Raw genomic sequence first — 288,358 nt, forward strand, 5'->3', positions numbered from 1 at the left:
TGATTTGCTCTCCAGGTGTAAAGCAATCACTTGTGAAACAAGTTTGCCAAAGATATGTTCCCCTACTTATCCTCCAGTTAAAATATAACTCTTCAAAAGTAGCTTTCAGGCTCACATTTTCCCTGCGGGGCCCTTTCAACCAGGTGACATCTGAAATCACCTGATAGTGACATTGCTGATAAGGGGCCAAGAAATTGGGACTCTTAGCCTCTAGTGGCAACCCCCAAGAAGCAGGAACTGATAGTGAAACAAATCAAAAGGTTCTTGTTTGATTATGGATGAGGACAGCCCACATGCAACCTCACCCCTAGCTGAGTTGCTGTGGAGAGTTGACGGCGGCTAAGGGAGGGAGAATTGGTTTTCTTTAAGGGCGTGGTCCCTTGTAGACTGACCATACTGCAGTGGCCCCACACCATTGAGTATTTGCACAGCAATGGTTGTACTCAGTATTACACAAACACATACACATACACACATGTATATATACATATCTACACACACACACACATATGACATTAAGTCGGAGGGGGAATGTGAACGGTATGTGCAGGAGGAGTTAGAATATGATTGGAACATAATGCTTGCATTCATTAACTTCTCAAAGAAAAGCAATTTTAAGAATCACTACTAGCATTCATCCTGAAGCAAATATGAGAATATAGTCACAGATTTTGAAATTTATTGTGAATAAGATTATGAAACCATCACCTGTGTTCTCTATGGTGCTTCGTGTGAAACAGTGACGAGGATTAAAATTAAATTTTTAAAAGTTCTTGTCTGGAGCAGAACAGAGGAAGGTGTGACAGGTTGATGTCCCTGTGAGTCCTTTGGCTGTGGCCTCTGTTGAGCGGCAGGACTACAACCGCATGCCTGAAGGCTAGAACTGGCAGCAGAGCAAGACAGCATCATCAAAACTAGGCTATAGCATTGTGACACGCACTCATTCATGCTGATAAGCGTGACTCGGCGTGAATGATTTATAAGAATGTGGCACGCACCGAAGAGTTGCAATAGAAAGCTGCCTGCTTGGGGTGAGGGGAGGCGTCAGGTTGGGACATGAGGAGGGTCTTACGTGGCGATGAAGGAATAAAGTAGGTAAAATGCAACCAGTAATTATCCCAGAAACCTGGCATCTGTCGAGTGCCTCACTCAGCATTGATTTGTGTGTGCTCTGTATGTGCGTGCTGTTGTCATGCCATAGGTTCTTTCTGCGCATGGGCATGGAGAGGTCAGAGGTCAATATCGGGTGTCTTCCTCAGGTGCGCGCCACCTTGTGTTTTGAGACACGGTCTCTCTCTAAACCTGGAGCTTACTGGTTCAGCTCTGCTGCCTGACCAGTGAGCTCCAGGGATCCGCCTACCTCCACGGTGGTACACCACTGCACCTGGCTCCTTCATGGATGGTGGAGACTGAATTTGGGCCCTCCAGCAAGCACTTTACCAACTGAGCAATGTCTCCAACCTCTCCACACTGAGATTCCCAAGTCCTACAGATGGATCTTCGTGTGACCTACACATCCTAGCACATTTTCCTTTATACTTCAAATCATCACATTAATATAATATTAATATACTGTGAATATGTTTACTCAAATGGACGTATAATAGCACTTAGAGTGTGGCAAATCAAAATTTTCTTTAAGAAGCTTTATAGAAAAATTTCTATTAACTTTTTTTTAAGTCTCATGTGCCTAAAGCTGACATTGATGTGTGTGTGTGTATATACATATATATACATATATATACATATATATACTATATTGTCATTGTATACTATAGACACATTCTTGCGTAAAAACTCCACACATTTAAGGAGGCCATTTGAGGTTGGACTTAGCACTAGAATTTCTACTAGTAAGTGCTTCAGTGAAACTGCCCTGTCTATCAGTCTTCTTATCTTTGTCATTCCTCAAAAGAAGCGCAGGAAAGCTGTGTGTCTCTCTCTGGCTAGCCAGTCAAGCATGTGTCACCAGAACTGAGCAACTGCCATCAGCCACATCAATGAAATCCCTATTCTAGGTGGCCTCAGAGAAGAAACAACACAGGTCTTGTTGCCAAATCCAAAGAAAGCAAAGCCCTTTAGTCAACCTCATCTCACCCACAGAGCCATAAGCACGTCTCAGTTCTAATGTTTCTGGGGTGAGAGGCGCTTTGGGGTATTTATTATACACCAGAGAGCAGTTAAGCACATGCCCCTTGAAGGGCTGCATTTTCTAGCTCACAAAACAAGGCATGGTTAAAGGACAGGGAAGTCTTTTTCCAGTAAGATTTTCTCTTTAATAGTCAAACAAGTCAGCTGTGAACTGGGGAGCCAGAACTCAGTTGGCAGATGGACCTGAGGTCAATCCCCAGAACCCACGGAAAAGGGTCTGGTGTAAGGGCATGCCTGTGTAATCTCTTCTCCGGAAGGTGGAGACAGGCACAATCCTGGGGCTTGTTAGAAAGACTGCAGATCCACATAGGCAAGCTAGAGAGGGTCTCTGAAAACAAGGTGGATAGAAAGTGAGGAAGACACATGAGGTTAATCCCTGGCCACGGTTTCAGAAAAAGAAGAACAAAACAAAATGAAAAAATAGCTCAAAGAACTATACAGAACTAAAAATGTATGGAAGAGGTACATGAACCAACAACAGTACTAAATGGTTCAGTAAAAATTTCACCGTTCAGTCATGAACACCTTTATTTGATAATTCTGTAGGGATTTATTGAAAGCCTTTTGAAGACTAGAATCTCCTCTTTGAGGTAATGTCTGGAGAAATGAGATTCATTAGGTCTGGCCACCCCACAAGCGCAGTGTGTCGGCTATTTTCCTCATGGCTGTGATAAATACCTGGCAAGAATTTAAATTCAATTTAAAGAAGAAAAGTGTATTATGGCTCACAGTTTACGTGTCTATCGCCCTTCCGATAGACAAAACATGGCGGAAGGTGTGTGGGGTGGCTTGCTATGTTTTAGCCACAGCAAGGAAGTAGAGAACAGATTGGAAGTTGGGGCTGGGGAAAAAAACCACAAGCCCTAGTGACCCACTTCCTCCACGGAGGCTCTGTCACCAGCTCATGGCCACGTGTTCAGACGCATGAGCCCATGGGACACATTTCTCATCAAACTGCACCAGAACTGGGCTTGACCTGATTGTTCCCTGGGCAGCAGCTGGAGCAGTGAACCGCTGGACTGTTATTCTCGGGCACGTTGCTTCCTGAATTAAAGCAGTAATGGTAGGAAATAGGTTCCTATTTTCTTGCTTCTGTATTAAAAATAACGGAAATCTTTCTAGGCAGCCATTTTCTTTAGCTGACTGATTGTGAGATGATGTGGGGTCTGATGATGAATTTGTAGCTAAGACAGCTGTGGTGGGCCAAGAATTCCCCCAACCGTATTTCTTATATGCTCTCAATTTAGCCCTCCCACCAGGACTGTAGACACCTTTACCTCTTCAATTTTACAGGAGTAGAAACAGATAAGAAAGATGACTTTAGGTTGATGTGGTGGTGCACACCCTTTAATGCCAGCACTGAGGAGACAGAGGCAGGAGGATCTTTGTTTGAGGACAGCTGGACCACGTGGCATGTTCTAGACCAACCAGAGCCACATGGTGAGACCCCATCTAAGAGGAAGAAATAAGGCATCATACTTACTGGAGGGACCACAGAATCATCGTGTGTTGGTAGCACAATTGTCATTAACATGAAAACAGGTTATCATGTTAGAAAAGAGAATACATAAAAGGAAATAGCTTTTTCCCCCCAGCAAAAGATTGGCAGCTGCAGTGGGAAGTGTGGGGTGTGGCTCTTGTAAAGACACTTGCCACCAAGCCTGACAATTTGAGTTCTGTCCCTAAGTCCCACAAAATAAAAGGAGAGAATCAAGTCCTATAAATTTTACACACACACACACACACACACACACACACACATACACAGAGAGAGAGAGAGAGAGAGAGAGAGAAAGAAAGAAAGAAAGAAAGAAAGAAAGAAAGAAAAGAAGAAAGAAAGAAAAGAAGAGAAGAGAAAGGAAAGAGAAAGAGAAAGAGAAAGAGAGAGAGATTCTATGTTCTGCTTTTGGCAGAAAGAAAGTCCTCTATCTTGGACCTAAGAGTGGTGTGTCTTCCAGCATCTGTGATACAGTAGCAGGTTAACTTGACAGTGTCTACAAAGGATGAAAACCCAGTTCTTGCCTATTCTTGATGAGACCACACAGATGGTACCATCAAAACTTGAGAGAGAGGAATTTGATTCTGACCCTCCCAACATTTAATACTCCTGACTTTGCATCACATACAGTCAACTCACTTCTGGTTGATTATAGACTTTTTCAGAGGACAAGGTATTTGAATGGAGTTTTGAAGGATAAGTGGAATTTTAACAGAAGGCTAAGGGAGAAAGAACATTCCAGAAGAGGGAGCAGTGTGCACAAAGGCTGAAGGCCAGGAAGCATAGAATGTGTTGTAACACTGCTGCTGAGCGGTGCCCAGCAGATCTTTGCCGGCCTGGAGTGAGAGATGAGGTGAGGGAGGCAGGCAGAGGCCAGGACGCAGGAGCACATGGGAACTAGTAGGGAAGCAGCTTGGTCAGATTTGTGCCTCTGGAAAACCCAGGTGGAACAGGGTGGAGGTGGGCTGGTGCAGGAAAGGAGTTTCAGTAAGGAGCAACTGAGATAGTCTAAGGAAGAGCTCGAAGGCCTGGACGCTAAAGAATCTGTAGTGACAACATCAACATTTTAACTTAACGTTGGGTAGAGTAGCTCTTAGCCCTGCGCTGCTCTAGCCTGGCCATCTCTATGTTTAGTTTCTGGACTTATAAACATTTGCAAACATTTCTATAAGAAGTTTATTTAAACTAAATGTGATGCATTCTTGCAAAGGCACACTTGAATTAAAGGAATAATTTCTTTCTTATTAATTTATGCTAGTAGTAAGACGAGGGATTTAATTGTGACAGCTTTATGTGTACTGTGTTCTTAATTCCCCCTCATCTACTCCCCTCCTCTTGACTGCCCCCCCAACTTGGTGGTTTCCTTTCTGCCTCCCAATGACACCCCAGCACGTGTATAGTGTTACCCTCTGTCTTTGCTGTCCGCTCCCTTTAAGACCTCATCTTCTCCCTGTTATGGTACCTGGAAGGGTTTATGATCTGCACACATGCTCTTGAGTGCATGAGCACACACACCACACACACCACACACACACACACACACACACACACACACACACACAGACTAAAGCCTAGAAAGCTCTTACGGGAGGAAAGCCGAGGTGTTTGTTTTTCAGAGTCTCGTGCAGTTCGCTTAGTGTGAAGACTTCCAGTACCTCCCACTTTCCTGCAAAAATCATGCCCAACATTTGTTTACACTGGATAAAGTTCTGTTGCGTACATGTACATTTTCTTTACCCAGCCATCTGCTCACGGACACCTACTTTGCTTCTTAGCTACATGATTAGTACAGCAATAAACACGAGTGCGTAAGTGGTCCTGTGAGGTGACTTCAAGCCCCTCGGGTTAACAGCTGCGAATGGTAGAGCTGGGTCAGATGGTAATTATGCTTTCAGCTGCTGAGGGAAGATCTGTATGTGTCCATAGTGACCGTATCAGCTTTGTTTCTATCAGCAGCGTATAAAGTTTTCTTTCCCCCATGTCCTCACCAATATGTATCGTCCTTTGTTTTCCTCACGTCAACCATTTTGGCCAAGATAAGAAAGAGAGTCTCCAGCAAAAGGAAGATCAATGGCTAACGGCTCGTACTGCTCTTGAAAAAGACCCAGAGCTCAGTTCCCAGCACCACAGCTAACAACTACCTGGAACTCAACGCAAAGTGAGTCTTTGTGTTGTGATGTCTCCAGCCTCTGAGGACTCCTGCACCCACAGGCACATAACCACACAGGGACACAGAAACCTATACATAACTAAAAACAAAATAGATCTAAACTTTAAAAAAAAAAAAACAAACGTAACATCAGAAAAGTTTTAGTTTTTAAGACTCTCAAAGTGGTTTTAATTTATCTTTGCAGTGGTTTTACGTTTTTGCCATTCTTTCCTCATCTAGATGTCAGTCCCTCCCTGACACTGGATTGATCGCAAATGCCTTCCTTTTGCAGGCTGCCTCTTTGTGCTGGTGATCGCTCGTCCTCATTCAGGGGCATCTTACCTTCATGTAATCCCACTTGCCAGTTCTTAGGGTCATTTCTTATGCTCTTGGAATCCTTTACTCCTGTGTCTTTGCCTGTGCTTACATCTTGACATGTTTTCCTTTTGTCTTTTCCCCGGCAGTTTCCAAGATTCGTGTCTTATGTTAACATCTTTGACTCATTCCGGACTTATTTTTGTGTGGGGCAAAAAACACAAACATAATTTCATTCTTCTGAATGTGAACATTTACTTCCACCAGCATCATTTATTGAAAAAGTTACCTTTTTTCTAATTTGATTTTTTTTTTGTCAAAAATTAAGTAGAAGTAGCTGGATGGACTTGTTTCTGGATCCTTTATTCTGTTCCGTTGGTCTACATTTGTATTTGTGTGTTACTGTTTGTCACTATCGCTCTGTAGTATAACTTCAGACCGGATACTGTGGTGTCCCGGCACTGTTCTTTGCAAGTGAATTCCTCCTTTCTCCCTGTCTTCTTTATTTTCCTCTTCTTAGACTACGTTTGTCTGTGATGCGTAGTAATGCTTTAGTCACCATATAGTCTTGAACACACCTTGAGGACAAAATTGATACAGAGAGGAGGAGAAGTCAGAAGAAACAGAAGAGCTATCATAATCTTGGGTTAAGCCACTGTGCATGTGAAAGAAAGGACGTCTGTCCTTATGCCATGCTTAATGCTTTACGGGGAAAAATGGAAGCAAAAACACTGCCTTCAAAATAACTGGGGATGCCTCCGCTGCAAAGGGGGCAGGCAGGTAGCAGTCCCTACAGTGAGTTTCCTGTCACAGCCACACTGCTGTTTGTTGAAAGAATCTACAAATAAATGATAACTGCCTAAGGGATAGTTAATTAAAAATTTAGCCATTTAGAAAAGAGTCCCATTCGGCTTAGAATGCACAAATCAGAGAGAAATTCTTTACTGTTCTTGTCTTTGTTGCATGTCTAGTTTCCCCCATGACATCTGTCTATACTGCAAAGTGCTACAATCCCATCAAAGGCGACATCAGCCCTCTTTAATTGTTTACAAACCGGGGGTGGTATTGCATTCTTTCTCAAGGGAGCCTATGAAAATTTACTTGTTTAATTGAAAGATGGTTTGTGTGCAAGAAGAAAATGGTTTACCTAGAGGCCCACAACCCCAGGAAGAAACATGGTGTCCTCCTCTATGTCAACTTCTCTGGGCTTCAGTACGGAATGTGAGCAAGTAAAGCAAAGCTGACATTTCTGAAATACGCCTATACATTTTATAGTCACAAGTTTAAAGCAGGAAAGATTGTCAGTGAACAATCTCTGTCTTAGAGGAATTATACCTGTGGTACTCTTTCTGGTTGCAAAGCCTACAGTTTCCTCCTACTTTCTTGTGGTGATTTGATATTACAAAGTGAAAAATGAAGAGAAAGTAGAGGACTTGGGAAAATGCACCAGCGACCGAACAGCCACTGCTGGAGAAAACAAAAGAACAATAGCTTCTAATCAGGAGGGACAGAGCACTAACATTCACGACCCAGCATGAGCTCTGGGGACTAGACGGTTTTTTTTTTTTCTCTCTCAGAACTGGACATCTGCCATTCCTTACTTATGATGGCCACACTTGTGACCTTTTGTATCTGGCTTGTCCATCTGTGTCTCTGAGAAGTGGCTTTCCTGTATTAGAATTCTGTGTTGATAGTGTTTTTTGTTTTGTTTTCCTTTCCCTCTTGAAAGTTACCATTTTGTTGTCTTCTGGCCAGCATCATTTCTGATGAGAAGTCAATTATCATTCTTATTGCTGACCCCACGAATGCTTTAATTGTTAATCTTTTGCTCCACTCTGTCCCGATTTGGTATGTCAACCACTGCTAAAGTTTACTAATGTTGTCACCTAAAACTCAAGTGACTGTTAGTGGTATCCAGCATGTTTTAAATTTGTATTTTAGGGCCCTGAAACCTTTCTTCTGTCCTCTGAAATACTTGTCTTTTCCCATTATATCAAAATTCTCCTTACTTTCTTTAAAATGTTTATTATAACTGTTCCAAAACCAATTCCAATAACTGGACCTAACTATGAGTCTGTTTCTATTAAGTATTTTTATGTTTTTTATTATTGTTCTGTTGAGGACAAATACTTAGATCAGAATCTCTTCTCAGGAAATAGTACTATCCCCACTGTCTTCTTACCCAACAGAAAGCTCATTTTAATGAAATGTGGCTTAGTAGTCTTCAACTAGTTTCTTTCTTTCTTTCTTTCTTTCTTTCTTTCTTTCTTTCTTTCTTTCTTTGTTCCTTCCTTCCTTCCTTCCTTCCTTCCTTTCTTTCTTTCTTTCTTTCTTTCTTTCTTTCTTCCTTCCTCTCTTTCTGTTTTTTGAAACAGGGTTTCTTTGTGTAATAGCCCTGACTATACTAGATTCACTTTGTAGACCAGCAGAGACCCACGTGCTTCTGCCTCCCAAATCCTGGGATCAAAGGCATGTGCCACCACGCCCCATTCAACTATTTCTTAATCTTTGTTTGCTACTTGTGAAAATACTGTTATTTGCTTGATATTTTGGTGTTTTCAAGATCAACAAAAATCTTTTGTACTGTTTTGAAGTAGATGACTTTGAGCCAATAATTTAAAATTTAAAAATTCAAAATATCACTAGGAGAAAATATAGGAGAATTTGTCATATAATCTTGGATCAAAGAAACTCTATTTGGTGCAAGACTCAGCCTCAGATCTTCATAAACTGTAGGGAAATATTTCAATCTCTGTTGTTTTTAACAAAATCTCAATTGTTCAATTTTACCGAAAAAGACTTAGGAGCCAGATGCTGGGGTGAAAGCCTGCTAGCTCAGAGAGAAAGAGAAAGCACCCAGCTGACTTTCCTCCTCAGCCAATGTCCCCTCCCCCCACAAAAAAGAACGATCCTTCCTCATGCAATCTAAACAAACAAACAAACAAACAAAAAAACACCTCAAACTGAATGTCCCTCTCTTCTACTTCCTGTGGGTCTATCTGTCCTCCTGACTTCCTCTTATTCTCTATGTGCTTTTTTTTTTTTAATGTTCACTCCCTGTCAGCTGGTTGCTTGTAGTATCAAAGTAGACAGTGATGGAAGAAAGGTCCCAGTGTTGACCTCTAATCTCCATAAGTACCATCTTGACTTATGGTTGATTTTATTTAATTCAAGCTGAAAGATCTTGGATTAAAGCTCTTGGATAGTGGCTAAGGTTGAGCCACACAAATAGAAAGAGGTTTTTCCAGTAAACAACACAATCCTGAGATTCACAGTGTGATCAAATATGCTGCAACAAATCTTCGTTCTCCTTCTGTAACTTTCTCTGTCGATTTGCTATACATATCTTGAACTAATAATGTGAAATATACCCAGTAACAAAGGAAAACACTTGTAATAAATAAGATTGGGAGATTTTTATACGTAGTTGGAATTTCTTTATATATTGTAAAAAAAAATTTTGGGCAGTTAAAAAAAAAAACCCACTATAAACAGAGTATCAACACTGCAGCAGACCCAATTTCACTGGTAAGTAAGAACTTTAAATGAAACGAGGACATGGCTTCTACTTATCTCCTTGACAATGTTCAGTTCTAAAGAGGTTATGGGACATTGCCCCTCACAGATGTCATAGGTCATGTATAAACTGGCACAGTGCTCTTAGATGGGCTTGTTTTGTGGTACCTTAGGGTGCTCTTTGCTGATGTCAATCAAAACTGTGCAGTTATTATATGCTTTGATCAAGCAAGTTTAGCTTTGTAAACTTGTACCATGAGTGCACTGCAAATGTATTTAAAGATTTATACATAATGATTGATCGCCAGAGCCAAAACTGAAAATAGTCCCAATAGACGCGATGCAGGGTAGACTGGGAGTGTGTAATGTATTCTCCCAGTGGCACATTCCATAGAAAGAAATGGAGAACTAGACATGCAGGCATAGAAAGACCAGGGCTCTGAGATGCCTCAGTGGGGACAGCATTTTGTGCATAAATAGAAGGACCGGAGTTTGATCCTCAGAACCTACCTAAAAGCCAGGCATGACCCCATAAGTTTGTAACCCCAGCACTAAGGAATGGAGACGGGTAAATGCTAGAGGTGCATTGGCTAGCCAGGTCTAGGCAAAATGGCAGGCTCAAGGTTTAGTAACAGATGTTGAAATAAATAAATAAATAAATAAATAAGTGTATGGGGCAGGCAAGATGGCTCAGCCTCATCAGGCAAAAGTTTTTGCTGCACAAACCTGTGACCCAAGTTCAACCATGGGAACTCACAATAGAAGGAGAGAACCAACTCCCGAGGGCTGACCTTTGACCTCCACATAGGTGCCATGGCACATGCACAGTCACACTCCAGCACACACATATACACACATCCACATACAATAATAGCATTTTTGTTTTAAATTAAGGTAGACAGCGATGGGAGAAAGGTCCCCAATGCTGACCTCTAACCTCTGTAAGTGCTAGCAAATGTCCATTCACACACGCAGACGCACGTAAGAGAAACATTACCAATCAATATTGCCAGTTATGGAAGCCACAGAGGAGCGTAACTTTTACATGTCCATTTGTACAAAAACATGGGGGTGAGTTTATAGGGCTAATATTAGTCAAAAGGCGTGCAAGAAAGTGCTGGTGGAGCCTGTCCTGGGAAAGACATCGATTTTCTTTATTTGCTTCCATTTTAAATTATATCATTATTTGATTTTTTTAAATCAAGAACCAAGTTACTTTTCTAAGCACTGAAATTAGAACCGTTAGTGGAGCCTTCTGGGAGCAATGCGGGAGTCCCCGAACAGACGAAGGTATGAACATACTGGCCGCTCGTATGAGATGCACTACTCGGAAGAATCTTCTGATAAACTCTGAATGTTAGTCGGCTTAGCAAGCCCCTAGCACCACCAGACAATAACTGCTTTTGCTTTTAGACTTCTACTTTGGGGTGAGCTGAGCAGATGTTCCAGAGAAAAAAGGTGGTGTTCTGTTCTGCATAGACTGTGACATTTTGGAAATCACGATACTTTGTTCAGGGAATTGATAGCATTGTCTTGGCCTGGCCACTGCTTAGCATGGAGACTTCTTTTTCATTTTTTCTTTCTTTCTTTTTTTTTCTTTCTAGACCTCCTTTGTAAAGTATTGACTGATGACTATTTATCTTTCTAAGGTTATGCACGTAGAAAGAAGAAAAGAAAAGAAAACAGATTGAGCACAACTTTCCACATTTTAAAAAATTTAACATCTGTTTCTGAATAATAATCTCAATGATGGATGACTTGCCAAGAGAGGCCCTGCCCAGTAGCGGCCATGGCTTTGGCTTTTCTAAGCTTGGATTTTGATCATCTGGGAAATTCTTCACTTTCTGAACTTTAACTTCTCGTATTACCAGTGTTATGCAAGCTCAGAAACATGGAGAGATAGACGTCTCAGCTGGCAAGGTGCTTGCAGCACAAGCGCAAGGGCCTGAGTTCAAGCCCTGGACCCCACATTAAAAGCCTGGCATGGTGGTTCCTGCTTGGAATCCAAGCACTGAGAAGGTAGAGATGGGTGAGACCTTGGGACATACTGGCCAGCCATCCCAGCCTAAAGCATGAGCCTCCAGGCTAATGTGAAACCTCTGTCTCAGAAAACAAAATTGAACAGGACCAAGGGAGACACATGAGGTTTATATGTAGCCACTTACATACATACACGTCTACATATACACAAACACGTACACACACGTATGCGCACACAGAGAAAGAGGGGGGGGAGAGAGAGGGAGAAAGAGAGCATTCAAAATGTTTTTGGCTTGGCATACTATCTCTGGAAAGATGGTAGGCATGGACTCATTTTGAGCCAAATTTCATCTTATTCATTTAGCTAGAGAGAGTGATGGTCAGGCAGCGATGCCAAGAATATCCTACTTTAAACTGAACTTTATCAAGAAGAAGCTGTACTATGGCCTGACTGTTTTTATTAAAAATCTCCAACAACATTCCCAAGAAGTGTGGGGAGACCGTGCCCTTGTCAGAAAAGCCACTGTGTTTTAATGCCTCTGGTGCTCCTGTGCTTCCCTGCTGGACATAGCCAACTCGTTTCGATGTACATCGATTATTTGCAGCCCAGAGCCCTGGGCTGGGAGCACCATTCAGGACAGTTAGTGACTCATCCAGGACTTAGTCCAGCTTGATCCGTGGACAGAGAAAGACCAATTAGTACCAGGTGAGACAGAGCTGCCCTGGCAGAGAGCCAACGGGACTCCAATTAGGCCAAGACAAATGGAGGAAGAGGAAGTGAAGGTGCTCTGAATTGTCTCCTTAGAAACACCTATGCGAAGGGAAGCTGCCTCAGACCCCACTAGTCTGTCCCAGTCCTGACCTGCAGAAACACGGGGAGAGACAGAACAAGTTATCCAAGACAGCTCCCTCTGCCGGAGATGATTAACTGTCACAATTTGGCAGGGTGATATATTTAGGATGAGGCTCCCTGGGGAAGGGGTTCTTGTTCTGTTTGCTTGACTGGGTTGTGTGTTTATCTGGCAACACAAGGAGGAAGCCACTCTTTCACTCTTCAGCATTGTTTCTATGAAGTCCTCTTTCCTCTGTGCTGGGTCAATGGCTTTTAATTATGGATGAAATACAGCTTCATAATCAAGAATTATGTTGCTTAAATTAAAAAGGGGGGGTAACTTTTGACAAGCTGACCTTACTGTGTTTCTTTATCACCCTCTTTTCTTGGACCTTTTATAATATAATCTCATGACAGTTCAACAGTGAATGGTTCTAGTCTACTAGTACCTAAATAAGCATGTAATAGAAATCTTCAGTTATGGTGCAATACATATAATTTTGGAGTAGACTGGAGAGATGGCTCAGCGGTTAAGAGCACTGGTTGTTCTTTCAGAGGTCCTGAGTTCAATTCCCAACAACCACATGGTGGCTCTATACTGGAGCCTGATGGCATATTTTGATATGCAGATGTTTATGAAGACAGAGCACTCATATACATAAAATACCTAAATAAATAAATTGAAAAAAAATTGAAGCCCAACACTTTAGTATCTTAATTGTGGGTTCTTCCACTCTCTCCCCATTACTTTAAGAAGTGATGTGGAAAGACAAGGAAACCCAGATGCTGTCATGATGTGTTTCCATAGGCCAGTCACATGCCCTGAAGTGTTTCTATTGGAAAATTTAACACGTAGGTAACAACAAAATAAGAGTTTAGAGCTGGTAAGAGTGCTACCAAGCCTGAGGACCTGAGTTCAATCCCTGGGACCCACATGGTTGGAAGGAAGGAGCAGACTCTTGCCAATTGTCCTCTGAACTCCACGCCATGCCTTGGCACACACTTACTTTTTCCCTTGCATGAGTGCATGTGTGTGTGCGCACACACACTCACAAACTGAGTAAAATGTACTTTTTTTTTAAAGTACAAAAATACGAAATTTAGGGGAATAAAAAGATTTAAAATAAATTACCAGTATAAGCATTTGTTTTGTCTTTTCTTGGTTTTTTTTGAGACAGTGTTTCTTTGTGTAGCTGCGGCTATCCTGGAACTCACTCTCTAGACCAGGCTGGCTTCAAACTCACAGAGATCACCCTGCCTCTGCTTCCCAAGTGCTGGGATCAAAGGCTTGTGCCACCACTCCCAGCATATACATTTAAAGTAAGCATAGAATTTAAACTAATCAACTTTCTAGTCCAGGTAAGAGAATGGTTTGATTATTTTTAAACTATTCTTCTGCTCCTGTCACGCCCACTGCTCTTTGCAGTGCAGTAAATAAATATTTTCTTTCTATTAAAAAAATTTTTTTTTGTTGTTTTGATTTGGTTTGGATTTTTTGAGCCAGTGTTTCTCTGTGTGGCCGTGGCTGTCCTGGAATTCACTGTGTAGTGAATTGGCCTTAAATGTATAAAGATCCAACTGCCTCTGCCTCCCAAAGTGCTGAGATTAAAGCCGCGCATGACCACCACCAGGCAAAAGACAGGACAAAACAAAGCAGACAAAAGAGCATTGTTTTAAAGCAGGACTTACTCTTTCCTACAGAAAGGTCCTGAAACTGAAGGTTCTGGTTCCTGCCCCTGCTCTGTGACACTGTGGAGTAAGCGCTTGGAGGCTTGAGTTCACAGATGCTGGGCTTGCAAGCGGTTTGTCCAGTCCCTGGGTCCATCTTAGCCTTGCATGCATCTCACTTAGAGGCCATCTGACTTGTCTGTTGAAGGGAGTATTTGTCTTCTGAATTTTCCCTCGGGCTGTGTAGGAAAATAATCGACAAGGAAGCAGTGAAACAAGCACGGCGCTTGTGTCAGAGAGTCCTGGTTTCATTAGAATGGTCTGCTTCTCCGTGTCTCCACTTAAGCTTCAGTGTTGAGGCGTAAGGGCTAGGCAGAGGGTTCCGCTGTGAAAGCACAAATATAAGGACCTGAATTGTATCCCCAGTAACCAAGTAAAATATATAGAGTTGGTGGTGCCCGAGTGTAATTCTAGCATTGGGGGTATGGAGGAAGGTGGACCTTGGGGCTCATTGGCTAGCCAGCCTAACCATCTTCCAGCCCCCTGGTTGCAGTACAAGACCCAGTCTCAAAAATGCAAAGGTAAATGGCTCCCGAGGAACAACATTCCAGATTGACCACTGGCATCTGTGTGCACCCATATAAACACACACACAAGGGTGGGACACAGGGAGGCCCTTGGTATTCCCTCCTCTTCCAGATCATGAACCCTGGCTCATCTCCACACTGGCACTTGTGACGACTGTGGCCATATCTACTTGTTGAACTTGAGTCTCAGGCTGCCCTCTCTGTATGCGCTAAGCTGTTACCTCTCTTTTCTCTCTCTCACCTCTCCTCCTCTACCTCACAAATCCCAGGGCTGCGAACCTACTGAGAATGTCAAGGAAAGTGTAGTGGCAAGAGCGTTGGATGGGAAGACGACAGCCTGGCTTCAGAACTCAGGCTAGTGCCTGGTTTGGAGAGGCTGAATAAATGGAGCTTGAGTCACTGCCAGACCTGCAGATTCGGGTGACACAATAAACCTTTGCAAAAATCAAATCCCTGTTCACTGAGCATGAGGTTCTGAACCGGAGGACAGGACTGTCCCCAGTGAGGTAGCTCTGAGCACACCTACCACACCGCAGAGTCAGAGTAGAAATTGGTGTTAACTAACTGGCATTTGACCCTTAACCAGACAAGGACCAAATCAACTAGTCAAGTTTATGTGCCGAAATTTACATTTTGACTGTAATCCTTCTCCCTGGATCTGCTGGCAGGATTATTGCCTAGACACAGGAGACTGAGGGATTGTACCCAGGTGAGGTTATATTTCATTCCCACTTTATGACATATTAATATTTTACATGCCTCAGGATTCAGTCTGAAGGTAGGTCTTTTGTTTTGTTTTGTTTTGTTTTGAATTTTGTAGACTCTGTGTCAAAAAAATATTAAATGCAGATAGCTGAGTCAGCGGGAATTTTTGTTGTTTTGAATTTTGCTTTGAAGTGAAAACACATTTGTGTGTGTGCAGGGTGTATACGTGTTTCAGTATTCCCACACCTGTGTGCGTGCGCATGCAGAGGCCGAAGGCTGGCATCAGGTCTTTCATGACCTCCCTCCACCTTATGTTTTGAGTTAGGATCTCTCATTGAATCTGGAGCTCAGTGTAGGCTGGCTGTCCACAGGAGCCCCAGGAAGATGCCTGTCTCTGCTTCTGCAGTGCTGGCATTGCAGGGGCATGCCATCACACTGACCTTCTTATGTGCGGCCTGGGAAGCTGCACTCAGCTCCTTATGCTTATGTGACAACCACTTAACCAATTGAGCCGTGTTCCCAGCCCCAGAATTCACTTTTAAGCTACTAATTTAAACTATACCCTTATCTTCTCATTTCCCAAATGATGCAGACCTTGGCCAGGCCACTCTGTGTCAACCTCATCTTTTGCCCAGGTGTTCCAAGATGCACGGGCGAGCTGGATATGGCACAAGTGATTTCAAAAAAGAAGCAAATGTGGAATTGCAGGGAATTTCCCCCTCCTCCCCATTTTGTCTGTTTGCTTATTTTGATTTGTTTTGTTTTCTTCCCTGCCAGTCCTTTCACTTTCTGGGGGTGCCCCTAAAGGCAGAGGCAGTAAAACCTGATGGATTGCTTCTTAGCCAGGGACATGTTTAAAAGAGGGTCTCTTTGTTGTTTTTCTGCTGTACACTAGGGTATCTGGCCCCCAAGTTTTGGGAATTTTCCTGTCTCCATCTCCCATCTCCTTGTAGAAGCACCTGTTTATAGAGACTTAGGTTACTGCACTTTGCTTTTACATGGGCTCTGAGGATTCGATCTTAGGTCCTCACACTTCATCTACGGGGCCCCCTCCTATCTCTATTCCTTGTCTTTACTGTTATCGCTGTTTTTGCCCTTTCTAGTTAGGTGACCGCCAAGCATTGCTATCATTCTGAAAGGCAGTAGTTAAGACTCCAGAACTCACTGGATTCAGCTGTCAGTCCAGGCTGCACTACGTAGCCACAGGCAAATCAGGAGGCTTTTCTGAGTCTTGGAATTTGGGTTGCTAACATGAAAATGAGAGGTAAACAGAGTGAGAGTCACTGGGCTGTTAAGAATGTCTGGCGTGTATTAACTTCTCACAACGCGTGCTGCTTCAGTGACCAGGCTCTTCATCGGGGCTGTAAGTGTAAGATTTGAATAACAGATCCGTCCACCTGCAAGATCCTGGGAGCCTAAAACACAGGCGTGATCTGTGATCACCTGTACGCCCAGCAGAGAGAGAAAGGCCTCCATTCAGGCAAATTGACAAAGAAAATCTTACTTCCCCTTGGCTATTATTGCAGCCTTTGCCAGTATTTCAAGCCGAGAGAGAGAGAGAGAGAGAGAGAGAGAGAGAGAGAGAGAGAGAGAGAGAGAGAGAGAGAGAGGTGGGACAGGGGGAACATTCGGCACACCTGCCAAGGTCTATAAAAACTGTACGGTAGCGGTAAAAATTTTTCAAGCAAGAAATTTCCCCATAACGCAAATAATTTGTAAGGGCTTTTTTTTTTTTTTAAGAGAAAATATGTTCTTAACTTGAACCAGTCACCATGTTAAATGTCTGCCTTCCTCGCTCACTTTTATTACCAGGCTAAATACAACCGTTTTGATGAAGGCCCTTTACTGCATATAATAAAATGGGTTCATTATTCATATTCCTCTTATTATCCTTCACTTTCTCTAGCTCTCGGTGCTGCTGAAAGTGGACATTAGGCCCCAGTAGCCAGAATATTGCAGAGTGTTACTGGTTCTAATACTCAACACTCTAAAGCCCAAAAACCTGGAAACACTTTTCCTGATCCCTCAGTCTATGCGGAGTCTCTGAACATTTACTCCACGTTTTCTCCTGTAAAATAGGGAAATCCCCTCTTCTCTTCCATATAGCATCTCCCTTCTACTCTGCAATTGTCACAGGGCCTATTCAGCTATCTTAAACAATTTTCCCTCCTTACATGCACGCACGGAGTTTGAGCCTGCTAGAGACGACTGGACACTCGCTAAATACTTCATTCCGAGACTGACTTCAGGTGCTGTGTTCAGGTGCTATTGGTTTTGGATGACTGCCAATAGTTATGTTATAATCTAATCCAAAGGGCTGACAGTTCCAAACCACGTGTGCGTTTATTGCTAGGATTATGGCCTCCTGATAAATTACTTCTACTTCCTCCAGGTGGATTGCAGCAGCCTCATTATAACATTATATCTTGATCCCCTGATGTGGCACATGAAAGTTAGAATCCTTGGGCTCAAGAAAAGTTGCCTTTGGGACTTTAAATTAATGTCACTTCATTCATTGATGAAAAAAAAATTAGATTTTATTTACAAGAAGCACAGGGCTTTCTGGAACAGTGATTTATAAATCGCCTGGTTGCTATGGGCTGGTCATGGTCACCTGCCAACAAGTGGACTGCCCCATCTACTGCTCTCCATCCCTGAGTGACTCATGGAAGTTTTCTGTGCTTCCTCTTCCCCGTCAGATAAATGAGTACATTTTTAGCTAGTTTTCCAAGCTGTTGAATCTCCATTAAACACCCACCAAAGGACTGTACTACACACTCATAAACATCAGATTTTATGGCTATACTCGCTGTCATTTGGCATGCACTTTTCCATTTTTATTCTTTTTTGATGCTGGGATCGACTCCCGGGTTCCTTGCATAAGCTCTGCGCATGCTCTACCATGCTCCCAGCCTCAGTGATGGGTGCTTTGACACTATCTGTATCAATGTTCCCTGCACAATGAAGTCAGTCTTGGTGGTGTTGTCCTGAGCATAGTTGGGGAAGTCAGTGGGAGGAATAATTAACAAGGTCCATATCTGCCTGCAATATCCACGTCAGGTCTTCCCAGGATATCACGCTTCATTTAAGAGTGCAAGTTCTGAGAGAGGCATGAGAAGAGCTTGGAAGGCATTGTCTTGTTGTGATGAACAATCACTTGACAAAAGCGATGTAAGGAGGCATGGCTTTATTTCAGGCTGTGGTTTAACAGCGCGGTCTATTACAGTGGAGAGGTTGAGGCAGCAAGAGTTTATAGCTGCTGGCCACACTACACCTGCAGTGAGGAAGCAGAGAGAGATAGAGGCTGTGCTCAGCACGCATTCTCCTTTTATTCCACCCATGGCCTTAGCCACAGAATGGTATCACCTACATGTGGGTCCATTTTCCTACCTCAATTAATCCAGTCTAGAAATCCCCTCATAAACACACTTGTCTCCTAGGTGATTCTAGATCCTGTCAAGTCAGCAGTGAAAAATTAACTATCACAACACGTATGTTGTTCGGACCTCTTGTGCCTGTTATGCCACCAAAGACATCTCTTTTCACCAACCTCGTCTATGAAGGAGAGAGATGTCCCTTTGAGTCTTTTTGTCACCTGGGGTCATGGAAGAAGCCCATCCACAAGAGAATTATTTCTTAGTGGCTAAGTGAATAAGAAACGTCATGTTTGGTTTTAAGAGAAATACTGTCCCATCCTGGGTGATTTATTAATACTAGAGGTAAACAAGAGGTGGATAACAGCAAAAGACCTTTCCTAGGCATTGATGTAAATAATTGCATCTAATTGGGGGAAAAATGGAGAAAGAAATATCACCAGGGTCCACCACAGTCGCCCAACCGAATTTGGCTTTTTCATGATAAAAGCTGGGCTTCAGAAAATGTGGTGAGGATTTAAAATGATTGAAACGCCACTTCCTCAGAAAGTTGGCTTCTTGGGTCAGAAAGTTAACCTAGCTCTGATTTTTATCCCTGGATAAATTACCACTGAAGAGATTGCTGTTAAAAATGAGCACAGATGAGCATCAAGTGGCTCTGCCTAGGTCATCTGGAAGCCTCAAGTATCTTATAGACATAAAACTAATTTAATGACCCATCATTTGAAAGCAATTCATTTGGGTTCAGTGGATTCAATTCATTTGGATTTTGAGCAGCAATGAGAGTAATTACTATGGAAAGCAGAAAAAGGAAAGAAGAAGCAGAGGGAGGAATTGCTGGGAGAGTTGGTCACATGCTCTAGGTGAGACTCCCCCCAATATCTCCTATCATTCTCATTTTCTGTCCACCTAATCTGCAAGTTCTTCTAAGCTACTATGGACCCCAGCAATGGCACATCCTGGTCTGTCCTTGTTTCTCTAACTCCATCAATTGAACATGCCATTCACACAGGTCTGATAAACTTAATTGTCCCGTCGGCCCAGCCACTATGACCTGCACTTCCATTGTTTCAAGTTCCACCCTTGATTTTCACTTGTTTGCCCGACTGCACCCTGTGCTCCAGCCAGTCTTCTAACTACAATCTTCAGGTTCCACTCTGACCTGCTTGTTCTTATCTTAACCAGGACTCGGGCAGCAAAACTCCACAGCCCAATGAGGACAAGATATTACAGAGGAGTTAAGTGTTGCTTATGACCACATAGCTAGTTGGGGGCCAGAGTTTTCTAACACCTAGTTTATGTATTTGTTTTAATTTTTATTTAAGTATGTACTCAACAGTCTCCTCTCAACTGCATTCCTTTTCTCTATCCTGTTAATCCCTCTTTCCCTCTAGATACTTTCACTTCAACGTTCATGCTATACACTTACACTGTTTTTAGATATCTATAGAAAATCTAGGGATCATAAGAGAGAGAAGACACACTATTTCTTTTTCTGAGACCACCTTGCTTTGCCTAATATAAATCAATTTTTCTGCAAATGACATAACTTCATTCTTCCTTGTGTGGAGATGGAGTATTATTCTTGAACTCTTGGATTCTGTTCATTAGCAACTTGATACACAACTCATTCTGAATCAAAGATTCATAGTCTTAGAACTAGACTCCATACAACACAGAAACACACACTGGTTAAATCCCTGTTCAAGGCGCCTACTTCATCAATTCTTTCTGAGTATTGTGTCTTGATGGTGCCAACATCTTAGCTCATGGGGATGGGGTACAATCATACTGGTGCTGCTATGACTTGCAGTTAGGGGAGAAAACACTTGTGTAACATAATGAACCAAAACATAAAAATGATGAAGACCTGAGAAAGAGAATCTGACTTCCAAGGACCTTCAACTCTGAAATGAACCAGTGACTATAAATTCCTCTTCCCATGTGCCCAACCTTCACATCTGTAGTCCTACTTCCAAGTTGATAAATGCCATCCTCTTAATTGAGGTAATTTTCTTGACACTTCTATTCAACAAGTTCGTCTTCCCGAGGAAGTGGAAGGGATCAGAATGGTACTAGCTTAGCCAATGAATGTTAGATGACAGTCTGAAGAGAGCCTTGAGAAACTGGGAAGTGTGTGTGTGTGTGTGTGTGTGTATTTTCTTATGCTGGCTAGTATATCCTTTCACTGCTGGGTATCTTGCCATTTCCTATTGCTTCTTTGATGTTAGCATTTTCACGTAAATAGCCTGAGGAGGAGGATATATTGCCATGTATGCTACAGCCTCCATTCATGGGCTCAAAGACATCACGAGCACTACTGTCAGGAAGATGAGTATTCATGTAGCAAAGTACGAGTCTAACACGTTTTGGCTTTCTTCTTCTTTCAAAATCCAGCAGAGGAGAGATAAATTATTACTAGTCCCCAGGTGTAAATACATGCTAAGAAATTCCTAGAGCCATCCCACAGCATCTTGCAGACAGAAGTACAGCCATCCATGCTGTAGCTAGCCCACTAGCTCACTCAGCAAGGGAACCTTGGAGACGGGTCAGTTTCTCTTTGCGATGCCCTAACCAAAGGGGCTCATGGAAAAGAGATGAATAGTCCCCCACCCCCTTGCCAGCATTGCCAAGATGTGGGAACAAAACAGAATGGATACGAAGTAAAAAGAAAACTAAAAGCAGTCAGATTCCAAACCTGCCGGTTTTAGAATTCTCAGTCTTCTGAACCAAAATATTTCCAGAATTGCTTGCTTCATTTGTGAGCAAGAAGAGTTATTTATAAAACACGTAGGACCTGTTTCTACTACAGCAAGGCTAAGCTTGCAACACTCCATTTGGCCCTGGTGTTTTCATGCCGGCTGCTGGATGCTTTCAATGGGGAACACATTTGTCCTCTCCCCAAACACACTTCTCTGCCTCCTTGCTGCGCCCACCCCCACAGCCTGTGCTCCCCTCTCTGAGCGCCCTGTTCTTTCTTTGTTTATGCTAATGTAATAACCTGTCCCCAGGGAGTGCCACTAAACATAACCTTAAATAGTCAACAACATAATCAATTCTTTTCACTGGCAGGGAACAGCTTGTTTACTTAATCTCTCTTTTAAAAACAGTCATTTCGAGAAAGGCATTTAATACCTTACTTATTTTGACAGCATCAGGAAACTCCATTGTTAATCAGAAGCACGTTAAATCAAACGGACATACATAAAAGCAACAGCCGAGGTCTGTCAGCCTGGTGGACTTGCACAGCAGAAACCTATAAAAACATTTTACAAGAGGGACAAGCCATTTACGGTATGGAAAACTCACACTGAATGACAAAGCTTAGCCCAGATGAGTCCAAAGGCAGAAGCACACATTAAATGCCCACATTCGTTTTAATACACTCTTTTTGTAAGAAGAAATTACAGAATGAATGAATTTATAGAAACAATAAAATGCTGAATTCTGAGTCATGAAGCATATTTGGTTGATTTATTTTGACAGGTGCCATTTAGTTTTAATGATTGAAATAACACATTGTAAGGGATCCTAGAAGAGCCTGCCCTGTGTGATTTATGTGTGTAGTAATAAAATCTTGGCCACATAAATTTTATTGTGTCTTAGTTGTTAAGTCATCATTAAGAAGTTGTTTTTTAGGTGCGTATATCAAGGAAATGGTACAAAGCCAGTCTCCTCTACCCAATGATTAGAGGTTTTACAAACTACATTTATTCATTTTGTGTGTGTGTGTGAGTGAGCGTGTGTTGTGATACCTGTGTGGCAGTCAGAGAAGAACTTATCAGTCCTTTCTCTCTGGCATGTCTAACAAGCTTGGCAGCAGCTCGCCCTTCTGGCTGAGCCATCTCACCAGTCTTGGTTTGATGTGTTGTTTTGTTTTGTTTTATCACATTACTTACGTCGGTTATCTCGGTTTCTTTCTGAATAGGTAATACTGAGAATTTTATGTGCTGTGCAATTATCCAAGCTCCGGTGTCACCTTTTGACATGACTGATGACTGTCTGAGGCTGCAAATCCATCTTACATCATTTATTTCCCCAAATAAAATAAAGAGAATTAACATCTGGGAGGAACTTTAAGAGGCTTTAAGAACTCTTCCTGAGAGAAAATGATATACCCTGTGAGAGCAAAGAGCAGACTGAAGATTTCTAATGCCATAGAAGGTATTGAAGACTTAAAAAACAAAAACAAAACAAACAAACAAAAAACAATAGCAAAGGGATATGATTATCTCCAGAAAGAAACACCTTATTAGATAGACTATAATACAGTGATTTTAAAAAGTAGAAAAGGATGATGAGTGAAACTTTGAGGCACTAGGGGCTGCCTAATTGGCTTTTAACATTCCCTTGAGAAAGCTTTAATTTAGAGATTGCCTCAATGGCCTCAATGCCACAGACATGCCTATGTCTGTGGCAGATTGTCTTGAGTGATGGAGTGTCTAGTCTACTGTGGGCAGCACCATCCCTATACAGGGAGTCTTGGGTTGTGTGAGAGGGACAGGTGAACATGAGCTTTGAGCAAGTCAGAGAGCAAGCCATCGAGCAGCATTCCTCCACAGCGTCTGCTCGGAGCTCCCGCCTGAGTTTCTGCCCTGACTTCTCTCAGTGATGGACTGTGACCTGGAAGTGTAACCAAATGAACCCTCTCTTCCCCCAAGTTGTTTTTGTTCATAGTCTTTAGCACAGCAACAGGAAGCAAGCTAGGGCAGGGCTAGAGTCCCATATTGGAAAACTCCAAATCAAATATGATCCTGATAAGCCAAGTAAGAGTACCTCCAGTAAGTTGATGCCTAAACCGCAAAAGTCCTGGCCATCACTAAAACTCTTGGGGAAACTCCTGCTGTCTCCTTGCCTCTAATGCCGCTTCCACATACCATTACTGATGCTTAAGTCTCGATTCAGAGCAGCCTGTTCTAACCTCCCTTATAGCTGTGTTGAGTAACGTCTGTGAATTCCTTTCTCCATCCGCTCCCCATCATTGGTTAACAGAGAAGAACTCTACCTGCTTCATCTACAGAAAACCTTCCCTTTGCATGGACCTTCTGTTCCTTCGCAGTTGTGTTTGGTTAAGTGTTGCTTACAAAATGACTTGGCATTTTTAGAAACCCACATTTTTACCACCCACTTAGTGAAGAAAGCATCTAACTTCCTGAATGTATTGCGCAATACTGTATTTCATGCTACATAAGAACAAATAACTGAAGGAGAACTGAGTTGGTCTGTTGTTCATTTCTGTGATAAAATGTCTGACAGAAAAGGCTTGGACGATTTCAGAACTCTGTTGAGGGTCCATTAAGAAAAATCTATTTCCTTGTGGTTAAAAGAATAGATGGGGGTACAATGTTCTGATCTGTCCTTTGGAACATTTCACCCGATTGTCTTCTCTTTATTGGTTACTCTACCTAACCATCCCCCAGGAAAGCTGATTCACCTAAAGCCATAATAAAGAGACGGAAGGAATAAGTATCCTCTTAATTATACAATGGTTTTTCCTTCTAAGAAATCCCTCCCTTGGTGCAGCAGATTATGAAGCTATTGCTGTGCAGTTAAATACGCATGCTTTTCTGAGTCCTGACATAATTTTCTTTCTCTTCCTTCCCCAATGGCTTTTTTTTTTCTTTCTAAAACTACCCTCCATTGATGAACACGCTAGCCTAATTCACTGGCATGGCATTCTCTCTTCATCTTCCTCCTCCTCCTCCTCCAGGCAGCGTTTTTTTTGGTTGTTGTTGTTTTTGTTGTTTTGATTTTTTAGATTTATTTATTTATACAGCGTTCTGCCTTCATGTATGCCTGCAGGCCAGAAGAGGGCACCAGATCTCATTATAGATGGTTTCAAGCCACCATGTGGTTGCTGGGATTTGAACTCAGGTCCTCTGGAAGAACAGCCAGTGCTCTGTTCTTCTGTGCCATCTCTCCAGGCCCCAGGCAGCTTTTTTTGAGTTACAACTTTTATGCCTTATTGTTATTTTCTCTCCAACTCCTGTAAAAATGTTCTTGAATGCCTCTCTCTGAATCTTTTTTAAACATTTGTTTTGTTTACCTTTTTATGTATATGAGTGTTTTGCCTGAATGTATGTTTGTGCACCGCGTGTGTCATGTATGGTGTTTGCAGAGGCCAGAGGTAGGTGTCACATTCCGGATCTGGGAACTGAACCAGGTCTTCAGGGCCTTGGCAGGAGCAACAAGCGCTCTTAACTGCTGAACTAACTCCCCAGCTCCCTGGGTTTGTTTTAAAATCATTTCATTAGAAATTTAAAACTTACTGTCAATTCAGCAAGTAAACACTGACAGAGTAATTGGTGAGAGAATGTGAAAAGAAAAGCTCAAAAGATACCAGGTAAATCTCTTTCACAGAAGAAATATATCAAGAAATAGACTCATACATATTGTTATACTTCATGGGAAAATTAAACAAGACTCTCCAATAAAATCTGCATATAGATTCATGCTACTGGAACTAGGCATTATCCACACTTGTTGTTTTCTTCAAATTCTTCTTTACTTTAAATGATTAAATGACCAATATTTAGGCCGACTATTGTATATTTTAATTGTCTTTTGGTATTCAAGAAGCGATTTCCATTTTTAATCTGTTTCTAAATACTAATTAATAGTTGGCCCCCGAGGTCAGAGAAGTTTTTAAAATCTGTAATTCGCTGATTTCCCACACAGATCCAAACATAAATGTGCCCCTTTTTTTTTCCCCAAAAGGAAAAATAAAAATTCTAATAAATACTCAGCTGATTTGAAACTGTTTGAAAAAAAATCAATTGCTAAATTAAAATGATGGATAATCACAGTGCAGAGCTAAGATGTTACATTAACATTCATATTTTTAGAAGAGGATTGCATCTTAAATATGGCAATAATTATCATATCATAGAGAAGACAGCCTATATTTTTTTAATTGAGGCTGCACCTGAAGCTTTCAGGGGAGGGGGACCCTGATGCTAGGAAAATTACCCCAGTAAAGGACTGTTGCCCAAGGAAGACTAAGTGTTTTTAGGGGTCAGGACGCATCAACTGATTACACGGAAACCGAAGTAACTCTTCCATTCTAGAACCACTCTCAGCTTCTGCTAAAAGCCACTAAACTAGCACATTCAGTGCCCAGGGTACGTACAGCTATCGTGGGAAACAGTATCATATTGGTCAGTCCCTAGTCTTCCATTTAGATTTTGTATTATTATTTGTGTTTAAAAATTTTTGCCCTGTATGTTTGTTTCTTTCAAAGCACTAGGTTTTATTTTCATCTGCCAAACAAAGGGATTGAAGTGGAACACGGTTTCTTCAACTCTAGCTTGCATATGCGCCACACTGGGATCTTAAAACTCAAGGTCTGAATTGAGGAGGTCCATGAAGTGATGCTTGTCAGTCAGCTGTCCCACTCATCTCGAAAGTGACACTTGCGGGACTGAAGAGAGGAGGCCTTGGGGACAATGGTGGGCTGTGCAGCTCCTTTTATCTTTGTGAGGAATTTCTTCAGATGACCCATCAAAGTTCTTGATGGTGAATCTTTGTGCTAGTGGATAGAAGGCATTGCCAAGGTTTAATAAAAGCTGCAGGCTTGGAAAATAATAGATTCTGAACCAGTGAGACAGGCCAGTGGGTAACAATATTTGTCACACAAGCCTGGTAACCTGAGTTTGATCCCTGGAATTCCCTTAAAGGTAGAAGGAAGGGATCTGATTAAACAGAGTTATTCTCTACCTTCCATCTATATAGTATTCCCTGGCCCTTCTCCCTACACACACACACACACACACACACACACACACACACACACAGTAGTAACGAATAAAAATAAATAAAATAAATGAATGAATAAACAAATGAATTATGTTCACCTTAGCTGAAGATCACAGACTCAGGCTCTCTTCAGACTTCTCTCTCCTGCCGTGGTTCACGTGATGAATTCCCTCTGTCTTTGTCTTTCTGTCTCCGTCTCTGTGGGTGTATGTGCATTCATGTGTGTATAGGTGTACATGTGTACACATTTGTGGAAATGTTAGAGGACAGCTGTGGATATAATTTCTCAGAAACCCCCTTTTTAAAAAGCTTTTGAAATCTGTTACTCTTTTTTAGAGATGCAGTCTCTTCCTTCCCTGACATTCAATGAAGCAGGCTGTCTGGCTGGTTAATGAGTTCCAGAGATTGGCCCGTCTTCATGTTCCCAGAATGGGATTACAGGTAAGCACATACCAAGCCCAACATATACACTTGCACATATGTATGTAACATAGGTTCTAGGTACTGAACTCAGGACATTACAGTTGCAAGGCAAGCACTTACTGACTGAGGCATCTTCTCAGTCTCCTTATGATGCTTTTTAATTATCTTAAATATTTTATCAACTCTCCACTAATGAGAAAAATTCACTGTACTTCATTCCAACCTCCTGGACTGCTAGATGACCACAGAAAGGCTGAGATCTGGCACTCTAAGCTCATCTGGAGATGCTGAGATTAAGGACCACTCTCTGTCACGTGCTCAGCTTGGGCTTGTTCATACACTACAAAGTACTTAACTTCAGATTTCAAAGTAGCAAAGGTATGAGTCTCCTGACCAGGCAGCTCCTTGGTCTTCAAGTGACTTGCTCTGTCTGTGCTTTGGTTTCCTTATCTGTCAAGTAAAGAAAGTTTTCACAGCTAAAGGGATTAAGTGATGTCATAACTATGGAGAAACCTGGCACACAGTGAATGAGTATCATGCAAGGATCTGTTTACATTGCTGTTCAGATTACAACTTTCGAATCTCACTTCAGGCCATGTGTGCATTTGTTTATCTATGAAACATGTACATTATTCCTGCCTGCTATGTTCAAAGTATACTTAACAGCCATGATGATCCTTAAAATCAATAAAAACCTTACCTTTTATAAAATCTTGATAACTTTTACACGTCAGAAATTTAAAAATTTTGTTGTAGATCCTGCAGATACTATGGAGGACATAAAATTGTGTTGCATCAACCGTTTCATCAAAAATATATAGTCGGGGTTGGAGAGATGGCTCAGTGGTTAAGAGCACTGACCATTCTTCTAGAGGACCTGACTACAATTCCCAGCACCAACATGGCAGCTCACAACTGTCTGTAATTCCAAGAGCTGACATCCTCACACAGACACACATGCAGATGCAGGTGGCTAAACAGCAACGCACATAAAACTAAGATAAATAAATTATTAAAAATTATATTATCTAGGGCTGAGTGTATATCTCTGTGGAGGAGTGCTTTCTAGAATATTCAAGGCCCTAAGTTTAATCCACAGCTCTAAAGAAGAAGAGATCAGGAAAAGGAGGAGGAGAAAAAGGAGAAGAATGAAGAGAAGACGAAGAAAGAGGAGGAGGGGGACACTTTGGCACAGTAGCACATGTCTTTTATTTCAGCACTTGGACATTAGAGTCAAGAGAATCAGGAGGAAGTTCAGAGGCAGACTGAGGCATGTCAGGGTGAGGAGAGAAAGAATTTCCACTTGCATAAGTGTATGGTTCACTTTATAGCTCACACCTGTAGTCCCTGTGCTCAGGAAGTAGAGACTGGAGGATCATGAGTTTGAGGCTAGCCTGGGCTACATACCAAGTTCCAGTTCAGTCTAGGATACATAGAAAGGGCCAATCTCAAAACAAACAAACAACTGAACGCATGAATGAATGGATGGAATTTAATAAGGAGAGATCATTAGTCATCACAGAATTGGGTAACTTTCCCCCTATTCTATTGTAAAACAAATAAAATTCAAGTCAGGGCATTCCTGCTTTTGTTCTTTCATTTTAACTTATAAAGACTGAATTTTAATCTTGCCAAAATTATTCTTTTCAAAGTGAGCTAGACTTATTGCTTTCCTGATTACAAAAGGAGCATGTGGAAAGGCAGAGCATAACTCAGGGAGATCAAAGGGCACAGAATTATCATTAGAAAGGGACCAATAGTTACCTTCTGGAATGGATCATGGAGAAAGGACACCTTTGTTGCTGTTTTTGTTAGTCTTGTCTCCTTTGCATTTTGAATATGTGCAAGCATTATTTACTAAATTATTTTTCATGAGTCAAAAATGTGTTTTATAATATACATTTCATCGTAGAGGGAGTTAAAATATATATAGAAAGCATACAAAGTAAAAATATTTGTTTTACTATCATTCAATTATTACCATATCTGTCTTCAAATTCTATGAGAATCTTCAACTTCAGGAGAAAATGTATTTTTTAAAAACTGAGGTCATGGTATACATGCTGTTTAGACATCTTAACTATCTTTCATGTCAGAAAGATAAATTGAGAACATAGTTTTTAATGTCTGTTTTATTCTCTTGAATGCATGTACCTCTCTTGAATGCAGTCAGCTCTCTGGAGGTGAGTATTTTCAACAGCTGCATGATAAATACATGCATGTTTATGTCATTGTCTTGTTTTCTTCGGTTAGCTTTCTAGAAGGCGGACTGATAGGCAAAGACATACATGGACAGTTGAGACTCACTGGGCCCAAGCAATGGCTCAGTGGGAAAAGATACATGCTTGCTGCCAAGCCTGACAACACGAGTTCGATCCCCTGACTCCTACGTGGAAGAAGCTGAGGATGTGCATGAGGAGAGGTCAGAATCAACTTCCGTGTTCTCGAACACCTTGGTGGGTGTGTGCCCACATACGCACACATGCACACACAATAAAAGAGATGAATTCGGTTAAACAACTTCTTTTAAAGTTGAGGGGTGTTTTGCTGTTGTTTTAACTTTTTTGTTTTTTCCCTTCGAGAGACAGGGTTTCTTTGTGTAACAGTCCTGGCTGTGCTGGAACTTGCTTTGTAGACCAGGCTGGCTTCAAATTCACAGAGATCCACCTGCCTCTGCCTCTGCCTCTGCCTCTGCCTCTGCCTCTGCCTCTGCCTCTGCCTCTGCCTCTGCCTCTGCCTCTGCCTCTGCCTCTGCCTCTGCCTCTGCCTCTGCCTCTGCCTCTGCCTCTGCCTCTGCCTCTGCCTCTGCCTCTGCCTCTGCCTCTGCCTCTGCCTCTGCCTCTGCCTCTGCCTCTGCCTCTGCCTCTGCCTCTGCCTCTGCCTCTGCCTCTGCCTCTGCCTCTGCCTCTGCCTCTGCCTCTGCCTCTGCCTCTGCCTCTGCCTCTGCCTCTGCCTCTGCCTCTGCCTCTGCCTCTGCCTCTGCCTCTGCCTCTGCCTCTGCCTCTGCCTCTGCCTCTGCCTCTGCCTCTGCCTCTGCCTCTGCCTCTGCCTCTGCCTCTGCCTCTGCCTCTGCCTCTGCCTCTGCCTCTGCCTCTGCCTCTGCCTCTGCCTCTGCCTCTGCCTCTGCCTCTGCCTCTGCCTCTGCCTCTGCCTCTGCCTCTGCCTCTGCCTCTGCCTCTGCCTCTGCCTCTGCCTCTGCCTCTGCCTCTGCCTCTGCCTCTGCCTCTGCCTCTGCCTCTGCCTCTGCCTCTGCCTCTGCCTCTGCCTCTGCCTCTGCCTCTGCCTCTGCCTCTGCCTCTGCCTCTGCCTCTGCCTCTGCCTCTGCCTCTGCCTCTGCCTCTGCCTCTGCCTCTGCCTCTGCCTCTGCCTCTGCCTCTGCCTCTGCCTCTGCCTCTGCCTCTGCCTCTGCCTCTGCCTCTGCCTCTGCCTCTGCCTCTGCCTCTGCCTCTGCCTCTGCCTCTGCCTCTGCCTCTGCCTCTGCCTCTGCCTCTGCCTCTGCCTCTGCCTCTGCCTCTGCCTCTGCCTCTGCCTCTGCCTCTGCCTCTGCCTCTGCCTCTGCCTCTGCCTCTGCCTCTGCCTCTGCCTCTGCCTCTGCCTCTGCCTCTGCCTCTGCCTCTGCCTCTGCCTCTGCCTCTGCCTCTGCCTCTGCCTCTGCCTCTGCCTCTGCCTCTGCCTCTGCCTCTGCCTCTGCCTCTGCCTCTGCCTCTGCCTCTGCCTCTGCCTCTGCCTCTGCCTCTGCCTCTGCCTCTGCCTCTGCCTCTGCCTCTGCCTCTGCCTCTGCCTCTGCCTCTGCCTCTGCCTCTGCCTCTGCCTCTGCCTCTGCCTCTGCCTCTGCCTCTGCCTCTGCCTCTGCCTCTGCCTCTGCCTCTGCCTCTGCCTCTGCCTCTGCCTCTGCCTCTGCCTCTGCCTCTGCCTCTGCCTCTGCCTCTGCCTCTGCCTCTGCCTCTGCCTCTGCCTCTGCCTCTGCCTCTGCCTCTGCCTCTGCCTCTGCCTCTGCCTCTGCCTCTGCCTCTGCCTCTGCCTCTGCCTCTGCCTCTGCCTCTGCCTCTGCCTCTGCCTCTGCCTCTGCCTCTGCCTCTGCCTCTGCCTCTGCCTCTGCCTCTGCCTCTGCCTCTGCCTCTGCCTCTGCCTCTGCCTCTGCCTCTGCCTCTGCCTCTGCCTCTGCCTCTGCCTCTGCCTCTGCCTCTGCCTCTGCCTCTGCCTCTGCCTCTGCCTCTGCCTCTGCCTCTGCCTCTGCCTCTGCCTCTGCCTCTGCCTCTGCCTCTGCCTCTGCCTCTGCCTCTGCCTCTGCCTCTGCCTCTGCCTCTGCCTCTGCCTCTGCCTCTGCCTCTGCCTCTGCCTCTGCCTCTGCCTCTGCCTCTGCCTCTGCCTCTGCCTCTGCCTCTGCCTCTGCCTCTGCCTCTGCCTCTGCCTCTGCCTCTGCCTCTGCCTCTGCCTCTGCCTCTGCCTCTGCCTCTGCCTCTGCCTCTGCCTCTGCCTCTGCCTCTGCCTCTGCCTCTGCCTCTGCCTCTGCCTCTGCCTCTGCCTCTGCCTCTGCCTCTGCCTCTGCCTCTGCCTCTGCCTCTGCCTCTGCCTCTGCCTCTGCCTCTGCCTCTGCCTCTGCCTCTGCCTCTGCCTCTGCCTCTGCCTCTGCCTCTGCCTCTGCCTCTGCCTCTGCCTCTGCCTCTGCCTCTGCCTCTGCCTCTGCCTCTGCCTCTGCCTCTGCCTCTGCCTCTGCCTCTGCCTCTGCCTCTGCCTCTGCCTCTGCCTCTGCCTCTGCCTCTGCCTCTGCCTCTGCCTCTGCCTCTGCCTCTGCCTCTGCCTCTGCCTCTGCCTCTGCCTCTGCCTCTGCCTCTGCCTCTGCCTCTGCCTCTGCCTCTGCCTCTGCCTCTGCCTCTGCCTCTGCCTCTGCCTCTGCCTCTGCCTCTGCCTCTGCCTCTGCCTCTGCCTCTGCCTCTGCCTCTGCCTCTGCCTCTGCCTCTGCCTCTGCCTCTGCCTCTGCCTCTGCCTCTGCCTCTGCCTCTGCCTCTGCCTCTGCCTCTGCCTCTGCCTCTGCCTCTGCCTCTGCCTCTGCCTCTGCCTCTGCCTCTGCCTCTGCCTCTGCCTCTGCCTCTGCCTCTGCCTCTGCCTCTGCCTCTGCCTCTGCCTCTGCCTCTGCCTCTGCCTCTGCCTCTGCCTCTGCCTCTGCCTCTGCCTCTGCCTCTGCCTCTGCCTCTGCCTCTGCCTCTGCCTCTGCCTCTGCCTCTGCCTCTGCCTCTGCCTCTGCCTCTGCCTCTGCCTCTGCCTCTGCCTCTGCCTCTGCCTCTGCCTCTGCCTCTGCCTCTGCCTCTGCCTCTGCCTCTGCCTCTGCCTCTGCCTCTGCCTCTGCCTCTGCCTCTGCCTCTGCCTCTGCCTCTGCCTCTGCCTCTGCCTCTGCCTCTGCCTCTGCCTCTGCCTCTGCCTCTGCCTCTGCCTCTGCCTCTGCCTCTGCCTCTGCCTCTGCCTCTGCCTCTGCCTCTGCCTCTGCCTCTGCCTCTGCCTCTGCCTCTGCCTCTGCCTCTGCCTCTGCCTCTGCCTCTGCCTCTGCCTCTGCCTCTGCCTCTGCCTCTGCCTCTGCCTCTGCCTCTGCCTCTGCCTCTGCCTCTGCCTCTGCCTCTGCCTCTGCCTCTGCCTCTGCCTCTGCCTCTGCCTCTGCCTCTGCCTCTGCCTCTGCCTCTGCCTCTGCCTCTGCCTCTGCCTCTGCCTCTGCCCTCTGCCTCGAGTGCTGGGATTAAGGGTGTGTACCACCACACCCTGCTTAAACTTGAGATTTAAAATGATAGCAGGAGTAAAGAGGTGCTGGCTCTTGCTCACCTGTAATTCTTTCAAAATGGAGGAGATGCATTGTGGTTCAGGACAGGAAGAGAAGTAATCGACTCGTCCTTGCCTCCCACGGCCACACAGAGTGTGATAGGTAGGAAAACGTTAGGGATGAAGTCGGATCTTGGACTTTGTCAGTTGAATTTTGCTTTTGTTCCTCTGGTCTCAAAAATAAAATTCTGTGTTTAATCTTTGAAGCAGTTTGGAGGTCTCTTTGCTTATAGTCTAATGAGTTCCTGTGACGACTGTAGTTAATGCTTATCTTAATGACAGAGCATAGAATTTGATGGGGATCAAGCAGCACTTAGAATCTCTCAGTCTAGATGACAAGCATCAACCCAAACAGCAGCGAGAAATGAAAAGATAAATGTAGACAAGACCTGATGCAAGGTTTTTTTTGTTTTTGGTTTTTGTTTGTTTGTTTGTTTGTTTTTTCTCTTTTTCTTTTTTTAACTGGAGGATATTTAGACTGAGAGTAGAGAAATCACTTGCCCAAGATGATAGCAGAACACGGAATTGAAGTCTAAACTGTGGATTGGGATTTTTTTGTAGTGAGTCAAGAAAGTCCAGACTCTGAGTAGGAAGGGGGTCTAAAAACTAGGCTCTGGCTTGCAGAGCTTTTACTTCTTTACTCCTTATTAACACATTTAGGAGTTCAGTGGGCGCTTCCATTTTTGCCCTGGTTAGGCTCACCAACAAAACGTGGCAAACATCAGGATATTTACATCTGAACTGAATGTGAAGCCGGTGTCCTGCTCTTTCAGTTTGCCAGTGGCAAAAGTGTCTGCTGTTGCAATGTTGTGGCCGCTCATAGAGAAGCGAGATAGCAAGGAAGCAACCATGGCTCCCCTGCCACCCCCCTGCTTCTGGCAGTCCTACCAGAGCCCAGTGGCCTCTTAAAGATTTGCTTTCTACAAGTGACAAATACTAAGTGCAGCACTTTAACCAAGGTAGCAGAAAGAAGCTTGGAGAATGCCTACAGTATAAATGAAAATCTGCTAAAAAAAAAAAAAGGTGGGAGGAGATGAGGAAAGGAAGGAGGGAGAGAGAGATAGGAGAGAGGAAGGAAAGGAAAAAGGGAGAAGGGAGTTTTGTGAAAGAAAAGCTTTAAAGCTTTTTTTTTTTGAAAGTGTGGAAGCTTCTGGAAACTGAAGAAGGCAATTTGCAATTCTAGTCTCAAATCTTTTTATGGGAATCAAACAAAAACATGGTTTTTCTTTGTAAGGCCACATGGTAGTTCCTTTTCCATGGCCTTGCTGAACTTGAAGTCACACCTGTTATTGTGAAGCCCCAGAGGGTGGTGGGACTTATGTTTGATCCTGTTTATGCACAGTGCAGATCCACACAGTCTGAACAACCAACAGGAAATGTGTTCACCTTGGCTGTGCTTGGGCCACTTTCATTTGCTAAGTATTTATTAAGTGCCTGCCAGCTGTGTTCTAGGGGCTGTGTGTGTGGGTAGGGAAAGTGTATGCCAGTTGTGTTCCAGGGACTGCTGGGGGAGTAGAAATGTGCACACCAGCTGTGTTCTAGGGCATGAGGATGCAGCATGAACATGACCAACTTTCTGTTCCCTCAGTGTGATTGCAGAGAAAGAGACAGAGTCCGTAAGAAATAGCAGTACAACCCTGATAATGGCTAAGTACTGCGAGGAAAAAAATGCAGTATGGGCCTCTGGGGGACACAGTGTTTTATAATACAGGGTGATCTAAGAGCAAGACACTTGGCAGAGATAAAGGAAAAAAATATGCTGGTATGTCCCTGGGCAAGAGTATTCTAGGCAGAGGTGGCAGCAGGTGCAAAGGCCTTGAGACAGGGGTGTGCTCTCGTTGACACATAAGGCTGCCCATGTGAGTGTTCCTCTCTTGACCTCTGTGTTCTCACACTTTTGCAAGAGAGGAGAAGAAGACAGAAGGCTTAGGATTGATGATGCAGTTCGCGCGCTGATGGTATCCTGCAATGGTCAGCTTTAATTGTCAATGTGACACAACCTAGAAATGAAATGAGAAGAGGCTCAGTGAGACACTTGTCTAGATTGCGTTGGCCGGTGGATGTGTATATGGAGGATTCTCTTAATTCTCTTAATTATGTGAGAAGACCCAGGCTGAAAAGGCAGCACTGTTCCCTAGGATCGGGCCCCGAACTGTGTGAACACTAAGCATGCATGCATTTATCCTCTCTGCTCTTGATTATGGATGTGATATGATATAGCCGCTACAAAATCCTGCCTTTGCGATCCTTCTGCAAGATTGGACTATGACCTGGGATGGTAAGATGAAAGAAACCCTTTTTCCATCTAGCTACTTTTCATCAGGGTGTTTTATCACAGGAGTAGAAATGAAGTTAGAACATATGTCAGAACATATAGTCAGTGATCTGAGCGTATACCCACTTGGCTCTCTCCCATGATAAATTACAAGTTCCCCTCTCTTTCCTACTGCTACAACCATCTACATTAAAATGCTTAGAGGAGGACAGGTCAAAGGCAAAGAGCCCCCAATAAAAGCTATGAAAATGTGAGTGAAGGATGCTTCTCGTGGCCCAAGTAAAGGATCATGGTTTGGGAGTGGAGAGTGTGTACCTTGGAATGGTTTGTTTCTGTTCAGTGTGCCTGGCCAAGCATACACTCGACTTACAATGTGCTGTCTTATGATGTCACTACCAAAGTAGTTTTGGGGTGGAGCCGCCCTTGCTCCAGCAGGTGTCCTTGCAACAGGCTTCCAGGACCAGGCTCAAGGTAGAGTAACAAGGATGCTGTTGAGAGTTGCTTAAGGTGGGCTGGGACCATGGGTCTCTAATTCCAGCTATGCAGGAGGCTAAAGCAGGGCAGTTCTAAGTTCTAGGTCATTCTGAGCTACAGCGCGAACTGAAAGCCACTCTAAGCAATTCAGTGAGATTGATCTCAAGAAAAATTAAAAATAAGGCTTGGGTATGGCTTAGTAGCTAAAATGCATGCCTACTGTGCAGGAAGCCCTGACTTTCATCCCTAGAACTACATGAAAACAGATCTGGTGGCGCACACCTTTATCCTAGCACTGGGAGGCAGAGGCAGACGGATAGCTCTGAGTTTGAAGTCTGCCGGGTCTACATAAAGAGACCCTGTCTAAACAAAACAAAACAGTAAAAAGTAAAACAAAAAGAGGGCTGGAGATATGTCAGTAGTAGAAAGTTTGTAAAAACTCCTTGTTTCAATTTCTAAAATATTAGTAGTAGTAATATTAAAACCCAACTCTTCCCAATTGTTCTTTGTAGCTGAGACAGGAAGAAAGCCACCCTGAGGAAGACCCTGTGACCTTTACTCCCACACCTGTGTCATCCCAGTTGAGCGTCACACTGAGGCCTCTGCATCCTCCAGATGATTATGTTGCTGACATTCAGTTGATAAAAGCACTTTTTTTGGTGTGTGTTTTGGTTCTTTTGAGACAGGGTTTTTCTGTGTAACCTTAGCTGTCCTAGACTCATTCTGTAGACCAGGCTGGCCTCACAGAGATCCTGCCTGCCTCTGCCTCCCAGAGTGCTGAGATTACAGGTGTGCCCACTGTGCCTGGAAGTAGCATTCTTATGAAAAGCACCAGCAGCCCTTTGCTGTCACCTCCCCCCTGGTAGGATCCACCCTCTCTCTCTCCAATGACATAACAAGAAGTAAATTGCTTCAAGTGCAAATCTTGCATTTATGGAGCCCATGGTGGCACACTATTTAATCTCAACACTCAGGTGGCAGAAGCAAGTAGATCTCTTGTGAGTTTGAGCCCAGCCTGGTCTACAAAGTGAGTCCAGGGCTGCCAGGACTACACAGAGAAATACTGTCCCAAAAACCAAACCAAACCAAACCAAACCAAACCAAACCAAACCAAACAAACCAAAATTCCAAATCTGATCTGTACTCTTTCTTCTAAGCAGCTAAGGAAAGGCACAGGACTGAACTATTTCTGTCTTTTCATAAGTGTTAACACTGCACTTGTTCACAGACTGCAGAAGGAGGTATCAGTCCATAGATGGCACTCAGATCAAGGTCGATCCTGCACTGCAAACATCTGCTGAGCCTCTTTGAGGAGCAAATTACTGAGTAAACGTCAGGCTTGGCTGTGATCTTTAGACATATATGTTTTTACAGCTAGAAAGTTAGGCCATAGGGGAAATGAATTAGCAGGTAAGAGCACTTGCTAGAGCATGAAAACCTGCGTTTTCTACCTAAAGAATCTGTGATCCCCGCACCGTGAGAGGTGGTGGAGGAGGAGACAGGAAGATCTCTCTCTCTCTCGGGTTTACTTATTACCAACCTGGCCCTGTGAGAGACCCTAACTCAAGGGAATACTGCGGAGCGTGACAGAGCAAGTGTGCTTCTGCCTTCTATATTTACTGCCCCCACGCACACACACAAGCTACTCAGTTAGTAGGAAGGAAGAATCAAAAATACCTGGTGGCTTTTTAAAGTGGGAAATACTGGTTCACCCAACATGGCTTCTGTTACTTAGAACGAAGGTTGTAAAAAGAGATGAGGGTATTTCTGTCCCACAGAACTCTATGATTTTATCTTTTTTTTTCTTGTTTTCCTCTTTCTTTTCTCCTGCTATCCCAGTGAAAGGCTCACCTGCAAAAGAATAACAAGAAATGTCATCTATAGGTTGGCAAGTTGGCTCAGCCAGTAACGGTGTTGGCTGCACGACTTGACGACCTGAGCTTGATCTCTACTGTGGAAGGAGAGAACTGACGCCTATGAGTTGTCCCCTGCCCCCCACATCTGAAATAACAACCCTCATCCCCACCTAAAATAACACACACGTCTAAAATTAAAGTTGAAAACATTACTCATGCTAAAATTTTTGTTGTTCTCTTCTGTCTAAGAGCCCAAGGCATTCTGATACATGAGCACAAATAGAAAGCAAGTGGTATATCACTAAACAATGTGGACAGTGACAATAAGTAACTTAGAGCAAACTTTCTAATGCTCCTGAGGTAGGGAGGGGGCTAGCTATCTTTAGGTGTCATTTTGCCCAAGGCCCAGCTAAAGAAAAAATAGATTGTTTGCTCACACTTATATGACTCAAGATTACATTTTAATTTGGGGATTTTTTTTTATTAGACTCCTTCATTTCTGGACTTTATAATAACATGTTTCTTATGGTTCTCTTTGATTACTGATAATTTAGTTAATTATCAAGTTAAAAAAAGAGAATAGCTTGGTTGGTAGAGTGTTTGCCTAGCATGCAGGGGACCTTGGGTTTAATCCCCAACACTGTGAAAAAAACAGATGTGCTGGTCCACATCTGTAATCTTAGCTTTTGTAAGGTAAAGGTAGAAGGTCCAAGAGGTCAAGGACATCCTTGGCTATATAATATAGTAAGTTCACAGCTTAGTCTGTTAAAGACCCTGCCTCAAAAATAAATGCAACGACAAAACAATAACAAAAAAGAAGGAAGGAAGGAAGGAAGGGAGGAAGCACCAGGAAGGAAGAAAAGAGCCACGTGTGGTTTCGCGTCTGGAATTCTAAACACATTGTTTAATTCAACAGGTAAACTTGACAGTTTATGCTCATGTGCTTGAACAAATAACACTCAACTTTTGTATATTTCTTTCAAACACAGTCAAGACAGCCCCAGGGTTTTTGTAGCCAGGGCTCCTATCACACTTTGTCCCACATGCAAAGTTTAGAATCTTCTCCCACATGAAACGCTATGGCCCTTCCTCTTATTGTCACTTTCTGTGTTTTTCTCTTTTCCGTTTTGTGAACCTCCACGTGGCACATTGCGGGATTGCTTACCTCTGATTTCTCCTGAATGGAATGTTCATACTACGGCACAAAGCTTTTCTCGCCGGAGTTCAGACCGAGGGCAATGTTTAGGATGTTGGTGGTCCTCAGGAAGTGTTGCTGAGTGAGTAGGTGTGAACACAGCCGGCTGCTGCTGGCTGCTAGTGGTGACGGGAACTGAGCCCCAGGCCTGGCGTATGCTGATCATCTTATTGCTGAGTCACAACCGAAGCCTTGTTTTTAATTTTCATTACTTCACTTTCTTCTAGACCTAACTATAAACATTTACCTTTTTGATAAATTGGCTTAGGAAAACTTTGGACAAGTTCTTTCCTTTCCAGGTGTCTGCATAAGGTTGGCACCTCTAAGAACTTAACAGGATGTTCATTGCATGGACACTTACAAATATTTAAAAAAATTCTTAAGTGGCTGATAAAACAATAGTATTCTTTCTAAGAACTAGTTTGAATGATTCATTTTGAAAATTGGAAGCAATTTTACTTTTCAAAGAACATCCAAGTACTTAAAGGACGGATGGTTTGACAGAGCTATATTCCAGCTTCTGTATGCACAGAGCTGTCAATGCATTATCTCACATTAAACGTAGTCAGGACCCATGTCTCCCTTCACTACTGTCTAAATTGCCAAATGTTCTACTACAAACAAACAAGTAATAAAAAGACTACCTTTACAAAACTCAAAGACCCTATCCGAGAGTTGGGAAAGACTGCGGGAGCTGGAAGGGCCAGGGACTCCACAAGAAGACCTACAGAGTAAGGACCTGGGCCCACGGGGGCTCATAGGGACTGAACCTCCAACCAAAGAGCTTGCATAAACTGGTCCTGGACCCCCTGCGCATACATAGCAGATGTGCAGCTTGGTCTGCATGTGGGTCCCACAACAAGTTGCCGGGCCCTCTCTGACACTGATGCCTGACTTTGGAGCCAGTCCCCTAACTGAGCTGGCCTCAGTGGGAGAGGGTGCGCTTAGTCCCTCAGCAACTTGATGTGCCAGGGAGGGTTGGTACCCTGCGGGTCTCTGAGGAGAAGGAGAGGGGAGAATGGTGTGGAGGAGTGTGGGTGGGGACTGGGAGGAGAGGAGTGGGGGCTGTGATCAGGATGTAAAGGGAATAAATAAATTAATTAATGACAAAAAAAATTCAACGACAAGTCGGTATTTGCTTCCAGTAGATGGCACTGCAGAGTAGTCCTTTGTAGAGCTAGATGATTGTCCCTTTGATCATGAGAATAATTATTTATTCTGTTAAACAGTAATATAAAGAGACTTACACAGTGACAACAAACAAGCAGGAGGACTTCATACTGTGTTTTGTAATGGACATCTCGCCTGTACACCATAGCTGAGTACTCTCTACAGGACTAGGCTCCTTGTCACTGAAGTGAGCCACTATGTGTATGTATGTATAAAAGCAATTTTTGATGTTGGATTTTTGTCTGCTTGTTTTAATTTGCTTAGCTTATTTTGTGCTATATATCTAATGAGACTATAAATTTTGCATGGTGCAAATTTGACCTCATTCAGGCCAATTAACACACACACAGAGGACGGATTGTTCTAGAGTCAGAAGCCGTATCTCTAACCTATAGGTGTGTGTGTGTGTGTGTGTGTGTGTGTGCACCTGTGTGTGCTTAATACCTCTGACCATTAAAATGTTGGGTTAAAGAATGCTAGCAGCTACCATCTCCCAATTTAAAGAAGAAATCACACCATGTTTCAGGTACAGTGACAGTGAGTTGGAATTCGGATTGGGTATCAAGGAATATATGTTTACAATGTTTCTCTCAAAACCATTTAAAAGGAATGTTACACATGATGTTTACTAGTAGTTATTAAATGCTGTCATATATAAAAACATGCCTAGAAGAGTGGTGTCTGGGGTAAATTAGGTATGAATTACCCCACTTGGGGCTGGGGATATGGCTCAGTTGGTAGAGAGCTTGCCTAAGATGCTGAAGGCCCTGGGTTTGATCCCTTTGAACCCCATTTAAAACAGACTGTTGTACTGCTTGCCAGCACTCATCATCCTCTGGTATATAAGTGAGTTAAAGATTAGCTTAGACTGTCAGAAATCCTGTCACAAAGCAAAACAACTCTCCCTTTCTTTCCCTTATTAAAGTGTAGAGGAATAAGAAGGGCCAGAGGCAGAAAGCGAGAGTGTACCCTACAACTCTAGCCACTTACTGGCACTTACTGAATGATCTTTCTGGATTCTAGCTCTCAAAATGGCTAGACTTGAAGCTTCAGGTCAGGAAACAAGCTATCTGAGAGAAAAATTATGAGGTCTGATGACGTGTGTTTCAGATATGTTACTGTGTGGTCAGTTATCCAAGCCAATAGTGATGAAAGTTCTTAGTGATATTTGTCAAAAGGATTTTTGTCAGTGTAGGAAGAAGACATTAGTCCACACTGACACTTTATAAGCAAGCTGTTAACTCTTTCAACACATGTCCCATGAGCATCTAGGCATCATGCTGTTTCTTTTAACTTTATTTTTAATTAATTAATTAATTTTTATTTTTTCACTTATTTTAATATCTTATTTTTTTGTAATTTCTTAACTTTATATCATGATTGTAGCTCCCTCCCTTGGCACCATGCTCTTTTAAAATAGTTTGTGTATGGTTTTCTTTCCTTCCTTCCTTCTTTCTTTCTTTCTACTCTGGCCAAAGAAAACTGAAATGTCTTGAAACTGTAGAAGTAGCCATAGCAATAACGAGCCTCTGGAATTCCTAGAAATGTATGAGAGGTGGTTCTATTTTTGTGGACATCACTATAACCCACACAATAATTCTTTAGCCACGTGAGTATGTTCTCTTTCTCTTGATTATTCAAAATCACCTTCATGATTGGCACACTCACCTCAGCCCTGGACATTGTTGGAGGCAAGGCAAGACTCACACAGTAATGGCAATAATGGAAGAGAGCCTATAAAGGAAGCAATATGATCCAAAGCATACCTTCCCAGGTGAAGAGGTCCCTACAGCTCTGAGTACTTGGTTTTTATTTCCTCTCTGTGGCTCTCAGAGTTTATGCTTTGCCCTATATGGAACTCGTGGAGATGGTGTTAGAACATTACAGAAAGCAATTTGTGGCTACAGGGTAAAGCAGATCAGTAGATAGTCTTTGGAGTCTTAAAAAGGCTTTTGTGGAGCATCTAACCCAATGCCTTTATTTTACCTACTGGAGAGAAATGCAATAGACAGGGAGGCCACTGGACTCCCAGAGGTCATACAGATAATTAACGATGAAGCAAGGACCAAGGTCATTTGATTCCTGGACCTTTGGCCAAGTAATGCTAATAAGGGATTTTTAAAAAGTGCGGTGTGTATGAGGGAGAGAGAGAAAGAGAGAGAAAGAATTTAGACTTGGTGAGTTAGGAGGGTAATAGAAATTTTTTTTCTTATGTGGTCTAAGAGAAAACAAGTTTTGGGATAAAGGTCCCAGGAAGGAGAAGATTGCACACATTCGTCAAATATTGGTGTTGGCTGTTTGCTCTCCTGCTATTCGGAGAGCTTCATGTCCTGATTCTTTTAAATATCCACACAAAAAGTCTCTGGAAAGTGAATTCCTTTTTTTTTTTTTTTCCTTGAAGAAAGTTATATTGTAAAGACTGGATGTAGCTCAGGAAATAACCAACACCTCTCTCTCTCTTTATTTATTTTAAAGATGCAACAACATTTAAACCACTGTATGCCTCTACTATAAATATAAACACACAGTTTTTCAACTCTGGAAGTTCTCATGATGTGGGTCTTAGGAATGTACTGAAACTTTTCGTCTGTGAACTTTCTAATTATCTTCTGTATTATAAAAGAAATGGAAGAACACATGCAGTTAAGAAAATTAATTTAAAAATATGTTTACACAGTGATGAAATGCATGGCTTAGCCAGAATTTAGAAATGCAATAGCATCTCTAGTGAGTGCTATCAAAGACTCATTTGAAGGAAGATTTTCAATAAGTGTTAATGATAGAGAGAGAAATCTTGTCTTTATCATGAGCCTTAACACGACTTTTTCTGAATTGGAGTACAATTTGTCTTTACTTGAAAAAGAGATTGCTTTTTTAAAGTAGAGAAGTTTTAACTACTTTATTCTTGGCAGTGGTTACTGTTTTATTGATTTGGGGTGGATCCCACATTTGGATTCCCACATTCCTAAAGGGTCTGATTGTGAAATGAAAATGGAAATTAGAAAGTATTGGAGTTGGGTGAAGGAGTCACTTTAATCGCCTGAGGGAATCTGCTAACTACTTTTCACGTGCCTCTTTGGTGTCCTTGAATAAAAGGGAATAATGGGAGGTGGTTTAAAAAACAAGTTAAAAAAGCAAAAAACGCCAAAAGACATTAAGAAAAGTCATGTGCAAAGAATGAATCACAAGTAAAGGAAACTGAAGTTTGAGATGGTTCCCTGTAGGTCCTGTTGAAGTTCTCTGTGTAAACAAGGCACTCATGGTGTGCTGAGGCAGCGCAGTGTCTTTATTTCTTCATCACGGCAGGTGGATAAGGAAGGAAGGAAATAAATAGACAAACACGTCTAATTCCGCAAAATTATATAGTGTGGGTCTGAACAATCATCTAAAGAGTTTGCTTATTCACCTTGGAAATCAGGCAATGTAACTGGGTGCTTTAAAATTTTGATGGAATAACGTTCTGTGGGCAACCATGACTTAAACACAGTAAACAGACCGGAGATTCGGCACACGTTGGTTACGACTAAAGTCTCATGGCTGGTGGACTGATGGAATTCGATTTCCTTCCAAACAAGGGCGGCCCGGAAGTCCCGTAGGGAAGTTGGGAGCTAGGTGGGCGGTCTGGGACTCACAAAGGAGTCCCGCCGTCTAGGGCGCCCAGGGCAGCCACTGCCTGCTACTGTGGTGAGTTGTGGGATGCAGTCTGAGCTCCCGGCTATTCCGGTCCAAGAGCGCTTAGCGCTCGGGGTGGGGCGAAGTGGGGGTTGGCGGTGGGGGTTTGGAATGGATGGGACAGTGAGCCGTGGTATCCAGGACAGAAGCGCAGGATGGGACTTGTGTGCTGTGAAAGTCTGTAAAGATGACTTTGAATTTCGTTCCCCACCTCTCCATGAAGGCTCTACTGTGTGTTGAATGAGAGAAAAGAGATGGCTTGGGGTTTTGAGACCCAGAGCTAAAGCATACACTCTGGAATCCTCCGATTCATCACCTGGGACCACCTCCGGATGCTGAAGGAGGCAGTTGCGGTGCGGGTGGGATTGGTAACGTTCAGGGACCCGATTCGGTTGTTTTAAGGAGTCTCCGCCGTCAGTGACCTTAAGTGGCATGAGCTCAGAAGTCCGGTATGGTGTTCCTAAAAGTTGGGACACTGCCAAACTTCACAAGTGGCAAACTCGGGCAGGCGATTAAAGGGTGAGCCTCAGCGAGTACTGATAACTGAATGACCGGGCGTTTCTGGGTCTTAGCTGGCTCCCGGAGGTGTGTGGGCACGGCGAGACGCTTCAGATCTAGAGTCATCCAAAATGTTAATGAAATAGGGTCTTCCCAGACTGGCAGTGCTCAGTCTCTTGTAACTCCCACCACCCTCCCCAGTCTTTGACCTTTGCCCACCATTCCCCCCTCCACCCCCAGAGGTCTAGTAAGTGGCGGGATGCGCCTTTTCTGGGCGCGTCCCTTCCTGATTCTTCACAGTTGGTGATCTCTCCAGCGCACAGGTTTGCCTCTGGCTCCTTCCCTCCACTGGCGGTCCTTAACCCCCATCACTCCTTAGGGAACCACGGAGGAGAATATATATCGCTTGAATGTTGGAATCAGGGACGGTGACAAAAATCCCAGGATGTGGTCGTTTTTCAGAGAGTGGTATAAGAGAAAGGTAGGCAGTAGAAGACTGGGGAGTGTGTGTGTGGGGTGTCTACCCGGGGTTGCAAAGGCAAAGGACTTCGAGTAATCGCGTCTCTCCTCTTTCCTCGTCGGTATGACCGGCTCTATAGAGCACTTCCCCACTCCTTCCCAGCTTCGTGAGCTGCGGATCTTGTCTGCCCGAACATCTCCAGCTTTTCTGCACTGGGGACAGTTCGTTTGTGTTCTGTCCAGCCTTTGCGCCTAGCGCCGGGGGAAGCTCTTTAGTCTTCCCACCACGCCTGGGACAAAGTGTGGTCTGACCTCCCAGACCGGGCTGCGCCGGTCTTCCTCCGTACTCCTATAGATCGCAAAGGGCCTCGTTTTTTCTCGATCTGGGCCAGGGAATCCCCACCCTATGGGAACCTATCCTGGCCAGGTGCCCCGAGAGAAGCCTGGCGAGCTTGGTCACACGCATCCTACTCGATCCCGGAAGGTAGATCTCCCCGACAGTCTTAACTTCTTTCCAGCTTTTTTTTTTGGGGGGGGGGCGGGGGGGTTTGTACTAGCCCATAGAAAACCTATCCCAGATCTCTTCTGTCCTCCCCCAAGGGCAGGGGACATGACAATCTTGGTAGAAATGCACAATTAAAGCGCAGGGTGGGGCCGACCAGGAGGGACCGTCGATCTTGTTTTTGGGGTCACCAATTCTCCCTATTTCGAAAGCTCTTGGACGGATAAATCACAAGTTTGTGCACTGGGTCGACCAGGGGACCGCAAACCCAGAAAACAAACAACGGAGAAGGAATTGAGGTGTTGGTCCAGTTGTGGGTGCAAATGGGGTGTTGGGGAACGCCCGCGGCGTGAACTTTCTACAGCTCACTTATGGAGGGAGTTGAAGGAAAGGAGGGAAGGGAGCGGCCCCAGGGGGCCGCGTGGCTAGGACTGTGCTAGCTGGGGGGAGGTGTCTCCGTAAGCCGGAGCATGGGGGTGGGGGGGGGGCGTCGCATTATGGGCGGAAGAAGGAGTCTGCCACGAACAGCAGGCTAATTGGCTTGAGACATTTTGCAAGCGCTGGAAAAAGGTCGTTGAAGGAGTTCGCCGTACAAGAGAGAAAGAGAGAAATCTTAAAAAAGAGTGCCGGGCATGCGCAAACAGAGGATGCCATATTGGAATGAGGCTGTAGTGGGAGCTGGAGGACCCGAGCGGGCGCGCTAGGGAGGCGGCGTGTAGAGAGAGCGAGTGATCCAGAGAGGGCGGGTGAGCAGGACCGGCGCCCACTCCTGTCGCACCCGGGGGCCAGGCTCCACTATCCCGGGCAGGACAAACTTCCTCAGGTAGGACGCCGCCCCAGCCACTGTCCCTTCGTCCTATCCAGCCCGCGAGCAGATCTCTGGCCCGCAGGTTGAGTGCGCCGAAACGAGTCTTGTTTTTTTTTTTTTTTTTTTTTCCAGTTTAGTTTTTTTTTTTTTCTTTTTCTTTTTTTGTAAAGAAGGAAGCACGAACCAGCGTGAGTGGAGGTGGGGGAGGCGGAGGTTGGGGAGGAAGGAGGAGAAAAACCGAAGAGCTGGGGCTGGAGAGGAAATGAGCAGCACTTGAGCGAAGCCTCTAACTCCTCTGTGCGCTCTGGGTTGTCATTTTTTTTTTTCTTCCCCTGCCCCCCTCCCCCTGACTCCGAGCTCTGAAAAGCCAGGCCTTGCGGGAGTCTGTCCAGAGTTGCAAAGTGACCTGGTCCTCCTCCGGGTGCAGCTCGTTCCCTCCCGCCGCCCACCTTCCTCGTTTGTGCACTCGTTTTAGCGACGCAGCCGCCGCTGCCACCTACCCCGCGTTCCCGCGTCTCCTCGGCGCTGGGGTCTCCCTCTTTTGGTGTGTATTTGGGGTTTTAGAAGGCTGGAGAGAAGAAGGTGGAGGTGGTGGTGGTGGTGGAATTGGAAATCGGCAAGGGTGGGGTGGGGACTGTTTTCCAAATCGCGTAGACATTTGGAATCGCCGGATTGGAAACATTTGCCTTGTGCAGCGGAATTGAAATTGTCACTAGTAGTTTCGGAGCGAGCTCTAGCTAGGGCGATCTTTTTGTTCGTTTTTTATCACCCTTTAAAGTAATGCCCTGTCACTTGGGGGCTTTCCTGTGTACACTCATCCTGTCTCTGTTCAGAATTCCGAACGCGATTGAGCTCTGGGGTTTATTTATTTATTTTTATGTGCGTGTGTCTTGCTGAAATCCTTAAAAAAAAAAAAAAAAGCAACGATAAGAACTGCTTGATGCATTTTTTGATTTGGACCTGGGGCGGCTGAAGGCAATTAGGCTGGGGAAGGGAGAGCGTTGGGGGTGGGAAGTGGCTGGTTCGCGGTGGCCGGACACACGTCCCCAGCCCAGTCCATACTTGTGTTTTCTTGGAAGCGCTAGAGCAGCGGGGAAGGAGTCTTCAGACACCGTGCCAGTTCCAATATGGCGGGCTAAGGTGGCTTTTGAAAACTGAAAATAAAGGTTTTGAGGTGGGAAAAAACCCAACTGAAGTGGCCACGCCTTAGTTCCGACTCTCTCTGGTTACTCCAGGAGCTGCTTTAGCGAATTAAGTAGGAAAAAAGAGGTGGGGCGAGCTGTTTCAGTTTTTTCCGTGGTTTATCTGTATCAAGTCCATTGCTAGAGGATCTGGGTGGAGGGGTGCCTTGGGCCGGGACGAGAGCATCCAAGCGCAACTGCCTCGTGTGTGTGCCCGTGGAACCGTGTGCAAGTCCGTAGGCGCAGTCACTGTGGTGCGTGTTCAAGAGACCCCCTCCCCCACGCCTGTGTGTGTGTGTGTGTGTGTGTGTGTGTGTGTGTGAGTCTCGAAACCAGACTCCGCCACAACCTGACGTGACAAACTGCTGACACGGGGTGCAAAATACACGAGGGCAGAGGGTATGATTCATTTCGCTTTTCCAAGGAATGCGTTTTCTTTCACCCTCCGGGCTGGATCCTGCGTGGCCTAGGGGGAGCGAGGAGGTGCTTATTAAAACGACTAACTGTCCAGCGCATTCAGTGCAGTCGGGAGGGCTGCGTGCGGTCAGGGGGATTCCGTGTGCGAGGGAGATGAGGAACGTGCCTCCTCAAGTAGCAGGCTCTTGTTTAGCTGCACTCTCTGCAAAGGTGGGAGGTCCAGGGTCCCCGGAGTCGGGGCTGGCTGAGCACGTGGAAGCAGAAGACATACAAGGTCAACCTGAGAAGTTGCCAGGTCGCTTCCGATTTTTCGGTTGTAAGCAAGGTGAGGGGTGGGGAGTGCTTTTTAGGAAGGAACCGTTCCTCCCTCAGTGTGGGCACCCACCGGGCTGCTGTGTTAGTGGCGCCCCCCGTGGGTAGGGGCGCGAGGCTAGGCTGTGGTCTTGGAGGGTGAATGAAGTTGGAGTGCTGGGTGCAGGTCTGCCTCCGGGGTCTGGATGGGTGGGGGTCTAGAAGTGGAGTTTGGAGACAAAAAATTGAAGCCACTCTTGCGGGGGGTGAGGGGGGTTGTTCTTAGGAAAGCCAGCAAACCTGGACCTGGAAAAAAAAATCCACTCAGAAGGCACGATTGTAGGAGTCTAGCTGAGAACAGGGGTCCCCGACAGGGGTCGCCCGTGTCCAGGACGCTGCAAAGGAGTAGGGTAGCGCCCCGGGTCTAGCAGAAAAGACCCTCGGAGGACTGTGGGCGTGAGCACGCGCCGGTCGCTCGTGGTTTCTGGCGCAGGCAGGTCCGGGAGGACATTCTTCCGCCAGCGAACGCGAAAGGGCAAGGCTGAGCCCGAAAACGCATTTTTAAAGGGCTGGATTGAAAACGGCACTGACCGGCCAGGTCTGCAATTACTGCGACAACGTGGTCACCCGGCGGTTGCAGGGAGCTAGAGGGTGATTTCATTGGGTCTCTCGGACTCCGCAAAGTCGGTGTTCCGGGTCTGCTCGCGGAGTCTGGTGGATGGAAGATAGGGGTTCGAGACCCCACCGCAAGTTGTATCTGCTGCGACCTGAGCGGTTGGCGACTGGCGGGACAGGAAGCATTTCGTCTTCCAAAGCGGAGCGCGCGGCGCGTCCCCGGCGCTCCCAGCCTGCGCTTAGGCGCGTCCTCGGGGGACGTCCGTGGGCTCCGCTGAGGTGAGGACAAGCACAAAATGGTTCTGTGTTTGCAAACTGCCATTTCAGCCGTGGTTTTCTTCCCTTTTTCTCCTGGCGTTGTCGCCACCGAGGGCGCAACTCATCCCAACTCTTGGAAACCCACAATTTTGCACCGGGTCGGGCCATGAAAGCGAGTATCCAGTTAATTCCAAAGAATGCTCCACGCGATTGTCGCAGGACCCAAGTGTTCCTTTTACATGGGGAGGGGCGGAATGAGGGAGGAACTGAGGTGATGCAAGCGACCAGCGCGATTTAGAGGGGACTTGGGGCACTCCAGTGATTGGAGTTTGGATTCTTTGTACTTAAAAATCCGAGGGAGCTTTCCGGGGCTCGGTGAGGAGCCGGTGCGGGTGCTCCTTCTTGATGTCAGTGTAGCATCCAGGAGTTCTGAGACAACGCCAGGAAAGGCTGGTTCCGGAGACAGTGCCCAAACTTTTCAGTTTCACTTTTGGAATTTTTGGGATATTGAGGATTGGAGGGGTTAGGTGGGATTCTGGGATCTAGGGACATTCGCGCACCTGTGCCTCAGATCCCGGACTTCTAGTCCTCTCTCATTAGCTTTCTGTTTTCCTTATGTGCCTGCCTCTGCGGGTTTGGACACCTAGCATGCAGATGTTAGCTGGGCAGGGAAGATCTTGGCCCCTGGTAGGAAGCTACTTTAGACCTTGGATTGTAAACCATTGTTAGTGTCGCCCACTGTCACCCCTCCATCCTGGTACCATAGTCAAAGGACCTGGCGTAACTACAACAAATGAAGGACTGAGGTTCTATCAGGTATTAAATATGTATGTATGTATGTATGTATGTATGTATGTATGTATATAAAGGGCTGGCTTCTTTTCTGGGGAGATGGTGGTCCACCTGTTTGGTAGTAGGGAATTGGGAAGGTCTTTGGTGTTTTGAAGGAGTTGTTGGCCAGCCCTTCTTTGAGACAGACATCTGTGACTTTCTTCCAACTGAACATTGAATTTGCACTCCCTGGGCCTCTCCGAGTCATAAAGAAACACCCTTCAGATCTTTATCCTAGCCTTTCTTTCCCTGGAAACCTACCAACCCATCCAAGTTCAAGGGGCAGGGGAAGTTTACACTTACTCTCAGTCCCCCATCGAAGTTCTACAGCTTGCTAGACTCATTCTTCCTCCGTAAAGCCAAGCTTAGCTCTGCGAATGTGACAAATTCAGTGTTTCCCGCCCCATCCGTGTGATATTAGAGACCACACTAAAAAAAGATGACCTTTTGTAGGCATAAAGAACTAGTGCCATGATTCTTGATACAGCAAAACAACAAAACAAAAGCCCAGAGAGCTCAAGAACTCCCCCCCACCTTTATTTTTCAATCAAAAACTTTGCTGAGTATGTTTATCAAATTCTTTTCCTGCCCTCTCTAGCTGGGGTGACATTTTTCTTTTTTTTTCTTTGTAGCTCTAATAACCGCAAAGAACTCTGGGAAGAAACAGGAAGTGTTAGCAGCATCATTGCTCTGAGCTGAGCCTAAATTAATTTGAGTCAGTTTACTTAATCTCATACGTGTTTGAATGGAAGTCCACCCATCACAGATCCAAACTTTTCTGGCCCGAATTTAAGTCTACAAGTTTTGTTCAGATATCAGAGTAGGGGTTTTGTCTTTTTAAAATTTTTGTTTTGAACAAAAATGGTCTACTGTGGGGTTTAAATGTCTCCAGTTTGGTGTAGTCATTTTGCCTAACATTCCTTTCTTTGTATTTCAGAATTTGGAACTTTTGTATTTATGCAACACTGCAGGGCTCAAAAGGAAATTTATCTTGTCAGGAAGTAGGGGCTTATAAAGGCCTTTGTACCAAATCTTATATCCATATTGCTTTAATAGCAACTTGCTGTCTCTGTTCTGCAATTGAAAGAAAACTTAGAGAAATTATACTTGCTGCAGTAAACTGGAAGTTCATCCTGTACATTCAGTTTGATAACCGAGGAATGTCTGCCTAGTTTGTATAGAAGGAAAATTCTTGGTAGGAGGAAAGAAGAAAAAGCTAGGGGTCCTGGCCTCTAGTTTCAGAGATGGCTCTATTGAGCTGTGTGACCTGGAATGAATGTAGTTACCATGCTGTGTCTGAGCCATCTTCTCTACCCAGGGCATTAGGATGGAGTCTGACTCAGTGACACCCCTGTTTCCAGGAGGACCAGAAACAACGAGACAAAAGCTGTGATACAGTCTGTCTGCATGAACAGGCTTGGGCGATGCTTGAGCTTCGGGTCCCCAAAGTGTAGTAAAATGCAACTGGCTTTAGGTGACAGTTGTGTGACATAAGGTCGGAGAGCAGCTGGTGAGTTGTGGACCACTGTGCAGAAGTGAGTGCTGTTATTGTTCAATGACGCAAGAGCCACATGAGGCCTTGTTTTCATTTCTGCTCGGAAAGTCATAATCATTTGGCATTTTGTGAGGTTTCTTTGAATGAAGAAATGCCCAGTTTAATTTGAGTCTACTCATTCTTAGGTCTAAAGGGAACTTTCCAGAAAGAACTGTGTATGCACTATCTCAGATCTTGTACATGTTTGTGTATGCAGGGGTGGTATTCAGTCTGCCTTGGCTAATGTCTATATTGTATCTTGATGGCTAGGGCATATTGGTAGCCCATAAGAATGTGTTCACTGTCCACTGGCAGACTTAAAGCTTTCTACATTTTTTAGTCCTTGGGCACTGGGAAGTCCATTCCTTGTAAGATCATGGCAGATCTTCCTTTCTTCCTTCCTTCCTTCCTTCCTTCCTTCCTTCCTTCCTTCCTTCCCTCCCTCTTTCTTTCTGTTTATTTTTATTTTGTGCATCATGTACATGCAGTCTGTGGAGGCCAGAAGAGGGGTTGGAACCCCTGAACCTGGAGTTACAGGTGGTTGTGAGCTACCACGTGGGTACTGGGATGCTAGTTCTGTCCAAGAACAGCAAGTGCTCTTAATAGCCGAACCATCTTTTCAGCCTTCTGGGCAGTTCTTAACGAAAATAGCTTCTTACTAGAGTAAGCATTGGCTATGTTTAAAGAAGAGATAAACAAGATAGTTAATATATTGTGTGTTAACACAGAGGCTCGGGATAGAACTTTGAACCTAAGGGAACAGTGTACATTCACACTGCCATTCAGCTTCTGAAAAGATGCTGTCCTCGCACTGACCTGGTTGTCCGAGAGCAATGAGTTAAAAGTGATGAAATGCCACCAAAGTTGAGAGTTATGTCTTAGGCAAGATATGAACCCCGTGTTGATCAGACTTTTCATCACTCTGACAAAGTACCCGCCATAAAGGGAGAAAGTATGTTACAGCTCATTGTTTCAGCGGTTTCTATCTGAAGTCATTGACTCTTGTTTTGGGGCCTCCGTGGCCGTGGTGGTGGGAGCGTGGTGCTGAGGCTGTTCGCCTTGTGATATATATGAGACATGATAAGTGGGGGTGGGGCCAGGACAAGAGACAGGAACGTGACCCCAGTGACCTAATTTCTCCTACTGGGCCTTGTCTCTACCCTTTCCAGAGCTGCTCCACACAACCCCATCAACTGAGGGTTAGCCCTTGAATACATGAGCCTGTTGTGGGGAGGGGTCAGTTTACACAGAAACTATAACAATACCAGTGGCTTTTCTTATATGATTAGATGGATGTTTTACACACTGACTAAAGAAGGAATCTATTGTGTTTTTCTGGAAAAAAATAGTTTAAAAATAGACATTGGTAGAACATTTGTAAGACTGCAGATTGTTAAAAGGTTTGTAAAACAGAGCAAATGTCAGCGTAGTAATTGAAGGAAGGTGGGTGTGATGCTTTCCAGTGGGAAGGGATGGGGTTTAAAGATTTTATCATTTTTATTTATTATCATTGTTAGTGTGTGTGTGTGTGTGTGTGTATGTGTGTGTGTGTGTGCATGCATGTGTGAGAGCATGTACATGTGTTGTGTGGAGGTCAGAGGACAGTTTTCCAGAGTCAGCTCTCTCCTTTCCTCTGTGGGTTCCAGGAGTCAAACTCAGGTCCTCAGGCTTGTGCAGCAGGGATTTCTATCTGTTGAACCATCTTTCTGGCACATATGTATATCTGCATTCTACATGAAGCCTATTCAATTAACTAGTTAGCTTCTTTTCTTCCTTTCCCTCTCTCCTTCCCTCCATCCCTCCCTGTCTCCATCCTTCTCTCCCTCCTTATTTGGTTTGGCCCAACTTTTTCTTTAGTGTCCTGTCCTGTTCAACACACACACACACACACACACACACACACACACACACACACTGATCTTCTTGTGGGAGGGGAAAGCAGGGACTCTCTCCGATTCCATGAAACATCAGGAAGGCAGAATGCAGCTGTGGTTACCTGTGCTTTCTGTGTAGTTCAAGTGCACAGGCAACCTCCTTTTACTTAGGATGGGCAAGGGAGGTTTTTATTTCTTATTTTTCTCCCGCTCTGCAGTTTTATTTTCTGAGAAAAATAGGTATCAAACTGTGTGTCTCTGTTTAGTCATTTTTTTCCCCCTACATTTGCTCAAAACTAATACATGTACCGAATTATGTTACCGGCATCTGTAATTCCAAGGGCAGGTTCCTGTGCAGTCTCCTATTAAGTGTAATTGAGATAAGGAGCACGTTGACAGAGAACATCCAGATCTAAGGATCCCGAGATGAGCCTTTGAGTGGATCGTGGGTTAATCTGATTATTCAAAAGTCGGCCTTCACACAGCAGCTGCTGATTAAGCATCGGCTGTGTGCCTGCCACTCTTCCTATAGTGTTGTGTTCTTCCGTTATCTTTGTTTTGTTGGAGACAGGATCTCATCTGTGGTACAGGCCGGCCTTAAACTCTTGGGAGTCTTGTTGCCTATACCTCCTACATGCTGGAATGACAGTTGGGAACCAGCACACACAATTGCTTACATTTGTTCATTGGGGTAGGGGAGACAGAGACAGAGAGACACAGAGAGAGAACAGACACACAGTGAGTCAGAGACACACACACACACAAAAGAGACAGACAGACAGACAGACAGACAGTGTATTTAGGCCAGAGGACAACTTTGGGAGTCATTTCTCAGGCACTCTTCACCTTGTTTTTATGACAGCCCCTTTCATTGTCCTGGAACATATGGATTAAACGAAACTGGCTGACCAGCAAGGCCCAGGGACCGGATGTTTGTGCGCCTGAGTTCTGAGATTGCTAGAGTGTACCACCATGCTGCACTTCCTCGTGTTTCCTTGCAAGCATTTTGCTGATAGATATGTCCCCAGCCTTGCCTTCCAATATCCTAAGCAGCTAAATGGAAATTTTATTGCTTCTTTTTTTATTATGACGTCTGTCTTCCAAACCTCAGCTATCTCTCCAGGTTAGTGAGAGTTTATCTCCCTTATTTCATAGAAGGAAGACTGAGGCCGTCTTTCATTCTAGTACATTCGTTCTTATTCCCTTTTGCTGTATCTACAAGGAAGGGAAGCAAGCCCTGAGACTCCTCTGAGTTGGAGTGGGGAGTGAGATTTGAGAAGTCTTCCAGAAAGTTCTGTCTGTTTTCCAGCTCACACCCTTGGAGGGGCTAAAGAGTCGAGGCGTTCATGTTGGTAGGTGGTATTATTCTACAGTTTTTCAGGCTGCGCGTGGCCAAGCGTATCTGTGAATGTGGCCTGACTCAAAATGTTGAGGTGTGTTTGCTTTCCTTGTGCGGCTCAGTTGTGCGGCTCAGTTGTGCGGCCTTTGGGGGTGAAGGTAGTGGATGACAGTATCCTGTTGCTGTGTCACAGGAGGCAGGACGGTTTGTCCTCTGTAGGCTCCTATACATTTGCTAAGTTCTTTCAAGTAAATTAGGGTGTTTTTATTTACTCTGCATAAATTGTCAGCCTACTTAGTTGAGTCCCCATGCATATTTAAATGATAGGATTTATTAAAATTTTATGTATATGTAAATTTATGTCTTAAGCAAACACACAAAAGCCCCGAAACTTGTGTGAATTACTCAGCCAAATGATGAAGCTCTGCAGGCCTGGTTGCTCCCAGGGCTGGTGCTCATTTCAGGATTCTGGTTGCCTGGTTGGCGAGACGCTTTTTGTGTATGTGTTTAAATGGTCTATGTGTGTTTTGTGTACTCTATGTCTCTGTGTGGCTATGTGCATGTGTGTCCATGTGTGTCCGAATGCATGTGGAGGCCAGTGCTTGACTTGAGGGTGTTTTCCTTGATTGATCCTCCACCTTGTTTTTTGAGATAGGGTCTCTCACTTAACGTGAGCGCATTGGTCCAGCTACACTGGCTGGCCACCAAGTTCCAGGGCTCTGCCTTTTCTCACTCCCATAGTCCTGAGAGTATGGACTGTGCTGCCCTGCCTGGACTGTTATGGAGGTGCTGGGGATCTGAATTCAGTCCTCACACTTGGCAGGCAGGCAGGATCTCGGCCAGGAAAGGTTTCCTTATGCATTGTAAGCTTGGGTGATGCCATCAGTCAGGCACAGTTGTTAAGCATCTGTCTGGTCCGAAGTTCTCAAGTCATAAACATCACCCAGAACACGGGACCCTGCCTGTCAGACAGCCTCTGGGCAGTTCAGATTCCAGAAAGCTCTCTTGTAAGTTTCTTCACTTTCTGAGTTCTCATGACTGAGTAGCCATTGCCTAGTTTACCTTAACTACTAGTGTTCGGAAACGTAGTGCATAAGAGACGGGTTGCTTACTCACTTTGTGACAATTTGGGATGATGCTGTAATTTCTTCTTTTTACTATTGGCAGAATATGGGAAATATTATATTCGGGATTTGTTCAAAGTGCCAGAACCAAGGAAATCATGTCTGTGCAAATTCTAAAACTTAATTTTCTTCCTGGGCCGGGCTTGGTGATGCACATGATTAATCTCAAGACTCAGGAGGCAGAGGCAGGTGAATATCTTGATTAGGGTCAGCCTGGTCTACATAGTGAGATATTGTCTCAAAACAAGAGTCCCCCGCCCCCCATGAATGGCAAACTTACTGAGAGGTATGGAAGTAGCTCTTTGCCGCAGAACACTAGAAAGACCATTGCTTCTCTCCTCTCCTGTTCCCCTCCCCTTCCCTCCCACCTTCTCTTAAACCCCCTCTCTTTTTTTTCAAACTTCTTTCACTTGACTCTGTGTCCGAATTCAATCCTTTGTGGCTTAAATGCAAATTCCTGGCACAAGAAACCCTAATTTGGTACTCTGATGCCAAACCCTCTTGTATTCAGGTTGGGTTTTCTAATCCAAAAATCTGAAATGCAAGGTTCTCTGAAATCCAAAACTTCTTGAGACCTGAAGAGGCACCGCACACGGAAAAAGCCCACACTGAGAAGCTCAGATTCCTAGTGTTAGCAGCGCTGTATAAGAGCTGGGCACGGAGGCGCCTGCCTGTGGTCCCAGCATGGCGAGTTCTAGGCCAGTCATAGCTGAATACCAAGACAGTGTCTAAAACAGCAGCAAAATCCCCTGATATTAACTAACTTCAGGCTGTGTGCATAAGGTGTTTACGTAAGAAACGTAAGAAACTTCACATCTAGACTTGGGTCTCTATCATTTCACATTGTGAATTTGTATCCTCCAAACTCTGAGAGAAAAAAAAAAAGTCCCAAGTCCAAAACACTTTTTGTCCTAAGTATTTTAGATAAGGGAGTCTCAATTTGTAGTGGTATTTAACTTGGTAGTTCACAATCTCATCTTTATTTATGGCAAATAAATAACTTGTAAATAACCAGTTGATGAATAAATGCATTTCCAAGATGGAGTACAGCTGATGAATGTTGAAAAATTTTCCCCCCTCATAGAAGGCTGTTCTAGTCACATTTCTGTTGCTATGATAAAATTCCCCAACAAAAAGTAAGCTAGGGAAGAAAGGGATTTATTTGGTATTGGTTTTAGTCCACCATTTAAGGGAAGTCAAGGCAGGAACTTCAACGAGCACATCAGAGCACATCCGCAGTCAGGAGCAGAAAGAAATGAATCCTTGCTTGTTTGCAGGTGTATGAATTTCTCTATTCATATAAAGTTCAGGGTTCCCTTGCCTAGGAAGCGGTGCTGCTCACAGTGAGTTGAATCTGCCCACATCATTTAATTTAATTAAGATACTTTCCTATAGAAATGTCCATAGGCCAATCTAATGTAGACAGTTCTTCATTGAGACCTTTTTCCGAGGTGATTGATTCTAGCTGGTGTCAGGTTCATGATTAAAGCTAACCATGACAGAGGCTTACTTTACAATACTTATTTAATTGTTTTTATTTGTGGTGTGTATGAATATGTGCTTGTGTTTGTGGTGTGGGGGGTGTGTGTGTGTGTGACATTTCCTCATTCTCTATAGTTTGAAACAATGTCTCTCATTGACCTGGAGCTCACTGATTCTGATAGAATGGCTGGCCACCCAGCCCTGGGATTATAGGCATTTAACTACTACATTTGGCTTTGCTTTATGTGGCTGCCAGGACCCGAACTCAGGTCCTCATGCTTGCACAGCAAGCCCTTTATCAAATGAGTCATTTTCCTAGCCGGGGAGGCTCATTCTGTACATGTTCCTGCCTGTGGACAGCTGATTCTGCTCCCTTTAAAGCTCCTGTAGCTTACATGGTTTGAGTTTAGGGGACCCACTAAACACAGTGGGTTAGAAACAAAAAGTTACTGTGGGAGTTACTGCCTCCAGCCCTAGTATCTTCTGGAATGCCTATTATTTCCAACATATCTTATTTCCTAGTATTGGGGTATGAATCTGATTGCAAAAAAATTAGCATTTCTTATGCCGGAGCAGCAATTTGTGTCAGATTTCAATCCATTTGGAGTGAAAACCAATGAAGTCTGGTTGAAAAATGGAGAGTAAATTGCTGTCCTAATCAAGGTAAGTCAAACTCTGAGCGGATGGTAGATGGCACCATTCCACGGACCCTCTGCCCCAGACAATCAGTCCATCTCATTTGATGATGGGAGGAGGCAGGTCTTGTCTGTTCTCCGGAAGGCTGCGAGTTGGCCAGTGAGAGCGGGAAGCAATGTACTTAGTCAGACATTATTAGCAGAATGAGCCGGGTGACAAGGTGGATATAAATAAAAGGGGATGATGGTTACGCTTGGCACTCAACACTGCTTTTCATCTTCAAAGCATTTGCTGACGTGTTCTTCTCAGTTTCTAATGAGCCCTGGCTATTTGCACTTAGTTTCTTAAGAACGCGGAAGTTATGAATTTTCAGAGATCAAATTTTGGTCCCAAACTTGGTTGTGCTTCATTTAGATTCCTTTGAGATTTTCCTCTTGGATTGGGATCTTTCGAAAGGTCGCAGATTGTGTTTCCTGAGCTCATTTTGGAATTCCTAGTGTGTGGCGTGATGTAGCTCCGAGTCAGACGTACAGGACTTCACAAGCCTTTAGTGTAAATCTTTGTGTTTTTTATTCCTACCTGGAAAAAAAAATCAACCTCCTCTCTTCGTTCTGAGTTGAGAAATAAAACAAAGAACTGCAAGGTAAACACAGGATAAAAAGAGCTTTTGGAGAATAAAGTATGTGGAAGTTAATAGAAAAGCTAGAGAAGAAGCTGAGAATGTGTTCCAGATGGTAGGTTGAGAAGGCAAGAATTTAGTTTTTTGTTTGTTTTTGTTTTTAAATGGTAAAAAGTAAAATGAGACATCAAGGTCCAGCCTCTGAATGAATGGAGGAGAAAATGAAGGTGAGGGTTCCATAAAGGCAGTGATTCCATAAAGTGTCCTAGAACTGGAGAAATTGACAGAAGTCAGTGGTCCTCCACACCCTCAATTAGGTTGCCACTAGACAGTGTTGCGACACTTAGGAGCCTCAAAAGACCCGAATTTTAGATGGCGCTAGAGCCCTTGAAGGTGGAGGTGGGCAGCATGTGGAGGGATGCCGTCACTTTGGAGGATAAATGTGTTTCTAATTGAAGATTAAAACCTTTTCACATTACGTTTTTTATTTTGTGTGTGTGTGTGTGTCCGAGTATGCATACGTACGTGTGTATGCAAGTGTGCGCATGTGCCTGCCGTGGGTTGTGCAGGTCTCTCTTTCCACCAGAGACTAAACTCTGCGGTCCTGAGACTTGGCGGCTGTTGCTTGTATCCCACTAGCCTCCACCTTAGCTACCTCCATCCACCTAAGCTACGGGTTAAACTGTGAGAACACATAAGAAAAACATTTTCAGCAGGTAGGGGCTGGCACATTATCCACTCAGTCCTCTCTTAGGGGCTTCCCAGAGAGTGCACTCTGTCAGCAGCAAGGAGAAACCAAAAGAAGACAACTGCAGATCCTGTAAAAAGGGGAGATGACGTAAAATCTGTATACAGCACCTATGTCCAGTTAGGAAAGCTCCCGGGTAGATTAGAGTAGACAAATAGGTACTAGTGGCCACCGCCACAACTGAAAATTAATATTGTTTCCATACTTGATCCATTCTTTTACTTTGTATATGTATATTATGAATGTATGTATGTATGTGTGTGTATGATCTATGTGTGTGTGTATGTTATGTATTTATGTGAATATGCGTGTAGAGGACATAGGTCAACATGAAGTGTCTTGTCTTCCTTTATAACTCTCAATTTTATTTCCTGAGACAGTCTCGCTGAACCCAGAGTGCTCACTGATATGCTTGACTGCCTTTGAGGAGCTCCAGGGATCTTCCTGCCTCTGCTCTTACCCTCTCACTGAGTGCTAGTCTGTCTGTCTGTCTTTTATTCTTTCTTTCTTTCTTTCTTTCTTTCTTTCTTTCTTTCTTTCTTTCTCTCTCTCTCTCTCTCTTTCTCTCTCTCTCCTTCCCTCCCTCCCTCTCTTTCTCCCTCCCTTCCTTCTTCTTTTTTTAAGCATAAGTGCTGTCGATCCGAACTCAGGACCTCATGTTTGTGTGGCAGGTAACTTCAGATGGAGCCGCCAATGTCCCCAGCCCCAAGGTTCTTTATTTTAGTCTGAAGAGGAGTTGTAATTATAGTTTTGTTGGCTTCTTTATGTTCTTCAGAGCTAGCTCAGGCAGTGGGTGATTCCTGTTCTATTTTCTGTTGGAATTTAAATGTCTTGATGAACACATCAATTCATACAGTAATTCTTTTTCAAACCAGAGATGGCATTTGCAATGCGAATAGTCTTTTCAGCAAAAACTTTTCCTACTTGATAATAAGCATAAAAACATTACCCTATTCATTATACAATCATTTTTACAGCTCTCAGAGAATTGTTACAGCATGATAAAACGCTCTCCATACACTGTTAGATAAAAATTGGGTTAGATTCTGAATTTTTTATGAACTGACAAAAATGTACGCCAAGAAACCATTTTTTTTTGAGACGATAAGAAATACATGAAAATTATTTCCCCTAGGTGTTAGGGTTAAAAATGATTTTTGATGACTCTTTTATTTAATTTTATTTTTCTGGATGTTTATCAAAATTGCATTCATGCAACAATGTAAACATCGCTGGAAATGTGACTTGCCGTTTGCCGGAAGAAGCGAGTTTTAAGCCGTAGGAGAGGGCATAAAGAGAGGCTGGGACGGTTGCTTACTGAGGAAGGTGCTTGCTGGACAAGCAAGAGACCCTGACCCCCAGCACACACATAAGACAGGCAGGTCTCTGATGCTTCCTGACTGAATCTGTGAGTACCCAGGACATACTTTAGCTTCCACATGCTTATACATATATGTGTACCCTTGCTTCCAGATGCCTGTACACGCACAGGTGCACATGTGGGAAGAAAGGCCTGGAGTGGTGTGAGGTCTGATTCTCCCGCTCATCCCTGGGGGTTTTCTCTTTGTATCATTGCCTTTGAGTTCTGTTTAAAATGATCCATTTGGTACATTTATGTCAGTGCCTGACTTACACACTTCCCTTCCTTGCTGTCTTGTGAGATACAAATGAATTCAGAGTTGAATCACTGTGGCGTCCCAAAGACTTTATCAACACCACCCATTTGATAATTGTCACAGAAGCCACTGATACCCAATTTATTAATAGGTACATTCATGGACACCTGCCACCCGCTTTCCAGAAAAGCTGTGTCTGACAACATTTTTCAGGTGGGATGCCTTATTTAAAATTGATAAATAAACAGTCTTAGTGTAACACAAATGGTTTCTAAGATTGCTTCTCCTTTGACATAGTCTGCTCTCAATGCCACCGCATTAATGTCAGTAACGGTCTAGAGAGCGTACCACGTACTGCTGGGAGAGGGAAACAGGATTGTTTGTAGTTTCTTAGGCTTTGAAATCCCTGTGCTCTTCTTTAACAAGCTTGACATTATTGAATTAAATGAATAGTGTTTTTTTTTTTTTTTTTTTTTTTTTTTAAGAGAGCCAAGAATTGGTGATTTAGGATGTGTTCCAAAGTCTCAAAGTGTGGCTTCCCAGAGCAGGTGTGTGGTACTCAAATACTAGACTCAGGATATGTAAGGTGTGTGTGTGTGTGTGTGTGTGTGTGTGTGTGTGTGTCTGTCTGTCTGTCTTGTTGGTTTTTTTTTGTTGTTGTTGTTTATTTAGTTGAGGTTTTTTTTGGTTTTGTTTTGTTTTGTTTTTGTTTTTTTGATGTGCAGTTGAAAAGGTGTTCTTTGCCTTGGAGCTGGCTTTGCTTCTCTACCCTCAAGGCTGCTCAGCATTGGTCCCTCTCGGCGTGGCGTGTGACTCCTCCAGGATAAGGGTGTGCGCTTTCATATGAGATCTTATTTTTGATTCTTCGTCTGGCAGTTCTCTTTCTGGATTCTTCGCTTTGTCTAACTGTATCTACAGTGGAACCAGCATCTTAAAGTCACCCTGATAAACCCTCCTACTCCAAGGTCACATGACCTTTGAGTTTGGTTACCAGGAAATGTCCAAGTCTGGTCAGGACAGACCTCGATAGACCATCTGACATCAAATCTCCCAGAGAGTGCTTGTAACCTGTAAAATCCCTAGGGTTAAAGGGTTTCTTCCCGGCTCCCGGGCTAAGTCCACTGTGAGCTCACCCCACACATGCAGTGTGTGTCATCCACTCCCCTTGGTGTTTTTTGTTTTTTTGACAAAGGCTCCCCCTCTCTAGGAGTTCGCCCAGTAGGGCAGACGAGCTGGCCTGTGAGCTGCAGGGCTCTGTTTGTCTCAGCCTCTGTTGTGGTGGGACTGTGTAAGTGCCATGTGCCTGGCTCTTCTTTTGAACACTGTCTGGGAATTGCTTACAGGCAGATCCTCATGCTTGGAAGTCGAGCCCTTGATTAAGCTGTCTTCCCAACTCCAGATATTTAAATATCCACTTGCTGTAATTAAGCCCTGTAGAACATACCCATAATCTCAGTAATTGGGAGACAGAGGGAGGAGATTCTTGAATTCGGTGTCATTCTTGGCTACATAGAATGTTTACGACCAAACCTGAGCTACTGGAGATGGTGTCTCAAATCTTCCTTTCCCCAAGCCCCAAAAGCTGAAATTAAAATCCAGTTCCTTAGTTACACCAGGTATAGTTCATGTGCTCAGGAGCCACGTGGAACCTGTGAGTACCGCGTCAATAGGGAGGTATAGAAAGTTTCTTTGGATCGTGTTGACATTAAAATAAGTTTTCTAATAACATCCGGTGAGTGGCTTTCTATACCCATTTTCTCCCAGACAAAGCTTTGCTTAACTCATGCTGCAATTAGTTGTATTCTGTAAGTACGCCCCAAATAAAGGAAAGAGGCAGAGTGAGGCTAAAAGGGGGAGAAGGTTTATTGTATTCAGTGTGATTCAGATGAAATGATAGAGAAAATACACAATTAATACTAAAGAGGCATCATAAATTCTCAGCCTTTTAGAGTTAAAAAGAATCCTTGATTGCTTGTAATCAAACCTCTTATTTAACTGATGAGGAATTTGAGGCGCAGAAAGGTTAATTTATGTCCTACAGCTTGATAATGGCTTAGTTACTCCATATTCAAGTTAATGGTCCTTTTCCCTGGGCCAAGGCGACTTTCGCAGTAAGTTCCCATATTGTAGATCTGTGGCCCCTCTGCTTTGGAGACAGAGGAGGCAGCTGTGTTGCTACGGCTTATAGTAATAAATGGAAGGTGCCTTTAGAAGCGGGGCACGCCCAACTTTCTTTATATACCTTTGGAAAAAGAATCCTGCCACATTTTAATAGACATCTTTAACTTTGGTTTTGAAATTACAGAGTTTATTGAACAATAGGAGCCAAAAGGGGATGGGAGTGTAGCTTAGTGGAGGATTTATCTCTCTCTCTCTCTCTCTCTCTCTGTCTCTCTCACACACACAGGCACACTGAAAAGGAAATATACTTCCTTCTAAAAAATTGCTCTTTTTGTGGGTTAGAGGTGAGAGTGTTGCTGTTAGGAAAAGGATTTGGTATTTAAAATATCCTGTTATTAGCCGGGCATGGCCAACATGCCTGTCTGTAATCATTTGGTACGTGGAGGCTAGAGGATCAGGAGTTCAAAGCCAGCCTGGGCTGTATGAGAGCCTGGACAAAAAGTAACAACAAACGGAAACTTAAGCAAAATATCTTTGTGCATGTGTGCGTGTGCGCATGTGTCTGTTCTTGTGTGTGTATGTGTTTTATTTTCGTTTCTGTGAGTCGTTGGATGGAACTCAGGGCCTCCCACGTGCTAAGGAGCACCTGAGCAGTAAAGCTAATTTTCAGCCTAAAATATCCCATCTTTATTTTGCTGAGCCTAATGGATCGATCAGTCGTTACCAGTAAGACTTGACCTCCTATCCCATTTAAAGTAAAATAGGCCTGAAAAAAGGGAAGTAAATAGAAATGCCTGTGAAAGCTGTGTGCCATTCTTGTGTTTAATAGCTTTCCCCCAGAACTATCTATTTCCATAGGCCACATTAGTGGCTGAGAGCTGGCTGCGTGGTGATTTATTCTAGCCTCAGTGGCTACCTGCTGGGACAAGATTGTATTTTGTTAGGATTATTTTTTACTGTGTTCTGTCCATTATGCCTTTCAAATGTATCTTGAGCTTGTTTTCTTTATTCCTTCTCTGCTGTTTTAGTTTCACCCCTTACCCGTTGCCTCTAGCTTTTCACTGCTGTGACAAAATACTTGAGAAAAACAGACAAACAAAAAACAAAAAACAAAATAATCAAATGGAATGAAGGAAGTTGGATTTTGGCACACAGTATCATGGGTGTGGTGAGAAAGAGAAGGCCCCAGGTTGTCAGGACTCATGCTCAATCGTCCTTTACCTTAGTCAACGAGTCAGGGTCTCTCAGACAAACCTGGAAGTTTCCAGCTCATCTTGCCAGCCAGCTTGTTCTGGGTTCCCCTTTCTCTACCTTCCAAGGCTGGAATTAGGGGCAGGTTGTCATCCCATCCAGCCCTTGTGCTGGTTCTGGGGATCTGATCTCAGGTCCTCGTGCTTACCAGGCAAATACTTTAGCAGCTGAGCCATCTCTCCAGCCTTTGATCTATCTGTCTGCCTATCTATCTATCTATCTATCTATCTATCTATCTATCTATCTATCTATCTATCTATCTATCGTATCGCCATTGATGTTGAATTTTACTCCTTGGCCATTTATCCTTATGTTTGCTTTATAAAACATAAGCCTCTATGCTCAGAGAGTATTGAATGAAAAAAAAAAAAGATAATCCAGTTGTCTGGAGGTGTCTTGTATCTTTGATTGTCATCCCATTTGTTTATTCATGAGCAATATGCCTAGATTACTGCTTAATGAACCATTTAAGGTGGTTTTATATTTTCTATCATAAAGCAGGCATTTTCTTCTTTTGTGTTTTGATTGAGAAATAGCCTGGGCTCCTCCCAGCTGTGTTTTTTTTTTGTTTTGTTTTTTGTTTTTTGTTTTTTGTTTTTTTTTTTTGTTTTTTTTTTTTTGGTGCAACAGGTGTATAAGTAAATATGCAGGGAATTAAATTTCAGAGTTGGGTGCCTGACATTTTGCAGCCTTTTTCTGGTGACTGTAGCTGTTTTCACACTTTCTTGACATTGCATAGAAGGTTCACTCACACTACTTCTTTTTTCAAATAGCAAGTAATTGTGATTTTTATTTTATTATTTTTTAACCGCAAACAAGTTATTTTCTCAAAAGGTACACCCCAACCACAGCTTCCTTCCCTCCACTCCCCGCTGCAACCCTCTCTCCTAGAGCCACTCTCCTATCCTTTTCTGGTTTCATTGTCTTCTATGAACCCACAGCTGATCAGAGATCCAAGTATTTTCTAGGAAAGAAACCTTAGTACTAGAGGTAGGCATGTGCGTCTGTGAGTCTGTGCTGTGTGCATGTGTATGTGTGTGTGTGTTAAGGAAGTGATATTCTTGGACCAACGTATGAGCTACACATTATTCCACTGCTAGTACTCTTTCTTTTCTTTCTTTCTTTCTGTCTGTCTTTTTCTTTCTTTCTTTCTTTCTTTCTTTCTTTCTTTCTCTCTCTCTCTCTTTCTTTCCACCTTTGCCTTTTTGCTGACTTCAGTTTTTATCTACATGTGAAATAAAAGAGCACCTTGAATTATACATATATTTACAAATTATATATATGAACAGTTTACATGCCATATAATATGTATATTACTATGCTATATAATACGCATATGTAATTACATATAGAGTAAAAACATTTTTTAGAGAGTATACAAGTGTCCGAGGCTGGCCTTGAACTTGCCATGAAGCCAAGAATGACCTTGAGCTTCAGATCCTCCCGCTTTCTTTCACAAATTCTGCATGCTGGCATGCGGGGTGTGCACTGTCACTTCCAGTTTATATGGTGTTGGATATCACCCCTAGAGCTTCATGCACTTTACACCAGCTGTCTCCCAAATAAGCCATGTCCTCAGCCCCAAACAAATAAAGATCTATTTGCAGCAGGGTGGTGACACACACCTTTAATCCCAACACTTGAAGGCAGAGGCAGTCTGATATCTTGAGTTCAAGGCCAGCCTGGTCTACAAAGTTATTTCCAGAACAGCCAGGGCTTCAAAGAGAAAACCTCTCTTGAAAAAAACAAAACAAACAAAACAAACAAGCAAACATTTAAGAATGCCACGTGTTTGTGCTGTCGACGAGAGCTGAAGGTAGCTAGCCTTATTAAAGGCTGCTCCTGTCACCCATGGGCCACAGATGATCTAGGTTGTAGGATTCTACGGGACCTGTCTGTAATTATACCTCTTTTCTCTTTCCAGACATAACAGAGTATAAATGAGGAATGGCAGAGCTGTCGTATGATGGGGAAAGTCTCCCCCATTTCTAATTTGTGAAAATGAGAAAACCAATGTGCCAAGGTTTATAGAACTGTTCTTAGTCCCCATTTGCTGTGATACAGGGTGACGTCCTACCGGTTCAGGACTGGATGTGGGGCCCTGAGGCTGAGGTGGGTTCATGGCGTCACAGCAGCAGAGGAGAAATGGCTAGCTACCTGTCTGATGTTAGCGTGGGGGACTGGTAGTTGGACCGTGTTTGCTGGTGAAAAATGTGCCCATGTGAGTGGTGCTAATGACCTCTAGAAAATAATTAGCTTTGCTGTGCTATGACCTTTGTTGTTGACGCGGTGTAGAGATGTGATGTGCCGTAGCTCTAATTCCTGGTATTTCCACTTGGCAACTGCTTTACAAGCTAAGTGGGTTAACATGGCAAATCTGACTAGAGGGCTCTGATCTTTTGTTTTTGGTTGTCCTTAGATAACTTCCTGAAGAATGAATTAAGGGAAGAGGACACACTCATCAGCATGGAGAGACATTTGCCAGTTTCCAAGATGCAGAACTCATCCTCACTGTTGGAAAAGCAAACCAGCCCAGCAAATGGGAATGGGGATCTTGATTCAGGTAGGACTCTGTATATTTGATTTTTTTTTTGAAATTTGGCTCATTTTCTTGAGATGCTCAGGAAACAATGGGGACACATTTCTAGGTTTCATCTGCCGCTGCTGGTTCGTGGCATTTGCTGTCCCAGCCAAGCCACAGGGTACAGCAGCCTTCACGTTACATGGATTTTGGGTCAGCGTTAATATTGACCATCCGAGACAGAGTGGGCTAGGTTGCAGTGAGGTGATTCAGTGCGTCCAGGTCTCAGTATCTTCGGCTAGTGTTTGTGAGTATCTGTGCTGTCCCAACAGATGTCATGGTGTTCTCACAGTTGGTGACTGCACCATCCCTCCGTGCTGCACCTCAGGTGTCCCAGGTTACTCTGAATGGGAAAAGAAGAAGTATAAGGTTTAGGCATCACTGCTGTCCTCTCCGAAGTAGAGAAAAGGTCTTTCAAAGTCTGTAGTGTGAAAGGAATTTAGGGTTTTGAATTTGTGCGATGTAATCAGATAAAACAAAGCAACAAAACCAAACAAAACCATACTGTTTGATTGGATTTTAATGTTTAATGGATTTATAAATGCATCTTTAAAATATTTGTGCACTGATTTACTTTTAAAATGATATTCTTTTTTTCTGAAAATAGAATTTCATGATTTATATATCAGCAAATGAAATAAGGGCAAGAGAGCCTTATGAATCATTAATATTTGCAACAGTGAATTGAGACAAAATGTCGCCCATTAACTTAGGGGGGAGAGTTGACCATTGTCTAATGAAATTATCAGGTTTGTCTTCACTTTAAAATAATGAAGTGTGTGTGTGTGTGTGTGTGTGTGTGTGTGTGTGTGTGTGTGTGTTCACTCATATATCATGGTGCACATGTGGATGTCAGAGTCAGAGGACAACTTGGAGGAATGAGGTCTCTTCTACCATGTAGGTCTTGGGGATTAAACTCAGTCTTCAGGCTTGGGAGTGAGCATCTTTACCTGCTGAGCCATCTTGCCGGCTCCATCTTTGGGATTTCATCAAACTTGTCAATGATGGAGTCAAAAATTGCTTGATATCATTGACCTTAGTAGATTAGGTTTCTCCATTTTATCTTTATCCGTGAAACTGTAGAAGGCGAGTATCTTAGGACAAAGGCTCACAGTGTCTGTTTCAGAACCAGGCCAGTCCTCCTAGTTTTTCTGCACATAAAGGAGTAAGGAACTTCTACAAGCCCAGCCGGCACCTTGGTCCTCTGCAGAAAAATAGAAATACTTCTCTGAGAGAGCCTCACCCCTAGGCTGAAGGTTCATACTAATTGTTCTTTTGTAGAAATGTAGATTTGGCTTCTTACTCGTGTGTGTGTGTCTGTGTGTTTGTTTGTGTGTGCTCGAGTGCAAGCTTGTACATGCTGTTGACCTCAGGCATCTCTTTCAATTGTTCTCCACCTTACTTATTTTTAGTGATTATTAGTAACAATTCAGGCAGAAATTTGTGGGTCACATGGAGGGGTCAGAGGACAACTTTTATATCCATGTTATCAGGCCTCTGCCACAAGCGGTTTCACCCCTGAACCTTTTCACCAGGATTCCACCTTATTTTTTGAGGAAAGGTCTCTTGCTGACCGAGAGGGTCTGCCGGTTTTGCTGGACTGGTTAGCCTGCAAGTCTCTCTGCCTCCCCAGCACCAGGATTACAGGCATGTGCTACTGTGCTTTGGTCTCCTGTGGATGCTGGGATCCGAACCCAGGTCCTCATGGCTATACAGCAAGCGCTTCACTGACTGGGGCACATCTCTAGCCACACTTGTACTTGTTAAAAATATGATGCTGGAGATTGAACCAATGGCTTTGAGTATGCTGGGCAGGCCCTCTGCTACCAAGGTACAGTTTTCATGCCTACTGAGTGAAGTCGTCTTACCCTTTGGAAGTTCTGGGCATTTCCTGTATTTTTACAGTGCATCCTCTGCCACGCATCGCTGTCTGTGGCTGTGTCATTTTCAGTGATAAGTTTTCATTTTCACGCAGCTGCCACAATTCTCTCCAGCATTAAGTAGATTCTGAAGCTCATTACTGATAATCTACTGTCAGGAAGTTATTCTTCCTGACAAGTTCTTCAGAATGATATCAGAGTCTGGGGGATTCCAGGCTGAAAGCCCATCATAGATACTCATTCATGTTCTTGACTTTTCGTGTAGTGGATGGTTTAAATCATGCAAGATGTCCCGATCTTTAATACTAAGATTTCTAAGTAATTACGAGTTATGTTTATATTTAGCAGCTTCTGACCCACTGTGCTGTGGGCTTACACGTCCCTGTTTTTTAGTATTTCAGTAAGTTCTTGTCTGAAGGAGGCTTTGAGGGTGCTGTTATTTCTTTTGATTAAATTAACCTTTTTGTGTGTGACTTTCATAGATGAGTACAATGTATTTTCATCCTGCCTCCACCTCCCAGCTCCTTCTGTGCTTCCCTGTTGCCCTTCTCAAATTTATGTCTTCTTTCTCCATTGTTACTGTTGATGTACCTATAGACTCCATTGATTCCCGTTAGTGTTGCCTGTATGTACTTGAGTGTAGAGCTGACCCAGTGGGCATGGGGAAACTATCAGCGAGCTTGTCCTGGAAAAAACAAAGAGCAACAGACTCTCCCTTTCTTTATAGCCATCACTGCCTGTAGCTGTTCAACTAGGGCTGGGGTCTATGTGCCCTTCTCCCAGCCGTCCTACAATGTTGGTGGGTGTGGTCTTGTGTGGGGAAGCATGTTGTCAGTTTATGTTTGGAACATAGCACCACAGATTTTAGAAGAGAGTCTAGAACTTTAATAGACTAAGAAGACCGATTTAGTCTTAAAACCACATCTAGTTTTGAGCATTAAAACATGATTACATGGTAAAGTATGATTCTTCAAGCCGGTATTTCTTCAACTTGTTGAAACTTAAACTCCCTTCTTTTCTAGAGTCGTTTATGAAGAGATCTGGTCCGTGACTCACTGGGACATGCGTAGGGATGCTCAGAACTTTACTGTTGAAGGCCATTTTCCCCCCTTTCCAGATGAGATTTCTGGATGTGCAAAATAAGTCATATTTGATGTGCTTCGGTGGATTCTAAATGGACTTGTGAATTACGGCCCATAGGCATGCAAGCACTATTTCTATTGATGAGCATCACACTTTAGAGTCCCCCACATGTCAGTTGGCTTAGTCTTCAATGCCCAGTAAAGCAAATGCCCTTTCAGCTCTCATCTTAAAGATAAGGAAAACTGGACGCCAAGGTGAAGTTTCTTGGGTGGTGCGTTGGAAACAGGGTTTTGCCTCAGGTACTGAAGTTTTACATTGAAGTTACCATGATTCCTGACTCCTTCCTCCCTACACTAGACAGATTCCCTTTTCTTCTTTTCTCTTGTTCCTTTTTCCTCTATTACATGACACATGATGACATCTCCTTAGCAAATGACAGCACTTATGAATCTGTACCCTGCCAGGGCCTGCCATGCAGGTCCATAATCCTAACTACTTGGGAAGTTGAGACAGGGGGGATTGTGGGCTTGAAGCTAGCCTGGGTTCTTGCTAAGACCTTGTCTCTAAAAAAATGTGTAAATAGGGTGGGGGATGTATAACACATTGGTAGAGCAGTTGCCTAGCTTGTGTGAGATGTGTGAGACCCCATGTACAGAGGGAGAGGTGGGGTGGGAAGGGAGAGAGAGAACACAAGTGGGTCTTTGTCTTCTCCTGAGAAAACCATCCTGCTTGATGATCCAGGGACAGAAAACTAGTCTGGTGTCTTCAGGGTGGTTCCCTTCGCTACTTATTTCTGCCCACCCTGTGCCTGCAGCTGATTTAACTCCTTGTAAGGATGATTGTTCCACGAGATCCATCCCAGTTGTGATGAAACTCAGTCTCCCTGGTAGTTTTTTTCCTTTTCTGTTACTTTTGGCTTTTCCTCGGGAAAGCTCGAATCTTAGCTGGGATCAGGAACTTGAATGTGAGTCCTGTTTTTGAAATCAGATAAAAGAGCACTTCCTTCCCGGAAAGAAAGAAAGAAAGTGTGTGCCTGAACTAAGTACAGACAAAGAGCTGAGGGAGCTCAGGTCTCCACAGTGGGCAGAGCACCCGGCAGTCCCCTAAGGCACGCAGGAATGAAGCCCACTGAAATTCCATGGCTGGATTTCTGGCTGTCTTCAGCCAGAATGAGAGCTAGCAGAATAATGTGGGCTACTGTAAGCAGGCCCCATGACATGGTTTGTGGAGGCCAGATCAATGTAATTTCCCAGTGGAGCCTGTGGTATTGTGCATGAAGTCAAGGCCAGCCTCTGAGGAGAAAGAAGGAAGCTGAGCCTGTGAACTTGAGTCTTCCAAATAATAATTAACAAACAAACAAACAAAGGCCAGAGAGATGGCTCAGTCAGTAAAGTTCTTGACTTTAATGCTTGGGGGCCTGAGTTCAATCCCCCAGAACCCATGTGAAAAAAGCCTGTATGTGTATAACCCGAGTGCTAGGGAGACAGATGCGAGATCCTCAGGTTTTCGGACCAGCCGGACTATCTTAATTGATGAGCTATTGAGAGATCCTGTCTTAAAAACAAGGCGGACAGCTCCTGATGGGTGACAGTTGACACACACAGTCACAGACATACTCACATACATGAACACACTTACACATGTGCACACATGAAGAATGTGTATATATATTAAATCTCCCCCCCCTCTCTATATTATGCGTACACATACATATATTGTGTGTGTCTACCTGTCTATGAGCTAGGACTCCTTGTATGACTGTGGCTTGCATGGGCTAGACTTGAACAGAATAGTTCTCCTGCCTCAGCCACCCTAGTGGCATGCTTGGCTCTCACTGGAAATGTATGATGAGGAGAAGCAAGCCTCTTATTTGAGAGAACATGGGTCAACACTCTCAGAAAAATCCAGGGCTTACTCTTCATTTTGAGAGCTAGTTCTTGTGGGTCAGTATTTGCACAACCACATACAGACCCCACCCCTGCCCCCCACCCCACATGCTCTGAACTTCAGGCAATTGTGTGCCAGCCTGGACTGGCAGCTGTAATTCCTCTCTGCTGTTCACAGTTGCCTTGTTTTCTTCTCCTGGTGATAGGAGGGGCTACCAGTGTCTAAAGATGATTTAAAGCCTTCTTCCTATATCTCTTTCCACATTTAAAAAATTGCCCAGCACGTGAGAGATTGTCTTCTGCGTAATGCTCATGGAGAATCTGCCAGTTCGCGGAGCTCTGTATTGTGGCCTTCACATGCAGGCTTTAATATCCAGCCTTCTGAAGCCAGGTTTCCTTCAGATTGTAAAGTGAGCTGATTCCCAGATTTTGCTAAGAAAAAGATGTATGGGCTACTTGTTTATTATATTTTTATTCAAGTCACTTGTGCTCCAGCTTTTCATAAGACATTCTCTTTATGTTTATTCTGGATTATTCTGGTCCCACTGATAGCTTTCTGTTAAAACAAAACAAAATAGAACTGCTGTTTAATGACTGTGCCTGTTTTCTTTGTAAGGTGTGAAATGTTCATAGTAGCTTTTCATAGTGGGTTTTCATGACATCATGGGGAAATTCTCCCACTAGTTCATTTATGGTGGTGGAGTTGTCAGAGTTTCCTTGATAGAATGTTTGTGGGTTTAAGAGGTTTATGGATCAGCTGTAAATATTTTCTCTGGCTTTATGAGATCTCGCCTCATAAACGTTGCGTGTGTTTACCTATTGCTCATTGAGCATGCCTTTACAGAGTCAACTGTTTGGGCACACAGGCTCAAGGAGAGGCTGTAGGTGGCAGATTTTAACAGGCTGTGTTATGAGTAAACTTAGGTTTTGTATACAGCTTTGTTGTTCCAACAGCATGGCTGGAGTTACCAGTGTTAGACCTACAGTTTTCATGTTATTTAATGTAACTCTTGGTAGGTGCATGACTTACTTTGATGAAGTGTTTCTGTAGGCCAGAACTACTGTGTTCTCTTTGTTTGCTTCTGTGTCTTCAACACTCCAAGTCCTGTATCTTCCTTGCTTAGGTTGGGGCTTAGGACCTAGAAACTTTTTTGAGAGGCGTGTCTGTGTTCTGTTTGGTTTTTGGCTTTAAGTGTCTTTACTGGCATAGTCTTGAGAGGCAGCTCAGAGAACCTTGATTTTGAAGGCAGCATTGAAGGTCATTGCTTTCCATGCGCTTCCTTTAGCTGGACCTGGGGATGCAGGAATATACCATCCCAACTTCTGGGGATACTGAGGCAGGGGGATCACACATTTAAGTTCTGGTCAGGCTACACAGTAAGTTAGTGAGAACTTGTCTTAAAAAGTAATGTTGGCATTTTCTGATTATAAAATATAATGCCATTTTTTATTCATTTCTTGGACTGTATAGAGGAAATTGCTTTTCTTTCCAATAATTGAAAAATCACTAGTAGAAGAAAGAGTAGCCTTTCCTTCTGCGAGCCTTCTATTCTTAATCTCTCTGGCCCACCTGAGTCAGGACCATATGTCAGAAGATGGCATTTTCTCTTTGCCAATGGAATCAGCTCTTGGTTGTGAAAGATGCATGGGTCGCAGGCCATCATCCTTTGAGCATTTTTCTTAAGACAAGAGAAGTGAAGCATCTGAAGCATTCCTCGTAAGTGCTTAACATTGGCTTAACATCACACACATAGACACATATTACTTTTTCCAGTTGCTGTGGCAAATATGCTGGACAAGAACGAGTTAAGCAAGGGAAGGTTTATTTTTTGGTTATAGTCTGACTGTGCATTCTGTCATGGTGGCAGGCCCTTGAGATGATGGCTTGCACTGTGCCCCAGTCAGGAAGCAGAGAGAGACAGATGCTGGTGTGCTGCTTACGTTCTCCTTTTTATTCAGGCTAAGACCCCAGTCTGTGAATAGTGCCATCCACACTGAGGGTAAGGCGCCCCTCCTCAGTAAAACCAATAAAAAATCTCCTTTCCAGGCACCTGAATGTGCCTCCTTAGTATTCCAGCTACAGTCAAAGCCAAGTAACTGTCTCAGGCTGCTTAGCTCTTGCTGTGTAGGCTATAACATGACATTTCTGCTGCCTTTGTCTTAAAGTGTATTATTTGATACCTCTCAGCTATATAATGTTTTGTCAATTGCCTTTCAAATCCCAGGTATGTATAACTATTTAAATTTAGGATACTTATGACTTCCTTCCTTCCTTCCTGCCTCCCTCCCACCTTTCTTTCTTTCTTTCTTTCTTTCTTTCTTTCTTTCTTTCTTTCTTTCTTTCTCTTTCTTTTTCTTCCTTTCTCTCTCTCTTTCTTTCTCTTTCTCTCTCGTTCGTTCTTTCGTTCGTTTGTTCATTCATTCGTATATGGATGTACATGGATGTATATGGAAGTCAGAGAAACAGCGTGCAGGATTCTGCTTTCCTTTCATCATGTGGATTCCAGGGGTTGAGCTCTGGCCTCCATCTTTGGCAGCAAGCTTCTTTGCATGCTAAACCATCTTCCTTACCCTGAGGAAGAGTTGCTGTCTTGAGAGCGGTTGTACTTACCTGGTTGCTGCTTTCCTTTCCCTTGTGATTTGTGATTTGAGAGGCACACATTCTGTTGGCCTCTGTTGGTGTGAGAGGCTCTGAGACTTCTCTTGTGGCAGGAGACGGGGTCCTGTATGGGTGTGGGCATGTCTCCAGGGATCACATTAGGGGTGTCAGGCAGCTGGTCCATTTTGTCGATAACTTGCCGGGAGGCCTCAGCTTACTCAATCGATCTTTCTGCACTACTACTTATTTGTTTATGTGTATGTATGTTTCTGCCTGTTATGTGCATGCGAGTGTTTGTGGAGGCCAGAAGAGGGCATGGGTCCCTTGGAGCTGGAATTACAGGTGTTTCTGAGTTGTCTGATGTGGGTACTGAGAAGAAAACTTAGGCCCTCTGCAGGAGCAGCAAGCACTCTGAAGTACTGAGCCCTCCTTCCAGGCCAATTTGTTTTTTCTTAAAATGTTACTGAAGTCGCTGTTCTATAAAAATCAGTTATTCTCGGCCTCCAGCCTCTGAGTAGGTAGTTTGGTGTCCCTGTGTATCTTGGTGCTTGAAGTGTTGTCCCTTTGCATGTCTTCTAGCCTCCCCCAATTGAGATGTCTGCCATGGCTCATGTTAGGCTGATCCGTGAATGTCACCTAGTTAGCCTTAAGACAACTCTTATTCATTTGACTGAAAGCGCGAATGTCACTTTTAATTTTGACAGGGTATCAAAACATTGTCTCTTCTTGGCCCTCTGTCTCTGTCTGTAAGCATGACAGCAATGCTTGGTATCTTCCTCAATCATTATCCATCTTTCTCTCTCTCTCTCTTTTTTTTTAATTGAGTCTGGAGCTCACTGATTCAGCTAGACTGAATGGATAGTGAGCTCCAGGGATCCTCCCGTCTCTGCCTCCCTTTGATTACATACATGTATGTGTTACCCAGTATGAATTTTTATGTGGGCTCTGATATCTGAACTCAGCTACTCATCCTTGAACAGCAAGCAATTTAACAAAGGAGCCATTATTTCCCCCCCCCCACTTTTTTTTTAAACTCAATATTTCTGCAGCAGCAATTGGAGCTCTTCAGAGAGTTAGACCACACCCTCTAAAGCCACTGAATCAGTGCTTGTCTCCCACACATGCTTTGCCCTAGTTTTGATAGTCTTGCTTTGTTTTGTTTCCACAGAGGAAGGATCCAGCCTGGAGGAGAACGGCTTTAGCTGGGGAGACTATTTGGAAGAGACGGGCACCAGGGCCGTGCCACACTCATCCTTCAGGCATGTACGTTGACCACCTTGTCCATTCTGGCCTGCTGGAGGGAGGGGGAGGAAGGGAAACCAGTCAGAAGAGAAGGGGACATTCAGCTAAAATTTTACAGGAAGAAAGCAAGATGGGGGGAGTTTGGTTTTCACAGATAGCTGCACATGAAATAGGCCACAGCATGATTCTAATAAAAAAAAAAGTGAGAAAAAGTGAGTTAGTCAAGGTGTTACATTAATGACTTCTTAGCAGGGCTAATGATTGTGTATGTTTTATAACGAGGCGATACTGGGGCTGGGGTTGCGGCACAGTTGAGAGTGCTTTTCTAGCATGCATGAAGATAGACCCCCAGCATTGCCAAAATCTGGGTGTTGTGAATCTGTATAATTTTAGCACAGGGAAGGAAGGTGGAGGCAGGAGGATTAGCAGCTTAATCTCAGGCTTTACAGAGATCTTGAGGTTAGCCTGAGTTACATGAGATTTTGTTTATAAAAAGTTCCTTTTTTCCTGTTTTTAATTACTGGGTAGTATTCCATTGTGTAAATGTACCTCAATTTCTGTATCCATTCCTTGGTTGAGGGGCATCTGGGTTGTTTCCAGGTTCTGGCTATTACAAACATGGTTGAGCAAATGTTCTTGTTGTATATTTTGGATATATGCCTAGGAGTGGTATAACTTGCATCTTGAGCAAGTACTATTTCTTATTGTCTGAGAAAGCGCCAGATTGATTTCCAAAGTGGTTCTACTAGTTTACATTCCCTCCAGCAATGGATGAGGGTTCCCCTTTCTCCACAACCTCTCCAGTATGTGTTGTCACTTGAGTTTTTGATCTTAGCCATTCTTACGGTGTAAGATGGAATCTCAGGGTCGTTTTGAATGTTTCTTTAAATGTTTCTCTGTCATTCGATGTTCCTCTGCTGAGAATTCTTTGTTTAGCTCTGTACCCCATTTTTTTAACTGGATTACTTGGTTTGTTGGTATTTAATTTTGTGAGATCTTTATGTATTCTGGATGTTAGCCCTCCGTCTGATGTAGTGTAGTGAGCTCATGTCTTCAGAAAGGAGTCGCCTCCATTTTCTGATTCATTACATCTATCACCTCCTTTTCAGATGAAGTGGATGTCACCATAGAGTGAGGGCTCTGATGAACAGGCAGTCACCTTTCAGGACATCTGTATTCCTGAAGGATGATGCGGGCGTCTGCCCTTCTAGATGTAGGCTGTCCCCAGGCCTGTGTGCAAGATTTTCAGAAAAAGTAGCTGCAGTTTCACAGATGACTGAATCATGGTCCCATGAGAGCCCTCTTATGGTGGACCTCATATACTTAGGCTTTGGAATGCTGTTTCTGTTATTTTTTTGTTCTGGTGGTAGCTTGTGGAACACAGAACAATTGAGTTACACGGAAGAGTTTGTATCTCCAATTGAGAAATGTTCTTCATTGAACTGAAGATCTTGGGAGCCTTTCTTTAAAAACACTAGCTCTTGTTTTTGTTTTTGTTTTTTGTTTTTTTCCTTTTCCTTTCTTTTAAATACCGGGTCTCATGTAGCCTCAGCTAATCTCAAACTTACATGTAGCCAGAGATGACCTTGAATGTCTGATCCTTCTGCCTCCACCTGCCTGCTTTATTTACTTATTTATTATTATTATTTTTTTAATGGTGCAGTGCTAGGGTCAAACCCCGGGACTTCCTGCATGCTTGGCAAACACTGAACCAAACGAATGACATTTTCAGCCCATATTTATTTTTTGTACCCCTTGGTGTTTTGAGACAGGGCCTACTTGTGTATCCCAGGTTGACCTAAATTTAGGATTTGTGCCTTAATGTCTAGGTGCTGGGATTACAGGTGTGAACCATCATTCCCGGCTCATTCGTTTCTCCATAGTAGTAGTTTCCTACTGAGATGACAAACTGTTGGGTTTAACGGGCAAAATAAAACTTGCTATCAAATTTCATTTTATCTTTCTTTTGCATGCAGCTTCTAGAAGATTTAGAGGCTCATGTTATACTTGCCTTAAATACATGCCTGTTTTAGGGCAGCAGAAATATTGTTTTAAATGCTCTGTGCTTAAGTACTTCTTAAATTCTCTTTGAGGCACCTGGTGAGTCTGATCATGGTTTCTTTGTTTCTGATGTCTCAAGGTGGAAATCAGCATTCAGAGTAACTTCCAGCCAGGAATGAAGTTGGAGGTGGCCAACAAGAACAACCCAGACACTTACTGGGTGGCCACGATCATCACCACCTGTGGACAGCTGCTGCTTCTGCGCTACTGTGGTTATGGGGAGGACCGCAGGGCTGACTTCTGGTGTGACGTGATCATAGCGGATCTGCACCCTGTGGGGTGGTGCACACAGAACAACAAAGTGTTGATGCCCCCGGATGGTGAGCACACATAGCGAAGGCTCTGACGGCCACTGCCTTCCTTGTGATGTCTTTCTTTGCTTGCAGGGGCAGAGAGAATCTTCTGGAAAGCCCGGAGTGGATTTGGTGCAAAGGTTTCTCGGTTCTTTCAGACACCTGGGGCTTTATTATCGAGAGGGTGCTTCGGGGTGGGTTGTGGGTAGAGTTTTGTTTATCAGAAATGGAATCGGTCTTCAGCCAGTTCCGTCGTATGTGAAGAAAAAGGGGTCAAGACCAGTTCGCAGGTTGTCTTTGGATGGTAGGAGAGGAAGGTAAGCTGGAGGAGAGAGAGAAAGGGAGAGAGAGAGAGACAGACAGACAATGAGAGAATGAGTGAGTATTCTCTTTGGGGAGTAGATGTATTTCTTTTACTTTTCTGCCATTTTAGAGGCTTTTAAAAATTAATTTATTTTTAATTATGTGTCTGTGTGTGCTTCTGTGTGTAGCTGAGTGCATGTGAATTCAGGAGTCCAGGAGAGGGCATTGGATCCCCTGGAGCTTGAGTTACAGGAGGTTGGGTTGTGAGCCACCTGACCTGGGTGCTGGGAACTGGCTCTTGTGATTTTTACTGTAGCAGTACATGCTCCTAACCACTGAGCCACTTCTCTGGTCCCCTTAAATGGGCTTCTTTTCCATGTTTGCTGTTCGCTTACATTTCTTTTCCAGCCCTTGCTTTTTGACAAGGTCTTGTATAGCCCAGACTGATGACCTTGAACTTCTGATCCTCCTGCCTCTGCTTTCTCAGTGCCAGGATTACAGACATTTTTCACCACACCCTGTATGTGCAATGCTGGGGACTGAACCCATGACTTCCGGCATACCTGGCAAACACTACCAACTGAGCGACGTTCTTAACCCTGCGCTTAGTTTTGGATCTTTCTTGCTTTGGGGATACTGAGGTTATGAAACATGAAGAAAGCTAAACTGATGAGAACTGACAAAGCAGTGGAGATCAGTTCTTAGTCGGCACAAAACAATGGTTCCCTATTGCGGCAGGTCTCCCCCCCCGCCCCCGGAGACATCCAACGATGTCTGGGAGTACTTTTGTGGCCCTAATGGGAAGGAGATGTTACCAACACTTAGTGAGACCCTTTAACCTCCTCCAAGGCACAGGGCATCTTCACAGTTACGTATTATCAGGTTCACCCTCCTGAAGCGCTGCAGTTTGGGGCTCCTGCTGAAGAAGAAGGCATTGAAGAAGTTCCTATGGGTCTGTGAGAACTTAGTTCAAACAAGTATTTGACTCTGATCTCTGTCTTATTGCATGATTACAGCATCAGTAATGTGCCTCTGTGCTCTACTGTTGTCTCCTAAGTGTATTCAATGATCTCTGTAGCCAGCCGTCTGCCCTTCTTCTGGAGTAATCTCTTTTCCATTCTCTCCCCTCTCCTTTTCTGTCTCTCTGTCCTTCTCCCTGATCCCCCTCTCTCTCCCTCTCTCTTCTCTTTCTCTCTTCCCCTCCCCTCCCCTCCCTTCCCCTCCCCTCCCCTCCCCTCCCTTCCCCTCCCCTTCTCCTCCCCTCCCCTTTCCTGTCTTCTCCTCTTTGTTTCTCCCCCGACCTCTGGTATATATTTCTGATTGGGGAGACTAGTCTATGGCTTTTACTTCTTCCCTTTGTTATTCATAATTGATGGCTTGCTAAAAAGGGGTCATAAAATTGGCTGAAGCTCAGGAGTTGCCTTTATGTGACATTTGTCAGGGTTGAATCCATTGCCTTGGCCTTAGTTGACATCATGACCCCTCATTGTCTCAGGAGAAAGAGAGAGAGGGCATCCTTTTAGATCTCTGTGTCTGTTCCTGCCTATGCCTGGAACTTCTTGTCTCCTTCCTCCTCCTCTTCTCTCGTTGGTCCCTGAGGTCAGAACTAATCTATGCTCACAAACAAGGCTATTGGGACCTTAGTGTGCTCCCATCTGAACTGTATGCATCCATTTAATGTAACGTAACTAATGAATTAATGTTGTAAGGACTTTGAGAATACTAGCAAGCACGCAACTACTGAACTGTGCCCAAATCCCTGTACAATTTTAAAACATAATTCATGAATTAGAAAAGTCATCTCTCTACGTTCAGTGACTTTTTATCTTACTCACAAGGTTGTGCAAACCGTGTCACTATCAAGGTCTGGGTGTTTTTATCACCCTTAAGTTGTACCCCATTCTTATCTCCTAGAGCCCTCAATCTTCTTTGAAAAAATCAGATTTTAAAATTTTATGTATGTGTGTATGTGAGTGAGTGTGTGGAAGTGCACATATGCACGTGCTTGTGTGTGTCAGAGGACAGCGTACACACATCAGTTCTCTCCTGCCTGGGTCCTGGTTTTGGCAGCAGGCACCTTTAGCGACTGTGGCATTTTGCCCTGCTCTCCCAACTTTCCAGGGTCTGTTCTATGACCCATACAGAGTTCTGGTGGTGGTAGAACTCTAAGAGCTCCTAGGGTCATTTGGGATGGTCCCAGCTGTCTCTGGAGAGACAAGGCACATTCAAGTCATCAGCTCCCTTCTCTCGCCTGGAAGAAAAATATGGCAGTTGTCAAAGTCTCAGAAACACCATCAAATTTGTATCCTGCAGACTCTGCTATTAGCCAAGACAAAGATGCCCTTAAAATGACAAGATGAAAATGAAAAACGAGAAAACCGTAGAAAAGGGGCGACCATTAATGTGACGGAAAGATGAGAAGTCTTTTCAAACAATAGCGAGTGATGTTAGCTTGAGGATTTCTTCAGTGCCGACTTGTAAAGAACTTAAAAAAATTTACTATGTAATCAATAGGACTTGGGAATCTTTGGTTCAGAGAACAAAGTCAGGAAATAGCAAGTTCATGGGGCAAGAGCTTTTATTGATTTCTGTGGGGAGGGATAATTATTGCTTCATAACCAGAGGCAGTGGTTGTCCTACAGGGACTAGGGGGATCTGTGTTTTGAATGGGGATTTTTTGTTGTATGGTTTTCTTAGTGAGCTTATACTATAAACACTGCAACTATGCCTGACGATCTTTATCTTTGTTGTGGTTGGATTTAAAAGGCATTGAAAAATGTTAAATAGCAACCCGTGACCCTAATGTTTCTGTCTGAGAGGCTGCCTGGTGATGGGATTCTTGTTCGTGTGTGCGTGCGTGCATGCGTGCGTGCGCGCGCGCGCGCGAGCGCGCGTACATGTCTGTAGACCAAAGAACAAGCTTGTCTGTCTTTCCCTCAGTTCTATCCACTTCGTTGTTTTTTCTTCCTAATTGGCCTTGATCTCTTTAATTAGGCTAGGATGGCTGGCCAGGGAGCCCTGTAGATCAGTCTTTCTCTGCCTCACCAGTGCTGGGATTACAAGCTCATGCCGCCGAGCCTGGCTTCTGGAGATCTGGTTTATGTTGTTGAGCTTGCAAAGCAAGAACTTCGCTGACTGAGCTCTCACTTAAGCCCAGCCTAGGCTTCTTACAAATCCCAGGAATCAGGGTAAAGAAAGGGAGACTGCCATTGGACTAGAGTTCTTACGAGCATTGCCATTAACTTACTTCAGTGGGTGAGTCCCCTCAACCCTCCCCGCAGTTCCATCTTTGAAATGAGGGCTTCTGTAATGTAATCTCAGGGAGTTAGCTGGTCCTATCTTCCGGCTTTTGTGATCTCAATTAAAGGAGAAAAGTAAGAAAGTGAGACTGCTTGTTTTTCTGGTTTATGCATGAGATGTGGAGTTTGTTTCAGAATTAGGGCCCACGCATGTTGGCCGGGGAGTCTCTGAAAAGGACGGGAATGAAGTGGCCGTGTCCCTGTTGGACAATGGCACATGTTCTAGTTTTATTTCTGTTGCCGTGATGAAATAGTATAGCAAAAGCAACTTAGAGAAGAAAGGGTTTTTTTGGTTCACAATTCCAGGCTGTAGGCCCTAATGATGGGGAAGTCAAGGTAGGAACTTGAAGCATCACACACACTGTCCAGAGCAGTAAGAATTAATTCGTCCTTGCTCGCTTCCGATACTCCTACCCAAGCCAGGGTCCTTCAAGTGAAACGGTGCCACATGCATTTCTGGTGGGTCTTCCTACCTGTCTCAGTTAATGTCAAGATAGTTCGCCAACCACTTGTTTACAGACCAACCTGATCTAGACCAGTTCCTCGACAGAGACACTTTCCTTAGACCACTCTAGGTTGTGGCAAGTTAACAATTAAAAAGTAACAACTGTAACATGTTGTCTAGGATAAAACATGACCGTGATTGCCTGGGTAGAATGTCCCTTAATGAACAGCTTCTTGTATGTGGGAGGAGTTAAACGAGATAAACAAGGTCTCTCCTCAGGCTGACGTTTCTGAGTTCAAGATCTTTGGGTTATCTGAAGTTGTCTCCTACCTTTTGCAGTCACTGCATCAAGGAAAAAAAAAGCAATTTGGTTGATTGATTGTTTGATACAGGGTTTTTATGGGGCGCTAGTGACTGAAGCCAGGGCTTTGTGCATGGTAAGGAAGCACTGTATCAACTGAGCTATGTTCTCAAGCACAGCTTTTATTGTTTTAATATGCCGGTTTGACAGGGTACGAGGACTGCGTTGCTGTACTATGTTTTCCTGCCTCACTATTTAAACTTTATCTTTGAGTTAACGTAGGTCTTCATAAATATGGTAAATGTTAGGAGGAAGGAAAGCAAGCACGGCAGCGTTCCCAGTTTATGTCATTACGATGTGATTCCCATCAGCAGTCAGAGAATGCCATTAACAAGGACATGCTCAGACACAACTGAGTTCAGTGGCCAATTGGCTGTTGAGAGTGCAGTATTTTTGCTCTGGGGCTAACCAGCGCTAATCTTTCATATTAAAAGTATTAAGAGACATACTACATTAAAACCTCACTAAGTGCAGCAAGGGATTAGAGCTCCTATTAGCCGAGCAAAATGGAAAGCGTTTTGGCTTAGTAAATCAATAAGGCTTGATTTATTCATAAGTGTGCACCACGCTCGCAAAGGGCAGCTGCCAAATAATTATTGTTTATGGTGATAATGTACGGAAATCATTTAATCCAATGACTGTTTTCATTGTTATGTATTCAGAAGTAGCAGCATTCCCTCTTAATGTCAGGGGCCTGGGAGCTTTGGCGCTCTGATGCTCTGAATGGTGCCTATTGAGTTCTTTGAAGGATGCTCCTGTGTGAGATTGCAGGTGAATATTTGTGAAGATGCAGGACAATAAAAGCCCCCGGCTTCTAAACAGGCAAATATTTATGTGTGCTTTCGACTGCTGCAATAAGAGTGCTGGAATTACAGCGCCTTAGGATTCTGCCACTAATTTTTATTTTCGCCATTATTAAAATTTCTGTAATTTGAATTGCAAAAGCCTGCAGGCTCACCAGAATGACTGTATTTACCATTTCAAAGTGGAATCACCATTACCGGAGTTAGTTTAAAAAATATATATGTATATGTATATATATATATACACACACACATACATACATACATATATATATACATATATATATAACTTATTTGAATAAAGGAATGTTTATTCATGAAGTGTGAGGAGAAAGTGTGAAGATGGCCTTATGTTATGTGGGTAGATCTGCCAAGTTCTCTAGCATGGTGAGGACTCTAGTTGATTGTAAAGGAAGAGTTGCTGCCAGGTGGGACCCATAACTAAAAATCCCTGAAACAAGGACCCACCTGTCCACAGCCATTATGTAACCATGACCATAAAAGTATTTGATGTTTTATGAGTCTGTTCAGTTTTAGTTGTGTGTGTGTGTGTGTGTGTGTGTGTGCATAGTGTTTGGTGCTTATATGTGTAAGCACACAAATGAGCGGATGTGCGTATGTGTTTGTGCCTGGTTATGTGGAGGTCTGGAGGTGGGATTGGGAATCACTGTCCATCATACTTCTGCCTTACTCAGCGAGGCTGGCTCTCTCACTCACACCCAGAGCTTCTGAATATGGCTGCTGCCTGGGGATGCCCTGTCTCTGCACCCTGGGTTTGGAGTGAGCAGGCAGGGTTTCTATGGCCACGTGATATTTACATAGGTCTGGAGATCCAAACTCTGGGAAGCATTTAACCAGCCAGAGCATGCTCATTTTAAAAACTTCAAGTTTGAGATGAAATTTTATTAATATTACTGGGACTTGACCACTTTTTTTTCCTTTGGATATCTTGTTTATTAACAAAAATTAGTAGTGAATTATGGTCTCAAGGCCACAGTCCTCCTGCACCAGCCTCGTGAGTGCTAGAATTACAGATTTCTTTCTACCATGCTTGGCTAGGTCAGTCTTTTCTCTAGTTGAACATTTGAAGTTGAGAGAAGCAGAGGGGCACTCATTAACTATTAGATAATTTGATGTAAAAGGATAAAACAATGATAGAGTACATTTGATAAATACGACAGGAAAGAAATTGATCATAGTTGTATTTTTTTAAAATCCTTTATTCAAAGGTAATTTTTCTTATTTTCTCAACATAGAGGCTTACTCTCAGGCATATGTTTGCCTGGATCTCACTATGAAGATCATGTTGGCCCTGAATTTGTGGCAATCTTCCTGCCTCAACCTCTTAAGTGTTGAGATTGTGGGCAGGTGCCAACATGCCTGGCCCCAAAGCCAGCTTTTCAGGATGGTGTGTTAAAGAAGGGAAATGCAGGCAAGAAAACAAATAATTCTTCTGTGTGTGCACTCAGTAGAACTTCACATGAGTTTGAAGCCTTTTTGAGCAGGTGCAGAGCCTATGTGTAGACATAGATCATGGCGTAGACCAGAATAAAGTTGGCTTTTGAACAATCACGAAACACACACACAAAATGTATGTGTGTGTGGCTCTCACTCTTTGTGTGTGTGCACGTGTGTGTGCCTGTATGTTTTGACCTAATAAATAATTTTCAAATAGCATCATTAAAAACTTAAATCTTTAGGCCCTCTGGAAAAAAAAATAGAAAGACAAATGGACAATTGAATCTATAGTCTATAGAGCAGCAGTTACTTTCAGCAGCACCTCTCTAGATGGGTGATTTGTTCCCTGAATCTTCCTTTTTTTCCATTGCTGAGGACAGAACCCAGGGCCTTTCATTGGCTAGGCAAGTGCTCTACCACTGAGCTAAGTCCCCAACCCCGCCTGATGAGTCTTAGATGCTTTTTCTGTGTGCCTGATCATTAGGCATGGAAGGAAGAGAATTTCAGATGTCTTTGTGCAATCTCAGTGCCTGTGACCTCAGGTCTGTCAAACATGAAGAGCATCAGAGCTCAGTATTGCCACATAACCATTGGATCATCAACCTCAAGGTTTTCCTCAGCTCAAAAATGTGCTGCTTAACCTGGCCTGGTGGCACGTACTTGTAATCCCAACACTTAGGAGGGTGGTGGAAGCAGGAAGACCAGGAGTTTAAGGCCATCCTTGGCTACATGACCAGTCTGAGGTCAGCCTGGGCTACTTGAGACCTTATCTCAAAATAAAAATAAGGTCTCAGCTATAAGAATTCAAAGAAGTGTGCCAGACGAGATTTATGAAAGGACTTTGAAATAGGAACTGGAGTTGTGTTTTATCTTCTGGAAGGAAAAACAACAGAGACCCAAGGAGTGGAGGCAGTTGTGATGGGTCCTTATGTGAAGCAGAAACGTTTTGAGTAAACAGTGAATACAGCCTGCTCCCTCTGGATTTCGAATCTGCAGATTCAGTCACACAGATCGAAAATATTAAAACAAGAATTCACCTGTTCTGAACCGGTACGGACTGTTATTGTTTCCTAAACAGTATGCTGTAGCATCTACTTACATGTCTTTATATTGTATTATGTGTTATAGATAATATAGAGATGACTGTAAAGCAGATATGTAGGCTGTGTGTAAATTCCACATGATTTTATGTGAGGACTGAGCTCAGTCCCAGATTCAATCCCTTTTGTGCACCAAGGGACAACTGTTGCTTTCCATACAATCATTTAAGTCTTATCTTCCTCCTGACCCAGTCTTCTGAGTGCTGGGGTCACAGTCATCGGTCACAGGGCTCAGCTAATCTTTTCTCTTATGAATTCCCGTTTGGTGTTTGCATTCTCTCTTGATAGTCACTGTGTGCATTCTCCCTTTTTCATTGTCTTGCACAGTGAAAAATCAATCAGAAGTTTGGTGTTTGTAATATAATTCTTCAGTAAGAGGTAGAAGAAAATGTATCGTGTACATATGTTCCGGCATACCCTGGATATGTGTGCATGTCAGGGTGGAGGACAGATGTCAGTCTTTAGGGTCATTTTTCAGCCAAGAGCCACCTTGATTTTTGAGACACGGTCTCTCATAAGCCTGAGGATAGTTGATTTTGTCTAGGCTGGTGGTCAGTGAGCCCCAGGGATCTGCCTGACTCGTCTCCCTAGTGCTATTATAGGCACATAGTATCATGCCAAGCCTCCTTCTTTCTCTCTTTCTTTCTTTCTTTCTTTCTTTCTTTCTTTCTTTCTTTCTTTCTTTCTTTCTTTCTCTCTCTCTCTCTCTCTCTCTCTCTCTCTCTCTCTCTCTCTCTCTCTCTCTCTCTCTCTCTCTCTCTCTCTCTCTCTCTCACTGTGGGATTGGAGGCAATGGAGAATTCAGGTCCTTGTGCTTGTATGACAGACCCTTTGCTAACTGAGCCATCTCCTCAGCTTCCCAGAGCTGAATATTTCTTACTGTGCATCTACGTATCATAATATCTGAATATTTAACCTCGCTTTAGAAAAACCATGTAAATTGGCTGGTGGCATTTTTATTTTACATTTGAAAGAATGTGGCTGATCCCAAGTCAGGTAATTTGCAGTATAGATTTAAGCCAAGGGGGACTATTCCCAGTCTTGAAATCAAAGATTTGAAAAGAGTGGGGGTAGGGCGGTGTCGGTCATTGTTGACTGGTAAAATCCTATGAGTAAGATTTTGAATGAGAATGGACAAACACAGAATATTAGGAACACTCAGAGAAGAACCTCTGGGCCTCTTCCTGTGATCTTTAAGAACAAGGTGGGAAGATGCTTGCCCGGAGCATTCCCATTTTGTCTTTTTTGGTGCAAACAAATGGAAGAGCTGTGGTCTGGAACTTCTTTGGCGGATGGTAATCATGAAATTATGTAAAGTTATGTAAATTGGATTGCATGCTATCTGGGTTTTCCCGTTGCATGAAAACTGTAAACGCAAAGCCAGGAGCAGACTTTTTTTTTGTGAGTCATAAGCACTATTTTCTCTGAGTTACATATGTAACACAAACCGAGCGTGCGTGTGGTTGTGTGGGGACTACCAGGGCTCATTTGCTGTGTTTCTTTAGCCTCTGGCCGCCCTTTTCCCTCTGTTAGTCCCTCTTTTTTCTCCTTCATTGTCAGAGCCCTGGTCTCCTTTGCCCAGTGCCTACCTCACCCTGCTCAGATGACATGGCCCCCATACCCACTGAGGGTTCAGCTCCCATCTGGCCCCAGTTCCTGCTCTGGGTGGACCTTCCAACGTCATGCATGCACCTGAGGTTCATTCTGTGAAGAATTCTCCTGTCACCTGCAATAGGCAAATCCTCTGGACCCAGCTTGTTTGCTGGAATATCTGATGGTTTTGTCCTCGTCTCCCCCTTCCTTGTCATCTTTTGTTTCTTTTCCGAGCCTAGAGACTCCAGCTCTGCCGATGGCTCTGTCATGTTGCTAGTCTTTCCATTAATCCATTGCGCTGGTGAGCTGTGCCCAGTGCTGTCTGGTCGTTTGGCTTTGAGGGCGTGCACCTCTAGGACTTACTGAAGCTCCTTCGTAGGTCACTGTTCTGGGGCCATGCTTCAATTCTGGGTTGGTTCCTTTCTCCAGGGCTGTGCCCCCATTCTGGTCAGGTCTCCAGTCATGGCAATGCCTCCATTCAAGACTATCTGCAGCACAGTCCTTCAGTTCCACAGGCCTTCCAGAAGAGTTTGTCTTTTCATCCCAGCCGCAAGGGAAGGCTAGGCGTGCACATACCTTCTGAGCCTAGAATTACCTTAATGCTCACTAAATACAATTTTCAGTTCCAGGTCTTGGGCACTAAATGTGATTCCAAGATGGATTTAATATTGTATTAGGATTCTCCAAAGAAAGGTGGGGGAGAGAGAGAGAGGCGATAAGATGTAAACACACACACACAAACACAAATGAAACAACTCATTTTAATGAATTGGCTTATGCTCCTATGGTGAGTCTGAGATCACCTGTAAAGGGCTGGAACATAAGATTATAGGCAGGAGACTTAAGAAAGAATTACAGTGTGAGCCTGAGAGGCCATTTGCTGTCCAGGCAGGAAGAATTGATGTTTCAGGTGAAGCCCTAAGGCTTTCTCCGGGAACTTAGATTGTGTCCTTTGTTCTGTACATGGCTTCAACTGATTCATTGAGGCCCATCCTTGTGAAGGAGGCTATCTGCTTAGAGTTCTAAGTCTGGGAACTGTGAATTGTGATGTTGACATTGACAGAACGAGAGAAAAACCAGTGACCAAATTACTTTTCCAAGACGGCATTACTATGATGGGATTTGCTTATGACAGCTATCACTTTGCAGAAGCGTTAAGTTGGAAAAATACCAAATATCAGCGGGCATGGTAGCACACACCTATAATCCCAGTGCTGGGGGAGGCAGAGGCAAGCAGCTCTCTGTGAGTTCGAGGCTAGCCTGGTCTACAAAGTGAGTCTAAGACACCCAAAGCTACACAGAGAAACACTATCTAGAAAAACTAAATACTAAGCATCATTCCCACCTTTTTTTCTTTTGGTCCTACTTTTGATCCCAGCTATCCCTTAAAGTTAGTAAAGATTTGGCAACAGTTATATAAATGAGCTGGCTAATATTTTATTATATTGAAAAAAATTTTATTTTGTTTTACTCATACTAATTCATGTCACATGTGTAGTTGGTAACTCCTAAAATGATACAGGTAAAAAAGAATATTGATTTTTAAAAATTTAATGTTGGCAGTGGATAGATATGGACTAATTGATAGGATTGAATAGTTTTATTTTTATTTATTTTAAAAATTTATTTATTGTTTTATTAATTACAGTTTATTCACTTGGTGTCTGAGCTGTAGCCCCCTCTTTAGTCCCCTCTCAATCCTACCATCCCTCCCTGCATAGTTTTATTTTTATAAGCTCATTAATTAAAATCACTTGTGGAAAAAAATCTAGATAAATATATAACTTTGTCTAACCATCTTAGATTTTGGATATCCATAAATAAAAATTCAGATTTATATGTTTTAGGAGGTAAATTCATATGTTAAAATAGTAGAATATTTTGTGTAGTAGTTTTCAGAAGGAAAATAGATTGAAAGAATGCAGGCCTGGGAGATGTAGCTCAGTAGGTCCAGTAGGTAAAGCATTTGGCTAACATTCATGAGGTTTGAGTCCCAGCACCCCTAAAATTGGGCATGGAAGTACATGCATGTAATCCCAGCACTCAGGGTGCAGAAGCAGGAAGTCCAGAGGGTCAGGGTCATCCATGGCTACATAAGAGACCCCTCCCTACATCGTGTATCTGTATAGATAGAGATCACACTTTAAAATTGTGTTTCTGTAGTTTGCAATGTTCAATGAAATATATTAAGATGGTACAGATTTCTGTGAACACAACATTTGTTATGCCAGAATCCTGATTTTTAGCTAGATAATAATGATTTTGATTTTGCCGAAGCGAAGACAAAATAAGGTCAATATATTCCTTGCAATTGTCAGCGAGTTAGGTAAATCTTTACTTTGTTGCTTATCTAAATTCTGCTGGCCCATTAGTACCTTACCCAGACTTAACCTGTGATTATTGTTAGTCACCTTTGGCATTTTGTCAGCTCTGTGCTCTAGCTTGCACACGCTCTCCCTCTCTCCTTTATTTCTGTAGTGTCATGTATGTGTGTGGGGTGTGTAATGTGTGTAAGTACGTACGCCTCTCCCTCACGGCTCCTTTTTGGCTCTTTGCTAGTAGGAAAACTAGAGCTGACGCAGAGAAGAGCTGGCAGCGGCGGGGTTCCCTTTAGTGCTGGGGTCACACACTTGTCACACATTCGTTACCATTGGGTGATAACCTCCAACGGACTCACAGACTGTTACTGTTGCCATGGAAGCAGGAACAGTTTTTCCTGCCAATCTTGTTCATCAAGGGCTCGGATTTTCTGTTGTTGTCGAGACCACATGATACAACCGTTAGTAAGCATGTTAACTGAGGCAGCTTTTAGCCAATGGTAGCCCGTCTTCTTTCCTCCTCACAATGGCTGAGCCACTGGGATAACATTCTCAGACACTTTTGAGTTTGAGTTTAGTTTAATTTTAATTTCTTAAGCTCTTTTTTTTAAAGTTAGTATACAAAGTAATGGGTATGATTGTGACATTTTCACAGTCTGTTCTTGGTTGTCACCCTCCTTTGTTATCCCCTCTGTCACCACTTTTTCTGGTCCCTTTTCTGATTTCTGATAGTTTTCCTTCTGCTTTCATGTCACATGTAACCAGTATACCATTCCCAGGATGATTTCTTTCTCTCTCTCTCTCTCTCTCTCTCTCTCTCTCTCTCTCTCTCTCTCTCTCTCCCCGATTTTCTATCTAGAGGATCTAGTTTCATGAAAAAACTACACACACACACATATACACACAGAGACGCATGCACACACTTACACATGCATACACACACACACACCCCAGTTAAATAGAGGATAAGCATGTCAGAGACAGTGTAATTTTTTTTTCTCAGTTTTGCTTGCTACGCTTAACATAGTGATTTCTAGGCCCATCTGTTTTCTTGAAAATATTTTTTTCATTTTTCCTTAGATAAAATTCCCTTGTTTATGTGTACCAGGTTTTCGTTATCCTTTCTTTTGTCCATGGCTGTCTAGGCTGGTTCCATTTCCTTGCTACCGTAAATACTGTGATAGTGCACATGTCTCTCTGGTAGGACTTACAGCCCTTTGCAGGCTCAATATGATGGTACTGTTTTTGGGTTTCGAGGAAACTTTGTATTTATTTCTATAGTAGCTTCCCCTAAACTCTCACCATCAGGAATAAGGGTTCCCTTTTCCCTGCACCTTAGCCAGCATTTGTTATATGTTTGATCTTTGCACCTTTAGATTTAAAGGACAGCTAGATGCCTTACTCGCTGAGCTACAGGGGCTTCCTTGTTATCTGTTTGATAACAGCCAAGACTGGGGTGAGATAAACCAGTTTGAACTTGCATTCCCCTGATACCAAACCTTCTAGTTTAACCATTGATGACCAGTGTAGACACCCTGGAACTGAGGGGAGTGGATGGATCCTTGGTCAGCCTGTTTCTCTTGTTTAATGTCAAAGCCCTTTACCCCAGCTTTTCCTGAAAAGGCTGTGGCTGAGGGACGTGTGACTAGGGACATGTGACTAGCAAGAGCTCGCATCCTGACAGGGCCCGGCTATATAGCTATGAAAGCCAGCACCCTCTTGCTGACTGGAAATTCCTCATTCAGCCACAGCCACTGTCTGGAATAGTGACAAAAAAAATTACTTGTTTTATTTCCTGTAACCTGACAATTTAGGTTACAGTACCTTTCAAAATAATTACTTTTGCTTTCTGTTATAGTTATTTGTAGATAAAAGCTCTTGTTCATCTGGCCATATGAGTAAGGACTTGTGCACATTTAGTATCAGAAGCACAGTCATTTGGATCTCCTTCTACACCTTAACTATATGGCTTGGATGAGCTCTGTCAGTTCAAAACTTTCTGACCTTCAATATCTCAGGTATAGACTGGGCGAAAGTTGGTGGCCTGTTGATCATTTTATATATTAAATTTGATTTGCATTGATTTCTCCAAGCGGTGCTAGGAGGATAAGAGACAATAAGAAACTTGCAGTTTCCCTTTCATCATTCTTCTGCTTGAGGGTGTGGTGTTTTATTCACTTTTTAATTTCTTAGACTACCCTGCACAGAGTTGAAGCCCAGGAGTTCTTATGCAGATACGGGTCAGGCTCTGAGCTAAATCAACAACAAATCGCCATAGCAGCTAATACCCATGTTTATGTATAACATATTGGAGAGTTCTGTTGTGAGCAAGTGTGCATGTGTGTGAGTGTGAACATGTGTACAGGGGAAGCCAGAAGACAGCCCCAAGTGTCAATCCTCAGGAACACTGTCAGCCTTATCTTCAGGCGGGGGTCTCTTCTTGGCCTGGAGCTTGCTCATTAGACTGGGCCAATTGGGCAGCAAATACAGAAATCCACTGTGTGTGCTTATGGCCTCCCCCATGTTAGGATTACTACCACGTGCCACCACTCCTGGGTATTTTATGTAGGTTCTGGCGATCAGCACATGTTCTCAGGCTTGCAAGGAAAGCCCTTTACTAACAGAGCCATCTTTCCATTCCTGGAGATCTCTCTGTAATCTTACTATGCGCTCATGTGTATGACTTGGTTTTGAGATCTGGTTGATATTGACACTTGCATATGAGAAGAAAGGAGGACTAACAAGTCCCACTTACTTGTATAGGAAATAAATGACAACTGTCAGCCTGATTGGGAAGGTGAGGCTAAATGGGCTAATTGCATGTTACATGCAGGCCTCTTGCCATAGCAACAGATAGCCCACCAATAGATCTGAACGCAGTGGGCTAATTACAGACTCAAGTGTTAGCCGTGATGTACTGAAAGAGAATATAAATGACCCCCGTAACTCAGCCCTCAGGAAAGTTCTCAGATTTCTTCCTACCAAGTAGAAGAAGTAGGAAGGCCTGACAATGGCTAGTCTCAGGAGTGTGAGCTTGGTGCAGAGAACAAGAGTGTTGTCAGAACTGTCACTCTTTTGAAAGACACATGCTTTGTCAATTCAAAGGTGTGATAGAACTTTTCTCAGGTAACACACACTCTTTATTCTGGCTCCTTAAGCATAGTAGAGCCCCTATGCCAAACATAATGATCCTACTGATACTGACCTAGCACGTGGCTGTTGGGTTAAACACTGTATACTTTGAGACGTATTGAGCTGTGGTGGTCAGCTCATGGTCACGTGGGAAGTCATTTAGCAGGCGAGGGGCAAATGCAAGAGAGGTGTCATGGTTGTAAAATAAGGCTTATGTATGAGAGCATCACATCAGGTGGATGTTGCCTTCAGATGGAGAATCTACGATCCATACATATTTCAGCCTCAGGTTTTGGATTGACAAGAGCAGACAAGATCCTGATCATGATGCTTGTGGACTAAATGCTTTTTTGCATAGCTGTGAGTAAATTCAAGATGGAAACAACTTAAAGGAGATTATTAATAAGGATTGTCTTGGCTCACAGTTACAGACGGTTCATTCCACCTGGTGCAGTTGGGTAGGGAACTGTGTGATGGTGAAAGTCTATTTAATTTATGGCAGCCAGGAAGCATAGGTCAAGGCAGGAAGGGAATGAGGATGATTTACCCCCAAGAATCAATCTGTCCGCAGTGGCTGACTTCTTCTGGGTAGGCTGGAAGAAGTCAACTTCCTAAAGATTGTCTCCACAAGATCCCCACTATCAGGACCAGTGTATTCAAAACATGAGCCTGCGGAGGACATTTCCTGTTCAAAACGAATCTTGAGCCAGGAGTGTGTTGTAGGCTGGGGAACCTATTGGGAAGGATCAAGGCATCTGCTGGCCTCACTGAGTAGGTAGAAGTCGATGGGGAGGGTAGGCATGAGAAATGAATCCACTGCTGGCCAGCTGACCACCTGAATGAAGCAAGATTGGTAGAACAGGTGTGTGTCCTCACTGTGATGGCCCATTTCAGCTTAGGATCCACTTATGAACGACAGCCTTCTCGTGTCTTTGAAAAAGTGGCATCTGTTGGGGTGAAGAGTGGGGTCGGGATTTCTAGGACTTGCATTGGTTTGGTCATTAAAATGCAGTCCCTAAGGATGGGGGTTCTAGGCGGGTTATTGGCAGGGGTGAACATTAGTGAACAGAGCTCAAGGGGTTCTGTGTGGTAAAGGGAATCACAGTAGCACACTGCTGTGGTAGTGCGTGATTTTGTCTGCTTTAAGTGCAAAACAGTAGCTCCAAGAGCCAGAACCAAGGCAGTTTGGGGCATTGAACTCTGAAGGCTACTGAGTTAATATAGCCAGTCGAGGAAGTGAGGGACAGTGCCAAACATTTGGAAATTGAACCTGGACACTTCTTAATGACTAGATGTTTTTTTTTTTTTATTTTCACATCTGTGACCTCTGGGGCCTGAGATTCTCTCTGGATTGCCTTCATGCGAGGGAAGTTAAAAATGGACTCAGGGAAATTTCAGAATCAGGGAAGAATGGGAGTCAGAGAGGTGGGCTGATGTTGCCCCATGTCATACTGCAGTGTCTCCCCCTTACCTTGATGAGAAGGCTGCCATTCTTAGACTTCTGAACTGACAGGCTTTGTATTCTTGCATGTCTGAAATTCCAGCACTCAAGAGCTGATGCAAGGACTATGAGTTCAAGGCCGGCTTCAGTCATATGGTGAGATCCCTTTTTAAAAACAAAACGGAACAAAGCTAAACTTCAGAAAACTGTGTCTGATGTCTAATGTTATTGATAATCTGAGTATACTAGAGGCTTGTTCTCAGAGCCTCAATGTTGGAGGGCTACCTTTGCCTTCAAAAGGTTAATGTTTAAAAGGGTATGCCTGTTTTCCAAAGATTAGCACAAATTCCATTTCATTTATATCCAACAGCTTTTAGACTTGAATAACTACACAAAACAAGGTACAGTTTTCCCTTGAAATGTTTAAGTGGTGTGCAATAAGCCTGTAAGCTGATATTTTTAAAGAGATTTCCTCAGAGGGGCTGAAAAAGTGAGAGAAGTTGATTTTGAGGAGTTTTGTAATTATTTGTTTGATTATTTCTTATGAAGGAACAGAGCTGCTGTTGAACAAAGTTGATTAAACTATGTAAGATTTTTTTTTAAAGCTCATAATGACATATTTATACAATAGTTTGGAAAAGATCCTATCCTATCCTATCCAGATCCTATCATGGATTATGTGAAGTGAAGAATCGCTAAAATAATGCATAATTAATTTTTCCACAATGAATAGTTATGTGGTCTCATTAGCATCCATTTGGCCTATTTCTCGGTTTTGTGATGAATCTCTTTTGAGACCATCACAAAGTACAGTAAACTTTTAGTGTTTACATATTCCCTCACAACACTCAAACACTAACAAATGAGGTTCATTAAAAGCTACCAAAAGCAATAACATATGTGAAGAATTTCTGTCTACTTCCCTCTCTCCCTTCCTCCTTGTCTTCCTCCCTCCCTTCTTTTCTTTCCAGATTCCTCCTTCCGCTCCCTCTCTCTGTCCCCCTTCTCTCTTTCTTTCCCTGTCTCCGTTCCTTCTCACTCTTTCTCCTTCCTTCCCTTTCTTCTTCCTCCCACCTCCATCTCTCTGTCATTCTTTCCTTTCCTTTGACAGATTGGCCTTGAAACTAAGTATAAAGTCAAGGCTGACTTCAGCTCTTCTTACCTCCACTTTTCAAGTGTTGGGATTACAGGCATGCACCATCATTTTAGGTTAAAAACTCATTTTCTTTATTTTATTTTCCTTTTTGATTTTTAGTTTTGGGTCCCCTGGAGACCAAGGCATGGTGAGAAGACTGGGCCTAGTGTTATTTGCAACAATAGTTTTGTTTTTTGAGATGAAAGCAAGGTTCATTTTACGATCTCCATCTGTGAAATTTGTTAGTGCATCAAAACTGAGTTTATCTCTAATGTACGTGGATTTTTAGATTTATATGTATCGCTAATGGTTCTTTCTGTTAAGTGTGTATGTTAATGTGCCCTTTCCGGGTGTGTTTCTGTGAAGGATAATGCAGGCACCATGTTAACACAAATAACCCACCAGCAAATTAACATCAATTAAAAATTCTATTAAGACAACCGGCAGAGGTCTTTTAACATTAAGTACAGTTATGTTTACATCAGACTCAGTATTTCTGAGATGCTTGTCTGTTTAGTTTCCCTCCTTAACTCATTTTTCTGCTAACAAAGGTGGCCGTTAACATTTAAAGGAGTTCTGCTCTTAGGTGAACCGAATGCTCTGTGCTCAAATATTGCCCAGATTTCTTGTGGTTTTAAAAAGAAACAGATTTGCTCATTTTTGTGGTGTCCCCCTTTTCCCCTTTTCCCCCTTTCTAAATTAATGCTCCCCTTTGTTCCCTATTTGAATTTTCATTCTTAAAGCTTCCTTTTTCTTGGGGATTTTAGCAGAAAGATGATTTGAGAGTTCTCATTCTTTTTAAAAATTATTATCATTATTATTAGGCAAGTCTGGACTGTACCACCCTTCCTGGTTGTCTTGGAGATAAAGCAGAGAAGATGAAGGACCTGAACAGCAGTCACTGTTACAAACCCATTTAGCTAAACAAAATTGAGAAGGGGTTTCATGCATTAGAAGCTGGCCCTGTCCTCCTCCAACTTCTGATCCTCTTACCTCTACAGTTCCTTAGCACTTTGTGTAGAAAGAAGGATATAACTTCAGTTAGTTTCTGATCTAATTGTTTTAGGAAGTAATTATCTACTTAGAGGATTAAGAATGATAATTAAGTGCTGGCTTGAGTTATCATGCCTGGCTTTAAGGATATGAAGAGTGAAAGCCAGCACTTTATGCATTCTAGGCAGTCACTCTACCAATTGAGCTATAGCCCCAGCCTTGACCAAATTGTTCCTTATTGCTTCCCCCCCCTCAATTACTTAACATCGAGGGATCAAAGCAAATATGACCTACAGTATAGGTGTATATTAAGCTAGAAGTCAAAAAATTGACTTCAGTTTTGAAATACGAAAGAATTTGGGAGTGGGAGGACTACAAAATTAACACTTTCAGCGCCTTTCTGTTTGCCTAAACCATGGTGGGAACTGAGTGTTGGCGCTAATTGCTTGAGAATCATAGGTATCCTTTTGGTATTGAACATTTTGAGCTACTCCTGATGTTGAAAGTAGCATCTGAATCTCACTGGTGCGTGCGTGCGTGTGCAGGTACAGACGAAGGGTGTGGTGCTTAATCTTGGTTGTCAGTGTGATGCATCTGGGAAGAAGCTGAGACTGCCTGTACATTGGCCTATGGGCATGTATTTGTGGCAGGTTCTTCATTGCTAATTGATACCAGAGGGCCCAGCTCACTATTGGGCAGTGCCATCCCTAGAGAGGTGGACCTAGCCTCTATAAGAAAGGTAGCAGAACGTGAGCCTGGAGGCCGGCCAGTAGGCTTCGTTCCTGCATGAGCTCTGCTTCAGTTTCTGCACCTGAATTTGAGTTCTAGACTTGGGTTTCTAAACCCTTTTTTCCCCTGAGTTGATTTTGACCAGTGTTTTATCACAGCACAGAGGAGGAAGCTAGGACAAAGGGTGAATGACAAAGGATGAATTTATGCCAAAGTCTGATACTATGAGATTGTGATGGGATTTTCTGGTGGCCCGGGGAGAGGGAAAACAGATTTCTGTATGTGATTGTTTATTGCAGTGCATTTGATTAACCCTAAAATGTGTTCTGTGGTTGTAGACTTTGTGTAGAATGAAGGGTATAAAATTGACTCGTTTGTGATCTCATTTTTGTAGGAGGTAGTTGTCTACTTAGAATGGTCTTGAAGGGACTTACTGACTTAGGAGGTTGTTTTGAACCAACCCCCTCCGGATGTACAGTTGCTTGGCCTTTTGTAGGATCCTGGAATGTTATCTCTCTCTCTTTGGCTTTTCTTACGAGAATTGTCATCTAGGCCTTGGGTATGCTGGATAAATACTTTACCACTGATGGTAACACTTTACCGTCTTGTTTGTTTGTTTTTAATTTGAAATAGTGACATGTTAAGCTACCGTGGCTGGTCTTGAACATAGTTTTTTCCTCAGCCTCCAAGTAACTGGTTTATGGGTGTTATCCTCCATGTCCAGGAAGACCATAGACATTGTAAGGTGTTTCAGCTCTGACCCCAGGGGAATCCACTTGGCTACTTGGGCAAGAAGTAGGGTCCTTAGCTTTCTGCCTCATGCACTCGCCATTTCTATTCTTTTCAGGGTCTCCTGCCACTATATTTGTCAAGTCCTTCACTTGTTTTGTAAGTCCCTTTTTTTCCTCTTGATTTCCCAAGATCACATCACAACCTTCTTCACCATCGTTGCTCATAAACCTTAGTTTAAAAAAAAAGGAAAGAAAGAAAGAAGGAAGGAAGGAAGGAAAGAAAGGAAGGAAGGAAGGAAGGAAGGAAGGAAGAAAGAAAGAAAGAAAGAGAAAGAAAGAAAGAAAGAAAGAAAGAAAGAAAGAAAGAAAGAAAGAGAAAGAAAGAAAGAAAAAAAAGGAAAAAGTTAATTATACGAGCTTGGGTATTTGTTCATGAGAGAGCTCTTGCCTAACGTGGGTAAGTTCTGCCCCACCCCCGCTACTGCTAGAACAATGTGATCGAGAAGCCTTTGACCATTCTTTTAGGATAGCCTACCCGTGTATACATCTCTAAACCATAAAATGTAAAAAACCTAGTTGAGCATTAGGAAGACGGGAAGACAAACCAAAATGTTCTTTCTCCTAAGCAGCTTACCACATACATAAGCAGAACAAGGAAGTAAACACAAGAAGGCATGAAAGGTCCCTTAACTAATTTATTCCAATTAAAACTGACTGTGGCTTCCTTCAGAAGTGTGTGAATAATTGTACTGGTACTTGATCTTTATATTGTCATAGTAAAGATGAGCATTTTCTTGCCTCATTTTAACTTGAACTTGCAGACTCTTATACGACAGCCCAGTAGGATACTTTTCTTCCACGGGACCTGTCAGTGTAGACATTGCAATCAACGAAGCTGGGTTTTCTGCCCTCTCAACCCTGTTGTCCACGTTGTCTGAATGGTGTTTCTCTGAGTTAGAATATCAGCTTAGATCAGCTATGTTAGTATCAGTTCTCCTGTGGTCTTTATTCCTCTGATGTATCTTGACATATACATCTCTTTCCTCAATACTCCCCCTCGCAAAGATATTAATAGAGTTCCTCAGAAGATGTTTTAATGGTTTAGTAAAATTGCTTATCTTTTAATTTAGCACCAGAGTGTCTTTTAAGTATTTGGTTCACTTAAACAGTTATTTCATGATAGTTTTAGGTAAAAACAAAAGTGACATTAATGACTATATCTTTAAAAATGAAATTTAGATGAGTAAATATTTCTTGGAATCCTAAGAGTTGTTTCTACATGACTCAGTATTGTGGCTTCTCAATCTCATTCATTTATAGATGATGGTTTTCCTTCCTATTCCATCCGTGAGTTAAAACTCAGTCAGGCAGGCACGAGTGTGCATGCTTAAGTTGCTGTGGTAGTGAGTATGTAAACTTAGCTCTAGCAGTGCCTACCAGCTTGCTTGTCATACAAATATTGTGGTTCCCCAGATCAGTATCCATTTATTATTATCGAGGTTTGCATTTAAAGACCTTGGAGTGCTCATTGTAAACACAGAATAAATTGTTTTTTAATGAGACAGTGAACTGTCTTCAAATTCTCAACTTTCTTTTGGCATGTTCTACTAAATTGTAGGCATCACAGTTTCTTGCTGTGGTTTTTAGTTTTCCTTTTTCATAATGAATGGCAGAATGCCTCTCTAATTCTGCTTTGAAAACCTTTTTTTTTTAAATTATGGGAAATTTAAGTATATCCAGTAATAGGCACAACCTCATATGTTCATTCCTCAGCATTAACCACAATCAGTTCAAAGCCAATCTTTTATTTAATCAATACGCCACCCACTTTTCCTGGCTCTTACTGCTTAAAAGCAAATCTTAGACATCATATCAGTTCATCTGTAAATATTTTACCATGTGTCTCTAATAGATAATTCTGCACATGTGTGCATAGACTCGTTGAGAAGTCATGGCAATTTAAAGGGAGGCTTTTTATTTATTTTCAAGATGGTTTTTAAGAAGTGGAGCCAAACATTGATTTAAAAAACACTCCTCTAGTAGAAGTGAAAAACCTCTTCCAAAATCTGTGGAATGAGTTAAAAACTAAAAATAAATCAACACCTCTACTAAACAAATATACCAAAAATTAAAACCAGAAGAAGGGGTGCTCTTTCTTCTACAGTTAAAAATACTGAAAAATTTGCATTTTTTTTTCTTAGTGGAACTCAAATAAATACTAACTTTAAAATAGAGTAGGTTTATCCCAGGGGCAGTGGCATACGTTGTAATCCCATCGCTGGGGAAGCTGAGGCATGGAGCTTGTGTGTAAATGGTCAAGCTGGGCTACAGACTTGTATTTTAAATAAAAACAGCAAAACAATAAATTAGTAAATAAACTCACTAGATTTAGGTTTATAAAAGATGGCAGCAGTGGCCTTGTATTCCTGAGGAGCTGGGTATTTCCCCATTTTTTTTTCCATTAGTGTATGTTAATTTTTGACATCATGAAAGAACATTCTAGATCTGGTCTTGAGGTGCGTGAGGATACCTGAGGAAGTTAAATCCTTGTACTGAGTGAGTTGATTACCTGGCATGCTACTGATTTTTCTCATAGTTATGACAAGGGCTCATTTTGTCTTCTAGATTGGAGGGGGAGATGTATCAGGAGGGTACAATCTGTCACAACAGGGAAGGCATGGTTGAAGGAACATGAGATAGCCAGTCTCACTTGCCTCTGCAGTTGGTAAACTGAGGCAGACACTAAGTGGGACCTAGTTTTTAAACGTCAAGACCCCTCCCTGCCAGTGACTCCCTCCCTCCAGCTAGACTCCACCTCCTAAAGGCTCCATAACCTTCCAAAACAGTTCTGCTAGCCAGGGATGTAGTGATCAAACATTGTGGAGGATTTTCACGTTCAAGCTGCAATGTGTGCTAAAGCCAAGGTTACTTGTTCTAACCGCTTCCCATTAGAGCAGTGGTTCTCAACCTTCCTGGTATAGTTCCTCAAGTCGTGGTGACCCCCCTCCAGCCAAAAATTTATCTTCTTGATACTTCATAATTGTAATGGTTATAAATTTGTAATGTAAATACCTGATAGGCAGAATGTTTAATATGTAACCGCAAAGGGGTTATGACTCACAGGGTGGGAAATGCTGCCTTAGAGAAGTCTTGTGGAGTAGAGAACTGGGGGCTGTTCCGCTGTCAGCACCACAGACAATCCTGTACCCCAGAAGTGTGGACCTCTCTGCTTGGTTGGGGCACCGTCCCAGTAAGAGGTATCTTTGCTTTAAGTCAACTCTGGCCCTTCTATAGTGCATGGTCATCTATAGAATCTTTGTGCCCTAGAGGATTTCAGCAATTCTATCCCTAATATACTTTTCTTGCTAGCTGCCTTCTTTTCCCTGTTGACAGTTTGGATATGTTTCCCTGTTGACAGTTTGGATATGTACAAATTAACATGTCTGTACACCTATAAGTGTGTGTGTGTGTGTGTGTGTGTGTGTGTGATGCTACCAAAAAGGATGGAGTAGAAGTGAGTGGTGGACGGTGTATGTTGCCACCCCGAATCCCTGAGCATCGGAAATGTCATCTGTTCTTTTATCCCCTTCTGGGAAAATACCAGGGTTTCACAAACTAAAACGACTTCTACTCAGACATTTGGTATATATAAGGTAAAGTATTAGATTCAGAGACACACTTGGATACTTAACGTTTAAAGATTGCTTTTAATATTATCGTTCTAATCAGCGTTCACCTCAGTTTCTTGTTCAAGTGGTCAGTGAAAATTATTTCCTATTAGAATTTACGCATGGGAAGACAAGTGCTTAGATAGTATTGATAGTTAATTAATTGTGTGTGTTGTGGAATAATGAAGGCATGGAAAGGTTTTAGCATGTGCAAGATTTATTGGAAAGTACTCCTGGTGGCATTTTTATTTCTGCACCATAAAATGCTTTGATAAAGATTTGGTAGGCTGAGTAATTGTATCAGAAGATGACGGTATGGGAACAGAGGAGAGAGACGGAGCACGAAGTGTGTGAACTAACCCTCATAGAGAACTTCTTGCTCCTGGTAATTGTGGACTAGCACAATATCCCCTAGGATCACATACAGGTATGGCGGTCACCTGGCTAACACATTCAAGGGTAGGTGGCTTACGTCTGCAGGACCACTGGCTGCTGCTTCTTCAGTTTCCCTTCTACTAAAACTAATGAATTAACATTTGACTTGCATGTTGGTTCCTTCTAGAGCTTCTAGAAACAGTTCTAAAACTATGGAAGATTTTCCTTTTTATTTAATTGCAAGTAAGTGTCAGAGCTGTTGTGAGTCACCATGAGGGTGCTGGGCAGCAATTCGCAGAGTCGCCTCTATAGCTGCAAAATGTGAAGGGATGTTGGTGGAATTCATGCCTATGGAAGGAACATTCACTGTTTGGAACATAGCTCTCTCACCTAAACATTCCTGGTTTAGTGAACACTCCCTCGCGCTGTCTCATTCCACATCCCTTGAGAGGCTAAAGTTGTCAAATTCTCTGAAAAAAAAAAAAAAAAAAACTGGAAGTTGAGTCGAACCTGCATAAAACTGAGGAACTAAAACAGTGATGAGGTTGAACTCAGTTTCCTTCTCTTCTAGCAAAGATGTGTTTGCACGTGTCAGTGATTCAATTTCAGTGGCCTGAGTGTCTCAGTGGTTGAAAGGGCCCCAGAGAAGCAATGAAGCCCGACCTCAGTTCACAGCTGTGTCTGGAAGTAGACTAGACAGAGCCACAAAACATTGGAGATAGGATCTTATGAATCTTTTAAGAAACATGTAAATATGTGTTATAGGCTTAAGAGGAAGAGGGCCATGTCCCACAGGCCCGTTTTCTTAGCAGTTTTCCAGGTGTTTTCACTGTGTTCCCCCTGTCATATTCCAGATGGTTTTACTCCAAGTCACTCTTCTGATGCTGATAAGTGCTGTACTGAATTGATAGGTTACATTCTCCGGTCAAAGGCAGAGGTAGCCGTTTTTCATTTCAAAGAAGAAGCTCCCTTCCTCCTGCTAATTTATTTTATATTAAAAGTAATCCTGTAATAAAACCTGTCATATTGTTAATTAAAAAGATCACATCATAAGTCCTGAGAGAGCAGGTCTTGTGAACTTTGGCATTGGAATGTTGCATAGGGCAGTGTATTTAATTCTCTTTACTGATCCAACCAGGAGAAGAACTAGGTGCTTGGCAGGTCTAATTTGCCTTCAAGTGGACTTAGGATAGTTCCAACATTTGCATTTTCAATGGTTACCATCATTATCACCTTGAGAGTATTTAGAGTTCCCTAGGAGTCACAGCTCTGGCATTGCCTGTAAGGTTTAAGTGATGGAGAAAGACCCATCCTAGCCCTGGGAAGGGGCAGGAGACTGAAAAATGGGGAAAAGGAGAAATGAACACCAGCATTTGACTCTGCTTCCTGACTGTGGAATCAATATGCTCAGCAAACATCACACTCCTGGCTGCAAGCCTTCTTGGCCAGGACACACCGTGGCTTCAAACTGTGACTCCCAACCCTTCCTTCCTTAAATTGCTTTGTCCCTTATTTTGTCACAGAAGAGAAAAGTGATACAGCACATATAGACAGAATGTAAATATCTCAGTAATGTAACTGTCTCAGTGAAGACTCCTTTTTGGAGTTTGCCTGGTAGAGGAAACACGCTTTGTGACTTAAGGGAACCCCACAATTGTGTCTCTGCTTTAGCAAAACAGGACAGACCTTCTGTGCATCACTGTCTTTGAAATGTGTTGAAATGGCGTCAGTGGTCAACAGGTGTGACTTCTTTTTGACTGCTGATCTTCTGTACTATAAGCTCCCTTGATAAGAAAATACTTAAGTAATTCTCTTGAAAAAACCATCAACAACAACAGTTGTACAGACAAAGCGTTTCCAAAGGTAAGCTCCTCCAGGGACTTGAAGTTGTGCTTCCACTCTGCTCTTCTCGAGATGTGTGTCGGAGAACAGGGGTCTGCAACCCCTGGCTCGTCAGCTTGGTTCCTTCATTCCATGGGCCCGGGCATTGGAGAATAGCTCATAAAAGGATTTGAAGTCCTTGGAGGAAGCGCTAGATAAAAACCAGTCATTAATTAATTTTTAAGAGTCAGCAGCTGCACACTCAGGCATCTAGTTTGATAGGAAAGGAAAACAAATTTCTCGGTTTTAAATTGCCTTGTGTGTATGACAGCATATTAAAGTAATGAGAGCAATTCATCTTGCCATGTCGGGCTTGTCAAGCTTTGATTTCCCCACCCCGTGTCTCTCTCTTTCTCTCTCTGCACGTGTGTGTGTAGACTGCCTGTTAGTATAGGTGTGTCTACATGTGTGTCCAGTACCCATGCATATGTGTGGGGGTGGGGGTGGAGGCCAGAGGCTACCATCAGTTGTCTTCCTCCATCACTCTCCTTATTGTATATTGAGGCAGGGTCTCTTCCTGAATTCCGACTTGCCTATTCTGGCTAATACTGTAGCTTTTTAGCTCGTTTCTGAGATCCCTGGTTTGTCTTCTGAGTTCTGGCATTACAGACGAGCCACTGTACCTACCCAGTCACGACACAGATACCAGGTACCTGAATTCTGGTCCTCATACATTTGTGGCCTGCCCTTTATCTACTGAATCAGCTCCCCAGCTCTTCTCTGTGTCTTTTCCCCTTCCCTTCCTCTTTCTGCCAGCTTAATCCCTATGCTTTATGTACTATAAAAATATAGAACAATAATGATAGACAAGCAAAATATTAAGTTACCACAAGCAGATAGCCTCAACTCCACCAGTTGTTTAAGATAAGACACAAAGCTGTCTTCCCACAGAATGTTTGCTTTTTGAAAGGTTTATGTGGCTGACAATGAAGATTAGCCATCACATGGTTCAAAATGGCTTCTTAAGGGAAACCCCAGAGAAACCTCAGTCTCTAGGCAGAGAATTTAGTGATGACAGGCATGAATATCCTGACACTAGTCCCCTGTGCTCACAAACCTGCTAGTTGTGAGCGTCTTTCCTGACACCAGACAGCATTTAATAGCCAGACCTTTACACAACACAGTCAACAGACACTTGTGTTGAAATAATTGATATCATCTCAATGCTCTTTGTAATTCTTGGGGAAACTTTGTTCTTCAGGTGACTCATGCCTGCTTCATAGTCCAACCTTGAATTACGTCTTCCACCTGTGGCTAGAATGATAATCATCCCTTGTGGTGTTCTTGGATCTCCTTGTCATTTTTCAGGAATCTATTTTTTAAAAAATCAGGTATCTTTTTATATCCACAGAACTACTTCAGCCCTCACCCTTGTTCTTACCAGGGGTTTACATGCATGTCCTTGCTAACTGAACAGAAATTGAAGGCCAATAGTTAATGTCATTTTATACATTAAGCAATACAAGTTCCCATGGAGATGTGGTTCTGAACTTTTACGCTGTTTCTACTGGGAGGGTCAAGAAGGCCATACAGTTATGATGTTGCTGAGGTATACATTTCGATTTTTGTTTTTAATGATGGATCTCATAGCTATACCAATAATTTCTTATTTAGTTAAACAGCCAACTCATGTACTGTGTGAGCGGCTTTACTCTTAGACATCCTCTGTCAAAGTCCACCGACGTTCAGTTACCCGACAACAATCCACCTCATCTAATGCACGTGGTGGTCATTTCTTTTCTGTTCTGTTGCTTTTCAATTCAGCCAGGACAGAATGAATGAATTCCATAGCTCGCTCTGGACTGTGATCCATGGTTTTGAAAAATAAAGGTCCAGGTGAGCAGGCCACCCTCCCTTTTAGACAAAATTCTCTAGGAAGGGACATTAAAACAAATTCCTTGCAGGAGCCCTCTGGTCGTTTGGATGAGATGCCTCCCATATTCTCAAGCATTTGAATACGCAGTCCCCAGTTGCTGGTACTATTCGGGTAGGAATAGGCAGCGTGGCCTTGTTGGAGGAGTTGGGGTTGATATTTGAGAGTCTGCCTGCATGCGGTTCAAGGTGTGAGCTGCTGCTCCAGCTGCCGTGCCTGCCACCTGCCACCTCTGCTCTGCCATCATGTAAACAGCACAGAGTGTGTGGTTGTGTGTGGTTGCACGCTTATAGTCTCAGCTTGGCAAGGTGGAGGGGGGTTCCCTGGAGTTTACTGGCCAGCCAGAACCAGTGAGCTCCAGGTACAGTGAGAACCTACCTTAAAAAGATAAGGTTGAGGAAGGCGCCTGATGTTGACCTCTGGCTGCCACAAGCATGGAGCCACACATGCATGTGTACCTGCAAACACATGTCTACGTGACACATACCCCACACACACCTACAGAGTTTTTGACTAGTTTTTATGCTATAGTAGATGAACACAACCCCAAACTCCTTATAATCAGGACTGTTGGGAGGTGGAAATGTATTTTGGGAAAGCAGGCAGAGAACTCTGCATCAGTACTGGAGGATTACTAAATATGCTAGCTCCTTGGTCATACCACGTGTAGCAAAAGCAATTGCAAACATCCAAAAACCAAGCATTTAGCTCTTGGTCTTCCTTTCAGTCTTGGCACCAACACATCAACTGTCTATAGGATTAAGGATCTGTGTTTGGTTCTCATTTTCAGTTTGGTGAACAGTTGATATAACTTGGAATTGAGAGATGCTTTCATTTAAAATAAACACGCTAGTGTCCTAGGGGCACTGGTGTTGGGTTGACTCTGTTTTCTCAGGCTGAGGCCTGTGCCATTGTGGCTTCCCACAGCTCCCCAAGGGACTGTTGCTACAGCATTAGTGTGAGCTACCCTTTGAGCAGGCGGTGAGCTGAAGTTTCCCGGGCAAAAGGACAGAGCCTAGTCCTGCCCAGGCTTGTAAGAACTGGACCTATTGGAGATGACCAGATAGGGTTTTGGAAGGAGTCCTTCACCTTCCAAACAGGGATGTGCTCCGTGGCACGTGATAGATGCCAGATTTATCATGAGAGAATGAAATTGGTGCATCACCATGTTCAGGGAACTTGTTGGCATGTGTGTGTTTATGGGTGCTATAACTGTGGGGTTGTCAGGCTTCTTGACATCCTGTATAATTAGAACGTGGCCCTATGACATCAAGAATTTCATGTGAGTTTGAGGCCAGCCTTGTCTACTTAAAGAGTTCTAGGACAGCCAAAGGTATATAATATACAGATCTTGTCTCAAAACAAACAAACAAACAACAACAACAACAAAAAAACCAAAACCAAAACAAAACAGAAAAACAAAAAACCTACTCATGGGCACCTCAAACAATAACACTTTAAAAAAAAAAAAGAGGAGTTGATTGTGGAGATATCCTTCAGGTGAGGCATGTGAGCTAGACCTTGACAAACATCCTCAGCAGGCAAGCAAAGGTAACCTCATCAATTGCATGATTTCAGGCATTGTGCTAGCTGTCTTCATGGGTCATTTATTTTTCAACACATTATCTCCATTTATGTTTTGCATGGAAAAAAATGAAATATCACAAAGCCTTGAGGGCCTTGCTCAGTGCGAATGGGCTCGGTGTTTTTTTTTTTTTTTTTTTTTTTTATTGCAGTAGCACAGAACTGATCACGAGTTAAGCCTTAGTGATGACTTTGGCTGTGTGTCATCACAGCCTGTTTGACTCCTATGGTTTGTGGATGCCAGTCCCGGTCTCTGACTTACCTCTGGGTTCATTTCCCAGTATATCTTAGGCTGCCTCTGGCTCACTGCTGAGTTCTTCCTTAGGCTTCCTGGCTGTGGGCTTTAAGCTGTGTCATCTTCTCATCCCCACCTGACTTTCTCTAGGATTGTTTGGCTGTGCTTGCCTTTCTTCTGGTTCACATTTAAGTTATTTTTCTGAACCCTTTTCACTGCCCTTTCCCAGCCATAAGCATTACTGTTTTCCTTGCCAATCTGATAAAAATCCAGCAGTCCCATTCACTAATTAGAACGTTGTGTAAACACCAGTCTTGCTGAGGGAGGTCAAGCATTTGTCCCCTGTGAAGCATTTTACCATCTGTTTTCAGTGTGTTCCTCTGTGTGTCTCTTTCTGCTATGATCAAGTAGGCCAAACTTAGCTTCCTGTTTCCTCACGAACTGGGAAATATCTCCAGCTTTTTCCTTGTGTTCATTTTCCAGATATGTGTATTTCTATACCCGAATGTTTAGTTAGCAGCAGCTGTTAATATACGGCCTACTGTTAGGGTTGGCACTGCTCTGAATTTGTGTGTGTGTGTGTGTGTTTGTGTGTGTGTGTGTGTTGGAGGGTATTGGTGTGGGTGTATGTGTGTGTGCTTATGGAGGCCAGAGTCACCTTTGGGTATTATTCCTCAGAAAATATTTCCTTACTGTTTTGAGACACAGCCTGGAGCTCAGCCAGGCTGTCTGTCAGACATGTCCCCAGGGAGCACCTGTCTCCCTTTCCTAGGTTTTAGGATTAGAAGTGCATGCTACATTGCCTGGCTTTCTCACGTGAGTTCTGGAGATCAGACTCAGAACCTCATGCTTTCAGGGCAAATGCTTTAAGACTAAACTGTTTTCCTCGCTATGGTCTCTATTGTTCCTGTTGAGCTTTCCAGGGGAGGGGACTATTACTGTCCCTGTTTACAGATGGAATGGGAAAGCTGAGTGCTCCATGAAGATCACACAGACCGTAAGCATGTAGCTTATAGTTAAACTAATTTGGAATTATTTGACATAAATTTTAGAGAGTGTCCCCTGGGGAACCAAATCAATTAGAATGAAGACACACAAAGAGACTTCTTTTAAAGAACGCTCTTGTGATTATAGAGGCCGCATCAGCTGCCTTCATGTTCTTGGGACTGAAAACATGTCAAAATCAACTTAAAGGTTTGTTTTGGCTCCCCATTTGAGAAGTTTTGATTCATAATTTCTAGGCCTCGTGTCCTTTGGAAGAGACTAGACTCATGATGCTGGGACTACGTGGCAGAGTCTTTCAAATTCTTGTGGACCAGGAAACAGAAGAGGCTAAAGCCAGGAGAAAGATGACTAACAACCTGTCCCTAGGGACACACTGCTGCCAGTGAGGCCACATCTGCTAATGGAGCCACAGCCTCCTAAAGTACCCGGACACGAGCATCCAAAACCTGAATCTGTGAGGTACATTCAAGATTCTAGCCAAAATCTATAGTCCTAAGGTGGCAGGTTAGAGATTCAGGAGAGCAGATGATGGAACTTCCAGATAGTCCAACATCGCTGAGAATCACAGGAACCAGTAGCACAGTTCCAGGGTGAAAGCCAGCAGGCTGTCAAGCCACAAAGACCAATACTTGAGTTTCGCTGGAAGGCAGGAACAGAACTATGGTTCTAGATGGAAGGCAGTCATTAAGAGGGAGTATTTGTCTTTGATTGTACTCATGCATGTCCACAACGGGCTGTATGAGCTCACTGCCACTGGCAAACACAATCTGCTCTATTAGTTCAACTGATTCCTAGCTTAATCTTATCCATACATACTCAGAATGTTTGAAGAATCTGGACACCATCACCAATCGACACATGAATAGCTATCACAGTGGAGCTTACTAGCTCATTGTGTGTGTTTGTGTGTGTGTGTGTGTGTGTGTGTGTGTGTACATACGTGCATGCTGGCAAATGGAATTGGGTATTCTGTGCCCTTTGAAATTATAATGTCCTTGCCTCTTTGAATAGCTGTGCCAGGAAAGGTTGTGTAATAATCTCACAGAGTGACCTTGTACTACAGAGTCCAAAAGAGTGAGTTCCAAGTCCTAGAAATCTTTCACTCTCTTAGAAATAGAACACATGATACTTGTTCCTGAAAGGATCTTGGATGTTGTTTACATAGTTGACTTGAGGGTCATCATTGTGGCTTTGCCATAACCAATAATGAAGTCATCGACTTGTTGCTGGAAATGTCTTTTCTGTAAGCGATAATGGGCAGACGCATCATTTTGCTCCCGAGAAAATAAAAACCAGTTGAAACTGTTCGTCATTACATGCTGATCAGTGCTGGGCCTCCCAGTTAAGACTCATCGCTCTTTTCCTCCTGAAAAGAAATAGTGCTTTGTGAGCAATTCTAAAACTTAAGAACCAGTGATTCTACTTTAGGTTTTTATTAAATGTTCTGACTTGCATGTTTCAAACTGGATTAATTACCATGTTGTTTGGCTCAGTTTTCTATTACTGTTGTGTGTGTGTGTGTGTGTGTGTGTGTGTGTGTCCCTGGTATACACACGTGTGGAGGCCAGGCTTTGACATCGGCTGCTTTGCGTTAAGACAGTGTCTCTCACTGTCTTAGGCTTTGGCTAGGCTGGCCGACCAGCAGCTCCAGTGCGCAACCTGTTGCCACCCCTGTCGGAACCAGGTGAGCTACATATGGTACCACAGCCAGCTTCTTACGTAGCTGCTGGGAACCAGAACTCAGGGGCTCAAGCGTGCACAGCAAGCGCTCTGCTGACTGAGTGCCTCCAGCCCTACTTCACATTGTTTTAAAAAATGGCAGAAGTAATAAATATGAACATATTTGATAAATAAATGTGGTAAAAGTGAAAAATTCTTTTCCTTATCTTTCTTCAAACTCGCTTAGAAAAAACTGCTTGAGGAGATGTGAACTGGAGGGACATTATCCAATTCTAGAAGTATATCCTTTCTTATGAAAATATTTTCCATTAGAAACGTAAGTGAGAAGAGAAGGGTCTTGCCTTGCTCAAGGTTCTGGGAATTGTGTGGCACCGTCAAATGAAGAACTCAGCTGTCTGCCATGAATCTCTCCTCATTGCTTACTTTATGTAGTCAACAATGGATGCTGGCTTCATCAGTGTTGCCAAGCACAGTTTACAGTGCGAGTTCACTGTGCTATACAACTCGTTCTCTTTATGATCGGCAGACATATGGGTTGCTCTGGGTTTGGCTCGGGAATACGGGGAATAACTGCTTTGAGGGCAATTCTTTCCAGCCAACTGGCTTCATAGTCCAGTTGGGAACAGAGCTCAGCATATTGTGTAGTTTTATCCTCAGAGGAAGGTGGAGAACTTTGTGTTGACTTGTTTCAACCGTTTGAGGTAGCCAAATATGGGAGCACCCTTAAGTTTCTCCAACCCTCTGCCAATTTTTCTCTTCTGTCTTGTTATTCAGTAGAACCACTTGGTAAGCGATTAACATTTCGGTTTGGGGGCTTTATGATTCACTCTATCTTCGGGTTTTATAAACTTCTTATCCAGGAGGAGTCAGTAATAGCATTTTAACACAGACACACTTTCTGAAGACTGCCAGCAGCTGCCGAAGAAACAACGATGAAGCCGAGGCTGGGTGGCCCAGAGCGGTTCCACTTGGTTAATCTGATAATCGTTGATGGGTATTTATAGAAGGATGTATAACTGAAGCCCCAGAGATGATTAAACTGGAGGTTATTCTGGCCTGTTGCCTGAAATGCGGGATCTAAGTCAAAACTTTTAGGTTTTCCCACTCAACGTTTCTTTACTAACCTCTGTCACCCTGGGCTCAGACACCTCAGCTACTCTGCTGTCCTTGGTTGTGTTAGGTGAGAGGTAGAAGGTGATCTGTGAGTTTCACTAGGTCCACAGTTCTCTAGGAGTGGTTGGGCTGTTGCACTAGCCCCACCTCAGCCTTCCAGAACCAAACTTATATCGTTACTGCATGCAATGCGGGTTTGCTTACGGCTTGAAGTTGGTCCGATTTTTATAAGTCATTTTTAAACAATCATTCTGGGCCAGGGAAATGAAAAGATTTTTTTTTAAACTATTGATTTCCTCAGTGGAAGGAAATAATTTGAATGAGTTACAAATGATCTTTGCAGGCACTAGCTGTGCCAGCCTTTTTTCTTGAACTGTCCTCTTGCCATAGCGCTGAAATAAATCCACTTTTTAAAAGAGGCATTAAAAAGTGCTGTGACAAGTGTAGTTACAGCAGATAGATTTAGCTCATGTATTTTATCTGCATAATCTGATTGTAATTTATATGTCTTCAGCCCAGATAAAGCAAAGCCATTTCTTATTACCAAATTCTTCTCTTTGTCAACATGATGTGAGTGGGATATTGACTTTAACTGAAGGGTGGTGATTAATCATAGCTGCTTGCAGGGAGATCATTTATTGCTCTGTGTAGCTGAGTGACGGCTGGAGGAGCTGTGAGTCAATCAAGATAAACCCAAGCGGGTTAGTTGTTCTTGGATGACAATGGGTGATGTGATAGATTTATTAGCCATATTCTCGATTAAAGATCTCTTCACATTCTTAGCCAGGCAGATTGCAAAGAGGGAAATAACGAGTTTCTACCATCAACGGAGGAGTCTGCTTGCTTTCAAAGCAGAGTTGAGCTAACTGTCACGGGAGAAGATGAATTATGATGATGTGGACTGCTACTGCTCAACTCGTGGCTAGTTTTGTCAAGTTCAAAAATGGCCACTGTGTTCATGGTCGTTTTGGCATTTGCTAGACTAGGAGGAAAAAAATCATCTGATGCAGTTGTACAGGTTGCACAATGAGACTGTTTTCTAACTTATAACTAAATATTATTGCCGTGACAAAATTGCAACTCAGGCTGACCATCTCACTCTTTCACTTACTTGCCTGTTTCCCCCCTTGCAGAGCTTGCATGTTTTTAGGAACTGTATAGCCACTTAACACCAGCTATTAAGGTTGCTTAGTAAAAGGACAGTAGGATGGCTCAGTGGGCAAAGCACTTGCCACACAAAGCCTGAACAACCTGAGTTATAGCCCTGGCACCCACATGTCGAACCAATGCTACAATGTCTGCCTGTGATGTGCACATATGCAGTGTGATGCCCACTCACCACTACATGCTATACCCATACACAGTAATACTCGTAAATAAAAATGGAAGAGAATGAAAGGTGTTAGGGAAGATCCACACAGTGAAGAGAGAAGCCCAGAAGACGTTATCAGAGTCAAATGGAGGTGACTCCTGGGTCGTCCTGCCCGTCAATCAATCCACTCATCACTCTTCTTCAGTGGTGAAGATTGAAGTGGACCACCTACTTTATTAAAATGCCTTGAGCACCACATAGGATGTTAGTCAGTAGCCTCCCTTCTCTTTCATTGCTTGGGGGTAGCCTAGGACAGTGATGATGTTCTCTGGAGTTGGCAGTGTGTGTATGTGCATGGCCTCGAAGTGCTTAACAATGGGTACAGTCAGGAACATGCTTCACTTGCTCCTCACGCCGTCTTGTAATTTGAGACAGGAGCTCTCCTTGAACCTGAAGCTCACAGGTTTAGCTAACCTGGCCTGTGAGCCCCCAGGGACCCTCCTTTTCACCCTCCTCCTCTCTGCTGTCACAGACAGATGTCTCTGCCAGTCTTGTTCTGGGAGTGCTGTTACTTGAAAGCAGATCATCTTGCTCCTGTGGCCAGCCTTTACTGACTGAGCTTTCTCCCTGGCCCTGGAGAGGCATTTCTGAGGCTTTAATAAAGTTGTGCTGTTTGGCCGGAGAGTAGTCAGGCCATTATGTTAATATGTATGTTTGAAACTAGTTCCCAACTGCTCTGTCTGAACCACTGGTTTCCAATTGGGGAAGATTTGCCACCTAGTTACTTTTGAAATGATCTGGGCACGAGTTATGTTGTCACAACAAGGGGAGGCATTCCTGGCATTAATGGGAGAGTTTCATGATACTGCTAAGTATGTGCAGCACACAGGAATGCCAACAACAAAGAATCATCTGGCCTCAAAGAGCAGTCGCGTTAGCTTGCGACACTGGCTCCTCCTGGACTTTGGCGCTAAGAACTTAGGATTCTTGGACAAGTGGGTGCTAGGCTGTGCTTAAAGAAGATGTCTATATAGGGACTCTTTTATATATATATAACATATATATATAATATATAAATATATATATAACATATATATATATAATATATATTTTATATAGGTGTTCTTTTATTTTTGTTTTGGCGTTTGAAAGCTCAAATTGCCCCATCTCCCCTTGGCTGAAGAAATAATAGTTGCAAAGTGATTAGGAAGTGTGTTTCTGTTCCCTCATCTGGCGTTCATTGTTTGTTCCGAGAAAGCTGATGAATTGCTGTTTCTAAGGCTAACAGGACAGTTTCTGTTTGTTAACTGTGAATCTCATCTAGTCTGGTCCTAGTGTTAACGAGAAGAAAAGCATCAGTTAATATCTGTTACATTTCATTGCTGAAAACCAATTGTTAGTGATAAAGCCTCTTTTTTTTTTTTTGCACACATAATTTGATCTCCTGTAATTGATAGAAGAAAGCTCAGAGAATTTGTTCAGGCTCTGATTACAGCCAGATTTTTCTAGGCGGACCGCATGCAGTAATGCACAGGAATTCTGCCTCTGTGATTAAGCAGGCAGAACTTATCGTCAACACTCAGAATGACTCAGTGGCAGCACCCGAATGGAGTATTCTTTCACATCTTCTAGCCCTTTGTGAGCCTTGCCCAGTGGTATTTCCTGATAATGCTAGTGCAGTATTTTTGCTTTGTTTTAAGGGTTGCAGAGGGCAAAACCTTAGGGATTTACTCATTCGAAATTTCCTGCTTACTTATTGAGAAAAAAATGTAGAGACAGAGTCCAGGCTTGGGGGACGTAGCAGTTAGTTGAGTGCTTGTTTACCTAGCATGTGTGAAGCCCTGGGTTCTGCTTTGTGCACTGCATGAGAACACACGCAGGGCTGGTAGCAGAAGAATCAGAAGTCAAAGACAATGCTTGGCTACATAAAGAACCCAGAGCCAGCCTGGGCTACATGAGACTCTGTCTCAAAAGATAAAATAAAACAAAACACAAAATAAAATTAGATAAAATATAAAATAAAAAGAACCAAGAAGCCTGTTATATACCCAAATATACTCCTTCTCACTATTACTGATTGCATTACGTTTTCATTTCTATGACCAAGTGTCTGACAAGGCGACTTGAGAGAAAAGGTTTATTTTGGCTCGTGGTTTGAGGAGGTACAGTCCAGCACAGAGGGGAAGGCATGCAAATGGGAGTAGCGTCCAGCTGTGGCCACAGCAGTGTGGCCTTGTTTGCTCACATCTGGTGGATCAGGAATGCTGGTGTGCAGCTTGCTTTCTCTCTTTTTTTCCGTTATTACCTCCGAGTCCCACCCCCTCAGCTGTGGGATGATGTCACCTAAATCCAGGGTGAATATTGCCCCCTCAGCTAACCGCCCAGAGGCGTGCTTCAATCTCGTAAAGTGACTGTCCTGGCAGATAGGAAGCTGCCTGAGTCCCTCAACAAGGGGCCCTGAGGAACTAGAACTTTCTCAGGAATCTTATGCAGGGAGAATGAAAGGCTAAAGCCTGATGCCACCTAATCAGAGATGCCACACACACACACACACACACACACACACACACACACACACACACACCCCACATGCACACAGCTGGATGCGCACACACATATGTACGTACACACGTGCACACAGACACACCACACAGGAACACACCCACACAGCCTTGTAGTTGATTTTATGTGCTCATGAACTCCATGCAGCCTGTCATGGATGGCAAATTAACAACATTTACTTTAGACTAGGATATAATAAGCTGGTTTAGCAGGCTTTAGAAATGGGTTAAAGAACTGACCTAGCTGTTAGGTGTTTGGTTCGGGGGAGTCCTATAAGTTTAATGTATCAGCTCAAGACTTGAGTTGCCCGAAGCTGGGTAGAATCAGGTGCAAAGGGTGTGTCTTGGTTCCCATGTGTTTCTCAGGGTGCTCAGGGCACAAGAGCAGGGCATCATGGTTAGGCTGGGGAGCACCACTGTAGGCAGAGGCTAGACAAGCAGATCATGTTGGTTTCTTGTTTCCAGGAAGATAAAGACCATTACAGTTTCTATGAGATACAGCTTCTTTTCAGGTTGTGTAGAATTCAAATTATTCTCTGAAAAGCAAAAAATAAAAAAATTAAAAATTAAAACCCATCAGTGCTTAAGGGAGAAGTAGGTTCTCTGTGAGCAATAGGCTCTGGCTGTTGGATTTTGTGACACAGGGCCTCTCAGTAACTCTGCCTATCTCTGCCGCATCTGCCTACCTCATTTGAGGTGGACGTGGCTTTGGGGGAGATGTGAGAGCCTTCTGCATTGAAGATCAGCCCACAGAGGACAGTGTGTAGGGGTAAATGCTTAGCGGTGTGTGTGTGTGTGTGTGTGTGTGTGTGTGTGTGTGTGTGTTTAGGGATTGTGAGTGTGTGTGTTACAAGCACTGTTTACAAATATTCAGGTGTCAATGTGACTTTTTCTTTTTGTTTGATTTTTTTGTTTGTTTTATTTTGTTGTTTTGAAGGAAGGTCTGATGTTACCCAGGTTAGCACTGAGCTCACTAGTATATAAAGACAAACTTGAACTATTAAGTCTTATTCATTATATTACTATGTCCATTTTATGTTATGCTAGGAATTGAGTCCATCATCCGGCTGTCATTCTATGAAGTGAGCTATGTCGTTAGCCCTTCAGCGTGACCTATAGGCTAAGGTCACAGTCTCGTAAGGTGCTGAATGTGGTTGTAGTCCTCACAGATGCACTCACTAGTTTTATCAATTAACTGTTTAATTCCAATTCCTCTCCTTGCTTGAAGCATTGATCTGAATTTGATAATTGTTTGGCTTTAGTTTGGAAATTTGAAAATTCGATTTCTCAATTCCTTTTGATTAATTTCTAAAATTGGCTTATTTCCCTCTTGCACCTCATTACTGGGGGTGTGATAGTGGTGATCATGTTAGCATCATCCTTGCTGCCACGAGTGTCCTCTTCCTTGCCCCTCCCCTTCTTGTGACCTTTGCCTCATTCTCTCTTCCTCCCCCTCCCCCTCTCTCCCCTTCTCTCTCTTTTTTCTCTTTACCCCCCTCCTTCCTTCCAGCCCCTCTCATTGAGAACATAGATCCCACTTAACACTTTCACAGCTTTGCCAGGTTGATATTGTGAATCCAGTGTTATAGGTAAGAATCTACACTAGAGGCTACATGGCTTTTTCTCTAATGTCACTGAGCCAGTATGGGATGGAGCTTTCATCCAGTTCAATAGTGCTATTGGAGAGCTGCCATTTCCTGTATGGAGTGGCTTTCTATAAGTTTATCTAAAGCTCCTTACTAATTATACTTGTAGAATGTCACATGATTGATCTTTCCTCTTTGGGCGAGTAGTTTTGTTCTTTTCTGTTTTGTCCACTGAACTTTTAGATTAGAGAGAATAAGACAGTGTATTAATCAGTGTTCTTTAGGGAAGTAAAACGATACGATGTATGGCACAAATCTACACCCACAGCCCACATACACATCACACTCACAAAGATGATGGAGACCTGGCAGGTCATAAATCTGCCAGAGTTGTCCAAGATGCTAGAGACTTAGGAAATAACAGCAGTTTGAGACCTAAGGATATGTGTTGATCCCCCCTCCGACTTCCCCCAGGAAGAGCACATCCTGCAGATGATGCTTCCAGGCTTTCTGGGAAACTCCCTTTGCTCTGGAAGCTCAGTCATTTGCCTTCGGTGCCTACATATATGGATAAGGTCCACTCATATTGCAAAGGGCAGTATGCTTTAAGCGTTGAAAACACACCCCCACAGAAACACCCAGAATCCTATTAGACCAAACATCCAAACCTCATGGCATAGGTAAGTTGGCATATAAAATTGACTGTCACAGATGGTAATTGGACAACTGTTAACAAGGGACAGATGCAGTCCATCAGAGATATACAAAGCGTATGTAAATGTTAACTTCTTTTTGAAAACCCTTCTCTTTTTAATATATATCTTAGTGGAACATTGGAAAGTATTTGAATGGGAGCTCTTTTGCTCCAGCAACAAAAGCAACTTTGCAGAAAGAAGTGTGTAAGATACGAAGAAGAGAAAGAGACCTAGGAGAATAAAATCTTTAACAAGCCAAGTGTCCTTTTCCATTAAACTTAGAGCTCTGGACTTTTGTGATATGTCAATTTCCGCTCAGCAGTTTCTCTGTCCTGGGACTCAATAAAAGACCTATAGGAAAATTTTCCTTGTGGAGAAGGGGAAATAGACAGCTGTCTGCAGGATAGTCTTTAAAGGCTAGATATGGCATAAAGCAGTAGCAGGAATGACTATAAAAATGAGGTATTGACAGCTAGAAAAGACCTGGAGAGAATGCGCAAGGATAAGAGGCATTCCATATTTCACTGGATAGAGAAAAAAATACAACTAGTGAGCAGTGATAAAGTTTTAAATTTCCTCTAATCAGTTTAGAGGCTGTTTTGACCTCTCGCTTCTTACAGACATGCTGTAGGGTCAATAGGCTATACTTCCAGGATGATGTAAACAGCCTGTGTATGAATTTTCTATCGAGGGTCTTGATTATGTTTAGTGTTATGAGTTTGGTGGGAACTTTAGGGAAAGATGCCCATGGTCCCTTTGACCTGTTCTCTGGATTTCTGTATCATATAGGGTGAAATTAAAATAATAAATGATAATTTACTCATGTAATGTACATCAGAAAGAAATGCAGTGCAGTGTTAAGGCTTGTCCGTGATGTTGAGTTGGGACATAATGACAAAGGCTTGCATGGTGCTTGTGTTAGCAGTGACTTTAGTCTTGGTTAGTTGAGATCCCCTCAGAAGATGCATTGAACAGATAGGTTTTGTAAGGCCAGCTAACTTGACATCCCTTCCTGGAAGTAAACAGTGATAAATGTAAAGAATACCTACTATGTTCTGGTTATTCTGGGGATTGACTGTTTTTAGCTGTGAACATAAGGAGTGCGGAAGTCTATAGCTTCCTTGATCCTCTATAGATGAGATCAAGCATGATTGTCAACCATGGAGGGTCAGAGTTGGGGACTGAGAGAGTGCCCCAGGGGACCAGGGAGGAACAGTGAGGAATGGCTGAGTGAGATGCTGAGAAAAGTGATGGATAGGAAACTATGGGCTTACTTTCATGCAGATGGAAGTGGGTGTGTGAGCCTTTATTGGGTTCATTAAATTGAGAAGATCTTTGAGAAATATTAAGGTTGCAGAAAGAGAGAAGGATAATGGAGAGGAACCAAAACTACAGAAGACATTGTTGCCAGGTTTAGAAGTTTGAACAACAGGGTTTTAGGACCAAATGAACCATTCCTATTTCTGGCTGTAAAAGGCTCATGTTCAACACAGCACACCAAGTTAGAGCTGTACTGTAATTGATCAAGAGATGGATGTACAAAATATATGGGGAATTATTTTAAACCAATGGACTCTGTGGGTATAAACATTATATGTGTGTTCCTATGCATATGGTGTCCTGATGTCAATGTTGCATGTCCTCCTCAATGTCTCTGTTTTTTGAGAAAAGTTCTGCTCAAATGAAACTCATTGATTTGGCTATACTGACTGGCCAACAAGCTCCAAGGATCCCCTGTGTTTGCCTTCCAGCTTTGAGATTACAGGGTAGGACCATCATGCTGTTTTTTTATGTTGGTGCAGGGATCTGAACTTAACTCTTTATGCTTGCAATGGCAAGCACTTTAGCAACAAGCTATCTTTTGAAAAGAAGAATCTACAAAAAACATACCTAAGATATGAGTAGAGAACTCCCAGAAGGGACCCCGAATCAGCATAAGATAGCGATAATAATGCTAATCAGTGAAATCAACGTGAAAATAAAAACTCCGTGGTTTTATATAATGTCGAGTATATAAAATGAAGTCTTGAAGCCTGAGCTATAAAACACTGTCAAGAATGGAGCGAGAAGGAAGTTTGTATACCGATGAGGAGAGCTTAAATGGTAAGAATGACTCAGGAGTGGAGGTTGCCCAAATCTGGCAAATCCTTTGCTGTTTTGCTCCTGGGAATTAATCTAGACAAACAGTGTAATAAAAAATAAATGGTCTAGCTTCAGACTTCATCTCATTCTAACGGCGGCACTTGACACTGGTGATCTCCTTTGATGATCTTCGCTTGATGGTAGACTCGCTGGAGCAGGGCTGTTCCCCTGGGTCTCTGCAGTGCACACAGTGGGTAGGGGTAAGTCTCACAGCCTCCTACATGCTGAATTTAGGAAGGAGTTTCAGGAAAGGGAGGAAATCAAGAAAGGTTCGCAGACTACGAGCTTACAGAGAAGGCCTGGGCCCTTATTCCACAGAGATGCCCGTGGTTCTGTCTGTGTACTTTTTAGGAAGATCTTTAACTTGGTGGGTTTTCTTCTTGTGAGGTAAATCTGGGAGTAGCCTTGACTATGTGTAACAATTTTAGTACAACACCAACTGGGGTCAGGGGAGGAAGCCATCACCATGAATATTTAATGATCATTAGTTGTTTTTTTTTTTTTTAAGAATTTTATTTCTTGATTTAGTGTGTGTGGTGCAGTGGAGGTCAGAGAAACTTGGGGGATTAGTTCCTTCCTCCTACCACGTGTTTCCTTGGCAGTGAACTCAAGTCACCAGGCTTGGCAGCAAGTGCATCCACCTTCTAAGTCATCCTGCTGGCCTGTTTTTCTGTTTTATGCCACTTATTTGTAAAACCCATGTCATTATTGTGGTTGCCACAGTTAGCTCTGAAATGCTGTCTTTGTGAAGTCCTGCTTTCTAGAACACAGTGACTCCTGCTGTTCTTATGACTGTGCAATTGTACTGATACAGATGAAAGAGTCTTGAAAAGTTCTTCAGAGCTTTCCCTCCAACAGTCTCTATGTGACTAGAAGAAGTCGTGGTCTGAATGTGAAATGGCCCCATTGGCTTGGGGGTTTGAACTTGGTTCCCCACTCCCCACCAGTGCTGGTGGTTTGTGGGCTCTGGGGCCTTTCAGGAGGTGGAGTCTTATCACTGGAAATGGTGATGTGGCTTTGAAGTTCCATAGCCTGACTCTACTTCAAGTCCACAGATGCAGTGTGACCAGCTGCCTGCACGCCTGCTGTCCTGTCCTTCCATGAGGGGACTCCTTCCTTCCTTCCTTCCTTCCTTCCTTCCTTCCTTCCTTCCTTCCTTCCTTCCTTCCTTCCTTCCTTCCTTCCGTGTGTGTTTTACTGGAGATTGGGCCTAGGGCTTTGTGCACTGGAGACAAGGTTTTACCACTGAGCTATACCCCCAGCCCTCTTTTTTATTCTTATTTTGAGACAGGGTCTTAATGAAGTTGCCGCAGCTGGCCTTGATCTCACTCTGTGGACCAGGCAGGCCTTGAATTTGTGGTCTGCCTGCCTCAGTCTCTTGAGTAACTGGCATTACAGCCCTGTGGCCCCAGACCCAGCTAAGAATATTTGTGTCTATACACTTGATCACCCAGTGTATGTTGTATGGTCTATTTGTATACGGTAAATGTCTCAATCCTACTGAGTCATTTAAAGGTCTGCCCTATTTATAAAACCAGTTTTACTTGAACTCGGTATGAAAATATCAATGCAGATTCATCTTCAGAAGTCTTTACGGGAAAGACCTCTGTAGTCCTCATCTCAGTAGGAATAAGTTCTTGCATTTATCACCTATATCACTAGCACCGTTGCCTGTTTCTTTTAACTAAATCAGTATTTAAAATCCCTTTCTGACCTTTTAAAAGCTGCTGTTCAACCTGTTACTATAAAGTCCAGTTTTCTCAGGGTTGGAGAGGTGGCTAAGTGGTTAGAGCACTGGCTGCTTTCCTAGAGGACCCAGGTTTGATTACCAACACCCTCACTGAGGCTCAGAACCATTCACAAGTCCAGTCCCAAGAGATCTAACAATCTTCTCTGGCATCTATAGGCACACACACATGGTGCAGAGAAAGAATACCTTTACATGTAAATCCCAGATCTCTCTAGGTTTTCTGTTGTCTCCCATTCCAGACATAAATTGCATAGACCTAGGAAAGCTTTTGTCATGAGAGAGAAGGACAAAGATAAAACAAATAATAAAATAGTTCCAAGGTGTGAGAGAAGACCCAGAGAATAGGACAGGGGAAACCTCCCAAACTACCCTAATGAAGGGGCTTGAAAAGTACCACCTGTTACAGAAAAGAACCTATAAGAAGAAAGCCAGCAGAGACTAAAGAACAACCCATCACAAACCAAAATTACAATCCACACAATACCTTTTAAGAAGGCTTGGTGGGAGTGAGTTGAATTTATGGACATCAATGAAATATTCAGATTTTTCTAGCCTCTAAGAGACAGACTAGTGTTCAAAAACCCTTTCTGTGACGCCTAAAAGATATTTAAGTGAAAAGGGCCTTCGTTTTCCTCGTGCCTTCCCTCTGCTCTCCAAATGAGTGGGGAGGCGTAGTGTGGCTGGAGTTCTCTAAATCAGTGTGTGTATGGGAAGCTGAGGAAGATGCACAGCCATGGTCTATCCGGGTGACATGCTGCGCCCTCTTGCTCGGCCTCTTCGTGCATGTTGCCCTCCCGTCTGCTTGAATGGGCGTCTGTGTCCCTGGGCTGGCCTGTGTAGGGTGTTCTTAGGCAACTTGTTATTGAACTCTGTTACTTACAGTCACTGGACAGGGCTTGAAATCCAGCCTAGGGATGCTTTCCTGGAGTCTGAAGAGTGACAGGGAACCCCCTGCCTGGTACTCCTTTTATTGCTTTCTAATCCCAAGAAAGCTCATGTGGGTTTTGGAGCCATCCCTAAATGTCTTTTGCAAAAGTCTGTGTTTCTGTTCTTTGTACCTCAGGGTTACAATGAGAGGTTCCCCCCACAAATGACACATTTGTGGAATATAGCTTTGCTGTACTTACTTTCTGTAACAGAATCATACTTTGGAAAAAATTCTGAGAAAAGGTTTTTAAAGGATCTGTACTAAGGCAGGGGTGACAGCTCAGCCCACAAAGTTCTTGAGGTCTAAGCATGAAGGCCCGAGTCTATCTTCAGAATACATAGTAAAATCTGGGTGTGCAACAAACAAAGTAATCCAATTAAAAAATGGGGTACAGAACTAAACAGATAATTCTCAGTAGAGGAACATCAAATGGCAGAGAAACACTTAAAGAAATGCTCAATGTCCTCAGCTAACAGGGAGATGCAAATCAAAACAACCCTGAGATTTCACCTTACACCCATTAGAATGGCTAAGATCAAACATTCAAGGGACAACACATGCTGGAGAGGATTGGAGAAAGGAAAACTCTCCTCTATAGCTGGTGGGAATGTAAACTTGTATAACCACTTTAGAGATCAATCTGGCGCTTTCTCAGAAAATTAGGAATAGTGTTATCTCAAGATACAGCTATGCCATTCCTGGGCATATATCCAAAATATGCTCAACTATACAACAAGGACATTTGCTCAACTATGTTCATAGCAGTTTTATTCATAATAGCCAGAATCTGGAAACAACCTAGATGTTCCTCAACCTGAGGAATGGATACAGAAATTGTGGTACATTTACACAATGGAATATTACTCAGCTATTAAAAACAAGGAAATCATGAAATTTGCAGTCAAATGGTGGGAACTAAAAAGGATCATCTTGAGTGAGGTATCCCAGAAGCAGAAAGACACACATGGTATATACTCACTTATAAGTGGATATTAGACATATAATATAGGATAATCACACTAAAATCTGTACACCTAAAGAAACTAAGCAACAAAGAAGATGCTCAATCCTCATTCAGAAGGACAAATGCAATAGATATTGGAAACAGGAGAAGACAGGGAACAGGACAGGAGCCAACCACATATGGTCTCTGAAAGACTCTACTGTTAGAGGTATCGAAGCAGAGGCTGAGACTCATAGCCACTTTGAGCAAAGTGCAGGGATCTTATGAAAGAAGGGGGAAATAGAAAGACCTGTAGGGGACAGGAGCTCCAAAAGGAGACCAACAGAGCCATAAAAACTGAGCCCTCTGGGCCATGAAGAGAATGATACCCCAGCCAAGGACAATGCATGGAGAGGACCTAAAACCCTGGCTCAGATGTAGCCTATAGACTTAGTATCCAAGTGGGGTCCCTAGTAAGGAGAGTGAGGACGGGGAGTCTCTTTGGCATGAACTCAGTGGCAGGCTCTCTGATCACCTTTCCCTGGGGGTATGCAGCCTTGCCAGTCCACAGAGAAAGACAGTGTAACCAGTCCTGATGAAACCTCATAGGCTAGGGACAAATAGATGGGGAGGAGGTCCTCCCCTATCGGTGGACTAAGGGAAGGGCATAGGGGAAGAAGAGGGAGGGAGGATGGGATTTGGATGAGATGAGGGAGAGGACCACAGCAGGGATACAGATTGAATAAATTGTACTAAATGATAATAATAAAAAAAGGGGAAAAAAAGCCAGTGCGTTGGCTGGCAGGTACTTTCAACCCCAGTGCTGAGGAGGTGAAGACAGGAGAATTCTGGAGCTCTGTAGTCCATCCTAAATGGCGAGTTCTAGACCAGGTGAGAGACACTGCCTCAAAGAAAGTGAGGTGATAGTGCCTGAGGAGAAACCTAAGGCTGTTGACCTCTGGGCTCAACAGCGCACAGGTGCAGATGTACTCCTCCACTCTTACACACAGATCCACACACTCCCTCACACACACACAGACACACAGATCCACACACTCTGTCACACACACACAGACACACAGATCCACACACCCCGTCACACACACACAGACACACAGATCCACATACTTCCTCACACACACACAGACACACAGATCCACACACTTAAGTAATATGAAAAGGTAAACTATAACGATCTGGACTGTTGACGTGTCCTGGTCGAATTTCTTCCAGCTGGAGTCACAGAGCCTCAGCCTCCACCCCTTGGTCATTTCTTTTCTCTCTTATGGCACACAGGTGTGTTGCACACACAGGTGTGTTGCGGATAATGCAGAGCACACAGTAGGATTTCTGACAGTGTCTAGAGGGGCCCTTCCACTGGAAGGGGAAAAAAACCCTAAATACCCCAGCAGGGGATTAACAACTTTTCCTGTACACATTTTTCTACATTCACACACTTCTGAATCTCAGCGTTAAAAGGGCGTGTATTGTAAACATTTATAGTAGTAGCCGTGCTGGTTAGCAGTGTAAGTGGACACAAGGATTGTCAATCAACTTCCGTCGCAGTGAATTCTAAGCGATTCTCCGGGGCACCCAAATTGCTCTAGTGTACATCCAAATAGGAAATTGCTTAATTGCATGTCCAGTTGAGTGGGGCTTGTAAATTTGTTATACTTAAGCTTTATTTTGTGGGTGTATTTGTTTATTCACTCCTTTTTTCCTTTTGGGTGTGGGCGTGCTCGTTTGTGTTTGGCATGAATGTGTGCATGCCAGTGGAGGCCAGAGGACAACCTTTGGTGGTGTTCTGCAGGATTTATGTTCACCTACAGTCGTGTTTATTAGGATGGAGTTGTCATTTGCTTGAAACTTTAGAACTTTGAAGGCTAAATGTTGACTGAAACAATTCTCTTAGAATGCGCAAACTTTCTGAGAAATTTTTCACTGCGTTTTTTTAGCTGAAGGTGGTCAGGCAATTCTGTAGGCTTCAGACCTGCTTTTCCTTAGAGAACGTTCTCCCCGATATTCAGGAAACATGGAAAAGAACAGTCAGAAGACTTCAGTAGCTCAGGGCTCACTGGATACAAATTTCAGCGCTATCTCTATGGCTATCCACCTTCTTTAGCACTCAGGATAATTTAAATTCCACAGTTGTCCATGTCTTCATAATGTGTTTTCATACTTTAAAATTTTTACTTAAATGCTAACTTGGACTATGTGCTTATCAGAAATAGCCCTTAAGGGGAAAATGAATCTTCTCCTGTTGTATTATAGACAAAAAAAAAAAAAAAAAAATCTATGAAGTACAGGGCCCTTTATTGCTTTATTTGTGCTACAAAATCCATATTTCTGGACATAGTTATATGTTTTGTCCTAAGCTTGACATTTTTGAATAGGCAGCTGCTTTTCTGCTATTCACCCTGTCTAGGACTGCTTTATCTATTTATAAAAAATTTCAGTGTTGCTGATTGTAGTGGACAGATTCCTTCATGTATGGTGTCTAAATGCTTGGAGACATGCCACTGATTTTCTTCTCGTTTTACTCTGTAAGAGTAAGAATTAGTTAAGGACAACCTCATGGATAAAACAGTATAAACGGGAGGTCCATGCAAAGCCAAATGACACTTGCAAAGCACAAGGCAAATGCAAATGCCAGTTCACTTACTGCACGTGTGTTTAGTCCTGGTCTCAGTAACCTTAGCCATTGAGGAGAGCTAAGTTTATAAAAGGCATAGTTGACTGGGGATGTAGCTCAGAGGCAGAGCGAAGTCTAGCACTTTTGAGGCTCTGGGTTCAAGCCTTTATTACTGTGAAAATAAAAAAAAAAGAACCAAATTATAAAAACAAACAAACAAACAAAAACCTGCTGTAGCATTGAAAAAAATGATTATCCTGTTTTCTATTGATGGCAACAGAGTCCATGGACATAGTTTTTCCTCCACATAGTCATATATGTATTTCCAAATGAGTGTGCGCTTTTAGAATGAGGAAAATGGTATTCCAAATGGGGGGTGGGAGTGGAGACCCTAGTGTAAAAGAAGAGGTGAGAGCCAGGGCTGTGATGTTGCTGTTCACTAACTCTGCTTTCCATTCTTGGCTGTGCGAGCATTGCAGGCGATGTTTCTTTCCTTTGGGACTTGATCTTTTGTGGGACCTGTGCGAGTGTTGCATGAAATACATTTTATGACAGCTAAAGATGAGGATTTCCAGTGAACCCCATTTTGATGCCGGTTTTGTTAAGACTTTGTTGAAACTTTAAAAATATCTGTTTTATTTTTAATTTATGTGTGTGCGAGCACCCATATGAGCAAGGGCAGACTGGGCAGAAGAGGTTGTTGGATCCCCCCCCCCCCCCCCGAACTAGAGTTCAGTTGTGAACTGTCCCGTGCGGGTGCTGGGAACTTACCGGGGCAAGAGCAGCAACCCACCTCCTCAGTGCTGAAATTATAAGAACATGCCGCCACACCTGGCTTTTCTTTTCCTTTTTAAAATTTTTCTTTTCCTTTCGTTGTTCTTTATGGTTCTGGAGAAGGGACTTAGGTCTCCGTGCTTTCATGGCAAGCCCTGTTCAGAATGAACCGCCTCCCCATTCTGGACTGAAATGCACGCCTTTCATTTTTACAGCACCCTCTGCCCTGTCCTCCACTCTATGCCTTTGTACCTAGATACAGAAGGACCCGTTTTCCTTTTATAATCTCTTTTTTTTTTTTACCCAGACATTCATAGTCTTTTGCAAGACTGCTCTCACACAGAACCTCCAGCTCATGAGATGTCTGTGCTAATCTTCTCAGCTGTTCACTGAGCGCCGTTTCTCAGTGATGTCTGCATACCCAGCATCTTCCCACCCCTTCCTCCTTTCATGCTGTCACTCAGTACCATGCACTGTTTCTTCCTACTTGAAAATCCCCTCTTTTCCTCTTACTCTATAAGCCTGTTATAGTTCAGGGCTGCTTTTGTTTTTCTACTGAGACATGTGCCTCTGATGATCTAGCCCTCCTGGACTAGTTTCTTTTGGGGTTTTCCACACTGTTGCTGTGTCTTCATTGCGACAGGTGTCTAAATAGGTGTGAGTCTCAAGGGCCTGAGGTTCTTCCCCTATCTAGATGTCCAGGTGCATGGTAGATAAGAAGCCCACATTTGAGGACAGATATACAGCTGTAATTTCATTACTCTTCAGTCAAGGCATAAAGTTTAAAAAAATGAAGTAACATCAACCTACTGAAAACTGCAGTGATGTTTTTGAGCATTTGATATTCCACTGATGTGTTGAAGCGTCTGTTTTGTTTTCCCTTGTCTTGCTAGCAATCAAAGAGAAGTATTCAGACTGGACAGAGTTCCTCATACGTGATTTGACTGGCTCTCGGACAGCCCCCGCAAGTCTTCTGGAAGGTGTATGTATTGCTCTTCTTCATCTATTATAGCCCTGAAGTACTCTGGTCCTGTGATTTCAAACCTAGTGGCACCTTTGCCTATATCCTTCTGCGGATACATTTGGACACAGATGTTTTTATTCTCACAGCCTAACTTCCTGCTTTGTACTGAATTACATGGGTGATGGATTGGAGTGGTAATGACTGATTTTTTTTCTGTGTTATAATCAATAAATGGGAAGTTTTCTTTGTTCGAGTGCTTTTAAAATTATGTATCAGGATGCCTTCCCATTATTCCCAAGCCTTATCTTGTAGGATAACTTTGTGGCAGGTGATGACTAAGCATATTTATGTGCTTCCTGTGGTCTCCTAGAGCCCATTAATAAGTAGCACCATTCATTGTTCATCTCAGGTGCATAATAACGCCATGATCTCACACACATGTGTTACCTAAGGCTATTGATTAGCTTTCTCTATAAAACGAGAGCAAACATGGCTGATTGTATTGGGATATAGCTGAGGCAGATTTTAGGCATTGGAGCATAAGGGTTTAATCTCAAGTCTTGAAGATGTGTTTTAAAATGTTATAATGAAACATAATTCTTATATGCACTTGAACAGGAAGACAAAGGCAGTGTGTCATATGTAATGATTAAATTTTCAGTTTTATCTTAAGGGTACCCTAGGAAAGGGTAATCCTAAATGAATGACTGGAAATACGATTTGGATTTTTAGTATCCTTACTATTATTATTATTATTATTATTATTATCATTATTGTTATTACTATTAACTTTACTTTTCTTTCTTAGCAATAGTGTTAATACTTAAGACAACCACCATGTGATGTAGCGTTCACAAGTGTTTAATTATGATTTTTCCTGATATGTTTATCTTCTTAATGGCTCTTTTTGGCCATTGGGTTAAAAGACTGCAATGATAATCCCTCATCTTTTCAGAGGGACGGGTTGCCTCACCATGTCAATCTTTAAATGTATTTGCCTAAGAAGCTGGTTAAAAAAGGTTTCTCAGAAAGAGCAGTACTTATATGCCCCCAAACCAGTTGCCAAGTTAAGCAGTAAATGCTCTCTTCATATGCCGAGAAGGTTCCTCAGAAGGACCAGGACTTAGGGGTTTTCCACACCAATGCCCAGGTTAAGTAGTAGAGTAACTTCACACAATGCAGCCAAATGTTAAAAAGAAGACAAAAATGCCTGCTCTTATAATCGCAGCGCTGGGGAAGCAGAGGCAGGCAGACCCTTGGGACTCACCGGCTAGCCTAGATTAATTTGGGTCCTCTCAGAAATGGTGGATGGCAAACAGCACTGGATTGTCCTCTGTCCTCCACACATGCCCAGGCGTGGGCATACACCTGCACTCTTCACCCCCGACCCCTCCACATCAAACAGAACACACACACACATATTAGACATGCCACCTGCACGCTCCCGCACTCGCTCAGCTAATCTCTGTATGACAGGGTTCTGGGCTGTTACCAGACGGTACAGGTGAACGTCACTTAAGGAGGCATGGTATAGATTTATAGCCCTGTGTTAGATCCATCCCTCAGTTTGAGAAATAGGCATATTGTTACCAGTTAGCTGTTCTAGCTCTGGGTGCATCTGAGTGTAATTCTACTTAAAAGTGTACTGATGTCTAACAAATGCAATTTTATTCGGGAAAGTTAATTTGTTTGATAAAATGCTAGCAAAAACTGTTATTTTCTGTTTACTTGTGATTTTTTTGTTGTTGGGAAATGGTGTTGGGATGTGGATGTGTGTGAGGAAGGAACGCAAGGGTGTGTGTGTGGCGGGGTGATGACTGTGGAGAGGATGGTGTGGGGGTAACACCAGACTGTTTGGCAATAGCTTGGGTGATGGTGTGAGAAAAATATTATCTTCTGCTGTCATCTGTTTCCATGAGAACCTTAAAATCAAGTTTAAAATACGGAGTTTTGCTTCTGTTTAAACAGCCTCTGCGAGGGAAAGGCCCTATAGACCTCATTACAGTTGATTCCTTAATAGAGCTTCAGGACTCTCAGAACCCCTTTCAGTACTGGATAGTTAGTGTGATTGAAAATGTCGGAGGAAGATTACGCCTTCGCTATGTGGGATTGGAGGACACTGAATCCTATGACCAGTGGTTGTTTTACTTGGATTACAGACTTCGACCAGTTGGTTGGTGTCAAGAGAATAAATACAGAATGGATCCACCTTCAGGTAAGAGCTGATGTTTTTCTTCTGTGACGTGCCAGGGACAGAGGTATCAGACTCCTGTGGGTGTGTCTCGGGACACATCCTCTCTTGTGTCTTTTTCGTGCCGGTATGTGGATTTTAAGCGCGTTAACCTCAGGGTCTTTTGTATGGAGAATAAAATCCAAGATGCTGATCGGAAGCATTCTCAAAAAAGAATATGGTTTTGTAGGACTCAGGAAGCTGGTCTGCTTCCTGTGGCATCACTGGCTCAGAAATGAAAGGGGTGATAGGTTGAGATTCTGTTTCCTCATTCTTTAGGGATTGCAGTCTTGGAAGCAGTCCCTGCTTGCTTGTGCATCTTTCTGACTGCCTGTTTTACATGCACCCACCCACACAGTCTTCTGTCTGTCAGTCCCCCTGCCTATGTATGCTGCTATACATCTCTGCATATCTGTCATCTACACTCATCCTCTCCTTTCTTCACTTCTTTTTGCTTTCTACTCTCTATCCATCCTTCTATACCCATTCATCTACCCACATTTATCCATTTCTTCTTTCCACTTCCTACTTATCCATACATCGATTACGCACTCATGCCAGTCAGTCAATTGCTCTATCTGTCTAGACACATTCATTTGCCCAGATTCATCCATACATTTGGGAATCTGTTCTTACTTGTACTTTTTCATCCACTCAGTTATGCAACCGTACACCACCCATTCATATCTATCTGTTGTAGGCTTATAGTTCTCAAAAACCTCCTTTATTTATGGTTCTTAAATCTTCGGCCTCTCTTCCAACCCACTGACTAGAGGTGGGGTGAGAAAGAAGGTTATTAGGAAAAGTGGGTTGTAGAACTTTTTAGATGTAGCTCCTTGGGGCGAGTCCACTCTTCGTTGTCTGGATACCAGCAGACGAGTCCAAATGACGACACCAAACAGCCACACCAATCAGCACAATTCATCAGAAACAGCCAGACCCCACTGAATCGGAACAAGTCAGCCACAGCTTGAAGACTCAGTCAGATTGCCCCAGGAAGTGCTCTGGAACGTTTCTTTCTACCAAGTGACTTGACGTGTCAAAAAACGGAGACCAGAAACGCGATGTGGATCCAGAAAACGTTCTCTCCCTGTCCGTGAGCTTCTATATATCTCCTGTCCTCAAAGTCCAACCACGGATGTTTTCAGCTGGCCAAAATCCCGCTCCTCACACGAGACAGCTTGCAGCAAAAGGTCACGTGCCCTCTCATAAGACAGCTTCCAGAAAACATCACATGACACAACTGAGTCTTCAACCAAACCAGAAACTTCCACAGATGTCTGTCTGCTGTCTGTCTGTCTATCTATCTATTAACTATAATCTATCATTTATCTATTTTTCCATCTAGCCATTCAAATTCCATACCACCTGCTAATCATTATATAGTTCATTTTGGCAAGGAAACAAGAATTTTTTTTTTCCCTGTGAAGTTATCAGTTGTAGGTAGCCTCAAGTGTTCTGCCAAATGGCTTTGCATAGGCTTAATTGGATAGAACAGCACATTCTGCCCTCTGATAGATCTATCAAGTAAAAAACCTCATATTTACAGAATAAACGTTCTTAATGGTTATATTCCAGGTGACTTTAATCTGTTATGCTGTTCATTTTTATTTCAAAAACGTGGTGTATGTTTGGTTTGGGTCTCTTTCTGTAGAGCCATCGACAGTATTGTGATTGAGGCTAAGCCACTTCTGTATGGCCCTAGGCTTGGAGGGAGTAGCCTGGGTGTTTCTATTGGAATTCCCTGGTCTTAGGCATCTCATTGCCTTTGCTGACCTATACTACTGTTACCAACCTTTTGCTGGAAAAACAAACAAACAAACAAACAAACAAAAACCTCAGAACAAGAATGTCACATTGTTAATGCACTTAAACATGCCAAGGAAGAAATATTTCCTTCTCACAGAATTTTATTTTGTGGTCAGCCTTACAGGTATATTTAGAGTAATTAGTTCATGGCTTCATTAAAATTGCTCCTGTGTTGGTTGTCAGTATGAGTCTTGTGTACAGGAAAGTGAGAAGTTATATTTACCTTATCTGCCACTCAGGGGCTTTGATTGTGGAACATTTCCTGGTTCTGGACTCTGTGTATTTGCATCTGTGTTAAATCTGACAGGTGGATAGACGTATAACCAGGTATTTTATAATAGTCATATTGTTGTTGTCAACATTTGAGAAGGGGCCAAGAAATCCTTTTATACCTTAAGCATTTAGGGTGATAACAAACAAAGGTTTTGTCCACTCTGCGAGAAAAGACTGAGCTCAAGTTTGCCTGGGGATTCATAACCAGGCAGGGAAAAATTTACCTGTGGGTAAAGGCGGCTGTGTAAATCTCAGCCCAGTGCCTAATTGCTTTATAAATTCTACAAGGAATTTATCCTCACCAGTGCAAGGATTTATTGTAAAGCAAAGAATTTCCAGTCGCTTCTTATGTTCTTTGTTCCGTTTTCTTTTCTTTTTTTCTATGAAATCCCAGGACTAAAACTCAAAAGCTTGAATGGAAAAATCTCCCTATTAAAAATTATTTGCTTACCAGTCTTTCTCACATTAGATAATTCTCTGTCTTTACAGCGAGTGAATAAATTGTCTGTCTTAGAATTCTCTGGACATATGTTGATTTCACAGAAGAGTTCATGAGTTTGTCTAAAGACTGAAAAGTGATTTGTTAAGAGTTTATTTCCCCAACATTTAAAGTGTTGGTGTGAATGATTCTATCTGGGAGAGAGAACGGAAAAGGCAAAATGTCACTCACATACAGCAGTTACAAGATGGAAACTGGATCCTGTTAACTCATTCAGTGAAACAACTCCCTCCCCTACCCCCGAGAAAAGAGGCAATTATTACTCTGATTTTACACATGGGAACAGAACCTGATATGTTAGATTTGTGTAAATTAATTTCAAATCCCAGGATACCTTGTGCCACTTAAATGATAGCACCATTTCTTGAACTGAAATGGCATCATGAATAACATTTCAGATAGTATAAGAAAATATTGGGCTGATTCTCTTATTCCCAGACACTAATAAACCAATACAAAATTACCCATCATTAGAATCTGAGGAGGATTAGAGCTGCAGAGGTGGCATTGGGGGAAATGCCTGTGTAGTGTGAGGGGAGGGCTGAGGAAGCAGACATAGTGGCCAGAGTCCCTTTGCCCTGCATTTCCCATCAAACCACGGTTGTAAATAACCCCCACGCTCTGTCTTTTACTTTTAAAGGACACTTTCTCCCGCAGCTGTTCAGTATGAGCAGAGAGAACAGAAGTATGTAGTAGAAGTCGCTGGGACGTTGTTTATTAGAAACTGTAGGAAAGGTACTGGATTTTAGACCGGCCACTCTGAGCCTCTAGCATTGTGGGACATCCCCAGTCTGGCCTGCACTCTGAGAGTAGAGAGAAAGCAAATGAAGGCACCCTGCCCTGAAGTGTGGGAGCAATTGGGCAATTTTGCTGAGTGTGTAGACGCACGGGATGACAGACCTCTGATTAGAACCATGATCATAGTATTGCAGCTGGCCTTTGCTTTTCCGAGAAGGTCATGAAGGCAGGGGCAGGTTGAGAAGCCCCACTTGCTTTTCTGGCTGTGGAAGTTGGAAAGACATGATAAATGTTTTGAACTTACAGAAGCTAAGGAAACAAAGTTCTATCCCTTTCTTTTCTATGTCCAGACTTTTTTTTTTCCTAATTTCTCCCATACTAATTTCTTCCAAAAAGAAATGAATCCTTTCAAAAGTTTTGTGTTTTTTTTTTTTTTTTTTTTTTTTTTTTTTTTTTTTTTTTTTTTTTTTTAAATTAGCTAGATTCTGGAATCAGGAAATTTCTGGATAGAACTGAAATGCTTACCCCCCAAAAAACCTGTTTCTGTTTTCAAAAGAGTTGGCGTGTTCGAAATCATTTTCTTACATTGCCAAAACAAGATACCAGCGTCTGGATTGCTTAAACAGTGGACATTTATTTGATCATGGTTCTGCAGTTTGGAAAGCTGAAACAGCAGTGCCAGCCTGTCTGGGATTTGGTGAGGGCTCCCTTCCTGGCTTACAAATGGCTGCCTTCTCACTGGCTCTTCACAGAGTTCATTAGAATGCACTAATTTTCTTAATGGGCCACCCCACCAGGCCCCTCTTACCCCTTATCACCACCAGATGTCACACTGGAGATTCGAGGTTCTACATAGGCATTCAGGAGGACACAGAATTAGTTCACACATTTACCAATATTTCTTATTTCTTAATAACCATTGGTCAGTCTTTCCTCACTGGTGTGGACCTGTTGGAGAAGGAGGGAACAGATTCGTAGTGGTAGATAGACACCTGAAAAGGAGGCCATTCCACGAGGCCTTCATTTACTTATGGTTATTTATTTGTCTTCTTATGGTGATATGGTTGCTTTCTGCAACACTCGCCAAATCAGAACTTTCCAAAATTTTGCATAAAGGGAGGTCTCCTCATCTTCCTAAAGGCTCCTGGTTACAAAGATGGGCGAGGATCATTGTTTAATTGTTTATGACTTCCTATGACCTGTAAATGGAGTGTGATGAGCACTCTTAAATTCTCTGCAGTGCAGCTCACTTCTAAAACGTTTTATGTCTTTTTAACGGAGCTGTTTATTGTCCATAAATTCACTGGTGTACCCAGGATGGCTCTGTCTCCTGAAACACACACAGGAGACATTGTTCTCTGTGTATTGCATCTCAAAGGGGTTTCATCTTCACGGGTGGTAGAGAAGTCTGCCCCAACTGGGTTTTACCTTTTCATAAAAGAGAGTGTTAGATTCCACTTTTCCTTTTGCTGTGATAAAATGCTCAACAAACGCCACTTAAAGAAGTAAGGGCTTACGTTGTGTAGCGTCAAGAAAAGGGTGCCATTACTAAGGCATGTATTTATTTTCAAAAGAAATAAGAGAATATATTCTGTAGTCAAATTTGAGTGACCATGGTCTAGGAATGTGTATTTAGGCCTCTCCAAATACAGTGTTCCAATGAATCCAATGTATTTTTGTTCCTACACAAAAATGCCAGATTAGGGGAAAATCTGCTAGACATAGAAAGTTCTATATGAAATGCTAGAAAAAAAATTAGACCAATAGAAGATAGTGTCTCTCACACCAGCCTCTGCAATGACAGCAGACGGTGTGCTGGCAACTTGACTCAGTCTGGTAAGATCTTTCACCAGCTGTACTTGTACCCCACACATACTAAATAGACTGCTGAAGCAGAGGAGCTTCAAGCTCAAGGTGAGCTTAGAAGCGGCATGGTTCAAAATATATGGCTTCATGCTAAAAAGCAGACATGCAGGAAATTAAAAATAGAGCCCAAAGGTTTTAGTGTTGCCTTTTAATTGTGCTTAAATTCATATTCCTGTTCTTAACAGTCTGTTTGAGGCAGCAAGGGCTGATAGAGGGATGATATAAACACATCAACTTCCAGTGAGGGCCTCCACAAATCCTGTTTTGATAAGGTCTTAAATCTGTTGTGATCAGGCCGTAAAATTCCCCTACAGCTTCAGCAATACGTGAAAACAGTGCCCAACAGTTTTTTTTTTCCCCTTGTAATTTTACATGCAGACTATATAACCTCTGTGTGTAAATCTTCCTCCTCCTCCAGTGCCTAGGGGAAAAATATGGGCGACACGTGGTATGTTAGGAATGTTTCAAGTATAAATATAAAACTTGGTTTGTAAATTTTAATTTACCTCTTAATAATTTTTCTGACTTACACGGATTTTTTTTTTTTTTTCCATATGGGAGCTTAAGAGATTTAGTGGGAAAAGCGCTAGAATAACTGTAGGTACCGGACAGGAGCTATCCAGAGGTTAAACATTTATCAAAGAGTGAGTTCTCCATCAGTGGGAACACGTTTTGGGTGATACGTAGAATCATGGCTATAGATGATGGAAGGTCTTGCTAATGTGATTAATGCCCTTAAATTACTGCCAGAAGACACACAGAATGCATACGAACATTCCCTGAGGAAGTGGCCTTTTAAGTAATCCTCATTTCTGATAGCAGCTACTTAATGTCAGAGAATCCCTTCAGCAGGGGGCTGCTTGCCGGGAAGCCTGAGAGCTGGCACTTGCCAAGTGCCTTGGTGTCCTAGAAGCTAATGAACAGAGCTCCAGCCCTTAACTCCTTTGTGGTTTGCCGTTGATACAGAACTCTATCCTCTGAAGATGACTTCCGAATGGAAATGTGCTCTGGAAAAATCCCTAATGGTTGCTGCAGAGTCTCCCCTTCCAATGGAAGTATTTAAGGTGAGCAGTGAAATCACCAGTTTCTCTCTCTCCTTCTCTCTCTCTCTCTCTCTCTCTCTCTCTCTCTCCTCTCTCTCTCTCCTCTCTTTCTGTCTCAATCCCCTCCCTCTTTTAAAATATAAAACAACTTTTGTGGGGTTGTGGAGATGGCTCATTCGGTAATGTGCTTGCCAGGCAAGCATGGGGTCTTGAGTTCGGATCCCCAACACCCATGTAAAAGCTGAGTATGTTAACGCGTGTCTGTAATTATGGTGCTCCTAAGGTGAGATAGGAGGCAGAGACAGGTGAATTTTAGGAAACTCACGGGCCAGGCTTACAGCACTGTGAGCAAGAGATAGTGTCTGGCCTGACACCTGAGGACGCCTTCTTGTTTCTGTAGGTGTACCATGGCATGGATGTGCTTGTCTGCACACACATGGGATCACATACATGCACTTATTGGACATTGCATGTATATTATGCACACATATATCACACACTAATTTGAAAAAGAAAAGGAAAACTTATGTACAGCAAATCTGCCTGCTTTGCCCATTTCCATTTCAAGTTCTGGAAATTGAGTCTGCTCCCCATTATTATTTTAAAGCTGATTTTTAAAAATACATATTCTCTCCATGGGTCAAGCACTTGCCGGACCAGCAGGAGGACCTGAGTTTGAGTCCCTTAGGACCCATGTAAAGCAGGATGACATGGTGGCACACGCTTGTAATCTTAGCACTTGGGAGGTAGAGAGAAGTAGATGGGTCTGTGTGCAGGGACGATGGATTGGAAAGGACTGTAGAGAGGAGAAGGGAGGGAAGAAGGAAGAGAGAGGGTGATTGGTTTTTTTTCTTAGACTCAAGTTTTCTCAGTGTCTGATGAGACTTTGTCTGAAGTGTCTGCCACATACTAGACCTTTGCCAGGTCCTCTTACAGCAATAAATGGAGTAGGAAAAAGATTTCAACTCCATTAGATTGCCAAGCTCTGAACTCTTAGCTTAGGCATCGTCCTCCTACTCTGACAGGATTGGGAGAGGGTGTTGGTCTTCCGGGGTGGGCTCGTGAGAGTCTCTAGGGTTCTCACTGTCCACACTTATTCTGGGAAACCTTGCTTGCCTTTACTTTTGGATTAGGTGGTGCTTTGAGCCTTCTGATGAATCTGCACTATTGACGGGGTTAGCTGTGGGCTTTTCTGCTGAAGACGTCAGTTTTGGCTTTGCTCAGTTGGTTCGATTAGTTCCTTGTTCATCAACTGTTTTGCTTTTCCCCATATCTTTGTGGTTGTTCAGTGGGCTCGTCTCTCAAAAACAAAACAAGCAAAACTCTTCTGTATTATAGGTAGGCTAATTGTGTCGGACACAAACTTAAGGTAGGTTTTTGGTTTGACACGTTAGTCTGCTGTTGTTTTCAGAACCATTTATATTTGGGGTTTTTGTGCTACACATGGCTGCCTCATTTTTCCAAGGCTTGGCAAATTTGGTGTGCTGCTTCTCCTTGGAGTGTCCTATTGTGACAAGTTTCTTAGGGCTTCAGGATACCTCCACATGAGTCTTTTTTTATGTTCTTTTAGCTCTCTTTGTACCCGTATTGTTCTTTCTGTTAACTTATCGCTCATTCTTCAGTCTCCATATATATTCTCTGAAGAATTCTGTACCTGGGCTCTTGGCCTGAGTCCCCAGCCTTGACAAGGCTCCATGATTAGCTCCTGTGGCATCATGTGTGATACGTAGTCATTTCTGTAGTTCTTTGCACAGTAGCCACCTCCTTTTGCTCACTGGAAGCTCCGGGAAGTAAAGGGCTATATGTTTTGTGCATGGTTGGAAACATATTTCCTAGTACTTAATAACTATTTATCAAATAAATTAACAGATTCTTGAATGCACCCTATGCATTTAATTTACTAGATTTAAAAATTCTGAGTTAATATACTTATAGATTAATTGAACATATAAATGTACTTAGAAGTGTGAATACTAAGACTTGAAAGGCAGAAACATTAATAATCTCGATCTGTTTCTAATTAAAAAGGGACTGATTCATTAAACATTTATTGAGCAGCTACTCTCTGCAAAAGACTATTATGTCTTGTTGCCCCGATTCCAGGATTTAATTTACGCTGGTCTATGTCTTCTAAAATGCGATCACTTCCTTCCTCACCTTCAATTCATCCTATGAGAATTTAGACTTTTTTTTTTTTTGATATATCACCATCTCAGAATTACCATCTTATTCTACATTTTCCTATAACTAAGCGTTACTTTAAGTATGGGTACTAAGTATTGCTTTGTGTCTGAGCACAAGGCGGGGCACGTGGAGTAGATGCTTCACAAATAAAAGCTGTTTGCCTGGAGTGTGTTTGTTGTTAAAGTTGTTAAAGATACCTAGGTGAATGTTTTATTTCACCTGATGGAGGAGAAAAGGATGATGTAATCTTGCTGGGATGAGGTACATATGTAATTGTTAAGTCTTGAGAAGTTTGTTTTCTGAGGCTACTGTAACAAATCGCCATGGACCGAGTGACTTCTAGACAACAGAAACGTATTATTCTCTTCCACTTCGGTGGGTCATAATTTAAATTAGGTTGTGAGTGGGCTCAGAATTCACCTGAAGAGAAATGTGTCCAGCAATCTGTCCAACTTTTTGTTGTTGTTGTCGTTTTGGTCTTTTTCAAGACAGGGTTCCTCTCTGTGGCCTTGGCTGTCCTCCTGGACTCACTGTGTAGACCAGGCCGGCACAGCAGTGCACGAGTCTCTGCCTCCTGCGTGCTGGGAGGCAGCTAACCTGTCCAGCTTTGGGGACCACCTGTGAACCCTGAAATCCTTTGGTTTATAGTGACATCTCACCATTCCTGCCTCTATCTTCCCATGATCATGTGACCCCCTAGCCTCTGTGTGTCTGTCCTCATTTCCTTGCACTAATAATGACAGTGGACATTCAGTTAGTGCTTATGCCCAACTCAGAACAACCTCATCTTAATTACATTTGCAAAGATACTCTGTTTCGAAATGAGGTGTCGTATTCATGAGTTCCAGTCGACATAACCTGAAGGGGGTGAGCTGTTCTAACCAATTCCACCACATTTCACACACAGATGATAATTTTATAAGCAAAATGCTCGCTGCATTGCTCCACTGAGCACACACAGAGGTAGTTATGTTCATAGGAACTACAGAGATGGGTGTGATGACCGATTGTCTTTACAGTTGCTTCATATATTTTTTTTCTCTGAAATACATTTTTAGAGTCCCTGAAATATTCTTTTGCAGATCTCTGTAAGACTGAAACAACGCCCCTTCGCCCCTTGCCTTCTTTGTGGTGTGTATGTACACACGTGCATATGTGTTCCAGTGTGTGTTGACAACAGAGGTGAACGCCGGTTACTTTCCTCAGCTGCTCTCCTTTGGGGACAGTTTCTGTCACTTAATCTGGAACTCAATGATTTGGCCAGACCAGCTGACCAGCAAGCTCTAGCATTTTCATGTCTCTGCCTCCTAAATGCCGGGATTACAGGCACCTGCTGCCAGCTTTGACTTTTTACACTGGTGTTGGGTATCCAAACTCAAGTCCTCATGCTTGCACAGCAAGCACTGAACCAATTGATCCATCTCTCCAGCCCTGACAAATTGTCATAGACATGTGATCACGATACGTATATATCTACATCTGTGTGTTTCCCTCATTATCATCAGTGTTTCTCAGCGAGCGGGACTCTACTTCTATTTCTGTCATGACAGCACTGGGAATATATATTTTTATTCCGCAGTGACTTATCTGGGATGCATGTTGTTATGGGAAATTGCCATAGTGTTCTGCTGTTTGGAGACAGAAATCAAAACTAAGCACATCTAATGGCCAGATATGAGCAGTATTTCTAGGGAATTCTTTTTGTTAGTTTTATGCTTTAGGTAAAATAGGCACTTTGGTGGAATGAATCTCATTTTGTTTAGCTCCTTTCATGTGTTCTGTGTCTCCTCATGCAGTCAGTCATGCTCATGAGCTCTGTTTCCTCTCTGCCTTGAACACAAGCAAAAACAGGACACCAAGGAGCTCATCATTAGGCTTACTGCTGTTTTTTACCTGGATCTGAGACAGAATGCCAAATAACTTTGAGATGTGCTGTTTTGAAAGAATCTTCACTGACCTTTTTTTGGGCAATAGAGACAGTTTTCAAAATGTAAACTCAGTTGAAGGATGAGTAGTTAATGTCCCAAACGAAGGGACAATAGGAAAACAAATTTCATTTGAAAATAAATAAGGATTTCTCCCTGACAACCATCCTGAGTTTTAGTGATTTAAAAGATTTAGCAAAATGATCCCTATTCTGATAGTCACTTGTTCCTTAAAAATGATAGATGGGGTAGAGGATGGCAGTGTAGTTCAGTTGTTGTGTTATTGCCTGGCATGCACAAGGCCCCGTTGATTCTCTGCCTCAAAAATAAACGAAAGTGATAACGACAGTGAGGGGACAGTGTTTCACGTTCACCTTGTTCTCACTGGACCCCCACTTGGAAGGTGCTCGCCTACATTACACATCTGGGTAATTCCTGCTGGGACTCCATTAGAGATACCTTTATACAGACCTCAGTGGTAGAATAACGTTTACCTGTTCTGCAGCCTCTGCACTAGCCCCCCATTTAATTAATTGACAGATCCTCTATTGTTGTGTTATTTTTGTCTCTCATAAAGAACTGCTAGGATGTTTTCCTCAGAGCTTGCTTCTGCCATCAAATGATGACCTTAGGCAGCTTTGGGGTGAATGGCGTTTGTTGCTTCAGTTTTCCAGTTTACTGTCTGTGGGTGGGGTAGGTTTGGAGAGGGAAGAGGGAAGTGAGAAATGATGTGACTATATTATAATCTAGAAAGAGAAAATATATTAAAAATTGTATCACTAAAAGGTTTAAGGGAACTTGATTTCAAAATAGGGCCAACAGAGGTTAAAAAAGTAAGAGTCGGTCAGTAACAAATGCAATGCTTCTTGCTATGTCCAAACCACCTGAGCTTTCTGTAATCACCGACGCTTTTTATTAACTGTTCTCTCTGTAAATTGCAGCCTACTTCTGTGGAAAATGTTGAATGATCAAGGTTTCCCTGGTAGGTCATATATACACACAGAAGGTAAATCAGAAACAGTACTCCCCACCTACCAAGTTTGTGGTAATAAAATATATGTTTGTTCCTTAGAGGAATAGAAAATGACACAGTCATACAATGAAGACACAGCTGTGTCCAGATCGTAATCAAGTAAAAATACCCTGGGTGAGTTCGAGAATAGGAACTGGAAAGACCCTTGAGCAGCAAGAAGGATGTTAGGGATGAATTGAAATTAAGAAAGTGTCACTGCTTGATAAACACAGAAACTACATTCCACACTTGAAATGTCAAGGGCTTGTCTCTTGCTGAAAAAGCTCAGACTCAATTTCATTGACTTGCATGGGGTATGTGTAGCTTTTATTTTAATGTCTCTCCTATATTCTCTCTCTGTGTTTGTGTATACCTGCATGCGTGTGTGTGGCTGCATGCGTGTGTGCGCATGTAAAGAGGTCAGAGGTCAGTGTTTTGTTCTTTAGTGGCTTTCTACCTTAATTTTCAAGACATGGCCTCACACCGAATCTGGACTAGGTGGCCAGCAAGCCCTGTCTCTGCCTTTCCAGAACATGGATTTTAAGTGCATTGCTGTTCTGCTTAGCTTTTTGGTTTTGTGGGCTCTGAGGGTTAGAACTTAGGTTTTCATGCTTCTACCACCAGCATGTAACCCATTCAACCACCTCCCCAGTCCTCCTGAGGCTGGAGGCTCTCTTTGACCCTTGGACCTGTGTGATATATGATGTTATGTGTCTTACATATATTCCATTTCCTCATTAAACCGATAATGGAAATACAGCATGTATTTGCCATTGAACACCAGTTGACAGAATTGTTGTTCAGTGATGGATTCTGTTTCTAGTGTGCCCATTTTCTGTCCTGCATTTTCTCTCTCATTCTAATCTGACTCCTGCCTTCCACAGGTAGCTAGGTATTACCATTGCAAAGACAAGACGTAGCTGAGCTGCGCGAGGACTCCATGCTTCCATATTGTCCTTTGTTGAAGCTGAGGAGAGAGCAGTTAAATATTTATATACATATATATGGTTGTACATATTTATTGCCGTGGGAAATTTGACCTATGATTGCCTTCATTATTGCTTCTCTAGCCAGGTCCTCCTCAATATCTGTGGCTATCATGGAGGTCAGGATAACAGGTTTGGATTTTGTCAGGGTTCTCAGTAGATCAAAAGTCCATCTGGGAGCTTGGGACATGGTTCAGTTGGTAGAATGATTCCCCAACATTCAAACACCCTGAATTCAGTTCCCATCACCAGGTAAACTGTGTTTGGTATGAGATGCCTGTCATCCCAGCGATTCTGAGTGTAACGAGGAGGCTCTAGACCAGGCCTACACAGCAGGCTGAGTGCCAGCCAGGGACACATGAAACACTGTCTGAAAAACAAAGTAGTCCTGGTCTGAGTGCACTGATTAACAAAGGAGGCGTCTTCTGAGAAACACGTTCTCCAGCGGTCTTGACATTGTGTGACTAGCACAGAATGTTCTTCTATGAGCCCAGATGCTGTGGGTCACTTGACCCAGCCTTTTAATGCACGCAGTCAGAATGTATGGTAAGCAAGAGATGCTCGAGGCTGCTGCTCGTGCACAAGTTTTACAGCACCCCGTTTTTAATAAGTGGAAGGCTGTGCTCTAAAATAGCAATAAAGTATGGCATAACAAGCATATAAACCCACAACACAGTCTTTTATTCCACTGTCAGGTCTTGTCTGCTGTGTATTATAATATGCCCAGTAATTCCTTATGACCAGAACTACAGTAGCATATTTACATGGGTCCCCCACCGTATGACATTATACTGCCTACAATGTCTGTTGGCAACAGAACCTTTTCAGGTCCATGATTAGGATCATTTGGGGGCACTGTTGTGCGGGCGGTCCATTGTACGACAGCAGGAGACTATACTTCAATAAGATTCCTATTCTGTTGGTGTCCTTGCATGGTTCATTTTCTGTCGTCTTTGACACAAGGAGCTGTTAAGCAGATCCAAAAGTACACCTAGGTAGCTTTGGGAGTTAAATGCACCTTTCGCCTTTGTAGCCTGTAAATAAAAGAGTCGCAATAGCAGCTGATCTAGTTTGGTATTCTGGCACACATTCAGAATTTGTTACATTTCATAGACAGAGCAAAGGGGCATCTGGGAGAGGAAGAGTTGAGGCCATTTGTTTCTTTATACCAAGATTCTATGCTTATCTTACCTTTACTAAGAGTTTGTTCCCGTTGCTGGGGAGGGATCTCCTTTGGTAAAGCCTTTATCATGCCGTTTGAAAAAGCTGGGAGAGGTGGTACAAGCTTGTGAATGCCAGTCTTGGGGACAAGGAGACCTTTTGGGCCTCTGGGGCTCTGCACTGTGTCTGTCCTGAACAGGAAGTTGCAAATAGTAGTGCCTGTGGTGGGGAAACTGGCATTTGAGCTTCTCATTTGAAACTTCCTTTCTTCCGGTTTACATGAGAACTACATGACAAGGTAATGCAGTCCTGACCTTGAACTTCAGTGTATGCCCTCGGTGCACTGAGGTCTCTGGTTATCAATGAAAGGTCTGGGATTTTCTGTCTTACTTTTTCCGACAGCCATCTTGTTTTGAGTTTCTCAGATACCTCAGAACTAGATGTAAGAGTAAATCAATTTCATTTCCAGATGCATTTATAATGAAAAAGGTCAGTGTAAGCAAAACAGCTAAGTTTTTGGTGAATATGTATGTATTTATATTAGTATTTTTAACAGAGTGCAGAGAATCTTATGAAAGAAGTGGGAAATAGTAAGACCTGGAGAGGACAGCAGCTCCACAAGGAGAGCAACAGAACCAAAAAATCTGGGCCCAGGGGTCTTTTCTGAGACTGATACTCCAACCAAGGACCATTCATAGTGATAACCTAGAACTCCTGCACAGATGTAGCCCATAGCAGTTCAATGTCCAAGTGGGTTACATAGTAATGGGAACAGGGACTGTCCCTGACATGAACTGATTGGCCTGCTCTTTGATCACCTCTCCCTGAGGGGGGAGCTGCCTTACCAGGCCACAGAAGAAGATACTGCAGCCACTCCTGATGAGACCTGACAGACTAGGATCAGTGGACTGGGGGAGGGGCATAGGAGGAAAGGGGGAAGGAGGGTGGGATTGGGAGGGAAGGAGGGAAGGAGCTATAGGGGGATACAAAGTGAATAAATTATAATTAATAAAAGTTAAAAAAAAAGAAAATGACAGGTCGAGACGTCTCAGTAAAGTACTTGACATGAGCATGAGGACCTATGTTGATTTCTCCAGAACCAATATTAGAAAAAAATCCACACACAGCAGTGTGTTTAAATCTGTGAATCCAGTGTTGGCCAGGCAGCGGCAGAAGGCACGGAGTAACTGTGAGCTTTGGGTTCAGGGAGACCATGTTTATGAGGAATAGGATGGAGAGCTGAGCTTTGGGTTCAGTGAGACACTGTTTACGAGGAATAGGGTATAGAGCTGGGCATGGTGGTGTCACATATTCAGGAGGGAGGCAGGTGGATACTTGTGAGTTCAAACACAGCCTGATTTATATAGTGAGTTCCAGGACAGGCACAGTGAAAGCCTGCCTTCCTTCTTACCTCTCTCCTTCCTCCCTTCCTCTGTCCCTCCTTCCTCCCCCTCTCTTTCTTAGTATAAGATGTAGAGTGACCAAGAAGGACACTTGGTATGCATGTATGTGCATAGGTGGACACATGGCCATACATACAAAATACAACTTAAGAAAAGAATAAATAGTTTTTCTGAATGCTGGAGCTCTATCATAAAGCCCAGTCATTGTTAAGATGTCATTCTTGGGGGTCACCTACAAGATTTCTCTATTACAACAGCATGGTCCCCTCGGGTATCTTGATGCTCCTGACAGAAGATGTGTATATCCTGTGTGTGCAATAGCATTTAAAAGATCTCATTCTTACATTCACTGGCGTTTGGTGATGCCAAGAGCCTCCAGTGATAACATTGGTACATTTGGCCATGGTGTGATAAATTCTGTCTTCCTACGTGATGAATTTCCCACACTGAGAAGACCTTCAGGAGATTATAAATAGGCAGGTAACTAGGTAGGTAGGTAGACAGCAGTGCTACAAGAAATGTTCTGTGTGTCTCTTGGGGCAGTAGGACTTTGGGCTTCCATCGTAAGTTACTGCTGGGTGGGGGATGGCAGAAGCATTAGGTGAGAGAATCTGAGAACGTTTATGAAAAGTGACAAGGGAGAAGAGACGCTACCCTTCAGGTGTCTTATTAAACATCTGACTTTCTTCTTTTCTCCACCCATGCCAGTGGTTCGCCACTGAAGGGCACTGGGGGTGGGTGTCAGTGTGGCTCATTCCAAAGGACATGGAACAGTGTCTGGAGAAGTTTGGATTGTCACAGTGAGGTGTCTTGTGCTCTTGGCATCTGGTGGGCCAAAGGTTTGGCAAAATACCCACAGTCCACCGGGCAGTTCCTTACAAAGGATAAACTGCTTCCCAAAATCAGTAGCATCAAGTTTGAAAAATTCTCACTGAAGGAATGACTATTTTTTGATCCGGAGGAAGGAAGCCAAGCTGCAAGTGTGACCTGGGGGAGGGCCTTTTTACCAGCTGACTGGCTGCTGGCACCTCCACACAGAGCATCAACCAGAGGTTTGTTCCTGGGTAGTTGTGACTTATTGTCATGAAAAGGCTGAAGAGTCAGTCAGCTGGGTGGGTGGGGCATTGTTCCTTGTTAGCTCTTTCCTCTTTGGAAAGGTGGAGTATCAACAGGAAGGCCTTTCAGGATGTGTCTCCTGTTTGCATGACAACAGTGGAGTTGCGGGGTGCTTCTGGTCAGGTGTATCCACCAGGGTGGTTAGGGTAGGCGTGAGGCCAATAGGGCAGCCTTCCCTTTTCTTGTCCCTTTTCAGCCCATACTGCCCAGAGCATTACCTGGGGAATTTTCAAGGCAAGTTGGCTTGTTGAATGGAGTTAATGAAGTAGGAAAAAGAAAATGGCAGGAAGCAGTGTTTACATACGCATATAAACTAGACAGCAGGTATGTCACGTTTCTGTTAACTTGTTTTGTGTGTGCTAATGTGCATATGCATGAGTGCATACACGTGTTTAATTGTGTTTGCCTGTGCATAAGTTGTGAAGGCTTGAGGATGGCATTGGATGTTTGCCTGTTTTGTTCTTATTTTTTGAGAGAGGGCCACTCACTCACTCACTGAACCCAGAACTCACTTTCCAGGGCGCTCCTGGGGTCTACCTGTTGCACACCTTCTAGAACTGGGATGAATGTTTGTGCTACTTTGCCTGGGTTTTTACTAAGGTGTTAGGAGATTTGAACTCTGGTCTTCATTGTTGCAATGGGAGCCTTTTATCGTTTGAGCTGCTACTGCATTCCCTGGGTGTTTCTTTCTGGTGCCATAAGGAAGGAGGAGATATCTTGCCACTTGCCAATGTTTTTGTGGTGCCAGATATTAGTCAGTGGAAGATAGTCCTAAAGCCTGTGGCTTTACTTTTTTATTTTATTTTTTACACTATTTAGTATCAGTTTTGGACCTAACCATGAAATAGTCCTGACATAATCACCCTTTATGAGTTGTGTGGTTCAGGTTGCTGTACATAGTACTTCATTTCTCCTTACTATTTTTTAACTTGACTGAATGCACCACTCGGAGATAAAAATTGCTTTTTACGGCTGTGAGCATAAAATGGAAAAGCTTATCGCTGTTAAGCGTATAGATTTTTTCATTACATTTTTGTTACGAATATTTCACTGGCTAAATTCAAATCAGTACGATGGACTTGAAACATAATAATGCAATTGATTTAATAGATGCTGGCATTCCAATGTCATTTCTTGATGAAATTAATATTATGTGAGCCGTTTTCTAAAGAGTACATGAACATTAAGCCATTTTTCAAACAAAAAAAAAAGAACACCATAAAACAAATGGCTTTTTATTAAAAAAAAAAGTGAGACATGTTGGTGTGAATAAAGTTCCCAGAGTTCATTGTAGAAGCACAATTTGTAGTAGTAATTAAAACCTGCCTTTAATTTTACCGAAGCCCTATTCTTAGAAATTATGCAAATTATTAGGGCCTTGAAGAGAAACCTGTGCAAATGTTTAATTTCCCAATAGACCAAAAACTGTCATGTTGGAATTAGAAAGATTAATATTGTACAGTGTAGTATTCATTCATTCATTCATTCATTCGTTCATTTGTGCATGTATATGTGTCTCTGTGACTGTGTGTCCTCTATGTGTGAGTATCTTTTTCTGCACTCCGCCTATTCCGAGGGGCAGGGTTGCCCTCCTATCGAACTTGGGTTTTGCATTTTCTAGGCAAGGCTGAGGTCCCAAACCCGAGGACTTCTCTTCTCTCTGTCTCACCTCCCGGCCTTGAAGTTGAGGTTCCAGGCGTTTGTGGGATGTCCAGTTTATTATGTGAAGGATGAGCTTTGACTCTGGTTCTCATAGCTGGGCAGCAAGTGCTTGTAAGCCCTGAGCCATCTCTCCAGTCACCCTCTGCTGTACTTTTGTGTAAGCACAATATAATAAACAATTTAAGGACCTCAAGAAAATCAGGGGTGTATAAATTATATATAATATATAAATGTTTTACTTCATGTTAACATAAACAGGAAGGAAGACCCAAAGAACTAGTCATTACCGGAGTTACAGCTACTAGCAAGAAAATTTCTTCAAGCCTTCAGTTCTGGAAGTTAAGCTCAGAATTTGGTTATATTCAGGGATGATTGTCTTTATGTGTTGAAGTCCTCATCAAGTGCATTTAATTTGTGTTGTGTTAATAGTTTGAGCTCAGTTTCCTCGGTGTCACATTCTGCATACGTTTTTATCACGTAGGACGTGTCTGTGTGGTGAAGTGGAGTTGGAGAGAGTCTGAGTTAGCTACATGCTCCATTTTAAGAGCAGGACCTCCAAGTTTCCCAATTTCCTACAGCAGTGGTTCTCAACCTTCATAATGCTGCAACCGCTCATGTTGTGGTGACCACCAACCATAAAATGATTTTTGTCGCTACTTCATAACTGTAATTTTGTAATCTAAATATCTGATATGCAGGATATCTGAATATGCGATCCTTATTGAAAGGTCATTCAGCCTCCAAAGGGCTTGAGAACCCCTGCTCTGCAGTAAACGCACATGCAGTGAATGAATGTTCAAGGTCAAGTAGACACAGGAGACACACGCACTTCTTGATTTCCACTTTCTTTTTCTCTCTACCACTTTCCATAGATTAATAACCATAGTAATTTGTATGTTTGTGAAGATCCTCATTACTCAAGCCAAGGCTTGATCAACCCTGTCAGGAAAGTGGCTCTCAACCTTCCCAGGGCGCTTCTCTGTCAGCTGCTGTTTGATTCCTGCAGAGTCGTGGGTCATCCTTTTCAGGGGCAGAGGGAAGGTGTGGAGCACCCTGATGTTAGCAGCAGTGGCTGACAGCATTGTATTAGCTGGTCCACGTGCTTTGACATAGTGAGCTCCTGACCAGCGCTTCTGAGAGGAAAATGGAGCACCAGCCAGAACTGTAAAGCCAAAACTCCATGTACCTCTTCATGTTTTTCACATGTACTCCTCCAGAGTAGCTCTTCGCGTTTTTCACAGCTCCATTGTTCGGCAAACTGAGCCCCGAGCCTGTCCATGGTAAAAGCACACAGTCTGCCCTGCCTGCCAGCCACGGCAGCTTAGAGCTTCAAGTACAATATTTAAAACACCACCGACAGAGGGAGGCTGATGTGGACTCAGTCGCTGATGCAAGCTGAGCCTCGCTGATGAGATTAGCCAGTTGTGGTTAACGCTGGTGATAGTAGCAGGAATTAGTATCGATAAAGAGCTGGGATTGATGAGGCACCAAAGGCATTTTCTGCACACATTCCTCCATTCCTCCTTATGTAATGAGCTAGCACATGAAGGGAGAAAAGACATTTATTATTGATGAGGGGGGTGGGGCCTTAGCTCAGTTTGGAAAGTGCTTGCACAAAGCCTTAGGTTCGACCTCCACCCCAAACCAGATGGAGCGTCTCATGCTTATCATCCCAGCACTTGAGAAGCGGAGGCAGGGGGATCAGAAAATCTGGATGATCCCCTGCTACATAGGGAGCTGGACTCCAGCCTGAGCTACATACAGGAGAATCCCTGAAAAAAAAAGTGATGAATACTGTGGCTGGGTGTATATTAACATATTGGGGGGCATTTTATTATCACAATTCTCTTTTATACATTTTCCCTAAGCCATTGAAAACTGTTGTGCATAAACAGTCAAAATTGGAGGTTTTAAAGTAAATTATTAATAGCTGTCACTTTTCAACTTGGTAAAAAAGAACTCTAAAAATTGTGGGAGCATTTTTTTTCTTAACAAATCGTTGATTTTTACATTACATTTAATTAATCAATTACTTAATGTGTGTGCTTGTGCATGTGTGTGTGCTCGTGTCGTCTGTGTGCTCGCCTGTGCACCAGTGCACGTGTGGAAGCCAGAGGACCGCTTGTCTGATTATCTCCTTTACTGAGTGGTCTCCAGTCACCATGCTTGATAGCACACTCCTTTACCTGGCAAGCCATACCACCAGTCCAGAATTTTAATATATATTTTTAAGACACTGGACTTACAGTCAAGCTGCTTGTGTTTGAATTTTGGCTCTGAGTACCTTCGTAGGTCACTAAGCCTCTCTGTGCCCTAATGTCCCCCGTGGAGTATAGATACCACTCCACGGAAGCTGGGAGGGGCAGGCGACACCATAGGCATTGGTAAGCTCTTGGCATTAAGGCTTCCACTTACCAGATATTAGCCATGTAACCAATCAGACTTTGTGCAGAGTCACTGGGTGCAGCAAGAGCCCGTGAGATCTGCTGAGGTCTTGGAAGGTGCAGACCTAGTGAGGCCTGAGCAGGAAAAAGGCCGGGTCTTAAGAATCCCTTTGCTATGCCGTTCCACTGAAGATGGTCCCCAAGGAGGGATGATCATGAGGGCATGTTAAGACAGTCCTTCCATACAAAAGAATTTTGCTTTTCGTTTTTATCAATTAAAAACTGCGTTAGGGTGAAATAAAAGCGAGGAACTTGGAATATAGATGGGAATGACATCACTGGTATTCATTACAAGAGAGTAGTTTTTCAGTAAACCATTTAAGTGGATTCCAGTCCACGTAACGTTCAGGGTTTTTTGAATATGGCAGGCTTATCTGTAAGTGTCCCAAGGACTTAGTACTCTGTTCTGGTATTAGTGGTAATGCCATCTTTGAGCCAGCGTTTGTGAATAATTTTCTAAAGCTTTGTCAAAGCTGCAATGTCTCTCTTAAACCACATGAATCTTCCATTTTCTCTTAGTAGATAGTTGACTCTGCATTTTCTCTTCAGGAATCCAGAGCTCTGTCTTAGCATTGGGGAGGTGCTGGTGTGGGGGGACATGAATGTATTGATTCTGACCGCCTTAACTGCCTCACAGTAATTGAAATGGTTTCCCAGTGACAGTGTCTACTCCTGCCTTTCTCATGAGTGATTGTGGATGCCCTGGCACATACCCAGAGCTCTGCTGACTCGTGGGCACTCACTGCTGTCAGTTTCCTCAATTATCCTAATGACATGATATTCATGGGAGAGTTAGTGGCTGTTTTGTTGTTGTTGGTTGGTTGGTTGGTTTTTGTTTTGGTCTACACATTATATTCGAGTTCTTCCAGCCTGTAAATCCAAGTTGCCTGATTCCATCTTTTTCCCAAAGTCCTTTTTTTCCTGTCATTTTCAGTCACATGCTTATCATACCCACTTCTCTGTGTGTGCATGTGTGTGTGCATGTGTGCACGCGTGCACGTGCTCATGCATGTGGAGACCAAAAGATGACTTCTAGTGTCTTTTCTGTTGCTTTCTACTTTTTTTTTTTTGAGACGGGCTCTCTTATGAACTCAGGGCTCACTAATTGGCTAGACTGCTGTCCAGTGAGCTCTGGGGACTCACGTCTCTGCATCCCAGCAGCTCTAGGGTTACGTGTATACTAGATGGTGTCCAGATTTTGTGTAGATGCTGGGTTTCGGAATTCAGGTTCTCATGATGACACAGTAGGCCACTGAGCCATGTCCCAAACCCTTTGTGTTTACCCTTTTGAATGTTTGAACGTCTTAATCATGGACTATTTAGTTTTGTAAGTTACAAATAGAAGAATTTGACTGAAAAATCTTCTAAGCCTATGACTTTGTGAGTTGGACTTTTTCCCATCGTGTTTCCCATTTTCTTTTCTGTGTGGTATTTGCGAGTCTGTCTTCATGCCCATGTATATATGTTCCGTGTGACATCTAGTGGTGTACTACTCTATGTTCTGTTTAACTGGTAACTTATAGAGCATAGAACACAGTAGATGTCAGGAAACCATCTGGATTTTTTTTCTTTAATTTGATAGATACTCATGAGGTATTTTTGGAATGAACCACACATACTGTAATCATGAGACGCTGGCATTCACTAGAAAGTACTGCGTCTACAATATGACCTCTTCTGTGGTTTTTAAACTTCTCTAATGGCTGGAATTTTCAGTGAAAGCTCTTTAAGAACATATCCTGTTTTTAAAGTATAGTTTCTGGTACTGGCATTTACAAATAATAGAGATAATACAATTGGTCAAACTCTTCTCCTTGCATGCATTTTGCCTTGAGTCTTAAATTTTCATTATGTTGGTCTAACTATTTTAAAGTGGCGGGATTTCTACATGGTTATAGAAGGGGAGTTTTGTTTGTTCTAGAGGCTGATTAAAAGGTGGTCTTAGGGCTGGAGAAATAATCAGTTGGTAAGGCATTTGGCAGGCAAGTGTGAGGACTGGAGCTGGGATTCTTAGCATTTATGTAAAGAAGCTGGTGTGGCTGAGTATGCTTCTAGCTCCAGTGCTGGGGGCAGGATGGGGTAAGAATGGGGGCACAGGATAGATAGATCCCCAAAGCTCATTGACCAGTCAACCATTTGATTAAATTGATTAGCCTCAGATTCAGTAGGCGACCCTCTCTCAAAAAATAAAGTTGGAGAGTGGTTGAGGGAGGACAGCCAACAGTGACTTCTGGAACACGCGCACGCGAGTGCACACACACACACACACACACACACACACACACACACACCACACATGCACACATATTCAGAACACATTACCCCTCCAAACTGCACACAGAAGTGATCTTAAGAAAGTGAACTTGAGGGATGAAAGGACAGGTTCAGATTCCTTCAGAAGAAATGGCTTGCTGCACATGTTATTTCTGAGGCCAGGAAGCCATTGATGGGTCCTCACCAGACAGCAGCACACAGCAAGGAATCAGATAAGAGAGTAATCAACAGAGCGTTCTGTGAGTTCTGTGAGGTATTAGGAGCATTGGAGGTAGTAGGATGGATGTGGACTTAGCTAAATACATCTTTTAGTCAATGATCAATATCAAGTTAAGGGTCTGGGACAGAAGGGTTTTGGCACTGTGGCTCTGTTCTGTTTGGAATGCTGGCTCTGCTGGCAGAGCAGAGACTGGTGGTAAAGTATACAAAGGAGAACTGGTATAGCTGCTGGAGTTGAGGACTTAAGCCAGGGGTAGACCAGAAGTCTAGATTGTTGACAGGCCTATTTTTCAAAGAAAGTGAGAAATGGAAACTTCCACCGAGAGCCTTGGAGATCAGAGGCAGCTAAGAAGTGACCATTTGCTATGATTAGTGTGCAAGATTGCAAGCAGGCTTAGCCTGGCAGCTTTGCACGGTGAAGAGTGGGCCATAGCATAGCAGAGAAGCAAGTGGAGGGTTCTAGAGAGATCAGTGCATTCTCTTGAGCCATTTATAGTTACCAGTGTATCTCCAGTGCCCCAGGACATGTCTGTGCTGGCAACCCAGCATAATAATAGCTGCTTAAACTTGTTAAGGACATGCAGGGAAGTTTGATTGTAACTTCAGGATAAAAGGATAAAGAGTTTTGCTTAAAAGAAGAAAACACCTGCAAAATTCACAAGTGTGACTCAGATCTCACCCATAAGTACTGGGGGCATTGGTGTCTGCAGGGAGCATCGATTTTAATCTTTTAATTCAGGTGTCAGTAACCCTGTGTTTAGCTCTTGTGCCTCAGCACCTGCCGTTCGCAGCCCTGCTTCAGTCAGTCCGTGTTAATTCACATTAAATACCTGGACTGTTGCTCTGAATTCCTTTTATTTTTCTAAAGTGCTTTTGAAAGTCAGTGATTTGTTGACAGCAGCGCCTGTATTGAAGAATTTCTCCTTGCTCCCCCCCCCCCCTTAGGCTTATAATTTTATAAAGCTTTGATTGTCAGTTCTTAGGGAATTTATAAAGCTTGTCTTATAAACAACAAAAGTCACCACCTGCATGTAAGAGTGTTTCCTTATGCATGTAATTTTTATTAAGTGTTGATTGTTTACTTCTGAAGGAATTTATTAAGGTTTAGAATGAGTGAGGTCCTTTGAATGTCCCCTGATATGTGACTGCGTCTCCTTTAATTAGTCCTCCCTGGACATTATTCGGCTGCATTTAAAAATATGCCATGCATACGACAGATCTGATATGAAAGATATTTTTTTTTGGATGGAAATGGAGAGAGAGGCAAGGGAACAGACAGAGAGAGAAAGAGACAGACAGTCAGACAAGACATGGTTGGGGGGAGGGTCTCCCTGAAAGAGAAAGGGGAGAGGGCATAGAGGAAAGCGAGAGAGAGAGAGAGAGAGAGAGAGAGAGAGAGAGAGAGAGAGAGAGAGAGACCGTTTCATTTATCCTGGGTGACCAATGATGACATCACAGGTGCCTAAGCAACCTGGGAGTGGGCTACTGCATCAATATTTATGATTCATAGATCTGTCATACATGTGGCATATTTTAAAATACATCTCAACAGAGATGGCACCAATCTTTTCACCCAGACTATGAGTGTATTGTAAATCTTTGGGTACAGAGACCTTGATAGATTACTATAAAGAAATGAAAAGTGAAAGAGGCTAGAGAGATGGCTCAGCAGTTAAAAGTGCTTGCTGCTCTTGCAAAGGACCAGAGCCCCCAGAAGAAATATTAAGCAGCTCACTACCATTTGTAACTCCAGCTTTAGGGGTTCTGATGTCTCTTCTGTCCTCCACAGACATTTGCACAAATGTGTGCACATACATTATAGTCTTCCCTCTTGACAAAGTGGTGAAGTATTAGAGTTTAACACTTTTTAAAATTAATTTTCCTTCTTTTGATGAGGTGGGGTCCCACAGGCTGGGGATAGAATTCAATATGTAGACCAGGCTGGCCTTATATGTACAGTCTTCCTGCCTCAGCCTCACAAGTGATGGAATTCTATGAAAAGCCCCCACACCTGGTGGTGGAGGGGAGCAAATGGGATACACTTACCCTTGCTTGAACATGTGGAGGATAGAGCTCTACATTGGAAATAGTTTTCTTCAACATTGTACATAATCTTTTAGACAGGGTCTCTCTCTCACTAAACCGCTAGCAGTTCCGCCAAACTGTCTGGGCAGCTAGTGTCTGGATCCATCTGTGTCCATTCACCCGTCTCTCGGATTATAGACATTTGTCCTACAGCTGACTTTACACGAGAGCTGGAGCTCTGAATTCAAGTCCTTGTGCTTTGGAATCAAGCACTTTACCAACTGAGCCATCTCCGCAGCCCCTCTGATGGAGAATTTTTTTAAAGGAGTTCCTCTTTTCTGGTTTCCTGTTGTACACAGACCGATTGGTTGGCTTTTTCGGTGAGAGCTGAAGTACAGGCCCAGCTCATCATGACTGTCTAATTCTTAGAGTTGGCTATGGATTCCCCAAGGGTTTTTTTTTTGTACTGGATTTTCAATTGATGCATTTGGAAATAGCAAGCTTTATTTGAACCTGTTATTACTTTGGGAAAAGACTGCAGCTACATTTATTTATCCATGACTACATGCACAGAGTGTGAAGTACGAGATAACCTCCAGTTGGCAAGATAAATTCTGATATCCTGAACCCAGTCAACCTCATCTGTGGCTGTGTGGCTGGAGAAGATGTCAAAATCTGTTTTCTGATAGAGGCGGGGAAGCTGCAGGGCTCACACATGAGGTTTCAGGAAGGGGTTGGTACTGGCAGACGCATATTAGAAAGGAAATGCAATGCTCATCTTTATTGAGTAGGAGTCAGGTTCAAATGCCCCCAGGGCACTGCAAGCTCTCACAAGTGCTAGGGCCTCGGACTCAACCAGTGACCAACCCAGGCAGCCATTAGCCTGTTTGGAAGGGGAATAGGAGATTCTCACTGATGGATGCCTGGTCATGTAGTTTCATGGCAAACAGCCCTGCTTTTTTCCTGAAGAACATTCTGCTGGGTTTCGGATGACTGATGGTCACCCTTATTGTGTGGGACTTCAGCAGAGAACACCTGGTAAGATCAAAGCAATGTAGTGCCACTGAAGTAGTTTTGCTTCATGTAAATTTAAGCATGGCCAACGAAGGCATGCTGCCTCTCCCTTGGAAAAGTCATTTAGCCTGCAGAAAATAATTAAATCCACAGTGTCTTGCAATAATTAGAAATTAGAAGTGGGGAGGATTAATTATTTCCATCAGATTTCAGTCACTCAAGAAAATGCTGAAGACTGGAGTCCAAACAGTTCCCGAGTTAATTCATGGTGCCATCTCCTTTAACGCGCTCACCCTTGTCCCCGCAGGACCATGCAGACCTGCGAAGCCATTTCTTCACGGTTGGGATGAAGCTGGAGACAGTGAATATGAGTGAGCCCTTTCATATCTGTCCTGCATCAGTGACCAAGGTGGGTTTTCTGCTTTGCTCCTTGCTCTTTGCGCCACAGTGAACCATATAAGTCTTCAAAGGTAGGTAGATGTAATATGTGCCTACAGGCGACACTTACAGCACCACCCAATAAATAAGCCAAAGGGAGGTGGCTGTCCCTCCTTCCTACTTGCATTAAACTCTGTCTGTGAAAGGGGGCAGATGAGTCTAACCAAACACCTCCTTCTAGATGGACAGAGTGGCCGTTTCTCTCTTAATAGTTGTCTGGTTAAGTTGCACTTTACAAGCATTGTAGGGTTAACTTACTGGCTCAGTGGCTAAGAGGGATTACAGTGCAGGCCCAAGAACCTGGCTTCAATCCCCCAGCTCTTATGTTAAAAGTTGGATGTGGCATGCCTGTAGTCCAAGCACTGAGAGGGCAGAAACAGGAGGATTACTGGGGTTTGCTGGCCAGCCAGCCTAGCCAGATCCAACCAGCAGCTAGCCAACCATCAACACCATTAAAAAGTCCCAGGACTGTGAGCTCCAGGCTCAGTGAGAAATCTTGTTTCCAGGAAAAGGTGGGGCATGATAGTTCAGGACACATGACATCCTTCTCTGCAAATGGGATGCACACACCCACACACAAGTGCACATACAGGCATGTGCTATACACACACAAGAAAGACTAAGTAGCTGTTCCTTCTTGACTACCTATTTATATTTAGGAAATACCTGGAGGTAGTGAAAGCAGATTTTTATTTCCTCGTAAACCAGCATTTCTGTCCTCCCTCCTCCACGTTTACCTTCATTAGCTAGAGGAAGTCACGTGTTTCCAAAATGAAATTCCTTTTCTGTGAAAAGTTGTTTTTATGCTGATCTGACAGTCTTTTAAGATTATGTGATTATTAATATCATTTCTTCTTCATAAGAGAAATCCCAGTGGTTCTAACAATGGTTGAGTTTGAATTGTGTGTTTCTCACCTTAAAGATTAGCTTTGGCTAAGTGGTAGGAGATGCCGACAACCTTAGCATTTTCAGTCAGATGTGTCTCTCAGTTAATGACCTTTTATATTCAGCGGAAGACTTTGATTAAAGATTCAAGGTTCAATTACATTTTAATTTGTTTCCAAAGGAAACTGGATCTATTCTTGTAGCAACACAAATATTATATTTGAGGCCTTCTTCCTTCTTTCTCTCCTTCCTTGCTTTTTTCCTCCCCTTCCTCTCTCTCTCTCTCTCTCTCTCTCTCTCTCTCTCTCTCTCTCTTCATTTTGCCCTTCCCTTTTTTCTTCCCTCCCTCCCTCCTGCCTTTATTCCCATCTTTTACATGATTTGGAAGAATATCAGAAAATTAGTGGTGATGCTGTATTAAAAACGTGCAGACTGATAGTAATCATGACATACAGCTTATTTTTCTAAAATTTTTTAAGGGAGCACACTTTTTTTTGTAAATTAATATATTAAAAGGAAAAGCTACAAGCTTTGCTAGATAATAATGGGCTTCAAACTTCAGGCAGCCCTGTTGCTCCAACACCTATTAAAAACCTTTGATTGAAAACAGTGTTTCTGCCCTTGCTGTATTTCTGGTAGTTGTCATCAGTTTCCCCCAGATAGAAGAGTTGTCCCTCTGTCTTACAACCTGGCCAACATTTCCCTTTGTGCCAGAATTGGATGATGAAGCAATGGCAGCTATCCACTTTTCTGGGTATATGGACTTGTCTAAGATACCAGAGTGACAGCTTCCCCTGGTCTCTAGAAAATAAGCAGGCAGAGCTAGTATATTCAGCCCGTAGTGGTCACATTGCTCACGTTTTTAAACCTTTAAATTATTGTGACATTTAGTGTTAGACAGTGACACATTTCTTAAAGCTAGCCTCAAATATCATTGTCAATTCGGATCGACTTTCAGCCACAGAGGTTGAGTTTTTCCAATCATTTCTCCTTAAGTCATCTCACTGGAAGAAGGAAGTATTTCCAGTTACTTTGAAAGTACATTTTCACATTACTTTTCTTTGCATTTGTATCAGAGAGGATATCTTTATACCATTCTGCCGCAGACATACCCTCATTCTTCTCTTACTGCCCACTTGCTATTTTAATACATAAACTGGGACATGGCTTTGCCTCTTAGAACCCCTATAGGTAGGTTCAAGGCACATCTTCATCTTCATGTATGCTTTATGATGAAGGTATTTATAATTAAATACAGTTTCACTAGAGGAGATACTAGGAGTACATAGGAATATATTTCACTGTATCCATGTCTGAAATTCTCAAAAATACATTAAATATTATTTCTCTAAACACTGAAAAATGTTTCAGACCATTTTGCTTGAGAATATAGCACACTGAATTGTCATTACTTCTTTAAAACGGAAGCTTCACACATGCACCTCGTTGAGGTTTTTCTTCTTGACAGCCTGTTGAAGATAAAGTAAATGCTATTAAAGCAGATCGATAAATGCAGAAGTTCCCCAGTGTTAAGTGACCAGGCTTTACCAGTGGAGCAGGACTAGTTCAAACCCTGGAGGATGAGGTGTTAACAGTGCTGGGATATGTGAATTATGTTGTATTGACTAGAGGACAGGGCAAAACAACTCAAGTCAGGGCTTCTATTTCTATCACTTCCACTTGTGTTTCTTCTGTTTCTGTTTCTGCTGGTTCCAAGCTATATGGTCTTAGGCACTTCACTTCCGAGACCTGTGAGCTCTGTATCAGAGGGAACACAAAGCAACGGTTTTCATCCCTGGGAGCATGCACCCTGATAGATCTGAGGGGACCTAATGAACTTTTCTCTGAAGTGTTCTTACATCAATGTGCAGTTTGATAATTCTGGATATATTTTTTTTAAAGATTTATTTATTTATTTATTATGTATACAATGTTGTGTTTGTATCTACACCTGCACACCAGAAGAGGGCCCCAGATCTCATTTTAGATTTTTATGAGCCACCTTGTGGTTGCTGGGAATTGAACTCAGGACCTCTGGAAGAGCAGCCAGTGCTCTTAACCTCTGAGCCATCTCTCCAGCCCGGTTCTGGACATCTTTAGATGGGGTCACACGGAGCTTAGGTACCCTACCATCAGGATGTTGTAATGTCTGTGAGTTCTCTGTATGTGTGGTAGGACTGATGACAGTAATCTTGAAGATAGTTACTGAGCGTCATAGGCTTTGGTCTGGGCAGTTGTTGTTGTTATCAGGTATGCATTATATGGAAGGGAATCAGATAACAGAAAAATAAGAAGTAAATGAATATAGTATAGTGTAAAGCAAATACTAAGGAGACAGATTCCAAGAAGGGGTTACTGAAAACTGTGGCTGGTGGGGGAGTGCGATTTTTTTTTTTTTTTTTAGTTTTTGTTTTGTGTGTATGGGTGTTTTGCCTGCATGTATGTCTATGTACCATGTGGTTGCAGAAGCCAGAAGAGGTCATCAGATCCCTTGGAAATGGAATTACAGACAGGTGCTCATGTGGGTGCTGGGAATTAAACTCGGAACCTCTGGAAGAATAACATAACTAATGCTATGAACCAGTGAGCCATCTCTCCAGTCCCAAAGTGTGCTTGTTAAATATAACCATCATCAGGAATTGCTTTCTTGGGCAAGCTGGCCATGATCTGCTCCCTCCTCCCCTTTTTAATCTGCTTTTAAACAGGGTCTCATGTAACCCAGGCTGTCCTTAAACTCTTGATCCTCATGCCTCCGTCTTCAGGTGTTAAGATTACAGGCTCCTGTTACCATGTCTAGCTTGATTCTTTGCTTCTTAAAGTCGGTGTTCAAAGGCAACCCTCAGTGAATACAATTAGAGCTAGTTACTGATATCAAAATCAAGAGGTGCAGACTAGTCTACTCTTGCTTGATGTTAAAATAGATTTACTCTAAAATATACTTTGTAATGGTAGGAGATAGGAAGTACAGCTTAGTAAAAATGGAAAGTATTTTGTGTGTGTGTGTGTGTGTGTGTGTGTGTGTGTGTGTTTGCTTGTGTATATGTGTGAGCTTGTAGGGGTGGATCCTCTGATCTTGCTGTCTGTTTAGAGCATTTCTTTTTCTTTTCTTTGTAATATTGGAGATTGAATCTAGTACCTAATACATGCTAGGCAAGCGCTCCACCACTGAACTATATTTTGAGTCCTTTTTAGATTTATTTTTTACTTTGAGGCAGAATCTCACTATCTTGCCCTGGCTGGTCTTGAACTCATTCTGTAGCCTGAACAATTGGCAAACTTCTTAAAACTCCTCTGACTTGGCCTCTTGAGCTGTGCTGACAGACATTCGTCACTAGACATGGCGTGTACCTTTTTATCGTTGACATTTTCCTCACATTCATTGTATATTCAAACATTTTCTATGCCTTTGAGTCACTTGATGGATAAAAGAGGTCACTGTCTTCAAAGAACATCTGATGTTTTGGTGGTGACAGGTGACAGGTGGAAATGGGAATATGGCGTAAAGACAAGTTCTTCGGCCTACGTGAGTTCCTCTCTGGCTACAGGGAGAGAAAGCTGTAATGCACATGAGTCTAAAGTATCCCAGGGCTGAAGTCAGAAGTGTTGAAGGATCTAGTGTGAGGTGTTTGGTCCCTGTTGTAGAGATTGAGGTGCTAGTTTGATCTTTTAATACCTCGTTTATTTTTCTCCAGATAGGAATTCTTTTAGATGTCTGTCAGTTTGCTTTTCTTCCATGTGAGACCCTTGTTTTATATTTCTAAGTCTTTATTTATTTATTTTTGTTTTCATTTAGTAATATGTACTAAAATGCTGGTTTGTGCTAAAAATCAATTTGAAATGACATATTGAAATTAACTTTTTCTTCTTCTTCTTTTTTTTTTTTTAGGTTTTTAACAGTCATTTTTTCCAAGTAACTATTGATGATCTAAGACCTGAACCTAATAAACTCTCAATGCTGTGCCATGCAGACTCTTTGGGGATTTTGCCAGTACAGTGGTGCCTTAAAAATGGAGTCAACCTCACTCCTCCCAAAGGTTTGTAGCATATGGAAATTTCTGGGGTTGGAATGATCCAGTCTAGTATCTTATTGTCTCTGAAATGATGTCATCATGTTTATATGGACAAGTTGCAGTGTGAATTGACACTTGATGGAAGCAAAGAGTTCTTCGTTAGCTTGATTGACATTGATGTCACCAATAGCTCCACCCCTTGAAGGTTTGTCGGGCTGGAATTGTGGCCTTAATGTAAAGGCACTTCCTCCATCAGTTACTGTATAATTGCTTTTCTGCTGTCGGGCAGTGACTGGTCCAGGTAGCTATGCTGCCGAGTGATTGAAGTTAAAGATATAAAAATGTCTGAGAAGTCATTTTATATGGACAACAAAACGGCAGTGTCAAAGTTCTTTAGACTTTAGTGTACTTTTTCCATTGCTCATAAACACTTAGAGTCCAAAAAGTTAACCTAATAGCGTATTTTGATAATTCACTCAATGCTATCATGTGGTAGCATAATTCACTTCATGTGCAACGATTCACATAGGGCCAGGTTACACTAACGTGCTTTTAAATTGAGATCCAAGAACAACTTGCCTAACAGCACCCCTGTAGTTCGTCATGCAGGTTGTTATTGGCTACATGTCCAAGGCTGACTCGGGGGGCAACAATGAATGAAAAGTGAGGCCCTATGCTGGTGAACTCAGATAGTAGAGCCAGGAAAGCCAGGAGTACAAGATCAATCTCAGCTATGTAGTGTGTGTAAGACCAGCCTTGGGTAAGTGAAACCCTCATTCTGAAAATAAATAAACTAAATGCCAATCGAAATGAAACATCAGAATATCAGAGGATAACGTAAAGGGACTAGCAGGAGAGAAAATTTGAGGAAGATTAGGAAAATAAACCTAATGGGGCAGGATGCTACAGGTTATCTTAAACAAAAGGAGGTTTTACATGATCCTTTTCGAATCCTTTTAGGGATTATGGGATAACTTCTGATGTCATGTTTGCTGGCTGGTTGTCACGAGCTATGCATGCCACTGGCTTGTGCTGTATCTGGATTATCTGTAGCATTGTTGTCTTTGCTGGGCTCTGACCCTCATTTTTTTCTGTACCCTTTTCCACGGAGGAGGAAGTGCTTTTGTGTATCTCCATTTCAGCGTTGACGCTTCTGATCACAGTTGCGTAGTTGTATGGATGATGACATAGCAGTGAACTTTCTTGTCAGCATTTGAAGTTTCTGACTCACCGTGTCCTCACAAATTGTGTTATGAGGACACTTCATCGCTCACAGGTCATATAATGTGCCATGCCCAAAGAAACAAGGATTTGAGTGACAAACAGGAGCTGTGGTATCCAACGTCTGCTTCTGATGATGGTGGAAAAGGTTCCACTCTGTGAGCCCTTTTTGTATCTCTGTTTGGGTTCTTGTGACCTGAACCAGATAAAAAGCTTAGGTTTTGAAACCGTCACTGGGGACTTCATGGTAGTTTCTAGGGAACACCCAGAACCAAATCAACAGCCAGACTCTTACACATCTACATACAAGCCTCTACTCTCCATGGCTTATTGGAAATTAGTATAGTTTTTTTTTCATTATAGAATTTCTATGTCTGACCACTTGCATAGTTTTAAGGCCCGTAGATTCATCCTCAGCTCTTTGAACTTCTGTACCTGAAACATGTGGAGTGGACCCCATTGATCAGAAGAGAGCCTACATAACGGAAATGCTGCTTGGATAAATGTCACAAATCTCCCCTTAGAAATTACATGTATTTTAGAATTAATAAAGGACAAACACTTACACAATGATTTTGGCTACATGATTAGTTCATTGTGACAGAGGCTTTGTGGGTATCTGTGTGATACAGTTCTTGAATGCATATCTGAAATACATGAAAAGAGGTTGTTGATGTCTCTTCAATATTTATTAGGAAAGTGAATGTAGCTATTTGGCTACTCACATGATATTAAGATTACTGTGCATTAATATAACTGAACTCTTAAGCCTAGAGTGAATGATTACATACACATTTATAAAATGAACTTTTTTCTATACTAAGATTTTTGGTGTGTGTGTTTATGTTTGTGCATGTGCGTGTTTGTATGTATGCATACATGTGTGCAAGCACAGCTGAGGCCAGAAATGTGCATCAGCTCATCTGGAGCTGGAGTTAATAAGTGGTTTTGCGCTTCCTAGTATGGATACTGGAAGCTGGATTCTGGTCTTTGCAATAACAGCGAGCTCTCTTAACTGCTGGGCCCTATCTGGCCAGCTCTAAGATCTTTATGCCTGATGCCTGTCCACCATTGTAAGTTTTCCTCCCTGTCACCCAAATGCTTGTGACTTCTGAGTGAAATTATCTTAAGCAACCTTCTTAACTATTCTTTACAAAGGTGAAACATGCCTTTCAGCAAAATTTGAAAAGAAAAACAGGGTTTGCTCATGGATTTGATAGGTTTTTTTTTTTGGTAGGATATTGACATGGTAATTAGTACTTGCTAAAAAGAAACCCCACTCGCAAATCGTTAAAGCACTCATGAAGTGACAAGCACCCTTAGTTAAAGAGCCTGTGGAGCTCTCTGCCTGTCCGCTGGCTGTGTGATGGCTGTATTGAAGTAGAATGTTTCCTTATTATCCAATAAGAAAAGAAGGAAACATATAGAGACAGGGACAAGGACCACGAAATGATATAGTCTAAGGAAAATACACAGGTTTGTGTGTGCGTGTGTGGATGTGTGTGGCTGTGTGGCTGTGTGGCTGTGCATTCAATCAGGTGCATCTGGAGGTAGGAAGTCAACCTCAGCTGCTGATCTTTTGTGCCACTGTCTATTTGGGTTTTTTTTTGGGGGGGGGACATATACTTTATTTATTAACATCTTTATTGAAAAAAATTTCATACATTATCATCATACTTTTCTAGTCTCTGATCCTCTCTAATTTCTCACCCATCTATCTCTATGCCCCTTTTCTTCCTGTCTTTAAAAAAAAACAAATAAGCAATCAAGTAAGCAAAAGCAGCAAAAACCCAACACACACACACACAACATTGAAAAGCAAAGAGAAGAACAGCAGCATTTGGGTTTGATGGCTGTTGAGAAATAGTCTTAGTCTTCGCTGTGAGAGTATAGGTGAGTGCAGTAGCATGGGTACAGACCAAATATTCTGAGTACTCTGCAGGAGGATGTGTTAACCATAATATTTAAATCCTATACCATGCTACATGAGGAATTTTCACACTCAAGTGGAATGTTTTCATATTTGAAATGGGTCTTAAAAATTATCTCATTTAAGCCCCAGTCATTTTCCCCCTCTGGGGAACTCCAAGCTCAGTTGTGTTAAATGGTTTCTGAAATCCCAGGAGGTTGTCTAAATTCCAGCCTTATAATCGCCAATGAATGCTTTTCTGCATAACTATACTACCCTTTGCTGCTGTTCCCATGGCTGGTGTCTCCACACAATCCATCCTTCAGGACAGTTTGGGTGGCCATAGTCAGGGCTGGCAGATGTTAGCAGGCTGTGACTTTTGCCTGGGTAATTGGTCTACGCTTCAGAGCAGTTGGTGAATTACAGTTTGAAGGTGTAATTTTCCAAATGTTGATGGTTATACGACAGTTGTGGCTTTGTTTATTGGGCTCTGGTTTCATCTCATGAGGATAGATTATATTTATGTTGGTAATTAAAATGAGTGCGAATTTAGAGGTGTTGATATGGTGGGTTTTGTAATGTGGTTTAGTGGTTTCCTTTTGAGGTAGTTCATTACATGTCTTATCTTACTCTGAGGCCTGGGAACCCTGTTGCAGGATTTTTCAATCACCATTCCATATTTTATTAATGTATAAAAGGAGAAGTTGTTAAAGTTTGTGTTAAGCTTGAACATTGGGGTTTATAGCTAGAATGTATAAGATATAATATGCACATTCCCAAGAGATTTCAAAGGTTTTCCTGTGTGTTTAGATTTCTGTGAAAACTGTGAATACTTGTAATTTGAATGTTGTCTGGTCTCTGACAGACTTTTTAGGTAGAAGACAACATAGGAGAGAGACGTGCCAAGAACACAGATCTCTTTTTGTATTGTTTTGAAGAAGGGAAAAAATATCTACCCCAGACTCCAGAGGCAAGACTTCTAAGCTAGGATGGACAGGAACTGCTCAGTGGCTCTCTGCCTCAGTGCTTTGCTCTTGCACAAAGGATAGAACCCAAGAGATTCGATCCTGTTGTTTTAGCCCTATAAAGGACTGCCGACGTTATAGGCCTTATCAAAAGTGATTAAACATATATAAATAAGTGAACTAAAGGAAAGGATCCATAGGCCATCAACCTTTAATAGATAGGGAAAAAGAACATTATTTCTCTTTTGTTTCATTCTCTACTTAAAAGGTCACATTTAATTGAAAAGAGAAAAGAGGATGAAGCTGGGTTGCATTTAATATTGAAAATATTTCTGCCTGTTAAAAACGAAGAATTATTTTTGCTTACCTTTTCATTCTTCAAGATTTTTAAAGTTTTATTTTTTTTCTGTCAACACTTGATATTTATATGATACTAGAGTCTATTTGAGAGATATCTGTGTCTCCTAAGATAAGTCAGTAGCATGTTGGTTTAGTTTTTACACAGATAAGTGTTTTAATTGGCACACAGTGGCCAAATGCTTCTTAGCCTAATTTGTATTCTGTAAGATGAAGCATTGTGGCTAGTGTTTATATCAAATAAACTCTCTGGTTCCCTTCCTCTTGGGCCACTTTGCCTTGTTTTTCTGTGTGATTCCATGAATATAAATAGAAAGAAGAACTCTGATGGAAATGGATGAATGTCTGCTATGTTAAATTACTATTGAGTGTCCTGAGATACATAGGTTAATACTCCAATACTTCTCACTGCCCTTGTTTGTTGCTTTCAGTTGATTTTTGTGTATAAAAAGACCAGCTATATGGTCCTCTTGAACTCCAAAGTAGAATCGCTTTGCATGTATTTTCTTGTCTATTATGACTGTACCATTTTCCTTTCACCGGCTTATTCCATCTTGGCCTTACCGTTCTTCTTGCTGGTTATGAACCTTGGTTTTGGGCTCACAGAAGCTTTTCCATGTAGGACCTACCCCCTCTCTCCCACAAAGAGCCCTGTCTCCTTCTGAGGTTCTGTGATGGTGATGTCTCTCCCCTGCCCTTCCTCTTCTCATTCTTTTATTTATTTACTTCTTAAAACATAGGATCTGGAGATGAAACTCAGGTCCTCATGCTTGGAAAGCCAGCACTGTACTGACGGAGTCATCTTTCTAGCCCAGCTGACTCTATCTTTGCTTTGTGTCAGTGAAATTTGAGCTTCATAAGGGGAAGAGTTATATCGATTTGCTTCACTTCTCTAACCCCAGTATTAGAACCGCACCTCATGCCCATAATGCACTGGGTCAGCTTACTCTTTTGTCTAGGATATATGCCCTATCTTGTCTGGGCCCATCCTTAAGAGGAAGAGCTAACTCACCTCTTTATACCAAAGAGAGACCTTTCTCGGGGACTCTGTACTTGGATAGAATCTGGACTGGTGAAGCTCAGGAGGGATGCCCTGTTGGTGTCACTCATGGCATGTGTCACACATTGTAGAGGAACTTCGTTAATTGACACATGATCTGACTTTTCACTATACAAGAACAAAGATATTATTATTATTATTGTTATTATTATTATTATTTTATTACTGAAGACCTTTCACAGTCATCACTGAAAACTTGAAAAGTACAAAGAGGCTGAAGACATTTGACCCAAGTTCAAAACAATTGCTTATCTTATATTTTCCTGTTCTTTGCATATTTTGTATAACTCTAGTAATTCTGTAAGTTTGCAGTTAGATTGTATATATAGTTAATATTATTATACATTATATAAATTATATATATATATATATATACACACATACATACATATATTATTTAATTCTGAGTATTGGTGTAAGGGTATCAGATTCCCTGGAACTGGAGTTATAGACAGTTGTGAGCTGCCATGTGGGTGATGGGAAGTGAACCCAGATCCTCTGAAAGAGCAGCCAGTGTTCTTAATCACTGAACCATCTCTCCAGCCCCTGCAGTTAGTCTTTTAGCTAAGGCCTTAGATTTTTTTTTTATGATTTCCCCCCCACACAACCATTCAGTTTCATGCCTGTATGATACCCTAGGGACTTGAAGATGGCTTACCTAAATCTTATGTCATTTTCTGTTAATGGAAAGTTATTTCTGCCTTCCCCAACTTTCATAAACTTGCCTTACATTTTTCAGTTGGAGGGGTCACTTCATGGGATGGATTCCTAGGAATATAACTGTCAAAGGGCATAACTCTTTATACTGTAAGTTTTTCAAAGGCACTGTCCATTTGCACAACCATGCTTAATGGCTGTTTGATGTCTGTTAATTTGTATCACAAGAAAACGGGTCATCAACCTCTTCCCCCTTGCACCCATGCCATTTGGAGTGTCCTCATTCAAAAGAAATAGCAATAAAGGCTTAAATACCTTTAATGGCTGTCATTCACATACTCTCCCTAGGCGGCTTCTTAAGAATTTTAATAGCTTAAGGGGTTTTATTTCCTCTTTATTTTTTTTCTCCTCTTTGCTGTTTTCTTCCCTCCCTCCTGGTTTAAGACATGTTTTCCTGGCTGTGCTTAAGCTTCAGTACTTCTTGTCCTGTCTCTGTTGATGAATGAGTGTAATTGACCCCTGTTGTCTCTATTATACAATCCCTGGCAATTTGTTTTTTTATGTAGTAGTTATTTTCTGAGCTGCCTCAAAGCTGCCTTACAAAAAGAGCTCATTATCAGCCCAAAGGAAAAGAATTTTAAATGATGGAATGAATAACAGTTCCTAAGAGAAGGGGGAGGAAAATCCTAAGCTATTCCAATTTTCAAGTAAATGAGTGAGTTTTAGGGTCAAGATAATTAATTGCTGCATAGATGAAGCCCAGCAAGACTTGATTATAGCTAGAAATTATTAGATTAAAAATGGCTTCCCCATGGACACTGTTGCACTTTGGATGTATAGAAGGATTGAATACAGGTCCAAGATGGCACTCAGTGTGACATTTTGCCACTCCTTGGAAGTTGGTTGTAGAAAACCTGGCTAAACATCTGTATGTAGCAATCAGGGGTGACTAAAATAAGAACATTTTATCTGCACAGATATTAGCCATATTAATTCTGAGCTCACACGTGGCCTTTGATTTTAGTATGATCGTAGAACCGTGAAGCCCTACTGGGGAGGATGAACAGTATAGAGGAGTGAGTTTTAAAGTATAAGCACCTAACAGAGGGCAGTGGGAGGAGTTGAGGCTTGCGTGACAAAGCTCCTCTACCAAGTGAAGGAAGCTGGAGTGTAAATGGCTGGCTTTGATATCTCCCTGCTGAGGATGCCCAGGAGAATTGGGCTTTGGGAGAAGATTCTCGGAGGGGCTTGAGAATCAAGGGTGCTGAGTTTAATTGAATCTTTCAGATCTTACCCATATGGCATATATGACGAACACATATAAGGCAAACAAAACAAAATGTGGGAGGAGGTGAGTGCCCCTCTGGACCGTTAATGAGAAAGGCACAGCTGGGTAGGAAAAGCCCATCTCATATCAGCATATTATGTGCAGTCACACTGATGCATGGGCTTGAAAGGGAAAGAGAGTGGGGTGTCTGTTATACTTTGATTTTCAAGAATGAGCAGGCAAAACTACAGCATCGGATGAAGGCAGTATTGCCATTAACTTCATTTAGTGCCCTCTCTTTGTCCCTGTTCAGGTTCATGTAAAATGAGTCCCTTAGAGATTTCTGAAGCATATTTTGACACAAGTGCCCCACCTCCACACAAATGAACACACACACACAGGCACAAAGAATGTGTTTCTGTCAAACCTCTCTCTTTGCTGTATATCTCAGTAGCAGCCTTCCCATTTTTAACAGCCTCTTTAAGGCAGATGGTTGGACCAACTTCACTGGGCTGCAGGTCCCAGATAATGACAGTGATAGCACACCACCTTTGCCTGTATTCAACACATTCCAGTTCTTGAACATTTTCGCTTGATCATCAAGGAAGCTCTGTCAGTGGCAAAGACTTTACCCTTTGCTTCTAAACGTCTGTTTATTATTTTCCTCAGAGACCCACTGTCAAGCTGATCATTTGCCTGGAATCCAGCTCAGCTGAGCCCATCTTATCTGTGTTTCCTCCCTCACAGGTTACTCTGGTCAGGACTTTGACTGGGCGGATTATCACAAGCAGCACGGGGCAGAAGAAGCACCGCCTTTCTGCTTCAGAAATGTAAGACTCTTTTCTTGTGCTCCTGTTTAAAGTTATAGATGCTAGGCCCTGTAAGTTTGGGGTTTTGTTTTTTATCCCCCCATTTGGTGACCAAGTCTTGCACAGGAAGACCACGAAACTGCCACAGTTCAAGCTTCATTTCCTGTTCTGTGCCTTAGGATAATGCTGGGCTGCCCTGATAAACAAATGCACAGTAGCATGATCCTGTTAGAGTTTAATTTTTGCTTTTGGAAGAGCCAAGGATAAGAGATGCTCTGCCTCCAAAGTTTATTAAAATGTTTAATTTGGGGGCTGAGGATGGAGCTTGGTTGGCAGAACGCTTGCCTGGAGTGTGTGGAACCCTGCAGTTAATTCCCAGCCCTGCATTAACCAGCTGTGGTAGGGTATGCTTGTAATCCCAGCTCTTTGTAGATAAAGACAGGAAGGCTGTTCAGAGTCAGTCTCCGCTACATAGTGAGTTCAAGGCTAGCCCAGGCTACACGAAACCTTCCTTTCAGTAAACAAACAAACAAACAAGCAAGCAAACACATTCTTTAAGAAGTGATTTTGTTAGTAGAAAGATGGCAGCTAAGCAGCTTTGGCTGTGCCTAATTTAAACTATTATGTTACTGTCATTACAGCAGTATTTTAGTGACATAAACTAGTACCGGATAAGTGGACTTACTCAGTAGTAAGGTAAATTGTGGTACAGTGGTTGGTAAATTGTCCCTTTAAGTTTCGTCAGGCCTGGAGACTATAGCGAGGAGCAGGAAATACAACCTGCATTTTAAAAATGAAGCGTGTGTTGATAGTTATCTTCAACATGCTTGTCGTTAGGAAAGCAAGTCTCTGTGCTAAGAAGAGGGGGCACACCCCTTTAGCTGAGACCTGCAGCTCCCACCCTGTGGAGAATTGCTAATCGAAGGCCTTGCTTCAGATCCTGCTTCCCCAGAGCTCCCGGAGTCACTGTCCAGCCCTCGGGACTGTCTGTGTCACAGGGATAGCAGAACTCACAGAGCAGGAAGCAAAAGTGCTGGCTTTGGAGAAGCTCTTCTGGGCATAAGTCAGAACGAGATGATGAAACCTGAAGTAGTCTGACTACTGGTGTCCTGCATACCCCTAACCATGAACGGAAGAGCCAGGGGCTCCTTTGTGTGGCCTTTCGGACAATGACAGTTCTGCATCAGCACAGAACTGTGCAGGGTGTGTTTTAAAATGTGTGATAGGGCCAGATATAGCTATGTTCTAGGACACTTTGAGCTTATTAAATCCAGTAACATGTGGCTTTTTACTCTCTTGATGTCACTGACTCAGAATCTACTGCTCTGTCATTTTCATGGAGGACTGTGCATGAAGCCTGTGATGCCTCAAACCCTGTTCGAGGTTGTGCTTTCTGTCTCACAAGAGAAATAATACTTCTCTGACTCTTTACCTTTGAAAAGATAAAGTAACCGGTGCTGGAATTATTATGTGCTGCCACACATGGCTATTTCTCTTGGGGGCTGGGGATCTGAACTCAGGTCCTTATTCTTGCATGGCAAACACTTTACCTACTGAGCCATCTCCCCACCCCTAGAAATTTTTCTTTTATTCAGGAGTGTCTACATGGCATTTTACTATGGAGCAATTAATCACATACCATGCTGGCATCAGAGCTTCCAGGACTCAGTTACCAAGATTAAATCTGGCTTAATGAATTTGCTGCTGTATTCATTAGGAATGCTTTTGTTTCTGGCTCCCCGTTTATTTAATAGACAGGAGTGTTGTCTGCCTGCTGGCATATGCATTGCATACTGGGACTCTGCTGAATTTGTTAGCTTGCTACAAGTGCTCTTTAATGGAATGCTTATTATGAATTCATTTTTTAATCACGCATCTCATGTGTACCAGAGGAGAGCTGTGTGGAATTGGATGTGTGGAAGACATTTCCCTGGGGATGTTTTAACAATCAAAGTTGGTTATAGGATGGATTGACATAGCCAAATGCTCAGTAAAAGAAACTCAGAAGTAACAGTTTTGTTATTGATCCTTTATAAATTACCCTCAAGCAGCAAGAGGAAATGAAAAGAAGTTATGTGGTTGTAGCTTTTTCTTATTAAGTGAGATAAAATGCTTTTTAACTTTGAGGTTCTCCATGCAGCCATCCAGCTGTGCTATCAGAAAGAGGTTTCATACATAATTGTGTGAGTGAGATAGGGTGACTTGGAAGAAAAAACATAAAAATAAATAAATAAATAAATAAATCCCTTCTGAAAACATGTCTGCTTCCCATTTCCAGAGAAATATGCAGGGAAGGAACAAATTGACTGTTTTTTTTTTTTTAACATGCAGGACATAATTTTTGTTCTGATTACATAAGGATACAATTGCCGTTTCAACTTCTCTTATAAAAAGACAGTTAAATCTAAATGACTTGGATTTTTATCCCCCCAAGAGTCACATAACGATACAGTCTTTTATTGGTTTAGGAATCTGTTTAAATGAGTTTATATATTTCAAAATAGATACATTTTTATAGTACTCTAGCATATTTGATTGCAATTTATTGTAGCTGCTGTTTGGGGAAAGTCACGTTTATTTGAGAAAAATATTTGGTGAGAGGTTTGTTCATCGTACTGAGACAATTCATACTGAATTGATCCTCTCGAAATCGCTACTTAACTCCAGAGTCAGTACCAAAACCACCCATATGAGTGTAGGGGAGCATGAACGAAAAGAACCACACATCTGGAAGGGAACAAGCAGTTGGAAAGAAGGACCATGAACGATGTTCAGATTTCCATACTCACAGTGTGAGAACAGCCTAGCCTCACAACATATGGGGTAACTGAAAGAGATGTGTAAAACTCTTAGTCTTTCTACCCTGACAAGTCAGATTCTAGAGTCCAGACAACTACAGAGAATACAAAATTTCAGTCAGTGGAGAACCAGCTAGAACAGCCCGGAACCCTGTTTATTAAGTGTCACTCACATGGTTGGGAGACTCTTGAATGGTTGGCGTTTAGTAAGACTCCAGTTAGCATGGGGTGAGGGGAGAAGGGAAGAATGGACATTTAAACTGCTTCTACAGAGACAGTTTGTAGCTTGAATTCAACCAAGAAGATGGTTTGCTAAAACTGAAAATAAAAGCAAAACCCACATAGACCTGTAGGGATATAGCACAGTCCAGAGTTTCTGTGTCATAGATTTAGAACACGCATGGTTCAGTCAGGAAGGCGGAGAAACCATATTCCTTCTCAGAAGTAAGAGAAAGAAGAAGCCAAACCCAGCACGATCCAGATGCTGGGCTTAGCAGATAAGTATTATACTGAAGCTCAGTGATGGAAAGTGTGGTCCTCGCTATGTGGTCCCCACACAGGCAGCTTTAGCATCCTAGGGGCCTATTGGAAAGACAGATTCTTTAGTTCTCTACATGTTTCTGAAATGCCCTGGAACTTGAGAACAGTAGATGTGAAGGAAAGTATCCTTGCTGTGCATGTGCAAAGATCGGGAATAAAAGCTATCAAAGCTGGAAGCTCTAGAATTGAGAACAGTATCTGAACTAAAGGAATTCATCAGAGTAGCTGAGTAGCAGAATGGAAATGAGAGTTTTTTTTTTTTTTAATGTCAAATTTACAGCAGATTAAAAAAACAGGAAAGAAAAATATGTCAATGAGGAATAGAAAAGACAAACAAATCTTAAGGAGCAGTCTCCTCTGAGATTGGAGACCTAGAAGTGACTGAAAGAAGATGAAAACAGACACCCCCCTAAGAAGATATGGATAATGAAGAAATGCAGGAAACTCATGCTCAGCCACACAGACAACAGGGCACGTGAAAGTTAGGAGCACAATGATGTTTTACTACTGTAAAGCATCTTTTCCTCACCTGCGAAGATGGTCTCTGTGATGGGCTCTCTATTTTGGGTTGGCCTGTTGGGGGTTGCCTTGGTTGCTTTAATTGGTGTGGGAAGACCCAGCCTACTGCAGGCAATGTCGTTCCCTGGGTTTGAGTTCTGGACTATGTGAGTGGAGAAAGTAAGCTGAGGAATAGACATGCCTGAGTTCATTCCCTCTTTGTTAACCGTGGACATACTGTAATCAGCTGCTTCAAGTTCCTGCTAACTTGACTTCCCAGATATGACAGATCATGTGCTGAAACTGAGTTAAAACAAATGCTTCCTCTCCTAGGGTTCCTTTCTTTGTTGGGCTATTTTTATCACAGCAACATAAACCAAACAACTAGGTACTTATTAGAATGGCTACATTTTGGAAAACCAGCAATACCAATGCTATTAGGGATTTATAGCCACTAGAATGCTTGTGGGAATGCAGAAATGAGGAGGCGACTTTGGAGAACAAATACCTTAGAAAGCTTAATACTCATTTCTTTTATAACTGAACAATCCTAGTTTTCCAGAAATGAAAATTTGCTGTGAGGAGTTGAGCTGGGGTTCCTCCCCCCACCCCCGCTTTACATAATCAAGTTTGGACCCCTCAAAATGTGATGATGCTTGGAGTGATAATGTCTAAAATAAAATACTACATTAAGATGAAGTCCTCATCCCATGTGATTGGTGTTCTTACTGGAAGAGGAAGTCAGGACCCATACACATAGATGGATGACAATGAGAGAACACAGGATTCAGGCAGCCATCTCTAAGTCATGGAAAGAGACCTCAACAGGAACCAACTGGATGAAAGTTCCATGTTGCAGTCTCAGCCTGTAGGACTTTGAGAAAACTAACTTTGGTTTGTTGAAGCCACTTGGTCTGTGGCATTTTTTTAAGGTAACTTGACATATTTCATATACTTCTGATCACACAAAAATGTGGACCTGCAGGATTGTAGCAGCTTCATTCACAAGAATTAAGTTTTGAAAATGGTTCAGTGTCCCTCAACTGGCGAATGCGTTGATAAAATCATTGCATGCAGATGTTCGCTACTGAGCCATAAAATAGAACAGACTATGTATGATTCTTGCAGGAATGATCCTTAGATGCACTTTGCTAAGCGTTGTGGTTTCATTTCTGTTGCTATGATAAAATGTCTTGACTAAAAGCAACTTAGAAAGATTCCAGCTTATAGCCAATGAGGGCAGGAAAGTCAAGGCAGGAGCTCAAAGCTGGTCACTTTACAGGTGCAGTCAAGAACAAATAAAAACACATCTCCCCATGCTGTTCGCCTTTAGCCCTCTTCTTCATGTCTGAGTCCAGGAAGTGTTGCCATTCACATTTAGGATCTGTCTTCCCCCTCAACCAACAATCAGGACAGTCCCCCACAACATACTCTCAGGCCAACCAGAGCTGACTAACTTCTTGTTCAAGTCTCTCTTCCCAGATCTTTCCAAGGTTTGGCAAGCTGACTTTTTAAAACCATCAACTAGATATGAAAGAAGACAGGCACAAAGGGCTCCATAGAGTGTGATTCTATTTGTGTGATTATATAAATAGATTGAATTACAGAAGCAAAAGCCACATTGATGGCCACTGGGAACTGAACGTCAAGGACTGGGCACCCAGGGCTAGTGCAAGGGTGTTTGGAGGAGGTGCTGAGGGGGTTGTTCTGCATGTGACTGTAGCTGTGGTCGCCTATGGTTGCGTGCATTGGCTCAGAAGCTTTATCTGATCAACCGAGACACCCTACGCAGCAGATTTTACCATATGTATTTCTTAACATGCATGCGTGCCGTGTGTGTAGGGTATGTGGTATGCATGTTGCTAGTGACTGAGGACAGTCTTTGCTGTCATTCCCAAGTTGTGGCCCACCTTTTTTTCTTTTCTTTTTTTTTTTTTTTTTTTTTTAAATACAAAGCCTCTGTTGCCCTGAAGCTCTCCAAGTCGGCCAGGCTGGCTGGCTAGTAAGCTCTAAGGATCTGTCTGTCTCCTTCAGAGTGTTGGGATTGGAAATAAAGACCACCACACCTTGTATTTAAAACAAAACAAAACAAAACAAAACAAAACAAAAACCAAACATGGGTTCTGGGGATTGAACCCAGGTCTCTCTTACATGGCAACCTTAGAATAGCTCTGCTTTTACAGCATTTTGCTCTGAATGAAATATAACACATACCTTCGGGATTCCTTACAATCTCCAAGGACAAGCCATGGAGGAAAGAGCCCATGCCTCTCTTACAAAACAATTAAAAAGGGGGACATCAAGAATACGACCACAGGATGAGTTAATTGAGGGTCTTTTTACCATTAATTTTTTTTAAAATTTTGATGTAATGGTCTGTCTCCTTCCTATAAAAATTTTGACTGAATGGTCCTTCCCAACTCCTACTATGAAAAAATGTAAAGTCAATTAGAAAAGCAAAGACAAAAGTAATAAAAAAGGGGGGGCAATTTCAGATAAATTGAAACTAAGAAATGTATCACCAACAGACCCATGCTAAGCTAAAGGGCATTCTTTAAATGTCCTTTAAAAGCAAATGATACCAGATGGGTAATCCATCTGCCTTGTTTAACACCTTAGGTATGATTTTAGCAAGGAATATAGAAGAGTAGAGAAATGATGTATGCTAGAAATCCCGTAAAATTGAGGTTTGTATGGTATTAGAGAAAGAATGTGTCCATACCCTCATTCTCCTAGCGGAAAGTCTTGGGTACCCACTGTGTGTTAAGCACCATCTGATTCCTGATGTATGCAATAAAAGAATGAATGGCACTTTGCTTATGAGCAGCGAAGAAAACAAACCTGGTAACAAGTCTGTTTGTCTCATAAATAAAGTGCAGTTGTGTCCACTGTCTTCACTTGCCAGCTCTGTATACACCCATTTTCCTCTGGTGGGAACTGCTGGCTCAGGCCTGCTTCTCTTTCTCTTCCAGGCATCACTCAGTCGGGGCTTCACAAAGAACATGAAGCTTGAAGCAGTGAACCCCAGGAACCCAGCAGAGGTGTGTGTGGCCTCTGTGGTCAGTGTGAAAGGGCGGTTGTTATGGCTCCATTTAGAAGGTATGTATAATCAGCTGCTGTTCAGGAGAACTTGGGGGTCCTCTCCAAGAGGGTGGGGTGCAGGAGGATTCTGCACTCTCATAAATGTCCTTCTTGTTTCCCTTCTGTTTGAACAGATCTTAAATTATTCAGTGTTCTTAAATAAGTGAAACTAATCAAATACAAATTCATTCCGAGGCACTCATCTTAACTAATAATTTCATGGAATGAGATGCTGGTGAGATAATTATGTTTGGAACACACTGGTCTTTTTACATCTATGATTATAAAAGCTAATGTTGCAATTAAATTAATATGAGTCACTAAAAATGGTATTTGAGGTCTTGGTCATTATGAGAATAAAATGATATATTTGCATTTTAATGTGGGCAAAACCCTTCATTTTGGTTTCTTCTGCAGATATTTAATTTTTCCTCAAAATACCAACTGGAGAATGGCTTCTCCCTCGAAATACATTTAAGATTTTTTTTCTTCAATGATGTTGAGACAGTTCTTTACATGTGAAGCTTATTTTAGAACATACAGAAAATTCACAGAGTAATGTATTATGTGAATATAACATTTTAGATTTAGGTAGAACACTGTGCTTTCCATGTGTTGCATTTTAAATTAGAAATAATTAAAATAGATTCAATCTCTAAAACTTTCCAGTCTTTTCATAACATAATGACAGAACTCAGCTATTTGATGCATATGCAAAACAATAAGAATAGACGAGGCTATAAAAATGCCTAGATCTCCTGGTATATGCACAGTTCGCACCTTATGTCATGTTCCTGTCACTATCTGTCTTAGTTATTTTTCTAATATTGTGATAAAACACCACAACTCAGGCAACTTATAAAAAATAAAGCCTTTAATTGGAATTGTGACTTCAGAGACTCAGAGGCCGTGATGGTGGAGCAGCAGCAGGAACAGCAGAGACCCACATCTTGACCCCCAATCATAAGGGAACATTCGGAATGGCAAGAGATTTGAAATTTCAAAGACTGCTCCCAGTGACACACTTCCTCCAGGTCACACCTCCTAATCCACCTGCTGCAGCCATGAGCATATGAGGGGCATTCTCATTCAAACCAGCACACTATCGAAAAAAAACATGTAGAAGAAAGGGGTAGAATTGGTCCTAATATTGTATGATTCTTTTTTTTTTCCGCCATGAATGCAGGTATGAAAATTGCATGCTAAGTTCTCAGATCAGTTCATAGTCTCGTAAACATGATGGTCAACTAGATTGGAAAATGTCAAACATGATCATCTTAGATGTCATTGTGTCATTAATCTCCAGATAATAATGTAAACATCGCTGTAGTTTAGGTGTCAGAATCCATCTGACATAAGTGATTCTGAAAATTGGTTTTGCTTTGTGGATTCCTAGGGAATGGCTTCCACTTGGAAGCAATCAAAACAAAATCACAGGCAAAATGGTGACACTTTTGCAGTTATGAAGGGGACAGCTTTGGTTTCATTGCGACTTGTAGACTCAAGTCAGTTGCTGTTGCTGTTGGAGACACGGGCTCACTCCCGTAGCTTTTCATTAGTCACTTCACTTGTGTCTGCCTTTGCTGAGCTACATTAACGAGACTCGCATTCTCTTTGCATTAACTGCAGAACAGGAATGGTGGCGTTGGGAGCCTGTGCTTCTTCTTTATTATTTAGCACATTATGGTTGAGACTCCGTGGCAGTCATTATCTATTTAGCGGTTTCTCCTTTCACTGTACTTTGCAGCTGTTAATTACCTAACGCAAACAGCAGTAAGAGTGCCCTGATTTTTATAGCTGGAGAAACCAGTGAAGCCATTAAGATCTGCCCGGGGTTCATTTTCATTGCTCTTGACATTTTCTGTTGCTTAATTCACTAGACACCGCAGCTTCCTGCTTCTTGAAAGAGAGTGATGAGCAACATTTAATGCATATTTAACATTTTTGACCAGACTTTTTTTTCCCCTGATTTTCTCAAACTACAAATTTTTGGTTTTATAGGAAAAAAAATCCCCAAACAAACAAACAAAAAACAAAAACAAAAAAGCCTCCCACCCCATGTTCAGTCCTATTTTTTACAGTGCTTTGTGTAATTATGAAAACTAGGAAACAAAAATTACCAAAAAAAGTATCCATTTTCCAGACCCAGTTTATATCTTTAAGAAAGTAAACAATTGGTTGAGTATTTTCCTAATGACTGTTGAGTATTATAGAGAATTATTGGTCAAAATCTTTGCCCCTGTTTCATTACTTAAAATGTATTTGCCGTGCAAGCATGAGGACCTTAATTTGGATTCTGAGTGGCCACATAAAAAGCAGGTGCAAGATGCCCCTGTCATATCAGTCCTGGGAAGGCAGAGGTAGGTGGCTCTTGGGGCGCCCTGGCCGGCCAGTCTACATGCATTGGTAAGCTTCAGGCTCAGTGGAGAGACGCTGTTTCTAAAAGTCAGGTGTACAGTGGCTAAGTAAGGCACCCAACATTGTCTTTTGTCCTTTATGTGTGCTTGTACATGTGTGTGCCCATACAGACATGTATAAACATATACATGGCATATAACTCCAGGTCATCTTAGTTTTGCTTGAATTTTATTTGTTTTGTTTTGTTTTGTTTGGGCTTTACCTTCTGAAGCGACAACTTTGTGGCCCCTGTTTCTCTTCATTTTACAGTTTTCTCTATAGAGAGCATCCAGGTCCTCAGTCCTGGGGATAAAATGGTAGAGCTTCATTATGGTCACTTTGTGGCTATTAAATTACTTTATAGGATAATGGTTATTCTGATTACAGGCCATTTATTTGACACTTTAAATTTACAAAAGACTTTATAACAATTTTATTAGTTATTTTAATGCATTAAATCAGTTTGAAGCCTTTTCAGTGCATGGCCGATTGACCACTTTTAGGTAATTAAAATGATCATTTCTAGTTAATATTTGACTCCTTCGGAAGGCAGATCATTCTTTAAGTATCTCTAGAAGGTCTTTTGTTAAAAAGAGTTCAATGAATAAAGTATGTGAGTTTAATGAACTATTTTTAGTTCACACTGGAAAAAGAGTCCGAGTCTCGGAAACCACCGACTGGAGGTGTATTATAATAGGGTTTAGTGTCTGGGGACGGACGCTGCACTGCTCTCTCTCAGCTCGTTATTCCAGTGTAGGCTGTGAACACTGTCCCTAGACTGTACCGTACTTTCAGTGTTGGTGCCCCATGCTGGACTGTATGCTCATCGGTCATTCTTATCACACACCAGTGAGCCTTATCCCATATCACTTTTTTGTTCATCAGATGCTGCCTAGTATTACTTGATTTCATGGCTCTTTTGTCTGTGAGGGAGATCGTATTGTTGCATTGCCTTTCTTGGCTTCTCTTGACCCACCCGCTTCCCCAGAATCCTTCCTTTTGGATACTTTATAAGGTACAAGTTTCCAGTCTCTTATCCAAAATGCCAACAGCAGAAGTCTTTAGGTGTTTTGAATATTTGCTTGTACGTGGGACCCAAATCTAAATGAGATGTCACATCACATCACTCTGTCTTTGTTTCTGGCTCTGTCTCTGCCTCTCTGTCTCCATGTCTATTTCTCTCCACCCCCTCTGTCTTCTCTCTCTCTCTCTCTCTCTCTCTCTCTCTCTCTCTCTCTCTCTCTCTCTCACACACACACACACACACACAGCAGGGGTCTGAAAGTAATTTTATGTATTATTTTTAATAGATTACAAAAAATAACCAAATTTCATACTGGTTATTTTTCTTTATGAGGTGTCACAATGGCACTCAGAAAATTTCACATTTCAGGTCATTTTGTGTTTGAAGGGTTTGGGTTAAAGATAGTCTACCTGTATATTCACATATAGACCTTTATCTCACTTTTCAGTGGATCTCAGCTCTCATATCCAGTGATTGATGCATTGATTTCTCAAGAAACATAAATACCTTAGCTTTGTGTCCAGAGTTGCACTAAAGAGGGATTTTTAGTTGGAAAAGGTATTGTGCCTTTGAAAGATTGTGGCAAGACAGACATGGTGTCAAGTTTACTCTTTTGACTAAACTTTTAGAAGTGTCTGAGCAGGTGGTATTAAATTCATTCACATCACTGTGCGACATCACCAGCATACATTTCCAGAACTTTCTAATGTTCCAAATGGAAACTCTGCACCCATTCCACTAACCTCTCCAGATTTCACTCCGTGGCAGCTGCTTTTCTACTGTCTCTATGAAATTCCTAGTGGTCATACAATTTATGTCTAAAAGTACTTTTGTGCAGGATTTACCACAACTAATACTTTTATGCTTTGTTGCTGCCTGCACATGTGTAGTGGTGTGCACATATGTGCATTCATGTGTATGTGGGTGTACACAGGTACTTGCACGTGGGGGCTAGAGAACGATGCTGGTTTGCCCTGTACCTTACATATTAAGGCAAGAAACCCTGCTGATTGAGCTAGTCTAGTTAGCCGGCTTGCCCAGGGCTCCCCTGTCACCTCTGCCAATGTGTCAGGATTCCAGGCAAACTACCATGCCCACCTGTATTTAATGTGGGTGGCAGACATCCAAACTCTGGTCCTTGCGTGTATGGTAGGCACTTGACCAACTGACCTATCTCCTTAGCCCCACCCTCTGTCTTCGATTATCACAAAACCTGGCCACTTCATTGGCAAGCTTTTCGAGGTGTGAGAAGCTCATGTTTAATTCAGAGTGCAAACATCACTTATCAGAATAGCTACCCCTTATTTCTGAATATTTAGATATCATATATATATGTACATATATATATGTATATGCGGTATATGTATGTATGTATGTATGTATGTATGTATGTATGTATGTATAAAATCCCTGCAGTTTATTTTCTTTCATGGAACTGTTAGTGGTTAGTTGATTTGGCTTTGGGTGGCAAGGGATTGCTTCAGTCTTTGACTCACACAGCTGCCATCTGGGTGTTGCTGATGTAGGGAGGTCAGTCATGGACTATCCATCACTGAGCCAGCATAAAGCTGTTCTTTTTATAAGCTGATTATAACATCTCTCTTGTGGCTTGCCTGGAGTGACATAACTGCATAGTTTCAGGACCTTGACAGGCTTGTGTTCCTCTCTAAAGCGTCCTCCCCTACCATCTCCCTGTGTCATCCTACTGTGGGGAATTTGAGCGAGTCACCACCATCTCTATTGAAGTGGCCTGTGTCACTGACTAGACTGAGCCGCACTACGAAGTTCTAGCAGTCACACATGCAGAGTCTTGCAATCTGAGATGCGAGGACAGAGGCGCCAGGAGACGGGAGATTGTCTGCAAGGTTCCTTCATGAGTCCCATAGATTCAGAAGCTTGTAAGTTTGCTTCAGGGCCACAAAAGTTCTTCTTTAAGCAGTGGTTTCATTTGTTTTCTTGTATGGTAACTTGCATCGTATTAAGTTGACCTTGATGGAAAGACAATACCTAGGCACAAAATTCCCCCTTTTTTTTCTTCTTGGGTGTGCCGTGCTGCTATTCTGCAGGATGTGGAGGCTGTGTTTGTAGACCAGAGCATCCACACAAGCTCAAACTGCACAGATTATCGGGGGTTAGAGTCTCAGTCTTGCTCTTGTATTCCCTACCCTGATGTATTTTGCGCTTTTCTCAGAGGACACCACCATTAGATTTCCATATTTACTCTCAGATTACTTCATGCACATATAAATATATGTGTCCTCAGAGACCACTGCGAGCTTCATCCTCATGGGCTCTGCACCTGTCTTTTCTTATTTCACAATACATCTTGGAGATTTTTAAGTAAGTATTTAAATAGCTTTAGAATGCTCCATCACTTGAATATACCCTACATTGTTTGAATGCTATCTCTGTTTCCTGATGCCTTTTTTACAATTTGTATTAATTCTTTGGGATTTTCATGCAGTGTGTTTTACTTACATAGTAAGTGATAGATAGTGCACTGACTTTTTGGTGAGGCCTCTAGGTTTGCTTCTATAATCCCAGCAGTCCTGAAACAAGCAAGGGAGAGTCCTGGACATATGCCTCATCTTGTAGAGCTTTGATGGGTCTCCAACAGTCTTGAAAATAATAGCTTTTCCTTAAAAGGTTATCTGGAATCTCACTAGATGTATCTGGATTTATGTGGCAAGCATAGCATTTGAGAAGGCTGATAAAAGGAAATAAGCAGTTGTTACTCACCAGCCAGAATGGACCTTAAAAGATTGGCATCTGGGAAAACTTTCCAGGGTGATACCCACACTGCTTACTTATGGCTGTGTTTTCTTTCTCTCCTTTTCTCTGTTCCTTCCTCCCTCCCTCAGTCTCTCTCTCACCCCCACCTTCTTACTGTCTCTCTCTCACTTTCTCGCTTGCCTTCTCACCTGTCGTTCTCCTCTCTTGTGCGTATGGCATATGTGTACACTCTAGCCTACTCTCGTTCATCTTATCCACAGCCTGTGTGCACCCATGTAGGAGCCAGAGAGGGACTTCCTGTCTGCTTGCTCTTCCTTCTTTCCTTGAGACCTGGTCTTTCCCAGCATCTAAAGCTGCCCCTTTGACCAGGCTGGCCAGTTACCTGTTGGGATCCATCTCTCTACCCCCATGCAATTCTGGCATTAAGGTTACACATAGCTACACTCAGCTTTTTATGTGGGTGCCAAGGACCCAAACTTAGGTCCTCATGCGTGCCCACATTTCCACCCTAGCTCATTTCAAAGATGCCTTCAGAGACAGGATTTGGGGTGGAAGAAAAGCAGGAGTGTAAGTTCCTTGAGGGGGGAAAAAAACTAGTCAACACCTCTTAGCTCTATTTGTTTAATTGAGTGGGAACCATTACTTTAAAGTATGCCAAAGGCAGACAACAACATATTAATGAATACATTATACAGAAGTGTATATATTCAAGGGTGAATATGATGTAATGCTTGAGCCAACAGAACATTTGGTGGGGAGGGGGGACTGTTAACAGTCATGTTCACTCTGTGAGTTTTGGTTTCTTTTGTTTTTAAGTACTGTTTTTAATAACCTTGAAAATCTTATTTATGGGCTAAACATAATCTAAAAATGCAGATGTTTCTGGTGGGTGAATTTAACCTGTGGGAAGATGGTTGAGATGCTAAGAAATCAATCCTATTTTTATGAACCCAAAGTAGAGAAAATAATTTTTTCCCTCCTGTGGAAACATCAAGACCCTTTGGCTATTTCCTCAAGGAATCCTGAGTACTTTAGGATAAAGAGGGTCATGTTCATGTAAGACACTGGGAAAGTTACTTGAAAAAAAATTACACCTATGTGTTTGTATGTGGTGTATGTAGGTGTGTGTGCATGTGTGCACAGAAGCCAGGGGACAAACTGGACTATCATTCCTCAGGTTCTGTCCAGCTTGGTCTTTGAGGCAGTGTCTCTCGTTGGCCTGGAGCTTAGGGGTCTACCTCCCTCTGCTTCCCCAAAACTGAGGTTGCAAACATGAGCCACCCTGCCTGGTTTGAAAACAAAACAAAACAAACAAACAAACAAACAAACAAACAGCATGGGTTTTGAGATTTGTACCTGCAAAGCAAGCAGTTTCCTGACTGATCCATCTTCCTCCATGACTTTTATATCCACCAATAGGTTGGTGTAGCACTAAATTAAGAGCTTTCTCTCACTTGATCACACATTCAGTTTCACACTATCTTCCTAAGGCCGTGAAGGAAGGGGCCATGAATCATGGAGCTAAGGTTGGAGTTGGAGCTGTTTTGTATTTGGGTCTTGGTGTTTACCTTCTTGAAGTTGGGGGACACAGGTCAGGGGAGGATCTGATTGAAAATTCGGTAGGAACTGTGTGATAACGTGGATGTCTGATGGGGTAATACTCTATCTTAAATATCAGGAGACCCAGAGAAACTGAGCTTAATAGAGCTCTTCTCTTGTCTTTTGGTTCTTGCTTTGAGAATTTGTCCCTCCAAATGTTGTTCATTTCTGTTCTTTTTTTTATTGATCTTCAGAACTATTGATTTCTCGTAGAATTTTTTTTTCTGCTAACTAGTGGGATGTGTTCTAAATTTATTCTCTCTGTAGCCAAAGGTTCTTTATGCTTCAGCTACCATTGTAGATTTCTGCTCTTCTTTCAGAATTTCCCAGCTGTGATGATGTTGGTTTGCCACAAGATACAGTTGTAATTGGGAAACAGGATGTGGTGGTAGACTTGTCTCATGAAAAAAGAGAAGATTTTCCTATAGAAAATTATTCTGTGAGACACAGTTAGTATCTGCAGGCCACAAATTGAGCTGAAAATAAATGAGTCTAGGGCTGGGGAGATGGCTCAGTTTGTAAGGTATTTGCCACCAAGGCACGAGAACCTTTGTTTGATCCCCAGGCAAGAACCTAAGTGTAATGGTGTGTACATTCAATCCCACATGGGGAAGTAGAGTCAGATGGACCCCCGAGGCTTACTGGCCAGCCAGCCTAACCTACTTCAGATCTTTGGGTCAGAGACCTTATCTCAAAAACTGAGGTGTGTGTGGCCTGAGGAATGACACTCGCCAGAGGTTGACATCTTGCCTTCACATGGAAGTGCACACACATAATTTGCACATACACAAAGACGAAAACACACAAACAAATTTGTGCGCATGCGTGCAAAAAAACGAGCCATTCCAGTCAAAGCTAAGAGGCAAACACATTCTCTCAGCAAATTGCCTTATCTCTCTGCTCCTAAGCAGTGGCTTCTCTGTAGTTGTTGCTTTTGGCTATAATGTTTGCTTTTATTCAATTGACAGTTACTCTTTGCTTGGTGTGGAACGAATTCTGTCATGGTGTTTTACAAGCTGTACCGCATGGCTTTAATTTCACAGCTACTCTTAGGAAAGGGACATCAAACATATCTGGCTGTGATCCAGTCTCCCCCCCCCTCCATTTTTAGGGCAATGGATACTTTTTCTCCAAACTTCTTTTAGTTGAAATATCTCAGATTCTAACCCCAGACTCCACAAACTATCCTTTATACCGTTATCATTTTTTGTTTGTTTTTTGCAGGAATGTACTCGTGTGTGTGTGTGTGTGTGTGTGTGTGTGTGTGTGTGTGCGTGTGCGCGTGCGCGTGCGCGCGCGTCTGTTTCTTCTTGGTGCCCATTATTTTGGTTTCTCCCCATGCAGGTCTGCAGACATCAATTCCAGAGGTCATTGTGGACATGGATTCCATGGATATCTTCCCTGTGGGCTGGTGTGAAGCGAATTCTTATCCTTTGACCACACCCCACAAAACAGCCTGTAAGTGTTGTCCATTTGAATGAGATAATAAACACACATTGCCATAATTTTGATGAGTAAGTGGGCGATTTGATACAGGAGCTTGTGACAATAAAGGTTCAGGCGTTCTTAGGAATACCTGTGTTGTTATTAACTCAATTATTCTTTAAGTGCTGGCATCACATGAACATGTGGACATATTTTGTGGGTGACAATAAGAAAGCAATGCATGTTGTTTTGATTGGGAAAGCTTAGATTAGACATCACACTTTTTGTTTGTTTTCTTTTCCCCTCATGTTTTGAGAAAGGTCTACCATGTATCCCCTGGATGAGTTTGAACTCCCAGAGATTTGCTGACTTCTGCCTTCCAAGTACTGGGATTAAAGGCATGGACTGACATCATATTTTTCTGTTATCGTTTTATAGGGGACTCTAGTTCTTTTCCTGTAGTTTCCCATATAAGAGTTCTTAGGCCAAGAGAGCCAGCTAGGTGGGAAATGTCATTTTTGCTAATTTACCAATCTAGCAGATTCTCTGTTAGTAAACCAGATATCTTGAATCAGACATCTTGTGGTTGGGACCCAGCAACCTGTGTTTTCATAAGGTACATAAAGCATGCAAAGAATGAGACACATTGCTCCATCCATGACTGCAAGTTCACACCTGAACGTGAGTCTGGTGCTAAATCTCTATGTCACGTCATGTAGCTGAACTAAGGAACATCCAACCACATAAAGGATTTTATCATTGGTTGCATACATCTTTCTTGAAGACAGCATCCTCATACTTCCTTATGGCTGAAGAAATTCCATCTGGTTTGTTTGCCACACGTTCTTTATCTGTTCCTCTGTTGACGGACAGGTCGGTTCCATAACTTAACCTCTGGAGAACCCGCCGCAGTAACCTCGGCGTGAGCACTGGAGCACTCTTTGCTTTGTAATTTTGCTTTCAAGCCTGTTTTACTTAGCTCTTTACCACGGCCTTGAACAGCCAGGCCTCCTGACCCCAGTGCCAGACTAAGACAAGTATTAGAGCCTGTGAAACTTTATGCTTTGTGTAGCAGTGACATATGTAATATGAATATAATAAGATGGGTGAAAATTTATTGAGTTCTTCTCTTATCAGTTCTTACGTTAATTTTCCTTTGAGATTTATTTTATGTTTTAATTTGTGTATATGAACGTGTCTGTGTGGATATGCATACATCTGAGTGATCATCTCTTCAGCTCCTCTGTCAATATTTATTTCTAATAAATGATTATCACCTTGATATAGAAAGAGAGCACAGCTTTGGTGTTTTATCAGTATTGACTCACATAATTCTGCGCCTTCTAACATCAGCATTTTTTTTTTCTCCAAGACAGTTTCGTTATTTAGCTGTGACTGTCCTAGAACTCCCTCTGTAGACTAGGCTGGGCGCAACCCCAGAGATGTCTGCCTACTTCTGCCTCCGGAGTGCTGGGATTAAAGGCGTGTGCTACCACAGCCTGGCTTAGCATTTGTTAATGCTAATAACATTTCTACAACTATTAGAGTTTGATGGTTTAAGAGTTCAAGTTTACCTTTAAAGCACAGTGTGTTCTTAAGAAACTAATGTGAGAACTGGGATTGGATAGATGGCCCAGTGGTTAAGAAATATATACTGCTCTTGTAGAGAACCTGAGTTCGGGTCTCAGCTCCCACATCAGGCAGCTCAGAACCAGCTCTACCTCTAGCTCCAGGGGATCTGACACCCTCAGCTAGGCTCACATACGCATACCCACACATGGACACACTTGTATAATTAAAAATAAAATAAGTCTTTAGAGAAATAACAGAGAGTGTTGTCACCTCTACCGTCATCATTTGGTGGTTTATTTGAATATTAGACCAGACCCATTGCTGGCTGTGCGTTCCCTTCCCACTAACTCAGCATTTTCTTTCTACTGAGGCTGATGTGGGGGTGTTTAATCCTGGTAGTATTCTCCACCTTATCACAAATTCTGTCGAGTTTGCAACAATTTATCTTAATGTATGTTTATATGCAGCGTGATATGTATGTGTTCTCTTTATCTTCCTTATTAAAAGCACCCGTTAAAATAAAATAGCCAGCATAGTGATACGATTAGATGTACTTGGAATTTTTTCACATTTGATAAAGCCGTACCTGTTTCATGCTAGGAGCTACTATGTAAATTTGTGGCTTGACTTCAGCAGCCTTTTAAGTTTTAAAAATGGAAACAAGGACTCATCTTAATAAAAAATAATAATAATTAAGACTTTGCCCTAAAGACCACTGTCAATATTTAGAGGTTTAACGGATTTAGAAAAATGATGCCTGACCTCCTTAGAGATGATGAGGGGTTGGGGAAGTGTTGGGAAAATGCATACCTTTCAGCATCCTCTGAAGCCGGGACTCAGCTGGTCCCAATGCTTTGGGTCCCAGAGGGTCAAATATTCAAGGTTGCCTTCAACTACATACCCAGTTCTAGGCTGCATGAGACCCTGTCTCTACATTAATATGACAGGTATCATTTCACACTAAGCTATTAAAAGAAGGATTAAATTCACTAACAATGTCCTTTTCGTTTTATTTTTCTGTTTTACAGTAGAAAAGAAGAGGAAAATTGCAGTTGTACAGCCGGAAAAACAGTATGTTTTCTTTCTTTCTTTCTTTCTTTCTTTCTTTCTTTCTTTCTTTCTTTCTTTCTTTCTTTCTTTCTTTCTTTCTCTATCTTTTCTCTCTCTCTCTCTCTCTCTCTCTCTCTCTCTCTCTCTCTTTCTTTCTTTCCTTTCCTTTCCTTCCCTCCCTTCCTTTCTTTCTCCTAAACTGCATGATTAGCTGTAAAGAGCCTGAGTGTTTTTCCTGGGATGTTAGCTAGCCAGCAGCTTGCCAGCGATGGGGACAGCTGTTCTCCCTTGTGCAGACATTATGTGCGAAATATGGGGCAAGCCTTCTACAGCCCCCGTGGTTATTTCTCAGTTTTCGTTCTACACTGGTGGACGTGACTGACTCTGGTACTGATTCTTGTTGGCCCCACAGGACAAGTGTAGTTCACAATTGGGTGATCTGTTTTGCTGACCCTGGACTCCTGGGGGCAAAAAAAAAAAAAAAAAAAAAAAAAAAGACTTCACTGTCATCCCTACTCCTCAGTCACCCAGCTATGATTTTGAAAACTTGCTTTCCTTTTTTGCATCTTAACATGCCCAATTAAAAACAAAACCTACTGAGGTTTCTTTCTTTCTTTCTTTCTTTCTTTCTTTCTTTCTTTCTTTCTTTTCTTTCTTTATTTCTTATATTAAAGTTGTTTTCTTGTGTAAAAAATGTACGAGTTTTCCATTGTAGTATGGATATAGATTGCAATTGTGAAGGGGGTGGAGGTTTTAGGGAAAAGTGGTGTACATGCCAGCGGGATGTGGTTGAAAAGTTGGAACTTCTGGGGAGCCTATTGAACATTATGAAATACTTACACTGCACCCAAATGATCCTTCTGTCCAAAGTGACTGTGTGTTCTTAAGGAAGCAAAAACATATGGTTATAAAGTTAACTGAAAACCGCACCTTTTCATGTATTCAGGACTAAATTTAAATAAAAGAAATAAAACAAATATTGCACTGATAGCTAAAAGAGGATCATGGCTTTGAGGGTATTTTATGTGTAGTCATCCCTGAATGCCACGGATCTGGCTTGTAACTTGGCTCCAGCCGATAGATTAATATTGGGCTCTTGATTGAGTCCTAATTTGCAGTTCATGGATTAACGATTCTCTCATCTCACACAGTGAGGGCCCCATTCTCACGATTTCTGATTTAGGATATCTGGGGCGTGGTCTGAGAATCTGTGTTTCTACAAATCCCAGCTGACGCCAGTTCCGTGGGCTCAGAGAACCACAGTCATTCGACCGTGGTCATCCAGCGCTGTAGACGATGCAACCCTCCCCCCTCTTAGGATATTTGGTGATGGTTTATTTGACATTTAGGTCAGTTTTCAAAGACTGCAGTTGCTCTGCACCTAGCCCTGCTGAGGCCCCGTGAGCTCCAGATTTACTATATTCCCCTAATACTACAGTAAAAAAAAAAAAAAAAAAAAAAAAAAAAAAAAAAAAAAAAGAGATTGGTGTATGAACTTTCTACCTGAACTCTAACAGAAGAAGCCAGAATTTTAACAATCACCAGCTTATAATTCTCCTTGAGTCTTCTTTTTAGCATAGCTGTGACCCACATAGGCACACAGTAAAGATGTCCAAAGTCACCTGAAGGTTATTTTCAATTAGACAGTTAGAATGTAAGTCTTACATTAATTGTATGTCAGTTGTATCTAGAATGTAACTAAAGATGTTATTCCAGGGTAGAGGAAAGTCATTGATCAGGGATGGCCACTCGGGGGCACTTGTGCCCTAGGCTTTTTAGGGTCATCAAATGGACTTGAAAACCAATTTTCCAAAATGGCCTCCTTATTTGGTGTTCTGGGGCTATTCTTGTAGACACACCCTACCTTAAAGTGGCTTTATCTTGAATTTCTGGCATAACCGTTTAAATGATGAAAAGATTTTTGCAATACCCACCTCCCTTCTTAAGTCTGTGCCCTGTAACCACTGACTTTTTCTTTTCCACAGATTGTCATCCACAGTGCCTGTTGAGAAAATACCTCATGACGTTTGCTTATTCCCTCGTACGGACACTGCAGGTAAAGAGGCCTCGTGAACGATGTATGTCTCTCCACTGTGTAGCTGCGACCGGAGACGTGCATATTGTTTTAGCTACTGCGTCTCAACCTTGAGCCCTTTTTCTTTCCCTCTGTTGCTACTCACTGACAGTTATACAGTTTTTAAATTTCCTATTAATCTAAAGTTGCACTTCATCGTTACCACCGTTTGGTCAGGAGCTGTAGACAGGTCTTGTAATATTAAGAAAGTAATGTGTTTGATATTTGGCCATTGCATATCAGAGTAGCATTCGGTGTCATGGACCACAGTGAAGAAAAGGAAGACGTTGAGAATTAGTTTTAGGCATTCCTTTCTTGTCATTTTGTCACAGTTCCACTTTACTTTTTTGAGACATGGTCATAGTCTTGCCATGTAGCCCAGGCTATCCTGGAACTCTCAAACCTCCTGCTTCAGCCTCGCTAGTACTGGCATTCCAAGTGTGTGCCACCATCTCTGGCTTATCCATTTGCACCATTGCCCGGGGGACTCACTTGCATACCACCCACCTTTAATTTACTCGTGAGAATCTGAGTCTGAGGAGCTGATTGTGAACAGTGTCTTTCTTAGCACATTAAATTTTACATCTTGGTGAGATTCAGTCGTGAGCGGCCATTAGACCACCAGAGGCGACTACAGATATGTCGGCAGGAACTGATACAGCTGATGTTCTCTTTGCAGTGAAGAGAACAATTTTATAAATAGACTAGATGAGCGTCTAACTAAAGGTCCGGGTAACACCACCAAAAATTATAAGGAGATTCAGTTTTGACGTTCATTCTCTTGCTTGTTATATAGAACTTCAAAATGCTTAAAAAAAAACCCTCCAGCTACAGTTTTATAGTTTACCACAGTAACATTACTCTTTTTCATACATTCAATGTAAAATCCCTACCTTATATTAGCTGGCTCATAAATTTAAGAAACAGGCCTTTCCGAGCTGCTAAATAACCCTCAAAACAAATAGTAGTGTTTCTGAAGAAATTTCACGGTTTCTCTGGCTTGTCTTGGGTAAGAACTGAGTGAGCACATCAGAGAGTAGGTCTCCTTACCCAAAGAGAGGCTTCATCCTGCATTTATAAACACCAAGAAATTTTAATCAAATCAGACATAGTTGTGTACACGTGTTATTCCAGCACTTGGGAGCCCTTAACAGAGGAGCTGTGAATTTCATGCCAGCCTGGGCTACAGAGCTAGAGACCCAACTTGCCCTGCTGAGTGTGTTTAAAGGATGGGGGTTCAAGCCATGGGTGTGTTTTCTCTCCATCATATTGGATGTATTGTCAGTATATATAGAGAGAAATCTGACAGTTCCTGGTTGGCCTGGATGTGGAACAGCAACTCAGCAGCTACTCCAACATGATTCTCTTGAGAATGTCAGCAGAGTCATCACTGTAGGGAACTTTACTGTGGTCAACTTTACATCTGCAGCTATGCAGGTGCATGGAGAAGCCAATTCCATTTCTGGTCTGCCCTTACATAAATCTCTTGCCCACATGCAGGAGTCAGTTTTTGAAGGTACATTCCCATGATCATTCCTAGGAACTCTGAAAAAGTAGCAACAGCTAAGAATTTGTGAGAGAAATGGCTAACAAATTGTGGTATATCCATATTAGGAGTAAATCATGTGGAAAGATGAAAACTGAGTATTTGAATTTGTTGGTAAATTTGCTATAATTTTATTGACTTATGTCTCTGTGAAACTTAAACAAACTAACAAAACATGACAGAAAACCATCCATGAAATGCTTTTGTAAAGATCCCAGATATATATCGCTTGTTGCACACATCCATGTATTGAGCAGTAAACCCTATTAGCTTGTATGAGAATGATAAATAACACATTCAAAATGATGGTTGCTTCTGAAGCAGTGGTGCTGAGCCTGTGGGTCATGACCCCTTCAGGGGTCGAATGACCTTTTCACAGAGTCGCCCAAGACCATCTGAAAAGGCAGATATTTACATTCTAGTTCATAACAGTAGCAAAATTACAGTTATGTGGTAGCAACAAAAATGATTTCATTGCTAGGGGTCACCACAACATGAGGAACTGTATTAAAGGGTTGCAGCATTTAGAAACATTGAGAACCACTGTTCTAAGGACAATGAGGGAAGTTACCGAGTAAGGCTTACAGGGGATCTTATCTGTAGGATAGTGTTGGTCTTTGAGCTGTATAATGATACCTGGTATGTCATTGTTATCATCTGTTTCTTTCTATATCTTAGATGCTATATAATCTACAGAAAAGTCTGTTTTTATGTAGTGGGAAAATATGCAAAGTGTCTTAAGATACTTTTTTCAGATCTGAAAATGTGCTGATGTTATAATACAGGGTACCTTTCTCCAAAGAGAAAATTATGTTTGTCTCTGTCCTGCTTTGAAACTCAAGTCAGGGTGCTTCATTAAGAGCAACGATGGCTCTTGGGGAAGCAGTGCCCATTCAAGGTCCATTTTCTAGTCGAGATGAGATCCTTGGATCCAGGTCTTGTGGATTCCCATCTTTTGGATTATAAATCTCACGCTTGCTCACTACATATATACGTAAGTCCTGGTGTAGCGTTTCCCAGCATCCACTGTGCCATTCTCTCCCAGCAGGAACTGTCAACGGGAAGTACTGCTGCCCGAGGCTGTTCGTCAACCACCGGTGTTTCTCAGGCCCGTTCCTGAACAAAGGGAGGATTGCAGAGCTACCTCAGTCGGTGGGGCCTGGCAAGTGTGTACTGGTGCTTAAAGAGGTAAGACGTCTGAACTGTCTTAACAGGATCTTTACACTGTGTTCAGTTGCCAAAGAAAATGTTCGATCCATCAAGTCAGTTCAATGTAGTTCATGTTCAGCAAAACACTTCTCATCTCTGGGGATAGAACACTAGAAATTCAAAGATGAAAAAGCAACATCCCTACCAGTGAAAGACTCATGGTCTAATCAATATGCTCCTCCCCCCGTGAGTTAGGGAGATATGTTATATCTGTGTGATAGATTTAAATCAAGTGCTTTAGGAAGACAGGAGAGTGAATATATATAGTGCGCACTCAAGACCAAATAGTTCAAGTTTTTCAAGAAAAAAGCTACCTTTGACAAGCAAAAGTTACCTCATAAAGGTAGGATAGGGTGGCTGGAGTCTTTTCTTTTTGTTTTCCCTTTCTGCCTTTTAAAGACAGGCTTTTATTTTATTTTAGGCTGGCCTTGAACTCACTATCTATCCAGTGATGACCCTGAATTCTTATGTTCCTCCCTCTACTACCCAAATGTGGGAATTACAGGTGTATACCCCCACTCAAGTTTTTACACAGTGGTGGTGTCTAAACGAGGGCTTCCTGGATGCTGGGCAAACATTCCACCAACTGAGATACACCAGCAGCCCAAGTGGCATCTTCACCATCCTCTCCCTTTACAATGTGTGCCTAGTACCTGCACTCAGACAGTAATAATAATCTGCCTGGCTTCCGTATGTTCATGAGGTTTGTGTCATGGCTTGGGCCAGCCAAAGCCCAGGCCACTCATCACCTGGAAGACACTTCCCAATTTCTGTCCTGCCTGGGAAGGTGACCTACAGGAGAGGCTACCATGGAAGATACCAATGGGCATAGGAGGTCAAGGTCCTACTTCATCTTACCTGTCCAGCGACAGGTGGTGTCTGGGGACCCACTGGGATAATGGCATAGCTTCTGGACTCTCCTAGGAACTCTGCTTTCTCTACCTGCACATCCCAGGGTCTCTGCAGAAAAAGGATACCAGCATGACTTTTTTATTGCTACCATGCCATGATGAATGCTTTTTAAAACAAAATTCTGTGGCTACACATGCAATTTACCCATCAAACAATTGTTTATGGGGTGGCTTCTAGGAGCCAGGCACTACCTGAAATACTGGATCAAACCCCGGCCCTGTGAAACCTCTGTCTGTCTGAGTTTCCCCATTCACTTTTGGAAAAATTCCATGATTCAAAGCTGGATAAACATAGGGGTGACCTAAGGAAAGATGGGAGCGTGGTACTCGAAGAGCAGAGGGAACAGGGGTACGGCAGGTGACATTTGACTTGGCAGAGATGAGTAAGTGCAATCTCAGTTGCAGACCATGAGTGGGCATTCGGGGAAGATTCTGGCAAACAGGACAGACCTGGCTTGGACAGAGGAAGTGAAGCTGTGGCTAAACAACAGGTGTAAATGGCTGTATTATATTTTAAGAATAGAAAACAAGAGGATTCTGGGTTGTCTGGCGCTTCGTTGTCAAGTGGAAGGAGCTGGGTGTGTGTGGTTTTCTTTGGTATTCTGAGCAGTTTGAACTTGAAGCCGGGCTGGCGGGGATTTCTCAGAGTGACACCAGGCTGATGTGATACTGTTAACAGAGAGCATCTTTGTGTGTGTATACACTTGTGTGTGGAGGCCAGAGGTCAATCTTGTATGTCTTCCTCAGTCATTTTCCACCTTATTTCTTGAGACTACGTCTGTCACATTGGTCTAAATGTCACCAATTCACGTTAGCTGGCTGGCCAGAAAAACCTCAGGAATCTGTTTGTCTCCATCTTCCCATCTTTTGGAATATAAATCTCTCGCTTGCTCACTATATGCATATATATGTGTATATATATTATAATATATACTATATATAATATACAATTATAATAGATAACATATATATAATTGTAATGTGTGCGTTGGGGTTTGAACATATATCCTCATATTTGTCAAGCAATTTACTGCCCACCTTTCATCGTCTTTGCTTTAGTGCCATTCTTTCTGAAGAGAAAGATCATCAAAGCAGCTGGAGGATGTTTGACTTTTCCAGGTCATTGGTAGTTAAAAACTTCTCTATATTTAGACAAGACTATACAGAGGGAATGCAAAGCGTTTAAGAGAAGCATGTAAAACATGGACAGATGTATTGTGGCTATTTACTTAGGAGCATTTGACAGATTGGCTGTTTCTAAGCCAAATAGGCTGTTTCAAGTCACAACCCTGAGCGAGCTTCTTGTTAAAGGGGAAAGATAAGCAAGTGGCAGGAATATGACCATGCATGTCCCCGGTTCCGTGATGAGGCAAGCACAGATGCTATGAAATAGGGCAGGAGTTTCACGTGCCTCATGCAAGTGAAACAGTCACCTGCTTCAGAGAAAGGAAAGACATGTCCAAGCCCAGAGCATCAGTGAGCTGGGGAGGAAGAGAAGGAAAAGCAGAAGTGGTGTTCATAAAAGCTTAGGTCTCAGGACCTCCAAGAATAGACACAGTAAGTACAGGCCTAACTGTCAGAGTGGGCCTTCACTAGAAGCACACGGAAGCTAAATTTGTCTGATGCGGTGCTTGTTTGTCTTTGAGAAAGAGCTGTATATATCTCAGGCTAGCTTCAAGCTCCCTATGTAGCTGAAGGGGACTGAGTTTCTGCTATCCCTGCCTCTATCTCCCCAGTGCTGGGATTACAGCCTGCACCATCATGCCTGGTTTTATGTGATGCTGAAAAATGGACCCAGGGATTTGTGCATGCTAGGCAGGCACTCTTACCACCTGAGCTATAGCCACATCCCCGAAGCTACATTTTGTAAATAGCTCCCCTGAATGTAGCTTAGCCTTAGGTCTGGTATCCCAACAGTATGCATCCTGTCCATACCAAGTGGCAAATAGATTCTAAAGATGACAAATTTCTAGCTAAAGAGAAATGGTGACTGCAAACCACGACAGCTTATTCAGTCAGGCTTCTGTATTACTTAGGTTAGGTGGTAGGGTCCTTTCTTAAGCCAGACTGCATCAACTGGCACAGAAGATAGATCCCCACACACAGGAAACATGATTCAAGAAGAAATCCAGGTAAGAATAGGCAAGAATTTCCATTTCAATCTAAGGTAAGAATTACTATCCCTTGGTCTGACAGGGCTCTAAGCAGTGATTGGATTGTGGCCAAGAAGGCATAGGTTGTTTGCCTGTATTCGTGCCTGGTTTTGATTGACAAGTCAGGGACACCAAACCTGACAAAGGTAAAGTGAATGATCCAGTTTCTTTGCAAGCTCCTGCAAGCCTGATTCGAATGACAGGTTCTTGTTGCTAACATGAGACTCCATTACGTGCTGCTACGTTAACCAACGTGACGTGACCTTGGCTTCAGTCTTTCTTTAGGGGCTGGCTATTTTACGTGACTAAATTATTATTATTTTTTTAAGTCAAAAGTAGGTAGCCCCAATCATTTTCTGATAGACTGCCAGCCACCAAACTTAAAAGCCTAGCCAGAAACAGTTTTCTGATGACAAAAGTTGGTTTTTGCTGATGGTTAAAAATGTATGCAGCAAGATGGAAGGAAAAATAAATAAATAAAAAGCAGACGCTTCGGTTCTGTGAGTGCAAGAAAAATGTAAGTCCCACCAAACCAATATTTATGCTAATGCCTCTCCTTTGGTGCCAGAGCCTCTGCGTGGCTTCAAATTTCATTTTGCTTAAGAAGAACGAGGTAATTGAAGCAGAGACAGAGTGCGTTGCTTTTCCGAGCCATCGGCAGTATTGGAAATTTAAACACTTTTGTATCTTCAGAAAACGTGAAATGAGAGTTGTTTTCTCTGTGTCTGGTCTGCTATAAGTAGATAGTGTCTGTCGTTGCATGCGGAGCGGGCGTTTGGAAAGGGTAGCTACAAGTTGAGGAGAGGGTCCTGAGATACGTATGACGGTGTCTCTATCTCAGGTAGAAGGAAGCTTCCAGAAAGTGATGGCTGAAGCATGCACCAACTTGTTTTTGTGGATATTAGAGTTGAGAGGGCTTTGTAGAGATCCAGAGAGCCGTCTGTAACTGACCTTGACTTCAGAAATGGTGTTGAGAGGAGATAAATTAAAATAAGATGGAACCAGAGTTTATTCAGCTCTCAATATCCCCTAAAACTAAACTCAGGACGGCATAGAAAGTGAAATGAGTCTTGATCTTTTGGTGTTAAGGACCACGTCCAGTCATTATGCCCCTTAAGAGCCATTTTATGGGCACTGTAGAATTATCAGGGACAGATAATAATGATGGCATTTTGTCGTAATCAAACCTGCATGCTCAGTCAAATCATTGCCAGTTGGGACCTTCCATCTCGAACTCAAATCATTCCAACCTCATGCTTCTTCAGGGTGCCGAGGTCCCTGACAAATGGACAAACCATGGGTTTATGGAGGACTGTTCTAAGGCTGCTGGTATCTTGTGCCATCCTCAGAATCACCTGATCTCCCTGTTGCATCTGGTTTAAATGCAATGTGTGGGGTGTGTGCACATGCTCATATTAGACAGAGAGCCAGCTATCTATCAGGGGCGTTCAACCAGAGGAGCAGAATGGCTCATCTGCTGACTCATGCCAGTGTGTCCTGGGATGAGCATCTCAACTTCACATGATGAAGTGGGAGAGGACCAGCCAGGTGCTGTTGGCAGAAAACACTCTGAAAACTCTCAGTGTCGTGAAAAATCTTGCCTTTGTCTAAAGAAGCTGTTCAGGTTGTGAAGATAGACTCCCAGGGGGGTTCCTGGAGGTTGGGGGCATCTGTATTTTCTCTTAGAAGTCATTTGGCTCAGAATATCCACCAGGGTGTGACCCCTGTGTTTAACAAAAAGAGAAGCATGTCATTTCAAATGGGGAGTCTCCAGGAGTCCCTGGTTCTCCACATCATTTTGGACGTATTCATCTGGCTGTCACTCTGACCGCATAAGCTCTGTGGAGGTATGACCTCTCTTCTTTGGCAGCCTGGACTCTAGAGATAAAGGGAAAAAATTAAATAGAGAGAAAACGGACACGTTATAATGTTCCATTGGAACTTAAAATAACACAGTCTGATCTTCCCTCTGACTTCCTTCTGCTGCCAGCTAATTCTTAGGTGAAAGGGTCACAAAGCCTGTACCTGTAGGAAACTTTTAGATATGGTGAGCCTCGGTGCGTGTATCGCTTCCTCAGATGTGATGACCTCCCTGAGTGTATCACTTCCTTCCTGTTTGACTTTCTACCCCAGTGAGTTCAGATCGACAGAAAAGCGATGAGTCTTGTAGGCATGACTAGGGTCAAGAGACTACACATGGGATTCACCAAGATGGGCATCCTGTTTCTGACAGAAGAAATTAAGATGTACACCCACTCCATGCTTTCCTAGTTCACTCGCTCAACTACGTATTCCGTTGTGTATCCTGTCTCTCTATCTGCTACCAACTTATTTATCTGCCTATCTATCCATCTGTCTGTGTACCATTTGTCTTATAGAATGCAACCTCATATCTTTTGATCTATTCGTCTATCCCCTACCATCTATACCTGTCTGTTATCTGTATCTTTAATCTGTCTTTATCACCTGTCAACCTGTTCATATATCCAGCCATCATCTAGCTCCATTATGTTTATTATATATATCTTACTATCATCTATCTTCTTCCTCATTGTCTATCATCTAGCTCTCTACTATCTGTCATCATGTCATGTACCTGTCATGTACCTCTTACGTATTTATAGCTACTTTTTTGTACCTATTTATCATCTATTATAGTAGTTGTCTACCATCTATTACTATCATCATCATCTATCAAATACTTAATGTCTCTCGCTATTTAACATCTATCTGTTCCTAATGTGTGGACCCAAATAACAGTCTATTTGTGGAACCGATGGAACAAGGATGGCTGTGAAGTCATGTTCACCAGTGAAACAGAAAGCAGTTGGCATTAAAGTAACAGGGATCATCTTACATTAATTATTAGTTTTTATTAGCATCTGTTAAATAACAATGGATCTTACTGTGATATTTCCTTATGCATATTTAATGTATTTTGATGACATTCATCTTTGAACATGTCAATCTAGTCTATCTCCGTTTTTATTGATGTCTTCCTCTTTTTAACTAGTCACTTCTACTTTAATATTTTTTTTAACCAATGAGGTAGGGTTATTTATCGTGATGTGAGTGAGAGGTAGTTTACAGGAGCATGGAAAACTTAACCCATGGCTGCACCACTAAAGAAAATTACTCTTCCTCCAGCAACCCTTAACTAACCCATAAATCCTCAGGGAGGGCCAGGACCTCTCAAATGTCCCACACTTCATAATGGAAAGTTCTGGTTCCAGTCTTAATGCAGGTCTTATTCAGGTGTTCACGGCTGCTGAGTATTAAAGAATGCAAGAGCCCTGCGGTTTCCCTGAATTGCTCCATATCACTCTACCCTTTTCTCCGGCTCTTAGATTCTGTCTGCCCTCCTGGCACAGTATTACCTGAGTCTTGGAGAGGGTGCTAATAGACGTCCTATTTTGGTTAAATGTTCTACACTTGCTCACTCTCATTGCTAGTCTCTATGGTATTGACTTTGTCCAATAGCACTGGACAGAGGAAAACCTCTGTTCAGCTGGATTCCAGTTAGGTCAGTCATCAGATTAGGAGCGCAAGCTTCTTGGAGGTGTTTGGCTATGCTTCTGCTGTTTCTGCTGGAAGTTAATGTTGAGCATCAACCCATTAAGAATAGCGCAGCCTTAGAAGGCAAAGACAAGAGGATTGTTATCAGTGTCAGGCTAGCCTGGTTACCTCCTGAGTCAGCTAGCCATGACTATAACACAAGACCCTGTCTTGAAAAAAGTGTTAAAGTTGGTTTTAGGGTTTGGGAAAGGGAGAAGCGTAGTACGGTTCTTTTTCCAAAATACATTATGTGGGTTTTGGATTTTGCCATGAAGCCGAAGAGACTATATCTCGGGTATCCAGGCACAGTGTTTAATGTGCAAAGGATTTAAAAGGTTTCATTTTGGCTGGGCATTTGGGAATCTGAAACAAGGGGAATCAGGAGTTTATGGTCATTTTCAGCTACATAACCTGTTCAAGGCCATCCTAGGCTACCATGAGACAATGTCCCCCCTACCCCCAACCTCAACACACACTGTTTCGTTGTATGTTTTACTAACATATAACAGAGGCGATGGCTGGTCATTTTCTTTCCTCTTGATTTCTAAGGAATAACGGATTTTGTGTCCTTGTCTAACACTTCCAGATAGGCTTGCATTTCCACATCCAGGATCATGTTGCTTCACTTCCATGCACTTGACAAGGTCATTCTATGTTACTGAAGAACTCCCAGAGCCTTTTTTCTGCTGTATGGTGTCTCTTAGCTCCAGTTATAACTGTGTCTAACAACTGATGACTTTTGTGAAAAAGGAAAGCATCATTTGAACTTCTAACTTTTTAGCTGTTTGTTTTGGCATTGTGTAAATATAGTCTAAGACTAGCCAGGAAAAAAAAAAAAAAAGAATAGTGCAGCAAGCTTGGGTAAGCGTGTCCAGGATAGGTCATGCACATGGCTTGTGATGCAGGTGTCTGGAGGGTGCCTGGTAATGTCTGAAAAACACAACTAAAGAAAAAAAAATGCAAGGTACTTTTGCTTTTGTGGCTTTCTCTATTGTTTTCCCACATGGAAGACATGATACACTTATTGAACTTTCTCATCTTAGCATCAAGAAGGACTTTGTAGCAAGGACAATTCAAAACCAAAGCTATCTCCTTCCTGGGCCTCAATTCACCTCATTATATGGGCTCAGATAGATTCTCTGAGTGAATCAGTTATTAATTTTCAGTGAGCTTACATCTGGATCCCTATTGAAATTTACTGAACAAAACAACTTTAAAAAAATACTCTATCAGATACCTGCTACCGCCAGTCATAGCTCTAGCTACAGCGAATGTAGTAACATGGTAACCCTGCTTTCTGGGTGCTTAGATTAACAGGGTAACGATCTGCTACAGGGCTGACCATCACAAAAGGAAAGTAGTGCTTTGTGGAGGGTACTCAAAGGTTTCTGTAAGGGACCTTTGGAATCAAGACATGAAAGAGAAAGAAGATGAGCTATCCGGATAGTGACATATTTTATTACTGTAGCACTCCCAAGACCATCGATGTATTAAAGAAAAAGAATAGTTTCTGGGGTTCCAGTTATGACCCAGTTGGTCCAGTTGCTTTGGGATCTTTGGTCAGGTAGCCCATCATGGCAGGAGTGCAAGGTGGAAGAAAGCCGTTCACTTCAATGCTTCAGAGTGATGGAGAGAAAGGAGACGGGGCTAGGATTCCTTCATACCGTTCTGGGAGATACTCTTAGTGACCTAAAGATTCTACTACCACTCAGCACTGCCTGCCACTGGGGACCAACCCTTTATCACCTAGGCCTTTAGAGACCTCACAAATCCAACTCATTGCAAGAGAGGTAAACAGCACTAAAGGTGACTTTCTGCAGTTCCCAGCTGATGAGGCAGGAACAAAGTAAGCAGGGAAATAACAGTGTCAGCACCTCCCTGCAGGGTCACAGATGCTGTCCTAAGTGTGGTAGCAGCCTAGGGTAAATGCAAATGTTCTAAATACAAATGGAGAAACTCATCTTGCTTACAGGCCTGCAGCTTCAAAGGGACCTACCTGAGATTTGGTCCCACACTAGAGGGGCTGTGGCTTTTCTGCTGTAATCCATTGGACAGGAATTTGGGTATGGGAGTATGTTCTCAACATCTCAAACTCCAACGGATGCTGTAAGCCATTGCATTGCAGTATGGATTTTCTATTGGAGTTGATCAGAGAGATCTTAGTTGACTGTCTCCTTAGCTGATGAAAGGCTCTATGCTATTTCTACTCTCGTATGGAGAACATAGTGAATTGCATTCTGATAGTTTGCAAGGCCAAGTTACGTGGTTTGACTCTGCCTTATGATAACAGCTTTCTACTTAGTTCTCACTCTTCCATTTATGTGTTGTCATGTACTGTGTGTGTGTGTGTGTGTGTGTGTGTGTGTCTGTGTGTCTGTGAGTGTCTGTGTGCCTGCTTGCATGTGTGCTGGCATGCATGCAGAGGTGTGAGGTTGAGATCAGGAATCATCTTCTATTGCTCTTCTGCTTTGTTCACAGGGACAGCACCTGTCCTTTTCATGTGGCTAGTCTGGCTAGCCAGCGTGCTCTTGTCTCTCTTTTCTGCCTTAGGAGGCTGGGATTACAAGTGGGCTGCCACACCTTTCTGGCATTTACCTGGGCTCTGGGAAACCAAACTCAGTTCTTCACACCATCTGGCCAGCACCTTAACCACTGAGCAGTCTGCCCAGCCCTGCTTAGTTCTTTTTATAGGACAACAGTATTTTCTTCAGCAACCATGGACACAGCCCCTGTGCATATCAGCACTCTAACATTTCAGAGAGGCCTTGTTAAATTTGAAGACAAGGGCTGGTATTGGGAAAAGCCACGAGGAATAAAAAAAAAATCAATATTGGGTGTTTTTTCAAATTTAATTGCTGCTTGTTTTCCAAGGCTGGAATGAACTCTGGAAGGCATGTTCTGGTTCTATTCAGAGTCACAAGAATGCATTCTGATATGCAGCAAATGACACTGTGGCTCTGGGGTTTTCTCTGCTAGTCACAGTGAAAGGAACCAAATGAAATGCTATTGCCTGATGATAAGTACTTCACATGTTACTGCAGTGAGCTCTAATTAGATTTATTTTTAAGCTCGGTCTTTTAAATTGTTCTAATGGCAAGCAGAAAAATCAGATGATTGTTTTAATGCAGAAAGCAAAATGTGCCACAGCTGTCTGTGTTGCCTTGTTCCATTTCAGTCCCTGGGTTCAAGTGTGCCTCTTGCTGGGGTTAGTCAAGGGCCTTTGGAACAAAGCATAGTGCCACCTAGGACAAAGTGGGTTACCATACTAACTATATAATAAAATTTGTCTCTTTTTTTTTGGGGGGGATGTAAATGGTCACGCTTGTTTACACGTGTGTGAAAGAGTATGCATACAGGTGAGTACATGTAGTGGCCAGACGTTGACTTTGGGTGTCCTCTTCTGTCATCTTATTCTTTGATACAGAGTCTCTAAGCCTGGAACCCAGGACTCATCAATTTGACTAGACTGGTTGGCATGCAAGTTTCAGGGACCAGCCTGTCTTTGCCTTCCCAGGGCTGGGATTATAGGTGCCTACCACCACACCTGACTTTTTATGCAGGTGCAGGGACTCAAGCTCAGGTCCTCATATTTGTGTGACAGGCGTTTTCCAATGCAGCCATACCCTTACCCCTGTGTAGTACAAAATATAGTAAGATCAATCCCTTAGGCAACATGAGGAAGCTTTGTTGTTTTCAGAGGTTATCAGGGTATATCCCCTCTGGCTGATATTTTTCTGAAAATGCTCTGTCTCCTCCTTTGTGTTGACTGGTTTACCCAAAGCAGACTTGGTGGCAATAGGGCTTGTCTCCTACGTTGGTGCAGTTTTTCTCACTCTCTGTCGTATTTTGTCACCACACATGAAGTGTGTGCCTTCGGCCTGATGTGACTATTTATGCCTTTTCTGGACTTGGGTAAACTTGAGAAGGGGAGGCACCCTGTTACCTGCCTACTTGCCTAAATTCCTAGCAGCCCAAGGAGCTGCCACAGATGTCCCTTCTGTGGAACCTAGCAGCCTATTCCTGCTTCACTTTTTCATGTTGTTTAACATAGCTAGGTATCAGGAGCTTGGAGCAAGGCAGAGCTTGCCACTGTTGAGAGTTAATCATGTGGACGTTGTGACACATTCCTGGAATCCCAGCACTGGAGAGGTAGAAGCAGGGGAGTTGGAGTTCAAGGTCACCCTTGGCTACATGTTACCCTGTCTCTAAAACACACAAATGTAGTAGTTCATGACTTGCTTAGGGGAGAGGCTGGTGCCCAGAGTTCTAAGTTCCTCCACTGTTTTAGTAAACGGGCACACTGAGAATTAGCCAGGAGCACCTCACTTCTCTAAAACCCGTTCCTTTGGCTCTCAGTGTGGAAATATGTGGCCACTCTGGGCAGTTGCCATGTAATTATTTTCTTGGATTTCTCACTTGGTAATGAGCGTGAATGAAGCAATATTATATTGGATGATGGTCAGTGGTCCAGACTACTGCTTAAAACCCAGGAGCATTGTCAAATTAAATGTCCGTAAGTTGAACCATTACCAGCTTGCAGGAACTCATTGCAGTTCCTTACAGGTAATGAAGTCCCCACTGCAGTGTCAGCCTAAACATATAGTTTGCTTCGTGGGTTGCATAAAAAGTACATGATTAGTTTTTCATGTTTAGTTAGTTGTATTTCGGGGGCGCGTGAATACAGATGTTCGTGGAGTCCAGAAGAGGGTGTTGGATCCATTGAGTGGGAACCGCAGGCCGTTGTGGGCTGCTAGACTCAGGTCCTCTGCGAGGGCAGTGCCGACTCTGAAGCACTGAGCCATCTCTCCAGAGCCTAGCATGAGTTTTCAAAACAGAACGAAAATCCCAGGACCCTACTGAGGAGTAACCTGTTGGAGAACACTGAACTGAAGAGTTCTGAGCATCAGACGCTTTCTCTAGTGAGCACTTTCCATTTCCCTAGCCAGGCTAGCAAGGTTTCACGTGCCCTCGGTGAGGGTTAATTCCACGTTGTCCCTCAGGGGGTTCTCTGAGACTTCTTCCCTTCCCTTCATGGAATGCTAAGCCGAAAACCTCTTCTCAACACTGTGTTCAACACATTCTTGCTATGTTTAACAGAAATGGACACAACTGCGGTTGATGGTGGTATTTTTTCCTGACAGGTCCTCAGCATGATAATCAACGCAGCCTACAAGCCCGGGAGGGTACTGAGAGAGCTGCAGCTGGTGGAAGATCCACACTGGAATTTCCAGGAGGAGATGCTCAAGGCAAAGTAAGTGTGCTCAATTCTGGGAAACAAAGGCTTTGTAATACTTTCCCTGCTGGTTTCAGACCTCCCATTCCTTGATTGGCTATTGCCCAGACAAAGAGAAAGACACTGAAGGTCTGTTAGCTCACAACTCCCTGTAGACTTAGTGCCTAGATTAGTTTTTAGCATCGTCATAACAAAGTACTTCATAAAAGCAACTTAGGGAATCAAAGACTTATCTCTCCTCGTGCTTTCAAGGTCAGCCATGCTACCCGTGGCTCCGTTTCCAGGTCTATATTGAGAGAGAACCTCATGGCTGTGGGACATTACGGCAGAGGCTGTTTACGTCAGAGTGGACAGGAGAGAAGAGGGATGAGATGAAGAGCCATAATCTACTAAGACACCTCCCTGGTGACCCATTCCTGCCTGCTTGATTCCAGAGACCTCCTGAGGTCTCTGCCACCTCCTAAAATAGAACTGTAATCTGAGCACCAAATGTTTAATAAATGGGCCTGAGAGGGGCGTTTCACATCCAAATTTAACAGTGACAGTTCCACTGTGTGGCACTGCCTCAAGCTTTAAGATTAGTAGCATGAAATGCAGATTTGCTTAACTCATGATTTCATGCGTGTGTGTTTGATAGTTGTCTGTGCATTATATATGCGCAGGCATAGATAATGTGTGTAGAGATACATGTGTATGTGTTCAAGTATGTATGGAGGCCAACGAGCTCCCTCATGTGACATTGGATACCCTCATGCTTCCGTGTCCCACAACCTAAGGAGTGCAAGCATACATCACCCTATTGGTTTTCTGGATTGTAGAGCTTGAACTCAAGACTTTGGGCTTTCAAGCCAAGCATTTTACCAACTGAGTCATCTCTCCAGCCCCTTAATAATACACTGCAAGGATCAAGTCTTGTTGTGTTTATAGGCCAGTGAATGATTTACTAGAAAGGAGAAAAACGGATGGAAGTGATGTCCCCTATCATCCCTGTAGGATGCTCATTGACAGCTCTCAGTATTCGCTATTGTGACCTGCTTGTTCCAAAGAAAAATCTCTCTGCTTTGGAATAGAAAACAGTTAACGGTAGAAGCTTTTGGCTTGCACTAAATGAAATGGCAATGTGAACATCTGTGTTCACATGTAGTCTGCTGACTTTCGTCTTTAATTTGGGAATCGGGAAGATTTTGCTTCTCTTTGTCTTTCTTCATCTTTTTATTTCCTTTTGGGGGGGGCAGATAAGACCTTCAAAGCCAGGACCTCTGTTTGGCAACCCAGCCTTTTTAAATTTTAATTTATGACATGTCTCACTGATTAGCCCAGACATGCCATGCATGCTATATATCTTGAGATCCTCCTGCCTCTGCCTCTTGAGTAGCTGGCATCATAGTCTTTACATTTCTCCATCTCTGAGAAGGAGAGCAGGGCCATTGACACACCTGCTCTTGGTTATAGGGGAAGACGCGAGAAAGGTCCCTTTCTTGGGAGAATGTCATGCTGAATGCTGCTCTGTGCCTGAGAAGGGTTAGCCTTCTTCTGTTGGTTTCTGTGTGGCCATGTAGATGGCCAAGGATGACCTCACACTTCTTACCTTCCTGCCCACACCTCCCAAGTGCTGGGACTTCAGGTATACAGCGTCACATCCAGTTTAAGCTTTGATGGACACAGAAGCCAGGGCTTCATGCATAATCCGTACGGCCGGTTTCATTTCCTCTGTTACTAACTTTTCCTGGCACCGTGTATGTGGCTGGTGAAGCCACATGGTCAGCTACCCACTCAGCATTCCTGGTGTCTCTTTAGATCAGCCTTGTCATCTTCAGTTCCATAAAAGCCATTTATGGTGTACCGATACCCTGCCCAGTCACAAGGGGAAAGGTCTGAAGGACGATAAGAAAAAAGTTTATTTTTCCCAAGTGGAAGGCCAATGACAGGCAAAAGTACATGTCATTATTCCAAGAAACTCCTACATGAGCTTCACCCATAGCACAGAAGAAACAAAGCAAGTTGGTTTTCCTTTTAATATCCCATGTTCTATGTTCTGTAAGGGTAGGGTCGTCATCTGCCATGACGTGAGCATCCCTGTCCAGACTCATACTAGGGTGACTCCAGCAAGTGTTTATGTAGAGAAATCCCCACTCCTCGCTTCCCAACTTTTCTGTACTATTCACTCGAACCCAGAGGCACCTAATGGCTATGGAAACAAGCAGAGCACAAACATCTCCTTAAAAGCACTGTTTTTCCTAAGTCAGCCAGAAACTTACTCCCTGACAGGAAGAGTTCATTTTGCAAGTGTTTGCACTTATTTTCATGTTACCGAGTCGATGGGAGCTTTTATTAAATGTGGCCTGATAGAATTGAAACAGACACCTTGCTTTCCAGCCAGCTCAATTACAAAGGCATCATCTTACCTCTTCTATCAAGGATGGCAGGGAGGTCCTCAGCAAAACCTTACGCCGCATCTTCTCAGGAGGAAATGCCTGTCTGCACGGGGTCTCTCCTTGCCTGATCATGGCATTCCCTCTAAGCGGCTGCTAATGATGACAGCTTTCCAGTCAGCAGGAGCCTGCCGGTGACAGTCCAGTGTGTTGTGTCTCCTCCCTCCTTCTCATGTTAAATGACAACTTTCTAGATCCTGACAACTTACCTATGTTTCTCTCCGACACAAATGGAAGGTGACAGGGGAGTGAGGCAACTTCCTCCCCTGTCCTGAAAGGCAGAAGTGGTTTCTGCTGCGAATGGATTAACTTAGCAGAGGTTGGACCTGGAGTTTGAGATTGTTGTCTTTATTGTCTGAGTTGAACTGTAATGTCAGAGTGTCTTCGGGAGCCTCGGGCCTGTGGTAGCCGCCAGGGCAGTGTTTTTTGTGCCTTGGCCTCGGTGATTGCTCAGTGATGTTTTTTTTGTTGTTGTTGTTGTTGTTAGCGTACGTTAATTATACATAACTAGTTTTATCATGACACTGTCTCTGTATATTAGGCATTTTGATTGTATTCCCCTTCATTACCCTCTCCTCCCTCGCACTCCACAGATCATTCCTCTTCCCATCTAGTGGCCCTCCACCTCCTTCTCCTCCTCAGCCTCATCTTCCCCCTCCTCCTCCTGAGCCTCTTGCTTCGTGACCTAGTGAGTTTCATCAAAGGCGCACGGGTAGGAAGCTATTTACACAAGTATGAACAAGTTATCTGTGGCTGTACCACAGAGTAAATTCCCTCCCTCCCTCGCTTGCTCTTCTCTCTCTCGCTCTTCTCTCTCTCTCTCAGTATTTTCCTCAAAGGTAAAGAGATATTTTCCTGATAAGATACAGGTCTTTTCAGAAGATTTTTGTCCTGTAAATAAAATAAAGCCCAGCATAATCATAGGTATTTGTAAATAAAACAAAGCCCAGCATAATCACAGGTATTTTTCACCTATGTTTATATCAACTGTGCCTTGCACACTATTAAGGAAATGCTTACAGGGTTTGGACAACATAGAAGAAGTGTGTCTTGTCATTTCCTTAGCATGTGTCTGAAAACTGGACCGCCTGTACTGACAAAGGGAAAATGGATTCTGATGTCATTTGTCAGAGACGGGTTTGTAATGATAAATGTAAATCTTCCAAGCTACCAGCACTAGACATTTCACTCTCTGCTTTACAGGAATCTAAAACAATTGTCAATCAGGAGACACTGAACTGTTTCCAACATATTGTAAAGTTTCTTTTTATCTTCCAACATATTGTAAACTTTCTTTTTATCTTATCTCCTCTGTGAGTGGCTTTGAGTCTGTGTTGGAGGGCTGGGTTGAAGATCTACAGCCTTTCTTTTCCTAGGCCTTAGTTGCAGGTTTGTTCCGCTTCATTATCTTGTGGGCGGAGGCAGTGAGGCTAAGTCAGACTTTGTCTTTACGCGGCTTGTCTTCACTCTGTGGAGTACTTTGCTCCCACAGGAAGTGGCTGGCTCTGCGAGCCTTGGCCTTCTTGTCTCCTCTCTCCCTTCAGCCGTTTCACCAGCTCGTGTGTTATGAGCAGGAGGATGGAGCATTGCACCACCCTGTGGGATGTGTGTGAAAAGGGGGTTCTCAAACTTGAGCAGATGTTCATTGAAGGAGATTTTGGTGTGCACACATTGTTTCCCTGGCTCAGAGGATCGTAACCTGCCCTCCTGGAAACATACCTGATGAAATGAACACGAGCAAGTGGCTGACCTAATTGAGGGGCTTACTGCGCTGGGCGCGTGAACAGGGTGTTGGTAGTGAGTGAATTAGAGACGTAGCTCACGGAGACACTTGCTTAACCAGCTTGGGGCCATGGGTTTCAGCCACAGTAGTGTGTGTATATATGTGTGCGTGTCACTGTGTATGTGTGATAGTGAGTGACACAGCGTGTGTCATTGTGCGTGATAGTGTGTGTCACAGTGTGTGATAGTGTGTATATGTATGTGATAGTGTGTCAGTGTGTGTCATAGTGTGTGAACTATTATTGTGTGTGATAGTTTGTATATGTGATAGTGTGTATGCCACAGTGCTGATTTCACAGTGTGTGTGTGTGTGTCATAGTGTGTGTTGCATCTTAGAACTGGGGCTTCAAAGCAGCCGGACTATAAGAATGGCTTTCTGTGACTCAGCTGTAAAGTGTTTGTGCTCCGCTCTTGCTTTTTTGCTCAACACTGGAATTTGCCTTGAGTTTGGCATCAGGAGTCCATCCTCTCTCCCCTGTTCTCAGATGCCAGCCAGAGGTGGCTGTGGCTTTTCCGGAACAGCTCCTCCAGGCCGGCTGTGGCACTGCATCCAGATTGCCGTCCCAGGCCACCACGGCAGCATCACCCTGGCCTTTTGGTCACCTGTGCCGCTCCAGCCCCTGACAGCAGGAAACCTGGTGTGAACACCCAGTAAGAAGCAATTTAGGAAGGAAGGGCTTTGGCTGGAAGTTCAAGGATACAGTCTGTCATGGTGGAGAGAGTGCTCCAGCTGTGGTGGCAGGACATCTAGAGCTGGTCACTTTGTGTCCACAGAAGGGAGGCAGGGAGAGATGAATGTTGGTCTCAGCTGGCTTCCTCCCTTTTTCTTCTTCTCTTTGAAACCGCACGTATTGGAAACTGCCATCTGTATTCACTATGGATCTTCTTTCTTTGGCCTCTCTGGAAACAGCCCCATAGTCGCACCCGGGGCTGTGTCTTCTAATTGACTTGAATCCAGTCAACTGATAATGTGTATGCGCCATCACACCCACAGTTGCTAACTCCACTACATTATTTCATCAGGCCACAACATCACTTTGGCATCTTCCCTGCCTCCGCATCTCATGGCCTCCTTGACCCTCCCCCCACTGCAGTCTCATCTATCCCAGCGCTAGTGCCACCCCTCCCCCCCGGAAAGATTGTATTCAGGAGACCAGAACCTTTGGTAAGGAGGGGAGGTGCAAGGTTGGCATATAGATAGTGACTTTCAGGGATACCTGCCCTTGGTGACTCAAGGGAAGCTCTGGGATTAGAGACACCGTCTTGATTATCCTGAGCCCAATCACCAAGCCTGATTTTTTTTCATTTTTTCTTTTTCTTTTTATAAATTTTTATTTTCTTTTTATAAATTACTATTTATTCACTTTGTATCCCCCCTGTAGCTCCCTCCTTCCTCCCCTCCCAATCCCTCTGTCCCTACCATTTCTCCACCCATCTCCCTCCCCAAGTCCACTGATAGGGGAGGTCCTCCTCTCCTTCCTTCTGATGCTAGTCTATCAGGTCTCATCAGGAGTGGCTGCATTGTCTTCCTCTGTGGCCTGGTAAGGCTGCTCTCCCCTTAGGGGGAGGTGATCAAAGAGCAGGCCAATCAGTTCATGTCAGAGACAATCCCTGTTCCTCTTACTGTGGAACCCAGTTGGACACTGAACTGCCATGGGCTACATCTGTGCAGGGGTTCTATGTTATCTCCATGAATGGTCCTTGGTTGGAGTATCAGTCTCAGAAAAGACCTCTGTGCCCAGATTTTTTGGTTCTGTTGCTCCCCTTGTGGAGCTCCTGTCCTTTCCAGGTCTTACTATCAACCCGATGCTCCTCAGTTGAGGAATGGTCACAGAAATTATGATACATCTATACAATGGAATATTACTCAGCAATAAAAAATAAGAAAATCATGAAATTTGCAGACAAATGGTGGGAACTGGAAAAGATCATCCTAAATGATGTATCCCAGAAGCAGAAAGACACACATAGTATATACTCACTCATAAGTGGATATAAGATATATAATACAGGATAAACATGCTAAAATCTGTACACCTAAAGAAACTAATCAAGAAAGAGGACTCTGGCTAAGATGCTCAATCCCCATTCAGAAAGACAAAGAGGATGGACATCAGAAGAGGGAGAAAACAGGGAACAGGACAGAAGTCTACCACAGAGGGAAAAGCTCTACCCTGCAGGGTATCAGAGCAGATGCTGAGACTCATAGCCAAACTTTGGGCGGAGTGCAGGGAATCTTATGAAAGAAGGGGAGATAGTAAGACCAAGCCTGATTTTTGCTTTCTCTGCAGTCAGTGGCTGGATGGGAGCTGTCCTGGGAAAGGCGTAGGAAAGGCAACCTTGCACAGTTGAGGCAGAGTGTAAAGGAGCCATAGCTGAATGCAGCGTGCCTGTAACACCCTGCCCCAGACCGTGACAGCCAGACTCTGGAGGAACAGCGTCTGGTCGGGTTACAGCCTTCTACCCAAACACTACGCCATCCTTACTCAGTCCCTCTATCACAGCATCTAGATAGACGTGTGAAAAAAAAAAAGCCATCATTATTTGACTGTGATTTCATTTTTATTTCAGTACATTTAGGTAGGCTTTTCCTAATTACGGGAGGCTTTAGGAAAGCACTCGCTTCATAGTAAGACGCTATGTTGATATGTGTGTGGTTGTCTTCATGAAGCCATTACTTTGTGTGCTCACTTTCAAAGTTAATAAGACAAAGGAAAGTGAGCCCTCCTGAAGTAGGGAGGAAAAGGAAACCTTTCCCCTCGGCCACAGGAAGCAGCTCCCTCTGCCAGTGTCTCCTGATGCGCTTTGTCACCGTAGCTTTGGGAAATGTTCATGCCTTGTCTTTGAGCTCGCCTTCTACAGTTTGGCATCTGACCTGGTTTTCACATTTCTCCTGCTTTTTGTGTCATGTTATTTCATTTTTTCTCAAAGAGACTTGAAGATTCTCCATATCAAGGTCTTTCAAGCAGAGCTGGAGGGCCACAAACAGGGAAAAGATAAAACTTAGAACAGAAAAAAATAATGTACCTGTAAAAAGTTTATATTCTGTTTCCCACCAACATGGAGATCTCCTGCGTTTTCTGAGTGGGGCTATTCTTGTCATGAAATGCAACAACAGTAGAAAGTGAGACCTTCCACTGCGAAGCGCATCCTGGGGCACAGAGGGCGGTCTCTCTGCAGAGGGTCCATGGAGGTCCTAGGAAAAAAACCTCAACATTGATGCAAAGCTAGCACATTTAAAGCACGATTTTGTCTACAAAGCATTGATTTGAGTTCTTACCATACAGAAAGCCAACCTCGCACATCAGAGGGATTGAAGAAAAAGAGGCCAGAGGTGCTACAACATGAAAGGCTAGAGAATAAGTATCTTTCCCAGTTAGGGTTTGTTTGTTAATCTTAAATCTTATCTCTCTCTTCTCTCTCTCTCTCTCTCTATATATATATATATATGTATGTATGTATGTATATATATATATATGTATATATATATATGTCTTTGCTGATAAGACTTTGAAAAATGGCTCATTAGGGAAAATATTACAGACTACAGAAAGACATTACATTTTAAAAATCAAGATGAAATCTATTTGGTTGTAGGTTTTTTTCCTTCTCTTTATTTCTATCAGCACATTTTTGTTTGTGACTGAGATCTAGGTTTTAAAAAGAATTATTTTATTATCTTCAATATGTGTATCTGTGGGCAGGGGAAATGTGTGCACCTGAATGCAGGTGTCCACAGGTGCCCACAGAAGCCAGAAGCATCAGGTCCCCCGGGACTACAGTTACAAGGGCTTGTGAGTTGCCTGGATAGCACTGGGAGCAGAACTTTAGTTCCCTGCAAGAGCAGCACTACTCTGAGCTGCTCAGCCATCTCTCTAGCCCTGGATCAAGGATTTTAAACAATGTTTTCCCTGCCAATTTTGAACATTATGGCTTCCTTATCTTATGGGATCCATTCGTTGACCATGTTCCCTGACTCTGACCTCATTTGAGATTTGGGTCCCCAATGAACTGTGGAGTGCGCACATGTTCAGAAAGGATCAGTTGCCCTTCTTTGTGGAGAGCAAACCAAAACAATGTTGGGATTCATACAGAATAGCAAAGCCCTTCAGCATACCCTAACCATTAGGGTAACCATCTCTGTCTCTGTCCAGGTCTGCAGAGTGACAGGTGCCTCCATAGACAGACCTGCCTCTGGAGAAGTCCTGCACTCTCCTTTCCTTCCCACCATGGTTTTAGAGAAGGAATGGTGAAATCAATCTGTTGATTAAAAGACAGTTATTTCCCAAAAGCCCTGAGGTTGGCAGCCACATCTGACACTTTTAGGGGGGCACCTCAGATTCAAGCCTTAACAGTGCTGCATGTTTCCAATTCCCTGGGCTGTCTGCACTCCAGGAGAGCACAAACTTATTTAGTGATGTTTTAAAAGTATGTATTTATTTTTACTTTATGTGTATGGGTGTTCCGCTTGTGTACATGTGTTCCGTATGTCTGCAGTTTCCTCTGAGACCGGAAGAGTGGGTAAGGTACTCTAGAACAGGATAGCTGTGAGCCACCTGTGGTCAATGGGAACCCAACCCCAGTCCTCTACAAGCACAGCCTATGCTAAGAGAACCATTGAGCCAGACCATCATTCCATTTTTAAAATGGAAAAATGTTAAATAACCGCACGTGCAGTTCTCAGGTGTGGACTTTTTGGTGACAATATCCGCATCTGTAACAATGCTGAAAGGTTAGGCTTACCTGCCAGTCTAAGAAAATAAGTCTGAAAACGGATTCACCACTCCTTCTCTTTCCTTTATTGTCTAGGTACAGGGGCAAAACATACAGGGCTGTGGTCAAGATCGTACGGACATCGGACCAAGTATCAAATTTCTGCCGGCGTGTTTGTGCCAAGCTGGAGTGCTGTCCAAACTTATTTAGTCCTGTGTTGATTTCTGAAAACTGCCCAGAGAACTGTTCCATCCACACCAAAACCAAATACAGTGAGTACAGAGGAAGGGAAAGACACACTACACGCCTGAGCTGAATTGTGCTGTACTTGGGTTGGTTGGTTGTTATTTTGTTGTTGTTATTGTTTAACCCTGTGCATAGTTTTTCATGTGGATAACTGAAGAGCTTCTTAAGGTGTGCTTCTAGCCTATAGAAACAAGAAATAATATATATATATATATATATATATATATATATGCACATTATATATCTTATATCTTTCTAGATACACGAAAGGGATAGGTTGGCTCAAATCAGTGAGGATTGACATTAGAAATTTTTGGGAAAGGAGGAGTCAGAAATTCAGAGGACCAACTGTTGGGTGAAAGAAGGACATGATAAATTTATTATTAATAATGCTTAGGAACGCTAATTAATTTTTTGTTCTTACATAAACCCAGGATTTGCATGCTAATACTCTTTTGTTTTTTTGTTTGTTTTGTTTTTGAGACCCAGTCTCTTCATTTGTAACCCAGGCTGGCTTCACATTCTCAGAGCTCCCCCTGCCTTGGCCCTTTTGTGTTGGATTATAGATATGAGCCATTGTTGCTGGTAAATGATTCTTTCATCCCATAGCAGGAAAGTCTCTAGGCAGTTTTCTTACTGCATCAACCCTGTGTGCTTCTCCCCTGCTTAGAAATTTCCTTCTATTATGTACACAGACAGAGAGACAGACAGACACACACACACACACAGAAGGGCCATGGATTTTGCAGATTTGCACTCCCGGTCCCTCTGAAGGTCAGAGCATTATCTGTGCTCTCTGTTACATCCCTACACCTTTCTGCCTCCATACTCTCTCCCAGATGAGATGCACCGTCGTGAAGAACCCAGTCTTGCACATGGCAGACAAGCATTTTGCCACAGAGCCACATCCCCAGGCCTTGGTGTTTAAAACAAGGTGTCTCAGTTGTTTTGCCTTGCGGTTAATGAAACATTCTGATAAAACCAACTTACGGGGTGGGATATAGGATAAAGGATTTATTTTGGCTCGAACTTTCAAGTTACAGCCTACCACAGCAAGGAAGTTACAGTGGCAGGAACTTGAGCAGTGGTCATGATGTGTCGGTAATCAGGATGGGGTGGAGGGAGTCCGTGATAGGTGTCAGCTTTCAAGCTCGCTTTCCACCTCCATCAATTAAGTCAAGATAACTCCTGCACAGCCACAGACACTTTTCAGGTGACAGTTAGCCCTAACCATCACATAGGAAGTCCCTCTGTGCTTTAGGCTGGTCTTGAACTTCAAAAAGAAAAAATGATGACAACTTCGCACTCTATAGCTTACTCTATCTGCAGGATGGTCACACCTCCCTGCTCATTTCACATCACCTTTCCTTGGGCCAGTGGAGAACTGGATAGCTACTGCTCCAGAAAGTAGCTGGCTTGACTGAGGAGTTTGGTTAGTTTGAAGGTTGACCTTGCAATAGTGTTTCCTGTAGTCCCAGGACCCTGGGACAAGGGATGTAGGTGGACATTGTGACCTGAAGGATGAGTCTGGATCTCATTGCACAGGCCTTCAGAAGGCTAAGATCCTTCAGAGTGGATATCACTGTCACTGGAAACTGAGCTACAGTGGCAGGGATAACACAACAAAGCTAACAGCTATTGAGTAGACTGGGACCAGGGAGGGCAGGGGTATCCCAGTGGGCTGTGGTTCTACGATAGACCCATCGTTGATTGAACTCAGCAAGACCATCTTCCTCCCTGAAGCCTATTATTATGGAAAAAGAAAGAAGATCGTGAAACCCCCGATTGGAGAAAGCAACGTTGACGGTGGACATCCAAAGCCAGCCAGGAGGAGGAAAAGGCGAAAATCTATCTTCGTGCAGAAGAGACGGAGGTCTTCTGCGGTGGACTTCCCAGTGGGCTCGGGGGAGGTAAGGTGTCCCCACAGGGCTGCCAGCACTGGGGGGGGGGGGGTTGTTTCTACATTGAATTTATTATCCTTGTCTGTGTGTGGAAGAAAGAGAGAGACAGAGAGAAGGAGGAGAGGAGAGGAAAGGGGAGGGTGAGAGAGCAGGCATACGCTTGCTGCAGTGCACCTGTGGAGTTAGAAACAACCGTTGAGCGTCTGTTTTCTCCTCCCACTGTGGGATACCAGGATCAAAGTCAGGTTGTCAGGGTTGCTCAGCATGCACTTTGCCTGCCCTGTTTTTGTGGTTTTGGGGAATGCTAGAGATCAAACCCAACTGTGAACATTAGGCAAACACTCTACCATTGAACTACAACTATCTCTTGCATTTTTGAGACATGGTCTTCCTATCTAGCTCAGACTGGCCTTCAACTTCATGTGTATGTGTGTTTGCATGCGTGTGTGGTGTATGTGTGTACAAGCGTGGGAAGAACAGAGGTCAACCTCAGTTGTCATTCTTTGGGACAGGATTCACCTTGGGTTTTTGTTTTGTGTTGTTTGTTGTTGCTTTTGAGGTACAGCCTCTTCCTTTTACTGGAACCCATCATTTTGGCTAAGCTGATTGGCTATCAAATCCCAGGGGTCCTCATGCTCACATGACAATCACTTTATGTATTGAACCATCTCCTCAACCCCTAACTTTTTTTTTTTTTTTTTTTTTTTTGCGAGATGGTCTCAGTGTTTAGTTTAGGCTGGCCTCAAATTCATTAACCTTTTGTTTCATCTTCCTGAATACTGCAATACAAACCTGGGTCTAGATGCTCCCCCACAGTCCTTTTACATACTGAGAACCAATTGCAGGTGTTCAGCTCCTAGTTAGGAGAGGGCTGTGTTGGACTCTTTGGTTCCATGGGCTCTCTTTTGAGGCCTCCGTGGACAAACCCTTGCCAAGAGCTTTGCTCTCAGGGTCGCCTAATTGCACTCACTCAGGTTTCTTTCAACCCATCCCCACTAAACACCTCCCTCTGCCTCTCAGGAAAGTGAAGAGGAGGATGCGGATGCCCTGGAGGATGACACTGCAAGTGAGGAAACTAGTTCCGAGGTCCGGGATGACCATACCGACACCTCCTCAGCAGAGGTGCCCTCTGCCCGGCCCCGGCGGGCTGTGACCCTGAGGAGCAGCTCAGAGGCTGTGAAGAAGCCTCCGGTGGAGAGGCCACGAAGGGTCCGCCCAGTGCCGACGGCTGCTTCTCCCAATGAAGGAGACAAGGGTCCTCCCGCCAGGGCTGAGGAACCACAGGTGAGCTCAGAGAGTCGACGGTCCATGGCCCATCCTTATGAACACTGAGCAGCATTCGGGTGTGGTTCACGAAAAGCTCTTTAAAATAATCAGAAATGACAGGAGATGCTCTGCCAAAATTCCTGAGTCCAAGGACAAAAGAATGATTTTACCTCTTGGTAGGGAGGGCCAGGAAACATCAGACAGGAGTTCCCAGAGCTGGAATAGTGTCTTCATTTCAGGATGGCTTTAATCCTCTAGAGCTTCTGGTCAGGTGGGAGGGGAGGGTCCAAGCCTCCAGTTCTGGGTCCCCAAATTCCATCTCTACATCTCCCATTTCCACACATGAATTCTGCATCTCTCTCTTGTATGGGACACCTCTCTCACATCATAATATATAAAATCAATACATGTGGCATCCACATATGAACTGCTTGGTGCCATTATCACAAAAGCCTGTGGCCACAGCGAGCTGTCTTGCATGCATCCAGCTTTGCTCCTTAATATCTGTTCGAATTTTAATCAGAGATGCTTCATCAGAAACCAGGGCCTAGATTTTTCTCAACTAAGGGTTCAAGATTGACAGTCACAATGCTGTGGGGTGGGGCATGTTTATAGTGTGCTTAGAGGCCAGCGATAAACCTCAGAGGCAATTTCTCAGGAGCCATCCACTCTTTGTTTTCTTTCTTCTTGTTTGTTTGCGTCAGGGTATCTTATGCGGGGAGTTTGCTTAGTAGGTTAGGCTTGCTGGGCAGTAACTCCCAGAATCCACCTGCTTCCACTTTCTCAGCACTACCAGCTTTTACTTGTTTTTGTTTTTTAATATGTGACCTGGGAATCAAACTCAGGTATTTATACTTGGATGGCAAGCATTTTGTCAACTGGCTTCTCTCCCCAGCCCTGCTGTTTCTGTTGTTGTTATTGTTTTTACCCTTGAAGATACGCAGGTCATTGCAGATGTAGAAGGCACTAGAGCCAGGTTGCTAAGAAACTCCATAGAGACCAAGTTCTGTGACTGTGTGCCTGGTAGAGGCACAGAGAGGTAGGAGTTCTGGTCCAGCAGTGAAGACACAGAGAGGTTATTAAGACAATCCAACTGACCATGCAGTGTGCAGTGACAGTCTCCTGCCCCTCTCCTGCAGGAAACAAAGCAAGAGGAGGAGGAAAGGCTGATTCTTGAGAGCAATCCACTGGAGTGGACAGTCACAGATGTGGTACGATTCATTAAGCTGACAGACTGTGCGCCCTTGGCCAAGATCTTTCAGGAGCAGGTACAGTGGCTTTCTGTGTCATCGGTTTATTTTCTAGACTCCAGGTCTTGTCTCTGTGTGTTTGTATGTCCATGCACAGGTGTATGAGTCTTCATGTGTGTCTGTATGTGTGCAAGTACATACATGCATGTGTGTTCATATATGTGCATATAAAACCCAGCGGACACCGTAGGGTGTCATTCCTCAATCGATGTCACCTTTTTGAGGCAGGTTCACTTACTGGCTTGGAAGTCAGTAGGCTAGGCTGACTGGAATGGGCCTTAGTGACCCACTTGCTCCCAACTGCTGGGATTACATAGCTCCATGCACTCAGCTTTTTAAAGTGAGTTCAGAGAATCAGGTCCTTATATACACCAGCTGAGCTGTCTTCCCGGCCCCGAGACTCTAGATAGTAAAGGAATTGCCTGTCTTGTCTGGCTTCTTCATGACTTGCCATGTAAGGATACTGCAGTTGACACCTGTAAAACATCCACGCTGCTGAGCAGGTGTGGTGCACCTGACAGGAGATCGTTCTCCTGGTTCTTACTTGTCTTGTAGAAAGGGTTTTCTGACAGAGAGGAGTGAACATGTAGGCTCCACCCTCATTCACAGTAGAAGCCTACTCTCTGCTACCAGTTTCTGTTGTGCTGTTGGCTGTGATGAAACACTGACCAAAAATCAACCTACAGAGAAAAGAATTTATTTCCTCATACAGCTTTTGTTCCTGTGTGAAGGGTTGTCAGGGAAGGAGCTCAAGATAGGAACCTGGAGGTAGGAACTAAAGCAGAGACTTGATAGAACTTGCTGGCTGCCATTTTTTTAACCATGGCTGAGCAGCTAACTTTCTTTTACTACTCAGTGGAGAGCTGGTTGGGGAGGAAACGAGAAAACAGGCAAAACTAACCTGCAAAACCTCGCAGAGTAAATATCTGTCTTTTAAGACCTAATATTTTCTAAATACTATTTTCCATACAGTTGGTTAAAAATATACCCATCTAGTCTGTTTCTAGATTTAACAAGCCAATAATTTGAGAAGATAATTTTTTTAAAGATAAAACAGAAAAAAAAGTCTGATTTCCCATTCACACAAGGAATTTTCTATTTTTATCCAAGTCAGTGAAGTGCTGTATTGTAAAAGGCAAATTAACTATCAACCTAGTGCTCCACCTCCCACTCCCACGAATGTAGTTCTTGGTACCCAAGCTCGCCTGTCCTCATATCCATGAGGCAAAGCGATTAATCTCATTCACTCTGGAAACATCTGCAGAAGGTCATGTGGAAGGCACAAACAGGAGCCAGACAAGAGGTCCCTCTCTTGGTTTTCTGGCCTCTACTGCTCTTCTTCTCTGGGTAAAAACAGAGAGGGAGACGCACTTTCTGACCCAAGGAACGAGGGTAATGACCTGTCTCTTCATTGCAGCTCGTAGACAAGACAGAGGAGATGGTGAACAATGCTGTAGCTAAGACGATACAGGACTCGTGATAAATCTCCATCTCCATCTTAAAAACAAACATAAAGCAGCAGTTAGAAAATCCGTGTAGGGGACTGCCTCAGGCAGTGTTTTCCCATCTGGTACTGAGTCAGAGTGATACTGCCAAAAACTAACCAAAAAAAAGCCAAAACCTGTTATATTCAAGTACATGACAAATGACAAATTCTGTCTATGTAGGTTTAAATATGACACTATGTATATGTAGGTCCATGTGTACATTCAATATATACTGACCAAGTACCTGCTATATATGTATATATATGTTTTATAATGTCCAAAACATGACAATGAAATGTGTCATTCTATATACACCTCAAGTCTTCTTTTAGTTCAGGCTCAGATGTTCCGTGTTCGTTTTGGAAACGTTACTGTGTTCCGAGCCAGCACAGACGATAATTTTTCTGTGGCTTCTAGATTCTGAGTTAGGCGGGCATGTTAAGTACACCCGCAGCACGGATGCTGACAGGCTCCCGTGCAGACACTGCGCTGAGAACTGCGCAGATTCTCGGCGAGGTGCTGGCTTGTGGGGAGGGGTGAGCTAAAACACTGCTTTTAAAGTCCTCCTTTATCTCCCTGCTAAGCCCAGTTACAGCAACGTCTCAGAATGCTTTGGGGAAATGAGCGTTGCTGGCACATCCCGCCACGGACTCCAAGAGTGGGCAAAGGCTTTCCTTACCCACCTCCTCTGACACCAGCTGAAAGCTTTGTCCTTGATTTAGGCATGGGGTGGGCTTTAATGGATGAGTTTTGTTCCCAATTAATTTTGCATTTCACATTAGGGCTTTTCAACTGTTATAATAATAAAAAAAAAGTGTTGCCTGCTGGGCTGTCTAAAGTGTGTGGACACTTGAGTCCTTTTCTGGTCCATTAGATTTTTAATGACTTACTTTCACTATTTTTTTTTCTGTCATCATTTTGCCCAAATGGCAGAGCTCTGATTGGGTGAGGCCTCCAGCAAGCATTTTCTGAGCTGTCAGATGAACTTAGGGGCCTGCAGATTATTCACCAACCTGTACGGGAGATCACAGAATGATAATAGCTGTGTGTGTTCATGCCTAGGGACGTTAGGAATTCAGAGATGGCTCTACTCGCCAGGAGTGACTGTGGATATTATGCATTCTCCATTACCAGCACACATAGCTTTTATTTCAGAAATGTTGTGGCAGCCTCTTAGTCAAATCTATTCTCTATAACTTCATGCTGCAAATCTGAACATTATACAGTGAAAGTCCACACATCCGCAGTGTAAACACACAACCCCAAATAGCATGGTCTATGTGCCTACCCATTGCCAGTCTGTGTGCTCAGAAGAGAAGTAGACTGCCTGAGTGAGTCGTTTATTTTATAAAAACTTTAAAGGATTGTTGACAGCTTTAGTTCTCTTTGAGGGTTTTCCTTGTCTTCATTTCCATTGGCCCACAGATTTGTCCATTTCCATCACGGTTTAAAGGAGAGGAGTTTTCTTTTAAGTTCTTTTGGTCTGGTCTTATGGGTCTGCTGTTTCTGACCTCACGTGGCAGTGCCTTCATGGAGTGCCATGGTGAAGCAGAACTGCACACTTCCTGGTTGACAGAAAGCAAACAAAGATGAGAAGGAGCCCTCTGTTACTGACTTCCAACACATCCATCTAGGTTAGGTCAAGGTCCTCAGGATGACGTCACTATCCTAAAGCCCGTCAGCTGTGAAGTGTTAGCACTTAGGAAGGGCTCTTTATATCTATACCCAAGTGCCTTATCCTAATCAACGCTAGCCAAGTAGGAATGAATTTTCCATGCTCTAAGGGTAACTTTCTCATTGTATGTCACATCATATTTTTTCCCTTCAAAATATGGTGTCTGCTTAATTTTCATGTTGTATATTTTATCTGAGTCTGTCTCCTTAAAATTAGTAGTCCATTAGTGATTTCTGTTTAATAAAATAACTGATCTACAAATATTTATGAAAGGTATAGGAGCATATGTTTTTAAACAATTTTAATCATCTGAGTCTGCTGTGTAACCTGTGTAATCCATGAGGAAACAAAAAAGCAAACTTCTTCCAAACTGAACCAAAAGATTACCTCTGAGCCATGTAATACAGGGAATTTCCCTCCTCATTCTTCATGTTTTTCGGTGTCATCTCTGCCCCCCTTTGTCCAGCCCTTCCCTGTTTACCTCTTTTGGTTTCCCACCCCTCTACGAGCTACAACAAGCCTTGGCACTATGGAATATATAGCAGGAGTGAGTCCAAACAAAGGTTAGCATAGAGTTAGGCTGTGCACAAGAGTGACAAGCAGGTGGCCTGATGGCCAAACCCAGCTGCTTTTTTATCAGGCAGCATGGGAATTAGAGGCCTTCTTGTATTCTGTGTAGCTTGGTCTTCTCAAACCATGACCCCCAGGAATCACATTGCTCACCTCTTAGGGAAAGTAGGAAATGAGCTGGGAACATGGCAGTAGCAATCATGGGCCCTTGTGCGACTCCAAATATGGAAAGATTGCATTTTAAGCATGGTCCATCTCTGGATAACAGGCCTACCTTTGGGTAAATTTTTTCACAGGTAAAAAAGGGGTTGAAGGATCCCTAAATAATCAGATTGTTTGGCCTTCACCCTTTCCCTCCACACATCTCACACAGAGGCTTTCATCAGCTCAGTCCCAAATGTCCACAGGCTGTGGAACACAAGTAAACCAGCTCCCAGAGAGTTTCAAGTCATGACTTCTATCTGCCTCTTTTTCAGATTGCCAACCTTGAAATCCACACCAAACAGTATTGACTCTTTCCCACACTCCCATCCGAAGACCTCGAAGCTGAAACCCCTCTTAAACTTGGGGCTTCCATTCTTGCTGCTTGCCAATCAGGAGAGTGGGCCTGAATATCCATTTTCATTATTCTTCTCCTTTGGGGACATCTAGGGGCAGGATGCATCACCATGTCCTGGGGTCAGAACAGCAGGGCCACTCTTAGGTCTTTCATGACCCCGTTCAGTGCATCTATCCCAATCTTGATCACCTGGCTAAATTTGTCTGTTGTTTTTTTGTTGTTGTTTTTTTATTTGTTTTTGTTTTTGAGACAGGGTTTCCCTGTGTAGCCTTGGCTGTCCTGGACTCCCTTTGTAGACCAGACTGGATCTCATAGAGATCCGCCTACCTCTGCCTCCCAAGTGGGATTAAAGGCACACGCCACCACCACCTGGATTAAATTTGTCATTCTATTTTACAGGAACCAGCCTCCTAACTTCAGTGAACTGTCTGTCTGTATTTTCTTGTATCTCATTTAGCTTGTATAGAACCATTTTTTTTTTTAATTTAGGCATTTTGTTCATTTCTTTGGTGATCTGTTGTTTGCTAGTGGGTTCCTCCAAAGGTATCATATAGTCTTAATATTTTTCATATTTTTATGTGTGTATATTTATATTTATTGTATATCTGGCAGATCCTGTAGCTCTAATAGTTTTGTAGGGTAGTTTCCATAGTAAAAGATTTTCTTCCAAAGATGTTTAGGGGTGTTTGATTGGCATATGACACTGGCTCGGGTTCCATTTAAATATCATAATATCTCATAATTATAGTTTAGGGCATGGTACATATAGTGGAACTGATATGTGTTGGCCATTTTTATCACTGTGTGACAAAGTTTAATTGGGCCAGGTAAGTATAGCCCACACTTCAGCATGTATCTGTCTATACTGTGTGTGTCTGTCTATACACACACAGTGTGTGCATGTGTTTTCCTCTGGAAAAGTCACAGTATGTAGCTGACATCTCTGTCTTTGGTGTCTTGTCACCTATCCTGGTGATAAAACATCAGATCTTACAAAGTAGTGAGACTATGTAGTTTTTAATATTCATCGCTTTTCTGGTGTTTGGATTAGCATGGAAAGTCCTGGCCTGAAAGGAAAAAGTTGCTGCCCCAATAACAGGATACTAAACTTGGGAGCCCCCCAAGTTCTGGAGGCCCCCACGTGTTCCATTGCTTGTATCTACCAGTAGAGGCTTAGGAATTGCAGAGGAGTTAAAATAGTCTTAGGAAAAAAAAAAAAGAGATATTTTATTGGAGCCTAAGTGATGGATCAGTGGGTAAAGCAAGCACTGTCTGTGCAAGCCGATGATCTGAGCTTGTATCCCCAGAACTCACATAAAAAGCCAGAGACAATCATGTACATAGATCTGCAATCCCAGCACACTCGTGTGAAGACATGGGAGGCAGAGACAGAGTTATAGGCCAGCGAGGCTGGCAGAGATACCCTGTCCCAAAATAGGTAGAGAGCGAGGACCAACACCCAGGGTTTCCCTCTGACCTGCATATGTGTCCCGTGTCCCTGCTCTTACACACACACACACACACACACACACACACACACACACACTCCTTAGTCATCAAAAGCAGAAAGAACAGTTCTTTACATATTTAGCTCCAGGACAAAGCTTGACATGACCTGCTGCTTCTCTAATGTGGCTTTGTCTTCCGGCAGGACATCGACGGCCAGGCACTCCTCCTGCTCACTCTTCCCACCGTGCAGGAGTGCATGGAGCTGAAGCTGGGACCCGCTATCAAGTTATGCCATCAGATTGAGAGAGTCAAGGTGGCCTTCTATGCCCAGTATGCCAACTAAGTCAGGTGGCACCTGATTCTGATGATGCTGTGTTTGTTGTGAAGGTTTCCAGGACTGAGATCTTTATTTTCTGGGCTTTGTGAAATGGCACATTCACCGAGGATCCCCAAAAAGCCAGAATCCAGGACCTCCTTCATGCACCAGCCTATTTGATTGCCCTCTGATTTTAAAGCACACAGAAGTACCAGCCACAGCTGCAGCAGCTTCTAGGAGTTCAGTGAAAGTTCTGAGACAGACCATTCCCCACTCTGGACTTGCTTCTTGATCGCCAAGTTTCTTTTTTTACATTTTTTTCTTTTTTTACTCCCACCCAAACCAGGCAGCTTCCTGTAAGCCAGGTTTCCTTACACTGAGGCCCAGGTTCTTGGAAAACCAAGATGGACTGAGTGTCTCTGAGAAGAACACCCGACTTGCTGACAGTTTCGCCTGACTCACTCACTCTGAGGCTCCTTTACAGCTGTATCTGTCACACACATGCAAACTACTGTGGTTCACAGTTGCCTATTACCCCATTTGATCTTACTGACAGCTCCTTTCTCCAACACAGTTGTGGGCTCTGTTTCAGGATGCTGGTGTAAAAGGATGTGCTAAGCGTTGGTGGCCTCTGTCAGAGGTGCCGACGAGTATGGCGGCTTACAGTGAGACAGCTTTGTAAGCAGAACCTAGAGCATTTGTAGTGGCAGACAGTCTCTGTAGTCTCCTGCAGAACCATAGCTTCAGTGTTCTAAGATCACTGTAACCCAGTCAGGAGGAAGATACTTTAGGGAAGTATTGAATTCTGCACTGAAGAAAAAGCTTTCAGGGGCAAACATAGGAAGAGATTTAGGGGAAGTGTTTGTGAACTCGCCGTGTCCACTTAGAAATGTTAACAGAGCTGGTCACTGCAAACAAGTCCTTCTGAGCCTCTCTTCTGCTGGTGCCTGGCTTGCCACATGTAAAGCAAGCATGAGGAAGCAGTATTCCCTAGCATAATAGAGCGGAACAAATACTGGATCTGGACCCAGCTGGTTTCCATCCTGACCTTGCTAGTGGCTAACTCCATGTCCTTGAATAACTCCCCACCACTCTGGACCCAAGATCCCATTAAAGGAGAAGTTAGGACACTTAGCACGTAGGCATTTGGTATACTGTCTCCCTTAGCCTTCTCCTCATGCCTGCTATGGAGGAGTCCAGGTAGACCAAAATGAGAACAAGAATGTAGCCACAGAGTTTAACCCTCCAAGTCCCGCTTTTCACTCTCTTTGAGGTTGCATAAGAAATTTCCCTAAGTCATTTGTAGAACAATCAGTGATTATAAATTTCGGCTCATCTTTTATACCCAGCACTTCATCTGTGTTCTCATGACCATGTCAGGTGCGCTTGCAAAGCCCACGGGACTGAAGTACATTATCACGTGGAGGTCACCTCTGTGTCTTTTTAAAGCCGTGCAGGAAAAGCAAACTTTTACTCTGTTTAGGAGTGCCCACTTAACTTTACACTCATACCAGCTTTGTTGTTTTTGTGATTTTTCGTGATTTGTCATGATTGTGTTCATTTTTCTCTTTGACTGTAATCTGAACCATCCCAGAACATGGTGTGACAAGCTGATGACTGCTTGTATGTGGGCAGTATCTTAAGGCATGGTAGTCTGTCAGGCTTTGGAAGCTGTGATTGCTTATGCTAACCATTCCTAACATTGTGCCGTTGTTGCTGGTGGAATCGGAAAACAAATGATTTGTTGTTGAGACTCCTTCATTTTCCCTGAGGCTGGTTTTCTATGGTTACGCTGTAGACATTTGGTGAATGGTTATGGACAACTGGTGGTCAGACTGTGTCCTGGGTGGAGCTAAGGAAGGGGCCGCCCCTGCTGGTGCCCGTGTGGTTGGCTTGCAGTTGGATATCTCTCTTCTAAGCTACATGTCATACCTTCCTGGTGGAGCTGCCTTCTCAACCACATGCTTTTGGCCACAAATGCTTAATCTATCGCTTGGAAAGGGTATCTATTTCAAGATGAGTAGCATTTCTACTGTGCTGATTCCTTCCTGATCCTTCACTTTGGCCTTTTGTAGATGAGATATTTCTTCTGCATCTGAAAGCAGGATGCAGCTATGGCATTGCTAGAACACAGTGTGATTTGAGAACAGATGCCACCTTCTCGTGCCTTTTCCAGTAATGACACAGAGGAGGAGGCATTACTTTAGAACACGGGGATTTCCTAGAGGTCTGCTGAGCCCACAGAAAGAGGCAGAAGAACATTAACAGAAAAGCCAGTCAAGAGTATGACCACCATTGGTCAAAAACCCTTCTTCCTATGGAACCAAATGTCCCAGCTGCTCCTTATGCCTCAGCCTTGAAGTCTAACATCGGTCTCTCTCTGAACAGTGTCAGTCCCTTCAGTATTACTTGTGATCTTCAGCTTTGGCCAGGAAAAATGACAGTAATTCTTCCAGAAGAGTGCCCAGCCAGGGGCCAGCCTCATCATAGTGGCTGTCAATGTGCAGTCAGCCCATCCCTCCAGCAGACTTGAGAAGTATTTCAGGACCAAAGAGGATGGTTTTCCTCTGAGAGGTGCCAGTGTCCCCAGAGCTTTGATCCAGGATGGTGTGCTCATTATGTGGACAGCAATTTTGTCACCAGCTTGTAAAGTGGGTTTTGTTCTCTCTAGGCTCACACCTCACCTGCCTCTGTCTTAAACATAGGGCTGCTTTCCAAGGAACAGTTGGAAAATACCTGAATATTTTCCAATAAAAATAAATGGATATTATATACATACTCCAATATCACCACAGCCTGTACAGCAAAAAATATTCTGGTCAGAATACCATCATGTGATGCCCTCCCCTCATTCCTTCCTGTCTAGTATCATTTCATTATCTCTTCGATTATCTTCTGGTACCAAAGTCCTCTCCTTCATGTATCTAACATCTTGGGTGCACCACACCGCTCATTGCCTCCTGTAACCAGCCAAGCAGACATCTCACAGTCTGTGCCATATAACTGAGGAAAGGAAACTCCACCTCAACTTAAATAATGACAGTCTGTCATTTATGCCCACCCTAAAGTTTAGGGAGTTAGTTTCAGCCCCCAACTTCTGGCCTTCATTTGTACTCTGTTGTAAAAATAATACATATATCCTGGCCACAAAATAAGACATACCCTCATCAAAGCAGAGTACACTGGCATCTCATACCCGTGCTATCAAACAACAGTGTTCTTCACCAGTGTCTAATCTAGAGCGCAGAGAACTGGTCTGTCACTTTTAAAATGGGATGCCTTTGATCAGTCTGACTCACAGACAGACAGCATTTGAGCTCTACAGCTATCTGAGTCCCTAGACCGTATTTGATCATATTCAAAGGATCGTTTCTTCTGTTTGCTTTGATTTGGTCCTCAATAAATTAAAATGGTCCACACCCTAACACTACCACATCTGACCATTATTGCCATCTTTGAATGGTTCCTTTTGATCAGCCTTTTGAACATGGGTCCGTCCTAATCTGTCTCGTAGAATTTTGCGTTTTGTTTGAGGCAAATACTGTCTGTTTTCTGTCTTATACCAAACACCATTTCCTGAGAGTGGTCCCTTAGTTTTGGAAGCACTCGGGGGTTTCATAGTTATTTTATATAACACCCATTTATATTTATTTCTGTATATAGAAATAGAACAAAACAATAGGAAGATCTTTGTTGTGGTTTGCTGCGTTTGGGTTAAGATAGTGAATCTAGGCTCCAAGAACTCTCTGTTCTGCCTTTAGAGAGCTATGATTGAGTGTGCAATTATTTGAAAGGAGAAAATGTAAATTAAGATATCTGTAGTGTTTATGGAAGAAGTCTCTGGGGACATCTGCTTGTGTCTTTTTGGTGCAATAATTAAATAGCACAGAGAAGCTGAAATGGCAACCATACAATCTAATGATTCTCATACTTGCTTACTATTCCTTTCTGTTCACAAATATCCTCAAGATTATTCTCTCTTTAATTGGATTAACTTTTCAAGTTGATTAATTCTCATAGCTTTTAAAACTAGGGTGGTTTACAGGTATCCAAAACATGCTATTACAAAATAAAATTGTGGTGTATGTGGCCCATATAATTTACCGAAAAACTTGTGATTGCTGTCCTGCCTGGTCTCCTTGGGTTTTTTTGTTTAAAAGGCTTTGTGGTTTAAATGATGAATAATGATTCAGTTTTCTGAACTTCAGACTTCCTTGTTCAGTTTTCTTTTGATGACTAGGACCAGTGAGGGTGTAGGTCATGTCACAGAACCAAGGCAGAGCAGTGCTTTGGTTAGGACAAAGAGGAACACTGAAGAAGGAAAGTTCTAGAACAATCTTTTGCTAAAAATTACTTTATGACGAAAACTGATAGGAAGGGTTTTTTTTTTTAATAATAGAAAAAGCAAACATCTTATCTGTCATTCAGAATGCAAGCTAACATGATCTCTGTAAGCAGAGAGGCCCCTGGTCACTAATGGTGAGAGCCCTTTAACTTTCATGTTCTACGTTGAGAAGTTTGTATTGAAATTTGGTTCATATCTTGTGTATGTTTTGGTGCATAAAAGAGAAAAAATCAATGTCTTTACTTTTGAAATTTAAAGGACAAAGGGCATGCTCTCAGTTTGCTGTAAGATTGTATTCTGTATATATGTTTCCATGTACATAAATGAAAATATATATCAGAGTTATATTTTAATTTTTATTCTAAATGGAAAAAAAACCCTTTTTACTTGAAAACATGGTAAACCACATTGTTAATAAATAAAAATAAATTCTATGGTGCTGTTTGTGCTTAATGTGTCAAGTTATTGAATATATATTTGGGGCTTGTTATTAGGGTTACTTTCTTTTGAAGACTTTTGTTTTTGCATTTCATTATAACATCTACTGTTAAGTTGCTTAGAACCGTAGCTCTCAAAGTCACTTCATCATTAACGGAATTTTACTCAGGCACCCAGTGTCTTACTATAATTCCATTCCTGTTACTTTGAAAAACACTTCTAAAAGCAAGTTAGAAGAAGAATGAATTGTTAGGCTTCTACTTCCTGGTTACAGGTCATCATTAGGGGAAACCTAGGCAACAATGTAAACAGGAAATTGAAGCAGAAGTCAGTGCTCACTTGCTTACAGAGGCTCATGCTTAGCTTCCTCATACAGCCACAGACATGTCTCTGGGCACCGTAAAACAGCGCAATGGGGCTCTAGGGATGGTTAGAAGTGCTTGCCTTGTGGTCATGATGACCTGAGTTACATACTTAGAACCCAGGTAAAAATATCTAGAACATATTATACTTGACATCCCAGCTCTGTAGAGATGGAGGCAGGTGGAGCTTCAGGGCTCACCGACCAATGGCTCTAGCCTAGTCAGGTCAACGAGAGGCCTTGCCTCAAAGAAGATGAATGTTCTGGGGATGATGCCAGAGATTGTCCTCTGACCTCCACACCAGCGTAGACTTGTACACATGTCCATGAACACGCAACACATGCACATAAAAATAGTGTGGCTCTTGCCTGGCCTTCCCAATTTCAACCATCTTTCATTTTCTTGGGTTGCCTGATACTTTACAAGAGAGATTGCTTTATTTCTATAGGATCCGTAATTTAATAGCCATATCGATACATCTTTTGACTTACTGTCACAACTGAGTCTTGAGTATCCAAGTAAGACATGAAAACCAGCCTGCTGCTCATGAGATCCCTTTCCTTTTCTGCCACCATGAATTGTGTCACCCAGGGACAGTGAGAAGGCAGAAGAGGCTTAGACCTCGGGAAAGGAAAGTGGGAAATGTTGGGTCATTTGTGTTTCAGTCTCAAGTAACTTAATTCACTTTAAATTCACTATAGTCCTGTTGGTAATCAAGATTTGCATATATAAACTTTTGTTCTCTTAATTATGGACACTTTAAAAAATAGATTCATAACATAAGTTTTTACTTTGCAGTTCAAACTGCCTTTAAACTTGAAATCCTGTGCCAGCCTTCTACACGGCCGATTATACCGATTATAGGTGTGTGCCACCACGCTTGGCACGCAGGGGTAGTTTTTGTTTGTTCATTACTGTTATTTTAAAATACAAACCTTTAGCAGCAAAAGTAGAGCCTTAGTAAACACAATAAGAAACATGAATTTCCCCCAAATATACCAGCAGCAGATAAAAGATTGTACAGCTGAATAAATATAGCCATCATATTTCTATTTATACTTGAATATCCTTGAAAACAGAAATTTAAATGCTGACTATATGAACACTTCCAAATTTCTAAATCAAATAAAGCAAAAAAAAATTCATGCTGTCATGAGAACCCTAATTATAATTCTTTCTTCTATTAAGCCAGACTGTGTTCATCTTTCAGTTCACTAGAAGTCCGAGGTTTGTGGTACAGCTGTTTTGAGTCTGTGAGAAAGCACAGTGCTTACTAGAGGTCCAGAGAAGATATTTTTAAATGCTGATTGTGTAAACATGATCCTGGCTGATTTTCCTTGTGAAGACCAGTAAGGTGAAAATACTATCTGAGCTACAAAGAGTTGTTGGAATAATTTTATGAAGACGTGCTTATGACATTGGCTCAAACAGGACTCACAGCACACCTCTGTTGAATGTACTTCATTTGTTATGCCAAAATTTTGTTTAGGAGTGTCATTTGCATCTGGTATGCCCAAATGATATCGCATGGTAAGAAACAACAGGAAGCTTTGCTTTGTCAGTATGAAGACAGACCAACATTCAATGACCAGCACTGCTGTGCCTCCTCACTTATCCCCAAGATTTGTTCTGCTTTAATAATTTGCTTTTTCTGGGAAGTTTTGGAACAACAAATATAATATAGTGATATATACTATACAAATATGTATTATATAAGCATATATGCAATATTGGGCATGTATATATATATATGGCTAAGTATATATGTATATAGATTATATATGTAGGTGAGTATATGTGTACATATGTGTGTATATGTTTGTAATATATACACAAATACATATGTACATATATGTGGGGCAGATAATTTGAGTAAGTAAAAGCATACAGATTGCACATTTCACTGGCTTCAAATACTTACTCTGTCACTTTCTAGTTACAGAACACAGAACTTCTGTTTTCTATAGAAGGTGAAGAGTTACGCATGTTTGCATGGTCAATAGGATTAAACACTAAGTTTGCTGTGTGATTCTTAGCACAGAAGACTTAATATTAGGAATCAAGTTTCAGGATAGTGGTCGAAACTCATCATCTGACTGTGGTGGTTCATACCCCAGCTCTCCAGAGGTGGAGTAGGAGGATCAGAAGTTCACGACTACCATTGGCCACATTACAAGCTGGAGGTCAGCCATATATTATGCCTTTAATAGAAGCAAAAGGTAGATAACACAATGCTTCCCTCTTTGGAGGGGAGCTTTTAGAATTATCCATAAGGTCTCTAAACCCTTAGTCATGCATCTTGTCTCTAAATATTGGTGGGGTTACCCATTGCCTCTGCCACGATGAGTTTTGCTGATATTCTTACAAACCAGTTGCAGCTGGCGTAATGCCACCAAATACTGGCAAACCCAGATGTCAAGATGATCAGAGACTCATTGTTAAAGTAGTAGGGGACTGTTTCAGCCTTAATTACATGGAATCTCTACTATAATACCCGTTTCAAGCTTCTGACTTCTGCATTAGTACTGCCAAGACACTGGCATCTCCATCTTGGTTATGTCTTCCTATCTAGTTGGTGGTACCTATAAGATGTGTATGAATGCAGTCAGGATATTGCAATAGGTAAATGGTCAAGGATCCAGGAATTGATGCGTACAGATGGGAATCAGAGACACCTACTCTGTGGTCATTGGTAGCTCCATGGCAGCAACCACAACCACAACCACTCTGGCATTCGCCACCTGTGTACCTGGCTGATCAAGGCTGTAGTCCATATGAAGTAAAGGAGTGTTTCAGTTGACAGAGCTTGCAAATGTTTAAGGAGTTGCCCTTAACTTTTGCCAGTGAGATATAGGTTCTAACAAATCCCTCCTCCAGAATGGCTTTCCTCCATATGGCTGCTCTGTGCAGTCCAGAAACAACTCACAGCTTCTGCCTTCTGTTAGAATCATGTTTGCCCTTACAATGCATCATTATTATTTAGTTTCCAATCTTCCTTGCTTAACTTCTTAGACTGAAGTTACCCCCTCCCCTCAGCTTACAAGCTTTTCCTTGGGGGCCTCTTTTCTAGGAAATTCAAACGAAATGAAAGCATTTAAAAGCAGCTATTATCATAGTCTTGCAATGTGCAAATAATAATAAAATATTCTGGCATAACTCAGCAGACGTGGGAAACTCACTGGCCTCCTATAATTGGGACACTCACAATACAAGTCTTTTCAGAATCAAGACTTGGGTGAGAGGTGAAAATTTTTAAAGTAGTCTAATTATTAAAGTAGTATGTTTGTATTACAGAACATTTGGAAGGCAAAGGTGTTATTAAGTTACCCATTATCTCATTATGTTCAATTATAATTTCATCATGTTTGCATTTATATCTAGAACACAATATTGAAATTAAGTTATGTACACCCTTTGAAAGACTCGCTGGTATTCTGTAATCATCCTCCATGAGATGGCATTAACATTCTTAAAAATTAGCACTTTATTTATTTATTTATTTATTTATTTATTTATTTATTACAATGTATTCACTTTGTATCCCTGCAGCAGCCCCCTCCCTCATCTCCTCCCAGTCCCACCCACCCTCCCTCTTCTTCCTCTATGCCCTTTCCCTACTCCTCTGATAGGGGAGAACACTTTTATTTTTAATGTATTTTATTTTGATCAACGAATTTTATTCTTTGTCGATCTCATGTGAGTGTATAATGCATCTAATGACTCCATCTCACCCTCTCATCTCCCTCTCATCCCTGTCAAAACCCCTTCTCTCTATCCTATCCTTTCCCAGATTCATGAGTTTCGGTTTTATTTTGTGACCTATTTACTTTAGCTAGGGCCATTTGGATGACACTGGATTTTAAATGCTTAAACAAAGTTAGGAATAGTCCAGCACGACATAGCAAAGCTTACGTTGCTTCTAAACATGTTGCCATTTTGCTGTGCTTGCTTCAGATTTATAGATATTTTATCTCATAAAGTCAAACTCCCCACTTTTCCCCATTCTAGGAGAGGGACTTATTGGGGAAGATAAAGAAGGCTTTGGTGCAAGGGGGAAAGGGATGAAAGGATAATAGAGAGAATATGATAAAAACACATTTATCCATGTGTGTATGATATCATTAAAAATACGCTAAAATTAAACCCTGCCCCATACAGGCAAAGCCGGAGCATGGACAACTCACACACCCATGGCAGGAGCTCAAATCGAAACCAGAGGGCAACATCTGGTAATGTGTGTGGTGGGGACTGGAGCTACTCAGCCCACAGCTCTACAGTGTCATTTCTGCCAACTCTCCGGCCTCACAGCAGTAGTGTTGGGGGTGGGGTTCCCTTCTTGAAAACAGCACCCATTGCCTTGCATCCACAGTGCCACCCTCCCTTCATTATATACATGTGGCCAAGGGACCGGCTCCACCTCTTCTAAAAGGCCTAGGCACACGCCTCAATTGCCTCTCCCCATTACCCTGGTGTTTGTCGTTTTGGGGGAATCGCTGAAAGATGGTGGCTCTGTCTGAAACACATATTTTTATAGTTGGAGAAATCTTACCTAGTTCTCTGATCCCGGCTCCTCACCCCGGCTTTTCTGATGCACTTGCCACCATCAGAACGAGGCTTCTGGTTACAACTCCAGAGCCCAGCACATTGTGGCAGCCTTTGAAAATGAAGTCATTTTGCAAAGCACTTGCATCAGGACTGTTCTGTGGTATTCAGCTAAAGAAAGTGCTTCTGTCTGGGCTTCAGGGATGTGGCCAAGCCCCAGTCCTGAAACCACTATTTTGTCCTTCGTACCATTTCTGGTCTGTACAGACATTTCTCTCTCTCTCTCTCTCTCTCTCTCTCTCTCTCTCTCTCTCTCTCTCTCTCTTAGCTGACACATATCTTACTTATTTTTATCTGTTGGTCTTCTGTGCTTAGATAGTGTAGATGTGTCCAAAGTTTAAACACAGAAAACGATCATCATTAAAAGTCTCTCCATGTTACCAAGCAGCAGGTGGCGTTGGGGCTTGTACTGAGAATGACACTAACTCTTGTGATATTTCAGCTATTTTAAAAATGAGTCGTTTAAGCCCAGATGAACATTTATATTGGCACGGGGTCCATTTACAATTCCCCCAACACTCAGCTAGCTGACATTTCTAAATGCCTCTCCCACATAGTAAAATCTCCATTTTTTTTTTTTGCAAATGTTTTGAAAAAAAAAAAGTTTTGCACATGTTTCCTTTGCCTTCTTTTAAAGTCCAGTGGCTGAGAGAGGCATGTGGGATGGCATAACTGTGGGAACAAACCTGTTTTGTTCTATGTAATTCACAGAAAATGCTAATAATACTTGTCACAACATGAAAGAATTGATCCATCCTTTTTAAAGTAATAATGGTGTGAGTGGAGGCGTATATACCCGTTTGAAGGAGGCAACCTTCATGTATAAACAGCCCAAGTTCACTTAGATGTGTCTGTTTCAGCCCCAAAGCCCCATGTACGTCATTCCCGTGAGCTGAAATGAAAATGTTTTAGGAAACATATAATAAACATTGTGATGTCAGCTTGTCTCATAACAAACCGAAGACTCATTCATTCATAGGATAGGACATTTGTATCTGCCAAGCAGGGCATGGTCTTGTACTGACTGATTGTGGTAGGGTAGGCCAACCACGTTAGGAGAAATAATATCCTGTGTTCGTGGCTACTATCAGTGCTCTATGGAAAAGGGACCTGGTGGACGGAGTGGCAAAATACAAACAATGATTAAAACAAACAAAAAGCAAAACACACACACACACAAAGAGAGAGAGAGAGAGAGAGAAAGCTCACACGTGCATATGACACACATGTCCCTGCAATTATTGACCTAGAGAGAGAGAGAGAGAGAGAGAGAGAGAGAGAGAGCTCACACGTGCCCATGACATGCACATGTATGCAATTATTGATCTAATACTGGTATGGGGACACTGGCTTAGACAGTGACAATGACTGAAGGTGCTGGTACCATAAATCGGAAAGCTCTTGTGGAACAGTGAGGCTCTCCCAGGCTCAGGCTCCTGGAAGCGGCCCTGCACATTTCTTGTTACTCTAACCAAATATCGGACGAGAAGAGCAGGGTGCGGTGCTTCACGCCTGTAATCCCAGCACTTTGGGAGGCAGAGGCTGGAGGATCTCTGTGAGTCTGGGGCCAGCCTGGTCTACAATGTGAGTCCAAGACAGCCAGTACTACACAGAGAAACCCTGTCTTGAAAAAACCAAAACAAACAAAACAAACAAACAGGAAAATCTGACAAGAAGCAAATTGGGGAAGAGGCTGTTTATATTGGTCTTGGTGTTGGTCTCTTTTCCCCAGCACACACTGTCCCAGAAAAGCATGGACGGTGTACTTCACACAAATAGGGGTGAAAATATTTTTAAATCACATCTATTTTGATATTCCCAACAGTTTCGTTATACCTATACATATTAAACCCAAAGAATTCAAGAGTTGAAAGTTGGACTGTTGAAATAATCAAGCATATGTTGGACGCTAAGTGAAGCATTGTTGAAAATAGAGAAAAATTTTCAATAAATAACATTAGAGATCTATGGTGAAATTGCAACTATTAACAAGGATAGACTTTTCTATATTGAATTTAGCTACATTAGTGGGATATTGTTGTAGAAAAAAGGAGTAGCCTTCATAGATAATGTATTTGTATTTTTAAAATTTTGTTAATAATAAATAATTGGTGTGTGCGCACACGTGCACACAAGTAGAGAGAAGTAGAGGCAGGAGGCCAGTTCTAGCTGTTTTTTCTCAGGAACTGTCCACCTCTAATTTTTAGACAGGATCTCACTGGCCTGGAACTGGCTATGTAGGCCAGGCTGGTGACCTGGGAGTCCTGGGAACCCATCTGTCTCCGCCATAGCATGGGGATTACAAGTGTATGCCACCGTATCCATGTTTCTACCTGGGCGCCGAGAATCAATTCACATCCTCTTGTTTGCTTTTCAAGCACTTTACCAATTAAACTATGTCTCCAGGCCCTAGCTTTATTTCTGGAAGCTACACAAGAAACTAGTCAATCCTTAACATCCGTCTACCCTCACCATCTTCCCCACTCTTACAGCGTGGCAGGAAAGAGGCTGCCCACATACTAAGAGCATTAGGCCTGGGCTGTACACTGTATGGTCTTTCTCTCCATCTACCCATTTACAGTGACTCGCATGAGGTACAAGAAGTCGTGTGTGAACCCTTCCGAGGTGTCATCAAATCCTTGTTTGAACTCACAGTCCTGTATCACAGAATGACATAACCTTCAGTTATGAGCTTTCGCTGCTCTTTTGTAGATGTGACGGGGCCTGAACAAGCCAGGTAGCTTGCTCTCCAAGGTCACACAGCATGGTTCTACCCCCCGCAACTGTGTGTTTAATAACCAGTTAAGTGACTAATACTTGAGAGCAGCATTGTCCGTAGCTTGAGGAGCACGGAGGAGCATGGGACAACAATGCAGAAGGAGTGGTCAGATTGTTGTGGGAATATTCCCAGAATAAGCAGCACCTATGGGAGTGGCAGAGAGGAACGTCACCAGTGGACCAAAGCTGAAAGGAGCTGGTCCCGGCTCCAGTTTGTATTCTTATTTTGTGCTCTAAAATCACAAGGTGGGGTGGGCGAGCAAGGTTTGATAGAAGCTTCTCTGGCAGGCAGGAGGTTGTTAAGGGCAACGGCCCATTGTTTCAGATCTTCCTCCAGGTCATTCTGCCTCAGGTAGCAAGAGAAGTCACATGTGGCAGATGCACAGCACAAGCAATGCTTTCAGTAAATCACTAAATACATCAGTAATCCAATAGTTAAACGTTCGTCTTTCCTACCTTATTCTGCTTTAAGACCAAACTGCTTCATTTTAGGATTCTGTTTGTCCAGATGAGAGTCTGTCTTCCTACCTCTTGGCCCACTAAGGTATGATGGCTAACATAGATAAGATCTGGAGTCAGCTAAGAAACACCCTCGGGGACCATCTGGAGGACATCTCTAGGAAGGATTAACTGAGAAAGACGTTCTTCCAGAGCAGACGGCATCTTCCACCTCACACAGAATGGGGCCCAAAGGAAAGCTGGTACTCATTTACTTTCCCACCTTGCTTGGTACGTGTGTCTGTTCTGAGGTCACTGCCACCACCAACACCATTTTCCATTGGCCAGCTTCTTTGGCTTTCCAAGAAGAAGTAAAGGCCAGCAGCTGTCCAGGAATCCCCCGGGCCCTCAGTACCAGCTTTGCAGACTGGACATCTACTGGGTACTCATCTTTCCCAGCATGCAGATGGCCCTTGTTGGACTACTCAGTTCTTCTCATGTAAGCTACTCTAAAGCATCCCTTTTCATAACATATATTCCTTCTGTTGACTGTTTCTCTGGAGAGTCCGGGATGCTGCATATGAACACACGTCTCTGGTGTGTTCCAGCCCCTCAGACTGCAATCTTAGTTCCTAAACAGATATGTTGACATTGAATATTTCCATCCAGGATTTGCTGTCATTTGCAGTGTCGACTTCTACACAGTCTAAAATTCTCATGCTGTCACATGCCACGCCAATCACACTAGCAGAGCTAGCTAATCTCATTTGAGCAAATGAGTCCCCACACACTATTTGGAACATGACGCTGTTTTATGTCACTTAACATCTGATGAGAAACAATTCTGGGAAACAAAGTAATCCTTTTATGGAGAAGGAGCCCTTAGAAAGATGCTAAAGGGAGTGCTTTTTTGGGTCCTCTGGTAGCATGGTTACCCACGCAATAATTATGTGTTTGTTTATTTAAAAAAAAAAAAAACTTCACATGTGGTCAGATTTTCATAAGGAACAAGATGAAAAAGATCATCATTGCAGATCACCATTTCTTCAACTCTAAAGAAATGGGGTAAAAATGGATGCTAATGGTGTGCCTGAATTTCACCAAATATTTAGCTGTGACCAGCAACACCCTGCTCAAGGTTTCACGCAGAGAATCTGCCCTATCTAAACTTCAGCACTCCTCCAATTTCACTTCCTTCCCCTTTGCCCTGTTTTCTTTCTTCTTCCTATTGCTTTTAACTTATATACTTGTTTATGTGACTTATTTCTGTTCCTCCTCCAGAATACAATTTTTATGTATAGTTAATTTCCCTTCTTCCTCTCCTCCCTCCCTTGCTCTCTTCCTTCCTCCCTCTCCTTTTTTTCTTCTTTCCCTCTCTTCCTCCCTCTCTTCCTCCCTCCCTCCCTCCCTCCCTCCCTCCCTTCTTTCTTTCTTTCTTTCTTTCTTTCTTTCTTTCTTTCTTTCTTTCTTTCTTATTTCTTTCTTTTTCTGTTGATAGGACTTATTATTCACTGCAAAGCCAGAACTCAGATATTTGTTGAATGACTGAACTGAACTCTCTTTATGCATTAACATCGTGAATCTTCAGAATGAATATTTGACGCTGGTACTAATTCTCCTCCACTTATAAGTGAGGAAAAAGGGAGATTTAGCAATCTCCCTTGATTGTGATCAGAAAGATAAAGTGGATGAGAAACAGGGTTGGGATGTAAGTCTCCAAAATTCTAGATCTTTTAGTGTAGAAATATTTTTGCTTCATTTTCTGAGTTATTAAACTATCCTGAAAGACACACACTAAAGCTAATACAACCTATTTCTAATCTAAAATTGTTATATCACTCATGTCTACTAGTGCTAACAAAAAGAACCATCTAAGAAAATGGCATATTCATCTTTTAACAACAGATCCCTAACCAGTAAGCGTTGATGGAAAGAAAGGTGTGTGCCATGTGGACTTTTTTCGCAGAACTGGTGTCACTCCAGAGTTTTAGTATTTATTATAGTTTGATCCTTAATTACATCCTCCAGTCATGCTCACAACCCTCTGAAATGTGTTCTGTGCCTGTACCTGTAACTAGAATGTTCAGATACCCCAAAGCCATAAGCAAGACATTATTATTAAAAATCAGGCACAAGGCCACAGCATTTCTCCCCCACCACTTAAAAAAGAAGAAGAAGAAGAAGAAGAAGAAGAAGAAGAAGAAGAAGAAGAAGAAGAAGAAGAAGAAGAAGAAGAAGAAGACAAATAAAAAGCAATAGCAAAAGCCTCCCAAGCTGAAAGGCTGAACAGAAGGAAGAAACCAGCAATGACTAGCTCAGCCCATTTATAAGTAGGACAGCTGATTTAGATAAAAATACTCTGCCCATCAACCATGCAAACACATGAAGCCAAAACAGACTTTAAAATTTCAAGGAAACTTCACTTCATGTAACATTTTTTTTATTTAAAAATAGTTATTTGTGTGTCTGGTGATTTGCTTGCATGTCTGTTTGACTGTGCATCAAGTAGCCTGGTGCCCAGGTGTCAGAACAGGGCAGATCTCCTGGGACTGGAGTTACAGCCGGTTATAAGCTGCTATGTGGGTGTTGAGACTTGAACCCGTGACCCTCTGGAAGAGCAGCCAATGCTCTTAACAGCTGAGCCATCTCTCTCCAGCTCACTTTTGTTTTTAATATGATAGCCCTCAGCACCTCTATTAGGAAATATTAGCATTATGTAAATGTGGACTGTCGGAGCTCTGGCCAGTGTTTGAGGAGAGAGGGAGGCCCTGGATGGAAATGCTCTACATATTTAACGGTCTGAAGGTCAACACCACGATGAAACCAGGAAACAGTGGAAACTTCCTGGCTAAAGGGAGAGCTCTTCAGAAACGGAAGAGTTAACTCAGACCTGGATCCAACCCTTAGCCTAATAACCCATCTAAGACTTGAGGGCACCTAGAATTGCCAGCTCACCCCAATTTATAACAGGGATTAGTGCATTTAATCCTCCAGTAGCCTTTTGCAGCATTCTCTATTATTTCCGCTTTTGGATGAGTAAACTGTGCCACAGAGAGGTTGAATAAATAGCTTATAGAGATCAGCTAGTAACTGGCAAACCAGAGGCTTGGGTCTAACTGCAAAGTTCACTACAGTTGGCCTCTCTGGTATACGGCCTCTTTAAACACATTCACAAAAGGCTATTATAATCATTATGATTTACTACATGTGTTAGCTCCTTGGTGCGGGTTTGATCACATGGAAATTGCTCAACAGCAACTCTAATGGGGAAGAAAAGTCAAATGTAAAAAAGACCTATTAACCCTTTAGTCTGTGTTCTCTGCGTCGGACTAAAGAGAGGGGCTGAAAAGAAACCCTTACAGGAATCAACAAACCAGCAGCTCAGAGTGTTTCAGAAGAGCATATTTATAGCCCAGGTCCAAAGAGGCATTTAGTGAATACTTGCTGAGTGGAATTAAACAGCCTTCCGTGAGTGACGTGGCATGGGAGCTAATTGCAAACCCTATTTGAGGAGCCGCTTGATGAGGCAAAGCAGAATTCAACGGTCCGATGTAAAAGCAGTAGTATGTTATTAGAACTTCGCTGCTCCTGGGGCTGGGAGGGAGCTGGGAACACTGTCAAGTGCAAACAATATCCAAATAGAATCTCTTCAACTTAATAATTTCGGAAAACTGTTTCATAGGGCGGGCATGTTAAATGTCCTGGAAATTGCATTGAGTCTTTGCAAGTTGCCTCATTTAATCGCCACATAAATTCGCAAATACCATTTATAGCATTCAGTAAGCACGTCATACCTGAGTCTTCCACTCTTACCATCTGAGCATTAAAATAGTATTTAAGATTACACTCTGGAAAATTGTGTTGTGACAGGATGAAATCAAATAGTTGAACTTCAAGGAAGGGGAAGGGATGCAGGGAGAGGCTGCCTGAGCGGATGGCAATGCCGGCTTTGCGTTCTTGAGAAATAACTACAGTCTTTTCAATTTTCATTTGAAATGCAGCCCTCTGAGATTTGGCAGCTGTTTGGGAAGTCAAAATTTCTTATTAAATTGTGCAGAAATTGACAGATTCTAAACAAATACAGAGAGTAATCACTGGAGAGCTCACCATAACTTGGCTATATGGAAATTACAAATTATAATATCTTCCTCCTGAGTAAATGAAATATGCAAAAAGAACACTGCATAATACAATAGAGTCCTTGTAATCCCTGGGCAGCTACTGTTAGCTAGCTATTTTATCACGGTTGCGTATTTCCTCAGTTAATAATAAAGGCACAGAATTAAGTTAAGAATGAATTATAAAATTCTCTTAAAGTTCAGTTTTTACATAAAATGCCACCGGGAAGTATCAAAACGCTCTGGCAAAATGCAATGGCATAAATCTTTTTAAATGTCTGTGTGAACCCACTGAACAGTCTACTTTTTTTTTTTTTTTTAATTTGTGACAGAGCATTTCTCTGATCTGTTTTTTTGGTCTGTTGTTGTGTGTGCATGGTAACCCAGGTTCTCAAGAAACAGAAAATTTAGCTTTGCCAATTTTTTTTTTACAAGCTTGATGCTATCTCAATAAAATTGTGTCTCATGGTCTGTATCTGTGGAAGATGATACAATGCTGATGGCACAAATCCAGTCATCCATTGTTTACACACCCCTACCCCTCACCCTCCTTTTACACTCTCATGTAACCCAGGCTGGCCTTGAGCTCACTTCATAGCCAAGGATGACTTTCAACTTCTGACCCTCTTTCTACCACATCCTGGAACTGCACCACGCCTGGTTTTATGCAGTACCGGGAATCAAACCCAGAGCACTGAGCATTCTACAAGCTAAGCTGCATGCCCATCCCATCCATCATCCATTATTTTATTCCACAAGACTTTAGCGCTGCTGTTTGGTGGTACAGGCCCCAAACACAGTGTTAAAAAATAAGTAACATGGGGATCTCTGTCTTTTAGGAATTTACAGCCATTGAGAGGCACATTCTCATTTTCAAGACAACATTCACTTAGAGATAATAGCTTCAGCTAACTCCTGATTATTTCCAAGGGTTACTCACTTTCCCATCTGTATGCCTTCTTATTTCTTGTCAATCTTACCACAAAATGATGGTGTGTGCAGATAAATGATCAGCCTCTGTCTCTGTCTGTCTGTCTGTCTCTGTTTGTATTTCTCCCTGCCTCTCTGTCTCTCTCCATCTTTCTGTCTCTCTATCTGTCTCTGTCTCTCTGACTCTCTGTTCTCTGTCTCTGTCTCTCTCTGTTCTGTGACCATAGAGGTAGTGGGGACAGCTACCTCAAACTTCTGCATCCATGATGTCCCCAGAAGAAGAAAAATAAAGAAACAAAAAAAAAAAAACCAAGTCTAATTTGTGTTGCCCATATTCTCACTGGAGCATGGTCAAACTCCCAATGGCCAGATCTTAAAGAAAACGGAGTCCTTCCTTCTCGTACCCCATCAGAAGTCATCAGTTGTGGTAAGCTAACTTCAACATCCTTATCACAAATTTTAAGAGTTCCCTTCAATGGCTTTCTGTCTAGGCTGTAACTTTTGGGGGGAGGGGAGGCGTAGGGTTTGTAACAGAAGCCTTCTACATCCCTCTTTCTCAGCTGTGAGTCTGCACTCATCAGTAACACTGCCAAAGTGGCTTCTTTGCACTTTACAGTCAGCAGGAGCACAGACCACGGACCTCCAAATGGTCTCTGGTGTCAGCACGGACCATGGGCCTCAGCATAATATCCAATGGCAGTACAGACCACAGACATCAACACTTCCTTCCAGCAGCAATAAGGCCTACGGATGTCAACATAGCTACAGGCAACAGCACAGACCACAGACGTATATATGCTCTTTGTTGGTAACATGGACCACTGACATCAACATTGCTCCCCAGCTGCAGTAGAACATGGCCCTCGGCAGCAACCCATGTCATCAGCACGGCCTCGAGTCAGTCAAATGTTGGGAGTTGGCATGTGGACCCAATGGAAGCTTCTGGAACAGCAATTCTCAGTCTCCCTAACACAGCAACCCTTCAGCACAATTCCTCGTGCTGTAGTGACCCTGAACCAAAAGTTTTTCCTGTTGCTACTTCATAACTGTAATTATGCTACTATTATGAATCATAGTGCAAAGAATGACCCTGCGGACAGGTCATTTGACTGCCGAAGGGGTCGTGACCCATGGGTTGAGAACTGATGCTCTAGAATGTGGTGTCAAGCAAGAGGCTTACACTGAAACACTATATCAGAATCAACAATCAAAAGATCCCCCGGGGCCATGCAAGTCGCAACAAGTCTTGAATGCTCAGGCAGGTGCCAAGTGCCAAACAGTAATCCCAAACATTTCTTCCAAAAGCCCTAGATCAATGATTTGCAACCTCTGGGTCATGACTCTTTTGGCAAACCTCTATCTCCAAATATATGATATATATATATATCATAATTCATAACAGTAGCAAAATTGCAGTTATGAAGTAGGGACAAAAATAATTTTAAGGTTGGGGTTCACTGCAACATGAGGAACTATACTAATGAGTTACAGCATTAGGAAGGTTGAACACCTCTGTCCTAGACAGAAACAAGAGATGGGCAACCCCACAAATGTCCCAAGACCAAGGAGCCTCCAAAACTTAGCCAGGGAGGCTTCCTTTGCCTTCTGAAAAATAAAGAGCCATTAAGGCAAGGATAATGTAGATGAGAAGGATGAAGTTTTACAGCAACTTGGTAAAATGAGACGTCCTGCCAGAATATCTTATTACACACACGCTTGATTAAATCTTTATGAAGATTAAAATGCATAGAGTCGGTAACCTACCACCCAGGGAGCCAATGTTTGTGAAAATTATTGACACTTACCTGGAAAGGAAGTCTTATATGTTTTTGGTACAATGTGTAAGAATTAAATAAATATGCATTAAATACAGGCAAATAGAAGGAATGAGTTGTGATAAATAAAACACCCATTCCTGAAACATCAAGAATGTAATTCATGGGGCTGGAGAGATGGCTCAGAGGCTAAGAGCACTGGCTGCTCTTCCAAAGGTCCTGAGTTCAATTCCCAGCAACCATATGGTGGCTCACAATCATCTATAATGAGACCCGGTGCTCTCTTCTGTTGTGCAGGTGTACATGCTGGCAGAACATTGTATACATAATAAATAAATAAATAATAAATCTTAAAAAAAAGAATGTAATTCATGTAATATTTACCTTGTATGTACTTTAAAATTTTAACTTGTCAAACTCTTACCATCATGTGATACCCTTGCACGCGTTATAGTGTGCCTGAAAAATACTTACTCTCCAATACTGACATGCTAACATCACTGCAGAAAAAGAATAAAGAACGTGGATGAAAAGAAGTGGGCAATCTCTGGGCTGACTGGGAGGCACAGCAGGTGACTGCAGGAGGGCTGAAGATGAGCATGGCAGGGCTTGCCAAGCACACACAGAGGAAGGGAGCCTGCCGGCGATGGTGAGCTAGGGGCGAGTTTATATGACGAACTTCATCAGCGAAAACTTCATCAGTGGAGGGTGATGTCTGCATGTGTGTATGTAACACACCCAATGAGAGGTCAAAGGTGAGTGGGATATTAATGAGGCTTAAGGGAAAAACTGATTGGTTTAAAAATCATTAGTTTCATGTGTGTGAGAGAACTTTCCTGTAGCTTTGGAAAAGGCCTGAGACCTCTGGACCGGGAGGTTCCTACAGTTTGCTATGCACGCTGCAAAGCCTCGCTATTGTATCTTTTCTGCTCGGGTAAGCTCACTGGATGAACTAGATTTCTGGGTATTCTGTAAGCCCCTCTCTCTTCTTGTCCTGTCTGACCACAGATGCCGTGGCACCAGCAGCCTCAAACTTCTGCTTCCATGACTTCCCCACTCTCCCCTGAAACTGTAAGTTGAAATAAACCCTCCCGCTCTTTAAATTATTGCTGCTGGATATTTTGTCATAGCAACAAGAAAAGTAACAGACATATCCCATCTGGAACCAAGCCTTGGAGTTGTGTATTATTTTATTGGTATTCCATGGATTTGGGGCCCAGTCTGGGAACTGGTGACTCCCTGTGTAATTCCCCAGTGTACACAGAAGAGATGACAAAGTCTCCAGATGCCCCTGTCCTAATTAGCCCACCAGTGTCTGCAGTACCTGGGAATGCTCGGCAAGAAAACAGCTCTTATGTCCTCATTCCCTCAATCCAGAGTCTTTGATGCAATTTAAATGGAGGGACGCTGCCTAGCTCATTTAATTACCCTGGCATTTTTACCAAATGCTCTTTGACTTAATTTTATCTCCATGAGTATAAAACAGCAAGAGCCGTCTCATAAACAAGGAGCTGCCTCTGACGGTTTCTGGGAAGGAGCTGCCAGGGGTGGAGGATGGTGATTTACACAACAGTAAGAGTGTTACAGTGCTTCTTGGCACCAGAAGTTTCTAGGGCTTAATTACCGCCTTTAAATTTTGAGCTAGAGTTAGACATTCACCAGAGGAGAAAAGGGTGGCGGAGGCATGATTGTAGGGCGAGCAACGGAGCTGAAGGAAGATGTCGGGATTATTCTGTCTCCAAGGTTCTATAAAGACATCAGCTTAAATCAATCTTTGTTCTTTCTGTGGCCAACTCAATGTACTCTTCCTGTGGCCCACATTTTCCATTAAAAACAGCAATGCTTTGGGAGCTCGAGAAAAAGAAGTTCCAAATAAGCACAAGAACCTGAGCTTGAGCCCCAGTTCCCACGTAAAAAGCCAGGTGCAACCATGTGTGTGCAATCCCTGTACTGATAAAGGCTAGGGAGGCAGACATATGGCTTTCTACACATATATGTGCCTACACATACAACATACACACATTTTTAATTCAACTAAATAAAGTCTTCCATTCATAGAATATTCTGACATTTACTTGCTCATAAAGAGATATCAAGATTTTTGCTTTTGTTGTTGTTGTTGTTCAGTTTCTGACCAAGGGTCTATAAAAAAAAATCTACAGTATCAAAAAAGTTTGCAAATTTTTAAATCCTAAAAAACCATTCCTTGACACTAACACTTTTGAACTGTTTAAGATACTAATTAAGGAGAACCCAGAGCGCTGAAAGCGGGACATGTGAGCAAGCGCACAAACAGTGACAGTGAATTATTAGCTTTAAAAACTAATAATTGACAGGACACCCAGGCACCAGCAAGTCTGGTGTCTCTTGGCGGCCCGCTTCTTGATTCATAGATGGTATCCTCTCAGTGTCCCTACTTGACAGAGGGGTCAAAGCGTTCTCTTGGGAGTCTCTCTGTAATTGGAAGCTTTTCTTCCATTTCCTATGTTTGTAAGGAGAACTGTTTTGATTTCAGTGATGAGCATACTTTAAGAATTTAGCAGCATGTAGCCCGAGAGTAGAATTCAGAAACCAGCCACGACCATGCCGAAGGGAATGTGCGTGCTGCACTGAGCTGCACAGATGTCTGGAAATGTCAGACTCTATTTTCAGCCACCACATCCGATATGCTGGGTCATCGCCAGCATTTGGACGCCAAGAGCTGTATGGAAAGGAGAAATTGAGGCAGAGGTAATTTATTTGGCTTGTCTTATCTCTTGGAACTCCCTGATCCTTATTCTGCCTCCGGGAATATTTGGTGGATTCCCCCAGACCCCGGGTACACACCTCTCCTTGGGGAGGAATTCCCAGCTGTCCCTAGGCAGCTTCAAACACTGCCTCAGCTTGTTGGGTTTCTTCTCATCCCCCTTGTCACAAGCTCAGCTTTCCTCTGAGGGGCAGTGAGCTCCAGAATCATGGTAGCTGCCTTTTGATGTCTGCACCTCACACCCTGACGTACAGTAGGTGTTCAACAACTATTGACTGACTCTAAGTCTGTGAGGAATTCTATAATAAGACACCATGCTCTGGATGGGTTGTAAACAGCAGGCATCTATTTCTCAAAGCTAGAACCAGTAGAGTCAGTGTCTGGTGGATAATCGCTTCCTAGTTCATAGCTACTTTGTCTTCTTGTCGCATGGCAGAGAGTGAGAGAGAACCCTTGGGATGGATTGTAAGGTGTCAATCCCAGACACAACTCATGGCATCAGTCACTCCATGTCAGTCCTACTTCGAAGTCCTATCACTTTGGGGTTAGGTTTTAATAGATAAGTTCAGGAAGATAACACACATTTAGGCCATTGAAGGCAACAGAATTCTCAGTCATGAACTTTTTATTTATTTTTCTTTTTTTTAACTTTTACACTAGTTTTGGGTACCAACTTTCTATATGCACAATGTCAGTATTCTGGGACTATGGATAAAAACCAGTCAAAAACCTAGTAAGTGATTTTTAAAAAGCATAATAGTGGGTGGGTGATGGTGACCTGAAAACTTTCTAGCTTCCCAGAATACAAAATGAGAAGGAACTGAATATGCAGAAGAACAGCTCCCTCCCTGTGCTCAGTTATGTTAATATAACAGGAAATTGATAATAATGAAATGACAACAGAGCTGAAAGTCCGGTACCCAGGAAAAACTAGCACTGAACAGGCTTTGAAGGTAGAAAAGAACACCAGTTAGCAGGATGAAATGGTGCTGGATGGCAGGCCCCCTCTGCAGATGAAAAGTATGAGACACGCTGCCCTTCGTGGGTTCCCTGTCCCTTATCCCCCCCTCCCCCGAGTTCTCTGGTCCTTGGAGTGCACAGTGTCAATTGCATGTACCCAAATTTATGTCAAACTTTCTGGGAGCCAAAAATTGTCCGGTGAGGTTGTAAACTGGAAGAGTGAATGCCTGGGGTGCGCTTGGGGAAACGGCAGAAAATGATGCTCGCTTTCTAAATTCCAAACCCCTTCTGTGCACACACGTGTGTGTGTGTGTGTGTGTGTGTGTGTGTGTGTGTGTGTGTGTGTGTGGCGGTGGGGCGGTGGGGGGGCTTGGACTCAGTTCCTGGTAAAGACTAAAGGGAAATAACTTGAATGACTTAAGTGGAGTAATTTCTTAGAATCTGAGGGGAGTGGCACTGAGCCCCCCTGCCCCATGGTAACCAAAATCTACACATGTTCAAGTTCCTTATGTAAAATGCTATAGCATTTGCTGGGCTGGGGGGTTTCTCAGGGGGTAAAGTACCTAACCCACAAGTGTGACGACTCAGGTGCGAGCTCCAGAACACACATTTAAAAAGCCAGCTGCGCAGTGGTTCATCCTTATAGCCTCAGTGCCGGAGAGGCGGAGGCAGAAGGATCCATGGGATCTGTTGACCAGGCAGTCTAGTCACACCAGTGAATGTTAGGGCCAGGGATAGACTCAGTATAAGTAAATGGTAATAATAATAATAATAATAATAATAATAATAATAATAATAATAATAACAATAATGTTGAGAGCAACTAAGAAAGACTCTGGCTTCTGCACAGGTATTAGTATGTATGCATGCATACATGTACACATAAAACAATAAAATTAAGAAGTAATAGGATAGAACCCTGTAGCATTTGCATTGCCCTTGGCACATTCTCCTGGATACTTTGAATTGTCCCCAGATGACTTGTAATCCTTAGTACCCTGCGTGATAGTTAGTTCTCATTGTCAACGTGACTCAAGCTAGAATCACCTGAGAACAGAGTCTCGAGGGAGGGGTCGTATCAGATCAGGTTGGTGTGCGAGCCTGTCTACTCAGGGTTGGTCACTAGCGTCAGCTGATGTAGGACGACGCAGCCCTCTGTGGCGGTGCCATTTCCTGTGTAAGAGCTCGGACTGTACCGGAATGGAGAACTTGAACTGAGCAAAAAGCACCCATGCGTTCACTTCTCCTTGCTGCTGACTGTGGATGTGACCAGCCACTTCCAGTTCCGGCCGCTGTGATTTCCCAGCTATGGAGAACTGTAACTTTTAACCACAAACTGAATAAAAATATTCTCCTCTAAGTTGGCTTTTGGAAGGATATTTTATCCCAGCAACAGAAATTAAGCTTCGATATCATGTTAATGCTATGTAAGCAGGTCTGGTACTATAGTGTCTAAGAAGGTTTAGTGTTAATAAGAAGGTTTGTACATGTTCAATACATATCTTTTTTACAAGTACTTTTTCTTTGCATTTGTGTTAATCCATGGGTTTCAAACACCAATGATACTTGAGGTTCTTAGCCTGTCGGAAATGCTGTGGCAGAGGGAACAGGTGACTAGGCCCTCACTGTCGCTTATCTTGTAAATGTCGTGTTTGGGTTTTAGTTCTCTCATTTGTAGAAAGAGTAGTTTAAACCCAGTGATCTATTTCTTGTGCCTTAATTTTTCAATATGATGATAGAACTGCTATGATAAGGCATTACTCCTCAACCCTCTAATAATTACTCTACGTTTTTAAAATATAGGTGGCTAGTAAGTAGTGAATTGAGGACTTCCATTTCGAAGTGAAATTTCTGTCCTGTTTTGAGGTGTGTGTGTGTGTGTGTGTGTGTGTGTGTGTGTGTGTGCATTCATGTATTCATGTGTGCATTCATGTATTCGTGTATACATGTTCATGTGTATTCATTCACGGAGGGGCCAGAAGTTGACATCAGATGCTTTTCCCCAATTGCTCTCCATTTTATATTTTTAAAAAGCAGGGTCTCTCACTGAATCCCAGCTTCTTCAGTTTGTCTAGGCTGGCCGGCCAATGGGCTCCAAGGATCTGCCTGTCTCCATACCTACCCCGTCCACAGCGCTGAATGTGACAATTGCACGCCGTGGCCATCCTTTTCAAATTTAAATACTCACATTCATGGGACAGGCACTGTTTCTGACTGGAGTGACTTCCCACCCCTACTTTACGGTTGTAAAAATTAAATTATTAGCCAATGACATAGAGAGAAGGTGTGTTAAGTGAGATGCATCGAAGTTCATCACGCTACATTCTGCATGATAAGGAAGATATAGACAGCGGATCCAGCTGAATAAATCTCTACCTTAAGCAAAGTTTCCCATGTTCCATTTTTAATAAGTACCCTCTCTAAAGCTTCAGAATCTCTTATCGCCTATATTCAAATCATTCAAAGGAAAGCGCTGTTGGTGACAAAGATGAGTCAGGTTCTCACAAGGCTCTGTGGCCTCAGCTGTACTTAAGCTCGTTATAAACTGCCCTACATTTCCCCTCACTTATGAGTGTAAAATATTTGTGATCACAGATTGAAAGACCGCTGAATAAATGAAACAGTGTAACAAAAAGCACAAGGGATGATTCGTTCATAGAAAGACAAATAAGCAGTGAAACGTGTGGGTGGGTTCAGTTGATGCTACATCTTCTAAATGAACCACTGGGTTAAAAGGGACTTGGATTTTATTACAAAGTGTTATGATGGGAGTTGGGGAAGAACTGGCATTTCTGGTTATCTAATCTGACCATCAGACCTAGAACTCAAACTCCCATATCTGGCGGGGGTTTGTTACGTGGGCATGCATGCCTGGCTGAACAGTTCTTTGTAGTACAGATCCTAAGACTTTCAAAATGAATTACAGTTTAAATGAAAAAAATTAATTATTAGAAAAACTTTTTAAAAAGACTCTGGGCAAATACAACTATCTGTCTTAAATGTTCTTGTTACAACCTCTGAGCTCAATTATAGTGCAGCTATGACTACAAAATCCTCTGAACCTCTCCCTTGTGTTATCCTCTTTAGCTTCAACAGCCATTCATCAGTTCAAGAGGCCTTTGCCTTTATAGTAATCACGGTTTAGTGGATATAGGAAAAGATATTCACTCTGCACTGCACAGCTGCTACCTCTTTGGAACAATTCTTTTATTATTATTATTATATTGACCTTTTGGAAATGAGAAAGAACTTTCCCAAGTTTTATTAGCAATTCTCAGAAAAGCTGTTACTCTGGTTTTGCTTCTTGATAGTGTCAAGGGGACTCACAAGAAAACCTGGACAAGGGTAATCTAGGAAACAGTTTTTATTCCTCCAAAGAGTGGAAAAGAAAAGATAATGAGAGAGAGAGACACAGAGAGAGGGAGAGAGATGCTTCCTATGGAAAGGCCAAGAGTATATTTTTAGGCACATGAATAATGATGGTCCTCTGGTTCTAAAATGCCTTGAGGTTCAAAGGACAGAATATTATCTAACACTGGTGTTTAGGATACAGATACAGAGATGGATAAGAACTAGAGTCATCTCAGAAGTGGGAACCTCAGCCTAGAACACACCTCTATCAGATTGGCTTGTAAGCAAGTCTTTTAGGCATTTTCTTAAGTAATGATTGCTATGAGAGAGCTCAGCCCACTGTGCCATTCCTGGGAAGTAATAAGAAAGGTAGCTGAACATGAGCCCATGGAGCAAGCCAACAAACAGCATTCTTCTAGGATCTCGGCCTCCAGGTCCCTGCCCTGCTTGGGTTCTTACTTGGCATGTCCTGATGAAAAATATAAGATGGACGAGACCCTTTCCTCTTCAAGTTGCTTAAGCCATGCATGATACTTATCACAAGAATAGAAAGCAAACTAGGACTACTGACATCGCGGGTGGGATCAGAAGCAAGGAGAGTTGTGGTGACCACTCTCTATTACTATAATGAACTACGGAAGGAGAAGTGAGTGTGTCACATATATTTTTCCTTTATAAAAGAAAATAGTTCCTCATATTGAACTGTGTGAGCCACAAAGTCACTGTTGGGGTGTACTATGTGGTACTGGCACAGGCCCCTGATCCTGATCTCTCCATTTTGGTAAATGCGGCTTCCCAGAGGGAAATAAGAGCTTTTTGAAAGAGCCTCATGCTATACAGAGAACATTCTGGAAATGAAACTGGGAGGTGGTGGCATGTCTCTCTTCTGATTATCTGAGAAAAACGGTTTCAGTGAGCCACTGATGGAGATTTTCATATTTCAAACTTGTAAAGAATCCATTGAGAATCTGAAGATGTTAAACAACCGAGTTGCAGAGGTTTGGAGAGCATTTGATAAATCTATAATGTGCTCTACCTTGTGATTAGTAAAACTACCCTGTTGGAAGTGTGGGAAGAGAGAAACAGATAATACAGACTGCACCAGACTTTTAGGTGTCTGATAAAAGTGACGAGAATAGAAAGTTTGGGGTTCATCCAAAGACATTCACCATCTGGGTTACTAAAGCCAGTAAATCCAACTGGAATTTAGATTCAGATCTGCACAATGCTAAGTAAACTATCTCATCAGATATCTAAAAAATAATGACAAATATTTAATCATGTGACCCCTTCTAATATATTAGTGATAACTGCATTTAATTAGAAGATACTTATATACCAGCTACAGATTGCCCATTGTTAGGATTTTAGGCTTATCACATTCAAGTTTTTCTCTGTCTATACTTCTTAACAATGTATAATTTTGGGGCAGAAATATTTTTCTTTACAATGAATAACATACATAAGTATGTGGGTAAAATACTACAGGCATGTATAAACATCTTACAAATGACTTGCTTATGTACAGGTGACTTACAAGTAAAATGCAAATTCTCCTTCGCTTATGTGGGGTTGTACTCTGATCAACTCAGTGCTGGCTGAAAATATTCTAAGCTTTAAAAAGATTTAGTCTATATATATTCTGCCAGCAATGACAGTGTATTATAGCCCAGCTTACGTGGGCCAGACACTAACCCCAACTTGGAGCTGAGCGAAGTCATCTATCCACGGTCATTTTATTTTATTTCACTTTGTTTCGGAAGGGTCTTACACAGCTTCTACTGGCCTCAAACTGTATAGTATTAAGGATTGTGGGTGTGGTTTGACCTCGCTCAGTTTTCTGTTGTTCTGAGGATCAAACTCAGGGGTCCATGCATGCAAGATAACACCCTCTAACTACTAATCTATATCCCCAGTCTCACAAATCTTGCTTTATAATGAAATATAAAGTATTTAATTGAGTATACTGGGTAATTAATTTATTGGATATTGGAATTAAAACAAACAAAAAAAGCAAACACAACTAACACTTCCCCCTGACTGGAAAGTGGATCCTGGCTTCCCAGCATTTTGAGAGGATCATGTCACATATTGTGAACTCAGGAAATAATCAGAATTCATAGTACATTTCTAAGAATTGTTATGTAGCCTCATTTTAAAGCTGGAAAGAAACGTTTAGCAGCTTGAACCATAGTGAGGTAGACACTATATGGATACATATACATATGCATATCTCTATATATACAAACTTATATACATATATGTGTATGCATACATGTATATATACAATTGTATGATATATAATATCTGTATATATATTGCAAATATATGCATACCCACAAAGACTTTCAGAGTATATTCTTGGTGTCATTTCTCTTTGTGATTTAGAAGCCTCTTGCGTAGAGGAAAGAGCAGAATTATGGGTCAGAAGTCCTAGTTTACACTTACTTAGTCACAGTGTCCCATACCAACTGTAGAAGCAAGTGGGGCCAGAGAGTGGAAAGCACGTGCTGCCTTGAAGACGTTCTGTGAGGATGTGACTTCGAATGTTGGCTGTTGAGCAGGCACCGAAGTACACTCAGCAAGTTGCAGTGAATGTTAAAAGGGCACGAAGACCATCCGGCCCATTATTTGTTTTTGTGGGCGAGGACAGAGGGATAATGAGAGAGTGCCATGGATTTCAATGAGCTGTGGAGCACCACTCCTGGAATGCAGTGGTGAATTCTTTTGAGATCTCATATTAGCTTTGATTATAACTAAAGACTAATTCCTTATAACAACAGTTCGTTAAGATTTCTCAGGAGTCACCCTCCCATGTGTTATGGAGAACTATGTGACCTGAAAAAAAGTGGGCGACCAAAAAGTGGGTAAGACATTCTTGTCTCGGTGATAATCAACCTAAATTACCAACAGGTTGATTCTTTCTTAATTTTATATTTCTTCTTCCCACTGTCTTTGAGCGTCCACATTAGGAAAATTCTGGAGGGAAAGAAGATTAAAGAGTGGAGCTTGAAAAGTGCTTCCAGGCTCCAGATTTTATCAGACACTGTATCAGTCAGGATTCTCTAAAGTAGTAGAACTTTCAGAATGCACATACGTGTACACACACACACACACACACACACACACACACTAAATGGGGATGTATGATATTGTGGTCTGAGTAGCTCAGCAATGGCTGTCTTTGGAAGGGAAGATCAAGGCTCTGGTAGTTGTTCGGTCCACAGTACTGGATGTGTCAGTTGTCCTAGTCTGGTGCTGGAGTCCTAGAGAGAGCTGCCAGTCTTTAGTCTGTGTTAGGAGCCAGAAGAAGTAAGTTCTAATGTGTACGAAGGAATGCTCAAGGTACAAGACAGATAAACTTGCCAGCAACAATGAATGCAAGCAGGCGAAACAAAAGCTTTCTTCTTCATGTTCTTTTATGTGGGCTGCCACTGGAAGGCATCACCCAGATTTACAGTGAGGGGGTCTTTTCGCCTCAAAATATCCAGTCAAGAATAAGCCCTCACAGGCATGCCCAGGGGGGGTGGTTTTAGTTGTTGATTCCAGACACAGTCACATTGACGACCAAGATCAGCCATCACAGACTGATGATGATCTGTGTGGTGCTCACAGGAAACAGCGCTACAGCTCCCAACGACTGCTTTTGAACTTCGTGGGAGTCTTTACCTCTCTGAGAATCTGATGGAAATCTAACCAACCCTGGACATGGGATTCCAAACGCATATGCTGCTCACTCAAAGACATTTTATTACATTCATTTTTTGTGTGTGTGTGTGTGATGAGCGTGTGAGTGTGTGTGTGTGTGTGTGTGTGTGTGTGTGTTAGGAAGAGAGAGCAAGCTGGATTTGGAGTAACAGGCAGTCATGAGCTGCCTGATGTGGCTGCTGGCAACTGAAGCCAGGATCTCTGGAACAGCAGCGGGAGACATTAACCTCTAACCCAGCTGTCTAAGCCTGGGACATACTTAGAACGGATGGGCAAGAGCCACCACGTAGTAATTGCTTACAAGGTGCTATGCTGACACTCTTATTGACTCGTGTCAATACTTCTTGGAAGGACATAATGAGGCTCGCTTGATGCTGCTGTTTTCATTTGAGACGTAAAGAGATTGAAGTTAGAGAAAGGATGTAATTAAGGAATGAATTAGATTTTCACTCATCCTATAAGCCTGGCACCCACATTATGTGAAACTTAAAACACTATCTCCATCTACATGCGCAGAGCTGCCTGCCTCTAACTTTCATGAGTCACCCAGACAAGGAACAGTGAGCACAGGTTTTTGTCTATGGTGTGTCCACCTGTTTCCAGCCATAGACTGAACTTTCACTATTAGCCAGAAGTGTTTTTTGTTTTGTTTTGTTTTTTCAGCTCCTGGACTCTCTATGCGAGGCTTTAAGACATTATGCACTCCACAGCAGTGAATACTGGCACAGCCTGAGAATTTGAACTCAAACCATCTCTCAATGCAAATAGAGAAACCATTCTAGTCTAATTTTGATGGAAGAGAAATGAAAAATCCACACAGGGGAAGGGCTGCTCGCTTGTTTGGAAATGTTAAACAAACGTTAGTTGGTAGGAACGCTGCAAGTCAGACAACACCAAGACCTCAAAATGTATCGCTGGCTGACAAAGGTGTGTAAAATTCTCATGGCTTGAGCAGATAGTGTTAATTCCAGGAATGTGTTTACTGGTACAAATCAGCCAGTGGTCATTATCAGTGCTCATTAGCTGGGGCCTTGTTTCTTTGTTTATGGTAACATTAAACCACGAAAGTAGAAACCAAGTTAGATTCTCAAGATTCCTTCATATAATGAGGACAATGAGTCAATTGAGATGCAGAGGGTGAGTGACAATGAAAGGTGTAAATTCTCTTACAGGGAACTCTTTGCTAGTGCTCACAAATTGCATGCCTGTGAAAGTAATGTACAAACACCGCTGCAAGGGGCAGCAAGCGGAGTAAGATCTGACACGGCAAATAAGTGCATGCTCCTGTTAGGTGGTGCCACAGTGAGATACATAAATGGCAGGATAGTTTGTTCCTGGAATGGTTGCTTTGTACTATTGAGGAAAATGACTCCATTACTTTACAAACTTGTAAGTGTCTCATAAGTCTTTGGGAAAAATAAAAATAAATAAAAAAATAAAGGCCATCTTAGTTAGATGAAGTAAGGGGTCAGAGTGGAGCTTGGAGTGGAGTGGGGCTTGTGACCTGACTTAGAGGTGAAATCATAGAGCTTCTGACATCATTACACAGGCTTTTGCTTTGTTTGTTTGTTTGTTCATTTGTTTTGGTCTATATTCTTGAGAGAACAAGTGAATGCTAAGGAAGACTGGCAAGAATCTGCTTCAGTTACAGAAATTACCTCACAGGAGAACTGTTTTGTACACAGGGTGACCCAACTGTGAAAAGAAAGGATTAGTGGTCCATCAGTAACTGAGAAGACTGTCTTATTTCCAGTTTTGTTCAAATAGATATTTTCCAGCCTCACTTGTATAGGGCGCTATGTGAAACTGTCACACTTATTAGCTAGCTCAACAGCGTATTTCAGATAAATATTGGTGAATGACTTCTCTGCAGACTTACAATTGTCGCGCAGCTTCCTGTGTATGTAGGAAGAGAGCGACAACTCAAAATTATTGCTTACTAGTTTGAGCTTATTTTATTCCAGCCATCCCACCTTCCAGAGTACTGAATGTGCCAAGCCCTACCTCCCGTAGTCTTTACACACGTGGTTCTCTAAGGTAGCCATCCATTCCAAGTATGGCCTTTAGTTTAAAGGCCACTCGGTTACTTTTATATTACTATAATAGAACTGGCAAAAGCAACTTAAGATAGGTGTCTGTTTAAGCCCACAGTTCAGGAGATGCAGTCCATGGTGGTAAAGGTATGGCAAATGGAGTAGCTTGACCTGTATGGCAAGAGTTTGTGGGTGTCATTTGTCATGTCTTAATCAGGAAGCCAAGGAACTGGACCAGCAGTGGAGTTGGGCTATGCTCTTAAGGGAATGCCCAATTACTCACCTGTCCCAGCCACGCTTCTCACCGCAGAGTTTCCCCAGCTTCCCAAGCGTTCAAACACAGAAGCCTGGGGTGTAGTTCCTGTTCAAATCATATAGCATTTTTCCAGAGAGAATTCCTTTGATGGCTACCAATATTAGATCAATTCCCTTTACTTCTTTTTAAAGCACTAATCTTGACTTACAGTTCTATCGTTCTTCATTTAATAATTTGAATAGCCTATAACTGGATATGGACAGAGGCTATGCCTAACACACACGGTTGAAAACAGTCCTTTTTTTTAAAGGAATAAATGATTGTAAGAATTGGCTAAACACGAGGTTTCCTAAGCAAGATGAACAACATGAATTAATGAGAAGAAGCGATTTAGGGAATTCGATGAAAGGGTCATTTAGAGAATTCAATAAATGGGGTACAAGGATATAGTTTTATTTCCTGTTATTTAAAACAATTTATTTCCTGCCTCACAACTGCCTACAACAAAGAATTACAGAAATAAGGTGGGAAGACTTGGGAAGACAGCAGAGCAAGAAGCATTGAAAAAGCAGCTCCTCCACAGGAATCACACAGTTAGACTATGACGTCAGCAGTTACCTTGGAATTATGAAGTTTGAAAGCTTTCACCTTCCGGGGACATTTGAGAAGGTAAATACAGTTAACTCCTGGGATAGTGTGATGGCAGCTCCCCTTACCCAACACAGCTCTTTGGTGGGAAGTGACACACATGCTTCTGGGCTAACCTCTACCCAGAATTTAGGACCTGGGATGGTCCTGTCCTACAAATATCAGGCATCTGGGTTCTGGCTGCTGATTGATGCTTATTATATTTTATGCACACAACGAAGACATAGCAGGCGATGTTGTGCTTTCTGCACTAATGCAGACCTCGTAGCCTCAGGATAAAGTGATTAAGACTTAGAAGGCTCAAGTCCTTGGTCCTTTCTACTAATTTCCCCCCTTTATTCCTTTGGAGTAAAACATAAGCATTAGATATACAACACAAAGAGGAGAATTGGATTTCCACGGTTACTGCATCATTCAAGTTGGGTGTCCAGTTCACAACCAAGTATCTCAAGGCATACAAAGAGTTAGGAAGGTATTACCCATTGAAATGAAAACGAATCAATAGGGACTGTCTCAGAAATAACCTAGATGTCACTAGAAAAAGACATTAAAACACAAAGGCCCTAAAAGAAACTATGGAGAGTATCAAGAAAGGATTTATGGACAAAATGTTAACATCAGTATATAGATATAAGCTCAAATGAAACTTCCAAAAGTTTTCTGAAAAGTACTGTAACTGAAATCACTGCTAGAGAGATTTAATGGGAGATGAGAATTGACATAAGCATCCATTAAGTAAAACCTTAAATCTTAACTGAAATTTGTTTCACATGATAGTTTTTCTCTTCCCCCTTTTATTGAAAATAGATTATTTTCTCATACAATATATCCTGATTATCATCTTCCTTCCCTCTATTCATCCCAGTTCCTCCAACCTCTCTTCCACCCAGATCTACTCCCTTCCTGTCTCTCATTAGAAAAAAAAACAGACTTTTAAGAGAAAATAACAAAACATAACAAAATAAAATATAGTAAGATAAAACAAGGACCATCATATCAAAGTCGGATAAGGCAAACTAACAGAAAGAAAAGAGCCCTACAAGAGTCAGAGACCCACTTGTGCATTACACTCAGGAGTCCCATAAAAAAGCTAACCCAATGGAAGGGGAGAAGGTCCTCCCCAATCAGTGGACTTGGAAAGGGGCAGGGAGGAGATGAGGGAGGAAGGGTAGGATTGGGAGGGAATGAGGGAGTGGGATACAGCTGGGATACAGAGTTAATAAAATGTAACTAATAATAAAAATAAAAATAAAATAAAAAGAATTATCTAAAGCACACATATAAAATTTTGTGATTTAATGGAACTATAAACAAATTAAATGTCATTAAAATTAAAAAAAAAAAAAAAGCTAAACCGAAAGCTATAGTATATTCACAAAGGATCCGCTGAAGACCGATGCTGGCCCTGTGCTTGCTGCTTCAGTCTCTGTGAGTTCATATGAGCTTTTCTCAGTTGATTTTAAGAGACTTGTTCTCCTAGTGTCCTCATCCCCTCTTGCACTTACATCCTTTCTGCCCCACTCTTCTGTGAGGTCCCCTGAGCTCTGACAGGAGAGTTTTGATGGAGACATCTCATTTAGAGCTGTGCGATCCAAGGTCTCTCTCTCTCTCTCTACATAGTGTCTGACTGTGGGTCTTTACTGTTTGTTCCCATCTGCAGCAGGAGGAAGCTTCTCTGGTGATGGCTGAATAAGGCACTGATGTCATCAGAGTCATTTCATTATTACATTTTTAAAAGATCCAGTAGTATTGGGCTTTCCACTAGGTTTCTGGGCTATCTAGTCTCTGGTTCTTGGTCACCCAAGCAGTATTAAGTATGAGTTTCATCTTGTACAGGGCCATAAGTCAAATCAGACGTAGGTTGGTTGCTTCCACAAACTTTGTGCCATTATTGCCCTGGCATATTTTGTGGGCAGAACAGAATTGTAGATCAAAGGGTTTATGTCTGGTTTGGTGATTGCATTTCTCTTCTGGTAGCATTCAGAGTACCTTTCCATACCAAAGACGCTAGAATATAGGGATGAAGGTTCTATGTAGGCACCAGCACAACCTCTCCATGTTCAATGAGTTGTGTGGGTGTTGTCTTCAGCAATGGGGCCTTGCTGTCAGTTTCTGAGGAACAACCTATTGGGTTTTCCATGAGACTCCGTTGGCCAACAACTCAATTGGGTATAACCCAGTCCCAGTACTGGAAGCTTCATTTATTGACAAAAGATGGCCAGCTGGGACTCCATCTCCTCTATTACTTGAAGAATTCATTAGGATCACCTTCATATATTTTAGGAAGTTTCCACTGCACTAGTTTTCCATACCACTCCTTAAATGCCCTACAACTCTAGCTGTCTATTTCCTATTCTCTCTCTCAACCTCATCTTCCTTCCTTCTTCCCACATGATCCTCCTAGTCCTGACCCCCCTTTACTTCTAGTCTACCCATAAGAATCTATTTTATTTTTCCTCCCATGGAGATCTACGTTCCCCCCCCACACATCTCATCCTAGGTCCCTCCCTTTGTAACTAACCTCTCTGGGTGGATGGATTATATATTAGTTATCATTTACTGGAGAGATAATATCCACATATGAATGAATATATACCATATTATCTCTCTGGTTACCTTCCTCAAGATGACTTTTTTTTTTCCAGTTACCTCTATTTCCTTAAAATTTCATGATGTCATTTTTTAACAGCTGTGTAACACTTCTTTATCCATTCTTCTGTGGAGGGGCATCTATCTGGGTTGTTTCTAGTTTCTGGCCTTTACAAACAGAGGAGAAATGACCATGGCTGAGCAAATGTCCTTGTGGTAGTGTGAAGAGTCTTGTGTGTATATGTTCAAGACTGGTAGTACAGCTGGATCTGAGGTAAATAGATTCTCATCTTGCTGAGGAACCACCACACTGATTTCTAGAGTGGCTGGACAAGTTTGCACTCCTGCCAGCACTGAATGGGTGTTCCTCTTATTCCATATCCTTGCCAGCACGAACTGTCGCTTGTATCATTGATCTTAGCCATTCTGATGGGTATAAGATGAAATCGCAACATAGTTTTGATTTGCATTTCCCTGGAGTCTAGAGAGGTTGAATATTTCTTTAATTTTTTCTTAGCCACTTGAGTTTCCCTTACTTAATTTTTTTTTTGTTTAGCTCTGTGCCCAATTTTTAAACTTGATTATTTGGGTTTTGATATATAGTTTCTTGAATTCTTTGTATATTTTAGATATTAATCCTTTTTGGATGTGAAGTTGGCAAACGATCTTTTCCCATTTTGCAGGTTGCCATTTTGTCTGAATGACACTGTCCTTTACCTTAAAAGAAAAACTTCTTTGTGGAAAAAATTACAATCAGGAGTGAAGATTTTACCTACCATAATTTGATACAACTCCTTTATCAATAATTGTGTGTTCTTTTGTTTTATATTGCTTAAATGGATTCATTGTATAACCCTATCCTCACCAATCCAGAGGTTTGTCTTGTATATATATACCTTTACTCTCTACTAGTCCCTTTGTATCTGTTTTCTTCTGAATGCCTTTCTAAACTTGAAAATTAAACAATTTAATCAATGCAAATGGAACTTCATTGCATTCATATGGGAAAATGAATGAATGAATGAATGAATGAAGATAAAACAGGAGATTATTGTGTTCAAGGAAACAGAAATGAAAAAAGACTGAAGAAAAGGGGACAATATTAAGAGACCAGAAGCCTGTGGCCAAAAACACCAGCCCTTTATTGTCAGAGTCCCAGCTAAAAAAGACAGAGTAGAAAGAATATTGTAGAAATAAGGACTGAAAACCTCCCAAACTGTACAAAAGACACTTATGTGAACATCCAAGAATTGTAACAAACTTCAAGCAAGATGAACTCAAGGAAATTCAATCAAGACACTTTTGATCAAAGACCAAAAAAGTTTTAGAAAATGTAAATATTATCAAATCACATCATACACAAGCTTGGAAATATCACAAGGAAACCCATTAGGTATAATACACATGCTATTGAAAAGCATGAAAGAAAAAGAAACTTATCTTGAAGATTCCTGAGGAACTTTCCTGACTTCCAGTTCCAGTTAAGAAAATTGCTGGGAAAGCGCAAGATTGACTTCCAAAGTGGTTGTACAAGTTTACATTCCACCAGCAATGGAGGAGGGTTTCCCTTTCTCCACAACCTCTCCAGCATGTGTTGTCACTTGAGTTTTTGATCTTAGCCATTCTGATGGGTGTAAGGTGAAATCTCAGGGTCGTTTTGATTTGCATCTCCCTGATGGCTAAAGAGGTTGAGCATTTCTTTAAGTGTTTCTCTGCATTCTATATTCCTTTTCAGAGAATTCTCTGTTTAGCTCTGTTCCACATTTTCTAATTGGATTACTTGATTTGTTGCTGTTTAACTTCTTTAGTTCTTTATATATTCTGGACATCATCCCTCTGTCAGATATAGGGTTGGTGAAGATCCTTTCACAATCTGTAGGCTGTCGTTTTGTTCTGACAACAGTGTCTTTTGCTTTACAGAGGCTTTTCAGTTTCATGAGGTCCCATTTATTGATTGTTGATCTTAGAGCCTGTGCTGTTGTTTTTCTGTTCAGGAAGTTATCTCCTGTGCCAATGAGTTCTAGGTTCTTCCCCATTTTTTCTTCTAATCGATTTAATGTGTCTGGTTTTATATTGAGGTCTTTGATCCAGTTGGACTTTAGTTTTGTGCAGGGTGATAAATATGGATCCATTTTCATTTTTCTGCATGTACACATCCAGTTGGACTAGCACCATTTGTTGAAGATGCTGTCTTTTTTTCCATTGAATGGTTTTGACTTCTTTGTCAAAAAATCAAGTACCCATAGGTGTGTGAGTTTATTTCTGGGTCTTCCATTTGATTCCATTGATCCATCATTCTGTTTCTATGCCAATATCATGCAGTTTTTATTACTATTGTTCTGAAGTACAGCTTGAGATCAGGGATGGAGATACCTCTAGATGATCTATTGTTGTACAGAATCATTTTGGCAATTCTCAGTTTTTTTGTTTCTCCATGTGAAGTTGAGATTTTTTCTTTCAAGGTCTGAAAAGAATTGTGTTGGTATTTTGATGAGAATTGCATTGAATCTGTAGATTGCTTATGGCAGAATGGCCATTTTCACTATGTTAATTCTACAGATCCATGATCATGGGAGATCTCTCCATCTTTTCCTATCTTCTTCAATTTATTTCTTAAGAACCTTGAAGTTTTTTTTTTCAAACAGGTCTTCACTTGCTTGGTTAGAGTCACACCAAGGTACTTTATGTTATTAGTGGCTACTGTGAGGGGTGTTGTTTCCCTATTTTCTTTCTTGGCTCTTTTGTTTTGGTAAACAGGAGGGCTTCTGATTTTTTTAGATCCAGCTACAGCTCTCCTAGGCATATACCCAAAATATGCTCACGTATGCAACAAGAACATTTGCTCAGCCATGTTGGTAGCAGCTTTATTTGTAGTATCCAGAACCTGGAAACAACCCAGATGTCCCTCAAAGGAGGAATGGATACAGAAATTGTGGTACACTTACACAATGGAATACTACTCAGCAATTAAAAACAAGGAAATCATGAAATTTGAAGGCAAATAGTGGGATCTAGAAAAGATCATCCTGAGTGAGGTATCCCAGAAGCAGAAAGACACACACAGTATATACTCACTTATAAGTGGATACTAGGCCTATAAGATAGGATAAATATACTAAAATCTGCACACCTAAAGAAGCTGAACAAGAAGGAGAATCTGGGGTAAGATGATCAGTCCTCACTTGGAAAGACAAATGGGATGGATATTGGAAGTAGGAGAAACCAAGAAACAGGACAGGAGCCTACCGCAGAGGGCCTCTGAAAGACTAGCAGTGTATCAAAGCAGGTGCTGAGACTCTTAACTAAACCTTCTGAGAGTGCAGGGAATCATATGAAAGAATGGGGAGTTAGTAAGATCTGGAAAGGACAGGAGCTCCACAAGGACCAAATATATCTGGGCACAGGGGTCTTTTCTGAGACTGATTCTCCAACCAAAGACCATGCATGGATATAACCTAGAACCTCTGCTAGGATAGAGCCCATGGCAGCTCATTCTCCAAGTGGGTACCCTAGTAAGGGGAACAGGGACTGTCTCTGACATGAACTCAGTGTCTGGCTCTTTGACACCCCCCCCCACGAGGGAGGAGCAGCCTTGCTAGGCCACAGAGGAAAACATTGCAGCCAGGCCTGAAGAGACCTGATAAGCTAAGGTCAGATGGAAGGGGATACCTCCCCTATCAGTGGATTTAGAGAGGGGCATGGGAGGAGATGTGGGAGGTAGAGTAGGATTGGGAGGGAAGGAAGAAGGGGGCTACAGCTGGGATACAAAGTAAATGAACTGTAATTAATATAAAAATATTAATGAAAAAGAAAGAAAATTGCTGGGCCACCTTGTTGTCTGTGGAGGTACCAGGTAAGAGGACTGAGCTCCCATAAAGACCAGAGGTATAATCAATTTCTGCAAGAAGTTGCAGCCCCAAGGTGAACAGTAAAATCTGTTATGAAGGTGACAGTAATACGAGCTACTGTCTATTAAATGCTTGTCATATGTCAGGTGCCATGAGTTACTCATTGAATCTTCACGATGACTTCTCAAATCTACTCTGTCCTGATTTTACATTTCAGCAAAGGAGGCAAACAGCTAAATTTGACTCAGACTTCAACTATTGACTTGACTTCATTTATTATGGGGAGGAGACTGGACCCCAAACTGGGTATGAATGACTCTCTGCAGCTCTTATCTTGACTACTAGCTGTTGTAGATATGTTTATATATTTTAAAAATCTGCAAGGATGACATTCCTAATAAAGGCTGAGAAACAAGTCTATTCCTACACCCTTCTTTCCCTTCATGGGCAAATAATTCAGTTGAAAGCAACTGGAAAGTTTGTATTACAGAAGAAAAACCATATTGCATGCTCCTTCATCCTAAGAGAAAAGAATAGCAATAAACTTGGATTGTTCCTTGACACAAGTTAAAGAGTAAACGTACAAGATGCCAATCTTCCCCCATGGCTAAAGGAAAGCGCTCAAAGGTGGGATAGCCATTTGGAGAATTCAGACTGAGCACAAGGTCAGAGAACCCCTTGGCCATTCTGTTACAATAATGGTTTCCATGTATACGAAAGCAAATAATGACTGAAATTACATCAGCATTTGCAACAGAAAGAATGCCATTGGAAACTGGATTTTTTTTTTCTTCGTGCTAATGAGGTCTTTTCTCAAGGTGCTGGAGCCTGAGGTGCTAAGGGAGCTCACTAATTCTGTTTCCATGTTTTATGTCCACTAATGCTTATTCTGAAACTGAAGCAACATCTTTGTGACAAGGGGAGACTGTAGGCAACCTTAAAAACTTGTCAGAGAAATTGTTCATCTGAGTATACAGTCTCAGAAAAGGAACCTTTAATTAGACAAACTGTGAAGTGTTTCCAATGTATAAACAGATATGACTTGCCAACTCAGCTGTAGTTATGCTCAGAAACAGAAATCTTTATTCCATGACTCCTTCATGACATTCTCTGGGGACAAAGGTTGAACTATCTGACATCACTGTGCAAATGTACCACAATTTCTGTACCCATTCTTCAGTTGAGGGAAATCTGGGTTGTTTCCAGATTCCAGCTATTATGAATAAAGCTGCTGTGAACATAGTTGAGCGAATGTCTTTGTTGTATGCTTGAGTCCAGGAGTGGTATAGCTGGCTCTTGAAGTAGCACTATTAAAAACAAGGAAATCATGAAGTTTATAGGCAAATGGATGGAACTAGAAAAGATCATCCTCAGTGAGGTAACCCAGAAGCAGAAAGACATACATGGTATATACTCACTTATAGGCAGATATTAGCCATATAATATAGGACAAACATAATAAAATATACAGACCTAAAGAAGCTAAGCAACAAGGAGGACCCTAGGGAAGATGCCTAATTCTCATTCAGAAGTTCTAACAGGATAGATACCTGAAGTGGAACAGGACAGGAGCCTACCACAGATGTTCCCTTTAAGATTCCACTCATCAGGGGGTTGAAGCAGATGCAGAAACTCACAGCCAAACCTTGGGCAGAGTGCAGAGAATCTTATGGAAGAAGGGGGAGATAGAAAGACCTGGAGGGGACAGGTGCTCCTCAAGGAAACCAACAAAGCCAAAAAATCTGGGCCCAGGGGGGCCCCTGTAGAGATTGATGTACCAATCAAGGACCAGGCATGGAGAGGACCTAGACCCCCTGCTCAGATATAGCCCATTAGCAATTCAGTCTCCATGTGGGTTCCCTAGTAAGGGGAGCAGGGACTGCCTCTGACATGAACTCAGTTGCCTGCTCTTTGATCACTTCTCCCTGGTATGGCAACCTTGCCAGTCCACAGAGGAAGAGGATTCAGTCAGTCCTTATGAGTCTTAATAGGCTGGGGTCAGATAGTAGGGGGGTAAAGGGGAAACAGCAAAGGAGATTAGGACTAAGAGGTGATGAGGGAGAGGACTACAACTGGGATATAAAGTAAATAAATTGAAAAAAAAGTTGCTTCTCAAGCTACCTAGACTGTGTCTCTCCTTTAGGTCCCTGCAGAAGAGGCTCAGTGCCCTGTTGGTTTAGTTCTTGGTAAATTATGAATGCAATTTCATGGTTAGAAAAGACTTTAGGTATGTGTGCATAAAAATAAGCACATCCGGGGCAGTGTTATGGATTCTTTCTGGCAGTTTGTGAATGATTTTCATTCTGGCCAGATACTTTGGAGGTAGGTCAGGGATGTTCACAGGGTCAGTGGCTGGTTCAATGCACCAAACACGCTCAGGGATGAGGGCTTGCTAACCAGCTTCCCACTCTCCACTCCTAGGCATCATTGGTAACCCTTCCTACCCATCCTACCTCTCCTTGACACTGACAGTTTGCCGGATGGAGCTGAGTTATGTTGTGAAGATGCTGATAGGGATCTTAGGAAGAAAAATTTCAAACTCAAGCAAGATGAATGCCGGCCCAGTTTCAGGAATGATACTATCTGACAGCTTAGGCTTTTGAAAAATGATGGCCGGAAGCTGTGGCTTTCACAGTAGAATTCTGGAGTGGAGATGGGGGAGGTACGAGAAAGAGGAAACACTTCGAAGCTATTTTGGAAAAGATTGCCACAGTTGGTGTCCTGCTAAATCAATATGGACTCTTTTTTCCTCCGATACTAGTAACTGAGTGTAAAGCATTTTGTGTAAAAAGGTAAGTGCTTTATTACTAAGCTCGTCCCAGCCCGTTCAGTGTGAGCTCTTGGCCAAAGCCAGTTTTCTTCACCAGCATTTGTGTGTAAAGGCCATCCTGTAGATGACTCAGCTCTCGTGAGGCATTTCTTTTCGATCAGGACCACTTCATCCTCTCAGTGCGGTTTCTTACTGACTTCAGTGTGCTAATACAGTGTGCACAAAGCTGAATTGGAAAAAGGACAAGTGAGTACTTCCTAGCTCTTCTCTAACATGATCTTAGGTTTTATCTTAGAGGCGCAACTTATGGGGTGGCCCATAGGTCCTAAACGCTGGGCTAAGAGCTTTATATATCTGATGGGTAACTCTATTGTTGTCTTTCTATGTCCACATAAGGAAACCTAGCCAAAAAAGGCTAAATTGTAGAGTTAGAAGTAACGGCAAAGTCTGCCCTCCTGTAAACTTCCCCATGCCCTTCCTGTGGATGGGTCCTGCCTTGTGCTTCGGAGAAAAAGTTAAAAGTCAAAATAAATAATAAATAAATAAAAAGGCAGAAAAAAATTACTCCAAGTCCCAATATATATTAACAACAGTTTATTTCATCTGATACTGTTTCCCATGGAGGTCTTTTCCTTCACTGGTGTGCAGTTCAACTGTTGATGGTACTGGCACTTCAGGCTCTATAGGCCATAAACTGCTGAAGGAAAAGCCACTCTATTGATCGAGTGGCCCAGAGATGCCTCCCTCAAGCCCCACAGAACATTATTCACTTAAGAGAAGCAACAATAAAATAATCCAGATTGGCACCAAGGGATAAGTAAAAATGAGATCGCCTTAACCCTGTGATGGTGGGCTTCAAATTCTCATCTCTTCTGCGTAACTTTTTGACCACCTTCCCAATTTCAGCAAGCGGTACAGTTTCTAGGGTTGGTGATTCTTGAGTAACCTGTACTATAAAAAGTCTTTATATTACGTGTTTTTTTTTTCAGATTCTTTAATTATGGGGTTATTTCTCCTCTCTTTACAGCCTCATTGATATGTAGGTTATATTGCAAACACTGTACATATTGACTAAAGATGAACCTATAAGTTTGAACCCAGTCACCCACCCATGATGCCGGCATCATAGTCCTGAAAAGAAACACCTGTAGAGTTCCATCCAAGCAGGCTCTGAGGTGATGAAGGCTAACCATGGGAACCTGAGTCCCCACAGCTCTGGACAAATTTTTACTGGTACATAACAAAGCAAGGAATGATTGTTTTCCTAAAGGGAGAATTTATTCCAGTCAGGAAACAACTGTTTATTTTCAAAGATGTTTTGTTCTGTCTTATGCTAGGGCTTTATTTTTCATGCCTTTACTTGATTGGGATAGAAATCTTACAGTCTTGCTCTGAAGTTTTTACTCCTCAAAGAACCAAAGCCCAGGAATGTTGGGCAGCTCTTGGTGAACTCTCAGGAGTTGTGAGGCTTGAGAAGGTGTCTAGCTTGAACTCTGTTGCTGTAATAAAAAGCTCTACTCCAAAGCAATGTAGGAGAGAAAAGTGGGTTTCATCTTCTAGGATACAGTCCACCATTGGGAGAAGCCAGGGCAGGAATTCAGGCAAGACTTGGAGGCAGGCCTGTTTACTATTGCACACAGCCTTACCTCCAGGCAGGGAACTCACTTCATGCCAGAGGAAGTACTAGAAACTGTAGAGGAACACTTTGTGCTGGGTTACTCATGGGATGCTAGTTCTTATACAACAAGTCCACCTGCCTGCTGCCCACGGTGGGCTAGGCCCTCCTACTTTAAATAAGTCATGACAGTCTCCCATAAGACATGCCCACCAGCCAGCCATATCTAGACAATACCTCAGTTGAAGCTCTCCTCTCATATGATTTTTAGGTTGTATCAAGTTGGCAGATAAAGCTAAAGAGGCCAGGAGGGTACACAATGACAGCAATGAGAGTGGTCAAAACCATAACAGGACAGCAGCTAACAATGACAGTGCTTGTTGGCATAGGCTATTTTACATGGATTTGCTCATTTATTCCTAATGCAGATCCTTTGAGGTGGGTGAAAATAAATGTTCTAATTTTCTGAAAGAAAAAAAAACTGATGGGGAGAGTTCTTGAATCCCAAAGTCCCTCTATCTCAGTAAAAAATTCTACAGAATCTATTTTGTTTAATTTACTCCCATAGTTGATGGAAAGCCACACATTGTGAGGAATCTCCCAGTTCTTACTTGCCACTGGGTTTTCCTCTGACCAGTTTCAGTGCATAGACCTTTTGCTTTGGATGTGTGTGCATATGAGTGTATGGGTGCATGCCTCAGTGGAGGCCAGAAGTCAACTTTGTGTCCTGTTCCTCAAGTGCCATCCATCTTGTTTTTGTGAGACAGTCTCTCCCATTGGCCTAGAACCTACCTACCAGGATAAGCTGGGGGAAAGTCCCATGGATCTCCATGTCTCCTCTTGCTGAGTGCTGGGAAACAAACACTTGCTTCCACACTCAGCCTTTTATTTAAATATATATCTTTAAATAAATATATGTTCTGGGAATTGAATTCAAGGGTGTTACCAGCTGAACTATCCTCCCTTGCCTATAGGTAGATTTTTGAATTATTTCTTGACAATACAAACTTAGATTTCATTCCTCTTGATTCAGATTGCAGGGGCTGGACTTAGTCCTTTAAAAATATTTTCTACATTGTCTCAGGAAAAACCCAAGCATCACAGTCCATGAAGCTTTCTTTGTCCATCAGGTTGGACAAATTGTATGCACTGTGCTGAAGTAGAGAAATGGGGCGCTTTCATTGTTTCTTCTTTGTGGTTAATTATTGCAAGAGGGTTTTCCTGCATGGAAATTAGTTTCAATATTTATTTAGAACATGACAGTTCAATGTTGTGCTCAGAAAGCTGTTAAATGTCCATTCCTTCCTCTCTCCTGTATGTGGCACAGACCTCAGTCTCTTTGTACATCAATGAAGAATCCTCCTAAATATGCATTAAAAAGAAAAAACCTTGCATATTAAATTATATTATTCTCAATAAAAGCTTTATCTACGAATTATATCGTGATATTTTTCCCCTTTGTAACTGTATTTCCAAGAGAACTACAGTGTTAAGTATCATAAAGTCTCATGGTACTTGTTTCCTTCAAAATACAGTAGAGGCCATTGAAACACTACTGCAATGCATGCTGGGATTGCATGATTGTAGATCACTCATTATAAAACAATTATTGCCACTTTCTAATATTACTTTCTTCAAAATGAGTTTCTGGCTTGAATTATTTCCCAGAGATCTTTGTTTTTGTCTAATGTTGCACAGGTGACACACACACACACACACAAAAAAAAAAGGAAAAGAAAGAAAGAAAATAAAAATGCAAATGTTAATTTCTTCTGAAGAGGTTGACCTTGCTGTTTTGATAGAATTCATTTCTTCCCTGGTCCTACATATTGTCATGTGATTGTGAATAATTCACTTTATGGAAAGCCCTCTGTGCTCCACATTCTTTTCAGGAATAGTTTGACAGCTGTATGTTTTGAATTATTTGAGTGGTGTCAGTGTGAAAGGCTTTATCCACTGTCCCCAGAGTACTGTGAACTTCAGAATGCACTTGCTCCGACTGGGGATTGTGAAAAGACAGAAATCATAGTCAATGACCAGGAAAAGTATACACTAGTTCTCATTTTGAAAGAAAAGTAATTTTAGGTTAAGGATAGCTCTGTCCTTGTCCATACGACACGGCTGTGTATAGAAACATAATCCCTCACAGTGATTGAGGATTTATGGAGTCAATAGTTGTGCTAAGCGCTCTGCCATCTTTATCTCTTTTGATCCTTCCAGCAGCCCTGGGAGATTGTTGCTGTTGTTTCTCACCCTTTGCAGATGAGGAAAACACAGCTTGGGGATGTCAAGTTCTTCACCCGGGGTCACACAGCTGAATAGTGAACCTTGATATGAATTTCAGAGCCCTTGATCTTTACCACTTGACTAAATTACATTTCTACAACGATTCAAATAATCTGCCAACTCTTTCATGGGTTTAAATTCCCACTTTTAAGACTTTTTTTTCTTCCTACTCCCTGAAAAAAAATCTCATCTTTTTCCTTCAGGAAATTACCATCTTGTGGCAAAGCCCTTGCCTTGTAGCCCCACACTTTCCCGTCCATAGTCCACTTTTTTGTTCATCTCTCCCACCCAGGGGTGCTATCCCTAGCTGAGTTTGATCCACATAGGCAGTGAGAAGCTCACATGAGCTGGTTTCATGTGGAGAGTAGTGATATCCTGAAGGATCTCTGCACTAAATTTGCCTTGGTCCAGCATTCAGCTAGGAGGATACAGAGAGATGTGCCCTGGCAACAGCAGCAGGCGTTAGGAGCAGGGGCTTCTTCGGAGGATACAGTCTGACCCTTACTGTAAACTCCCTCCAGGATTCTTCTCCCTGACAAGTTACCTTGCTGCTGCTGCTGTGTGACTCCTGAGCTCCTGAGCACGAGTCACATTGCCTGGGTGGTGGTTGCCTTCTTCTGAAGACGCACCCAGGTCTCTTCACAAATACAAATGTCATCATTCATACACAATGTGGTTTTTTTGTTTTTGTTGTTCCATTTTCTGTGTGTGTTCTATGTGTGTGTTGGGGGATTGTACACCCATGCATGCCTTTGTGGAGGCCACAGAGTGCTCTCTACTGCTCTCCACCTTACCTTTTGTTTGCTGTTTTTAAATTTTTGTCTATTTTAGATGTTTGAATGTTTTGGCGGTGTGTGTATACACTCATGCCCAGCGCTTGTGTAAGCCAGAAAAGGGTGTCAGATCACTTGGAACCGGAGTTACAGGTGGTTGTGAGCCACCACGTGGGTGCTGGGAGCCAGATGTGAGCCCTCTGCAAGAACAGTAAGAGCCATTCTGGGACCGAGCTCCTGCCCCCACCTTACTTTTGGAGACACATCTGTCACTGAGCCTACCATTGTCATTTCAGTAGGGCTGGCTAGTCTGCATGCCCCAGGGTTCTCCCTACACAGCCCCTGCTGCTGAAGCTACAGAGGTGTGCCACTGAGCCAGCTTTTTGTTTTGTTTTGTTTTGGCAGCAAAGAGTGGTTGCTACTCTTTTTTTTTTAATTCTTTATTAATTACACTTTATTCACTTTGTATTCCCCCCCCATGGTTCCTTCCCTCCTCCCGTCTGTCCCAAATCCCTCCCTTCCTCCTCCCTCTGAATGCATGCCCCTCCCCAAGTCCACTGATAGGGAAGGTCTTCTTTTCCTTCCTTCTGATCCTAGCCAATTAGGTCTCATCAGGGGTGGCTGCATTGTCTTCTCCTGTGGCCGGGTAATGCTGCTTTCCCCTCAGGGAAAGCAGGCCAATCAGTTCATGTCAGAGACAGTCCCTGCTCCTATTACTATGGAACCCACTTGGACACTGAACTGCCATGGGCTACATCTGTGCATAGTCCTTGGTTGGAGTATCAGTCTCAGGAAAGACCCCTCTGCTTAGATTTTTTTTGGTTCTGTAGCTCTTCTTGTGGAGTTCCTGTCCTCTCCAGATCTTACTGTTTCCCACTTCTTTCCTAAGATTCCCTGCACTCTGCCCAAAGGTTGGCCATAAGTCTCAGCACCTGCTTTGATAGTCTGCAGGGCAGAGCCTTTCAGAGGTCCTCTGTGTCAGGCTCCTGACTTCTTTCCTCTTTTCTCCTTCTTCTGATGTCCATCCTCTTTGCCTTTCTGGATAGGGATTGAGCATTTTAGCAAGAATTCTCCCTCTTGATTAGTTTCTTTAGGTGTACAGATTTTAGTAGGTTTATCCTATGTTATATGTCTATATGAGTGTGTGGCTTTCTGCTTCTGGGATAGCTTTTCCAGATCCCACCATTTACCTGCAAATTTCATGATTTCCTTGTTTTTCATTGCTGAATAATATTCCATTGTGTAAATGTACCACAATTTCTGTATCCATTCTTCAGTTGAGGGGCATCTGGGTTGTTTCCAGCTTCTGGTTATTACAAATAAAGCTGCTACAAACATGGTTGAGTAAATGTCCTTATTGTGCACTTAAGCCTCTTTTGGATATATGCTTAGGTGTGGTATTAATGGGGCTTCTGAACTCACATCCTTATGCTTATCCAGAAAGCATTTTTCTCACTGAGCTTTCTTTCAAGCCTCAGTAGCTTTTTGTTATTGCTGGTTCCAGAGGCTTTTCTTCTGTAAGGCTAAGCTTGACATTTGTATGTCTGGGTCCTTGATTTCAACTCCAGTTTGTTTCTGAAAAGTGAATTCCCAAAGCCATTTTTTTTAAAAACAGTATGATGCTTATTTGAGGCAGTTTATGTGTTGTGTCAATTACACTGCGAATGCTTGTGTCTCTGAAGGACCCCAGAGAACTCTGAGACCAGTGTTATTTCCATTACACTGAAGTTAACTGAGAACCATGATAACACAGAAAAAGGAGGGAAGGAGAGATAGAATGGCAGAGCCAATAGAAACTGAGTCCGTAACTCAAGCAACACCCTTACATTTTTAATAAGCAAACTGAGCTACAGCTAGAAAATGTGCTAATAGAGCTATGCAATCTAGATAATTTAATGTCTGGGGCAACAGTAACTCTTATTACTTCCTCTACCCCTGTCCTCATTCAGATCCATTTCTAAATTTACAATCCAAAAAAAAAAAAAAAAAAAAAAAACCCTAGAAAAACTTCTTTTGGTTCTCTGTCACTCCATGTACTTTTTTGTTATTAAATAACAGCCCTATCACTTAAACACCTTTCAGTTCAATCCATGTCAATCAACTCTAGTATTTTTTTTATTTTGGACCATAATTCTCTTCTAACAAAAGGAGTGATAGCCTACACCAAAAATCACATTTCTAGAATTATACTACAAAATGCACTGAGAGGTTTCTTTGTGCTAAGTGCCAAACATGGAGGACCTTGCGATGAACCAGATTTAGGTCCTATATTCCCCATGCACGGCACACGATTGTGTCTTCAGCACAGGAAGCAAGTGGCTCTTTTAAAAGGCAGCACAGGTGCCTTAGGAGCACACAGTTAGGAGACCAGAGCTAAACTTAAAAGGTCAGAGAGTGTTCCTGGGGAAAGAAGATAATCGTGACAACACAGACTTAGCCAATAGGGATTAGAGGGCGGAAGAAGAAATCACGAAAACAAAAGTAGGAAAGAAAATAACAGAAAGATCGAGGGCTAAAGTGTAGGATGCAGATGGAAACAGTTTAAACAACCAAACCAAACCAAAACAAAACAGAACCAGAGAAGGAAGTAGCGGTTGCCCCCTAGGACACATTATAGGAGTGTGGAAATAAGGAGTAAAGTGTCTTAGCAGTATTCCCTAAGACGGATGGCGTGTCACACCCAGGACTGGCAGTGACTCCTTGGGGGAAGCATACGCAGGGTCCTTCAGTAACTGGAGCATATGAAATGTGTGAACCGCAGTCGCCCGCTCCACCGAGCATTGCTACAGCTGCGTGGTCCGTTGTCTGAACCCAGCAGGACCTGCACGGAGAAAGCCACAGGACCGTGCCTCAGGCATGTTTCCTTTTACAGAAAATCTTGCGCTCGGCCTCAGTTGACATCTTTTATGCAGGTCATCTTAAGAGGTGCAATGGCAGGAGTAGATGCCAGTGTATTCCACAGCTTCAGCCCTTCACTGCGCAGTCCAGGTCGCTGGCCGTGAATAGACAGGACAGCCTAGGAAACAGTGAGGTGCTGGCTCTTACTTCCAGAAGCCGGAATTCCAAGGCCAAAGTATTGATGGATCTGACTCCTTTTGCGGACTTTGAAGAGGAAGTCTGACCAATGCCTCTTCTATAAAATGTGCTGGGGTGTGTGTGTGTGTGTGTGTGTGTGTGCGCGTGTGTGAATCTATAGTATTCCTTAGCTCATAGATTTATGAGAAAATTAGTCATATTAGATAATGGGTTACCTATCAACTTCATTTTACTTCACAATCTCTTTAAAACTTTATCTTCAAATGTGGTCACAGTCTGAGGGGGTTGGGACATCAACATAGGTTATGTTTATGGAAGGGATACTATTCAAACTGCCACAGGGCTCAATCCTAGCCCCCAAATGTAAGCATCAAAGAAAAACCGTACAACTATATTAATAAATGACTATGAATAAATATATATAGAGGTGATATAAACTAATAGTTTTCAAACCTTTCTGCAGGCAGTTTTGATCGAAATAGAATGAAATACCAACATGTAAAATTGAGCAGTGCTTCTGGTGAAAAATGGTTATAGGCAGAGTGTGGAAATGGGAAGCTTGATTAAGTCTAACGTAAACAAACACAGGATGAGAGTGAGGCACGTGTGTTAGTAACAGCCACAAAAGAAGGCGATCTCTTTTCCAAAATGCTCTTTTAGGTAGCAGTACAAAATTTCTTTTCCCACTCCACCTGCAAAGCCTGAAGAACCCTAGTGAATTCTTAGGGTTTTGATGGATTACAACAATGCTACTTTTCTTAGTATCCCATACGGAGACAAGAGGCCCTAGAGGAGGCACGGTTTATTTGTCACGTGTGATGATAGCAACCTGCTGGTGAAGAGACCGTGAAAGAGTCCTATCAACCATTTCTCAAACTGTGGTGCTGTGGATAGAAGCAAACACAGCCTTATGTTTATTCCAACAGCATTTGATATATGGTATCACATTCCTATGTATCCTTATTTTGTGCATAAAAGCCACTTTTTAGTGGGAACTTGCAGAAAGAATTAGAGGTTTTGCTGATGTTATAAAATTTGAAATGGGAGTTTCCTTCACACCCATTATTTATGTTTTCTGGAACCTAGTTGTTCCATTTGATTCATGCAATTTTATTATGAAAACTAGCTACAGAAACACACACACACACACACACACACACACACACACATCACCCTCAGAAACCTGCTGACATGGACTGCTATGGAAATGGAATTCAGATGCTGAGACCAATATCAGGAAACCGTGATTATAAAATGCAGTAGCCACACATCTCTCACGGATGTCACTATTCTCCTTTCCTCCTTTCCTTTACCTCTTGAATATTAGCTGAGGCCCTTATTGGGAGAGAGCAGTGGGGCAATGCAGAGCCATCTTTCTATGCCTTCTGAAGTACGAAGTACCTGTCCCACTAGCCACCAGACACAATATGCAAGTACTGTGACAGAGACCACACTTCGCATTCATTCCTGCCACTCCTGAATCACCAGTATCTGTTTAGTTTCTGAGCATAGGTTTTGACACTGTTGTAGTTTAAATTTGAAATGCACCCCCCCCATGAGCTCATACCTTGAAAACTTGGTTGCCAGGTGATAGTGTTATTTTGAAAAGCTCTAGAAATCTGGGGAGGTAGGGCTGAGCTGGATGAGCTGTGTTTCTGAGGCACTTTCTTGGGACATGTTATCCTTGCCTGCTTCCGGTCTTACTTATTACTTCCTGGTCTACTGTCAGAGGAGCAGTCGCTACCACAATTTTCGCACTGTGAACTGAGATGTTCTCCCATGCCCTCTTTGCTACCCTGGATGGAAACACCTTGTACCTCTAGACGAAATAACTCTTTTCCCCTTTAAGTTGCTTCTGTCAGATCTTGTGCCAGAGTGACAGGAGAGTAACTTATATGCACTGAAAGACATATGAAGAGACAAACTCGGGGTGGCTGCATTTTAGAAAGACAGGAAAGGGAGCTTGAAATTTCAGTTCCCCCTAAGGTGGCTTTGTGCTCTACCCTCTCACTGCAAAGAGCAAGACTCCCTAAAGAAACAGAAAAACCAGGGCTTAGCCCTTATGAGCTAAGTGTCTGATGTTGGACGCTTCAGAATGTTTCGGAAGAACCACGAGGAAGTATGAGCTAATTCTTTAAATTGTGTTTCCCTAGGTAATCAAAGACTGGCAGCTTTGGGCACTTGCCTTGTAAAAAGGTAGAGGAACAACGACATTCCTCAAAGTATTAGTTGCCAGGACTAGCTGATAATCATTAAAAAAGAGTGAGACTTTCGTCTGGAAGGAAATAGTTTATTTTGACTTAATAATTAGTTAGCCTTAGTTAGCAAGGAAACGAGAAGGATCAACAACTGTGAGAGAAATGAACACTATTCCAGTGATATCACTTTCCCTGGCATATTCAGGATGCCATTTCCTCTGAGCCCCAGTGATCCCATCCAGGTGCCTGGCCAACTTATCTTCCCTCTGCCCCGGCTCCTCCGCCATGTGCTCCCAGGAGTTCATAGGCTGCAACCCTAGCATTTTCCCCTGAGGTCAAATAGACAGTGTCAAAAGGCAGAGCTTTGGAGACGGGCCTGAGTCTAAGTCACGAGGGTGGAATCAGTGTCCCTATAAAATGGACTCCAGACCCCTCGTGCCTTCACCACGGGAGGACACAACAAGAAGGCACCATTTTTGAAGCAGAAAGAAGCCCCCTACAAGACACAAAAGCACATCCTTTGCTTCCTGACTTGAAAACTGGGAAATCAGCACCTTTTGTCTTGTCCACTCTCTGGCGCTTTGTCACAGCAGTCAAGAAAAGTCACCGGGAAAAGTGGGTGACAGAGTTCAGAGGCACTTTTCAAATTTAGGATGAGGGCCTTAATCTCATAATTCTTAAATTCGTGTGAATGAGAGTACTTTCCTCAACGCAGGGGAAACCCTGCACCCAAAGTGAATGTAAATGCCCTTGAAAAAGGAAAGAAGAAATGGAAAAGGGGAGCAATGGATCTTGAGCTCAACCTAGTTGCTGATCTCTCCTAGCTGCCGTGAAATGGGCGGCTTCTCGTATACATTCCCACTGCCTCATCAGAGGCCTAAAGTGACAGAGCCATGCAGCAACAGATGGAATCCTCTGGAACAGATGTTCTCAATCTGTGCTCAGGACTCCTGTTAGGGTCGAATGATGCTTTCACGGGGCTAAGACCACCAGAAAACACAGATATTTCCATTATTATTAATAACAGTAGCAAAATTACAGTTATGAAGTAGCAACAAAAATTGTTTTATGGTCGGGGTCACCACAACATGAGAAACCATATGAAAGGGTTTCAGCATTAGCCAAAGCTAATTAGCCAGACCAGAAGTCAAAATGAACCCTTCTTCTTTTAAGATTGATAACTTAGGGTATTTTGTTACAAGAAAATTAACATGATTAGCATGTAGGATCTTGGGGGTTCGCCAGTCAGGCAATCTAGCCAAAACTTAGCTTCATTCAGTAAGAGACTCTCAAAAAATAAATAAAAGAGAGAGAAAGAGGGAAAGAAAGAAAGAAAGAAAGAGAAGCAAGCAAACAAAAACAAAACAAACCCCCAAAACCCTGAAAAACAAACAACCAAAAAAGAATGAAAACAACAAACAAAAACCCCAAACAGGAGAAGCTATTGATTCCAAAATCGATTTCTGATCTCTAGCCACACAGGTGAGCACACCTGTGTTTACACGCACATACATGCATACCCTCCCACACATACCCCCACACTGAAAAAGTAACATACAGTGTGTGTGTGCACATGAAAAGTAACATACAGCGTGTGTGTGTGTGTGTGTGTGTGTGTGTGTGTGTGTGTGTGTGTGTAAGCGCGCGTGCATGCGTATGCATTCGTGTTGTGTGTGTGTTAATTTAGGGAGATAATCTTGCCTCAGGTAGTCTGCTGTACTTAACTTCTGTGAGGGAGGAAATGTTTAAGAACCAAATGGGAAAAGTTCCAGGTTAGCAGGCCAGAACATATGCCTAGGGCCTGAGAGACTGTGTGAAAAATCAAAGTTGAAGAAATGAGACTCAAGAGGCAACTGTGGTAGAATTCTACACCCTCTACACCCTCTTTTTCCTCTTCTGGAAAGTGGAGAATTGCTGGAATGCCTTATTTTTTTATTTTATTTTAGTTTTTTTCCTGCCAACGCAGTCTCTTCGCAAGCTCAGTCACCACCCCGTGTAGACATCTAAATTATCTTTCCTATGACTTTGCCCTATAGTGTTGAGGATCAGCTGTGTCCATCACTTAATGCTGTATTTAACGGATTTGTATAGGACGAAATGAGTGCCTTTGAAAGTGTACCTACAGTGGAGTTACAGCCAGCAAAGGGACACATGCCTGTGGATTTCAACAGTAAGCTGGAGGGACTTTCACAGGCCACCTAGGCTGCCTTGAAAATTGATAATACCGAAACTGGCAGAAAACGTGGCTTCCTGAAAATTGCATAGCATTAGGAGTGAACGACAACTTGAGTTATCTGACGTTTCCATGGAAGAGCCAGTCTTCAAAAACTGCCGACTAAGCCCATGGAGGCAGCCTGTTTAGAACACAGAGAGGACTGGGCTTCTCCTGAGCTCTGAAGCCAACCAGGAGCTGTGTGTTGAACACTTTCCTCTTGGGTTGGATCCTGATAATAGAGCAGAGACTGTGGGTTCTGGGGACCTGATGGCTTCACAGTCCTTTGGGGAATGAGTGAGTGGAGTAAATGATGCTGTTTTGAATGCTGAGAAGAGAAAGCTGAATCAGGAACACACATGGAAGAAGCAAACTCCAGCCTACTGGAAGCCTTGCTTGATTTAACCTGGTCTCTCTCTCTCTCTCTCTTTCTCTCTCTCTCTCTGTCTTTTTCTCTGTCTGTCTGTCTCTCTCTCTGTGTGTGTTTCAGCCAGAGGTATCCATGCATTTTCTAATAGAATATTAACCTCATGGAAGCCTACTAGGAGACCCTGTGTGAGTTACCTATGGGCTTCCTGTGCTCAAATGAATGCACCTGGTTGGAAGAAAAAGAGAAAGATTAAGACCCAAGTGACTTGCTTGAGGTCGCTGATGCATTGAGCTGAAAAGGGTCAGATTATATGCAGGGGAAATAGAGCCAGTTTACTGTGGCTGGGGTAGCAGAATGTGCTGACCCTGGTATCCGAGACTAGACTTCTTCTACAGCCAGGTTCTGTAAAAGGCTGTCACCTCAAGTTCTGTACTTCCTCTTATGGTATTTCAACTAGAATGCCACAGCTTGCTTTTGGAGCACAGTGTCCCCAGGTCCCTTCTTCTGACACATCTACACATCCTTGCTTTCCCTTCCTGGAGAGTGAGCTTCCTGCTGCTTTCTGGAGAGTGAGCTTTACTCAAGAGGAGCATTCTGAAGTCAGGAGCTGAGTGTGAGATAAGGAGCTCTGAGCATGAGAGATGCCTGTTCTCCCAGTGAGACTTTCTAGGGAGTGCTGAGGACCATGAGTATTGTGAACATGGAACTCCACAAGGAACATAACTCCTGTAATCCTGGCACTTAGGAATTGGGGACAGGAAGTTCCAAAGTTAAAGATGTTCAGTTACATAATGAATTCAAAAGATTTGGGGCTGCATGAGACCCTGTTTATCAATCAGTCAATCTAACAGAAAAGGCAATGGAACCACTATCTCACTTTCTCTCATCTCCTTCCCAGAATCTGAAGGGTTCTACTCGCTTATGCTGTCTTCAATATTATTTTTGACTGGTGACATTCATTCCTAATTGGTGGCACTTACTGAACACTTACCACGGGCTCTGCACAATGTCTTTCATATCAGAATCATATGTAAATGTAAACATACAAAAATGTAAGAGAAAATGGTGGCCTTTTATTGTCTAACAGTGCAACACGCTGAACTGTTGACATGGCAAGGCAGATGAACTGAGCTGGGACTGGTCACCTGCTGGACGACTCTTATTCTCTGACAGGAGAAGATACGAAATCCTGTAGTATTTGGATAGCTTGATGTTGGCTTCCTTATGACTCATTAGTCAAAGTGAATATGGTGATACTAAGGAAGAGTCTCCTTGGGGTTAGTTTTTTTTTTTTGCTATTATTTTTATTCTTACAAAATTCACATAACATGAAAGTCACCATTTTAAACTATATAATTTTACCTATTTGATATTTTAAGAGTACACTAACATTGATGTATGAGTATCCATAATGTGAACATCAGTGTAGACATAGTTTCTGTGGGAGACAGGTGAGGTAGTGCTGGCCCTCTGAAAGTAGTAGAACAGCTCATGTTATTTAAAGTTCAAGGGCCCTGTGAGATTAAAGTTAGTGTCTCCACAGTGGGCCATTGTTATTACTTTTCTGGCTCTGTGACAAAATGGCTGGTAACAGCAACTCATCAAAGGAAGGCTCCCTGTTGCAGGAAAGGTTCACTATGGTGAGAAAGGCAGAGCAGCAGGAATGAGAGGCGCTGATCTTGGAAGCTTGGAAGATGAAGAAATCTAGGATCAGGGTTAGTATCCAAGTCTGCCTAAGGAGCAGAAACACATCAACTATTGTTATTGTTATTGTTACCGGCAATAAACATTTCTTTCAAGCCTTAACTGCACAGTTCTGCCCAGTAAACAAAATTAAACTCAAGCTAGTAATGGCTTCTTGAGAACATAATCGCTCATGTTTTGACATTACTGATTGTGAGGCATGGAACTGTTCCATAATAAGAAGCACTTTGCAGACATCTGGCTTATGGAGCAGAACACTAATTTGTATTGTTTATAAGAACACATAGGGGAAAGGGTGACACATCTTATTGACTCATTGCTGGCCCATCGCCCACCCCTGATTGTGCTTGGGACTGAGTGTAACCAGCAACCCTTTTCGAGCCAGGAGAGGGACACTGACCTTGCCTTCACTTGTTCCGAGGGAGGAGATGGAAGTAATCTCTAGCATCACATTCTTATTTCATTTAGAACACTAAGAAATTATGTCAGGACCTTAGACTCGCTCTAAGAAAGGTAACAAACAGCCGCTAGGAAAACTGCAAAACTGAGTTCAGCACCATCCCTTCGGAGTCCTCTGCAATTTGAGGCTTCCATGTTTTTCTGATCTCTACATCAACAAAAGCAGCGTTTCTCGTTCATCTCATAAGGTGATTCTGCATCTCTCTTACTCCCACCTCCCTCTCACGTTCTTTCTCTCCAATGACGTGCACATGTATCCTGAATACTCAGAGCCTAAGGTGAACGGCTGGTTGCCCTCAGGTTAGAGCGCCGTTCACCTTAGGCTCTCTCAACAACCTGGAACTCTGATTTGGCTAGGCTGGCTATCCAGAAGATCCCAGGGGTCCATCTTATTTCGTATCCCCAGACCTGGTATTCCGACATGCACCATGTCTAGATTTTGTGAGTTCCAAGTTTTTTTTTAAAGTATATATGCAGAGAAAATATGTCTAATTTACAAATGTCACAGTATCATGATTGTTATCATTAGCTTTCTATTGTCATTTTCTCAGCTTAGGATTCCATTCAGCTTATATATATATATAGAAGAGAATTACAGTGAATCATTTTCCTGTGTCTAGTTTTGGACTGTACACACACAAAAGGACTTACTATGTGTGTGTATATTTCAGGGGATAATGAGACAACACTGAGAATGGCAATCTGTAAAATTTACTTGAGGATATTTAACAAATTGTGAATGTTTTCCAAGTCCCATAGTTCAGTTACAGGTCATATTGGCAGCTTCAAGTGTGAACACCAACTAATAAATATTATCAGGTTACTAACAGGTGTTTGGGAAGGAGGCACATTAGAAGAGTTAGTAAATTGCTCAACCTCCCGTTATTAATTTTCTCATGTATAAAACAAGTTCTGCAGTCCATTCAGCTCTCAACTTTTCTGCTCTGATGATTCTATAATTAGACAAACTGCTGCACAATTGTCTTTAATCTATAATCCTAACTATTGTAGAAGCGATGCTGTGCTAGGATAGTTTCAGATGCAAGTTAAAAAAACAACAACACATACTTTAATGATTAGACTTTCTTTTCCAAGAGGAGTTGAAGTGTAGCAGGCAGCTCCCACGTGGCCTTAATGGCTTCTTGCAGTAAAAACTGAGGTTTCTGTTATTTTGGGAGACCGCCCTTCTTGGAGAATACTTGGGGCAGGTAGCATTCTTGAATTTAGATTCCTGCCTTCATATTTGCAAGCTGTCTACCCCTGATCTCACATGCACATGGTTTTTCTGTTCAAGAAGATAAGCTGTATTTCTCTACTACTTTTTATATTAAGCAGCAAAAACTTTCTTAGATGAGTTCCCGTTTTAAACAGACTTTTCTCATATATTGCCTGGAATTGGATCATTCAACCATTTTCTACCTTCAAGAGAGGCAGGAAGTCTTAGAAAGTATCTATTATTTTCAACACCTGTAGAGGGTGTTGGGCTTTGTTGGAGTGTGTATGGTTAGACCATTGTGCGTTCAGAGCATTTGTTATCTGCTGGGCTGTAAAGCTGAAATTCTCATAATCACTTTACTATCTTTTCTAACCTCATTTCCTATTTAACATAGGAATACATGGATCCTGTCCTTCAGACTTGACAATCCATTACTGAGATATTTACCTTACTGAGCTGTAAAAGTGGTTACATTGGGACTCTCATTTTATTGGTAATACCACATTAAATGAATATATCCCAATTGCTGCTATGAGCTCTTAGTACTAATATTCTCTAAAATATATTTTTTCTTAACTTTGAAAACTTTTCATTCCCCATCTTAAAACATTTTTGTGTCTATCTCAAGAGTCAGTCATCATCATCATAATAAAAAAATCAATCCTCTAAGTCAACTCCGAATGCATTTTCCTTAGTCTGTCTCCTATCCTCTCCACAGGCCAGCCCCAGCTCCTGGCAGCCAGACTGATGGCTGCAGAGACCCAGATTGGAGAAATGTGATCTCCTTACCCCTACATACCTTTGCCGTGAGGGACTGGAGAAGAGAAGGAAGACAGGTGTATCTTTAGATGTCATCCAAGGTGAGACAGGAATCCACTTCCTAGTCTTTCAGAGTGTCGTTAGACTCAGTAGATGTGTGTGCGCACCGGTAAGTCATATCTCAGGGTCTCTAAAGCATTATTAATTTTCTTGGGAGCTAGCAGTGCACCGGAAGCAGCAGCCTATGAAGCACAGACCCGCTCACACTGTGTAGCATCGGCCTCCTACAAGCTTGGAGATCCCAGATTCACCTTTCTCTAACATCCCAACTGTGACATGCACAGGCTCCACAGTTAGTCTTTATTTTTCTGGAATGTTGTACAGTCTTATATGGCAGATTGAACTAATTTTTCCAGGCCAAATGGCACAAAGTGTCACAGACTTATTACCTATGGCTCTGGAGATCAAAGGTCAGAAATGCGCCTTGCAAAGCTGAGATCAAGGTGTTTTCCTTCTATGGGCTCCAGAGGAGATTCTATTTGTTGACTCTCCCTGTTTTCCAGAGGCACCATAACCATCCTTGCCACTTGAAATGAAGATGTTCTAAAGAGTTACTTGTGCCCCTTCCCTTGACTATCAGACTGTGGAGACAATGGATTCCATAGGAATTGGAATTTCCCCAGGAATCTCATGATGGGAGAAGGGAAATGAGGAATTCTGGTGCCAGCCACTGGAGGAACTTGTCTCTAGGAAAGTGACTTCACACAGCTCTGACAATTTGTCAGATCATCTTGCAGAAGACACCAGAGATGAGATGATGAATGGTGGGTGGACCCACACTTTGCCCGAATCTGCCCTGTCATACATACTTCTTGCCTTTTCTTTAACACTAAACGTCACGTCAGCATCCTGAAGATGAACTTTGGAATCGCTGCATCTCATCAATCCTCTTCCCCGTGTGGTCACATAGAATAGACCTTCTTTTAGCCTGCTTTTCATTATTACTCATTTCTTCCATTGGTAAGCTGAGGATGGCCAGAAGAGCCTACATTGCTCAGTAGTAACTCTGGTAGCATCATCCCTTGGTTTGGGGTCACATTCCGCCAAGGATGCTGTCCTGTGAAACTGCCCCTTGGTCTCCCAGGCTGTCTATCTTTCTCTACTTCCATTTCAGCACTATACTCAACATATGCATAGGACTGACCACAAAGCCTGCAGCCAAGACAGCCAACACAATAATGAAATGTTTTGGTCTTTTTTTTTAATCTCCTTAACATATAAACTCTAAAGTCTTGAGACTAAAGTGCTGCCTAGTGCATAAAGGAGACACACCTAAGTTATAAAAGATTCTGGTAGAGTTCTTTCATTTTCACTTTGGGGAGGAAGGGAGTTTTCAGATATGTGTAACATTTCCTTCCTATGAAATGGAATGTCTATCCTGCTCTCTGACATTCTCCTATATCAACCTAATGTCCAAAAGAAAAAAAATAAAAATAAAAGGGGATACTGCTCCACAAAAACAGACGATCTTGATGTCATTGCATTCTTCATTTTTATTATTCATATGTAATTCAACTCTTTGTCCTTTTTTTAAAAAATGAACTTTTAAAACTGTTAGAGACAAGTGCATCAGTTAATACTACTTTATCTCTTAGACCTATGTAAATAAGAATACTAAATGACCTTAGGACAATTTTCAGCTCTTACTTGACAACTTAATTTGTTTAATATGAACTCTGTTCTTGTAGAGTCCTCCATATCTCAGGGGAGAGATAATGTACTTGAGTTTCCATGGCCACATTAGAACACGATCCCTTTGAGACTCAGATGCAGTTTTTATATGTGGCTGACTATGACTGAAGCACAGGGATTACTTAAGCTAACAAGTGTGGATTCCGCCTAATAGAAATGCAAACAGAACCTGAATTCATTGTTTTGTTAATGGTTCTTTCCTGGTACATTCATCAGCTTCTATTCCATTCACTGACTTACTAATACACTGTATTATTTTATGACCTCTCTTCTCAGTGTTAATAGAATAAAGGAGTCATCATGGCCTCCGTTACGTACAGTCATTCAGCTAGATAAGCCAAACTCCTTCCTTTCTCAGCCAATGCTTTTTCTTGGTCTTCTCAGTTTCCTTTTATACTCTGAATTCAATGTTCATTCATGGGTGTGCCCATTTGTGTGCACTTGTATATGTTCTGAACTGGCAAACTAACATCCTTTGAAACGTAAGTACCTTTGATATCAACATAGACAATGGGCAAGGGACCAAGAGAGCTCATCTCCTTGCATGGCTTTACAGCCAAAGTGAGAACTAAAGTCCTTTAGTTTGATTTGGGAGATAAATTATGTAATCATAGATAGATTTTTTTTTCTGAAGCACAGCACAGTTTTATTTAATTGGCAATTTAATGTGTTTATGAGTGAATGTGTGTGTGTTTCTGATATTGCCAAAAACATGTGAACATAAGTGCATTGATTTGCTAGGCCTGTCATAACAGAAAGCCACAGACTAAGAGACTTAATCTAAAAAAAAAAAAAAAAATCAATTTTCTAGTGATTCTAAAGGCCCAAAGACCAAGAACAAGGTACCAGTAAGATTGAGTCTCATTTTGGGGTGGTAGGAGCAGTTTTCATCCACCATTTCCATGTAGTCTTCCCTCCATGTGTCTGTGTCCCCAATTTCTTATAACGACAGTTGGATTGAATCAAAGCCCGTTTCAGTGACTTCGTTTTAACTTGATTATGTCTGTAAAGACTCAGTCTCCAAATGCTATCAAATATTGGAGGCTGTAGTGGCTTGAATGAGAATTTCTCCCATAGGCTCAGATACTGGAACACTAGGCCCCACCCAGTTGTTGATCTTGCTTGTTTGGGTAGGTGTAGGAGGCAAGGCCTTGTTGGAGGAAGTACGTTATTAAAAAGGGTCTTTGGGAGTTTAAGGATTCACACCACGTGCAGTTCACTCTCGTTGCTGCATGTTCCGCATTTCAAGACGTGACTTCACTTCCTGTTCCTGCTGTCCTGTCTGCCACTAGTTGCTGTGCTTCCCACCATGATTTATCACTATTTATCACCTCTGGATTTATCACTATTTTTCTTTTCAAGACAGGTTTCTCTGTGTAGCTGTGACTCTCCTGGACTCACTCTGTAGACCAGGCTGGCCTCGAATTCACAGAGATCCACCAGCCTCTGCCTCCATGAGTGCTGGGATTACAGGCCTGTGCCACCATGCCCATTTGTCCCTCTGAAATTATAAGACAAAAGATTGTTTCTTCCCTAAGTTGCTTTTGACCATGATGTTTTCTCATGTTTACTTGTAAGTAGCTAATACACAGGTGCTGGCTGTTGGGACTCTAAATTCTGGAGCAGACATAGCTCAGCCCATGCCAATGGAGATAGTGCTTGTTTATCAAGGTGCTCAAAGGTCTGAGATATTTTTGGAAGGAAAAGTGAATTACGTGAGTTCCAAAGCACAATCAGGTGGTTAGACAGTTTACTATGCCTATGAAATGAATGCTGACAGCCATCATGTTCTTGTAAGTAAAGGTAATTTTCAAAGAGATCAATTCAATATAGAATTTTACACTTCCTTGTCAGACAATACAAGGAATGTAAATATATATAGTTTTAAAGGATAAGAGATTTGAGATCCCAGGCTGGTGAGATGGCTCAGCCTTGTTGCTCTTACAGACTACAAAGACTGAGGTCAGAGCATCTACATGGTGGCTCATGTTCATCTGTAGCTCCAGTCCTAGGGAATCTGCCACCATCTTCTGGCCTCCGAGCTCATCAGTCATATACACGGTACACAGACACACAGGAAAAATACTTATATACATGAAATAAAAATAAGTAAATCTTTAAAAAGAGAGCATTGTGATTCATGGTTTTGCTTTTAATAAATTTTCACTAATTGTAATCTGACAATATTATATGGAAAATTCCAGAAGCAAGAAATTATTAAGTTGTAAATTGCATCTTTGAGTAAGGTGATGAAATCTGTCCCAGTCTCTCTCTGCCCTGCCTGAGTCTGAGCATTTCTTTGTCCAGAATAGTCACTCTGTATGTGATTCCAATTCACTTCTTAGTAATTACTGAATAAAGAAAGTCATATACTAAAGTCATTACATTACAATCAAGTGTGTGTGTGTGTTAATTGTAAGACAGTAAAATAAATTTGTGCTACCTTTGTTGTCAAACCTGAAACTGTGAAAGTTATAACCATGCCATCTGCTCAACAGTTTAGGTGGGAAAAGCATTAAGTATAGGGCCTGGGTTATTTGTGGTCTCAGGCTTCGTTTTGGGGGGGTCTCTGAACATAACTTCCATGGGGCCATTTGCTACCTCCTTAAATGCAGTATGGAATGAGCAGCAGCTCTGACTGGTAGCTGCCCACTCTGAGTTTGAGTGCTGCTCTTATGTGACAGTATTTTTAACCACAGGGGCAGGGGCTTTATCGGGGTGGCTCTGAGAGGCAGACTGTATCCTCAGATGCTAGCACTGTGCTCTCTGTGAGTGAAAGTTCCTGGAAAAAAGTACACCTATGCCAAACCCTCTCTCTGCAAGGCCAACGGATTAGAACTTCAGGGATGTGGCAGGGATGGAATGTTTAAAGTCCAGAGCCAAATTATCTAGAGCCACCCTTAGCCCCCTAACCAGTTACTTACTATACTGCTCTATACGTGTGTTGACATCTTTGTGAACATTCGGAATATCTCTTGGTACAAACTAGACCCCTAGTTTGTAGCAACCAAAAGGCTAAGCGTACCATCAGATAGCCTCTGAGGTCTGTACTTCAGATTTCCCCACTTGCCTGTGACCTGTCCATTTGATGTTTCCACCAATGTATCTTGACTTATGATTTTCTTTGTTCTTTGACTATGTAACTTTCTAAAACTGTTAGCTTGTTGGAATATGGGATTCGGAATAACCTAAATCTGTGTCCCTGGACCATGGCATGGATATTTGCCTCTAGGATAAACTCTTTCAGATGCCCTCTGAGATGAGACCTGTGGTTTTTCAATGACAGCTCTATGACAAGAACACATGTGAACAAGCAGCATAAAGTTGTTTCAGAACAAAACAGTAAAACCAACAATGAAGAATGACTATCGTGGGGTTATCAAAAGCCATCCCATTGCGCTGATTTAACAATTACTTTTCTATGTTAATTATGTAGTTCCAATTATTGGTAGATTTTTTTTTCAGCTCTAACCCTCCTGAAAAGTTAATGAATAGTAAGAAATTAAACTATTGGAGGAACCATCTTAGAACTTGTGTTAGCCTCCTCTGGTCTAGACTCTGGAACTCAGCTTCCAGTGTCTGCCTGGTGGTTTGATGTGGATCTTGAGAGTGCCACCATTCTGGGTCCTAGCCCTGTGCCTCATAGACAGGAGATGTTCAACACATGTTGGCTGCATGCCTTGTGGGACTATGTTTCAGCTCGCCTATCAGTGAGCAGGGTAAGAACTAGCTTGCTCCTAATTAATGGTAGGAGAAGATCCCAGGCAAGAGCTTGAGGGTCATCAGCAGGCATGATAGCCTTTGCCCTCTCAACTCCTTCCTGCCTCAAAATATTTTCATGTGGCTTAAATGGGCTGATTAAGGGAAGAAGTGGGGAATGAGGCCAGGGGTCACCACATAATTACTTTCACCCCAATAAACTTAACTCCTGAAGTAGAGGTCGAACTGTAAATGGCTAATCTCATAGAGTCACCTGTTCCTAGTTCTAGCTACAGTGCTGTAGA

At 42.6% G+C, this 288,358-nt stretch overlaps 1 protein-coding gene across 3 annotated transcripts; it reads left to right on the forward strand.

Annotated features, from left to right (window-relative positions):
- Positions 1–45,490: 45,490 nt before the first annotated feature.
- Positions 45,491–228,058, forward strand: Sfmbt2 (Scm like with four mbt domains 2). 3 transcript variants are annotated; one of them, XM_021631837.2, is made up of 21 exons: positions 45,491–45,685; positions 66,027–66,170; positions 74,805–74,899; positions 77,019–77,259; positions 126,704–126,792; positions 128,743–128,989; positions 135,156–135,253; positions 154,965–155,066; positions 159,867–160,014; positions 168,174–168,256; positions 175,044–175,170; positions 184,250–184,363; positions 186,931–186,973; positions 188,938–189,008; positions 191,621–191,760; positions 203,542–203,651; positions 212,657–212,832; positions 214,550–214,716; positions 215,728–215,991; positions 217,113–217,241; positions 223,166–228,058. In XM_021631837.2, the coding sequence occupies exons 2-21, from the start codon at positions 66,074–66,076 to the stop codon at positions 223,304–223,306; spliced, it is 2,682 nt and encodes an 893-aa protein (XP_021487512.1). In that variant the 5' UTR covers positions 45,491–45,685; positions 66,027–66,073; the 3' UTR covers positions 223,307–228,058. The 3 variants fall into 3 exon arrangements, with proteins under 3 accessions (XP_021487512.1, XP_021487511.1, XP_060229082.1); XM_021631836.2 differs by having other exon boundaries at positions 45,492–45,685; positions 191,618–191,760; XM_060373099.1 differs by lacking the exon at positions 45,491–45,685 and adding an exon at positions 45,885–46,214 and having other exon boundaries at positions 191,618–191,760.
- The last annotated feature ends 60,300 nt before the right edge of the window (positions 228,059–288,358 follow it).

This window comes from Meriones unguiculatus, chromosome 19 (assembly GCF_030254825.1).
Source record: "Meriones unguiculatus strain TT.TT164.6M chromosome 19, Bangor_MerUng_6.1, whole genome shotgun sequence".
Lineage (NCBI taxonomy): Eukaryota > Metazoa > Chordata > Mammalia > Rodentia > Muridae > Meriones > Meriones unguiculatus.

Bases quoted from the DNA above. Each gene is read 5' to 3' on its own strand.
- Sfmbt2 (XM_021631836.2), top strand. From the start codon at position 66,074: ATGGAGAGACATTTGCCAGTTTCCAAGATGCAGAACTCATCCTCACTG. The intron at 160,015-168,173 runs GTTTGTAGCATA...CCTCCCTCACAG, and splicing joins CAACCTCACTCCTCCCAAAG to GTTACTCTGGTCAGGACTTT. The intron at 214,717-215,727 runs GTAAGGTGTCCC...TCTGCCTCTCAG, and splicing joins TCCCAGTGGGCTCGGGGGAG to GAAAGTGAAGAGGAGGATGC.